This window comes from Tubulanus polymorphus, chromosome 5, assembly GCF_964204645.1.
Source record: "Tubulanus polymorphus chromosome 5, tnTubPoly1.2, whole genome shotgun sequence".
In the NCBI taxonomy this organism is placed as follows: Eukaryota; Metazoa; Nemertea; class Palaeonemertea; order Tubulaniformes; family Tubulanidae; genus Tubulanus; species Tubulanus polymorphus.
The window spans coordinates 9,840,881-10,088,601 of record NC_134029.1 but is presented as its reverse complement, the minus strand read 5'-3'; the positions used below and the strand labels follow the sequence as shown (position 1 = coordinate 10,088,601).

The 247,721-nt window shown below is 38.1% G+C and overlaps 10 protein-coding genes and 1 long non-coding RNA gene across 17 annotated transcripts; 6 read left to right on the top strand and 5 right to left on the bottom strand.

Annotated features, from left to right (window-relative positions):
* Positions 1–8,148: 8,148 nt before the first annotated feature.
* On the bottom strand, positions 8,149–24,905 carry LOC141905207 (organic cation transporter protein-like). Of its 3 annotated transcripts, none has more exons than XM_074794014.1 (12): positions 24,772–24,905; positions 16,883–17,037; positions 16,136–16,320; positions 15,212–15,442; positions 14,878–15,074; positions 14,104–14,287; positions 11,657–11,772; positions 11,033–11,167; positions 10,816–10,901; positions 10,541–10,661; positions 9,816–9,888; positions 8,149–9,718 (listed from the first exon to the last, which is right to left on the bottom strand). In XM_074794014.1, the coding sequence occupies exons 2-12, from the start codon at positions 17,007–17,009 to the stop codon at positions 9,473–9,475; spliced, it is 1,701 nt and encodes a 566-aa protein (XP_074650115.1). In that variant the 5' UTR covers positions 17,010–17,037; positions 24,772–24,905; the 3' UTR covers positions 8,149–9,472. The 3 variants fall into 3 exon arrangements, with proteins under 3 accessions (XP_074650115.1, XP_074650113.1, XP_074650114.1); XM_074794012.1 differs by lacking the exon at positions 24,772–24,905 and adding an exon at positions 18,292–18,394; XM_074794013.1 differs by lacking the exon at positions 24,772–24,905 and adding an exon at positions 17,455–17,601.
* On the top strand, positions 19,610–22,057 carry LOC141906145 (uncharacterized). Its single transcript, XR_012619311.1, has 5 exons — positions 19,610–19,827; positions 20,016–20,095; positions 20,583–20,626; positions 21,022–21,156; positions 22,018–22,057. It is a non-coding gene; the product is annotated as an uncharacterized LOC141906145 (long non-coding RNA).
* A 10,995-nt stretch (positions 24,906–35,900) lies between the features above and the next one.
* On the top strand, positions 35,901–90,110 carry LOC141906219 (glutamate receptor 2-like). Its single transcript, XM_074795461.1, has 16 exons — positions 35,901–35,979; positions 68,933–69,088; positions 71,408–71,656; positions 71,761–72,008; positions 73,601–73,654; positions 74,451–74,604; positions 78,357–78,559; positions 80,061–80,168; positions 80,405–80,515; positions 80,813–81,034; positions 82,920–83,275; positions 83,656–83,854; positions 84,326–84,573; positions 86,590–86,692; positions 87,330–87,467; positions 89,040–90,110. The coding sequence occupies exons 1-16, from the start codon at positions 35,901–35,903 to the stop codon at positions 89,184–89,186; spliced, it is 2,775 nt and encodes a 924-aa protein (XP_074651562.1). The 3' UTR covers positions 89,187–90,110.
* Positions 90,111–91,887: 1,777 nt separating this feature from the next.
* LOC141905007 (inhibitor of growth protein 1-like) lies at positions 91,888–103,717 on the bottom strand. Of its 3 annotated transcripts, XM_074793696.1 has the most exons (8): positions 103,666–103,717; positions 102,168–102,395; positions 98,857–99,060; positions 98,172–98,198; positions 97,700–97,884; positions 96,812–96,907; positions 93,858–93,995; positions 91,888–92,592 (listed from the first exon to the last, which is right to left on the bottom strand). In XM_074793696.1, exons 2-8 carry the CDS (start codon positions 102,310–102,312, stop codon positions 92,398–92,400), a joined length of 990 nt encoding a protein of 329 aa, XP_074649797.1. In that variant the 5' UTR covers positions 102,313–102,395; positions 103,666–103,717; the 3' UTR covers positions 91,888–92,397. The 3 variants fall into 3 exon arrangements, with proteins under 3 accessions (XP_074649797.1, XP_074649796.1, XP_074649798.1); XM_074793695.1 differs by lacking the exon at positions 103,666–103,717 and having other exon boundaries at positions 102,168–102,434; XM_074793697.1 differs by lacking the exons at positions 96,812–96,907; positions 103,666–103,717 and having other exon boundaries at positions 102,168–102,434.
* LOC141905008 (uncharacterized) lies at positions 102,708–192,904 on the top strand. 2 transcript variants are annotated; one of them, XM_074793699.1, is made up of 10 exons: positions 102,708–102,880; positions 123,832–123,904; positions 166,334–166,463; positions 180,872–180,934; positions 181,051–181,122; positions 181,292–181,406; positions 182,695–182,862; positions 185,596–185,753; positions 187,751–188,013; positions 191,617–192,902. In XM_074793699.1, exons 5-10 carry the CDS (start codon positions 181,114–181,116, stop codon positions 191,828–191,830), a joined length of 927 nt encoding a protein of 308 aa, XP_074649800.1. In that variant the 5' UTR covers positions 102,708–102,880; positions 123,832–123,904; positions 166,334–166,463; positions 180,872–180,934; positions 181,051–181,113; the 3' UTR covers positions 191,831–192,902. The 2 variants fall into 2 exon arrangements, with proteins under 2 accessions (XP_074649800.1, XP_074649801.1); XM_074793700.1 differs by lacking the exon at positions 166,334–166,463 and having other exon boundaries at positions 102,747–102,880; positions 191,617–192,904.
* Positions 104,873–106,029, bottom strand: LOC141905225 (uncharacterized). The gene is made up of 6 exons (XM_074794039.1): positions 105,985–106,029; positions 105,854–105,875; positions 105,450–105,569; positions 105,243–105,353; positions 105,101–105,160; positions 104,873–105,007 (listed from the first exon to the last, which is right to left on the bottom strand). The coding sequence occupies exons 1-6, from the start codon at positions 106,027–106,029 to the stop codon at positions 104,916–104,918; spliced, it is 450 nt and encodes a 149-aa protein (XP_074650140.1). The 3' UTR covers positions 104,873–104,915.
* On the top strand, positions 131,302–133,624 carry LOC141905005 (uncharacterized). 2 transcript variants are annotated; one of them, XM_074793694.1, is made up of 6 exons: positions 131,307–131,687; positions 131,933–132,304; positions 132,432–132,592; positions 132,807–132,990; positions 133,104–133,127; positions 133,199–133,326. In XM_074793694.1, the coding sequence occupies exons 2-6, from the start codon at positions 132,083–132,085 to the stop codon at positions 133,202–133,204; spliced, it is 597 nt and encodes a 198-aa protein (XP_074649795.1). In that variant the 5' UTR covers positions 131,307–131,687; positions 131,933–132,082; the 3' UTR covers positions 133,205–133,326. The 2 variants fall into 2 exon arrangements, with proteins under 2 accessions (XP_074649794.1, XP_074649795.1); XM_074793693.1 differs by having other exon boundaries at positions 131,302–131,687; positions 133,104–133,624.
* A 1,413-nt stretch (positions 192,905–194,317) lies between the features above and the next one.
* On the bottom strand, positions 194,318–218,125 carry LOC141906218 (uncharacterized). Its single transcript, XM_074795460.1, has 11 exons — positions 217,730–218,125; positions 205,893–205,908; positions 205,005–205,064; positions 202,378–202,467; positions 201,927–202,016; positions 201,336–201,425; positions 197,954–197,980; positions 197,766–197,843; positions 195,707–195,742; positions 195,544–195,591; positions 194,318–195,457 (listed from the first exon to the last, which is right to left on the bottom strand). The coding sequence occupies exons 1-11, from the start codon at positions 218,123–218,125 to the stop codon at positions 194,700–194,702; spliced, it is 1,689 nt and encodes a 562-aa protein (XP_074651561.1). The 3' UTR covers positions 194,318–194,699.
* Positions 218,126–225,004: 6,879 nt separating this feature from the next.
* Positions 225,005–230,482, top strand: LOC141905760 (large neutral amino acids transporter small subunit 1-like). The gene is made up of 10 exons (XM_074794770.1): positions 225,005–225,570; positions 226,447–226,572; positions 226,831–226,930; positions 227,376–227,420; positions 227,508–227,631; positions 228,402–228,505; positions 228,969–229,065; positions 229,142–229,291; positions 229,542–229,719; positions 230,106–230,482. Exons 1-10 carry the CDS (start codon positions 225,108–225,110, stop codon positions 230,165–230,167), a joined length of 1,449 nt encoding a protein of 482 aa, XP_074650871.1. The 5' UTR covers positions 225,005–225,107; the 3' UTR covers positions 230,168–230,482.
* A 2,116-nt stretch (positions 230,483–232,598) lies between these two features.
* LOC141906039 (large neutral amino acids transporter small subunit 1-like) lies at positions 232,599–238,516 on the top strand. The gene is made up of 10 exons (XM_074795187.1): positions 232,599–233,001; positions 233,824–233,949; positions 234,031–234,130; positions 234,220–234,264; positions 234,503–234,626; positions 235,021–235,124; positions 235,320–235,416; positions 236,332–236,481; positions 237,194–237,371; positions 238,357–238,516. Exons 1-10 carry the CDS (start codon positions 232,599–232,601, stop codon positions 238,416–238,418), a joined length of 1,389 nt encoding a protein of 462 aa, XP_074651288.1. The 3' UTR covers positions 238,419–238,516.
* Positions 238,517–238,785: 269 nt separating this feature from the next.
* Positions 238,786–239,334, bottom strand: LOC141906217 (caveolin-3-like). Its single transcript, XM_074795458.1, has one exon. It carries the CDS (start codon positions 239,332–239,334, stop codon positions 238,786–238,788), a length of 549 nt encoding a protein of 182 aa, XP_074651559.1.
* Between the last annotated feature and the right edge of the window lie 8,387 nt (positions 239,335–247,721).

Below are 247,721 nucleotides of genomic sequence, written 5' to 3'. Positions count from 1 at the left end.
TTGTCTCAATAAATTGACATACATTTTTAGGTTAACTCGTGGTAATAATGTCGAAGGTACGGTAATGTCGAGATAAAGTTTATCGACAAAAGTTTAAGTCATGATCCGTATCACGATTTACCGTGATAAGTTTTCGCGATACCACGACATTAACGCGATGTATCGACTTAATTGTGTCGATAAATCGCTATATAGCGACGGTTTTGTACGAGTCCCAAAAAGTCGACTTTTTAAAGTCGAAAAGCCAACTTTATAACTCGAAAAGTCGACTTTTTAAACTGGAAAAGTATTTAACTCAATTACCTCCTAGGGACAGGTTAACTTAATGTAGATTTAGATGCTTAGCTCACAGGCTACCGGTGGAAGTTGGGTGGTGGCGTGGAATTGCCCGACGTGTCAATAGGCTGTGCCAAAAGTGGGATTGAGAGGCGATGGAGGACGAATATCACTTTTTACTCGTCTGCCCGCACTTCCAGGGATACAGAGCTAAAGATACATCCCGGAGCGCTATTGGAGATTCCCCAATAGCGTTAAGTTGTACAAATTGTTCAACTCAAAATGCCAAACCCTTAAAAAACTAGCATTGGATATACGCAACTGTTTAATTCATTTCTAATGTTAAATGTTGCAATGTATATTGTAAATTAATTTTGTGCTCTGTGCAATTGTATAATTGTGGAGTAAATTAACTAATTGGAATCGTAATTGTAAATTGTAATTGCAAACATGACGAAATTTACATTCAATTTCAGATATAACGCAAAATTTCTCTAAGTGCCTTTGAAATGAGTAAGGCAACCTTTTTTCATTTCAGCTGATGGTACAAGCCTCACGTGGCTATCACTTTGACTTTCATTACTAAATTTGCTATCACTGGTTCTTTCAACGCACTCCTCCAGTTTACAATGGAAGTATACCCTACTAATCTACGGAAGAGCAATGCGGCCAACAACATTTTATTTTCATTTGGAAACTGTTTTTGATTGTTAAATACGTAACGGCCACAGTAGAATCAGTAAGTTTTGCATGCCAGACTTGCATTAACTGAACATGCTATATCTGTTTAAGTATCAGACTCAAGTAATTCACGTTTGCGACATTTTGATTTTCCCAGATAAAACCTAGCCCATTTCGGAGCAAAATATCTAATGTTGCAATTTATTTCAGAAATTCGTTCGAACGTGCGCACGAGTTTTGACATTCTTATTCGTGATTGATTTCTAACGTACCAGGCCATACTTTCTTTTCCTTTCTCGTAGAACCTACAAGGCTAAGAAAGCTGACAACTACAATCGATTCCTTACCGTTCTCATGGGGCACGAACACGAGTATGAATAAAGTACCCCTTGCTAAACTGTGAAAGAAACACAACGGCTTTCTTATCCTGAATCTGAAACATATAGATAACTCCTTTCGTGATTTCAAACTACTGAATTGATTTTAAGTATTATTCATGACAAGTGGAAAAATTGACCCATGATCCTATAACGGTTTTAATGCGGTTATATATACGTCATGAAAATAATAACGAAACGAAATAGATGGAATGTGGCGAACAAAACTAACTTTCTGCGTTATGGACTGATTGAAAAGAACTCGGCTAATTGCAACTTTTTCTAAAGTGCGCTCAGAGTTTGTTATTTTAAGTACTGAGCGAGGTGCTGCGCTTCCACTGCTCTACATGTCTCCAACGCATCAAACGCTGAGAGCCAGTGGCAATATGATGCCAGGTTCAATTTCCTTGTTTTCAAATCCTCTATAATTGCAGCCATAGCATTTTCCCACTCTTTTCTGGAAACAATAATTTTGGCAGCTTAAATTGTCTTTTTCTTGCGTCTAACATTTAGATTTTCCACCGTGAAAAGTAAAATCGCGACACCGCGTATCATACCTTCCACTGACTCGTCATAAGCACTTTCAATCATATAAGTTCCGAATAAGTTTGTGAGTAAAATAATCCACAGAATAGTAATGGTCTTGTTGCGAGAAAAATATACAAATTACGACAAGGTTGAATAGAATGGCTACCTTTGTTTAGTCTAATCGTATCTATTGGTAGTATTTATTAGAATAGGGATGTCAATAGTTTCAATGATCAATTATCTATATTTTCTCCCGTCCGATTTTAATCATAAGAAGTAGATTTGCAGCGTTGAAAGAAATTTTCTAGCATCCGACGTTATATAAGACCCAGTCATTGATCATTGCAGGTTCTGCGGTTATAGAAAATCCAAAAACAAAACTTTCTAGTGTTAATATGCACGTGGCGCAAGCAGGCAATTCGGCGAGAGCGCTGAGGAAAACGTTCAAGTATTTGCTGTCCGTCAAACTAGGCGACATGAACGTGATGTCGTAGTAGATAATGTTGTTCATGAACCTAAAATGTATTTATTCAATGTCGCCGAATAATACAATCATGAACTAGTAGATGATCGTTAAAACATCTTAGGCATCTAAATGCTGACCACAAAGACAAAATGATGAGAAATATTTTCTGGAGTAATGGATGCGAAATAAGGGTAAAATAATTATTATAATTTTCTTAGTAGCGGATTTACAACACACACCGCTTTGTCATCGCAATCTTTTGGCTGTTAAGAAATGAAGAACTTGATGGAAGGAAAGATAAAATCTCCATTGCGTTACATCAGTTACTAGAAAACGTAAGTAGTAACTTTCGAATCTTCATTAATATTTTTTCTCAAGAAAATCAATGGCGCATAGAATATGACTCATCTTGTTGACCTTATATCTGATTTCGAAAAAGTTCATGCTATTCAAGAAAATGAATTCGTCAATGGTACTTATCAATACAAGACTGCAAACGTATGCGTATTGTTGCGTCTATGAGCGATTATACGACGCCTTACTTTTAGTAGAGGTTAGTTAGACTTCCGCGTGGGAATAATATTTTAACTGATTAATAAACAGATTTGGTTAACTATCTTAGATTCTGTTACCTGCAGCCTCCACTGCTGTAGCTGGGTAATTTTGATACATTATCAAATGGTCCTATTAAATTCACGGGCAATTCAGTACCGCATATTCGAATATATGTATACATTAAAAATAATCTTACTTAATCTGCGGGCAATTTAACTTCTCTACATTTCGTTTTCTATCTGTTAACTGTGACATCCACGGGTTCAGCTCTTCAGTATAGCATTATATAATATTCATACATTTTTAAATGATCCTACTTAATTCACGGGCAATAAAACTAAATTACATATTCGTTTCCTGTCTGGAGTTATGTTACCTATGGTCTCCGTGGGCACAAGACATCTTTAGCAGGTCATCAAAGGACCCAGTGAAAGAGAAATACTCTACCTTCACTCCGCACTTTGATTCGTTCTCATTTTCATTCATTACCAAGGATTGATGGAATGGATGTTCAGGCAGTTCGACTTTTTTATTCCGGCGGCCTGCTTGACAATATTTTCTGTCTCCTCTAATTTGCCGTTGGCCAAAAGCCATGGCACTGGTTCTGTACACAACCTGCCATGATAGACAATGCCGTGTGGAAAAATCTGGAAAAATATCCCTCAGGCAGAGGGGACGTTTTCAGATTTTTCTAAAATCAAACGTTTGCCAACCGGGTTGAGTGGTAGAAATCTACCTGAAAGGCGTGCTTGTTTCGACCGTTGGCCAGGCGAACGAAAGATTTAATATAACTTCAAGGCGGCTATTATGTATTTTTGCCTTAAACTTCTTGACTTATTGTGCTCTTGCACAAAAGGGAATTGTTGAAATGAAAACAGATTGTTTATTGTCAGGATTCGAACCTGATATGATCACTGGGACAACTACAATGATCCTCATATTACCTTCAAAATCACAGGGTTCAAGCAGGCACTTTACTCGATAGAATTTAACTCGAAATCGAAATCGATAGGCCAATGTATGTATAGATTCAAGCCCTAAACGGCGGTTTCTAATTTTGTCATCTAATCGGTGGAATCTAAGCATTTTTCAAGCGCTTAGATTTTATTGGGGACACAACGCAAAACGAAATGAATTGGAAATTTGTTGTTATCAAATTAACGTACTGATTTACAACGTTGATTTGAATAAGTTTATGAATTCTTTGTTAATCAGTTAATTCTCGGTCGTTTTTCACATGATTCAGAGGATTACTCTAAGCTTCGACATTGTAGACTGAATTCTTACAAACTTTATTATACACACCGGCTTTATTCAATCATGTTTGACTAATAATGTTGACCATTGCATTGATACCCATCGAATCCGAAGAACTTCAGTAGGGTTTTCTGCAAGAGCAACAGAAAACCCTAATTAGGGCTCGATACTTAAAACATATGCCTCTTAATAGACAGTGATTGAATCTTTAATTTTTTTGACGCCGTGAAAAGCGGTCAAAATGTATTGGTTATTTAAGGAGCCGGTGCACACGACATCAATATTTGTGTTTCGAAATAACAATTAGAATTGCGAACCTGGACGTTCATTTTGTAATCAATCTGATTCCATGACAATATTGGGGCTGGACTGGTCGTCGGTCAATTCAATTATCGATATATTCATCTTAAAAAAAAGAAACGTTATCGATCATCAATATTCAATCATCTATATTGTACTATTCATATACCAATGCATAAACGAATAGTTTCTACACTTACCAGAAGCTGATCATTGAAATTGAATGGAATAAAACCCAAAGCCAAACTGTAAGTGGTGCCAGTCTTTAATGAAGTAAGCCAGTAGATCCATAAACATCATAGGACCAGCCCACCAGACGAAAAATATAAGAAGCTGACCAAGGTTCGCATTTCCATCGGGAACATTTCTATCGCAGCCACAATCGCGGTAATACGACTCCCTGTAGAATAGAAATCCAATACAATGATTAAATGAAACGCGTGTTTTCGAGATTGTTTGGTAATAATCTAGAATTAGTCGAATCATATACTTCGAATCCAAGGTAACTTTACCATACATATCGTCAAATACGGTGCATATTAATCGACGGAGTAGTTTTTCCTCTGGTGACCATACGATTATAGCGTTATTATCGCATTTCGAAATGATTATTCATTTAGTACAACTACTGAGGGTATCCCTATAAAACATTTTAAAAGCTGTCTTATGATGGTTTAACGAAGTTTTAAAGCTCGCTGTCTTATGATGGAATGAACAAAGGTTTATTAAGTTGCCATATGTCCCTGTTATCCCCCTAGGTAGAAATCCTAATATAAGTTGAATTCCATAACAAAAATTATCAAATGATGTAGTTGAATGAGAATGACAGTATACCACTGTACAGGCCGCATGGAAAAATTGACAAATTAAATGGATTCGTTTATGGCCAAAGACATCGGCTAGGTGTGATCAATATTGCCCCGAAGGTTTCACCCATAACATACATAGTTTGTATCAGCCCTTTAAGTAACTTTTTCCACATACCAGGTCGAACCGAATTGAAAATGTACCAATATTAATCATGAATTTGATTTTCATTTAAGAATAATTTCTTTTTGCGACCATCTAATGTACCAGAGGAAAATGATCGCATTTAATCATACAGTAGAAAAATACATTGTTCATTCTGATGTCGATAAAAAAGGGTATCCTATATATCGTATATATTTGAATATAGATTAAAAGGTAAGATTTTGAGGAGAACACATCCCGAGGTTCTCGGGAACACATTTGAGCACGGGATTTAAGGGTCAACGACTACAATGATAAGACTTTCTTTCGGGACTTGTAGGGGACACTATTTTCATCTTTTCTGCATTCAAACCGCGCTGTCTGAGATATGGCACAAATATCCCAAATTGATCCCAAATAAAATGTAAAAAAAATGTACGGAAATGTCTATATGGTGTAAGGAGTCCAGATTCTATAAACAACTCTCTATGATCGACCCGCTGGTATACACTAAACAAATGTCGCCTTAATTCTGTTTGCCACAAAAAAATCATAAAATCAAATGAATATCGAAACCCCTCAACCAATTGGTCGATTCTCTGCTAATGATAAACTACCCATCATTGAGACCCTCTGGTTAAAGATGAATGGATGAATGATGTAAAATGAAGTCCACTTGGCAATGCAGTGAATTAGCCTAAATAGAAATCATTTCCATAGGAGCCTACTGGTGAAAGCACTGTCATAAACCTGACATTGTTGATGCGACGGAAATAAAACGTGACTATGTAAGGTGGAATATGATCTAGATGGTTTGAAATGATTTGGTGAAAAATTCTCTCTGTTAGATTATTGGGTATAGGTGAATGTGTTTGCTGACCTCCATTTTTTAGGATTAGTGAATAAGACTACATACATACGCTACAAACAGCTGACGTGATGTAACAGCCGTTATCGACCTACTGCCATTCCCTTCAGAAAATCATATCGGTCGATATAGTCCTTGAGCAATTCACCCGAGTGGGAAATAAACGTTAGAGCTTGGCACCAAACATATTTGAACTCGGGACACCTTCATGTATCGGATAATTTTTGGTGCCAAATTTTCAATTGTTGTCCGGTTGCCATGAATGGCCTGCAAATTTAAACTAAAGGGACAAAATATTAATTCTAAAAATTGTATAACTAATGCGTTACTAATTTTTGTCCTTCAGGCATAAACCGACTGGACGTATCGGCCCCACTCGGCACGGTTGCGCCACCGCGCGGGATTTACGCGATGCAGCAGAACACAAACATGGCCACTCTCTCAATTTTCAATGATAGAAATCGTGTGTGCATTTCAATTATTTCGGCTGTTAGGGTTTTAAGGCACAATATAAGTTGATTTGATATAGCGATGTTAATTAATGATAATTCCGCAGTGAAGCTAGTCACGAACGGTGCCGATTGAGTGTACAGCTGCCAAAAACACTGAAATGTGCGTAGTTGCGTAACTATTTGCAGTGAATTGGAGACGAAACATGAAGCCTTAACGGCCGTTTAAAAAAAAATTATACCAATCGCAATTGTAAAATAAAATTGAGATAGAACCTAAGTTAAAATTCTGGCCATTTCTAAAATGTTATTAATTATTATTACTAATTTTTAGTGAGGGGTGGTAGGTAGTCATGCAATTCAAGTCATCATTTATTACACGTTACTTCCGTGTTGTTGAAAATCTCGCGAGTCCTGGATCAAACCCCAATGAACAATGTGATCTGTGTGCTGGCCACCAAAATGCGAACAGATCACACTACACTACCCATTACACACTCCAGTACCCACAGCTTTCATATATCCATCCAAATATTTAGTGTCTTTCTTCCTGGATCTAGGGCTTATCTAGGGAGGTATTTTGGACACATATGAGGGTATTCTGGAATGGGGGGAGGAGGGATTCTGGGTGTGGGATATTTGGGTGGAGGTATTTTGGGCGGAGGTATAATGACCACAATTCTTATCATAAATACCCTCTCCAACATCTCCCCACCATTACCACTTTTTTAAAACCCTCAACCCGCTAAGCGCCACACAGGACATTATAAGCGGGTTCTATGTTTCTTTTTCCCAATATCTTTTACTTTTTGAAATATGGTTCGCAGTTTCCAGCCATCAACCGACAACAAAGATCCTGTGTAAATAAACTTACCTATAAAAACAAGAGCGAGGGCGTTAAAAACATACGGGACATGGAAAGCGAATACCCACATCACGTATACTCCTATTCGCCAAGTTTCCTCAAGACCTTTACGATCTCCATGTCCCGGCTTTTTTATCGCCATTCGTTTTTAACATGCATGTATCGTCGGATTACAAATTTCAATACAAAAAATGAGCGCCTAATATATGTGTCACATAAAGAAGGGTGCTCGAACGCAATCGAAAAACATACGAAATGCGAACATATGAATATTTTAAATGTATATCGAAGTTCTAATTCAGCCGCTGCCACATCACAGCCGGCTAGACATGTACGTACGCTATCTAGGCGTAATACATTGAACAGGAATTTGACCGATCAGCAACCTTAATGATACAATGTGGAATAACTTGCAGAAAAAATACACGGGCAGCCTTCGATTGTATTTAGACATCAGAGTTTTAAATCTCAAGCATTAGAATCGTTGATTGCATAGAGCCTCGAAGGTAAACCCAATGTAGTGTATGAAATGAAAAAACACCCACATCATTTCAGAGAAAAACTAATTCTTTTTTCATAACCAAACATATGTTCAAATTTATTATCTATTTACATATATAGTGCATTGTTTGATATGACAAACACGTCACGCACACACGCACTTGCACCCACACTTACAAAGTAACAAGTGTACAAAAATCCATCAAATTTGCCTGACACTTTCGAAGGATTGTTTGTTGAATAAATACCATTTCATAAATAGCGTTTTTTTTCTCAGGAACCATACAAGCGTATGCATCAAAGCGCAGTGTTTACGGAAATAAGGTGTATACCTGTATAAAGCGTATGTTTAAAGAGTTAAAACTCGTAATTTCAATAAGCATTATACACTGCACATGTATGTATGTAAACCCAAGTTAATCTGTATTCATTGATACAATTTTAAAATGATAACATGATATTACATCATTCCTTTCGATGTCAGTTAACACACACGACAACAGCGAATACAAAAAAAAAACGATTCATGATTATGATTATGTTCTAAGATTTTGTACAAAGTCGAGGTTCATCATCGTGGAGTTTAATCTATACCCCACGTAAGAGTATCTATGATTACAAATGCATGTATTGCGTTCGTACGCAATTTATCAGTGCCATCATCAGTGGCTGAATTGTGGGTGGAAGGTACCGAAATAGTCAAAGGAATCCGTACACCATAAACCCATAATTGGACGAGATTACACGAAAGCAGCGCTATAAACGTCCTTCAGGACATGGTCCCTTGTCACAACGAGGAACCACAAAACCAGCTATCTTGCCAGACGGCGTGATCGGCACTGAAGTCATTCGTTGTTTAGATAAGTTCATTTTCAATCAACTTTGAACTGGACATTAAGGCTCCCGAATAGATATATTTCTCAAATAATTCTTAAATCCATTTCTTTAGTAATCACTGATTGGTATTGTTCTCTAAAAAATATTATTCAAGAGAAAGGTTCACTCGGATTTAACTAATATGTAGAAGGAATTGATCGCGGTAGAACCAAGTAACTTCTAGCGAGCCTGGTGGATCCCAGCTTGCTATAGGTGCATTGCCTCAGTAGTGATGGAGGCTCCCACTGAAAACTCTGGTTAAAACTACACTTTGTTTGCAAATTCCACTCTCGTCGTTTTTTTTTCAGGTTCACGCGCCATTTCGTTGGGAATAAGGGTTATGAATTTTGCTAATAACATTGTAGAACTTTGTTCTAAGAACCAATTTTCGATGCACTCAGGCGTCTTGTTTTCGATGTGTCGCGCCAATCGACAAATATAAGTCTGTTTTGTTGTGTTACCATGGAAACTACTTGGGAAACTGTCTGCTTCTCCATGGTTACTTAATTTCCCTAACCAGAATTAAACGTAAGACACATCTTTTGTCATCGGCATTTGTTCTGGATTGTTCTTTTTGTGTGTTTTTTTGTCACGGCATAAACATGAGTTTATCAAACCATTGACAGTAGGTACATCCCAGGTTTCCATTTCTTCTACAGTCTGTGGTAGAGGGTAATATAAAGTTTCCGGTAACAGCATTGCAGCTATTCCTACCGTGATGGACATCACAGCAAAAAGAAAAAATGGCACCCATGGCATCATTTTTACCTGAAAATATTATATGTTATATATCAGTCAGAACAATTACATATTGCTCGATGAAAGAATATCAAATGCAGTGTTCAAAGAATAAACCTTTACTTACCAATGGAATAGTGAATGGTGCGATCATGCCTGACATTCTTCCAGTCATTGATGATAGTCCGAGACCAGTGTTTCTAAAATGATAAACAAACACATAGGTGTCTTTGATAGTTATCCGCATAGAGATAACAAATTATAATTGATTCACACATGGACTTGAGTATGGTACAGGGCCGTAAAGGGGCTGAGGAGGCACTTTTCTGACACTTGAAGATAATATTTTTACATAGCCTGATGTTTACTCATGAGATGCCACAGTGTCAATTACCGTTATTGTCGTATTTCTGCATATCGTAAGTTAAATTTTGAGATTTTTCAACAGTTCAAGTGGGTTTTTATAAATTTTAACCTTCATGTTATACTATGAATATTCTTAGATTCCTTTAATGTGCTCTGTTTTAATCCTCATTATCTTTCTACGAATTACATGCCTAGAGTAGGTTTCCATAGGTAGCCAGTGGCAGGAATGGTGAATCTAATTTTTCAAAATTTTCTGGGGGAGGGCCACCAGATCCCCCTTCATGTGCTTCGCGGTTGCGGCGCTCACTGATGACAGCTGTGCTGTCATTACAGGCCACAAACGTATGAATTTATCTTAGATCTGCCGACCCCCACCCCCACCCCACATTACAATTTGCAAAACATGGCAAAGTTTACACGAGCTCTAGGCATATGCATGAGCATGAGCTATTAGCATTTAGCATATACATAAACTAGCAAGCATACCTCTGATTTGTAGGGTATACCTCCATCGTAAACTGAATAAGTGCGTTGAATGAACCAGTAATGGCAAACTTAGCGATGAAGGTCAAAGTCATGATAAGCCACATGAGGCTTGTGCCATCAGCTGAAAAATAAAATGAGTAAAATCTGGTACTCCCCTCAAATTAGAAAGGTCTATAAGCTTTTAAAATATTTGATACATTCTTGGTGAAAAATACTAATTGACCAATACCCTGATGATAAATGTTAACGCACATTATCTGTAAGGGTTATCTTACCAGTTTTATCTGGAACAAATATGAGTATGAGTAGGGCACCTCCAGCTAAACAATGAAAGAAACACAGCGGTTTTCGTCTTCCAAATCTACAATAGAAAAGTTCTTTCCATACATATCGAGGCTTTAACTGTGGATTGCTTAAGGAGCAACATATTGAGAGCCAATGAGAGTAGACTAAAGAAAGAAATTGGATAAACTAATATGTTTAGAAACCAACCTCTCTAAAGTAAGTATGCAAGTGAGACAGGCGGGTAACTCGGCGAGTGCGCTGAGGAAAAAGTTCAAGTATTTGCTGTCCGTCAAGCTGGGTGACATGAACGTGATTCCATAGTAAACAATGTTGTTCACGAACCTGGAAATAATTTGATGTAGGGTCTCGATGAATTCACGTAATTAATTGTGATCCAAGAAACTGCACGATAAACAATTATCAAAAGGTATTCGGGAACTTCCCTACATCAGGTAACAGATGACTCAATGAAATGGATAACATACAGTTATTTATATACATACAAATCTTGATAATTACAACCCACTATAACTAACTGAATAAATATAGTACATGTACCACTAAACTAATAACACACTAGTTCGAAGACATTAAGAATAAAAGAGGAACCGTGATCAAAGACTTGTTTGTTGTAATCAAGATTTGTATGTACACATTATACATATACGTACGTCATCCATTTCCAGTCACGTGTGGTAATGAGGGGGTTCCCCAAAACGTTTGTATCAAATGAATTTGCTTACGCATTTGAAAAATTAGATTTGTGTTTTCGCTGTTATGGTTGTTTGAATATCAATATCCCTGGTGAAACACGAGTCTTCATATACTTACCACAGAGACAACATAATCAGAAATATTCTCCTCAGTAATGGATGCGAAATGAGCATGAAACAGTTTCTAGCATCTTCACTTGCCAAAGCGCACGGCTTCACTTTCTGAATCTTCGGCTGTAAACAACGAAATCCGTGATAAAAGAAAACATAATTTGCACACCTCTAGGGTGTTAGAATCATGATGTATTAATGCTTATTCATAAATCTTTTTTTAAAATATTTTTTTCTGTTTTGTTTACATTCATGACATGATCTAGATGAGACATGATAAGGAATTATCTTCAGATAAGATATAGATCTTTTTTGTTAATACGAATATTATTTTCATTTATCATTATTATCAATAGTTTACTGGAAAATAAATAATGAAAGCATGGTGAGATATCTTGCATGTCATGATAACATTACACATGAATGGATTTGTCCAATGGTAAAATAGCAATCGTAATTCGTGACATCTAAACTACTACAACTGGATCAGATGAAGCGGGACACGTTTGGTGTTTGCCAAAAAATTGGATGAGCCAGAAATAATTGATAATCAACCCGACTGACCCCAGCATCTGGAACATGCGACTGAAGCCTCTCTGAAGCCTTGCAAGAGAGAGCTAGCTCAAATCGGTTTTGAGAATTCCACGTTCGTATGTGATTAAAACTTCTTGTTCGGAGAAAATTTTGTCGATAACATTCCGTTAAATAAAACATCCTTAAATTTGAAGTACGTTTTATAAAAAAAAACACCCCGTCGAAATTTCGAAATAAAAAAACCGCCCCCAATTTAACGGTAAGGATATTTATTAACCCGAAGAATTTTGATCGAATCCCCCAAACCCCCAAAAACATAAAATATATTCTGACAAAAACAATATCGCTCGTTCAAAGTTATTCAAACGATTTTCTATATTGCTGTCAGAGTATATCATATAAATACGAGATTGAGACATAATATTTATTTCATGTAAAAACCTTTAATCACCGCTTTTTGCAGTCCGGTTTATACGCAGACGATGGACCCACGACAGGTCCATTGTATTGATGCTTTTGCGACCTATAGAAGAATGAAACATGGAAATAACATGACGGGTCAAATGATTAGTGAAAACAGGTATAAAAATTATTCAACATTAGTGTAAAAATTCTCATTATATTGTTGAGTGCTGCCCGTAGCCAAGAGGAATTACGCTGCATGGCCTTGGGACACGACGTGAAAATCGACACGGAGTAACAAAATTCCATGTTTGACAACAATTCTCCAGACTGTGATTTGTAACTGATCAAATTTTTTTCTATGCATACATATTCACATTCCTAATGGGAGTGAACATAATTACTTGAATAAAGTTGCGAAGAAACGGCCCTATTCACATGACAGCTCCAATCCAACCCCGAATAAGATCTGGTGATTAAAACCAGAATCGCAACGGGGTGGATATCACCTCCAATGGCTACGGGTGCATATATCATCACATCATTATGAAATTTGTATCAGGATTCTTACTATTCCGTACTAGAAAGCTGTTTTCCAGTTGATTTTATTTTTAATATTTTCCACCCCAATATAGGGCAATTCGATCGTAATCTGCAACGCTTATGAATACACAAATATTCTGCCTTATTATGTTATATTTTTATTACACCACCAGAGTATACGGGGTACATATTGTCATCATAGACAAATTCGAAGACTTCGCGCGTTAGTTAGATGCTAAACGCTTCAGTTAGACACTAAAAATGTTGTTGTCTCGTCATGAGTCAAGTCGTATGTCTAAAATCCGAAAATGGTTCGGAGATTTGAAATTACATATCACGATATTAGTCATCCGAATAAAATAGAATACATAGGTTCGATTGGTTATCATGTTTTTCAAGTTATCAGCAAAGTTGTCACAACGGGATCATGGGCAAAATATTAACGCGCTTGCTAACCTCTCACGTGAATTTACAACACCTGCTACTATACGGGTGTGAATCGTGTGGACGAATAGAATTAAAATGGAGTTGAAATTATAGGGGTTATTCAAGTTCAATCAATGATGAAGTTTCATATATGTGTGCATATATATAAAACTGTACATGTTAATACACGTATGGTCAAGTGCAGGTCACTTACTAGAAAATATGACCAGACCAGTTATACATATGCACCAGAAATGCTAAATCCTTTATTAAGTGAGGTTTTAATTGCCTGGCGTCCATGCATATGTATCATGATATATATTATTCCGAGACGTTGCTGGTTTCGCTGACCAACAACAGATCATAGGACATTAATAAATGAATAATGCGTAGATTGAGTAAAAGCTGAGGGTCACTCAAACCACGATTCAAGATTTGAGTAAAGTGTGATCAATTTCTAATTCGATGATTGAATAATCGTATAGGAATTATCATCCACTCATTCTTATTTGTATCATACTAATTTGCAAAAGATGTTAAATCTATTACCTCATTATCTTTGGGTTCGGGTTCGGGCTCTGGTTCAGGTTCCTTTTCTTCTGTCACTATAGACTGGTGGAACGGATGTTCGGGTAACTCAACTCTGTTCAGTTTTGCAGCTTGTTTGACGATCTTTTCCGCCTTTTCCACTTTTCCATTAGCTAGAAGCCATGGAACTGATTCTGGACATAACCTAAGTAGATGAAATTGCGCTTGATGAAATCTAAGCATATACGTCTTTCAGATAAAAAGTACATTTCAATGTCTATTAATATGTATAAAGCTGTATGGGTTGTAGAATTATACATCGCAAGTTAGAGTATGCACATAAATGGCAGATAAATTATCATCGCTTCATATATCTTCATGACAGAACCAGGCAACCAAATTCCCATTTTTTATCTATGTATCTAAAATATCGGAAGCAATAGGCCTATACAGGCAGTGCTGTATGTTGATTACCGTTTACCGCATGAGTTCTTCTGGATTCCCAGATCGGAAATGCAATGCTGGTAACTAACTATAAAATAACGGCATCAAAGGTCTTTTTTAAAAGGATGATCGATTTGCTTCGAAAAGAACGAAAGAGAAAACAGGCAATGGATGTTGTATATACGGCTGTACAATTTGCATATGGTTTCAAAAACAATATTCACTTATAGTAATTCTAGTATCCGCTTTTCTCGTAACGTCGAGATTTTCCTAGTTTACTGCATAAGCTTAAAAGGTATTTTTTCCGGGGCATTGGCCATATCAACCGCTCATTTTATGGAGGTCACGTACCAAAAACCGATCATTGACGTGAACGGAATGAGACCCAGAGCCAATTGTAGGTGGCGCCAGTCTCTAATGAAGTAAGCCAGTAGATCCATAAACATCATAGCACCAGCCCACCAGACGAAGAACAGCTGACCGGCTAAGGTTCGCATTTCCATCGGGAACATTTCTATCGCAGCCACAATCGCGGTCAAGACAACTCCCTATAAAATATGTAGAAATAAAATATAATAAGTAGAAACTGTGAAAGCGTCCTGGGGAAAATATTTATATTTTTTTTTATTCCGTGCTAGTAACAAAACAGAGACAAAAACATGATCACGAATCGAAATATCCTTACCGATAAAAACATTCCGTTCGCAACCCGCAGCAGAACGAACATGATATAATTGACTGAGAAGGACTGAATTACTGTGCAGGCAGCAAGGAAAAACTGACAAATCAAATGAACCCTTTTCCGGCCGTATACGTCAGCTAAAGGTGTGATCAATATAGAACCGATAGTTTCACCCATAACGTACAGAGTCTGTGACAACTCCGATAAGTAGCTTTTGTCGCACACCAAATCGAACTGGAATGAAATAATACGTGCAATATATTACGACCAATAAAGTACAATATTGCCACCCGAATGCAATGGTGACGAATTCATCGTTCCCTACTAACGCAATGGCGAAGGGTCAATATACGATATTCGGTGAATTGTGAGATTCGGGAGCAAAATACTATTCATATTCATAACATTTTCTAATAACCATGCATATTCGAACTGTAGCTTTTGAGCTGTTCGGATGTTACTTCTCTCCAGGGAGAGATGACTGACATGTAAGAGTATCAAATGGCTGGGGTAATAATACCAAAAATGTAAAGCGCTCTGAGCAGCTTCGCTGGATTTAGCGCTATATAAACCACAATATTATTATTTTATTATTCTGTATGATTTTCATGTTACTTTCATTTTTTACCTGTCTGGCTTTTACTCGAATGTTGTTATTGTAAAATTTCAGACTTAAAAATAATGAAGTTCTATTGTATTGTATTGGCAGCAATATAGATAAATCATGTATAATCAGTTATTACAGACTGCTCATAGGATTTCGTGAAAAACGATGTAAACATGTTTTCATAAACAGCTGTGACAGTAATAGGCGCGTGGGCCTATACAAAAATGCATTCCAATCGGGGTTTATTGCGATGGCGGTTGAACTTTATTGCAAGTTCGTCGAAGACGTGAGGCCAGATTTTCTCAGCCGAAATACTGTACCTCGGTGACAATTGTGGAACCGAACTCCTCGTGATTCGCGTATGTCCAACCGTTCTGACAACTGACAGTTGTGTTGTCGAAACTGGAGTTTCGATACATTGAACACATCGATGGCTTTCCATTTCCCTCTAAGAGAAAAGTTTCATTTTCGCCAACAGTACAGTGATATGAGATCGGTCGAGACCCTGAAATTTCAGAATAATGCTCAAAGTATTTTGCACATAGTTGCGTCAAGTAATCTCAACCCAGTGACCAAAATAAAATCTCATAAATTGGGCGCTTAGCCAAAATCTCAATCTCATCGAACTTGAACAACAAATACCAGCGGAACTGAAGTCTGACATATGAAATAACATTTTTATCATAGTACATATCAACAACGGACCTCGAGTTGTATGATAGTTGATAATCATCGGGCTAAAATGCAAAATCTTATGAATAAACGGCAAATTCTTATCAGACAGCAGAAACATTTATCATTTTATTATAAATATTAAGAGAAGTAAACAGTTATCACTTTGTTAACGCCGACTTAAACACCTTTTATTGTCTTAACTTCCAATTATTTTCAAAAATATCAAAACAAAACCTTATCTCTCTATAATTGTGAGTGGCCAGTTGGAATACGCCACTGCAAACTACCGAACTCGTCTCAATACGACGATAACTGCGCGATCCATTCCTGGGCATATCATTCTAGTATTTGTTAAGACAACGATATATATTTTTGTAAAAAGAAATACTTACCAATAAAAACTAGCGCGAGAGCGTTGAACACATAGGGGATATTGAAGGCAAACGCCCACATGACGTAAACTCCGATCTGCCAAATCCCATATTTACCCAGTTTTCTCAAAACGTTTTCGAGATCCATGTCGATCTGTGAAGTATCTTGTTATTTTCTAAACGAGAAAAGAACTACACTCAGACATATGGTGTGTATTACGACGTGCGCACATGAAATAATGGAGAAATCTTGACTCGATTCCAGCAAGCATTTCAAGTCTCGCGATTACAGAACGTGAATGGGCTTATATTCCCCGATATAGTTCAAAAGGTAAACGAGCCAGCACCGTTTCGTTTGAGAAGTCTTTTCTAAATAAAACTTAATCAATTTGAATGATAAACACATATCTACTGCGTAAAAGAAAGATGGAAACTGGTGTACATTAGCCTTAATGAACAGCCTTTTGTGAGGGTACATAAACAATTCCAAAAACACGCAAGATATCAGCGCCACTCTTAAGTAAACACTTCTGAAATGCGAATGCGAGATGCATAAAACACACCGCATATCATACACTAACAGGTAAACTAACCGTTTCGAAATTTCGATATCAAATCTGAAGCTCAAAAGAATGCTCGATTCTCACTTTCTTTGAAGCAGAGCTTTCCGAGTAACAAACGTACCACGAATGGCAAGGCCACCCGATCTAATTCCGGTGCATTAGTGAAAATACATGTAGCTTAAATATGAACTCCATGAACCGTCGGCATTATCTCGCAGTTCTTAAAAGTGTATTGTAAGTACGCATACGTAGCATTTAAAAAGCGATCACTTTCCTTATTTTAGTAATTTAGGGCCCATCATTGATCACCGTTGTGATTATTGCATTTATAATACCAGTAGGATCGGACTTACTAAACGAATGAAATGTATACGGTATTTCAAATCAAATGTATGAACAATCAAAAATTTCGCAAACGAAATTCACCTGTTAACTTCTATTTAACATACGTCTATATACGTTTCAATGGCGACATTTATTATGAAAACTCATTTCATGATCCGCTTTTCGATCTTCCAATCCTCAAATTTTACAGAAAGGCAATTTTCTCACATTGCTGACAAGTCATTATTCATTTACCGACGAGATATTTCCACATAAAGACCCACGAAATTTTTTCAAGCCTGGCGATTAATTGGATAACATTTCCCCAAGTCGGTAAGAATCCGATGACGCAGGGTTTAAATAGACGAATAATATCTCCATTGGTCGTAATGCCGATCGCTATCCCGAGCCGATTCTCAAAATCAACATACATATCGATTCTAAAGTAAATGATATTTCGAATGAGATACAAAAAATTATAGTCCGTATGCTTGTCGTAGCATTTAGAACAAATAACAAAACCAAAGAATAACGGATATTTACCCAAGTCTCACTGTCTGCGTATACGCATAAATCCAAAGCCGGTAGGGACTCGAAAACACGAACAATCCTATGGCGCGATCAGGAATGAGTGAATCACGAGGCGACGTGGAATAAACTCGTCGAGAGCATTATCGAAACGGTTTTGTGGCATAACAATAAATACATATCGGTACCCAAGCGGTAACACCGGGATCCATAGAGACCATGCGCCGTGTATAGAAATTTAGTTACTTTCACGTCTCGGCGTGCATGTAATTTTACACATGAAGTGACAAGATTTTACGCATATACACACGAATAGGCCCTACTCACCCTGACTATTTTGGTTTGGCGGATTCTACCTTATCACATACATATGTGATACTAAATGTGAACATATTCCGTGTTTTAGGCATAAGCCGTATAGATTAAGTAATATATGATAATGAGCGGAATACGTGATGGCTTCCGCTCAGACAAAGCTTAAATCGTTAGTTTTAATTATACATATTCATGTTTTGTTTATTCTAAATAGCAACAGTTATGTATAACATTTTGAGATAGGCACCAATAAGCCACCACCAGGCCTTCTTCATGATTCTGATGATTTTTTTTATTTTTTATTTTTTATGATGATAGGGATTTTCGATGAATAATAGTGTTTCTCTAATTTACCGCTGCATACGTTACATTCTAGAGAACGAACATGTGATATTTCAGGCGAAGTTGTTTAATTATCTGACAGTCAGAGTCTTGACCGTTTAGAAAGTTATTGGTTGAACTATGGAATTTAGAGTCCATGGTTGAACGAGGCGAATTCTTAGAAGTCTAGAATGTATAAATAGAAACAAATGATGTTGTAATGGCGGGATTTTGAGAATCCAAAGAAGTCTACCGTATGTAGAGAAAATTTTTCTCGCATTGCGGGTTGCGAATCCTCCGTGAGTCTGCCGCATGCCACCACTAAGCCACATGCCTATCGCTTGCTTATTAATATAGTCATTATTGCAGCAGATTGTATGTGGTTGTATTCGGTGCTAATTTGGGGACACGTAATCATTTTCCGCTAACGAAATTGACGTTGCACCAGTTCCCGGAGATAGCTCGGATAAACATGAGTGCGGAAATTCCCGATGCTTCGTGAGCCAAAGACCACCAAAGCGGTCTCCATTAAATTGAGGGCGAAATTGATAATGATATAATAACTACCAAGTTAAATCGTCTTGCTATTGCTTTTGATAAACATGATAATACCGATAATAATAATGATTGATTGGGTATAGCTGCAAAGCAGCGATTACGGATTTTCTGCACAATGCACACTCAATGAAGGGGTTTATTGAAAATGTTGTGGTCGGTTATTCGAATCTGATGTGCTGAATGGCACCACTACGTCAACGTGGTTATGCTTAAGATGCTTACGGACGGAGCACCCTCATTGTGGAAAGTGTACTTAGCTATCGTTGGTGGCGCCATATACGGAGAAACCCTTAGTCGAACTGTATAAATCCAGCTTATAACTGAATAGTTATCTATCTGCGCTGATGCAGAGAACAGGTAAATAAAGTAATGATTCAATATTTTAGAAATGTAGGTCTAAATAAATAGGATAACTAAAATTATAAGTAACTTTCAACTTCAATGACTATGCCATCTTCGTGCCACAGGTTTAATTATAAAAATGGGTCTCGGGACGCCATTGTTTTGATGTGATTTTACAAGATTATTGTGACCATTTAATTTAGTTGCACGCCAAAGGGTGTTGAGAAACCACACCCAACGCCGGGTACCATCTTAAGACGCCATTAACAGTGATTAACCCCCGGTAAGTGATAATGAACAAATTTTACGGATAGAGGACAACTTGCACACAATTATAGTCAGAATCATCCGAAAACATTGGTCTACGAACAACACCTCATTTAAATGCGCTTTCCCCCAACGCTTTTGGCCGTTTCATTTTCTCACCGAATAATCGTTTCTATGATTTGACCTTGTCCAAGCGAACTTCATTTACCTTCACATATAAATTCAATGACGATTCATTGTTGCTTACATGAATGAATCGGCAATACGCGTCAATAAACTGGTACGTGTACCATTTAACAGCCGTAAATAGGAGGAACAAACAAGTTAGTACCCATACAAAAATTGAACATTTAACGCATTCACGGGGTTGACATGCTTCCAAGAGGCGTTTTTACGTTGAGCCGTCGGTGCCGGGATATTTAAGCGACCTATCTATTAATTAGTCGCTTTCATTTTAAGCAATATAATGTTTAATTATCATATGAAATGACCTCCAATTACAGTGAGTTCCAAGAAAGCAGAATTTCCGTATGAAGAAGAAATTGATGTATCCTTGAACAAGTAAACTGTTAGTCTACACTACGCCATCGAGATAAATACTGTATCAACATACAGTACGGTTCAGACATTTTATGCCGGTTTAAGGGTGCGCTATGCGTTTAAGCAAAAATTAATACCGATTTATTTACTTGGGTTTAGGGAATTTAAAATAGCGCTTTCAGATTACTACATTTTTCACAAATTTGACAAAGCGTGTATTTGGTAGAATTTGAAAGAAGTTGCATTATTGGTGAAGGAATCGGCTGGAAAAGAGTAAATAAATACATTTTAGCAGCGAAACAGCGAGGGTGGGTTTTCTGCACGGATAGCGTATACAGGAAGGGGGTTACAGAAAATCTAAATAAGGTATTGCAATGTTTGGATTCTAACCTGTAATGACAGGTACCGCTACAGTGATCCTCGACATGGTAGAAAGAGGTTGTCGGAAATGCCAACGTACGGAGCGCTCCTATTTCAGAACGTGAACTATCTTGTTGGTGCCATCTTGAATGTGTGGAATTACCGGCTTAACTCCCGGTACGCCGAACACTAAATACATGTAATTGTAAATTCTATCTAAGTCTATATATTTTTATAGTGCTATTGAAAATTTTACATTTGAATAAGCAGGAATTATTTGTGGAGATCTATTTCGCTATTACAGATTAGAATGATATTAACGACTATTTGCAGTAGTTTAAACGTCCATGCTATATACAATCTACGATCTATTATCTGAACCAGATAATTGCTCGTAGATGCAACGCACTCCGTTACTAACGGATCAAAAAGTAGCCTTCCAGCTTACGCTATGGCTTCCTATAGTGGGATTATCTTATTTCGCCGCTACCTGCCCACCCCTTTAGTCTGTCGTTAGGAACGCTATAGCGTTCACGATCTTCATGCTAACACCCCTCCAATTTACTCAATATACAAACCATCCATCCATTCTCTTGTGTCACCATGACTATTTTCTGGGACCCCTTTTGTTAAGTCGCTTTCAATAGTTTCACATTCAATTTCCCACATAATACTATATCTCTCGTGCACTTTAACCGAGCCTATACACGCATTCAACACCAATATGTATATACATAAATATTTCAAACTTCTCGTCTAATTGTTTAAAATGTAAACGAGCCCTCATACCAATTTGAAGTTGATAATATCAATTTATTGACACGTGTATCTAATCATAGGGAGCGACGTTAAATAGATATCGCAGTTAAAGTATTTTTATCCATTTATAGGGAGCGACAACATCATATAGGTTTTCCTTTTCATGCATTTCGAAAAGCTGCTACACAGCTTCACTATCTAGGTTATACACAGCACACGCTACGATCACGATATAGGATTTTAGCACGAGGTCGTTCATAACTCAAACTAGTTTTTCAGGGCAAGGCCATTCAACTATTTCAAGAAAGATCCGAGGAACAAACAGTTCAGTAGAACTTATCTACGTCAATGTTCGAATGTAGGTAGCAATCCCAACTCTAGGCGATTTATCGATAACATTTTAAAGCAACATATTTCTCAAATTTTATTCATCTGCAATAAAACTACAATAATGGAATATATTGCAATTTGTATATGACTGCGCAATGAAATCTTTGGTTGCGACAAATTATTGAATACACCCTTAAAATCAGTAGAATTAATGAACTTTTTTATTTGTGATTCGAACTGGATTATTTTTGAACTGTGAAATCTTTGTAACTTGTGGTATATCACTGTGCGATACGTTAAATGATTAAAAATATTGAACTTTTAATTTAAAGAAATATTCTTAATTCAAGCTAATGTAATACAATATTTGAACTGTGCGATTAACTCTTTTTAACTTGCGCTATGAAAATGTATTTGAGATGTGCAACTTTTAGGTTAATTAGGTATCAATGAGCTGTTAATCTGTAGTATCTTTTAATTCAAATTGTACCATAATTTGTGTGCACATCATTATGTTATACAGCATTGTACAATATGAATGAATTGAATATATAGATATGAATAAATCTAATTCAACTTTGTATCTACATGTACTTGCATTCCTTTGAAAAGGTGGGTATCTTTTTTTCACCTTATTTGAAGAATTTTGTGGACTTACATCCAAGTTACATCTCTGCATTGTAATGAATGCCGACTTACAGCCATTGTGGACAATGTAATCATGGGTTTCGCTTATCATTACGTAGGCCTACCTCGGCGAACTACATGCGTGAAGAATTCAGGTATATTGGCATCATGTAGTCGTTATTTTTGATAAGTAAAGTATATTGGACTGTATGGGTCTCCTGAAATTCCGATTATCATTTTCGGCTCTCTTTCATATGGGTGACAAGGGGATTTGTAAAACGATTATATGGCCACGCAAAAAATACCCTCGTTTCTCATCAGGCCTTTTTAGGAAAGGTGACGAGAGAGGCAGGTTCTTCTATCTTACCTATTTTAAAAAATGAGTAATGAAAAGCCTTATTCCAAAAATAAGTCACGAGGGTAACTATTTTCATCTTTTAAATGGTGCAACGGCCGTGAATCAGGATGGAAAACACTTCGTACCGAAATGAGAGAAAAACAGAAGAAAGTGTGATCACGTTGTGTTTCGGGATGTGTGCGGGATAAATGCTTTTGATGCAGTTGAAATATTCATTGGCGATAAGACAAAACGGATTTCTATCAATATAACTGAACGAGTTTCAATAAAAATGTACATTTTAGATCGTTTTAATCATCGGTGGGATCATTCAATTAGCACGTAAACACGATAACATTTAATTACTGCCGTTCACCGGAGGTAACGTAAAAACAACTCCCCGTGTACCCTGTGTGTATACCTGTGTTGTGATCCTATAAATAAAATCTCATCATCCTTCCAGTTTCATTAACACGTACGAAGCGCTTTATACTCAAAACTAAATAACGGCGGTACCTGGAGGTGAAACGACGTTTATTATATAAATAACATCAAATCAAAAAAAGAAAACAACAAGAAAGTATTGTTGTTGCTGCCGTTGTCGATTTACTTCGTGTGCCACCTCCCTATGCAGACCGGCTTCTTGTTCTTTTACAGCTGTAACATAAAAGTCAGAACAGGGTGCGTAAAAACAGCATCCCTCCCTCCCGATTACTCTAGCACGACCGCATACCTCAACACAGATCAGGCCCTCCATCATACCCCAAGGGTATCACATGGGTTATCATACCATATGAAAATCTATGATTTGATTTTCCCCATGATGCCCAAATATTGCATAAAAAATAGTTCGCACGCACCTCTTTCCACCGACCCCGTAATTTAATAGTGTATTGAACGAATTAATTGAATGATCCTGTATGATAAAATCCTCTAAAATACGGTTTTTATAGTAACTTTTTAAAACGATCAATTATCATTTAATCTAAAGCGGATTTTTTTCTAAATCGAGGTATAGTGCCACACATTGTGGTATTTGGAAATCTATATCTAGGCCCTTTTATACTTAAGTAGGCCTACATTAAAAACATCGAGCATTCATCATCAAATGGGCATCAGGTCAGAAAGATTTACATCGTAAGCTTACATGTGCACGTAATTTATATGAAAACTAAACTTCTTAAGAATATTATAATTCATTCCTTTCAGACCCTATTATATTCCAGTGAGTAGGCGAAGCTTAAACCACACAATCGACGGCCCATCCTTCTTAGTTTCCAGGAAAATTTAGTCTGACAGACACTAGTCTACATGAGTATGTTTCATTCAAACTTCGCCCATATTCCCTGTCAATTTGTTGTATTTTACTACGACATTTTAAGAGGTCAATTGGTTTGAATCGAGGAAATCTGCCCCAAATTATCAGAATTTTTGCTAGGAAAAAATTAATTTTTTTGTCAAAAGTAATTTATTTTTACTCTACAGACCTCCCTGATTAATAATATACAGAAATAAAAAATTTTGGGAGGGGGTACGAAAGTGCAATAGCGCCTAAAGTAGGCCTAGTACTAGTAGATTCTAGGAGCATGGTTTATCTAATCTAAACCTCGCCTGTTGTAGGCCTATACTGTAGTACATTTAACTTAATTCATTAAATCTAACTTCATGTATATACGACATTTTAGGATGGCAATTCTGAGCCAGTGTTTTTTGGTAAAATTCACGAATTACACACTTACGTCCTGAGCGAACAAACAGCGAAAATGTACTAATCCTCCCTACCGTCCAGCGTTGCACACTGTATAGCGTATTATATTAATGTAAAGCCGATAGAGTTGATGTATGGGTCGATACAAGCGCGTGAATCATCGCGTTAGCTCCCCGTTGCTATCGCATTCATCCTGGAAACACGTGGTCGTAGACAGGCTCTAGAGCACTCCTAAGCGAGGTCGAAAAGGCTACGCGTACTCATTTGTGGCGCGCGATGAAACGACCGTGCGACAAACGGGTGTTATCATTTATGGCCGTGCGAAGGATGTTCAAAATCTTGATTCATTCTTTGGCAGAATTTACGGAAGAAAAGTTACGAGAATGTTATAAAATCGTTTGGTAAAAGTGTTTTTAACCCACCAATTCCTGGTGGTGACTAATATGATATGATGTCCACTTCTTCTGTATTGTGGATATAATGTACAGTAGATAGACTCCTCTCTACTCGAAATCAAGGGACGATAAAAATCAACGAGTTTTTTGCGGACTTTAAGTTGGGGTTTTAACGAAATTGGCCAAAGATTATTAAGAAATTAACCTCAATAAACATCTGTACCGTATCGATCCTACATGGCTTTTTGTCAATTAGGCCTAACATGCTAAACAAATAAATTCCGTTGAAATAAAGCTTGTTTTGTCTGCTGATCTGCCTGACTGACTAAACCTTAAGGCCAACTGTTAGCTTTACCTTTGGGCCTAGCTAGTCTGACGATTGACCAAGTGGAACAGAAAAACAATATTCACCAGCGGAAGAACGCCAGTTCTTGAGTGGTACGCAAGATTGATTAGGTGCGCATAAACTGCGGCTTATTCTGTTATCGCAACTTATTTTTTGGCGCGGGGCGAAACACAAGTTCACCGCTGACATTCAAAGATTATGGTGGCTGATAAGGGCCATAGCGTAAAATTCCTGGTATGTAAATGAGGGCGCCAGAACGCCAGAACGCCAAAACGAAAAAAAACGTCCAATTTTCTCTAAAAGTTCGTTTTGGCGCGCCAAAACAACGAAAAACGTCGAAATTTCTCTAAAAGTTCGTTTTGGCGCGCCAAAACAACGAATATTCCGTTTTGGCGCCCCCGCCAAAACGAACTTTCATTTTGGCGCCCCCACCAAAACGACGATAAACGTCGAAATTTCTCTAAAAGTTCGTTTTGGCGAGGTTATTTCCGTTTTGGCGCCCCCACCAAAACAAGCATTCAACCACAGTAAAATTATTTTTCAATTTGGCGCGTTGATCTTGTGTGTAATTTGCATAAATTTGCATGTATGAAAATATTGAAAATATTTTTTCGTTGTTTTGGCAGGGGCGCCAAAATGAAAGTTCGTTTTGGCGGGGGCGCCAAAAAGGAATTTTCTTTGTTTTGGCGCGCCAAAACGAACTTTTAGAGAAAATTGGACGATTTTTTTCGTTTTGGCGTTCTGGCGTTCTGGCGCCCTTATTTACATACCAGGAATTTTACGCTATGGCCTTATCAGCCACCATAAAAGATAGAAAAAAGAGAAAAAGGGCTGTAATATAGGATATTACAATAATATTCGCAATTAGTGAATAAGAACAATCATCCCTATCCTATGGTGGCTGATAAGGGCCATAGCGTAAAATTCCTGGTATGTAAATGAGGGCACCAGAACGCCAGAACGCCAAAACGAAAAAAACGTCCAATTTTCTCTAAAAGTTCGTTTTGGCGAGGTTATTTCCGTTTTGGCGCCCCCACCAAAACAAGCATTCAACCACAGTAAAATTATTTTTCAATTTGGCGCGTTGATCTTGTGTGTAATTTGCATAAATTTGCATGTATGAAAATATTGAAAATATTTTTTCGTTGTTTTGGCAGGGGCGCCAAAATGAAAGTTCGTATTGGCGGGGGCGCCAAAAAGGAATTTTCTTTGTTTTGGCGCGCCAAAACGAACTTTTAGAGAAAATTGGACGATTTTTTTCGTTTTGGCGTTCTGGCGTTCTGGCGCCCTTATTTATATACCAGGAATTTTACGCTATGGCCTTATCAGCCACCATAAAAGATAGAAAAAAGAGAAAAAGGGCTGTAATATAGGATATTACAATAATATTCGCAATTAGTGAATAAGAACAATCATCCCTATCCTATGGTGGCTGATAAGGGCCATAGCGTAAAATTCCTGGTATGTAAATGAGGGCGCCAGAACGCCAGAACGCCAAAACGAAAAAAACGTCCAATTTTCTCTAAAAGTTCGTTTTGGCGCGCCAAAACAAAGAAAATTCCGTTTTGGCGCCCCCGCCAAAACGAACTTTCATTTTGGCACCCCCGCCAAAACAACGAAAAACGTCCAATTTTCTCTGAAAGTTCGTTTTGGCGCGCCAAAACGGAAGCGTGCCAAAACGGATAATATTCCGTTTTGGCGCCCCCGCCAAAACGAACTTTCGTTTTGGCGCCCCCGCCAAAACAACGAAAAACGTCGAAATTTCTCTAAAAGTTCGTTCTGGCGCGCCAAAACGGAGAATATTCCGTTTTGGCGCCCCCGCCAAAACGAACTTTCATTTTGGCGCCCCCGCCAAAACAACGAAAAACGTCGAAATTTCTCTGAAAGTTCGTTTTGGCGCGCCAAAACAAAGAAAAGTTCGTTTTGGCGCGGTTATTTCCGTTTTGGCGCCCCCGCCAAAACAAGCATTCAACCACAGTAAAATTATTTTTCAATTTGGCGCGTTGATCTTGTGTGTAATTTGCATAAATTTGCATATATGAAAATATTTTTCGTATATATAGAATTATTTTACGTGGTTTAAAGTTCGTTTTGGCGGGGGCGCCAAAATGAAAGTTCGTTTTGGCGGGGGCGCCAAAACGGAATATTATCCGTTTTGGCGCGCCAAAACGAACTTTCAGAGAAAATTGGACGTTTTTCGTTGTTTTGGCGGGGGCGCCAAAACGAAAGTTCGTTTTGGCGGGGGCGCCAAAACGGAATTTTCTTTGTTTTGGCGCGCCAAAACGAACTTTTAGAGAAAATTGGACGTTTTTTTGTTTTGGCGTTCTGGCGTTCTGGCGCCCTCATTTACATACCAGGAATTTTACGCTATGGCCCTTATCAGCTACCATACTATCCCTCAATATGTTGAGATTGAATTATTTCTGATTGATTGATTCAATCTAATGTACCAAATGTCATAGAACTATTATATTTTCAATGTTAAATGTTTTTTCATGTAATTTGTAGGTATGAATGGGTAATGAATGTGCGTGAATGTGAGTGTGTGACTGGGCCCTTCGTTTATTTATAACCTCAAAATACCCGTCTCCGGGCGGTGGTTTAGATACGCTCTAAAGCTAACAATTACCAGAGTACCCGGTACCTCACAGGAGATTTGCTAAGATATTGTCAGCGACGGGTTCAGGGTTTTGGATAGGGGTGCACAAAGCTAGTGTTTGGTCTAGGAGTTCTCCCCATAATTCTTTTGAATAGGATGCGCGTGACACGCATCTATGGCACAGTTGGAGTTTTTCAACACTTCTACCCACGGAAACCAAAAGGGATTGTGTCGTAGAAATTATATTTTCTCTTGTCAGTGATAATCCCGGGGCTACCTGACGGTGGATGCACTGTATTAAGAGCATGGTCCAGAAATATATCTAAACTTTATCCTATTGCCATGAAATAGATTCTAAAAATATCAAAACCTGTCAAAGCCTACCCGTATGAAAGTGGAAGGAAGGAAAATAAATTCAAAAGAAAGAATACGTGTGTCACTGAGACAGGTTATTTATAGTATTACTGTTTCAGACCCCTCGCCGTTACGTATCTCCTGAGGTGAAATATAACCCAGTTCACACATTCGGACACTGTACCAAATACCACAGAAATGTAAACAGTTACACTTTTATGCATAGATCGAGATCATCTTCAGGCATCTCTGCCATTCCACTGAGCCGTGGCGCCTCCTGAAGTCCGTTCACAAAAATAATTCTATAATCAGATTTAAACCCCCGATTTCACTATTCAGGGGACAGTACTACCTTCATAATGTGGCTACGAACCGTTTCTTCATCCCCATCTTCAAATGGGTGTCTCATCTTACCCATATGTAACTACTACCAATTCTAAACCTATACGTAGCTTGCAAAGAATATGTCCCAGCCTCTTAGATTATTTTGCGAATATTCTTGCTACTTTGTTTGTATTCTAAATTGCAAATAAAACATTATTATTGTAATCATTATATCAAGATAAACAAAAACATAACCGAAAGCTCTAGGGCCTACGTATAAGAAAAATATTATGTACACACATTCTCTCTAGCTTTTATCATTTATTGATTTGATGATGAAGATATCAAGAAAATGATTATTTTCCACCGAAATAATTATATATCATCATAAATCTCTTAAGGTTCGAGTGAATTTGATGAATCCATAACCAGTGTTTTAGGGATCAAATGAAAGTTTACCGCCTAGTCTACCTAGCCAGGGACAGGCGCGGGAAAATGACAAGGTTATGCAAACGATTGCTTGTTTCTCATCAGTTTAATTTTCCGCACACGTCGAAATTGGTGGTCAGTAAAAAATGAAAATGAAAATACGCATCCTTCATGTAGAATCTGTTTTCGTTTCTTTAAAAAAAAGTAAAACACTCCCGACACGCATCCCGATAACCAACCTGAAAAACGAAACTTATTATGTTTTTCTTCACGGTCGTTACCAAATTGTTGCTGTGGCAAGTGGAGTATTTCGGTAACGAAGTGCTATCCATCCTGATTCATCGCCAAAATAGCCCAATCTAAAAGATAAACATTTTCGCCCATCTAAAAGGTAAAAACAGATGCGGGAATGAAGCTTTTATTACTGCTTTTTTAAGGGATGTGACAATAAAAACCAGCCTCCCTCGTCACTTTTCCAAAAAGGGCTGAATATGTGAAACAAGGGTAATTCTTTGCGTGGCCTTATTGCTAACCATGTTTGTTAATTGTGGTTAAGCACATACGGATCATCAAAGTAAAATCGATACTTATTGTGAAATACGGTCGGTCTTTAGCTGCTCAAGATTCAGGGGAAACATTTAAACACTAGTGAAAAGCCCGCGGAAACCACGGGTGATTTTTAAACGTAGAATTTCCTACTTATTAGTTCATTACATACGAATTGAGTAGGAGCATTTTAAAGTGGCCTATCATGTGGTGGGATTTCGGGACCGACTTGACCTTTGCCCGAGGTTACTGGGGCCCCTAATCACATACTGAACATTTCTTCTTCCCATGGAGGCCCAAGGTAATAGAACTATAGATAGAAACAGATAGGCCAATGTAAAGTACCCATATGATCATTTCATAATGTATGAATTGTACGCAGTACTGAAGATTTGAACCCACCCGAAACTGGACTATAGATTTTTAAAAATATGTTAAGTACCGGTATGATCATTTCATAATGTATGAAAAGCCCGTGGAAACCACGGGTGATTTTTAAACATACTACTTCCGACTTTTTTGTGAATTGTGTAGGAGTATTTTGTGATCACCCATGCCCGTTGAGACCATGGGATCTCGGACCGACTTGACCTGTAGCCGAGGATACTCGGTCCCTTAATCACTTACTGAAAATTTCATCTTCCCATGGAAGCCCGTAACAGAACTATAGAAAGCAAAGAAATATGTGAAGTACCAATATGATCATTTCATAATGTATGAATTGTACACGGTACTGAAGATCTGAACCCGTGGGTACAGCAGGTAACAGATAAACAACAGAAATGGTCAGTCACACACGCTAACGCCACACCTAATACAATCACTCTGCTGACTTGAGGATTGAGTTTGTTGGTTTGAACCGACAGCAGTGCCTCGTAGGTTATACTAAGTGGGTTAATTGCTTTTTTATCATCGTAACGGAATAAGGGGTCATTAAGTTTATGTTTTTATACGGACAGTTAAGAATGGGCCCTGGGGACATATCCATAAAAATGAATTTCGAAATCTATTTCGAGTTAACGCCCTCAGGACGCTTCTTTAGTAATGTTTCTATTATTCATCATTTTATTTCTAGACAATTCACTATAAAAAACCACGTAGGTCGGAAAGTGTATAGAAGGGCTGTTACGACGCCACCTATTGTCAAAGTAAATTAAACTCTTTGAGAAGGGAATCAATGTATTACTACGGGAGATGTTGTTCTTCAAACGTATGCAATGAATATACACCTGGTGGTTAGTTTGTTTTTTGATATATTGATACATTGAACAACCATTTGCTAATAACAAACTGAAGCCCAGTTCCACATTTGTGATGTAAAGTTGACGCTTAGCCAGAATCGGTTAATTTTCTAATAATGAACCCTTAAATTAAACCTAGAACTGTGGAACTGAGTTCTGAACTGTGGAAACTTAGACCTGTTTTTTTTTCAAATTTGCAGAAGACAAGTTACGAAAATGTTATCAGTGTTGGGGACAGAATAACTGCAACAAAGCCGCAGAACCAAAGCTCTGTCCGTCTGGTGACTATTGCCATGTAAGTGTTCCTTATGGTACAGTTGAAATCAGGCAGAAATAAAAATAAGGACAGTCTTTCTATTGATGGATATTTTTTCAGACATATTCGTACAATTTATCAGGCGGAGACAAAACAACTGTCAGTGGTTGTTCGCGAACGGCATCCACGTGTCAGTCGAAATTGAACAATTACCGTGGCAAATCTGGCTATTCTGGAAAATGCTGTTCTACAGATGGTTGCAACCGGCCATATGGGTCAGGCAACTCGTTAAAGTCATCGGTCATCATAATCAGCTTGCTTCTCTTCAGTTCTATGTTTTTGTATAAATAGTATCATCGATACTATATCACGAATGTCATGATATAATTGAGAATGCATAATGAATTTGTAACCAGTTGTACAGGTCGTGTTCGAAATTCGACCATGAAAAGTTGTAACTGTAAAAGAGTAACCATTGGAAATAATATCGATTCTTGGGTCAGACGTAAAAACTGAGTACGATGGAAATGGGTGCTGGATCCTGCTTAATAGTCAGATTGAGTATAAATTCAACCATCCAACTATAATCGTCTGCATACCAACATTTGTATGAAAACCAATTTTTATTTATATACTATAGGATAGAATAGAACATAATATACATGTACACGTCACTGACCTCAAGGCTTCTTATTGCGTGAATAAATTAAATTACTTCCATACACTTAAGCAACGTTTTCTCTCTGTGTACGTATAACGGATACACTAGTCTTGTCGTTTCGCAGTATTTTCCACTATGAAGAGCTTACTTTGTCTTTGCACTCAGATATACCTATTCTACATTGTTAATGCCTCTCGTTTGCATTCGAAATTGACGCGATATCGTTTGTCTTAGACGGGGTTCGTAAACCCTCTACACAGAGACAGATTCAAATCACCGCTTTAGGTAGAAAGTCAAAGTCAAAGTTATAGTTTATTTTGCATAATTCAGAATCCAAATGGTAGGATTCGCAGATCCATGTTAACCTGGTATTGAATCAGAAGATATCGCTTATAAAATCAATTATTCGATCTATTTCTATGATTTTGTATCATATTGTAGCACATGACTTCATATATGTTATATGCATTTTTTATATAACTTCTATGTAGGACTTAATGTATCAAGTAATTTTGATGACTTTTAAAGTCTCAGATCGTGTGTATAATGAGGGTTTTTGTCATATTTTTTTTATTTCAATAAACACATCATTTGATTATTCATTCGAATCAATTTTGCCATTTTCAAAATCTCTTTTGCGTAGAACCGAGAACGTTGGACAAATGTGCTCGTCTATCTTAGGAGGAGTAAATGGATCAAAATCGCTGACCCTAGACCATATCAGGATATTCCAAAAAACAGTTTGATCAGTGATCGCCGCCCCGAGCTAAGTTTAACAAGAAGACTAACTCGTAAGTTTATTGACGCCTTGAAAAATAACCATGGCTAAATATTGTTGATAATGAATAGTATGATGTAAATCATACAATATTAATGATCAATAAAGTTGTTCTGTATTAGATAATATCGACTATTGAATGGAATTTACCGGCAACCAGTCTTTCCCCTATGTACTGATGACGTTGTGCACATCCTCTCAAAAATGATCATCAAAATCTATTGAATATGAAAGAAGAGTTATAACATGTATTGAATTACAAATCTAACGCCGAGAACAAACACCGTTTTCTTTCATATTTGGTACTGGCATAAATTTATAGCCAGCGTCAAATCCCCAGGGGCCGGTTGCACAGTCATGGCTTAGACATAAGACCAGTCTAAGACAAACTTAGTTCTATAGCCAATCTAGCAACTTAAGACCAGCCTAAAGATTTAAGACCCCTTTTGGACTTAAGTTGCGACTCTGCAACTGGCCCCAGGGCTTTTTATTTCTAAGGTATATGTGCTATACCATTGATCTGCTTGTATGAGACAAATGTCATTCTGCTCTCATTCGCCATCTGGTGGTAAAATAGGAACTCCCGGAACTAAGGGAAAACACTACAAACATATTTGCGTGCTTTGTTCATGCAGATTTGTTCAAAAAACCGACGAATTTGCAGGAATATTGTTTGGATTTTGTGAGGATTTAAGTGAGTAGGGTTTTTTGAAGTTGCGGGAAGATTTGCGGCGAAAATTGCGTTGCGGGGCTTGAGGTTTTGTACTTGTATTCATGTTTTTCTCATCAAAACTGGTCTGGTGGGAAACATAATTTTATAAACATTCTACCAGATCAGACTACAAAGACAAATAGTAAATAGTAGGGATAAATAGTACGGAAAAAAATTTGAAAGTCACCTGGTTCGATGGTTAGTGAATAAAGTCTCTGGCGCAAATACAGCTTTTTGGGGCATTACGCGTTACTTTTACTGCGACGATCTGGAGAAAGGGGATGAGCGACAAAAAATCGAACTACTGGTTCTCGGGCTTCCGTGAGACCCTTATTCACGTACTGTCTATCTACCTATACCTATCTCTGTTTGTGTGTCTGTCTTTCAGCTACACCACTTGGTTAATAGAGGTCGATCTTGGTGAAACTTGGTTGCAATGTTAGCATGGGAGTTGTGCCGTACACAGAATTGGTCCATTGTGCCAACTAGCGGCAGAACTAGGAACCGGTACTAAAATCCCTGTTTTACAGCGACATGGTCTTGAAGATGACCTTCTAATCGAGGAACGGAGTCGGAATTCAAAAAGTTGTCTTGACTAAATTTAGCCATTGGTCTTAGATAAAAGATATCCAAAGTGCAACTACGGGGATTAATGCATTGGAGTTTCGGAGTCCGAGAACCGCTGTCGCCTACGGCTTGTTTTTCGTTAAAACGGTTTTGCTGGAAAAATGATTGCGATGAGACTTTTTCTTATACATGGTTCGGAAGAATTCGGAAATATTTCATTTTCAATCAACTTTAAACATATAGTGGCCGTACCGGTCCATTCAACGCAAGTAGCACCCAATACATACTACTAGCGCATACGAATCATTAGTCTGGTTGTAATTAATCCATATAGATAAATGAATACATAGAAATGAGGCCACTAATACCTAAGACATACTTTTGAAAAACATTTTCCACCGATTACCTAAAAACTGTTTCTGAAAGTGAGTTCAAGAATATTTTCAAAAACTAGATGTACCTTTCGGTGTTGGGCTATAAGTCACAGCAAAAATACATATAGAGGTTATATATTTTTGGTCAGTAATTAGTGTTAACGTTTTTCTTATGGTTTCGAATATTCTCATCCTGACCAAATTTTTGAGAAAACATTGATAGTCCGGTCTCTCAATGTCCGAGTGTCACTTGTTGTTAGCGCTCTGGCACCAATGATTTTTGAAAACCATCATGTCAGATTGCCTCCTGCTTCTCAAACCTCCTGTTCTTTTGAATCATTACTTGATTGAGTACATCTTTGACAGTATACAAAAACAAGGAATTTGTTAAATCGTGGTCTGAATATTAGGGTAGTAATTTGTTTGAGTTTACTACATTCGTTTCTACGCATATATTTACTTATTTGTGTTCAACTTTTTCTAGTTCATCAAGGACGAAGGCATCATTCATAGCGATTTCGATCGAACTTCTTCACCAAGTTTATACATTCGGCGATATATTTTGCAATTTGTGACTCTGTACATGTCATCACCATGCAATTCGCTTTACCAGAAATACTTCTCAATACTTGGCGTGGTCGTCTCACATACCCTGCAATACGGAATATTTATATTGCGGTACTTGGTACCGTTGCCCCGTGTTTGCAAATGTACTTTCCACTAAAATTAAGGGTTTTCTTAATTAAACTACGCCGAAGTTACCGAAGTCCTCATTGAAAATTCAGCCAAGACAACTCTCATTTGCAATAATCATTTGTGCAAATGCATACATAATTCAGCTTGCGACAACCAATTAGCTGGGACGCGCAAAAAGCAAATCAGCTTTCAGTCTCGTTTGTCCCGATGGTTGCTTCCAATTTCCTTATTCCTAGACAATACCACTTCGTAAATCAATAGTCAGACTTACATTAGGTGAAAATGTCTTGATTCATGAGGGTATGTTTTATGATAGAAAACTCTCTTCTCGGGGGGAGTCGGAGTAACCTATAATTAAATGGAAGACTCCATATTCACTATCCAACGACGATCAAGTGTAAGCGTCACGGGAGTCATCGCAGTTTCGCTGTACTATTTATGTTTCCGCAATCCAATATTCTTCAGTGCCGCGCGGAGCTGTCGATGCAAAACATTTCTCGGTTGCTCTCTAACGCATGCGCATCATGCATCTCGAATTACCGCGCATGCGTACAACAGGCAGACGACTTGTGATAATATCGTCGTCGAACATTTCACGGCTGAGATGCGATATTTAGATACTTCACCTCGGATACAAAATGTGGATACTCTCACATGGTTCACCAGTTCCCATCGCTCCGGCCGCTGCAACTGTTGTCGTTTTAAAGATGATCACAACCCGTGATTAATTCATGCGATGTTTATCCGTGCTTGTAAAACATCAAACGTGAGGATTTTACCTGAACAATTCAACCGAATCGACCCAACTGAAACTCTACTGCAAATAAACCGAATTCACCGAGATCGCCGGTCATGGAAAAATATTGGAAAGCTGTCTTGTGGATGACACTTTCATTGTTCGCCAACAATGCACAGCTGTGCAGTTTTAACGAGGCAAAGTTTCCAAGAATGTTTCCAATTGGTAAGATCTCTTATTGGTATAGTTTAGCTATTTGAAGACGCAGATTAATCCACGGCTTAGAAATCTCGGGGTGGTAGGACTATAAAATCAATGCAGCCGGCTGGAAAGTAAAATAAAGATTCGCTTTATAAGTGCATCACAAAATTATAATTGAAAAAGAAATATCTTGTACTTAGATAATCTATCTAACAGTGACTTTTCAGCCCAATTGAATATTAATCATGATTTTCATTTGATTTGTGTTATATACATTGTATATAAATGTTACTCTACACGTATTTTGTTTTATGTCGGGCCTTACTGAAGTATAAGGGTTTGTGTTCGTTAGACTACAATGCCAATCGCTTCACGAATATTTTCTTCATCCGTTTTTCGGTCGTTTATCTCTAAATTCATGCGAAATTGGTTCCTGTATTAAAAAAAGTATTTCAAAAATTCCCCTACGATCCATATCTTCGCGCGGTGGCGAAAAACGACTATCTTTTTATTATTAGCATTAGGTAACGCACCAGCAAAGTTGGAATGCAAATTCTAGCGAATGCGTCATTTGCCGCTTTATGGCGAATGAAGTGGCATAAACCTACCTCGTGGGTGTGATGAACATATGTTTTTTCGCTGCCAATGTAGAGTCTAATTCGGCACCTGAAGACCATAAGATAAATGCCGGCTCCTCCTAAACCCTGTTTCGCTGACTCAAATGAAACATATACGTCGACGGTAGCATATATATATCGTTTTAAACGACTGGTAGCTAATATCCATACGTAGCTTTTTCAAGCTAGAGTACGTATACGGTCGAGTGAGGCTTTAATTTCTTTCGGAAAATGATTTGATATACGGTTAAATACTAATCAACCGAACATCAAGATCCACTGCTTTTAAAAAAATGCTAAATATACAATTCGCATTGTATAATGTTTGGGGTATATCTCATTCAATTTTTAATGGCGTTTTCTACACGTCTCGTCTGGCATAATTACGAATGTATCATCGTATCAAGTATAGAGATCCGTAGCGTCCGGCGTTCAAAATTATCAAGCTGAATTGCACTTAACCTTCGGCACGTAAATGGGAATCGTTCAGAGGCTATAGGGCCCGCGACCCCCGTTCAGTTCCGACCAAATCGAAATCGAACCCCTCCGCATATTCTTTACGCTACGGGTCTGGCCTAAGGAAAGCATTATAGCTACATGATGCTGGCACGTCATACACGAAAAAAAAACCGGATAGCATGAGTGATGATACGATTTTTACAAAAAGAACACAATGATATTGAACTCTATCTAGATAACGGTTGAAACAAGTGGGAATATTACATTTATATATCCGATCAAATTTTTGATGGCTCAATTCACGATACGGCTTGGCTGGTTATCTTCTTTTACAAAAATTCAATATAGAAAAACGAAATAACGTATAGATTCGAAACCGATTCACAACTGGAGACCCCACTGGCGAATGTATGTTATCTAACATTGCACCTACTTATCGTGAAAACAGCCTTAATCTAGTGAATCGTTAATCCGCGCTACACTTAATGGCTTTAATAAATTACTGTCAGATGTCTTGGCTTTCAATGAGACAAGAAACATATCGTCGCACTGTCGACTTGTTGTAATGATATATGTCACCGTACTCAGTGTGATAATAGACATTCGCATACGAGCAGCCACTGTAAAATTTCTACGCTTTGAATCCGTAACATAAAAACATTAGACTTGTCAGGGACGGATTTAGCATTTTGGAAAAGGGGGGCAAAATTAAAGCAATTGGATGGCGAAGCCGTTCCAGCGCGAGCATTTGGGGGGTCTGGGGCGCACCCCCTGGAAATTTGGGAAACATGTTTAAATTGTTTAATTATGCTTAATGGAAATAAAAGAATAAAAAATATAGCTGCAAAGCAGCGATAACGGGTTTTCTGGATGCATGTGATCGAAAGGAAAAATTAATTACCGGGTATCCGATGGAAAAATAAAATGAGATGATTTGGATATTATCGGAGCAATCCTCTTTTTGGTTGAATGGTCTAACCCCAGTATAGTCCCCGTGATTTGGAAATTCTCGGAGACCTTCTTTATTTACTTACTAAATGACGTCACAAACTGTTATTTCGCCGGTGCTTGTTGTCTAACAATTCAATTCAATTCTTTATTTACAGTAACCTAATAAGTAATTTTAAGTTTCATTTAGGATGGTAAGTACATTCAGACAAGCTGTTGGTTCAGAGAGACCGTTATTACAGTATCAATTTATACATTTCGTTTCGAAGCTGTCAGTTGCCGAATCTGAATGAAAATGAATTTTATTTGACGAAATCGGCGGAATATATATATTAATAATAATAATCAACAGAATTTCAAGAGGGTTTTCGACGAAAGTCAGAAAACCCTAATAAGAAATATTTAAATTATTTTGGAAAAAATAAAAATAATTTTTTATATACAAGGTAATGATGATAGAAAGTGTGTTCGAGCATAAGTGAAAGGGAAAAAAATATTAATGAATATAGAAATAAACAAACTATAAAAAATTATTTAATTTGTGAAAAATAGATTAATTGAGATATTCGTCATTGTACACAATCACAGATTTAACACAAACAATCGAATGAAGATGTAGCATCAAGATTACTGAATAAAACGATTTCTGCGGTTTTTCATTTTATCTTTAAGGCATGCGCAACATTTTCTTTTACAGTAGACTCTACATTGATAGAAATGTGAACTGATCGAATTATATGTTTGATAGAATTGCAAAACTGAGTAATTGATTAGTTAATTATCAATTTAAGTGGATGTGCACTGCATATATTGGAATCTGACACACATTTCCAGTTCAGGTATAATCCAAGAAATTTAGAAAGCGTTAGCTGTTGACTCATTTTACAATTTCTTTTGGTATTTGTATCTTCTTCAACGCCTATTGATGGCGATGTTTTGGATGGACGAGACACATTTACTTTGCGTTGTTTGTCTGAAAATCGAAATGAAAACGCGTCGATTCATTTTTCCGATCATTTTCATCGGCTCCTAGATCTGTTCATTTCACATATTCGCATTTTGGTCACCCTGATAATTACCATGAAAACCGACAAACAATATGTTCCTCACGTAATGAATGTTCTTATATTTCGGAAAGCCAAGTCACATAAATGATTTCCTCCTGAAATGATAGTTGTTTGTCGTTTCAAAGGCAATGCTTGATTTGCTTTGCTTTCGACAATTATCTTTCACCATCAATGTGTCTCGCAAGCAGAGAACAGATTATATTCAATTCATCCCCCTAAAAGAAATAATGAATATTTTCCCTTTGTTGGCCTCACATGACATTATATGTAAAGAGGGCACTGAGAACCATCTAGGATTTCTGCGGGGAGATTTGGTTTGACGTATACGCAATTATTCGAGCGTCGTATGTTGTGAGTCCACAATTATGGATATTGGAGCGGATCCGAAGGGATTTTTACGGAGTATTATCGCCTTGTAAAACGTACACCAAACACGTATAATGTCTTTATATATATATATATATATATATATATATATATATATATATATATATATATATATATATATATATATACATTGCATTTTCGATATGCATTTTCGTTCTTAATGCAAACGTATAAGGCCGTCGTATACGAAACTGTTAAGCCTGTCAGAATATATGACAATGTAGCATTAATGCATCACTCTGGAATAGCTTTCGAATCTACATTTGATCTGATATTATTGGGGAAAAATAGGCCCGAGATCTTTAATATACATACTCTCATGGTGTCGGATACCAAAGCATCTTTAGTGAAAACCTTTGCACAAACGAGCCTTGCATAAATGATATTACGCGTTAGTCACGAGCTGGGGATAAGATCGCTGATCGCTAGAGATAGAAACATCCGAAGAGTTGATAGTTAATATCAAGTAAATACGATCGAGTATTGTACGTCCATAAGTCTTTATATAAACTGGAGTTGGGCCGGTACATGCCCATAAAACAGGGTCCTCTATGAGCTATAAATGAATGCTCGACGCTATACGCATGGTAAACACTTGTGACGTCCATGATTCAGCTTCTAGCTATAGGTCCGTAGTGGGACCGATACAAGTTTACAGCATGAAATCAAGTATGTGCTACGACCGAGACACGCCAACGGGGGTTTGCAAGTGCTGATGATTCCATCACCGTATACCGGGTAGTAAAATGTCGAACGATATCATCTTTAATGACGAATTTTACTCGCCAACAGTTACCACAAGGTCACACGTTTGATATAATCATTGAATTAAAAAAGGAACTTAACATTTGCCAAGGCGGCGGTATTTAATACTCGAATGAACGATCGGGTAATCGGCTCACGTGCAAGCACATCAGTATGCGCTTACTTCCTCGCTTGCCTGGGATTTAAATTGAGCAGTTGAGTCATTTTATAGAATTGCCTCAAAATTCGCCTTCGGTTTAACATACGTTCCTTGCCACGAACAGCAATTCCATTATCAAGTCGGATCCGAATGGTCTTACGGAGCATTAGTTCGTTGATTCTATAAACCACGAAGTACAAGCTAAATATCCACTGTTAAATCATCAAACACTTGATGCAGCAACGTATTATGTCTGAACCTACGATCGACGAACATTTTATGACCCATTAGGTGTGAGCCATCGCGTATTCAAATTAGATATCTGTCTCGTGACGTCACTTAGATGATATCTTACTATTCAAACATTGACCCATCCTAATTTCAGCCCATAAACGGTCAGAACCATCAGCTGGTCTTGCATCAAAATATTTAGTTGTTGTATATTGCGCAGACGGCGGCGCCATTAGAATGATTTTCCCTCGAAGTTGATTCAGGATTCTTAATGAAAAACGGAGCGTTATAAGTTTTATAAAACGGTATACATCCGCAATCACCAACCCCCACCAACCATGATGATGATGATGGTGATGGTTAAAGATGATGTTTGATTGAAACGGTCTAGCCAACGTTCTTCAAATCTTGTTTTTCTGATCGAAGGACTCGATGGCAGCGCCTATCACCATCCGGCAATTATATCCACCCGCTAGTTAATGTGAGTGTTGTGTCACGGTTATTTCCCACCGGCCGCCTCATCGTGAACTTGTCAGAAAGTAATAATTTACCGGAAATCGACAGTCGTAACATATCGACTGAATGGCTAACTAATTGCGTATGTAATTTTCGTTGTCATTGCGATATTTACTTGTATGCAGTGACCAGCAGTCGTTTGTCACGCAATTTCACGCTTTTGACTCTATTGCCTTCACTTGAAGTTATCGCAAATACTAATACAGTGTTGGGTTTCGAGCATTCGTAAATAAATGCTTCGATCTACAACGACGCCAGATTTGTACAAACAGTATTGTCACAGTGACATGTTCCATCTTGTTATTATTGACACGTTCTGTCCGGATCCAGACATCTATATATTTTTATATCAGGGAAAAATGAAAGTGCGAGACAACTCTTGAAATAAGCTATTTCCGTATATATATACCGCAAATGATACGATTTCATGTTATATGCTGGATGTTTAGTGTATCGTCATATTCTTCGAATCTATTTAAGACAATGTCTCGAATTGCTAGAGTTTTTATGAGATTGGGACCGGGTTAAAATCGCCTTATGTATTATTCAGCCCGTTTAGCCTTGTCAAGATCTCCCTTGGCGGATGCGTAAAAAACAACGAGTATTGGCAGTAATCTCATTGCGTTGAGTATTATATACATATTGAAATTTGATCTGGGAATGCAGCTTCTTTTATTGGGATCATGCATTATACTCCGACAAAGTGTTTATTATGGCGTAGGCGACAAACTCCGAAATATTGGGAGTTGTCTGCTTTACGCTCCTTAACGGATTTCTACCAAATTTCCTAGGATTATCACTGAACCACAATACCATCAGATTTCAAGTTTCTTGATTTTGATTGACCCCTCAGTTCGTCCCCCAGGGGGTGTAAAGTAATGCATAGGTTTGTTAAGACTTTGTAGAGCATGTAGGTCGGCACTCTTATCAAATCATAAATCAAACCGATAGTTGTCATCGTGACCTAGTTAATTGCCTAATCGTTGGTGGTAAGCTTTTTATAATCGGATGGGCTTATACCATACTTATGTGGTTTGTGAAAATATCCGATCGTGAAACTAAACCACAGTTAGGTTACTGACTAATCGTGACCTAGCTTCGCGGAAACGTCTCCCTGTCAGATCGGATACCAGAATTAGCCAATTCCACGAAATACTGCGCGTCAACGTTTCCATCAGTGTCTAACGTATCTATTTCTAAAATCAAATAAAAAAAATCTTATGGTTGATTATTTTCTTCGTTTCATTATGTTACTCAGTACTCTTGCACGGCCATATTGGAAATAGTGGAAATGTTTTTATGTCCAACGGTGCCAGTCATCATTGGGTTCGAATTCCATTGAAATTGATCTTGGTTTCCACTGTAATAAATTCGAAACCACCATTTTGGGTTTGAATCCGATACTCGTCAATTCAAGTTGACCTGCGTTGAATAAACAGCCATTCTATATCTGAATCTAGGCTAAAATACAATATTGCCAAAAACTTAATTACTTCATATTGCATCAGCCTGTCGAAATCTTTTCAATAAACTAACTTTAACTTTAACAATAAACTAACCCTTTGATAACATCAACACGACTTTTGAGTTCGTGATACTCAACCTATGTAATACGAAGGTCCCAGTTCTGCTGACACCAAAATAAGAATTTCCCCGTTTTTCAAATGTAGCCATATGCCGGAGGCTATAGCCGAATTATCGGCCAGAAACTTACGCCACTCGAATATGATCCCGGACTTTGCAGAGGCGAAACCGATGACTTCAATCCCCATCGGCCAATGCACGTCTTCAAACGTCAAACACTATACCGCGTTATATCGCAAGCGGATCTTGTTTCAGTTGTACGTGATGCTTTGTCAGATTAGACTAATTCGATTTCTGAAGATTTATGAGATTGCCGCCATAGTTTTCCGACAGTCGAATACATCTTGTCTCCGTTTTCACTAGAAAATGTTATACTCGATGTATATTCGTATAAGCTGTATACACTCAACGGCGCATCATTGGAATACTGACGTCACGAACTAAACTACGACGAAACACCGACGTAGATTTTATCATGGACGTACGTCCCTGATTACATGATCATATGATGTTCAATATGATTATATGATTATATGATGTTCATTATACCGGTACATTATACATTATTCATTATACATTATTTAGACCGGTTTGGTACGGACCAGGCGTTCACACTTCAAGTCAATTCGTTAGATTTGTCCGTTCCATTTTTGACCGGTCCAATTTAGACTAACCAAAATGACCGATCCAGGAACGTTCCGAATTTTCTACGTTGTTATCACTTTAAATTTCGGGTTAAAATACTCATGGCGACATCTTGCGGAATAAGTCATAACTATCTCTAGCCAATTAAGCAACGCGTGTGTGAACGCACATTATGATTTGGTATGTTCCAAATTTGACCCGTTCCAGGTACGGGCCCATACGGTCTAACTAGTGATATTGTGAACGTGGCTTTAACGTGGAAATACGTAGGTAGGAAGGTAATGTAAGACATTATCAAAACCAACTATCTAATTTAGACAAAATCGAAGGAAGATTTGGTGACGAAACACTATAACTGAAGTAATGTCATTTTTGGTATCACATGAGATTCAGTGAGTGCTTACCGAGATCTCCACAGCGAGTCAATGAGTATAACAACATTTACATTTGAATGAAGAAAAATTGGAACTTGGTGCCAGCGTCAAATAAATCTATTCCCCAATTCGCGGAGATTCTTTTATTGATATTTCGATATATCCGCGTAACTACTGGGTTAGAATTTCACCAAAAAAAATTCAAGCCTGCCTGTAGCGCGGTGACTGTATGCTGACGTCAGTGTTTCACATTCAATCTATTATAGCCGGGTATGAGTTAATGTTTTTGATGGATGAATATAATTCGATCAGCGGCCAACTAACTAGCCGGGGAATCTACGATGTTACATGTAAACGATACCTCATATTGTCAGCCGCAGTCATCGATCTGGCAATTTCTGCTGCGGCATCATGAAAAATAACCGATTCAATACATTCATATTTGTCCGACCAAGAAACATTTTTTTTTCATGAAAACCTTGCATCTAAAACTGCGACGACCGCATTGTTCTAATTCAAAATGATGGCCACCGATCGATCTTTTCGAGTTTCACTATTTTTTCTTAGCTCGTTCTCTAGTTTTTTTAACTATTGCCAAACTGTTTACTTTCATTATATGTTACTTCAACAGTGAATTCTTCTCAGAAACGTGACGGTAGAATTTTTATATTTAGGTCAATACTCGAAGCAACAATCAGAAGATGGAAATTTCTACTCGCCTTTTTAAAACATATGGTGGGCTTTATAAATCATATTGCCTTGAAATTTCTAACGTTTTAAAATGCATTTATCATTCCTGATCTATTGTGGCAGTGATGTTGAAATTTAGTTTCCACCAGGTTAGTAGTTAGTTAATCTAACTTGCCTTTGTTTTAAATCGAAATATGTTGAACCAATATATAACATAATACAAACCAATGATAAAGCATTATCAAACGTATTTGTATTCGGTAACCATATAGTACGACAATGAGTGTTGATTGAAAACTGCGTATAACCGATTGAAAACTGCGTATGACCGATTATGATATACGCCACCTGTTCGAAATGTTACCCACCGAGTAATCAAATAGACGGACCAAGTGCAGTGACTGTATCGACTATTGGTGGTCCAACTGGCAATTGCAATGTGACGAGCCTTTTTGTCAAATTCGAAGAGATCAAGGCCACATAGCGAGAATAGTTTCCATCCATTTTTCTCAAATTGAAAGCTTCGTTATCAATTGCGTTATGACCTATTCCCACTTGGAGGTCGCAATTGATGATTACAGAAGTAGGTATGGAAAGGGGACTTGTCGATCATTTCATATACAGAGTACTCGCAAGTCGATGAAAAATATCTTTCCGCGTTTATAGAATACGTAATCATAAGCGCCAAGGACCATAGCTAAATGACATATCGGTTTGTTATAACGAGCAGGTTTTATAGCGAGTCCCTACTTATCTGTACAATCAAAGTCTTGGTAAATGACTCAAACATTCCCGGTGAAGGTGCGGGGAGGATTAAACGATGAAATCCCTTCGAGTGAGTTATCATTGCTCAAATCTACTGAGACACAACCATATTTAGAGACATACATGATGAAATGTTCTGATTTTCTTCAGTTTCATATCCCGGTTTCATATGCAGGACCCCCTCCCTGTTCAGTACTATATTCAATTGCTTGTCGATACAGTCACAGCAACGACGTAAATGAGGAGAGAAGGATGGTTTAAATCCCATTTCAAGTACCGAGCGAGCTCGTCATACGCGCGATATCCCATTTTGCAAATAGTTCTAACAACTGCTTCAGTAGGTGTTTTATCGCACCATTGGTCAACCACTGGCTACACTCATGATCGGCTCGTCAAAAAGATCAAGATGAGATTTGACATATCGAGCAAATGTACCCGACTTCTTTCATCAAACGACATTATCAAACGACGCGTCTGTATCATTTTTACTTGAGCGCGTCACTTTGAGATGAATCCACTCGAAAGCTTTCCCACGAACTCGTATTACAGGCAGCGATCTGGCATCAAGTTCACTCCAATCACTTCACCTCTGGCGAGTCCTTGTGTTTTTTCTTATTTCGTTCCTTTATGCAGACAGACCCTTTGATTTGAATATTTACGCCGTACCGTAACACGAACCTACGACATTGTGCGGCAATTGATTTCCAGCAAGAGTCTTTATATAGAGCTTGTATATCGTTAATCATTGTTGAACCAAGTATAATTTTTGAACAAAATATGTAGGGCCCACGTGCATAATTTGCCACTTAAATATTCCTCGGCTTAACATTTAGCGTGAGACACACTCACGCAAAAATTTTCTAGAGGCCCTGTGCAATAGACTTAGGGTAAACGACATAAGACGAGTAAGGCTCTTTTCCATTACTCTTCCGGAAGACGGAAAATTTTTCTCAGATAAAGAGTTCTGTCCTTGCAGAAAGGGAAGAACTGGTAAAAACCTCCAACTGCGTAAATCGAAAGAAAAAGTTGATAATTCCTCTTCCGGAAGAGCACAATCGAAAGGACCAAAGAGGCTAGTTACTAAAGAAGTCTAACTAGTTAAACTGCTAACATATACAGAACAAATGGTAGATGGACCCCGCTAGTAATTTCCGCTCGAAGAACTAAACATCTGGCTAAACATTTATTTTAGGACCGAACGGCTTTTATATAAAAGAAGGAAAAATACGACGCCATATCTGAAATCTGATTAAACAATCGAAACCCATTACAGATTCTAGTACATCGAAGCTTTGATAAGTATAAGGTCTTTAACGAAGGATGATACATTACATACATGCTTTACATGTATCATGTATCTATACGGCTCAATAAAGTTCATTTTCTCCTTTGGGAATTCGATCTCGTTTTCTATGATTGATATGTTTTATCCCCCCTTGAGTTGATCGCCTGGTGATTTGAATAATCCATTGACGTGCAAACGAGTATCCCGCAAAAAAACCGTAGCTCGAGTTCCTTCCTGAACAAACAAACCGGCGAAAAAACCAACGAAACGAAACGTCGACATATTTACTGAAACGATGACTGGGCTGCTTAAATGTTTAATGTTTGCTCGGGCACGCAAAACCAGAATGAAGAAAAGCTATTTGTGTATATTGACTCAATATTACTGTCAAAATTAATTCGGAAAGATTATAGTGGTTATCTGAGCAGAAATGCGACTGCGATTTTCATGTAATTCTACCTTATGGTTGAGCAATCAGATCTATTGGCTCGGGTCACATACGACTCACCGTGCACTATTTTTACACATCGCTATTTCTACAACTAGTCACGAAGAATGATGCGAATCGTCGCGCAAACTACTTCATCGAAGCGGCAGCGGCAGAAAATCTAACATCAATACCGATTTGATATCATTTTCGCTGTTTTGAATGACAAAAAAATCTATATATCGCCCTCAAAATGCGAAATGAAATTTAATTTTTTCTAATTCTGGAAAATTGAAGAAATACACCTTCCGTACTACCGTTTTTGTGGTAGTTAAGCGCCAGGTCTTGTAGTGACCCATCACATCGAAATATTTGCATGACTCCAATGTATGGTGGCTGATAAGGGCCATAGCGTAAAATTCCTGGTATGTAAATGAGGGCGCCAGAACGCCAGAACGCCAAAACAAAAAAACGTCAAATTTTCTCTGAAAGTTCGTTTTGGCGCGCAAAAACAAAGAAAATTCCGTTTTGGCGCCCCAGCCAAAACAACGAAAAACGTCGATATTTCTCTAAAAGTTCGTTTTGGCGCGCCAAAACGTAGAATATTCCGTTTTGGCGCCCCCGCCAAAACGAACTTTCGACCACGTAAAATAATTCTATATATGCAAATTTATGCAAATTACACACAAGATCAACGCGCCAAATTGAAAAATAATTTTACTGTGGTTGAATGCTTGTTTTGGCGGGGGCGCCAAAACGGAAATAACCGCGACAAAACGGAATTTTCTTCGTTTTGGCGCGCCAAAATATGGTGGCTGATAAGGGCCATAGCGTAAAATTCCTGGTATGTAAATGAGGGCGCCAGAACGCCAGAACGCCAAAACGAAAAAAAACGTCCAATTTTCTCTAAAAGTTCGTTTTGGCGCGCCAAAACAACGAACTTTCGTTTTGGCGCCCCCGCCAAAACAACGAAAAACGTCGAAATTTCTCTTAAAGTTCGTTTTGGCGCGCCAAAACGGAGAAAAATCCGTTTTGGCGCCCCCGCCAAAACAACGATAAAACGTCGAAATTTCTCTGAAAGTTCGTTTTGGCGCGCCAAAACAAAGAAAATTTCGTTTTGGCGCGGTTATTTCCGTTTTGGCGCCCCCGCCAAAACAAGCATTCAACCACAGTAAAATTATTTTTCGATTTGGCGCGTTGATCTTGTGTGTAATTTGCATAAATTTGCATATATGAGAATATTTTACGTATTAATAGAATTATTTTACGTGGTTTAAAGTTCGTTAAAAGTTCGTTAAAAGTTCGTTTTGGCGGGGGTGCCAAAACGGAATTTTCTCCGTTTTGGCGCGCCAAAACGAACTTTTAGAGAAATTTCGACGTTTTTCGGTGTTTTATGGTGGCTGATAAGGGCCATAGTGTAAAATTCCTGGTATGTAAATGAGGGCGCCAGAACGCCAGAACGCCAAAACGAAAAAAAACGTCCAATTTTCTCTAAAAGTTCGTTTTGGCGCGCCAAAACAAAGAAAATTCCGTTTTGGCGCCCCCGCCAAAACGAACTTTCATTTTGGCGCCCCCGCCAAAACGAACTTTCGTTTTGGCGCCCCCGCCAAAACAACGAAAAACGTCGAAATTTCTCTGAAAGTTCGTTTTGGCGCGCCAAAACGGAGAATATTCCGTTTTGGCGCCCCCGCCAAAACGAACTTTCGTTTTGGCGCCCCCGCCAATACGAACTTTAAACCACGTAAAATAATTCTATATATACGTAAAATATTTTCATTTATGCAAATTTATGCAAATTACACACAAGATCAACGCGCCAATTTGAAAAATAATTTTACTGTGGTTGAATGCTTGTTTTGGCGGGGGCGCCAAAACGGAAATAACCGCGCCAAAACGAACTTTTCTTTGTTTTGGCGCGCCAAAACGAACTTTCAGAGAAATTTCGACGTTTTTCGTTGTTTTGGCGGGGGCGCCAAAACGAAAGTTCGTTTTGGCGGGGGCGCCAAAATGAAAGTTCGTTTTGGCGGGGGCGCCAAAACGGAATATTCTCCGTTTTGGCGCGCCAAAACGAACTTTTAGAGAAATTTCGACGTTTTTCGTTGTTTTGGCGGGGGCGCCAAAACGAAAGTTCGTTTTGGCGGGGGCGCCAAAATGAAAGTTCGTTTTGGCGGGGGCGCCAAAACGGAATATTCTCCGTTTTGGCGCGCCAAAACGAACTTTTAGAGAAATTTCGACGTTTTTCGTTGTTTTGGCGGGGGCGCCAAAACGAAAGTTCGTTTTGGCGGGGGCGCCAAAACGGAATTTTCTTTGTTTTGGCGCGCCAAAACGAACTTTTAGAGAAAATTGGACGTTTTTTTTCGTTTTGGCGTTCTGGCGTTCTGGCGCCCTCATTTACATACCAGGAATTTTACACTATGGCCCTTATCAGCCACCATAAAACACCGAAAAACGTCGAAATTTCTCTGAAAGTTCGTTTTGGCGCGCCAAAACAAAGAAAAGTTCGTTTTGGCGCGGTTATTTCCGTTTTGGCGCCCCCGCCAAAACAAGCATTCAACCACAGTAAAATTATTTTTCAAATTGGCGCGTTGATCTTGTGTGTAATTTGCATAAATTTGCATAAATGAAAATATTTTACGTATATATAGAATTATTTTACGTGGTTTAAAGTTCGTATTGGCGGGGGCGCCAAAACAGAATATTCGTTGTTTTGGCGCGCCAAAACGAACTTTCAGAGAAATTTCGACGTTTTTCGTTGTTTTGGCGGGGGCGCCAAAACCAAAGTTCGTTTTGGTGGGGGCGCCAAAATGAAAGTTCGTTTTGGCGGGGGCGCCAAAACGGAATTTTCTCCGTTTTGGCGCGCCAAAACGAACTTTCAGAGAAATTTCGACGTTTTTCGTTGTTTTGGCGGGGGCGCCAAAACCAAAGTTCGTTTTGGCGGGGGCGCCAAAATGAAAGTTCGTTTTGGCGGGGGCGCCAAAACGGAATTTTCTTTGTTTTGGCGCGCCAAAACGAACTTTTAGAGAAAATTGGACGTTTTTCGTTGTTTTGGCGGGGGCGCCAAAACGAAAGTTCGTTTTGGCGGGGGCGCCAAAATGAAAGTTCGTTTTGGCGGGGGCGCCAAAACGGAATTTTCTTTGTTTTGGCGCGCCAAAACGAACTTTTAGAGAAAATTGGACGTTTTTTCTCGTTTTGGCGTTCTGGCGTTCTGGCGCCCTCATTTACATACCAGGAATTTTACGCTATGGCCCTTATCAGCCACCATAGATAAGGGCCATAGCGTAAAATTCCTGGTATGTAAATGAGGGCGCCAGAACGCCAGAACGCCAAAACGAAAAAAAACGTCCAATTTTCTCTAAAAGTTCGTTTTGGCGCGCCAAAACGGAGAATATTCCGTTTTGGCGCCCCCGCCAAAACGAACTTTCATTTTGGCGCCCCCGCCAAAACGAACTTTGGTTTTGGCGCCCCCGCCAAAACAACGAAAAACGTCGAAATTTCTCTGAAAGTTCGTTTTGGCGCGCCAAAACGGAGAAAATTCCGTTTTGGCGCCCCCGCCAAAACAACGAAAAACGTCCAATTTTCTCTAAAAGTTCGTTTTGGCGCGCCAAAACAAAGAAAATTCCGTTTTGGCGCCCCCGCCAAAACGAACTTTCATTTTGGCGCCCCCGCCAAAACGAACTTTGGTTTTGGCGCCCCCACCAAAACAACGAAAAACGTCGAAATTTCTCTGAAAGTTCGTTTTGGCGCGCCAAAACGGAGAAAATTCCGTTTTGGCGCCCCCGCCAAAACGAACTTTCATTTTGGCGCCCCCGCCAAAACAACGAAAAACGTCCAATTTTCTCTGAAAGTTCGTTTTGGCGCGCCAAAACAACGAATATTCCGTTTTGGCGCCAAAAACGAACTTTCGTTTTGGCGCCCCCGCCGTTCGTTTTGGCGGGGGCGCCAAAACGGAATATTCGTTGTTTTGGCTCGCCAAAACGAACTTTCAGAGAAAATTGGACGTTTTTCGTTGTTTTGGCGGGGGCGCCAAAACGAAAGTTCGTTTTGGCGGGGGCACCAAAATGAAAGTTCGTTTTGGCGGGGGCGCCAAAACGGAATATTCGTTGTTTTGGCGCGCCAAAACGAACTTTTAGAGAAAATTGGACGTTTTTTTTCGTTTTGGCGTTCTGGCGTTCTGGCGCCCTCATTTACATACCAGGAATTTTACGCTATGGCCCTTATCAGCCACCATACCAATGGGTTGATTGGCTCGTCTATTAATACGAGTGGCAATCCAAGTATTAACATCCTCCCTCAGAAATGGGATTCGAACGCGATGGCATCGAGTCTGCCACGGCATACCAGAGAAACCTCGCCCAAATATTCCCAGTGAGTTTATAGTCGCGCATCATTGCCGTGCTGTTATTATCAGCCAATCGGAAATCAAGCGTTTCATTTTAGCTCAGGATATTCGATTCATTTCTGTCCATAAATTTGGCAATAAGGCAGATCAATTGTAATTGAATCGGATGAAAAAGTTAAACAGTGCAGTTTAATCGAACGTGCCGAAATTAATGATTGTAGCATGGCAGGAAAATTGCATTGGTGCTGACATTTTTGGTGGCTAAACTGCTGAATTATATGCGCACTGTATTCGGAAACGTTCAAGTGCTGCGATAGAGCCCTAGGCCATCAGGACCGTGTCGAGAAAGGGGCAGTAACCATGCCAGATGACAGTCATTGTGTCTAGCCTAAAGAATAAAAATCGTAATCTTAGGGTAATTTTCATGATGAACCAAATGTAAAAGAATGATTTAAGCTGTATTTTGGTTCTATAACCGTTACAACTTAAGTCCATCGGACCCTTTTTTACCTGTTTACCATGGGTGAATTAAAATGTGCGCTCGACCCTGGTGTCGACACGAAATGTGATATTCCACTTTTATAGAATCTAGAACAATTGAAATCCATACAAAGTTTGAGTACATAAAACTAAGCGATGTATATTCACTGTGCAAAATCGGTTATTATCCCATACTAAGGCGCATTTGTATTTAATGCAATTGATAGGATGCAGTTGACTCAACCGGTGAGCGAATCTAATTTGTCCAAATTCAGTACTAATCTTCCAAACGATTGGTCGAAGTCCCAGTTACCTTAACGCAATGCTGCATCAATAAGATATTTGAAATAGTTCGAAGGTTTTCCGGATTCGTCCTTCAGGCTAGAAACGTTACCGAATATACCGCCCGTAATGGCAGCGTAAAATGATCTAGATACAATCGGAAACGAAGGCTATCGTCGATCCCACGAGAGCGGAATTGATTCTGAAAAGCACCGAAGAATCAGATTTAAAATTGTAGCATCGTGCGTAACCGAGTCGAGGGAATGCATTAGTTACTGACAATTGTGTTCGGGGCTTATCACCCAATGTCTGGAGGGCGGATTGGTAGAGAGGACAATCACTCAAATGAGTTCGATTCACAGTAGCACAACTATTACATACGATCCAATCCCGAATAGTTTAAGAAGTGAGTGCTCAAAGAATTATGCATCTTTTTCTTTTACAGCATTCTTCTGAAATGGTCAATCAAGATATATAAATATGTAGGATGTTAGATTTTCTCCAGTCCTATGATTTGGCAACCTAAAATGCTTTACTTGTTTGGCTGGGATTTATTTCTTCGAAAAAGCATCGAATGTTAATTCTGCCATGGTTCGGCACGTTCTTTTTTCGTGTCTCACTAATTGTTGTCACAACTAGCGTGATATAACTCTGTCGCGATTCATTTGTGTATCGTTCATTTCGACCATTAATATGACAATGAAGAAAACATATCTTGTAAGACAAGACTGCACGTAATTTTTTGTTTGTATATTGTATAGTGGGTTGATCTTGGCCATAACTCCGAATACAGGCGAAACAACGGATCCCAAGAATTCGGCTTAAACATGCTGAAACAAACCAGATTTTTGATAAAATTCAAGGTTTTCCGTGTTTTGGTAATTGGCATTTTTGAACCCTCAGTTGCATGCAAGGGATTTTACGTAATCACTCGAATTATTCATCATATAAAATTAAAATGCTGAATACGTTTATCTATATCAATATCAGAAAATGATGATTATTGGTCAGTGGAACGGGACTCATCAATCTTCGGATACGCATATACACAGGTCTTACTGCTTACCCGTTTTAATTAAAATGAATGTACGGGCTGCCTAACAATGTCGATTGCCTGGGAATTAAGTGATCACCGGGTTCCTCTAAGCTGGGGCGAGTGTTACGTTATTACGAAAACAGAGAACCTAATACATTAATACGGCATCATGTCAGCCAAAAATCCCAATGGAGAGATGAAAACCCCGGAGCATCCCGGTCCCCGGTTTACCAGGAGCTACTCCCGTTTCGTCCACTAATTCTGATGGTGTCTAAATTGCTGTATACTTTGGCTACCCGCAAGCGAACCATCGTTAGAATAACATAAATGCCTCTCAAAAGATATTGACCAGATACCAAACCTTTGATAATATAAATGGATGATTATCACTAAGAAAAAAGCACTAAGACTCATCGAAAACTCAGCTCATAACGCCCCAACAGGTCCTATTTTCAAAAAATATAAAATACTTAAATTCCATGATCTGATTCAACTGGAAATTATCAAATTACTCATAACTCCCTCCCAACTCCACTGCTAAATTTATTTCATCATAATTTTAACTTCCACTCCCACAATAACAGACAGTTTAACTATGCGAGAGCTGCTTTCCATAAATCCAAATTATACAGTAAATCCTTCTTAGCTCAGATGCCTAGTATTTGGCGAAATACTCCGAATGTTATCCGTTCATCCACCAGCATAAATTCACTATCATTCCAATTTAAAAAACAAATATTACTGAAATACGCGTAATTATTCATCTCCCGTTGAGGAAAAACTTGGTATGTGTTTAGTCTTAACTAAACTTGACTAGACTGCTATACTAGACTATCTATCTTTGTAATCATTATTATCTGTGGCATTTGCTTTCTCCATATTTGTAATCAATCATTATTATTATTATAATAATTATTATTATTATTATTAATCAATCATTATTATTATTATTATTACTATTATTATTATTATTATTATTATTATTATTATTATTATTATTATTATTATTATTATTATTATTATTATTATTATTATTGTTAGCATTATTATTATTATTATTATTATTATTGATTAGCATAATTATTATTGTTAGCATTAAGATTATTAATAGCATTATTTATAAGTATCACTGCACATTCCCCTGCACTCTGCACACGGTTCCAGCGCCTTAATTTTATGTACAGCCCGTTGGCTTGCACTGGATACCTCGTAACCGGTTTACGAAAATAGATTATTATTATCCATTTTGAGAGAGCCAGGTATACAGTTTGTGTAGGATTCGTTAATAGATGTAATATAGACCGGACAGGTGAAGGGTAGAAATGACAACAATTTATGCCTATGTCGATACTTACTTACGAGATTGTCCATAATCCACGTTTGCCAATTATCGAGGGATTACCCTGTTCAGCTGTCTGTGCAAGCTGTTTATCGATATGTACTTTTGAATGATTGTCTTCGAGAATTCTTAGAATCTAATAATCTACTTTCGAAACCTATATAGGATTCATAAAACACCATGGGATCTTGGATCCACTTACAAGTTCACTATTGGTTTGCAAGTAGAACAACCTGTATTATCATAGATTTCAACAAGTGTTTGGATACCATATTGAGTAAATGCTCTTTGACATGAGATTATTCAAATGGGAGTTACCGGAAATTTCTCTAGTTGTTATTCAATGTATACAGAAATGCGATATCTTGTTTATGTTATTATTGGTGAGTCATCTAGTTTTTTCCGCAGGTTTAAGGCAAGGCGAGAATCTTTCAAATGGCCTATTTTTCCATTTTTGATTAGATATGGAGACTCACTTCAATAACTAATGTACCAGTATAAACTCAAATAAATTAAGCACAGAGAACATTTGATAAAGAGAAAAAAATTTAGTGCGAGAAAACAGATTATTTAGTTTTCTCTTATGTTTTGGCGGGGTCAATAAAATAACAAAGAAAATTTTTATCGCGAGAAAACAAAATGAATTGTTTTCTTGCATCAATATTTGTTTTGTCGCTATCAAATTTGTTTTCATGGTCGAAAGATTTCAATGCGGCCCGAATCAGCCACAATAGAATAGATAGTTCTTCTCACTCGCGTACGCCATATATCCATACGTAAAACCTTATAGCTGAATCAGACCAAATAATCGATCATTTTGTCAAATTTTGAATTCTATCGCAGGAACTTGCTCAAACTGAATACTATATATTAGCACATATATTAGCACATTATATATATGTTTGAAATATTTTCAGATCTCTGTCATTGCTATCTCTGCCATTTTCAAAATCGACCGTTGTATCAGCGTTTAACAAAAGCGATACGACGACTGGAGTAAACAACTCCGTTATGAAAACCAAATAAGTGTTCGTATCGGTGATCACCATCGAGTCGGCGAATTCGGCTCGTGAAGCGATGTCAGGTTTATATTAGTTATGACTCACACTACTGAAAATCTTTGAACTAGGAGCCAGCTTCGGTTATTCATGTAAAGAGAGGGGTACCTCTATTATTGAATACATTTTGCCTTAGGAATGCCCGTCACAACATAGACCGGATAGTTTAGCCGGGGGAAGGGGACAAAAACTGGCTACCAAATGTTTGGTTATTCGTGTTTTTCGAAGAAATAGATCGAAACTGCATGGTACCATTTGCAGAACTCCATCTTTGACAGACACCCAAGTTATGAACACTGTCAAATGTGAAGATATGTTCCGACGGATACCCAGATTTAGAGGAATGGCCTCTATTCATATGAATAACTGTAACGTACTCTGCCGATTGCGTAACAGATATAAATTAATCAAACCTTGCACTCGCAGCGTTGACACACTTCATACGTCCGACTAGTAAGCATCGTAGGAATTTCTTGGGCAATTCATTTCAAAATCTCTCTCATTTTACACCTGCTGGTTTTCCACTATTAGAATACGTCACAAAATTTATCACGTTATTTGACAGAGCGATACATACTTCAATTACGTCGACCGACTTTACTGGTATTCGAGCCGCAGACTTAAACTCTTCTACTTAATGGCCTATCAGTCGGACAAAGCGAAGTACCTAGTTGAGCAATTATTTTCATTATTACATCTCTGCGTCGATTACTTATCCAATTTTATCCCTTAGTCCGAATCATCAAATCACCTTAAAATGACGAGGAAGCGATTAATATACGCCGTATTCAATGTCGTAAATGTGACGCATTGGTGTTTTTAGTAACGCTCATTAGAACTGGATTATGATATGCAGATGATATTCCACTCAACGCCCCCTGAGATCGGATTCAACCTGATGGTATATGCAGTATGCTGATTGAAAACATTTTCACGTTTTTGTGATTATGCCGTCGGCCTGTAATGTATCGCTTGGGAGTCGATGAATTTGTTTTTTCATGTAAAATCGACAGATGATGTGCAATGTAAATTTTCCAGGTGACTATACGTGCGACGCCTAGCGGCAGTTAAGAATAGAATAATTTGGATTTCAAGATGTTTTGGTTTTGAAATGATTAGAGTGGCATTCGATCAATTAGATTGAATAAAAAGCATATGATGCCTTGACACAGGGTTAAGTTTGGTTCAGAAAAAACGGATACAAAAATGTGTGTAATGCTCGCAGTTCCTTCACCCGAAATCGCGCGAAATAACCTCGCCAATACATAAAAAGAGTGCACTGATCATCCGTATGATGATTTCTTGCGTGTGATTTCAAAAGATACAGTTAGGATATTTCACTTTTTTGTCATTTGGTTTTTGCTCTTTGTGCTGTCTGTCGTGTAAAAAAATACCAGTAAAAGCGAGTCACGTCGCCGGTCGGTAGATCATGATATGCGAGCATTAATACACGCCATCAAATTTCCGCGAATTCGACCACAATCATCGGCGATATTCATCATGATTCTGTATGCGATATCGCGTACATGGAGTCTACCTACATGGTCGTGTGCTAATAGTCACAAAATTGTCCGTTTCGATTAACCAATCATTTTATGATAGCAGATAATTCGATTATGTCAGCCGATCCTAAGTCACCATTGTTTATTTCATTTATTATGAAACGAGAGAAAGCGGTTTCTATCATTAGCGAAACATTTTGTACGTTACCGCCGGGCCAAATTACAGCTATTATTCTATTGGCTGATAAATTATAGATAAGATGGACGGCGACGGCGGTGATTCGGTTTCACGTTGGGGAACTGGGAACGTTTAGTAATTATGCCCGACTGCCGTATGCCACCGCAACCTTTAACTGAACCGAATCTCGGTGGAATACGCAAATATCATGTTAGAGCTATTTATGGTGTGAGAATGTCGCTTGGAAAACGAAGTTAGTCCGTGAAATATACGTTTCTGTCTATTTCACCTATACATCTAAAATTTACAATTAAACTTATTAGGGTTTTCCGACCACCATAAGGAAACCCTAAGGTGAGTATTATTTCTTTTCCCATTTTAACCAGAAAAGTTTCTCTGAAATTCGACTACTAATCGGTAATAATTGCTCTAATCAAAACTTGGTACATCAGTACTTTGTACGTAGTAGCCTATATTGATCCACATATTTCAAATGATTATTGACCACTAGGTGGCGCCCCATCAAAATACACGTATGACCTGATGAGACTAATTTCGAAGAAATCGCGTTACGCTTCCCAGTACGACTTTAAACTTGCAGGGCAGAAAACCCGCTATCGCTGCTTTGCAGCTATACTTATCATTTTCATTTGTTCCGATTATCGATGGCCGAATAACTGCTTCACACGAAGTACCCAAAACAGGAGGGCTTTTCTTATTTTTGGAAAATTTCGTGAAGCTAATCGTCGATTCCGCATTCTCAAATATCACTCATTAATCTACCGGAAAGAGGGCGCTCGTTGTGTCAAAACGACGGATACATGAGCGTTTTGGTAGAGATTAAAAAATACATTCTTTACATTGCCATACGGGGATCACGGGGAAACCCCTGATCACAGTCTACAGCTACAAAGCCTACGTGAACAGATTTTTAGTTAGTAAATTGTATTTCACTAAGTTTTCATACAACATGTATATTTTGTTTTTACTTAACATGGTAACTAAGTACAACGTCCATTTCAGCGCTTGTGTCATTGGTTTTTATGGCTGAATACTGAATAAATTGTCGTGCGAAGGTTTATATATGACGGGTTTACGACATGAATGGACTACTCGTAAGATACTCTATATAATTTCTAGATTCACTCTTGACCTGTGCCGGAGACAAATCTTAAGAAAATGAACATACGACGTTGTAATGTGACCACAATTCGGGTTTATAAAGTTATTTTTCAATTTTTCATTACGTAGATACATCATTCAATGGGTTCAGCAATTTGATACATATCGCTCTATGTAAATGTTCTACCCGAAGAGCGCTCATATTTGTATATTTGTCTATTTTTGTATGAATTTTTTACTGGATAGAAGCTTACTTTTGTTCTTGACTGACATGATTTAGTGAATTAGAGAGCCGCATGTACATCCCGCTAATGCAAATAGTAGTTCTTAGTATCGAAATTTTCCGCAACAAGCACGAGTTACATGTCACCGTAAAACCTCTGCGAATATATAAACCTGGGTAACTAATCCGTGATAACCGCGCTGTTATCGGACAGTGGCGATCGTAAGCTTCGGCAGAATTACTTTTTTGTAATCTGGCTGACGGGTTAGGCCTACCCGATGTCAGACTGCCAATGGATATCCAAGTACGGGTGTAATAAGAGTCAGTCTTTGTATTTCTATTGCCAGATAAAACATACGTAAGACATGGTGTCTATGAGAGAGGAGAGAGGGGAGGGAAAGGGAGAGTGAACGTGGATCACTGTGGAGTATATATATATGCATAAAATAATGTCAACATGCTTTCTCGTACTTGATATTTCGTGACCGGCATGGCAAGCAAAAATGGCAATTAAAGGAATGAGGTGGACATGTATACATAGCCTTCCGCGACCATTACATTTGCAAATGTATTAGTAAGCTACATAACGCTTGGAATAATCGGCCTTTCGCCATAATTAATTGTATTATTTTTGTTAATATCATTAAAAAAATTCGATGCGCGGAATCGATCGGAAATTTTTACTTGTTTTCATTTTTAAAGAACCGTGGACGTTTCGGAAGAAGCGAGGTTTTGATCTCTTTTGTTAGTCGAGTCTTCAACCAATACATAGTCGAGTCTTCAACCAAAACAACGTAATGCGGTTCGACGTTTCACAACGTTCTATTGTCAGCGATGCTACATATCAAAAAGCCTATATAGTCGTCTGCGTATCTATAGCGGAGACACGTATTGAATATGAATCGAACAGATCCGCTTTCTACGCATCCGGTTTACGCTTAAACCGTAGGCAATGAAGAGGTCTTTAGGAGGCCATTTTTCCATTAGGATATTTTGCACAATTATATTTCTAAGGGAATTAAACAGGTGGTGCCAACTACAATATTTAAAAACACATTTATTTGTTAGTATCTACTATACAGTAAAAACCTAGTGAACTTCCTAAGAAGTCTTAATCAACGACCTTTAAAATTAGTACATCTTTTTCCAACTAAGTGGTACATACGAATAGACAAATTATGATGAAACTTGGAACACAGGTAATCTTTCTAATTAAGACTTTGATCGCTCGGTGCCCTGCATGAATGGTTCATATTCCTTCCACTAGGGGACACTCAAAACTAAGGGGCACTCCCATTTACCTTGGTACCTTGGGACGTTTCTCAGTTGCACTTGAACGTATCAATACTTAAGTTGGTATCTAGATCAATCATTTCGACAAGCCTATAATTATAAGAAAATTGGAGCATATGATAACTTAAACCAATTTGCAGAAACTCTTTATCGCTGCTTTGCAGCTATATTTGACAAAATAAACTTATATATCTCTCGACGACTAATTCAATTTGTTTATACAACATCAGGTTGTACAGTTAATTGGCAACCTAATATTCGGGTGTACGCTTTCGATGTCGGGTGCAATTAAACAAAACCCAACCAGTCAGGTAACTGTGCTATCAAATATAGCTGTGAAACGCAATGTATGGACTACTCAATTCTTTCCCTACAAGTCACCTATGCCCGTTGTAACCATCATTCAAAAATTAAATCTGAAATCTACCACAATTTTGAAAACATATGTCAGCACTTCCTTGGTAAGAAATTTGAATCAATGATGCAGATGAAGAGTGGCGACTTATTTTCATTAAGCGCGCGCCAAAATTAAATCTCTGTAGTAGGATTTCATTTTGGCATTAATTTGCATACCGAACAAATTTCACGCAGGCCCGAATCAGCCACCATACGAAGCAGTCATCATAAGAATTGCTATGCATTTTCATTGGATTCTAACATACTGTGTTTATACTATTTGTCCCTTGGTGTTTAAAGCTGCGGCGTGATGGTCGTCTACAGTGAATGGATGTGTAGAATAACTAAATCTCCAATTATGCCACTACCAAAAAGATACACATCTCATTTTTCCCTAAAATTCTCATGGGAAAAACTCGCTACGCTTTGGAAGACGATAGTAAGGTAGTAAGAATCTACATAGTTATCTACTAAATAGATGTTTATTTGTATCCATTTCAAATGCTCGGCGGCCAAAAATGGCAATCCGTATTTGAATGAGCAGAATCCTGCGATGAATCAACCTTTATACAGTGCAACAAGGCCATGGCTCAAAAATCCAAAATTCGGTAAATCATTCCCTGAGGTGAAATTTTCAACACGAGACCGTGACCATTCTGGAATGTCACCTTACGAGATGTGCATCAGGCATGGAGGCATTATAATGAACTATTGAGTTCCCCACGAACTGGAACCATACTCATCGGCGGAAGCGGTTCGAGTCGGAATAATTAACTTGTCCAATCAAATTATATTTGACGTGCGATACTGAATCTATTAAGATGCTGCACGGGATTAGCTGGACGTATCTTACACTAGTGATTGATGTTATCACGTCAACAGGAAATTGGCGTATACCGGGGGTCAGTACTTAAACAGTTTTTTCATGTAAGCACGATGCAGTAATGCGAATGAAATCCTGTGAAAGCGCAAATAACGAGGCTATTTTGCGCCCAGTCAAACCAGTACCAAGATAGCGCTCTGCCTCCCCTCCCTACCCCCTATGAATGAATGAATTTGTTTACATTTGTTATGAATTGTGCGAGTGGATGTGCACTGTCATCAATATTGGGGCTATACTGGTTGCTGGTCAAACTAAATCAATCGAATTGTCGATATATCCAAATTCAAATTAATCAAATAACTAATGGTCCTCAATATCCATCATATTCAATACATAACATTATTCATTTTCGTTGACAATATAAAGCAACATTATAAATATCATGTTTCAATGTGCCAATAAAGTTATATTTTTCTTGATATGGTTGGTTAAAACATGGACTCTAAAACAATGGTTTTAGAGTCCATGGTTAAAAGCAGAGTTTACAGCTGCTCACCAACCACGGGATGTTGATCTTAAGTGGTCGATGTAAGTGAAAAAATCTTTCATCCTTTCCAGATAATGCGCTCTACGTAACATTTCAATAAACCTACGTAAGTTAAAGATGGTAATGGGGTATCATTTATCATTTTCACGGATAACGCGTGATATCATGTTGATTCTGATTCATTATTCAATGTGTTTATACCGCTGATGATTGGCATCTGTGTTTAACATCAGGACCAACAGCAAAGTGATATATTTTAGTCTGCTACTTCGATGTTTGCATTATATTTGAAAGAGAAAAAGAGACCAAGGTATTCGGAGGCGTATATACACCAATTTGCAGTTCCGGGTTTATCAATTCTTTTTCCAATTATAACCGGCCATCGCAACGCCAATCTCAAATGTTATGTTCCTCGTTGCCATAACCGGCCACCATTACGTCAGTTCACTTCATCAAATACCACTCAACTGGTATAAGTTATGAATGATCTAATTTGTGATTACGCCGTTTCACCACGCATCGTGTTTTATATCACCCTCTCTTTCCATCTCTCTTGCCGAAACGCATTTATATTTATAACCAATCCGGCAAATAGCCAAAGACATAACCGAATTACGGTCTAAACATATTTGCTCCAGTGGGACATTCGTAATTTCATACACTCTACGATTAATCTCAATTTTGTCGCACGCAGAACTATCTATTCTTTCATATTTATGCTTGCATGGACTGCACCTCTTCGTGCAAATAAAACGTATGCTTTATTTCACAGAGATCAGCCGAATGGTTTTTTCTCAATTTGTATAACGAAAGTGTACAGAGGCATTTCGATGCCATTTCCAAAAACATCCATCAGAGTGCACATTTATGACAAAAATTATGAAGTAACAACAGCATTGAGAGTAATAGATACGTCGACTTTCCAGCATTTAGCTCAATTATCCTGCCTCTAGGGACCGTTGCATCAAAGCAATGTATTATCATAAGAGAGTATTAGATAATCCGCACGAACTTCCTTTGCAAAGGTCGCAACACAATTTCCGTTCAATATTTCCGATTAACTCGGATCGCTTCTTCTTGTACGAGATGTGATCATTTTCATTGTGACACCGCGATCAGATGGATACGAAGTAAAAGAATTGTCATCCCTTAACCAAACCACATTCTATTTCATAATCAAAATAATTTTGTATGTCTTTTTAGAAAACGATTAATAAGCAACTTTTCATCTTAAGTTTTTCTTTGGATCGAACACTTGATTTATTAGAAAGATTTGATTTTCAATTGTAATAAGGATCTAGAGCTTAGCTAAGTAAATAGCATTGCACACAGTCACTCAGATTATTATTTCGTATCTAATTATTTTTGTTATCTTAAAGATAAGGGCAATACAATCGGTAATTTAGCTTCCCGGTAATGTAGCTACACGAAGTTATGGGTCCAAATCAAAGCCTGAAATTTCGAATTTCTCAAATCGGGTAATATCTGGTTGATAGCTGGCAATAAACTCATGCGGTTAATTAAGCCTGATGCGGCAGAGCTTACACGCGTTCACTGACCGGGACGTAATGAACCTAAGCCTAATACCATTTCGATATGATCAGATGAATATGAAATAGCCATATTTCTTCGTCAACGACGAGTTATAAATCTGTCGCATCAAATCATTTTCTCGTTCAATTCATGCGCCATCGCTGCATCGCGGCGAACGAAATTTCAATATCGTTAAAAGTCAATTGCCGAGAAGCGTGTTCGTTTTAGGGAAATTGAATTTTGACAAGGGAATTACGAAGTTGTGCGGCGGTATTCGTGTTAGTGATGAGGCTATAATCATTAGAACAAACCATCAAAAGTCCACTGAACTGATTGCTTTCATGTCCAGGGATTGGATGACATATGCAAAGTTGTAATGTAACTGTGTGTTGCTATTTAGAGAGATCGAAATGAGTCGGTGAGGGAAAGATAGAGATAGATAGAGATTCTGGAAGATCCCACTACATAAGAAGATGAGTCCAAAAGATTTCGTAGGCCTAGTAGGCCTAGTTTATTCAAACGGTTTGATTTTATCCTAATAGTCTTAAGAAATACTGATAGAATTCTGAAATATATATACCGTACAGAACGAAGAGGAAAAACGATAGAAAAGTAATACGACAAAAATTAGTTACAAACTAAACAAGTTTTGAAGCCAACTTGGTGTCATCAATAAAAACCAAATATCACAGAAGAGCAAACTCGGGTGGATATCATAGAATAATACATGACATGATATGATATGGTGTGATATGATGTGATACGTGATATATGATACGAGATACGTGGCACGATATAACTATGATGGCGTGTTGTGGTATGGTGTGGTGTGGTGTGATGTGGTGTGGTGTGGTGTGGTGTGGTGTGGTGTGGTGTGGTGTGGTGTGGTGTGGTGTGGTGTGGTGTGGTGTGGTGTGGTGTGGTGTGGTGTGGTGTGGCGTGGTGCAGTTTGGCAAGTTGCGGCGCGACGCGACACGACATACGATGCGATATACGATACGATAAGCGCCCGACGAAATCGTCGGTAAAATCGCCTGTGTGTCTGGTTCGGCGCTTGAAGATCGCCTTCGACGATTCAGCCGGCCAACGGAATCGCTACAGCGATCGTTCGCCTCGAGTACTATATTAATCGGCCAATTACTGTTCGCAGACGGTTCTCGTGATTGCAAAATGACACCTGGATTTTTCAAAGAGTGGCGCTGTGAGGGTCCCGTTATTTCGCAAAAATGGTGCACTCAGTCACCCGATAGCGTCGCCTAGTGTGTCTGCTACTCTCGGCGATCAGATCGGTGAGAGATTCGCCGACGAATCGGGCGATTGAGGTGGCCGACTGAATCGCCTAGTGTATCTGAGGCTTTACGATACGATACGATACGATATTAGTTAATTAAACAATACATGTACATTGAAAACGTAATGATATCAAATGAAGGACTGCATTGCAGCAACAGTTGAATTTGATGACCATGCCATATTACAATAATTTAGGTGTGTATCGATAAGAGTGAAATTGGTAAGGATACTGTGGCAGAATATGTTTTGGTCGATTGAGTATACCTACACTGCGTGTTCCTTCCACGATAATTCTTCATCAATACACACCTTAGGAAAGTAGTTTTTACGCGTTTGAAATTTTTCATTTGGGGGTGAGTTAGATAGTCATGAAAATCAACACCTGGATTCGATGTTTTTGCTAGGTTTTGCCCCACATTAACAAAATAATTATCGAACTTGTCGGAAATGTGATAATCGATTTTACGATGATTACCAATCATAATCTTGCCATCAGGTAAATTTATTTTCATTTCTGGGTTACCAAAATTATGTCATTTATGACATTCCAAATATTTTCTTAGAATTTTTAGCCGGAAGCTCATAGTTTATTAGAGTAATAATCTTTTTCTGAGCGCCAGCATTTCAAAAACGTTTTGCCAAGTCGATTTTATGCTTTATTGAATTTCTGGCAATAATGACCAGTACAATAATAATGATAATAATAATAATAATAATAATAATAATAATAATAATAATAATAATGGTAATAATAGCCGTAAGTTACGTGTCACGTAAGATTTACGGGTGAACTTACGGACGAACTTATGTGACATGTAGGCTTACGGGTGCTCCGTGAATACGGCCCCGGGGTATTGAATGCGATTTTCGTGTGTTATTTTGCTTCGATTTTGTGTAGGAAATGCTCTGTCATATAGGGTCCAACATGTGTCTATAAAGAGTTTATACGCGTCGCTTGCATTTATTTACAGAATTATCTATCTCAAACCAGTCAACTGAATCGGGTGTCTATTGAAATAGTTAACATTTCGATCAAAAATTGGTCCTAGACGTATATGCCCGATTACGATTACGATTACGATTTATTTACACTCCAACCATTTCCATGGTATATGGAGGAAAACTATTACACATGTATATACAAATATTTACAAAACAACACTGAAGTGAATAAAATTTAGAGAATGAAAACGTAACGAAATATATATATATATATATACATCAACTATTTACAATACTATATATACTATTATATACATCAACTATTTACAATACTATATATACTATTGGAGGGATCTATATACATCTAAGCCGGTCGTAATGAATTTAGCTAAGTTGACCGTTGGGTTTTTCAGAATATCAAGGGTATTTAAGGTATTCAAATTCAAAAAGTTTTTGCGTTGTTCGTTAAGTAAGGTACAGTCAAACAGAAAATGGGATTCGTCACCTAAAGTATTACAAGTGGGGCATATTCTATCGGCTCTGTCTAAATGAAGGTTTGAAAATTTGTTCACAGGTAAAATATAGGACCCCACCCTAAATTCAAATAAACTAGTTCCTAAGTCATCACCAAGTTCTATTATATACTTCTCTAACCTAATATCATTTTTATATTGCCTAAAGTTAGTGTATATCGGATTAGTATTTATGGCAGATACAGTTTCTTGAAGGTGCTGGTCACGGAGTATCTGTTTTATTCGTTTTGAAAAAGATTTACTGTTAGTCATGAATTGCTGCGTCCAAATGCAGGACAAACCACAGTCATCAAACGTTTTCTTTCTATATGATAACCAAGGGCTCTTAAATTTAGGCCCCACTCCGCGCGGTTGCGCCACTGCGCGGGATTTACGCGAAGCAGCAAACACAAACATGGCCACTCTCTCAATTTTCAATGATAGAAATCGTGTGTGCATTTCAATTATTTCGGCTGTTAGGGTTCTAAGGCACAATATAAGTTGATGATGTGATATGGCGATGTTAATTAATGATAATTCCGCAGTGAAGCTAGTCACAAACGATGCCGATTGAGTGTACAGCTGCCAAAAACATTGAAATGTGCGTAGTTGCGTAACTATTTGCAGTGAATTGCAGACGAAACATGAAGCCTTAACGGCCGTTTAAAAAAAATCATACCAATCGCAATTGTAAAATAAAAATGAGATAGAACCTAAGTTAAAATTCTGGCCATTTCTAAAATGTTATTACTAATTTTTAGTCAGTGCCGAACGTTTAGTTTTCCAACAATAATAATGAGGGGTGGTAGGTAGTCATGCAATTCAAGTCATTGTTTATTACACGTTACTTCCACACGTTACTTGTTGTTGAAAATCTGGCGAGTCCTGGACCAAACCCCCATTGAACAATATGATCTGTGTGCTGGCCACAAATGCACACAGATCACACTACACTACCCATTACACACTCCAGTACCCACAGCTTTCATATACCCATCCAAATATTTAGAGTGTCTTTCTTCCTGGATTTGCGCGAGTTAAAAGCAAAAATCGTGAAGTAGTATGTAATATCGGTTACTAAAATACCTTTGTCGGCTTGTCAGTAAGAGGGTACATGTAGTTAGAATTTGTGGCGCTAATCCAGTATACGACATTATAGTGCATGTGTCGAGTTACACTGCGCAAACACCTGATCAAATTCACTTTGAAATATTTTCATACTAAGACCAGGAGTGTGACAAATGACGCCCACAATTTTGGTTAGGCCAAAAAAATGATACCTTGTTTCTCATTCCCAGGCCGGGTCAGTAGAAATAGTACAAATAAATATGGGGTCAATATAAGTCGTATATGGCAACGATTTTCTTGTTTAAAATCAGATGCCGGATAGCGTGAGGCCGGGACCCGAACCTACTACAACACTCCTTGTCTAGTATCTAGCCATTGTTCCGCAACGACTCCATACACATCAATTCGACTGAGGCGGAATTATTTCTGTTAGCAAAGGGGCCCAAACGAACAAATATAACTTGAACTCTTGTAATTTGTATTTTGTTTATGTTGATGATAATGATTCTTGTCATGGATTTCGAGAATTATATTTTCATTTACTTTTAGATTCTTAATTCATAGCACTTAATTAGTATTTTCACGTAACTGAACCATAACTTCCCAATTTAATGGCGTTTCTTTGCTATTTACTAAAGCGTATTCTATAGAGCGCTTTGTAGCCACGGAAGAAAAAGCCACGGTCGTTAGGAATGATCCATGGTCTGGCAGCTTAACTAGGCTGAGTCTCTAACTTATTGTTTCCATTCTGGCTAATTAGAAAAATAGTTGAATAGTTGACGTACCCTCGAAAATTGGGAAAAATAGGAAGGTACTGATCTGACATCTGGCAATCAAACTAGACCTACAAACCTACTAGAATGGTATTTGACAAATAGTAAGAACTTCTGAAAACCATATCCTGCACTTTTTTTATTTTTTTCATTTTAAAACATTTCAGTTGAAACTTTTTTTAAATATGAATAAAAAAGGCCGCCCTGATGGAATTATGTCAAATTTCATACATTTTTATGGAAAAAATAAAAATAAAATGCTGCCTGCAGGGTCACTTTTGGGCATAAAGTTTTCCTTCATGAATTAGAAACAAGGTATTATTTTTGTTTGCCATATCCCAACAAATATACATTCGTAAATATCAAATCACCACATTGATCAATGGCAGATTCAGTTCAAACTACTTTTGACATTCAAACCAACACCACCATCAATAAAATTTGTCCTAATGTTGAATAAGGAAATATGACCAATTAGAATATAAGGGATAGCATGATTGTAATTCTCAATAGCCCAAGTTTCGGAGATCTCTATGATAGATAACATCAAGGTAGTAACAAAGGAGTAAATATTTTGTTTACTCTATACGAATGAATGATATTCTAAAGACGCTCAAGTAAATCTTGGTTATGTCCAAGGTGTCCAGGGGAAATGGAACCAAGCATAGGAGATAACTATTAAGATTGAGATTTAGACAGCCGGTAGCGATTGGAATGAGGGGGAGCGAGATACGGAGGAGAAAGACATGAGAGTTATGGGATGTGAGACGAATCAAGACGAGGAATTTAGAAAAAATGAATTTTCATTTAGACTGCGGAGAAGCTAAATGGAAATCATTCGGCGAAACCACGTTTTTTCCTCAGCGTAATAAATCAATGGCGAGAACAATGCCGTTTTACTATCAAACTATGAAATGCTATTTTGCGAGTCGATGCACGTTTGGATCACTTACAAAAACCCGTCAGTAAAATGGCTGATAGGATCTTAACTGCCTGCGTTCGCCGCCTTGTTGGCGTGTTGCTGTTTCTTCAATCTCTCGCCAAAGGCATCTTCATCCCCGTTAACTGTGACTGATTAAAACTCTGGCGATGACGGCGTCAAGATTGTTTCTCTGCATTTTCGACTTACATCATGTTTCCTATCGGGTTGCAATCGGGTTGGTACATCATGGAATTTTTCAAAACTTTATTCTGCCAATACATAGACTATTAATTACACCTTGTAAAGATATACGTGGAAAAGGCTTAATTTAGGATTTTCAAAACAATTAGAAAAAACAGGACAGATTCTGACTATAATTCTCTATGACTATTATAATTCTCCTTTCTTCGTTTTCAGGTGCAATATTTGACAAAAGCTACAATAAGTTGCGACTCGCATTTATACACAATATCCGCGAAATCATCAACGCAAATGTCAGTGGCGGTCAGTTTTACCTGGATGTCTCACGCTCGGATATCGACATCGAAAACAGCTATGAGATCAGTACAGCATGTAAGTCACCGATTCAGTAAATCCAACGCTGGAACCGGCTATTCAGGGTACTGAATAGAAAAAAAAACATATTTCTATCTCCCTAATCAGAGACGTCTCGTGGGAAGATGTTTGTAGGAAAAACAATTTCGAGGTTATTCCTTGTCAGCTAACTCGGAATACACCGTGTAAACCACTATCAACTTCGAAAATCAGTTCACACCGAGCTTTTGTTTACAAAAACATGACGTTTCCATGCGATTTGATATTTCATTCATCAATTCAGATCAGAGGCGAAACTGGGCTATAACAAAAATTAACAAAAAATGTGTCCATTTTATGCGCACTGTTCTATTTGAACCATGTATAAAGGATCAATACCTACTATAGAAGTGTCTGCATAGCCTTTTAGAAATCCTTTTTTTCTAAGTATCCCTAATAGAGCTGAAAAATTGACAGGTTATTTTTTTCATTTCCCCGTTCCAAGCAGATTATCCCTAAAAGTCGGTAAAAGCCTAAGGCTCCTAAACAACTTAACGGATTCCTACCCAATTTTCTAGGGTTTTACTTAAACCCCAATACCAACAGATTTCAAGTGTCCAGATTTTGATTGAGCACTCGGTTCGTCCCCCGAGGTTCTGATATAATTTGTATAAGTTTGTTTAAGGCTATGGATTATACATATTGGAGCTTGAATAGGGATTATAGCCTGGATGAACTTCGGTTATCGGAGTTAGTCGACTATAGTCGAACTTAGTGAAACCAAATGTCAGTTAGTCGGTACTATAGTCGGGAAATGGTCGACCACGCGACCTAGTTCGGACCTAATTCCAAGATGGACGGCACTTTGAAATACGTTACGACCGGTTACACGTTACGTTACTTTCGGTTATTAGTTCCGACCACTAGTCGATTGTTCGTCAGATTGTTCTTATCCAATTATAAAGCAATGATGGTTTCACCGTAACATGGCTTCGTGGGAAGGTCTCCGAATGTCAGATTTTGGATCGACGGATCATAGACGATACCGGTGTGTTCGAAATATTTTTCTTCGTATTAGCCATTCCACGACGTACTGTACGGCAACTTTGTTATCAATGTCTAGAGCAACAAAGTAGTTAACGTATCTATTTGTTTCTAAAATCAAATAAAGGATTAAATAGTTATTTATTTTCTTCGTATTACTTTAAGCCAGTTAAATGTTACTCAATACTATATTGCGGGCTATTTGATTGCATACGGATAGGAATAGCAGTTATTACCCCTCTTAAGTGTGATCTACTGTATCGCCAAAGGGAGCCCTGGAGAACTAGGAACTTGGATTATCTCTGTGAGTTTAAGTAAAAGATTTACAACTACTACATATATTTTATTTCGAATATGAAAATGTTTTAAATATTTCCGCCAGTGCATGTCATTATTGGGTTCGAATTCCGTTAAAAGAGTACTAGTTTCCACTTCAACAAATTCGAAATCGCCGCTTTCGTTTTGAACCCGATATACGTCAACTTGGTTTTTATTGAATAGTCTCATAGTGCTTGTTCGAACTCTGTCGTATAATAATTATAATTATAATAATAATGATAATTCTTTTATCTATAAAGCGAATTTCTATAAAACATTATCGTACCGAAAGTGATTTTTAAGGCCTAACTGTGATATATTTTATTGACGTAGTTGTACCGTACCAGTCATATCACGTTCAAATCCCGACAATAAACAGTTCTTTTCATTTCTATATATTTATGATTTCCAAATGGTTTGCATATTAATGATGCTGCTGGGCAGAAAACCCGTTATCGCTCTATTTTGTGATTATTTTCTTTATAAAGTTCAGTTATCAACGGCATGAGAAGAAACAAACACATACGAACCAGGTCTTGAAATGTTTCGAAAAGATTCCTAAGCTTTTCGAAATAATTTGATTTTTTATTTACTGTCAAGCACAAATTAACACGCCAGAACGAAATCTACTTATCAATATCAAATTTTCTTAGAAGCACTTCTTAACTATAGGTCTCAGATATGAATGGTGCCACCGTTTTTGCTCTACCCATGTGCTAAAAACGTGACGATCTTATTTTCTCATTACTGAAAGCTGAAAATAATGTCACGTGTCGAATAATAACAATAATCGCATTCCCAGTGTAAAGAGTGCATTTGCAACAATTAGGCGTTTTTATATAGAAGAGCAGTTATTTTCTTAGAAATGCGTAACTACAAACCATTAGCTGCCAGTTCATTCGCTGACAAATTTTCATACTCAAATCGTATTTGCAGTTATAAAAAAGAGTACCTGGGAACTAAACGTTTTGAAATTTTCGATTCTTTTTTTTACAGGGTGCAACAGCACGGAGAAAGGAGTTTTCTCGTTTATTGGCTATCATTCCGTCTCAACACAAAATATCGTTCAAACGTTTAGTCGCACGTATCAAATGCCGTTCATATCACCGGGCCCAATTACTGAGAAAGTGCCTTATAACAACGACTTCATTATTCATATGTTTCCTCCATATGCCACAGCTATCGCCGATCTCATCGCCGGGTACCGATGGAAACGGGCGTATTATTTATACGAAAATACAGAAGGTAATCTAGCCGCCGCACTCGCTCCGATTTGCAGAATTTGCAATCCTTTCGTTGATCTCGCTAAACCGAGAAAGTGACGATTTTCCTTTATTCATTCTTTGTAGCTTTAGTGCGTTTAGAAAAAATCCTCAAATCGTTGCACGAGCGCGATAAAGATGCTGAGATTGATGCACTATACGTCCACGATGTACACAATGCCTATAGCCACCTGAGGCGGGTCGACGAGCACTCGTTATTCTCGGAGGATGAACGTGTTCAACTCGCCAGGGTTAATACGGCTAGGATCAGCGGGGAAAAGGCGATAATCATTGATGTAGAAAGCTACGACTCGATACATGTCCTTCTTAAACAGGTTGGTATACCAATCGCGGCAAATTAAGGTTATGCAAAAGGCATATAAAATTTGTTTTAACCGTTTTTAAACTCGAAATCTTCAGAATCAGCCACTATACTACTCCGAGAGAGTTCCAAGAAAAAAATTGTTTTCCGTGTGTAAATCACGAACTTACGCAGTAGCAATAAATCACACGATTACGATTCCAAATGTGGAAAAGTTACTAAATGAATTTTTAGAGACGTGATCATTTATTGATTTATTTGTGAATGAGTGTTACACTGCTTAAGTAGCAATATGTCCAGGCAAATTTGCAGTTGCCACAACAGCATGATGCCTTGCTTCTTTAATGTATTTTGGACGAATCGGTTCTATGGAAAAGTCTAATCTTACTAAAACAAAATATTTTCATTTGGCCTAGGCTAACATTCTTATTGCAATTTTACCGAGATTGCCTCAACTTTCACGTCATTTACAGGAGGCATATTTTGAATGGAACCGCGTGGGTACCAATTGGCACAGGTGGCTACCGGCCTATTTAATTGCACCACAAAAAGCCCTCATAAGAGGGCTTTTCGTTAATGGGAAACTGAGATAACGGTTCATTTTGCCGCATACGTCAAAATGCGCTCCATCAGCGTTACTGCGAGCAGACGACGATCATCGCTGATACTATCTATAAAAGGACAGCGAAACGTGATTAACTTGTATAAAACACTAAACATTACAGCCGGAAACAGACTCATTTTACGGTAGCTACGAACATCCCATTTGTCATCGACGACATTTAAGTGAAAATGTGGAGTCATTAGGCCGTTTTCTATAAAACGGCTCCCGACTTGTTTGCCGGAGATAGCTCAGTCGACTTGCATCGTTCGATCACTTCTTTCCCCAGCGAGAGATACAGACACATGTAAACAATAAGATAATATGTTGACTCGGACACATATAAACGCCTTTCATGCGCATCTATCAATTTTTGCATTGGTAGCGAATATATCCATTCTGTGACGTTTGAAGTGCGTTCGGTCAAAATTATTGCTCATTTTGAAGGATCTGCTGACGTCGCTGCTGACACGTCTATCATCATTTTGCTTCGTAGATCTTTGTTGACTAGTGTATTTTTTACTAATGAGACTGAAATTATTAACTATAAGCTGAACTTATTTCTAATCATTTCTTTCGTTCTATATTCTCGATACATTCCCGTATGTTCTATTGTATTTTTGTGAAAGATGTGTGTAGCGTCCACTAGTTTCATACTAAGACGCTGTATCCTCGGTCGCATAGAATAACATTATTTACATTTGACTCGCTACCACATCTAAAGCCTTGTCAAGGTTTTGAAACTGGGCCCAGATTCCCTTTATCTTTACAGGCTGATACTGATAGATATGTAATTCGGGGTTGGATTCGAATTCGTTTTACCTTAAGCCGTGGCATGTTGACGAATATTTATATTCTTGAATAAAACCTCTGTTTGAAAGCTTAACGGGTCGAATGTAACTGTCGAATGATTGTTGAAATCGAAAAATGGCCCCGCGTTCGATCATCCTCAGCATTAACCAATTCATTATTGTTGATTGAAATGCGTATATTCTTTTTTTCAGATTCAACAAGTAGGCATGAACCGCGTACAGTATCACTATATAATCGCTGGATTGGTGAGTAGCTATCGGTATCTGAGTTCTATATAAAACAGTCACAGCAGAATGAATCACAATTTTCTGATTTTGAATTTGGCAGATGACATTTGATTAATTTGATTGAAATTCTATTCTGCGATTCCTGACGGACGTAAATCCATAATGATTTATCTACTATTGTTTGTATCATACAAATCAATCGAAGTCCCTGATTTGATGATGAAAATAATTTCACGCCACAGAATTGTCATAATAAATTATCATCGTGTGATTCTGTGAATTAGAAACAGAATAAAATGGAAGGAAAAGCAAAAATAAACCAAATAGATATAACTGGTTGAATGATTAGATTAAAGTATCCGTATGTTTCACATGTTATTGGATAAGTAAATAGTTTTTATAATTAAAGATGAAATTATTAAAATCCATAAATAAATACACGGTTTATGGTAAGGATGTTGTAACCGTTTTGAGAAATCTAATGATGGTACTGGTAGTTTCTAATCAAATACCTAGTCGTTGCTATGCAATTCAATAAAAAATGTTTGCATTTTGTTGTTTCATCATTCCTTTACTGACGAAGAGAAAGAAATCATTTTGATTTACACATCAAAATGCTAAGCTAAGCTGTTAAAAATCACGATAGCACGATCGTGATTTTTAACAGCATTTCGTAATAACGTGACCAAAAGGAATGTAATCAATATGGAAAAATCTATGAAAATTTCATTTAAGCACTTTTCGGTTTCGAATAAAATGAAATCTACATCAACGTCTAGCTGTGTTATTGGAATTTTCGTTTTTCTTATATCAGGATATCGACAGCGTGGATATAGATGGTTTGAGATACAGCGGCGTGAACGTCACAGGCTTTCGTCTCGTAAATCCAGAAAGTTTCGAAGTTGTCGAATTTTTGAAAGATTGGTCTCGCACATCTTGGGGAGCTGGAACGCGAAAACTTGACGTAAGTATGCATACTCGCATAATATATCTCAATTTTTACGCGTTATCGAAATATATGTTTGGTGCACGAAAGAAATATGAAAATAACCAGGTTCACGTATGAAATAAACAGTAATAAACCAAAATCAAATCATGCGTACGTATAATTTGAATAATGCAGTTAACTCGTGCGTGTGTGGATGGATTAAAACGTTGACATCTAAATCTAAATTCTATATTCAAACGTAAATCAAATTTAGATTCCGGTTACAAAATGAGTTATGTAGGGACATAAGCGTAAAATCATTATCTGCCAAATACCCGTATAAACGACACACATGCAACAATTCTTTCTAAACATTTTTTCGGTCGATTTGACGCACACTTCAAAACGAACATTTTAACTCAAAGCGCGTTAGAACGACTTTTCTCATGTGTTAGAACAGGTTTTTGACACTGAAACGGATCCAAGAATTTAGATTAAGGGGAATTACGTTGTATGCACATTAAGCTGCACGAAGGACGAGCGCCGTAGGCCCTCGCCTATGAAAATCTGCAGTTATGGATCATTTTCTGAGCATCTAAAACAGAAATAACCATGCAATAACGTTATCTTGGCGAGAGACTTGGCCGAAAAACCACAAATCTGTCCTAGTCTTCCCTGTGCTTCAGACGACCTGTACGTGTACGAGAACAACTTTGTCACAAAATGGTGTGTTACGATACCCGTCTCTGTCGTAGACTTTTGCTGTGCAATTTGTACCATTTAGAACACTACCAACCAAAGATGAAACGTGATCCGCGAACTTGAAAAGTTCTGTATTTGCGCACAACGATTTTGATGCGCCAACAATAGTTTTAGATTGCAAATATGCCCCCCCCCCCCCCCGTTATCAATGTGCCCCCCCCCATATTTCTATCTGATTCGAGTGGACTGAGTAAGTGATCGTGATGATGTTATTCATTTAGTCAATAATTGGTGTTGATGAACCAAGATACGGACGAAGTAAAACAAAAACAAACGATCGTACTGACAAAATCACCCGATAAGTGGTTCCTAGCGAAATAAAGAGTCCATCAAAAACTAAGCAGATTTTTGATCACCTGTATTGGCTTTTGGTGATGACGTGTTAAGTTTGCGTGGTAATCGAGCGCGATATCCCGTGTTAGTGAACCATTGTTTGGAATGTCGCAAGAATATAACATCCCCCGGGTAGATGTTACACAAAATGTGGATTAACGATTTGAGTCTATTCTAATCGTACACGATATCATAAACTTCATAAAGCCACAACATTTGAAAAAATATATCTGTTAATCGATCAATTTTATTGGCACTTTTTACAAATTCCAATTTAATTCAATTTTGTTTAACGAAAATGAAATTCGTTTTCTTTTCAAATAATCTTTATTCGGAAATTACAAAAATGATCGGTAGTGACTGAAGGAAAAATCTGAAGTATTCGCACCAGGCAACTGTCTGTGTAAAAAAAGAAAACATTTTAATGATTATATGGGAATATGGTTCTGTCACGGTTTAGACCGTCCAAAACAATATTATTAATATTTTCAATGATGTGTTTGATGAACAAAACAACAAGTCTTGGACTTTTTAAGTCTCGGGGCATAATTTTCAGTTCTAACTTAACATTTAAGCAGAAATATGTGACGTGTATATTTGTCATATTTAGAGTTCAAAAAAGATGACTATACTTGATAACTTTATAGCTACTACACCTGCCCCCTCGCGCCGGCGGAGATTTTGTTCATTTTCCCAAGCCGTCTGGAACTTCCGAATTTTTCGACGAAATGTACGCGTCAAGGTTCATGGAACACTTGTTCAGGTTTTTCTGGAATTGCATTGCTATATATACGAATTAGCCAACATAACGAAACGTTTTTGAAGAAATGTGTCTTTATCATTCATTCACCCACGTCTGCTATATTCGGCTGGCGGATCATGCATTGTAATTCTAGTCACGGAGTGAGAAGGGATCATCGTCTGCTATCCAATCAGCAATAGTATGGCGGTAAATATTTGGCCGGTAGTTATTTGCGCGTTTACGTGATGCATTATATTCTCCAGCATGAAATCATAGCGCGATAACGTGTCAATATTACATATCCCTCCGTGGCTGCCTGTCCACGCTTTTTCCCGGCGCTCTATGTTATATTCGCTTTCATCGCTACTTCTCTAACAAGAACACACTCCGATTTAATACTCGTCACCACAAAAGCGAGTGAGAAAGTTGCGCTGCTGAAGATCCGATGCGGCTTGGTAGGAAGTAAATGTTCCGGTATCTTCGTAGCTACGTACGCGTAAAAATGTGCGTGGCGAGTTCTATTCAAAAGATTTTGAACCGACAGAAGAATCTCATTCCTGTGCCCATGCTCATTCTGTAAGATATCTACTAAAGCGCTTCTTACCACTCGGTATGTCATGGCCACTCAGAGAAAATAGACTTTGCTATCCTGCCGTTGTAAGAACCAATGTTGACGAGTAAACAGCTCTACCCAGAGAACTGACAAAGAAATTTCATGACATCGATCACATATACTTGCACCTTTTGCATTTCGTTATGATATTAGCTTAAGCAGTTGTTGTTCAGTTGTAATGTTCCGATCGGTAAAAAAAGCCATTAGTGGCTTCCTGTATAGCGCACAACCTTTTTAAATTTTGTCATGAGCGAATTCATCTTTTCTTCCAAAAACCTGTATCATATTATTGGGGATGATGACGCAGACTTTTTGCAAAGTGTATAAATAGCCCGGATCGCTACATGAAGAGTATTAACTGTCGTGTTTAGTGCGCTAGAACCCACGCCGCCTAAACGTATCAAATCATAAGTGATAAAGCTTGCCATTAGCTTATCCCCTGCTGGTTTATCGAGTGTGATAAGCGCGTGATAAAACGGCATCCCTGTAGAGATAAACGTCGTCGCAGAATTTATACATGTCACGCTGATAGACTTATGTCACCGAGGCTTCGCAAAATTACCATCGACCCATCCATCGACGCCGTCAAATCGCACCGAAGATTTGGAGTGTTGAGTTTTGTAGAAATTTCATATTTCTGCAGAGCAAATTTTCAATAACAAAGAGCTGAATGCTTCAAAGATTAAGCTACCGTGTACATCAACATAATCATTAATTGCGATGAGAAGATGAGATATGCTCATTCTATTCCGAGGTGTAGCGAAAAGAAACGGGGTTACTTTCAATTTTCAAATTATATTATGTACGTAGCTTGATGGACGAAAGAAACTTGAAACGTCGAGAAAGCATACTATACGTATAAAATGGAAAACCTTTCTTTAATAAATCGTTTAATATTTTCTAGAAAGCTATATATATCTAGAGAGACAACCGACACTATTTGTCACCTGTATTGTCACAGAGGTTTTAAGTCTCCCGAGATTCATCATCTAAGGGTTCAACATTCAGGAGTACATTGTACTTCTATCCTTGATGAAAACAGCTGACTTTCTGTTCATTATATAAACACTGATGAATAGAACAGTTCTCAACTTGAAATAGACTCTAAAAAGTGATTTTTGAATGAGAATGACAAATTAATACTTTATCGCCTTATTATTAGCAGATTGAATCAAATTGAATTTATGAACCTTTTGCAATGAGACGTGGTTTAATTTGCTTGAATCAAGAAATATTTGAACTAAATAACTATAATTTAAACGAAGGTAGCGATATTTACGCGCCTACGCTTTCTCATTCTCATTAATGTATAGTTCAGATTCGTTTTCTTTCTTATAGCCAGATATCGCCTTGTTGTTGGATTCAGTAAGCGTCTTCCAGAAAGCTTTATTGATGATCAAGAACAGCCCCACACTCCGGAACTCTTTTGATAAGACTTTCCGTCGTGGGAAGGTATACAGTAACGACACCCAGGGGGTACCATGCGGTGAACGTCCCGTCAGTCCGTGGCAACATGGCGCAATGCTGATTAAGGAATTCAAACGGGTAAGACAATGAGATTGTGGTAGGATAGACACTGTCGCGATAGTTAATCAGAGCGGGCAATAATATACATGTATGTGTTTTTGAGCTATAGGTTTAGGAAACACATTGTTGAATACTGGAGCAGATTTCAACTGTTTCATATACAGAGTCTGACGCATTATGAGTCAAACTCAAACTACCCACAAAAAGCCAATTAGTGTAGGAGATAATCAATTATCTGAGAAAGAATTTCTCCCTCTCTGTCGCTACTTTTAACTTCAATTTCAGCTGTGGCTTCTTTTAAGATTTAAGTTGCGTCGCGAAAGTGCCAAATAAGACCAAATTTTGTCTGAAAGTGTCCATTTATTGCTCTCGTGATCTTCTCGGAGACATTTGCAAATCCCAGAAAATAAGACAAACCTTTTTGTGTGGAATATACTGAATAGATATTATGTGACTTTATATTCAGATGAATTCTTCTTATTGATAGAATGGGGAAAATGCTTAATAAACGTACCATCAACAATGTTGCGGCTATTCATTTATACATCATTGCTTAAGGAACTACCATTTTGGTTCGAAGAATAAGAACCTAAGCTATCGTCAAGTTGCAGTCATGAAGTCACATGACAGGATCGGAAGATTTTTTTTCAGATTGAGTGATACACTTCAATGAAATAGGTCCACATATGTAATTCGCTTGTCTTAAGAATATTATAATCATCATGATAGATATATTTAAATACTCTGAATAATATCATTTTCTAAAATCATGCGTAATGAACCCCGATTTAGCGGTTGGTTAAAACAAATCATTACATCTACTCGCGCATAAATACACCATCACTGCTGAGCCTGTTAAAACACCGCCGATCACACATCTATATCTGTACTTCGATTTCCGATTTCAAAATCAAACCCCCTGTTTCGCTCCCGGCAGGTGTGGTGGGTATGTAAGGGACACTCAATCGAAAAATCAAACAAAATTTACCAGCCAAATAAATAAATAATGGGGACAATCCCTATTTTAAGATCAAAGAAAAAAAAACGCCAGTAGTACCCGTACGTACAGCCAGCCGCACACACGTTGATGCTTCCACTTCAAAAGTTAAGAACCAATTATTAGATATTTGTGATCCGATTTGCACCAAATAAACCTTTAAAGTAAGGTATTTAGCATCGGAAATTGTGCCGAAAATTCTAGATTGATACACTATACATAGCTTTTCAAGTAAGCGTATTTTTAGTGTAAACCAATTATGTTGATTGACAAGCAAGCTCAGCCTCATTTTATCGATGAAGATGTAAACAATTCAAATTCAAAATTCACATTCAAAATAACTTTATTACACCTTAATATAATTACAAAGCATATCATTTACCACGTGCGCAATGCAAACGGAAAACAAATTGAATTTTTTTAAACAAACTTCTCTAATGGAATATCAATTTCTTTTCATAATTTGCCTTTCTTTTATGTAATTTATAATTTGTGCATCAGACTTTCTTTCCTATTTCGCAGGTAAAATTTTCTGGACTCAGTGGTTTAGTGGCCTTTGATAAGCATGGCTTTCGAAAGCAATATACTCTCGACGTCATGTCTCTAAAAGGACCTGAAGGAATGAAAAAGGTTTGCCCAAATTTGGCGATTACGTTATTGATATTGAAATAAGAAGCTCACGCATACGTTAACAAACTTTGAAAACACTATGAACTATTTTGAAATTTTACATTGATGAAATATTTTAATCTTTACATTAATATTGTAAGAGATCAGCGAATTTAAAATCAATATGACCGTGCTATTTTGGCAAAATTTTTGTTTTCTGTAATATTTGTTAGCTATCTCTTTTTGTTGCTGGGTAGATTGGAGTGTGGACGCCAGAGACGGGTCTAAATATTACTGAGGTCGGACTGAAAAATCTGATTAGTCGTGGTTTGATGGAGCGAGAACTACTCTACGTGACCAGCTTGATCGTAAGTTGAATAAATAATGCAAATAACCACTCATCATTCGCCATTTCCTCATTGCATTTACATCGAAATCATTTCAATTTGACTTATTATAATAATCTCTAATCAACCTTTTTCTACTACTATCTTTCCACCAATAGAGCATTGGCCTTCTTGATAACTATTTGCAAGGAGAGCAGTGACTTTTTTTAACATTCAAACCGATCTTAATTGTGTATAAACCTAGTCCCATCTAAACTTAAAGTTGAATATATGATCATTCTTAAACTCCGAACCGAAACGAATAATTCTTTTTATCAGGAGGAGCCATTCTTGATGGAGCGTCCCCTGGTCAAAAACTCAGATGGGGAGAATATAACACTGAAAGGTAACGATCGTTACGAAGGCTACTGCAAGGATCTTCTTGATGAGCTTTCCAAATTATTGAATTTCGATTATGAAATACGACTCGTCGAAGATAAAAGCTACGGTACTTTACGGAATGGAACGTGGGACGGAATGATCGGGCAACTACTAAACAAAGTACGTATAGGCTACGTACGCTAAATCCAATCTCAGGAAAACGGAAACTACGTGTTTCCTCGATTAGCATGATTCCTAGTTAATTTCCTAAGAAGTCATTCAATAGTCTTTCATCTTAATCCCCATGATGCTGAAAAGTTACACTGAAATCTGTTAAGTTCGTACTAATTCGTGGTATTAAACGGGTAGCGTTATCAATATTGTGTTGACGCTGTTGCGACTGAGAATTATCGGGTTATCAGAATATTCAAAAGAAAGAAATATTTTGACATTTTAATGTGGCCCAAGATAAATATGGTCAGTGGCTTGATTATTACTGGATATACAAGTTCCAAATCCGCAGACACGTCTGTGAAGGGATAGGGGTTATATCCAGATAGTATAAATCAGAGGAAAACTTTAAGCTCACACGGCAGATCTTCTGCATCCATTCAAAATCGGCCATAATTGTGGAACTGGATCCAGGGTCAATAAGACACTACCTGTGGAAGTGAAGACCTTCGAATGAAAAATGCATATAAACCTTGGAACTGAGTTATAAGCATTTATAGCTACCGTCATGACTAAAAAAGTCGGCTATAAATGTTGAAAAGTCAACTTAGAATAGTATATTTAGTAGAAAGTTAGGGATATAGGTAGATTAGAATAATGTGTCTTAGGTCTTTATGAAAGAATACTATAAGTCCTAGTCATACGATTATTGGATATCTGTGTACCTCGCCGATTTCTACATCTCATGAACAACGTTGGTGTGTGTGATCGTTAGTAAGTCTTAACGGCCTAACCAGATGAGTTTTCATTCACTCGGCCAATCTAGTGTACTTGTAACCGACAGTTACGAGTATCCATCAGCGATACCTGCTGAGAATAGCGATGCGTGAGTATGGCCACAACCTAATGAAACCATTACAAATGAACATAAACACGAATTGTGTCGTTTATCACGGTTTTCCATTAGCCTTGCCTGACATAAGAGCCCTCTTTTCTACCGGAGGCTTTTGCCTTTTTGATATGATTTCAAATGAAAATGTCGACATGGAAAAGTCGTTAATCAAAAATGAATTTCATCGTTATCGTCTGTGTAAAAGACAAAAGAACAAACAACATGAATCATTAACCAGTTGTAATCTTTAAAGCTATTGATGTTACGTTGTATGATCATTACAACCAATGGAAACATCCCGGAAAATAGTCAAAAAACTGAATTTGAGAACTGGTATGTTAAGTTGACAACAATTCTTGAAATGATGATATGATTAATCAATATGAAATTGTAAAAAGCTAAATATGTGAATGGCAACAACGGTACGGTAACAATGAAAATAATTTTGGGCACCGGTCATTTTCGTGTTCAGAGAGGTCTACTGAACAACCTCACATACGATGCCAAGCATGACAATTTACATAAGCTCCTATACTAGAAGAAGTGTGTACACTCAGATAAATTCTATGATTCCCTGTTGGTCAAGTTGACACAATGTACATGAAAATGCAATAAGTTGATATAGTTTCCCAAAGATGGCAAAGCATTTTCAAATTATCGAATGGTTTTGATTTCAGCGAATTTGAAATTTTAGTGTGTAAACATTTCACCCCTATGTCCATTTTCACAGTCCGAAAATTCTATACATCACACATTTTAGATCGGCTTATAAAGAACTATAAGAACACGATTGGGTTTTCAATTAGCGGGTTGACTGATATTTGCAAAAATGGTTTTTGATGTTTTACAATTACGTAACTGCTACGAAACAAATACCACATTTTGCCTGATTCGAAGTTTCATTTCCGATCAGTTAACCCCCTAAAGCCAAATACTACGATGAGAGTGGAAACTGGTTCTTGTCATTTAATCTGTCTCTAATACAATGTATCTGCTTTGTAGACAGCCGATATGGCCGTGGCTCCTCTGACGATAAACGCAGTTCGCGAGAGAGTCGTCGAATTTACGAAGCCCTTCATGAACCTCGGTATAAGCATTATGATAAAGAAACCAGAAAAACAGAAACCGGGCGTATTCTCATTTATGAATCCATTCTCATCGATGGTTTGGATGTATATATGTGCTGTGTGCTTAGTGGTCGGTCTGTTTTTGTTTCTTATCGGTCGTATAAGTCCGTATCAGTGGACCTTGAAGGACGAAGGTGGTGGATTCGTCGCCAGCACGGAATTTTCGTTAACTAACTGCGTATGGTTTTCTCTCGGCTCACTCATGCAACAAGGCGGGGACATTACATTAAGGTAATCAGCAACGGAGTGGTGAACTATACCACCTACACAGAGCCCCTTGCATTCAAATTTTGGGGGCAGATGATCCTGTCAAACATTTTTGAAAATTTCTGCCGCACTAAACCAGTGATCTTGAACCAAAATGAGTCAATCTCCAAGTGTGTCCGATATCAATCTGATGTATATACATCTAAATAATCATTTCGAGCTAAACTGTACAGGGACCTACATGATTATACACTGCGTTTGTTGTGAAATCTAAGATCAGGCTTTCCATTACGCATGTCAACGTCTCGTCGAAAACGAAAGCTGATTTAAGTGATCAAAGCAAAGCTCTTTGGAGCAAAGATAAAGGATTCATGATGTTTTTGATGTGTATATATATTTTGCAGGTGCGTTTCTTCCCGAACTCTGGCCAGCGTTTGGTCCTTGTTTACGTTGATACTTGTATCGACGTACACGGCTAATTTGGCGGCATTTTTAACTGTTGAGAAATTACTAACTCCTATACGAGACGTCGAGGAGTTAGCTTATCACAATACCATTTTATACGGCACTCGCGGAGGAGGCTCAACCGAAGATTTTTTTAAGGTAATTCCGAGAAGAATGTATTAATCGGTATCCTGACGACGTTATATTCATCGAAGTCTCGTCGATGAATACGGTGAAATATCGAACAACGTATTTCGGTGAATTATACTTCCCCGATGAATATCGCCACAAGTTTTATTTTTGCTTTTACAACGTTTATTGAAAAAGGTCAATAGAGATCTGATGAATATACGTCCGTCTCGGCGAGTGTCATCGATAAACACGCAGCATGATAAAAAATTGTATATCGGAAAATCACAAATAAAAATCATAGCTGTAAATCAGCGATAGCAGGTTTACTCTACGTCTTGATACTGATCGTGAATAAAATATAACATGTATTACAATGTTACAATACAGATAAACGCATACATATTTAACGCCAGCTATTATAAATACCGACATAGAACCGATCAGTGCTGTCGTATTTTCGTAAACAATGTAATGAAAATGTTTCACTTTCCTTTTCAGTATTCAAATATTCCTGTATATAAATATATGTGGCAGAAGATGTCAGCTAATAGGAAATCAGTAATAACAAAGTCCACTTTAGAGGGTGTCGGCAAGGTGCGAAACTCTAAATCAAAATATGCATTTTTACTTGAGTCGACAATGAACTCTTATATCAGTCAACGAAAACCATGCAATACGATGATGGTTGGAGAGCAGCTTGATGCAAAAGGATATGGAATAGCCACTCCGTTTAGCTCGAGGTGGAAGTAGGTATTCCAATAGAATAATGTGAGATAGTAGTGAAACTGGGCCGCATACACCCTATACTTGGGTAAATGAGCTTAGTTTTTGGCGCCGTACATAAATGAGAACCATAAAAACTTTTGATAAGCCACTACGAATGAGAGATGTTAAACAGTCACACAAAACGTCATCTAAACATGTGCATTGTAGTTTACAACCAGCAGTTAGAAGCAATTAACCCACTCCAATACTGTAACCTACGAGGCACTGCTCGTGCTGGTTCAAAGAAATATGGTGCTGCAAACAGCTGTTTCTTTCCTATCATTCCTAAAGGCAGCAAATTTGATAATGACAAATTATTGCAAATAATATATAACCCATTGACACCTAGTGAAAAGTTATAACATTTACTTAATGACAGCTGACGTATTGTGGGTAATCTAACTTTAATATACACCAGTCTTATAATCATATGCACTAGATTGGTCAAATTGGCAAAAGGATACATGGTCGGGGTAAAGAAAATAGTTTGATACTCACAGCATTGCAAGAATGTAAATCTTACTCATCGGTATGGTACAGCTCCCTCTCAACACTAAGCAGGTCAACTAACAATCTCAATATCCTTGAATCCTCCTGTTCCAAAAACCCTAACAAAATGCGTCATACCTTGCAAGAACGGTTCCAAATCTGTTGGCTCCATTCGATCTCCAACTCTTCAAAACTCCAGTGTTTTGAACTATTGAAAAATTATTTTTCAATGTCTCCCTACCTGCAGGATACTACATTACCACCCAAATACAAATCCAACATATGTAAGCTACGCACTAGTAGTCATAAACTACATATTGAGAGAGGAAGGTATCACCCCTAGAGAACAAAGACTGTGCCACCAATGTCAGAAAGTTGAAGACGAATTCCATTTTGTCATTGCGGCAACCAATCCTGGACAAACTGCTACTATTCCATCCACAATCAAAGTCCCTCAAGAATCAAGAAAAATTTGTAATCCTTTTAACAGATTGTGACCTACAAAAATTTTCGTTGGAAAATTTATCTCTGGAGGCTTTGATAATTTGTAATCGTGCACGTATTTGACTTAAGTCTATGTAACAACTTTTTCTTAAATCTGTTTATACCATTGTATAATCAATCATTCAGGTATTTGTAGTAAGTGTACATAAAAGCTTATTGTATTTTTGTTTTTTTTTCTCTACCCAAATTTATCTATTACTATTGTTAACCTATCAATTATACTTTATTTTTATACTCTGTATGCCTCAATCCGTAAGGATCTTGAATACAATAAAGAGTCATTTTGAATTTGAATTTATCCAAAGTGACCATGGCGACGAGATTTTGCTAGAAGAATCATACGTGCGATCGACTGAAAATCAACAATCTTTAATATTTCCGGCCTAGACATTTCATACCGGGAAATTTGCTCATCTAGTGCCCGTCTCTGGCATAGGCCCATTCTCTCGAGTTTCGATTTATGTTAACAAATGCCGTCCCATTGATCTCTATACGCTTAGCCCACAGAAAATTTCACAGAAATGAAAAGCCGCGTAATGAATATATAATAGATAGAAGCCGCATTATATGTAAGCCCTATACGAAATATTGCACGAAGAAACGACCGGTAATCACTGTGTAAAAATATCCTGGACCACAAGATGTTGTGAATGAACATGATACATGATTTTTACTGACTTCGGCTTTTGCCCTTGGACCACTTCTACGGTGGGGCAGAGTTTCACAAAACAGGACCAACTCCTGAATCAATCATACTTAAATACGCAAATTGATATTGAATCAACGTATACCTTGTCATCTAACTGCGCCCAGAATCAAATCCTAAATGGACCAGTTCGGGTATAAAACTTTATCTGCAACAAGTTCTGTATATTTTTCTTCGTACAGTTTAAATGATCTTCTTACGTCAATCGTTGGAATTGTTTTGTGTAGGTTATGACGAAGAAACGAAATTTGAAAAATAGCACTTGCTTGAACATTCTATGTACAATGCTATATTTCAGTCGGAAGTTGAATTGGGCAGTTTTGAAACTAAGGGAAAGCGCGTATCTGGCGGCGTTGCAAAAGAAATGGTGGTACGATAAAAGTGAATGTTTCCATAACAAGGTACAATAGCAAATCAACTATAGACAACTAACAAATGAAAACATGTTTTTCAAAATTATTTTGATATTGAAAGAAAAACAGGGAAACCATTAAATGAATCGATCTGGGTATACACATGCACATTGTGTTTATTTTGCCAGTCATTTGAGCTAGAAAATCGTTTAAGTCCGTCAAATTGATGATCACGTGCACGCTGATTCGACTGACCTCAAAATTGTCCATCTAAATACAGTGGAACCTAGTTTTCATGACCTTGGAGATACCGATTAATTACGAACCTAGAGTTTCCTCCCAAATAGGATAATATCAATTACTTTCACACTAGATATTTCTGGCACAAGATTTTTCTTCACTTTCGATCAATCAGGATCTAGATAGAAATCTAGATCCCGAGAAATAATCAAATAATGCGTCAACCCATGCGTACTAATTCGTGTACATTTCTATTTCGTTTTATTTTGAAATATCATTTAACGATGACATGAGTTGCCTATGATTGAAACACGATGTTCTAGACCAAAGACATAGTCTGGGCCGCCGATTGTTGGCTATAATCATGTTAAGAATAGCTCTTAAGTCAAATTAATCACCGGTTTCTTCGCACGTATTAACCAGAAAACATCGTTTTGTTTGGCAGGAATCTAAACAGAATCCATTAGCGCTTAGTAACGTGGCTGGTATATTTTACGTCCTTATTGGTGGCTTCTTCATTGCCATGATTGTGTCGTTAGCCGAATTCTTGTATAAAGCTCACAAAGACGCCAGGCAAAAGAAGGTTTGTATATACAAATCTTTTCTCATCCTCATTTCCTTTTACCAGCTATAGACAATGAAACACTGATATCTAGGTGCTGGGTCCAAGTTTGACCAACACCGTGTCGTAAATTTCAAAATATATCTATATTGAATCTATACTACGATTCTTGATTTGATGTTGTTGTCGCATGATGTAATAGTCTTTATCTTCGAATTAGCCGCCTCTGATTCCTTGCCTTCCCTAACGTAGAGAACCGACAACCCATCCAAACTATAGAAATTGTGATAATCACAAAAGCTCGCTTTTGAACTGCATCATATTTCTGACATCTTGTATCGATAACCTATTACATTTAATATCCTGTAATTCCTGCTTATTAGAAAAAGGTAACCCACCGAAACTACGAACTTTCTCCGTTAATCTAACCGTAAGTAAAACCTATATAGATATATTTATCTTACATATCCGTAACACTAAGCCTGATTTCTTTCTTCCTCCCGTTGTCATTTTCTGTCTTGAAATCCTGTAGATGATTAGAACGTTGTTGGTCAGCATGCAAAGCACCTAGATACCTGCGTATTAGTTGAAATATATGCTATTGCGTATATTGTGATCCCCATCCACAGGGGAGACTAGACCCTGACGGGAGCGGTTAAAACAACAACGCCAGTTGCCCTTGATGCGCAATCTCCTGTTCATAAGATCAAACGTTTTTGTTTAGTTATGCATGTTTCAAACCACGTCCAATGAATCCAAACATTTTACAAAATTGATATCAAATTTCATATTTTATTTGTAAGACAAGATAATAGATATAAATATTTTCAAGACTGGAATCTTGTCGCAGAGCGTGAAAAAGAACACCGAATTTCAAAACTCGGCAATGAATTAAACAATCGAAGGATCTGTTCAAAAGTCCTTCTATAGCGATAAAATCGATAACGGCCGACGAGTCAAGCAAGAAAGGAAGGAAGCGCTGATCTTAGACTGATTAAATGTGATGGGCAGAATTTAACATGTTGTTTTTTTCTTCAAATTGTTGGAATTGCAGATGTTCAGTAAATGGCACTGTGTTCTGGATTTATGGGACAAGGTAGAATTATGATTACTAACTGTTTGTGTATAGACATTTCTCGTATAACCTCATCATTATACATATATAATTTTCGTTCCATTCGCGTGAGACCCTTTTCTTGCATTTAAGTTCGATGAAGTGCAAAACATTCAAATTCAGTGCTGAATAACGAGAGAACATATGCATATATATTTCGTATTTTGGCATCTTGTTGTGTATACGTAATGCTACGACCGAGATTGTCTCTGTGAGCAATGTATGCTGCTTCGTCCAATCTTGCTTGGCTTGCATCAATCATAACTCGCTCTGCCTCATTTTTAAAAACTTCTTTCTTCCTCCGACCCCAAAATAAATAAGCGGAACGCCATTATTCAACTAACGTGTCGTTTCATACATAAGCGAATGGCTTAAACGAAGAATACATAGATCCCACTAACAGATTAATTTTAGAGCCTCTGCGTATATTTGGCAATTGATAATTTCTTGTAAAAATCATCTTTATCTTCTCGTTACAGTTGAGCCTGGGGCAGGCGCTACGCTTCAAAGCGGAAATGACGATACGAGGCAGTCCGGCCGAACAGCCTATCCTTTTAAAACAGAACGGATTGCAGAGAATACCATCTGTACCAGTCAGTCGGCCCGGTACTGTCAGTTTAGTTTGATTCCCCTTGTCTGCACATGCCGACTCAAAGCAGTATAAAAGATACCCTCCATCAGAAGAAGAGAGGGTTTATCGGTATCAGAGCGATATGGAGTCCGAACATTATGTCATTCTAAGTTGAAGCCAATACCTGTAGAAGTATCTCGCGGATACATATAAATGAACCTATCACGTAATTCAACAGCTGAATATTCACGCGTTTTGTACTATGTCTATCACCGCAAAGATATGAAGAAATCCACACTAATATGCACACTTTTATTTTATTTTCTGTAACTCAATGGATCTCAAGGACTATTAAATCTGGACGTTTTAGGTGAATTCAAAGTCCAACAAATGGCCCGATTTAAGTGACAAACAGATTATGATAGGCCTACGGTTAGCTATACTCGACGTCTGGCGCGAACGTGGCATAAGGGAGGATGCTGTTTCGCAGGCTTAACTGTAGTTCAACGTTTTATGTCAAATTAAAATTCGCCCAGAACTATAGTTTGACCATATAGGCTATACACAACGCGGCCATAGCGAATCAGAAGATATATGCATGTACAGTCAAGTCCACTTAATCCCATTCTACAGCGATCGCCACCTCGTAAATGGTGGATGGCACCTCGTACATTTATCATCGATCTTATCAATACGGATTGACTGAACATACGACGTGTTGATGCTGTATGGAACGAAATGCTTTACATGAATGTGATTTAATGTGATCATTCTTTCAAAAAGATTTTGACGGGTCTTATATAAAATATCAGAATAAAAAAGTCGGGTACGAATTAAAGTGGACTCGACTGAAAATGAATTGTGATTTAGGCTTTACGACGGTCAACAGAACAACAAAACACGAAGTCGGTAACATTTATTTAGTTGTTAGTAGTACACGCTAGTAGTCTACTATAAACCAATCCTGGGTGAAATAATGATTTTTATCTGCACTGTAGTTTTAATGTATATTTTATTTTATCGTTAAGCGAATGATTATAATTATAATCACCTAATGAGTGTGTAAAGTTCTTTAAATATCTACGCTATCTTCTATAAATAAAAGCTATTTTCTATAATCCAAACAATTTTTATTTGTTGAATTTCGTTCTCACATAGAATAAAACCTTGATTAATTGCAGTGGGCCGACCCGTGACAATTTGTTTAAAGCAAACCGACTGGGTGTAGTGAACAATATACTTGCTGAGACCAGGCATTTTTATGAGCTTTGCGTGGATTTAGATTACTGGTTGGGATGGCCGAGTACATACCCGGGTAGCAAGTTCCCATGAATGCTCCTAAATATCGGTGTATCAAAATTAATGGCTCATTGAACAAGAACAAAAGCTGTTACGATAAAAGTAAATATTTTGATAATTCAAGTATTTTCTATGAATGGGGGGAAACTGAAAAAAATCGCTAAATTGAAATGTCAGTTGAGTTGGCTTTATTCAGTTTATTGGTGGAAGATTTTCGGAAGCGATTTTGAACGAATTGTGATACTTTGAGATTTTCCGAGTCTATTTCCTCAAACGTCACTATCGTCCCGGGGTTCCGCGCCGCTAACAGGTGACCTTACTCGGCATGTCCGGGTATGATACACAGGCACAAAATCGGTGCTCATAAAAACGATCGCATAATCAGGCGTGGATCCATTCCTAGATTTTTTTCAAGTTCATAAAAAATCTCTAATGATAGGGGCCTATGTGTACGCATTTGTCTTTAGTACATTCCTTCAAGAAAACGATTAAAAATGTTTTTGGTAGCTTTGGATCCGCAGGTGTGCTCATAAAAACGCCGCAGTTTGTCAACTGTAGTTACTCAAACCGACACATTTGTTTTGTGGAACATACATCTGGATGTATATACATGAGCATGAAGTAATCTCACTAGTAAACGTTCTATTGACTATCTGTGTGTAAAATCCATCAACATCATTCACGCAGGGCCCAGCTGAGATGGGCAGTCAACGGCTCCCACATGTCTAACGACCGCATCCAGAAATGGCTCCTCTACGGAGAACTTTTCTAAGGCAAATGCGCAGTCGGAGGTCTTCGAGGACAGTCTGAAGGTCTCCTTGAAAGACTTGAAGTGATGAGATATCTAGCCTTTTAAGTGAGTTTGTATTGTATCCAACGCATCGTGAGGAATTTGTCGATATCCCGCATAAATTTTCCATAGCGGCTTTCTACTGTGATGCAACGTTCAAAAGTCATCTCTCCCCGGAGAGAAGTATCTTCTGAGCAGCTACTGGAGCCATCTAGTAGGCTAGGTACCTTCTAAACTGTTGGGTGGAGAAAGGCAATGAGAAGTGTATTCTTGCCCAGAGACACTACGGTAATGAACGGGGCATCATGACCTTGCTTCACAGACTCGAACTACCACTCGTCCAACCTGCTCTACAATTTGATGCTCATGATTCCAGAACTCCTCTCACATGTGAAACCTCAACGAAAAACTTGGTATAGCCAACAACCGGCTAATCCGGATTCTAATCAACGAAGTTATTATGTATTGTATGGATTTGTAAATCAACCAATTAAACAATCAATCAATCTATTGATTTGAATTCACTGTGAATTGAGGTGATAAGTGGGCAACTCCTTGACGAATTAAAAGAGGATCAATTGGACAGGAACACTGATACACAAAGTATTTTCTTATAATACCATTTTATTAACAAATTTACAAATATTAACCAATCTTTTGATGTACATTACAAAAAATTATGATGTCAGATATTATCATGATATGCACATTTTACCATCAACATAGTAACAAGTGTATTAACTTGTCTTGAAAGATTTATGCATACAACATGCAAAATTCTGCAAATTCAATGCCGAGGTATAGATTCATCGATGATAAATGCCAGAAAGGTCAAGTCGAAGGAACACAGCCCTACTCAACCACAGCATTCACATAATTGAAATTCTGAATGCCAACAAGTTTAAAAATCAGCATCGCTTTGAATAAGATAACCTGAATATTTCTTTTCAATGATGAGCATATCGCAAATGACCTGGGATAATCCACATGAACCCGCATTGCTAAGATTTTAAGTCCAGTATAAGCCCATCATTTTATACTAATAGTCTATCCAACAATGTAAGACATGCCTTGAAGATACAAAACAACTTTTGAACTTAATGTTAACGGCAGTAGGCCTACAACCAAGGTCCTGGAAGTCGAGGTTTGTTTCCAAATCTTACGAACGAAGCGAATGCTATTTCTTGTTATTATCGCGATTCTGTTCAAGCGCTAGTTTAATGTCTTTTCTCATGACGTTACTCTTATCACCACGACAGTTAGGACAGTACCATTTACCCTTAGGCTTATTCACGAGTGCCACGCAGAGGAAATGAAACCATTCGATTTCGCAGTTATCGTTGTCGCAGCCGATCATTTCACCAAACGATACCTGCAAAATAAACACCTTCATACAGTCTTAGATTCCCCATTTGATGTACCAGGCAATTTGGTAAACCTACTCAAATTTAGATGCATTTAGAAGAACTTCCTATTTTTCTGTTAAGATTTATATAGAATCACATCAACCGGTATAGGATCATTCATTTATTACGTATGCATAAAATTTGAATTTTTCAACCCCCTCCCCCTCTGTACGCAAAATCAGCAATTTTTTCATATACATTAAGCATTACAGTACGCATGCACTGACCCCTCACCTCCCCTCCCCTAATGCGTACGTAATAAATGAATGACCCCTACAGGCATTTACAGGGACAATGCACAAATAAACTCAAGCGCATTAAACTCCACCATACTTGATGTAATTGGGACTGTGATTTACATTTACTGTAAATAATTTAATTGGGACGTTTACTTAATGTGTCATCGAGTAGACCAGAGGTATTGTTACGAGCAGTCGATTATGCTAATCCGATTGGCCATTTGTTTTTGTCTTTTTGAAGAAAGATTTGATTATCAAATTTGTCGAATGGTTACATTTACAAACTTGATTGAGTAAATAGATTAGCCTAATCTAAATCGCGTATGGAGCGATTCGATCGATATTTTACACCATATGGTTGCCTACTACAGAAATGAGAATCTATGGATTTTGTTCCACGTTTGTCGGCTACGTTTTACTTCTAGAATAAAACTGGTAGAAAACTTAATACTAGAATTACTTTTGACAAAAGAAATGTGGAACTTGGTATTGCAGGCTGCACATTTACCCCCCCGTACTCTATAACAATCTCAATAAACTGAGAAATCCTAATCGATTTTACTTGCCTGTAAAAATGCCCCAGATGTCAAAACCTGGGGCGCCCCAGATCCTGGATTAGGACTTTCAATCCAAATTGTTTGTAATTAAAAATTTTCTAAGGTCGCAAGCACCATTTGACCACAAGCCACAGTCACTGGCATATGCATGAGGCAACTCCCACGCATTAGTTCGCATTGCATTTTGGAAATGTCGTACCTAGGGCCATTAGCTAATAAGGCAACTTTTAGAATTTCAACTCTGTTCCTAAGTAATCAGGTCAACTTCAAGGTTATCTCGCTAAAACGTTTTCAATACCTAGTTCTGCTGCTATGTGGCACACTGGGCACATTCTTTGCACTGCAAAAGTCACACCTTACGATGATCTCTAGGGTGAGATCGAAACATGTCTTTTAATGTATTTTTGATTTAATTCAATCTTCTACAAAACTCACCTGTTGACAAATGCAGTATAGGGGTTCATCTGGATCAATTGGAAGATCAATCGTTGGTGACTTATCACCACCTGTATTCTTGTTATTTGTATTCTTTGCCTTCCGTTTCTTCTTTTTCTTTGGTTTTTCTTTCTCTTCCTATGGAGTTAACAAAGATATTCCACCATCATTGCACCACAATAACATTTGAAAATGATACTTGACCAGATTGATTGCCTTTGGAATTATGGAACAGTGTGTACACTGTAAAATTATGCTACATAACATGTACCGGTAATGTTCATTACTGACAATGCCAAGAAACAATTGAAGCATCATACAACTTCATAAATAATCACGTGACGTGTAACATAACGTTTACCCCACCATATACAGCTGTCCCTGGTACAATCTAATTGAATTTTGATTAGGTTATTAACTGAGAAAACTGTTTGGAACTAACCTCCCAGGGGCTGATCCAGGGTCCAATTTTGAATGCCTTGCCCTGAAAAAAAGGCACTTAAGGCCCATCTTGTGTAGATAGTGTAGATTGAAAATAAAGGATTTTTCCTCTCGTGTAGATGGCCCTTTAAAAGAGGCACATTAGGAATCAACTCCAATGCACAGTTGAAGTCATTTTCAACCATTTTTGTTTTTTTTGTAAGAGACCGGACTACAGCGATGCCATTTACATTTTACTTTTTTCGTCTTATGTGCCTATTTCCACATGCCTGTAGCCAGGATTTTAGCAGGAAACACACAAAATTTCAGAAAGAGTTAAAATCAGATGTCCTTAATTTGCCCATTTCCAGATTAAAGATTCTATTTTTCCTTTTTTTGAAGGCAAATTTCCTTATTCCAATTTGAGAATCTACCTACTGGGGCATAATTTTTGAAGCGGCAAGGCAAATGGAAATTTCTAAGGGTCCTTGAAATATTTATACTTGATATTCTTCGATTCTGATGCCTTTAATTTTCAACATGTTTTTTCAGTACACGCAATGCCCTTTTGTCACTTTCAGGCTGCCCTCCCTTTCTGGAAAATACTCATCCCGTACGATTGAAAATTCGAAACATGATTCAGGATCCAAAGAAAACAATTATTAGATGCACACCTTCAAGGCAATTTTGCGTTTGAAAAGTAGAATTTTTGCTGCTATTCCAAGAAGGGCATTTCAGATTTTTGAGTGCTTCATGTGAGGCATATGAGGTACCCTAAATCCACCGCTGCCTTCGAGGAAAATGTGATTTTTTAAAAATTGGCGGAATTGACAAAATAAAATGGGCCTATAGTAGCAGTTAGAGAATGGCAATGCAACTTCATTATTCGACAGGAACAAAGACATACAAATTTAACAGATAAAGGCATGCAGCAGACATCTCTACATCCCGAAACACTGTATATTTAATAGATTGAATAATGAAATCTTGAGCTTGGGCTGTTAGCCCTAAAAGATACTAGTACTTTTCGATATCCAATCAGGAGTCATCCATTAATTATGAACTTACATGGAATGTTATTTTACACCCATGGACAAGCGTCCCTTAGCATCCTTATAAACACGGAAGTGATTTATTCAAGACTTCATAACAAATGATGATCCCTAGCAAAAAAAACCTTTCAAAATTAAACAAAAGTGTTAGTTTGTTAACAATATTATTAAATCCTTGTGCAAACTTTTTTCAAAATAGGCCTACATGTAACTAAGAAATTTTAGGAACATTTTGTCAGTTCACTATAGTTTAAGGGGATAATGGTATACAATAGAAGTTTTAGCTTAAGGCAGCCATGAAAATTCTACACCCGAAGGAGTTAACACATTCGATGTGCTGTCGTACTATGTTTAGGTTCCAGGTGGGGTACTTGTCTCATCAACAAATCTCCGAACAAAACATGCAAAAACTGTGCCATTTTGAAATTTAGCTAACCAATATTTCCAGAATTCAACCCCCAAGGAATGATGACTAAGGTTGCATGAAACCTGAGCAAGTTTCAGGATGCTGGTGTCTCAATTAGAAGCTATTGAGTCCGTTATGAATTTCTCATCGAGACTACAGTATCTACGGGACCAACCGAAAAATGAGATGCTTTTCAGGTGGTACATAGTTCTATAGCTGTGCATTTCTAAATACTTTAGAGCCGACACAAAATTAAGGTAAAAGGGTTAAAACTCCTAAGGGCACACCAAAAGATCCTGTTTTCCCGGACGGGACAATCACCAAAATGGGTAGGTAGGTAGAGATTTTTTTTTTACAGAAAAAAAATCTGACAGTGGGATGGTTGCCGTAAATTATCTTTTACATGACCAAATTTCCAGTTAAAAATATGATTAGCAGCTAGAAAAATGAATGGAAGTTGAGGTTTTTGTACAATAAACTAAAAAAAAAAACAACAACTATATTTTGAACATATTTCACACTTGGAGACTGTTTATGAAAAGAAAAACATGGAAATCTTGAATGCTTATATTTTATACGGAATTCCTGGAACTTTACAATTCAATGTCTGATAAGCAAAGTTGTCTGAGCACAGTTGTACCATTTCCAGAATCAAATTGTTAAATCCGATGTAATGTTTTTATGATGACAGTGCCAACATCACGATTTGATATGAAAGAAAAAAATATTTCATTTACAAGAATGAAGAGCTTTGTAGTTGGTCGGCTATTTTTGAAAGAAGTTATTTCATCTGAAGTTTTGAAATAGGGTCGGTGGGCAATTTTACTATATTTTGAAAATAATCATTTGAAATGATGCAATATCGGGTCAGTTGGGCCCGGGAAACAAGATTTTCTTTTGGTGTGGCCTAAAGATTCCTTGAACTGATTTTAGTATTCCAGGAAACTCGTAGAAATATTAGTTTACCGGTAAGAAAAGACCGAAAACCAGGTTAAGAGAAAATCCTACAAGAAAAAACTGCAACACACAAGAACTGAACCAACAATGGAATGAATATTCTTAACAAGGTTTGTAACCTGATCGGAGAGTGTTTTTGGGCGATGCAACCACAGCTGGCTACGTCGCTTGCGTCGCCGTGGCAACAGAAGTATTGAATCTTCAGGTTCTGTGTCCTAAAATACAATGCAAAGCAACCAAATATGTTACAGCAACAAGGAACAAAGCCATGCGAAGCAAAACCTACTGACATTCTGCAAAAAAATGCTTTACCCTCTAACAAGCCAGTATTTTTCAGCCTGTGACTGATTTTGAACCATGCAAGGGGAAACCTACATTCCCCTTAGAAGAACCTGGATTTGCCTTTGCTACCTCCGCCATTAAGGACTAAAGAGCTTCAATATGTTACAGCCAAATTGCACTAACCCTCACTGCATGTACACCACTATGTGCTACATAACTGCCCTAATTTAATCTACCCAACTGTGTACCCTTAAAGGTTTAATTGTTAGATAGTTAAAATCTCAATTAAAAGATGACAGCACCTTTCAAACCTTGTGAAACTCAAGAGCTTCAATATGTTACTGCCAAATTGCACTAACCCTCACTGCATGTACACCGCTATGTGCTACATAACTGCCCTAATTTAATCTACCCAACTGTGTACCCTTAAAGGTTTAATTGTTAGATAGTTAAAATCTCTATTAAAAGATGACAGCACCTTTCAAACCTTGTGAAACCGTAGTAACAAACAATACTTCACGGAAGATGCAACAGCGGTACACCTCCTAATCAATCATTTCAGAATACACTCCTCTATTAGGCTACTAGGTAGGCGAACCATTTAAACCTGATCAATTTAATCCTAATTTCGATGTACCTAATTCTGACATTTTCAATGCTGATGCACTAAAAAATGGTATAACATAAGATTTGGTACGAAGCCCAACTGAAAGTGAAATATTTACCTTTTGATCTTCCTCTTTTGACACACTGTCATGATGTGTTCGTTGGCGGCGATGTCGTTTATGGCCGGGCATTATTTTCTCCGGAACTTCCTTCTCCTCGACTATTTTTGGCGGTTTGACAACAACGACAGGAGATTCAACTTTTTCTTTTTCGACGACAGGTTTAATGACAATCGGGGAATCTACTATTTAAAAAGGAAAGCCATTTTAAGTAAGTCAAACTCTAGACTACGGTGTCCAGTGGCAGTACTAGAGCTATGGGCGACTACAACGAACATCAGTTCTGCTTTTATAGAGCAGTTTTTACCGAAATTTGGGGTTTGGTGTTAACTAGATTGCTAATGTGAATGAGATATGCAAACAATATAAAACATTATCAATTCTATGCAGGAATACTTTAATTGCTTTTACTGGAAAATTCCATCTTTTCTAAAGTATGTTTCATGTTAAATTCTTTAAATAATGTAAATACCTTTAGTCTCGACCTTAGCAGTAAAACCTACAAAAGGATGAATTCTCATAATTAAGGCGAATATGTTAATACAGGGCAGCTCAGAATCCGACAATATTAATCATGAATATGCTTCAACAATCTTACAAAGGAGCCCATCATGCAGTTTTTGCAGGCCCGTGTAGGAGGGGGGAACCTCTTCCCCACTCATTGAGGAAGTCCTGCCCAGATACCGACCTCAAGAAAATTTGAGCATCGATTTCAAAACATTCACTTGACATTCATTGCTAACACTTTCTCATTCGTTCTACTTCAAAACATGCACATGCTTCCAAACTTAGATGATATTTGAGGCCAAAATGTAGGGAAAAGAAGCTAAATTTTCACCCCAAATATGCTAGAAGTTGTGAAATTGCTTCTCTTTGCATCTCATATTAAAAATTAAAAAATGTTCTGCGCGAGTACTCCCAGGACCCGACATTATCCTGGTACCTTACAAAAAGTTCCACGAAAGTCGAACCCCCTCAAAGACATGACTGGCTACGGGCATGCTTTGCTTGGCACCAAGGAAAATTCATCAATAGCGTATACTATGGATTTAGGTCAGGATAGTGATTATGGGCTCAGAAACATTCAAAGACCAAGACTTAAAGATTTCAAGGCCTTGAATAGACCCCATATAAACACATTATTGAGAAGCACTTACCAAGATTTTCAAGGTCTTGATCTAACTGCCTCGATCTATTTTCAATGTGTTCAATTATTTCAGCAACAATTTGTAGTTTTTCATCACCTAGTTCTTGACATTTGATTAAAGCTCGTTGTACTTGTAGCACAGCACGTTTTTTCATCGAACCCTCAGTTTCCTTCAGATAGTTCTCACGGTAATAATCAATATCTTTCAACAGATCTGGAACATAAAGCTTCACATTGAATAACATTATCTAGGCCTAAAGCCAGACAATCAGGTTTCATAACATGTGTTGATTAAAATTCCGATCTAATAAAATCAAAAATAGCAAATTTTCACACGAGAAGTAACAAATAGCGATTCATAGAAAAGTAGGGAATTTATCTGGCGTTCTGAGAAAAGAGCAGTAAAACCAATAAAATCAAAATTAGCGATTTTTACAATAATAACCAATTTTTTTGAGAGACGGAAAGTCAAGAAAAAAGACAATTTTTAGAAAATAGCAAATTTTCCTGACATACAACTTTTAAACCGGCAATTTCAGCATGTGCTCTCTGTTATTGTTTATGTAAGCCGGTGCGTGTTTCTGATGTCATCTCTGACAAATGGTCGCGGCTTCCAGTCATTTCACTAGACATTTCATGCGATATTTTATCGTTTTGGGAGTGATTTGAATTAATAAACCCTTACCATCGTATACAGTTGCTACCGTTGTATATGACATGATAATGGTAAATGAGTAGCGCTGTAGGTCTTTGAATACGGTGAACAAAAGATCTCTTTTTTATCGATTTTACGTAGGTTTCGCATACTAGCGCGCACACGTGCTTGTGTTGATTGTCATAGATAACATCATAAATAGCACCAATGCGGGTTGTATGTGAACTATACGCACAAAGTGAAGGATAAATAAATTACTAATTCACGGCTAATTGGTGATACTTTTTTGAGTCAGATCTCAGGTCGTTTTATAATACTTAAGTTTCTTCTGGTTAAGAAATCGTGGAAACTTCAATTTTGACAGCATTTGCCCTTTAAAATTGTTAAAACTTTTGGGTAGAATAGACCCAGTGGTAAAATGCTGCACTTGCAAACACTAGGCCTACAACACGCAGCAGTTGGTGGGTTCAAGCCCGAATTAACGTCATCTTGTAGGAAGTGAATATTTTGGAGTATTCTTGGTTTGGACTTCGATAGGGTTTGGGTCTGGAGGGTTAGGATTACGGTCCCTAGAGAAGGGGTTAGGGGTTTTGTGTGGTACACCGGGTCTAGGGTGGCAGGGGTTTGTGCCGAGGCTGGGTGAAGTGATGACATCAATCAGGTCCGAATGCCTCTGCCGAGCGCGGGAGGATGCTACCCAGTTTACGCTCTAGCTTACTTATTCCTACGTACTCTAATGCTTGACCTTGATTATTATACCAAATCAAGTTTTATCTGTAGAAGTAGTTGGGAGTACGCCCTGATAAGGCACCTGGCAACGGGGAGGGGATTTTTAGTCAAAGTGCAGGCCAATCATACGCTGGAATTGATCAGCGGTTTTTGCCTGGATCGTCTGTTCATCCAGTTGATTCCAGTGGAGGACGGATTTGACGAAGATTGAGTTTCGGTATTGAGCTATGTTTGGCCTCGGGACAACGAAGGGTTTGCCGTTGTTTGACGTTTAACTTTGAACAACGTTGTCCGTGTTTAAGTCTTTGTAGGTTTTAGCTCATATGGCCCTTTTTCAGGGATGAAAACGGCCCATATTGAAAAAGTTGGAAAATATTTTTTTTAAAAAAGAATTTTTTTGGGGAACAAAAATCAGTAACTTTTAGCTAAAAAACTTATTTCCTTTTGGTAAAAATGTTAATAGTTTGGGCCTGAATTAGAGCCGCTTTTTGAATGAGATGCCATATTGGTTTCTCCGATTTTGGTAAAGCGATTGAGGTGATTTACACTGTTCCCAGGAATAAAGAAAATGTTAGAAAAGGTCGGAAATCCGTCTATGGACGGAAGATTTTCATCCCTGCTTTTTCCTGATTTTGGAGCCTGCAGAAATTGATCAGGGGGCATAGCCGGGACCAACCCATTTGTCACTTTGTACAAAAAGCTCAGTCGGAGATTCGTCCGTCTGGTTGGTAGGCTTGTAGTCAGTAACCTGTCTGTGGTTTAGTTTCACGATCGGATATTTTCACAAACCACAGTCAGGAATGGGAAGGTCATTTTTGTATGAAATCTTCGTCAGCCAATTTGACTGACGAGTAATTTGCCTGGCATTTCATTGTCTCTTAAGATATCTGTCTAATTTTTGTTGTAATCGACGCACAACAGATTCGTAGTTTGTCTGATACCTATAACACCTCACCTGACGATCTTAATCCATGTGCAAATCGGCCGTAAAGTGAGAGTAAATTTCCGTCCAGTCAACAGCTGCCATTTTGAAAATTACTGGAGGTGCTGGCACCTGTGGACTGAGGCCAGGACAACAGCACAAACTAACGAAGCGAAACGACGAAATTAAAAAAAATTAAGAAATCAACACTTATTCCCATTTTTCTTTTACCAGAAATTTACTATTTCATTATTTGTTATGGAAAACACGAAGATTTGAAATAAAAGTTGGAAAACCATCAAAAATGAAAATTGTCGTTTCGTCTTGGAAGTTTTATATAAATCCTTGTAGGTCCCCTTGTCTTATCATGCCACATATGCAATACAGAGAAATGGCGGCCAATGGCGAAATTTGTGGAGAAATTAATTAATTTCTCAAAATAATGTTGATTAATCACTCGAAACATACATAAAATTGGATTATTTCGAAAGGTACCTGTGTTAGTTTGTGAATTAAGCCATTAATTGTGGACTGAAGTGAATAGAAAGTATATTTTTGAAGTGTTACTTTTTTCAACCGCGTTTTGGTCCTTGTCATCCCTAACGTTGGTATAAGCCCATCCGATTATAAAAAGCTTACCACCAACGATTAGGTAACTAACTAGTAGGCTTGGTAACTCAAGCGGTTTTGGTCAGCGGTCTGGTACGGATCCCTGAATACAGTACTATATTCGACAACAGATTGGACGAGTGAAATATATGCAGTCCTCTTACTCTGCATAGGACACTTCCGTAAGTTATGGCGAAGGAACCCTAATGTACAGTTAGCTCTTTTAGCGATAGGCCTACTTGATATGTGGAGGTTCCACTTGAGGTCCTCTCTCTGAGATTGTAATTCCGAGGTAGGCCTATGGGCGTGACTTCGTCTTTACTCGACGGAGCAAGTCAGTAGAAATATGTCAATTTGTTTCGAATTGATAGGATAGGGTTTTATTCAGTTTCTTTCACCTCCTCACCGTTAAATTGAAGATCGAGCTCTCGCAGTTGAGTCATGTTGCGCTGCAAATCATCGGGAAGCGACTCTAAACAGTCGAGATAATGTTCCAGATACGTTGCCGAACACAACGCTTCGACTGCCGCTTGGTTCAACAGATTTGCCATCGCGTTCTACTATCTCTCCGTTTCCTCCGCAGCAAGAAATTTTTTGTTGATTCTAAACAGCTTTCTGTAGTTAACAACAAGGCCTAACAACAACAAGATATTTTTCAATATTTTCAATTCATTCATTTCCTGGTTAATTTATGAAGACACCGCGATAGAAGCGCTTAGGACTATAGACGCCGTATATAGCATTTTATCAGCGTTTGAGAAGCAAGTTTTTGATGACAACCCCATAGAAATATACAGCCATCATATTCAGCTTTGCAGTAGTGCAAGCAATGAATATAAACCGGTTACGATATATATTTGATTGTGATTATTCGTTTAAAATATAGGAATATATTGAATTGAATTATGCTTGTGGAGGCGTCAAAACCTTACGCTGACTGATTACAATCAAATTCAAATTCTGTTGATTTTGTGCGGAGACCTAGGCCTATCAACAGAGCCGACCAAATGATCAGCGTGTGAAAGGGTATCCAGATAAACGTAGCGCCAAACGTAGTGATCGTCGTAGTGGTGATTGTGGTCATTTGAAATACACGGTACAAATAGGAGGCCTAACTATGTAAGTAAAAAACAATCGAATTTTTTATCTTTGTATTCAAATATACTAACAAATGAAGTGAATATGTGTAATGCACAGAAATGTTTAGTAATGTAAATCTAGGACAGTAAATTATGCACAGTTATATGGTGATTGTAAGAATGTGTAAATGATAAATATTAGAAGTAGTAGGCCTATAGGGTACAAACCCTGATAAAAAAATGATTTCTGAGGGCTCCTACTAAAAGCCGACCACAGCGCCGTCCAAGCGCCTACCAGATATGAGAAGCTCACTAAAACGGATAAAAAATTCTTAAATTTAAAGTAATAGGCCTAACTTTTATTTTTCATCTATTTGAACACGATTGATAGTTTTGATCGTTAGAACTTTAGTGTCATCAAAAACGAGTAGGGCCTACGGTAGAGCTACACATTTGCAAAGTAAATACTTATTTAACGTTTTTCATTGAATTTTTAATTACAAATATATACTTATATACAAATTTACAGTGGCCTATTTCACTATATTTCTTAGATCTGAAATTTACAACGGTTGATAGTTTGATAGTTTGAACTTTGTCATCAAAAACATAGGCCTATAGGCCAACGTAGAGCTACAATACATTTGCAAAGAAATACTTTAACATTTTTCAGTGAATTAATTAATTACAAAAATATATACAAATTTACAAGTTTACAAATGACATTAGGAACATTTCACTGTTTCTCAGATCCGAAATTTACAACGAAATTATACAAACGTTAACATGTACATCACTGATATATATATATATATGTCTATTAACCTCAATTTCCGGCTTCGAATTTTTCAATTTGCTGTTCTTTCACTTTTTACGCGCTTCTTCTGACCTGGTTTTTTGGCAATATTTCCGGTTTTAGGAATAGTCAGCAGACCATCTGTTGACGTCATTGTAGCCTATTCATTGGTTTTGTTGGCCTTATTGTGGCTTTCATAAACTTCTCAAATAGTTTGTTTTTATCGTCTTCGGTTTTTTGAGTCCAAATGACATGGCTGACAGTATTGCTTTTTAACTTTGATACAATTTCGAAGTTTCCTTGATTGTATAGCTCCATGAATTTCGATATAGGCCTATTGTAGTTTCACCATTTTATGCAATTCCCAATTTAATCCGGAATCTTTAATATCTTCCATTTGGTCGAAAGTTTTATAATGCTGTAAATTGTCTCGCAATTAATGTTGGTCCAACCGATTGAATGTACCCTTTTCTTGACTGACGGAATGAACACATAGGCTACTGCTTTAGTCGCGGTTCCAGTTTATTGAAATAAGCTATAAACTCTGGTGCTGATTCCATTATGTCTGCTTTTATTTCAATCATTTTTTGTTCGTAGTTGAATTCGTCATGCTGATGCAGCGCTCCACTTTTACCAAATATCGCATCGACTATCTTATCTTTAACTTTATTGTTGACACCAGTTTTGTGCAACAAATGTCTTTTTACATTCTCAATAAGGTGCCGGTGACATAATATTTGATTAGCGGAGGGGAATGCCTCTTTCACCGCCTTAAGTAGCGCTTTTTCTTCATCCGAACCGAAAGTCAGAGATTCACTGTAGCCGATTTCAGTTGATGTTATTGCTGAGTCAAGCTTCCCTTTGATGTGTGAGAAGAAATGCTGATAGGTTTCGGTTTCCCCGTCCCAATGTAGAAACAGAGGGCCGATAAATATATGTCCAGTATTATTTTTCGTTTTTTCGCGAGGATGAACATTTTGAACCTGCTTCAAGTTTCTTGGAAAATGCAACAAACTGTTCAATCAAACATAGTTTATTATGTACATCGCGCGTTGGCTGAGTAACACTTTTTTCAGCTATTTTTTCCATAACAGAGTCAGTTGTCCTTACATAATCAATCCCCGCCCCCTTTTTTGTATTTCATGCGTTTCACTGAACGGAGGTGCTTCGCCTAGATATTCAATGATCGCTATATTTCTAACGTGAGTATCGAACGTGGAAGGACACGCGCTTCTTGTAATCCGTTTCCGTTTTAGGGTAGAATAGAATCGACGCAAAATTAAAATGGAATCTCACCATCCGAAATAATTGCTGCGATTTTCTCAACAATAATTGACTCGTTCAATTCTGGTGGTGATGGCGGTGAAATGCCTTTAAAATAACAAAGTTTTTTATTATCATATAGCCATTCATCTATTCTCATGATAAACCGTTGTATAAAGTAGCCTAGGCCTAGACACTAACCTGTGCTGTTGCAAGGCATTGCAAAATCATTGTCGGATTCAGCAAGAAAATCTGAAATTTCTGATAAGAAAAGAACGATATCATTTGGCGTTGTTATTATATATGCTGTAGAATTAAGATGAAGAATTTATGAAACGCTTACCTTTGGTATAGTTCGGCTTGGTCTTCGTTGATGAATTGTCCTCCGAGAGGTTTTGTTCGTCTGGCGTATTGTCTTTCAATTTTTGGTCTTCATTAGGAGGTTCCAGCAGTCCTGTAAAAATGATCGAATATTGATAATAAACGTTTAAAAAAACGTAGTTTTTCCATTGATAAAAAAAATAGCAATCAGTTTGATAATATCACTTACCATTAACTGAAAGAAGGTTATCCGAGGAACAGTTATCCGATGAATTGTCCTCCGAGAGGTTTTGTTCGTCTGGCGTATTGTCTTTCAACTTTTGGTCTTCATTAGGAGGTTCCGGCAGTCCTGAAAAATGATCGAATATTGATAATAAACGTAAAAAATGTATATATTGATAATATCACAACCATTAACTGAAAGAAGGTTATCCGAGGAACAGTTACTGCAAACATTGCTTTCATCCCGAGAAACATTATGTTCAAAATCTGAAACATGCAATATATATATATATATATATATATAATGTATATATAGCCTATATATGTTCATCGGATTATTTGTTACATTTTGTAAAAATCTAAGGTATTTTGTAAAATGGAAATATAATGAATAGAGACCTAACAGCTTACCTTCGGTGTTTAGATTGTGGATCTTGGCAATTGATTCAAGATCATGTTGACTAAATCTATACCCGCTCGCGCATCACCTCTGAGTCTCTTGTCTAACGTCATCAACTTTTGAACAATATCCTCAAGCCTGCCTCCAACTTTCGCCACAAGTTACATGTGCACTCGTGATGCTTCATTGGTTTTTTCACATTTAGTGTTGTATCTTAGTAGTTCTTTGCCCAGCTCCCTTTTTTCCCTAGCAGTTTCGACCAACCTATTTAGGAGGCCTTTCTTGGATAGTTGCTCTAATAGATAATCTAAAACAAACCAATGTAAATGAAATTAAGGCAAATGGATGAAACAATTAGATTTTTAAGGATATTGGTAATCCGATATACTCACTATATAAAGAGATCGGCTGTGCTTCCTGTCCTGAAGTGTGGAGTTTGTTATCTCTGACTCAAAAATGCATTGAAAGTTATTGAAAATCATGATTGCATTGAAAATCATGATTGACTTAAGTTTCATTCAATTATAATCATGCGATAAAAACACAAGATCGAATGTAACTTACAATTTAGAAATCTCTCCGCTGGTAAAAGTGGTACAAAATAGTCCGGAATCCACGTTCGTTGGGAGTCTCCTCGGTTTCTGACTTTCGTCCACATCACCGTGATCGCGCATCCGTCGTTCGCTGTGGATTCACGTGGCCAAATATTTGAATTTAATATCGGTATGCTATTGTCAACAATACCATTCATTGCCGGATACACTGTTTTGATGACTCGCCAAATCACAGATGATAGGCCCATTACATCGACAAATATGCTCCAGGGCGAGCACAATCTAGAATAGCATCCTCCAAATCAGGCGATACCAATCGGAATTGATTATATAGATGATGATTCCTGTAGTGTTTGTAGTTAATCATCAACTCCACTGCTGTTCGTAAACGAAGTTGATTGCTCATGGATTCGTCCCCCACGAGTGCTACAGACACAGAGTTAAATAAACAGTCACCGTTCGCAGAAACATCAATTGGTTTCATGGTCTCGCTTGATAATAAACTTTCGGAGTATTCGTGTATTCGTAATGGAACCTGATGCTCCGAGTACAATAAATTCGCATCCATCAGAACTTTCTCCAAAATGACAGCGGTACTCATAGCTTTAAAGCCGCGCCAAGCAGCGGACGCTAATCTGTCAAGGCCTTGGTGATAATCAAAAACGTTTTCTGCGCATTGATTGCATCCACGGCAAACGGCACTCTATCGCATCTTCGTCATGCTCTCGAAGACAAACTGGAATTGATAAGATAGATAGTCTGTAAATATGAGTGATATATGTATAGAATGAATAATATATGAAATACATACCGTAATCAATGAAAAAACTCCTCAATGCAAAATTCTTTCAAAAACAATTACCAACCAAAATCTATAGAATCCATATTCTTTGTTAATACTATATATTGTGAGCCAAAAAATTGTCAACATAATTGATAATCAAAGAACGTTTGAAAATGGAATTTGATGATTTTGTTCTCATTCAATGAAAGGAGGATATTGCGGAATTTGAAAGGAGGATATTGCAAATTGATGATGTCGATTGAAGAAACATTTTGATTAACTAAACACAAAATTTATCGGATACGCGCATTTGTTTTCTGGCTTGTATTCCACGTGAATATCAAACTTCTGCAGACGCAGTCGCATACGCTGTAGTCGCTTCGGAGCTTTTAGAATAGATTTCTTAAAAATTGTCATTAATGGCTTATGATCTGAGTATACAGTAATATCAGCCTTCCCTAGTATATATTGTTCGAAGTGTTCTGCCGCAAATACTATCGCCAGGCATTCTTTCTCTATTTGAGCATAGTTTTGCTCCGTTTGGGATAGTGCTCGCGATCCATATGCGGTTGTGTGGCCATCTTGAAACAGCCCTGCCCCCAATCCTACCTGTGAGCTATCGCACTCAATACTGAATTTTTTAGCGCATCATAATAGGACAAGACCAGTGCCTGGGTTAACAACTCTTTCACGTTACTGAATGCCTTTTCGTGCTTATCCTGCCATTCACATATCGCATTTTTGTCGGTCAGTCGTCTTAAGAAATTTAGAAAGATATGTGATCATACCCAATAATCGCTGAAGGCTTGAACTGACTCCGGAAGCAGCATCTCCGTGATTGCGCTTATTTTTTCAGGGTCGGGCTTTAACCCTTCATCGCTTATGATGTTCCCGCAATATACAGCACTCGTTTTCTTACAGCGGAGTTTCGGTTAGTTTAATGTAATACCTCGTTCTCTACACCTGATGATTAGAGCTTCGAACGCATGATCATGAGACTCGTTTAGCTCTTCGGGGTTCTTACCCGAGCCCCACACTAAGATATCATCTGCGATTTTAGCCGTATTTTCTAAACCTTCTAACGCCATGCCTAAACGTCGCTGAAATTCCTCCGGTGCAGACGCTAAACCAAATGGCATTCGGAGCCATCAATAACGACCAGACGGTGTCCAGAACGTAGTCAATTTCGAAGATTCCTCATCGAGTTCAATATGCCAGAAACCCTCTCTCACGTCAAGAATCGAGAATAGCTTCACATCCAATCGGAAGGTTCGTCAACCTTAGTCAAAATTTCACGAGTGCACAGTTCTGATAACTTTTCTTCTAACCAATCCTTTACGGGAATCGGTACCCGACGTGGACTATTTTGTACCAGTTTCGCATCTGGAACAAGCTCTATGTGATATTTGCCTTCCATCCTACTAAGACCTTGGAATACATCCTGATATTCCTCGAGAATTTGTTCCTTACTTTTCACCGCACTGACTTTATTTACAGGTAGCGGTTTATTGAACGATATTAATTTGTGCGCTTTGCAGGTGTTACCCGATAACAATGTAATATCGACATTATCAACCACCTCGACATGTATTTTCTTTTAACTCCATTTTTCGCTTCACAATACAAACTCACGCAACCGACTGGTTTCAACGGAGCGGAGTTGTACATACGCAGGGTCGTTGTAGTAGCGCGCATAATTGGGTCTGCTGTACCCATAATTCTGCGTAAATCGGCAAGCCGCATCGTACTACAACTAGCACCTGAATCAATCTGCGCCCTAATCGACACTTTTTTTCCATCCGGGTTTTCCACACCAATAAGTACATTATACGTATTACGATTTCCGTCGAAATCTTATAAATCGACTCCTCGCTGTCATATTCGTACTTGACTTGACGTACCGGTTTCTCACGAGATTTATCAATATATTTCGCTGGAGCCCTTGTACTATGTGCTGCTTTGTTCGATTTCTGCTGACAAACAGATGCAAAATGGTTTAATTTCGAACAGTTATTACACTTTTTTCCATACGCTGGGCATTTGCCTTTCTGATGTGCTGAACCGCAATATTTACATACTGGTGGCTTACTGAAACGTTTTGGCTTACTTGAAGTAAAACGTTTGACATCCTCGCAGGCTCCTAATCTATCGACCTGCTCTGTAACAGTTTCAGACGCCTTCGCTATCTCAATTGCCTTATTTAGTGATAAGTTCCGTTCACATAACAGTTTCTTTTGTAGGCTTTTACTCGACACACCAATGACTAACCTGTCTCTGATCTGCTCATCGGTTCTATCGCCGTAGTTGCAAGTAGATGCCAACTTACGAGGTCGAATAACATACGCATCGATTGAGTCATTTCCTTGTGTGTAATTTCCAAAAACAAAACGTTCGTAGATTTCATTGCACAGGGGAACAAAATAGCTTTCCAATTCTTGAATTATTTTATCATAATCCTTTCTCTCAGTCGCTGTTAACATTTTTTCCAGTACAGTAGTACAGTACAGTTGCAAATTCAATACTGCCACGTACACACGTCTCTTCACTTCCGGTTCGGAGAGCTTCGCTTCAAACCACTTGATTCAGTGTTGTTTCAACGACTACCTACTTGCCTCGGTATTCGTAGTGATGTAAGGATATCATCTCCTCTATCTCCGCATCCTTTAACCAGCTTGAAAGTTCCCTAATAACTTCTGACACCATGTTTGTGATGTGAGAATTCCAAGTAATGACAAGCAGAGACGCCATTAAACTAACGAATACAGTTTATTGCTATATACCAAAGGTTAGATCCCATACGTTAAAGACCTATGGTTAGATTCCATACTTCATATTAACACAATACTCGTAACAAAGTTTACACACAGTTATGTCGGTTGAGTTGAACGGGTCTACAGTAGAGCAGTTAATAATGCATTGAGGAGATCCATCAACTGCACGCGACCTCGGTTATTGGTCGAGTGGTTACCAGAAAATCTGCCAGGTTTGTTGAATCTGTCATTCGGGACGGAACGAGAGTTGGATGAACGAGAGTTGATATTATATCGAATATTTCCACGGAACTGAGTGCGATTGTTGGTCGGCCTATGTTCGGTAGGTCTGGTATAATTGGTCGGATTAAGTCCAAGAAGAGGGTTCAAAACAGTTTTGAGGCCTCTCACAAAAGCAGCGACGCCAGGTCCAGAGAGGTGAATTCCATCCTCAGCAAGTAACTTACGATCCAAATGGTGTTCAATGGTATGAATCCCGTCCAATTTCTTTACAGAGGTAGAATAATCAGCACAGGTCTTATTGTAGCTTGCACAGTTTCTCGACAGAGGCAACGAGATACAGATTTTCGCATCTGGGAAGGTTTCCCTGCAGACATTAACTAGTTTCTCCGTTTCTGTAAAACAGAGGTCAGCACTCCCATTGGCTAGATCGTTATCCGCGACGTGTAAAACAATTATGTTCACTCGTTGACGACTCGACGTTACGTAGTTCGTTGCACCCCTAATAGTTTTATCAGATAGTGTCGAGATGTCGCATTTTTTGTGTCTGAACATTTTTGATGCCACAAGACCTCGGGTATGGGAATTTCCAACGATAAGAACATCAGTGACTTTGGTGGTTTTCCGAACCGGTGATATCAGGGACTGACTCTTGGTTCGGTATTTGTATTCGATTGTTGACGTCGTTTATTATTCAGAACTGGCTTGAATGGCTCAGAGCTTGACTCGGCAGATAGTTGTATTTCTATGTTGGTCAGAGATAGTCTTTCTCGCTTTTTTAAGTTCTTGTTCCGAATCTTCCCGAATCTCGGACGCTTTTATTCGACAACGAAGATCATCGATCTCTTTTACATGATCTTTTAATAACCTGTTCGCTGTCGCAAGATCCAAGAACTGTTCATCTGAAGTTTGATTGTGCTCTCAACACAACCTCCCCTTTCAGGAGAATTTCTTCTCTGAGCTGACAAATCCCGGAAGTGTATTTCTCGACTATGCGGTTCAATTCATCAGATTTCTAAGTGACAGACCTCGCACCTTTTCAGCACATAACAATTGGAGCACGAGTTGGTTGCTCTTTTGGATTTTAATTTTGCAATATGGTTATTAAGTTCGCTAATCTCTTTATTTGCAAGCTCCAACTTCAATTTTTCATTCTCGAGACTAGCATTCGTGAGTCTTTGAAGCAGCTTTGCCTCAAACTCTCTGACAGTCGACTGTAGGATAGCGTTCGACGTTATCAGGGTCTCAGTTAGGCCATCAGTGATGATATCAGTTTGGGTTCCACAGTTGGAGGTTTTTAATCCGGTGATAGGCCTACACGGAAGTAGCGATATCTCATCAGTTTGAATGGCAACACATGTTGACGATAGTTCTTCAGTCTGTACAGCGAAATCAGCACATGGCTGTACAGCAACGTTTACCGGGAATGGCTGCTGGAGAAATTCGGAATCCGATGGAATATCGGTACAGTTCATACATTGGTACTTCCTATGAGTTGTGGCAAGGTTAAACAATTGATAACCAGGTAGACCAGTGCAGCTAAAGTGCACCCAAAGTTTACATATGTTACATTCGATCATGTCTTTGGAGTCCGAGGAAGTACAGCAATGGCTACGGACAATGTGCGACGCCATATTGGTTAAGTGAGCTCCTCGGCTTCTTCGTTCGGCGTTTCGAAATCTTCGATCACACGCTTTTAGTGTCGAGAGCAATAATAAGACACAAACCACGTATGTAGCAAATATATAGCTTACGATTATATCTGTCGAGTAACAATCGTATTTCTCTATCGCGTATCAGTGATATTTTTCCTTCGCTGAGCTTTACGTGCAGTCCGTACTTTCTGCCATGACACGCCATCATAAATATCAATAAGTATGCCTGTGAATTCTTTATCTTACCTTTATTAATTTTTATCAAAATGCTCTCCGCAAATGATGAGCATGGTATAAGTGAACGTCTTTTTGCCCTTATATCACCGTTATATCCCGCTAAAAAGTTATTATGAAATGATAGACAGTCATACATAATAGCATTCAATATACTTTATATATTGTTTATTCACACTTACTCGACATTTGAACGACAGCATTATTTTTGCAACAGAAACGACCCGAAGACATATTTGGATGAAAAGGCCAAGCGCCCTAGCTGCTTGACGTTTATTATATACAAAACATAAAAATTAGAAATGTCAAAAACGCCCTAGCTGTTTTTGACGTATACAAAAAAAAACCATTACAAACTTATTAACTAATATTTAGACAATGATATTATAAACATAAAATCATAAAATTATGGCCAAAACGCCCTAGCTGTTTTGACCTAGTTATGGAGATGAATAATACAGAGTTACGTAATATAAACGAAGTCAAACGCCCTAGCTATTTGACCTAATTAATTAATGAGTGAATACGTCAAAGTGGGCTCAGAAAATGCCACCAATTCGAAAGGTGCTAAGGAAGGAAATGGTGGGTGGTAAAACGTAACCTTTCATAACAAGAGAAATCCCACAATAAGTTCAGCCAAAACGAGAAACTTGAATAGAAGAGTTATATATATTTGCGCAACGTTTCGGCTAAAGACTATTAGCCATCATCAGGCGTACTGAGTACAGGAGAATATTACAAGATATTTATACAAGACCAAAACAATAGAAGCAGAGTGAGTGATTAAAATATTGAAAGGGGAATAGATTAAAGTAATGACATAACAACTAGAAAACAATGCTAAAGTAAGCAAGGCAAACTAGGGGCAATGTAGATTAAAGTAATTAATAAACAAAGACACAAGCTAAAGAGATTAAAACGGGAGGACAAGCTAAGGGGTAATCAAATAAAACAAAGAGAAGGAACATGAAAGGCGATAATCAGTGAGTGAGTGGAAACAAGCAAACTATGATAAAGGCAAAACAATGAGGGAATTAGTATAACGGGGGTACAAGAGAAGCGAGAAATTTGGAGATCAAAATGTTGTGGGGGGAAAAACCGTTATTCAAATTAACACAATTTTCCAAGTTTTCAATAATCAGGGCCGATTCCATAATGTGTCGTTTAATCTTTTCTGAACAGGGGAAAATTATGGAGGCTTTTTCAAAATCAAAATTGTGGCTGGTTTCGTATACGTGATTAGCAACACCGCTTTCAGGCTTAAAATTCTTTACATCATTCTTATGTTCACGAATGCGCTTGTGTAAATCGCGTCCGGTTTCGCCGATATATATTTTGTTACAAACTTTACAGGGAATTTTATATACACCAATGTTCAGGGGTTCAATTTTGGGGGAGTTATGAGTAAGATTACGACTAAGTTTGTTGTTATAAGTAAAAATGAGTTGTTTGTTTAAGAGATGGAGGGGAGTTTTAGATTTTTCCAGAAAAGGAACAAAAGGTACAATAATAGGCTGTTTACGCGCGCGGGTCCCTTGAGAGTGACTGAAATGTGAACGACGGGCTCTCAAGAGAGCTTTATTCAAAATGTCGTCGGGGTAAGCTAATTTGTTAATTTTTCTCGTTTTGGCTGAACTTATTGTGGGATTTCTCTTGTTATCTTCTTACACGGATATTGTGTATCTTCTCGTCTCATCGTAACCTTTCATGCTCGGGATGCGGAAGAGAAAGGAACTTGTACTCAACCGTGATGGGCTGAGAGAACAGAGATATTGGCGGCGCCACCAGCTGGAGGTGCCTGGCATGTATTATTTGGGGTAAATAAGGACAAAAATAAAACGTAACCTTTCACGCTCGGGATGCGGAAGAGAAAGGAACTTGTACTCAACAGTGATTGGCTGAGAGAACAAAGAGATATTGGCGGCGCCACCAGCTGGAGGCGCCTGGCAAAGCGCTCGGTTCGTTTCGGTCGCAAAAATGTTGATGAGCAAGGGAGGGGCCCTCTGAAACGTAAATAATCCGAGATAATGAGAGTCAAATCCATGTCTACGGGTAGCGACGAATATTCGGCCTGAATGACCTGCGGGCCAACGCGAGAGCTATGTTTGAATTTGCGTACGATAATCTGAAGACCAGAAGGGGTGACGGCGACATCTCGAAGCTGTATCACGTCCCCCGCTGAGGCAAGAGCCCTGGGTAATAACTCGCCGATGCGAAAATATCCACAAATGCCCATCTCTTGTTTCCTGCCACCACATTCTACTGTCATCCTCCTCAAAGCGGTTATATCTAAGCCCTCAATGGGAGGCATTTCAGTCAAATTGACCGCAAGGCATTCTTGGCCTCTAGATTTCACAAATCGTGTGTATCTGCGTATCTGTGAAAACAAAAACGAAGTATTCGAATTCAACTAACTCAATCAATCAACTCGATAAAATCAATAGCATATACGGTATATTAATTTGCCTTTTCTTTTTCTTTGATTAGCCTATGCGCATACAGTTGAATCGTTGACTAACTACCGGCGTACACATGTGCAAGTTTTTCCTTCCAGGAATCTTTAAGGAAAGTTTTCACTTCTTGAAATTCGATCGGTAGACGTTTACATAGCTAAAATAAGAAATTATAATGGTAGAAATTCCAACTAATAATATTATGCTGGTGTTAACGAAGAAAATCTTACCATTTTTGTTATAAATAACAAGATTGCGTAATTATTACTAACTCTTGTTTGTAATCCAAGTACTTCACGTGTAAGTTTAGTTAATTTTTGGATGACATTTTCTGCCCGATCACTAATTATTACGTCGTATAGGGCAATCATCAGATCCATTGCCCGCTCTGATCTTCTGATGACAGCCTGGATGGCAATTGGGTCAGACATCATTTTCTCACATCGAAAAAATGGGATGAAAATGGTTCTGATAGTCTGAAATGAAAAAAGGGAATTACTTAAGCTATACATGTATAACCAATAAACATATCACAGATATTAGTACATGTATGTACAACGAAATTCATACCTGGCACTACACACTGTCTCGAGATTTTTGTGGTTATGAGGACGCCTGCCTTTACGGATTGTTCCCCAGATGATTTCGTCCCCGCGTTCTTTCCATCAAAATATGCCACCGATACATTTTCTTGTATTTTAGCTGACGAGCAGTCATCATATCCAACGGCAATGTGGTATTAGCTGTCTTTTGCAAAATGTAGGCGGTGGAGGCGGCATTCGAAAAAATGTTGTGCATTGCGCCACTCATTGACAGTCCCGCTGTCATAGCTGTTGTTTTCCCTATAAAGAACATAGAATCATTGAACACAATCATAATCACCTATTCAATTTTGAAAACATATTTCATGCAGTACTCACCAGTCCCTGTTTCAGGATGAATGTGGGTTGTACACCATATTTCGAACGCAGTGTCGTTGAATGAAGAGCTGTAGCTGCTGCAGCCATAGTTAAGAGGTACGGCACTTTGTTTTTTCCATCAGGGGCCAACCCCCACACGGGTTCAAGAGCCTCCTGAATTACCAAGTTAGTAATGATAGACTAGGACATTTTTTCCCGGGACATTTTTACTGTATACCGATAATTTCCTATTGAATAAGAATAATTGATTTTCAAATGACCTAGGCTCTCTTCTCTAGAAGGAATAGCTGTTGTTTTTAAAGTAATTATATTCATATAATGTGCATATTTCATTCAAATTATTGTAAATATTCCAAAAAATCGCTGTTTCTTGACGTAAAACCATAACAATAATGTATATTTAGGTACTATACGTTACGGTATCTGGGTAAGCAAAGGAGTGGAAGGTGTCCACTTAATTCCACATACTCAAAAGGTTTTTAGATCTTCTAGAACGGGAAATTTACCGTTTTAAAAACAGTTAATTGCCAATAAAATTTTGACATTTTCTGATTTTAAACTAAATTTTGATCTATTTTCAGAAAATATTCAGTTCGGAATGTTTGAGCTTGAAATTTTTCAGAGACCTCAAAATAAAGCAATAAAGAAATTAGGCAATACCCTCCGACGGTAACGAATTTCACCTCCTTACGATTAATTTCATGGCGACAATTCAAACCCTGACGATTCCTATCACCGCGCTTCGGGCAATCACGACGTTTGTGCCCTAATTTGCAACGAAATCCACGAACGTTTCGGTGTGATTTTTCGTTTCCCTACGGAACTTCAGACGATTCGCAGTGGTGTCAATCGGTACCTGCATATATTGCATCCTATACCGTAGACCTTTCTATCGCCCTCACTCAACGAAAAGTATGCCTGCGGCGCCAGACCGGTCATATATGGTTCTAATACACTCGTTAAATCGCTCAAAGGAATTCCGTACCTCTTTGCTAAATTTTTAAAAATACGGAACCAGTGATGAATATCATCATTCTCGGACAGTTTAGTCATTTCATTAATTTTAGCAAGAGAATCTCGAGGTCGGCTCCGACTATCTGAAATCAGTTTCTGTACAGTGTCTAATAAAGCTTCGTTATCCTCCGGACGAGTAAAGGAAAAATGTTCCAGCAATCCTTTATAAATCTCTTCAGTGTGGAGAACAGATGATTATGGTGTAAATGGAGGGGTCAGCTCCCTCATCACGCTTAAGTCCGACAATGCATCAATCCTCTCTTCTTTCATTTTCAATACACCGAGATCTAAATGGTTCACCTCTCAAAGGTTTGTGAACGTGTAACGACGCAATCCTGAAGCGACTTCTTCCTTTCGTGACATCTTTAACGAAACCGATGTCACTGCTTAACAAACTGAAACCGACGATTGTAGGAGTATAACCGCAAAAAACAACGTTCAAACGCATCGACGATCATAAAAGTATAACTGCGAAAAAACAACGTTCAAACGCACCGCCAATTAAAAGGGTATACCGGTACCCGCAAAAAACAATAAGTCAAAGGCGTGGTCAGTTCACGTGTGACTGGGCGGGTCTTTCCGAAAATGCAAAAATAACTATGAGAAGAGTCTTCTCTTTTTCATAGTAACCTCAAATTGTATCTCCGTTCCCGTAAAACATTAGACACAGCTGAAAATGACTCAAAATAATATTTCGATTATTCCCTCCAAGATAGCGTCGCCAGATTTCTGTTTAATTGGCCCAAAAATGTATTCTATCGCATTATCGGTAAGTTATGTGATCAGGCAGGAACGCCTTTACTAAAGTTGAAACAATTTCATGATGACACAAAACATCAAACGGTAAACAGTACTACCCAACCATGATACCATATCACCAATAAAGATAGATGGTGTATTCAATTTTACCAGAGCGGTTTATTGGAGGAAAATATCATTGTTAAGTACGCCGAGAACAACCATGTTGTGTCATCAATCAGTTGACTGACATTTTATTGTAAAATTCCATCCCATCGATTCGGCTATATTCTAAGATAAGTTTTCATTTTAAGATGCTCTGCCCGCCTACTGCGCACTCACGAGGCGGTAGCAGCCCCTGACGCACTAGGCAGATAGATGTCATGCGTGCCGGGAAAATTAAATGTTATCTCTTCCATACGTTGAACACCACAACAGTTATTAAATTTACACGTCGTTTGTCGTAAATTGCAATATCACGATGTTTATTTGACGCTACTGTAGTCTTTTGGAATTGAATCGAGCAGACTCGGTAGCTCAGTGAGATAAGGCGCGATGCTTTTGCATCCACTATCAGTGCTGAGTCAAGCGGGTTCGAGTCCTGCTGACTGCTTACAGAGTTCCGGCAACACTTCAAAGGCCGTCCCGTCGTGAGGTTAAGTGAACAATCCAATAGGATTGAAAACCAAGGTCCAAACGATGTAACAAACAAAATGACAAACAAGCAATCCTCAGCCTGCCTCAGTGACACCAACGCCGGCATCGCTCTCTGTGCGAAGTTTTGATGCGTACGTTTGTCCGGTTGATCTACCGCATGATATGCACGATTATGCATCAGAGTATTTTGAGTTCTGAAAAATCGTTCTGTTTTTGTTTTCATTATTTAGCAATAGGGCCTAACAGTTCATGCAAGAAAAACCACAGTCAGTCGAGATTATCCTTACAGTTGTACGTTGAATCAAGCTGACATCAGATTTGATATTATATTTTCTGCCAGTTTCAGAATTATCCCAGTGGAAGACCCTTTGCCACAATGGCTGCTTCTTTGCTAGACCGTTTGCAATTTCAATGCCTCTTACGTGTGCATGACCAGGCATCCACAAGCATTCAACATAGAAACCCAGGAAGCTTAGAGCTTTCCAGGAATTCCTTATTCTATCGACAGTGTCTAGGTATAAAGAGTTTTTCCAATTGAGTGTAAGGATTCCAACAGTAGTCTGGCTATCACAGATTTTAATTTGACATATAACTGATGGGTTAGATTGAACCTCAATAACCATCTGCTCAAGTACTAATTGAATTGCCACAAGTTCAGCTAGAAGAATGGAGCCTCTGGCAGATACAGCTTTTTAGCCCATTTTAGCCGCAGCGGGCTATTGCGTTCACTTTTCGTCCTTCCGTTCGTCTTTAGAAGGAATCCAGTTAGTTTTGAAGACGCTTTAATGTAATGTCTTTATATTTGGTTTACATATGTATCTACCATAGACACATCTTCAGCCCAAAAACGGCCCCTGTCAGATTCAAAATGGCCGATTGGCAGCCATTGTTGCTCGCCAAAATCATCACTTTTTACATATATTTCAAGTTTTCGAGGGAAATTTTGAAGACCCTTTGATCAATTATCTTGTATTGTTGATCTTTCAGAGGTATTTGTATCCTCCAAGGGCCCATCAGCCCATAAGAAAAAGTGGGTTGATCGAACTCAAGATGGCCGTCCTGTGACCTTTTTTGTGCCGAATAATGTCAATTTTGGCCTGAATTCTGAGACCTGTATCTTCCTTACAACACTGCTGACTCAAAACAGAGAAATTTTGTCTCCATGAGTGGATCATCGGCTACTGGTACTGAGTATGTCGTAACCTCTTCATCATCATCTCCGTCATCTCTGTAAAAAATTATTAGAATTTAAAATGATTCATGATTTTAGTTTCACTTGTATGTATTAATTGAATATCATAAGTACTCCTTGAGAATTAAAACTAGTGTTCCGGCCTTACATTTCCAAATAAAGGGTTAGGTAAACATTTATATACTTACTTAAAATTATCAGGATTCCAGGTTGGATCCAAATATTCTTCCTCATCATCCTCACATACCATGTCCGATTCATCCGATTCATTATCGTCACATAAGAGCTCGCACTGGATAGCAGATGTTGTACTGTTAGGCCTACTCTCTGTTTGGGTATCAGCTTCAGCTCTAAAATAACTCGCATCATACTGTACTGCAGTATGACGACGTTCCTATAAAGATTATTTTTCATAAATTTTTAATGAAAGGAAAACTGAATTTCTACGACTGTTACGAAACAAAAGCTTGATAAAAACTTACAATTAATGTCTGTGTTCCAAAGGTACAGATTGGTAGGGCATAATCGTCAGGGTTGAAGATTGCTTTAGGTTTGGTGATAGCAGGTGGTGTAACAGGACTTGAGAACGGTATCAATATATCATCATCATCATCATCATCATCATCATCATCATCATCACGAGACCCGGTGTCCTGTTCCTCCATAGTTAACGTACTTGTGCTCTGCGTAGTTGGCAACAATTCTTTCATTATCTGTAATGAAAAGTTAAATCAATGAATCAAGATAGGATAGCAGACCCGACCGGTCACAGAAATGAACGGATTACAAATTTTATTGGAGATCACAAATATGACCCAGCCGCTAAAAAATTAAAAAATTCTTTTTTTGAGAAGAATCGTGCCGGCGAATATCCAATTGACAGGGCAACTGATGGCGGTATCACGAAACAATCTTTGGTAAAGTGAGCACCGCAAAAAGTTGAGTGCACTGTCGGTCGAAAATCTTTTCTCCTACACGCGTTTACCCATTGCTGGCACAGCGTTTTATTCCTTAACGGAAACTTATGAAAACTTAAACTATATGGTCCTAACGCCGTCCCGTTTGACGTCCCGTTACTGCAGTTAAAAACCGAGCGAACACCATTTTTTCTCAACTGATTTCCGCAACATACAACAGTGGAAAAATGACAATACACAAAGATGAATGGATGCAGTAGAACAACAGAGTAAAAATATAAAGCTCGTAAAACGTGGGAGAACCGACTAAAAACACTTCTGGGTAGAGGCGATTCATTCCCATCCGCAAAAGTTTGAATCAAGTTTGTCGGAACCTACGTCACAAAATTAAAGCGCCACACCGAGATTAGTAGCCAAAAATGAACTAGCTTTTATGGATATGTGCGAGTTAAGTATTTTAAGACCCAATTTTTCCGAATATGTTTGCGCAAACAAAAAAAATAGCGACACTGAGTAGTAAAGCGGTATCTACTTAGTTTATCGAAACCAAAAAAGGAGAAATTCCAAATCAGAGGTAATAGGACCTTTAATGTTAGATCCCAATACTTAATGTAAGATCCTTCAAACCAATATTCACTCCGTCGATGCAGATTTGAGAAATGGGATTTAGACTCTGCAAATTCCAACTGGCAGGCTAAGGGAGGCTCTCCATTTCCAGCACAAATTCTTAACGAGCTCAACATCTCCGGATATGGTTCAAATGAACAACGATAGGTCATTTCCAGAAAGCCACAGACTGCTGTCATCCATGAATTTAATTTGACATGTTTTATGATTGTGGTGAGTTTCAAGGTCATTGGTTTTTGTATATGGTCACCAGGGGTGTTGAATATTGAAATTTTTAGATTGTTGAGCATTTGAAGCCACTTCAGGTCCAGGGGTCTTTCTTTCACAGTGATATAACTGGAAAGAAGATAAAGATGTACACTATTCTGGATCTTCCATAGGCCTACAAATTCCAAAATCACTTTTGGCTAGCTGTGACGACTGGATCCGATGGACTTATTTGACTCTGGAGAATTGACTGTTAGGCCTTAACCCTTCCAGAGCGGGCCCGATTTCACCTGTTGAGGGAGCTCATTTTTTGCCTTATTTCAGCATAAGTGACAATTGATTTTCAAATGACAATAACACTAAAACTACAAAAGCAATGTACTTTATACTTAGCAGTTAGCTTTATATTAGAGTAAAGAAAATTTTACAATAATAAATTTCATTATTATAGGTCGTTGCCATGGTAACAAGGTCATCCAATATGGCCGCCGACTTCCCATGATATGAAAATTCTACTATATAATTGATTATAATTCATGACATGATAGGGCAGACATGTAATTAGCTATTATTTTACATTCAGACAGATGTTCTTCAACGATTCATGGCTACTCATAACAATCTGGTCTTTATTTTAGAGAATATTACCACCAACTGACTAGCTCTCGGTCGACAAAAAATTTACGAAATATCAAAATTTATCAAATAACTGTAATTCTCTGCTGCTAGAACATGTAAGAAATGTTAAAAATATATCTCTGAATATCTATCATATTAGACCTTGCTAAATAAAAGAAAATAATAATAATAATAATCTACTGACTATGCATTGTTACCATGGCAACCAGTGAAAATGTATTGTCTATGAAACACTATAAACTTTGATCAACTTTGTTTTATAGTGTCAATCCAAAATAAAGTCACTGATTTCCACCACTGAACACTTTTGTTTTTGATACTGGCTTTTGTTTAGGCTGCTTGATGTCTTTCAGGGTATGATATCTCTCGAAACATTCAGGGTGAAGTGGAGGATTGTCATGGCACTGTGTGCATGTGTTAGTTGTCTCATTACGATACAACTTCCCCAAACTCCTGTCACTACATACTCTACATTCATTACTTTTCTGGTTTTTTTTGGGAAGTGTGGGGTGTTATCTAATCTCTGCATAGGATTTGCAACCCTAGCTCTATGCGCTGTAGCTGGTAACACAGGAACAAGACTGTTGACCAATGAAATGCGGAAATATTTAGTCGACAAAATGGATTTCGGATCATTACCACGGAATAACATATCCTGTTTATAGAGAATGTATGCATTTACAATTCTAGTTTCCACAAGATAGAAGAAAATCTTTCTCCACCAGTTTACAGAAGATCTTTCAAAGTTGTAGTACACACTCAACTGATCGTTAAGATCCACACCCCCCATATGTTATAGTCAACCACACACTGTGGTTTACGCTTTGGCGGATCTCCAGCCTTCTTGGATGGGACAACAGCCCATTTTGTTGATGCATGACAACTAGTAATCATTGTAATGACTCTTTTGTCTCTCCACTGTACTACTAAAATATCATCCTTTCTGGCTGCTCGCAGATCACCTTTCTTCATATTTTTAGAATTTTTCATTTGCATCGGTAAGCCTTTGCGGTTAGGCATGATTGTCCCAATAATGTTAAAATCTCTTGAAATAAGTTTCTCTGCTAGAATAATACTCCAAATATCTATCACAAACTAATGTGTGACCTGAGTCTGTAATACAATCACAAAGTTATATGTTAAGTAACTGGTCGGGTACGGGTGAATGGGACATTCAACAGACTTTCTATCTAAGAACTAGCGGAAAAATATTAGTACTGATGCTGCATGTGTCTGCAACCGATTGATCAAATACATGCAAGTTTGTAAGTTCAAGTCGTAATAGATACAGTGTAAAGCAAAATGAACCGTAGTAGCTTGGAAAGAGCAATACATGACTATGTGTAACACAGCACAGAACGCTTTGACAGTTCGCTTGATTATCATTTGTACCAGACCAGGCTGTCATGCCCTCAACCCCCTACTTCTCATCTCTGATTAACATTCCTTATTCTTCTTGACAGACGATGCTTTTTCCAAGCACTTTCTTATTCCCTCATTTTATGTTGCCGATGCATCTCTCATTGACACTGGACATCCAGGTTGCCTTTACTGGCGGGTACTTAAACCTGATATTGAGTGTGCCATTTTTTGCTTTTCTATTGATGGACGTAGATTGCGATTGTGTTCGTTTCAATTCAACAATCTGTGTCGATAACAGAAGTTGATGAATAGACGTGTCGAGTGGACTCAAGCTTTTTCAGAGCCACTTACTTTTTGCTGTGACTATTTTGTTACTTCTGGTGCAAGTCTGCTGCTAAATATCTATTCATGACAGCCTGAATCTTTATGCAATCACAATCCCACTTCTGACACCATGTTTTAGAAAGAGACATGCACGAGCCACATCAACCCTTAGATGCCATATTGAGATAGCGACATCGATAATTAGATACCTTACATTTACATGTACTTCCATAACGATCTTCTCCTGATTCCTTTTCATTTAAACATGTTTTCTGAGATGTGATACTAAAAACTGAGGTCGACTTGTACTTGGGGAACATGAAAAATCTATGAATTCTTAGGCCAAAATCCTTGGTTGACTTTAACAAGTATTTGACACAATGATATACAGTATGTCATGATGTCATCAAAGCTGGCTGACAGCGACTTCACTTAGCACCTGACCAACCAGGCTTAGATGCATTTGCGTCTTGTTGATAAGATGGGGTCATGTACAAGAGGTGTGAACAGATCTGCACTATATCCGACATCGCAACTTCTATTCCAAAGAGGAAGGAAGTCAATTTTCGTCTTGGGTCGGAGCGATAATTGCTAATTTAATACAATAATTTGCCATGTAGGCTATGCTAATATGATATTGTACCATTCTTAATAATGCGTTTCTGCGTTAAACATTGTTTTTATCATTGCTTGATGTTTATATCTCATTATTCCTAATTTAGGGCAACTTACTGGAAATCTCAGCCGAAGAAATTTTGTGATTTCTGTAAATGTTGGATTGCAGACAACAAGCCTGTAAGTATTATGAAATACAAATGTAACCTTATGCTCTTCTTACCTGTGCAGCAAGTGATTTAGCAATAATCCTAGCCAGTTTATAATGGCAATTAATTAATTGACAAATATTTTGAAAGACACGTTTAAGCTATAAATCATTTGATTTCTTTGGCCTTTTTGATAAACACTGAGATGAGACTTTTTAAAAGATATTAATTGAGATTTTACCAATGATTCTTAGCCAATAAGGGTGAAATACTGAGCCCGAATGTTTACGACTCAGGTGATTGATGGCTGCGGTTGTAAACAAGATACTAATTATGACTGTGATCACTTTGCTAATGTCAGCTTGGTTTTTGTTGACCTGTGTTTAATGTTGTTTTGCTGCAACATAATAGAGACCGATTTGCTGTACATAAAATGTAAAGCAAATCGGTGTCTATTTTGTTGCAGCAATCAGTTATCATCCACAAATTGATTTGGCGTTGAAATCAAAATGTTCTTTCAACCAGCCTTAGATGATGGTTTTACCGATGTCACAGGTTTCTTCTGCTCAATCATTTGCTTTAGCTGTTTGGAGGCATTAAGTCACCAGCTGCATTGCAACAGATCATTATTGTGATGAGTGTGCCTCTCTCCCCAGAAGTTATTTGATTGCTCTTTTTTCGCTTTTTGAAACCAAACCACCAATTATTTGAAGCTTTCTGTCCCTGGAATTTATTTGTGACTCCATTTCTTGACATATATTGGAATGTGAGGTCCAACACATCCTTTTTAATCCTTATGAAAAACCATGTCCCTCAAAATCAAAAATTTACTTGATAAGTCCTTCTTGTTGCAGACACATAAGTGCACTTGTTCCCAGTTTTAAGCCAGTTTCTTTTTTAGCTCCGCTGTGACAGAAGGTCAGCGGAGCTGATGGGTTAGGGGTTTTATCCGTTGTCGTCTGTCCATCCGTCAACTTTTGCTTCAATTTGCTACTAGTCCTACAGTTTCAATCAGATCAATTCCAAATTTAGTATGAATGTTCTATGGACCAAGGCCTATAAAGTAAAAGAGACATTTTTTATTCGTCCCCCAGGGGCCGCCCTGGGGGTGGAGCTCTATTTTTCAAATCACTACTAGTCCTACAGTTTTAATCAGATCAATTCCAAATTTAGTATGAATGTTCAATGGACCAAGGCCTATAAAGGTAAAGAGCCATTTTTTGGATTCGTCCCTAGGGGGCGCCCCTGGGGGTGGAGTTTCTATTTCTTCAAATCGCTACTCGCCCCACAGTTTTAACCCTTTTTGGACCAAACCATGAATTTATAAAAGGAAAATTATTTCCATGCCCCCAGAAGTTCTATAGGTGTCAAATAGTGATTTCTTATGGAGAAAAAAAATTTCGGTCCATTTTGATGGAATCTGGGTGTTGTATCCATATGGACACATAGGCCGGAACTGGTTCACAATGGCTGATAACGCAATGTATTATAAAACTCTAAAAACAATTTTATTAAAAGAAACATTCAAAAAACTATTCATTAATTTCAACAAACATTATAAAAACAATTCATTTACCATAAATATGTAGGCTACATGAATCTAGTCCATGCTTTGATTTCGTTGTTTGTCGACTGTTTTTGAGTCTCTTACCCTTAGATGATGAAGTCAATGGGGCTAGATTAGGATCTGGTTCATCCTCCATCTCTGAATCTCTGGTCTCTGAGTCACCATCATCTGAATCACTGATTTCATCATCAACATCATAATCAGAATCATCCACCAAATCGTCAACATTATTGGTTATATCAAAATTATCATCATCACCATCACTGGCATCATTGTCATCAAATACGTTACCGGAGACAGGATACTGGCTTTGTCCACGTCTGCGACCATAGAACGACACTGCAGAAAACGCCATAACCAGGAACAATCTGAAAAAGTGAATAAATGTGTAAGTCTAGGAACATTCATAACAAAAATAGGTGCTTGTCTTATCCATTTGGTCAGTGTAGTAAGAACCACTGGGGAAAAACCCAGTATTTTGTAACTTGAACCAAGTCATCACCATGGCAACGGGTAAATACCCTTTCTCCATACCCTGACACTCTCCCAAAGTCATTCCTATGCTAAGAATGTTAATCCTATAGTTTATGACACTTTCAGTTCATTGTAACAGAACAAATTGTAGTATCAGAATATTTACACAACTGGGCAATGTGTCCATATGGATACAATGGACCAAGGCCTATAAAGAAACTGTGCCATTTTTTGGATTCGTCCACCAGGGAGCACCCCTGGAGATGGAGTTTCTATTTCTTCAAATTGCTATTAGTCCTACAGTTTTAATCAGATCAAGTCCAATTGGTATGAATGTTCTATGGACCAATACCTACAAAGTATCCTTTGTGGATTTGGCCACAAGGGGGCACCGCCTAGGTATGCAGCTTCTATTTCTTCAAATCACACAGTGGAGCTATATAAGCCGATAGGCTCCTTGTTTTAAAATTCACCCTCGACGTAACGTAACATGTAGTGTGGTACATCGTTTGCCATCTCCCTGTAGGAGTATCTTAAATGCAAACCTGTAGTGATAATCCCTTAGTAGGTTTGTCGAGAGAGGAACATCTTTTCCATCTCACTTCGAGTAAACCCTTGCCTTCCGTTAACATTATTTTGCCAGGTCTCAAGAAAGTAAAGAAATCCCTCAAAAAACTGTAAAGAAATGTAAAAATTTGGTTGAAGTTTCGACAGTGCACATTTATCTTGATTATATAGAAAATCATAATATATTAACCCGGAATCTTTGATCGTCTATTCTGTAATACGATGCCAAGTCTGGCTTCCTCTTGTGAATGTGTTCTTTAAACAAACGACCATTCAAACAGTCAAAAAATCTGTCGCACAACAAAATAAATTTGGACAGTTCAATGACTACTACTCCATGGTAATTCTGAAGTACGATTCCTACTGACCGACTGAGAACCTGTAAAAAGAAATTGAACACCGATCACCCAGAGCCTCTAGGTAATCCCCAGGTAATAAAATGGATTTGTTTTTATTACAAATAGTGAGAAAGGGTGAGAATTTATTTCTGATGGTTTTTATAAGGTGTGGTGGGTCAGATATAAAAAATATCGGTCGACTGACCTCCTCAGCATACGGGTTGATTGTCTGACTCACTACATCTTCATTGCCATGCATCCGATAAAGTTTTTGATTAGGTGATGCCTTATCAGATGTACTTGATATAACCTGAAATATATAAAAAAGTACTTATAATATTATTGGACGACAGGAGTACAACATTTTTTAGAGTTAGGTTTTATTAAGTTTATGTACCTTCAGACCATGTAACTCAACATAAGAGACTGCCTCCCAGAAAAGTGGGTATAATATGTCTGCTGTTGCGGTTCTGGTGGCGAAATATCCGAGCAACATCTTCACATTGTTATTGATGCCTACTATCATGAAGTCTAGTATATGAGACGCTACTGCTGTCCATTGCTGACCATTTCTGTAATAGGACAAGTATAATTTTTAATAGTACAATGCAAGCTATCATTTAGCAAATATGTACTTTGCTGTAAACAGTTTTTTAATCATCACCTTATCAAAACACCATGCTTGTGGATTAATGAAACTGATTATTTCACCGCCTCTTCGGTCATAAAGGAGATCTCCTCACCGACATTTCATCGTGCAACACTACATATTTCTTCTCTGAAGGTAGTTTCTCTGCAATACTCTTGAGTTCCTGTAAATATTTTGATAAATTGGTTCTGTGCAGACGAATTTGTTGATAATACACTAACGTTCTCATAAGACTATAAACATAAAACCTGAAAAACATGTACTTGGAATCCTTCTTTTGGCTGAAAGTAATTCGTATAGTCCCTCAGAGTTGACTTATTGGGTAGATGACTTATTCGGTAGATGAAAGACACCTGTGTTTCGCAGAGCCTCATGTACGCTCTTGGGTAATGGAGATAGATAGCAAATCTGAGATCAAGAAAACAAAGAGAGTTAGAGAAAATTGTGACTGAACTACTTGGAATCAGCTAATAACTGTAGTCATAACTGTAACTTTTCGCATATAGAGTTTACTACCGGTAAACTTACTGAATCATCATGGGATGCCATCTCATCTACGTAAATTACAGGAAGTAGCCTTTTTTTGCTCCTCCCCAAAAAGCTTGAAGAAAGGGCTCTCAATACTGGTCTCTTCCAATACTTGACTGAGGCCTGTTGTAATACATTAAGAAATTAATCAAAAGTGGTATAATACTCGAAATTTCAAAATGACGTTTTATTCTTATGTTTAAGATTTCAAAATGACGTTTAATTCTTAAGTTTAAGTTTTAAATTTGCACTTAGGCTACCTTGATATCTTCTGCAACTGTCACAGTTCCACTCTTCAATTTGTTTTGAATGAACAAAATCTCAGCCTCCTGTTCTTTAACTTTCTGTCGCATTATCCTCACTTCCTGCAACAATGCGGGTTTAGAGACAGTTGACAACGGGGTATATTTGCTAACAGGCCCCTTCTTTTGAGTACTCTGACTGAGCACTGTTTCGCAGAATTTGCAGATTCCTAGTGAAATATAGAAACTCACTGATCAATTAAATTTTAATGACGGCATGAGGTAATTGAATAAAGATATTCATTAAACATAATCATTGGAAAAGATCATACCTGGTAAATCAACTGCAACTGTACAATTTTTTGAACGAGGGTTGGATCCAGTACACCAGTTTTTCATTTGTATGATCCGTAGTAATTCTTTCAATTTGATCCGTTCAAGGTCAAACTTTTCGTGCAAGGTATATCCTATATCAAAATTTTGAATTTTGATAGTTTACAATCTTGGGAAATGTTTACGTCCTTCCCGTTTGCTTACACTTCTATGCTTCAACCGTCACAGAAGGCCTCAATACCTCCATTTCCGCCACGAGTGATCTCATTCGGAATTTCAGCGTGTTCAAATGCATGACATCATTTGCAGATGGAATTAAGTATTTAGCCTAATGTTTCATGTACATGTCATAAGAATTATTCTGCACATTCATATGATTTAACCCTCTGAAGACCAAGAACACTTCTAACTGGCTTAAAAATATATCCACCTGTATTTTAAGCCTATAGGGCATAAAGAACAACCTAGGACCATTAAATTTTAAAAGTAATTTACTTTCTTTGGTATGTTGCATAGCTTACTTTCTGTGGTATGTTGCATAGCAGTTTCTCTGTGGAAACAGGCACAAGTATACTTCACATTTGTTACACTTCCAATGGGAGAATCCCTTCGTGCACAATTTGCAACGATTGCGCTTATTTGCATCATGAATAGGTCAATGGTCAACACATTCATATCTGATGTCAGGAGTTGGAGTAGCCACACGATGCTTGTTAGCCGGTGGAGATTTGAGCTCTGCGAGTGATGGACGACCACGGCATGGCTTACCCTTCTTTACCAGAGCCTGGGCGAGGGTGGCTTGGAATACTTTCATGGGCATGGTCTTCTTTATGCCAAGTAAGTTACAATCTCGCCTGTACAAGAACCAAGAATTCACAACTGCCAAGGTGACAGTGTGGTAAAAGATATACAGATACCATCTTTTACTCTTCAACTGTCGCTTATACAGAGATGACATCATGTCAAGCAAATCTACTCCACCCATGCTCTGGTTGTAGAGTTTGATTATGGCAGGACGGTTTACCTGCACATGAGTTTTGCTGGACTTGTCATATCGCTGAACCTGCTCGACCGGGTCTTTTCCAGCATATGTGGAAATAAGCAGGGCTGCCAACCCTCCCGAATTATTCGGAATCCTCCCGATTTGCGTGAAGAAATTCCGACGATACGATCGGGTATACAAAATTCCGATTTTTTTTCCTTTTTCGGCGATGTCCAATTTTCCACCCGCCAGCGCGTTGTAACACAATATGATGACTTGGTAGAACAGAATTGAATAGGTGGGGAATATATATGCACGCGCGCGGCGGATGAGTGCGTCGCTATATATACTGTGTACGTGGGTCAGGCGATAAACAGCGCTGTGTGTGTGTGTGTGTGTGTGTGTGTGTGTATGAGAGTAACTGTGTTATTGATTTTATCTACGCATGGCGCACGATTATTTCATAGTAGGAGAGCAGCCTCTTAATTTGTTTCAAGAATCAAAATAAAGTTCATTCGTTTTAAAATACGTTGTTTTAAATCATTCTTGTGAAAATATTATGACATGTGGCAAAATGTGATTGTTATTGTCAAATTGCTCTGCATCGTTTCGGAGAAGAATTGGTTTACTGCGGTAATTAGCTTGTTTTCGCAACGCGATGAGCATTCGAAGATCCGGGTTAGATTTCAACGTGTGGACTCGTTATTTGTGGTTGAATTGTTTCGGTAAGCAATTGCTTTGTTAGTTTGAACCTTAATGTTGTCACTCTTGTATTAGTTTGATTTAAAAAGATAATTTAAGATGCTTTTGAGCAGTGCATCTCAAAGTAAACTTTTAGTTCGCATATTTGGCAGATGGCAGCACCATCGAGTTGCATGTAGATTTAGAGACTTTTTACTGTTTGTATCTTTCAGTTCTGTACGTGGAATTAATGCTGGAAATTAACAGAAATGGATTTATTTACTGTCACTGAAACAGGATCTGAAGTTGAAGACGAAGAACCTTTTCCCTCCGATGTTGGTGATGACACCAATGACGATCGTGAGCCTCCTCCGAAAAAAACCAAAGAAAATGAATCTAGTAAAACGAAGCAGAGGTTTAAGAACGAATATTCTCAGAAATATTCTTTTATTAAACCTAGTTCGCTAGGCCGTTATTACGCATACTGTGATAGATGTGGTTCGCATATCAACATATCGCATGGTGGCCTTAATGATATAGAAAAAAAACATTTTTCCACAACTAAACACAAGTCAGCAGCTAATGTGGAAAAAATCTCGAAGTTTTTTAGTACTTCGCAGGAGAAAGAAAGTTTGATCAAGGCTGAGACATTATTCACAGTCTTTGTGGTTATGAACAGTTTACCTCTCGCAGTTTCCGATAAGGCTGGGCAACTATTCAGAGATATGTTCCCTGGCCATCCGAATGCTACGAATTATAAATGCGGTCGCACCAAAACAACTCATATTGTGAATGCGGTTGCGACTGATATCGTGTCATCTTCTGTATCGAGATTGAAATCATCTCCCTTTGTTGAGGAGAGAATCCCACAATGATAATAAAAAGTCCGAAAATGAAACTTCGAGATAGTAGTTTATTCAACGTTTCGACTATATCCTAATAGTCATCTTCAGGAATGAAAGATGACTATTAGGATATAGTCGAAACGTTGAATAAACTACTATCTCGAAGTTTCATTTTCGGACTTTTTATTATCATTGTGGGATTCTCTCCTCATCGCGTCAACACGGATATTGTGTTTTACCTATCGTGATCTCCCTTTGTTCTTGGTGTAGATGGTTCTACGTACAAACAAGAGACATATTATCCAATCGTTGTGAGATATGTGGATGAACAGTTAGAAACAAAATTGGACCTGTTAGCTAACCCAATATGGAATCAGTCGCACACAGGAGAGGCAATATTTAATATAATCAAAGCAGAATTAGAAGTGAACGCTATACCATGGGAGAATCTACTTTCGCTTGTGTGTGATAACACAAATAGCAATGTTGGAAGACACAAGGGTGTAATAAAATATGTTAGAGATCACCAAAAAGAGGTACACCTCGCTGGATGCGTTAATCATTTGCTCCATTTAGCATTGAAGAAAGGCCTGAATACAGCCATTAAGGTAACTAAGATTTTACTTTTGATTTCATTTTCAATATGTAGTAATTTCACCATCTTCTAATTTTCATCAACTCAGATAGGATAGCCTTATTCGTTCAGCTTACACGTGCTGCCTTATGGTTTACACATAATCAAATGACATAAACTCAATAAAGTTAAAGTTCTAGAAACTTGTAGTTGCTATTCTGCTGTACCATTGTTATACTTTCATCGTTTGAAATCGGTGCGCATATCTTTTGTTTACAGCCTTTATTTGACTTTGATGATCTATTACGCCAGCTGCATTGGTATGTAACCAAAACGAGTAAAAGATCTGCAAGTTTTCAAACCATCCAGAAGGAATGCGGCCTGCCAGATCATACGATACTGAAGCATGTGGCTACACGCTGGCTCAGTATGGGCCCAGCCCTTAGCAGGATGCTGGAACAATGGGAAGCGCTGAGGAGATATTTTGCGAAAGAGATAGGCCATGATACTGATGGAGATGATGATCAAGAGTTTCTCGACGATTTTGATGATGGCCCTGTCACCGCAGGAGCGATAAAAACTAAATTACACAAGTTTTTCCAGAGACGCACATCAAAACTATACACTGCATTTCTGATTAAAGCGATCTCGGTAAGCATTATATCACCAAGTCATAACCCTAAATAATTAGGATTATAAACTTTTTTGTGTTTTATAGGGTCTTTCTTACTGATAAAAGATTTTATTTCACAAGCTCTTATGATTTCTTTTTTTACAGGTGTTTGAGAGCACAAATGGATACCTTGAAACTGAAAGTGCATTGGTTCACAAAGTGAAACGAATTTTGGAGCGACTTATGTACAGACTACTTCTCTGTATATGCAAGCCAGCAGCATTTAACCAGGGTTGTACACCTTACTCAATCGATTTCACCTCAAGGTATTTTTCATCCATCCAGTGTCATTGTAATTCCTTTGTAAGTGAATAAATTTTTTTCACTGGAGTAGATTCTTTTAGGCCTACATAAAGAAATGTAGTGAGTTTCATTTGCATTACACTACTTCTTCTGCTGTTAACTATTATTAATGCTGTCTGATGTAACTTTTATTCAGCTCCTTGCATATGTATTTATGATAATTTTCTTTACCCCTAGGTATAATATAAAAGACAAAAAAGACCTGTTCATAGGGGATGAGGCTCGGAAATTGGTGGAAACAGTCACTGACGAAACCAAGAAGAAATTCTATCAGGATGTTGTGAAGTTTTATTCAGCTGCCTGCACCTACCTGAAGGAGAAGGTGAATCCAAAAGACCAGCCTCTTTGGAGTCATGCTGAGGTAAAATATTCATTGAATTTGAGAACTCAAAAAAGTATTTATTCTTTCGTAATTGTATTGTTTCATAGACTTATCAACTTTTGTGTAACGATTGATAATAATAATTTTTGTAGGTAGCTGATCCACTGATGCGTAAGGTTAGATCATTCCAGTCAGTGATATACTTCATGGACAGATTCCCTGTAATTCTTGGAGATATTGTTTTTAGAGATGACTTGGAAATCGAATATGCTGACTTCCAAACTTTGCATGATGATGATTTTCCATCTGGTTTCCATAGTCCACCAGCAAGGGCCGATGAAAAATCAAAAGAAGTGACTGTTGAGACACAATGGAAAATCATACATAAGATGTTGGATGATGTTGGGTCGATACGTTTCAGATTGCTGCCAAGGGTGATGTGTCATATATTGCTTGTACCAGTCAGTAATGCTGGCTGCGAAAGAATTTTTAGTTTCGTAAGGAAGAACCGTACGGATTCAAGAGCAGCTTTGGGTCAGAAGACCTTGCAGTCACTGATGGTTATGAAAACATCCACACAATGCAAAGACTTTCAACCATCTTCAGATTTGCTTAAGAAAGTGAAAAGTGCGACATATAATGCTTTGAATAATATTGATACAAACTAGACAATCTGAATGGTGACTTATGTCTCTGGTCTATACTGACTGACTCTTGTCTCTGAAAAAAATGTGAAAATCTCAAATTAGTAGAGTTATCAGTATTCTGGAGTTAAATCTAAATTAGATTTCAATAATAATAGTTGATTTGAATATTTTTTTATTTTAGCAAGATGAAAACAGAGTTGAAATTTGACCCATGACTGTAGTTGTATTTAAGTTAGGCAATCTATGTACAGTATGCCAGGACAGTATTTCCATTTTAAGGGTTTATATTGCAATCTGTCACATGACAGCTGTATAGTGTTATGTAATTCGTTTGACAATTTATGCCAGTTTTATGTTCTTATTTTTAGTCTATTGTATATTTTTGATAAACACTGTTGATTTTTATCTTTCATAAAATAATAAAGAAAAAATACATTCTGTAGAATTTGCTGATTTTTTATTTTGCTAATAGATAATTTCATCTTTCATAAAATAATAAAGAAAAAATACATTCTGCAGAACTTGCTTATTGGTTTACCTTTGTTAGCGATATGAAGTTGGCATTGAGCCAATTCATGTAAAATCGCGGTACGTTTTTTTATGTGAGCATTTGTTTCATTGGTTCTCGGCTTAAACGATGTATAATCGATGCGATTGAAGACATGGCGAACCTCCTAATTGAAAGCAAAATATTCCTACTTGGAAAAGTCACAATTTCTTCGGTTTCGATATATTCCTATTGAAACCTTCAATATTCCTAATTAATCTGCCATTCATCCCTAATTGGAATTTTGAAAGGTTGGCAGCCCTGAATAAGCCTCATGACCTTGTTGTCTAACCAGCACACGAGAGACAGGTTTCTGGTCTTCTCTCCACGTCCCATTTCTTTCAAATCTTTCTCGGATTTTAGCGGCGCATTGTGTACACAGTGTGACTGAATTGTACCTGTGTACTGAAGACCCCGTCGAGCAAGTTCAGCTGCCATTTCAAAGTTGGAAAAATAATTTTCTGCAAAGACCTTGTATGGTATATTTGGTGGTAGTGATTGACACATCTGCAAAACAACATTACCGCCAAGGCCACAGTGTGGTAGATCATTGATAACAATGCCAGTGCCCTTGCCTTGGTATACAGCGAAATCGTGGAGGAAACCAGATGCACCACACACCCACAATTTAAAGCCCCATTTTTTGGGTTTTTTTTGGCATGTACTGCTTACAAATTGACCTTCCTTTGAAGGCGACCATATTCTCGTCTATGCTTTGGTTTTCATCATCATTACTGACCGAAAGAAAATTTTTCCGCAGTGATTCTAACCACGGACGGAGTTTCCATATCCGATCAGCTTTTTTATCATCTTCTGTGGCAAGATTGTTATCGACGAAATGAATCATCGACTGGATGCTATAAAAGCGATTACGGCTCATATTGTCCGCTACTGGAAAGTATCTAAGTTCGTTTTGCCTGTAGCAACTCACAGCTGGCATTTTCACAAGGCCCATATAGACCGAGGTACGTCTCAATTTCTTTTGCCGTGAACTGAAAATTTTGACCTTTTTTCTCGATGCCATACTTGTTGGACTCAGTTGCAACCAGTTCAATCATTTCGTCGGTCACAAATGACTTGAAGCATTCAAATAGTGTCTTCTCCGCTGGGTCTGGTCTAACAGGTTCCGGTGTGAAGTTTGGAACAGTTGGTGCCACAAACTGTCGTCGACTTTCAAACTCGTACTGTTCATCCGATCTAGCTGTCAGCTGATTGTTTGTGTTCAGCCTATTAGGATTGGCGATAGATGACAACGGTTCATCATCCGAATCGGATCGATCACTATCACTTTGATTACGGTCGTCAGGGATGTCGTCATCGCTGGTGGCTTGTCTATGTCTGGATCATAGTCATCCCAGCCATCATCATCATCATCAACCTGACCATTCGACAGCTGGTCACACTCACTGCCGTCATCTAGGACAGCATCCAGAATATCATTTATATCCGATATGTGTCTGCAAAATAAAGTTAATTTTTTTTATTTTAAATCTTCTGCACAAAATATTTGTAAAAATTTTGGCATTGGATAATGAGTCATACCACCGCGCTGGCTGACAATAGGTGGGGAACATGTAAAACATGTAAATGTTATGTGCAGTCCAGCAAAATAGCCTTTATGTGCAAAAAACAGCTAAAACAGCTAAAATATTTACTTCCAAAATATTTTCGAGTACTTTTTTACCAATGTAGCCAAGCAGCTACACAAAATTTTGGCGCCCGGTACACGAAGATTATAATTGACAAAACTGCAATCTATGCACTTAAGTATTCTCTAGTAATTATACAAGTGCCACAATAATTAATTTATGCAGCCATAGACTGAGGCAAAGACAGATATGTGGTGAAATGGCCAGGCGCCTGAGACATTTATTATTTTAGCAAAAAGGAATATTATGTCATAAGCGGAAGCATGTAGAAATCATACACACATGAAAACGAGTACACACGGGAACACCTTGGATGATCAGATGGAGAAAGTATACCGTTGCCATGGCAACCAGGTAAATGTCACGGGGAAAGGGGATCCATCTGACTTCATAAATAAGGGTCCAGGATCCTGTCCACGTACCCTCATATAAGATTGAAAGAGGTCCCGTAACTGAAGGGGGTCGCCCGTGTGTGGCAATAAATTTATGGTCTGGGGACCTTGCTTAGCGCCGTGTTTGAAACTCCGGATGGTTAGTTGTAATGTCTGGCCGCTTTGTACATTGTCACGCAGCTGAACCACTTTAGGTGCCCCTGTGACAGACGTGGGTAGGAGTTCACCCAGGCACAAGAACCCACAGAAAGCCAAGGCCATCATGCACCTGACCATCGCAGTAGTGTAGGGTGATTCGAGCACCAAAGGGGCATTCCGAATGAGCTGGTGTAAAATGTCACGTGTAATCGGTAATCTAAGGTCTGGTGCAGCGGACAGGTTCCTGGCGCCGGCGAGGAGTCTTTGGATGACGAAGCTGTCACATGGGCTCGAGTATCCCGCTTCCCTGTGGAAATAAGTGACCTCTGAGAGGGTCGAGGCGATGGACGCTGCGGAAGCCTCTGACTCGTGCATGAACGCGACAAAATAGGCAATCACCGAGCTGGGGACTGGAAGGAACACTCGGAGACCGGTAGTTACGCCAAAACTTTTGCCCATGCCCGGTTGTACGCAGCCCTTGTTGAGTTAGACAGTGCAGCTCTCATCAGGTTAGTTAGTATAAGCGGACTCAATCCAGTTGGATACCACTGGGCTGGGACTGTCGACGGTGCTTGGTCCATGTGGCCTGCTATCTGTTTGAACCGTTCAACCTGTAATCGTGAAAGGAGATTGGCCTGAGTGTTTTCCACACCTGGTACGTGTTTGGCCCTGAAAACAATGTTATGTTGAAGACAGAGTAATACCAGCTGCCGTAGCAGGGACATTAGTTGGGGGTGTCTGGCTGACTGCTTGTTGATTACATCCACCACTGCCTGGTTGTCCGACCTGAAACACACCGCTTTGTTCTCCCAAGAGTGCCCCCAGGTGGCGATTGCTGCTACTATGGGATACCGTTCTAAGACAGCTATGTCTAGAGGCGCCCATGACTCGGGCCACTCCCCGTAAAACCATCTGGACCCTGATACTGCACCGAAGCCTAGGGAACCTGCCGCGTCAGTGAACAGGTCCTAGAATTTGTCTGAGGCCCTTAGGTCCTTGATGAAGAACGATCTCCCATTAAAGTTTCGAAGAAATGTCTGCCAGACTCGCAAATCTGACTTGGTCGCCTTTGTTAAGCGTATATGATGGTGCGGGAAGATGATTCCGATGGTAAGGTCGATGAGCCTACGTAGAAAAGGGCAACCTGGCAACACCACCGAGCAAGCGAAATTCAGAAAATGAGGGACTGAAGTTCCCTGAGGGTGACCTTGGGCCTAGCCAGGAACTCCTCTAATAAGGCTCTGCCTTTGGCTAGCTTGTCCTCCGGCAAGCAGGCTTCAAACATTTGGCAGTCCAATGTTATCCCGATGAAGGGCAGGACTGGCACCGGGGAGAAAGTTTTTTCGGGCGGCGGGCACGCCGGCTAAGTGAAGAAAATGAAGGAAATTTGACAGGTCTATGCAGCATCTCTCATACCCCAAGGCAATGAACAAAAAGTCGTCAAGTATGTGCACGACGCAAAAGGCCCCAAGTTTTTTCATGGTAATCCATTTAAGAGCCGATGAAAACCTGTCGAAGATAGAGCATGAGCTCGAGGCCCCCATTGGCAAGCAGGCATCCATGAAGTACTGTCCCTCCCATTGGAAACCAAGCAGATGTTGATCTAGGCAGCTAACTGGTAAGATCCTAAAAGCTGACTGGATGTCAGTTTTGGCCTGGAAAACCCCATGACCCAGCTGCTTGATGCCCTTTATGGCGTCTTGGATGGTAGAGTACTGGACTGCACTCAGCTCAGGGGGATCGTGTCATTTACAGACTAGTCCCTGGGGTAGGAGAGACGGTGTATGACCCGCGGATTTCGGCACCGCGCCTAGGGGGGGATAGAAATAGGGGTTTTCCCCAAGGAGTGATTGGCTTTCTATAGGGGCCTTTTATATGCCCTAACTTAACCTCTAATCGGATCTTGGTGTCGACCGCCTCCCTGTTCGCCAGTGCCGAAGGGAGATTCCTAATGTTTGTTTTAAAAACCAGGGCGCCAGGGCTCCACTGTTAAAAGACCCTAGCCTTAAACCGCGACGAAGGCCGTTAACTAGGTAATCAAACGCAGGGCGGGGATAAACTTCTAGGTATGAAGAAAGAGTCTGTATATTAACTGGGGTGGAAGGTATAGGGAATTGATCTAAACTAGTTCGACTTGGCGTCAAATCTATGGGAGGCAGTGGTTTGGCCTGATTGATGGGCGCTGTGCATGAAAACATTTTGTTGCTGGGTGTTGGCCATCGCATCTACGGCATTTATGCACATACTGGCATGGGGTGTTCGCGCACTGTTTCCCCCCGTTAAATTGGAAACAATATCGTTTCTGTGTTCGCCCTCGAAAAAGCTGCCTCTCCCATTCTGCTGCTCCCCCTGGCCTTTGCGGTCATCCATAAGTCCCAACATACACTGCCCCAGGGCAGGTCGCCCTGCCTTGCAGCTCGTTGGGCCCAATAATTCTGTTCATAGAAAATCCAATCACCCCTTTGACTCGCTATCGACTTTATATTCCCCCTGTACCTAATTAGCTCAGGCACATGGCGCAGGTTAACCTCCTTGGCCAGGTAAACGGTGCAGAAAATTTCAAAAACGTCCACCCACTGACTGATGGACCTTATTGGCGCTGCTTTAGTGGGCACGATTCTCAGCGAAGGGGCACCTCTGTCGGCTACTGGGCTCACTGAAAATGCCAATTGGGTGTTTGGGCTTCTCACCAAGCTGGCGAGATCCACGTATTGCTCCTCCCAAATGGCCTGCTTCACCTTGATAGGTACTAGCGCATCGATGCTGACCGATGGGGGAACAAAGGGGTCAAAATCCCTACCTACGGGTGTCGCGTTTGTGACAATACTCAGCTCAGGCAATACTTGCGTGCATTCCGCAGCTTGCGACGCTGCCTGGAGCTTCTCTGCGGCTTGCTCGACCATTGCCTGCATGTTTTGCATCAGCGCATTCGCCTGCTGCATCTGATTTTGTAGCTGCTGCAGTGGCCCATTTAGCTGATCTTCTGCGAGAATCTGCGTTGGTGGCACCACCGTATTCGCTATCCCTTCGGCTGCTGGAGCCGACGTCTTCTTTGAGCGCTTGGCCCTTGCTTTGCGAGGTTGAGCTGTTGAACGTTTTCGTGTTGGGTTAGGCATGACTACTGGAAGGAGAAAAATTTGTGTACACTATGTGTGCTGCTTGGCAACCCTTTCCGAATGGTCAATCGGGTGGACTACCGACCCGTCCCGAAAAATAAATCGGATGGAATACCGACCCTTTCAAATGATATATTGGGTGGACTACCGACCCTTCTCGAATAATATATCGGGTGGACTACCGATCCGTCTCGAATAATATTTTGGGTGGACTACCGACCAGTCTCGAATAATATATCGGGTGGACTACCGACCCGTCTCGCATAATATTTTGCGTGGACTACCGACCCTTTTCAACTAAAATATCGGGTGGACTACCGACCCGTCTCAAATAAAACATTGAGTGGACTACAGACCCTTTTCGAATCAAGTAATATAGGCCTATCTAGGGTGGACTACCCATCCCTTTTCAAATCATCTATTGGGCTACAGCCCCTTTTAAGCTATCTAGTGGTGGACTACTGCCCTTTCTCAGCCTTGGGGAGGCTTTTAGCACCATAGATAATGGCACCTCTAATACTTCTAAAAAGCTTGAAATGGCCCAAACCGTAAAGATGGACCCCGTCCTTTGCATACAGATTTTGTTTTGACTGCCAGAGACCCTTGTGTTTCCAAAATATAAGCCTTGGTAGCCCCTGGCAAACGAACTGGAGGAAGAAAATCATCTCCTGAACCCTCTTATTGCCCTCACAGGCCGTGAAATTACGCCATTTCTGACGGTTTTAGACCTGGCAAATGATGATATTACAATTCGCTTGGGCTAGGAAAGCCTTTGCCAGGTCATAGACTCTGTAGCCTACCTCTGCAGGTTTAACCGCTGGGTTGTCCAAATCATTACCCCCTATCTTTAAAACCACCAGCGGCGGCTCTAGGGGCCTGACCTGTTCTTTAAAAAAGGTTGGGTGGCTTATAACCGTAACTGTACCCCCTCTTAACCCTATCATCAGGGGGTCATGAAAGTTATGTTCAGACATGTTCCAGCCTCTTGAAGCTGCTGGGAACAGATATGACTGGGTCCATAGGAATGTTTCCAGTCGCCGGATATAGCTATCTCCTAAAACAACCGCTGCCAAGGCCGGATCCATAATCGTTATGTATAGACTAACTGAATACGCTGCTTTGTAGTATTTGAACACGCGAGACTGTGGATTAGCGACCGTAGCGTGTTCTGTTCTTGGCCCACTAACTAAGTTACCGCTGTGTTCTATTAAATGTCTATCTAAAATGACCGGGGAAACCTAAGGAGGCCTATGCGGTTACTCGTATAGTTGACTGTTTACTTAGTCATTGAACAAAGCCTGCGATATAACAAAAGGTGCGAATACAAATGATTTCTACGGATCAAAGATCAAACACGTCTACCTCTTTAGATGGTTGTCTACAAAGAGAAAGAAAAGACAAAAGGGGAAGGGTCGGATTGGATTGCGTTACTTACAAGTTAGATGGCGCTACCGCACAGTCATCAGTCTCTCACCGCGCAAATACAATTGTCCCCCGTTCGATGAATCTGTTCGTAACTCAACGCAAGTTACAGTATCTTGGCAAGTAGCTCTGGATGAATAGTAGCATGTACCGGAGACGATCACATTCTGGCCTTAGCACTGTCCAGACGAGGTTGACGAACAGGCAGCAACTCTACAAAATCTTTGCAAGGTCGCAGTTATCGCCAGGAAAAAGACTCAAATGAATGTATAGATCAAAATATCAATGACCAGATAACAAACAGTGCAACTCAAATTCAGACGTAAAATATTCAGTCTTAGCGAAAAGTACCCCCAATTCGATCGTATAAATAACAAATATAAATCTAAACAAAACCTAATATACTACTAATGCATCCTATACTAAATCAAATTACTCCCAATGCTGTGTCTACAATTATAGTAATTAAAAGAACACAACAAGGACAAACAATGCACCCTCAGTTCCTAACACTTAACCCTTTGTTGCATGAAGCACTTTTAGTACTCATATTGGCTTGCCTTTGCATGAGTGGGGTTGTTAGGAGTCCTTTAGGCAATATATCACAATTTTTTTTTCCAAATTTGCCAAAATCTACTCTGTGGCCCATGGTTACTCTAGTAACCATCATGCATCAGTAACGTTTGGCAACTTGAGTAACCAATATAGGATACATGCATTCACAACAATTTTTCTCCTTTTTTCAGTTAGAATAGCTCCATAAAAGATATAAAGGAAATAAAACTAACTTTTTTCTAAATGAACTCAACAAATTCTTTTATTTCTTATTAGAAAATTCACGAAACAGTAATTTCACATTTTACAGGACATTCTGATGCTCACAAATTTACTCTCCATAACAGTGGTCCCTTGAACATTTTTATTTCACATGAAAATTATAGAAACAGTTAGTCAGTTTGTCAATGCATAAATAGATTCTACATTTCATGCACAGATACTTTGTACGTCTGTGGCAACCAGGAAATTTGCACCATTTTGGGATTGAAGCTTCCTGTTTGGGAAGGTGCATTCCGTGAAAGCGTACATAATCGGGGATATCAATAGCCCTAACAGAAGTGGTGTCTGCAGGATTATCAGGACCTTGATTTCCATTCTCCTCATTCAAATTACATGTACCTTCATCAGAAGTCATCAGGCAATTAGCTACATCTATTTTGAAGTACGCCAACTGCTTTACTTTTGGGACTTTAGCTTGAAGCAATGTCCAGGCATTACAAATACAGAGATCTACTAGATGGAATATAATCCTCTTATACCACTTTCTTGTTTTGAGTTTCGTCCTATACAATGACATGAGCTAATCACATCGATCAACCCCACCCATACATTTGTTGTAAGCTTTTATTATATAAGAACAGGGTATTTCAATATACTTCTTGTTCTTCTTATCCCATCTCTTAGAAAGTTTCATCGGCTCTACAGAATGTTTGTTTGAGCCAACTGTTACCACTTTATTATCAAACCACTTGCAAATTATAACTCCATCACTGCTTTTATAATCTACAGAGCCACGACCTAATTTTCGTAATTCTTTTTCAGATTTCAAAGGGCATTTCCCATCTCTACCTTTTCTGAGAGTACATGTACCATATGCGTTATGCGAACTCAACTCTAAAAGTAATTGCGGAGACGCAAAGTAGTTGTCAAAATAGAAATAGGTTTCTGCTGGTAACCCATTCACCAGATACAATACCACAGCTCCGCTTTTACCTGCACCAGGTTGTGTCTCTAATTCAGGTACCTGATTATCCCCATAAAAGTAGAACTTATGTATGAAACCGGATTGCCCGGCCAGGGCCCAAACTTTGTAAACCCATTTATTTGGTTTGTTTTTGTTGTATGTCTTCAATGAGCTTTGGCTCTTGAAGGGTACAATCTGCTCATCTATCGAATAATGTGCCTCAAATTTTGCATATCTAGCAAATGATTTTGAAGAAATGTCAAGTAATGGCCGCACTTTGTAAAGCCTATCGTAACCTCGCTCACCTTTTTGCTTCTGCAGCTCGTTGTCGCTGACATGTAAAAGATACATTATCAGGTCAAACCTGTTTACGGACATTGAATTTGAAACTACGGGTTGTTTGGTGTTTTTGGACCAATACATCCTCCTACGGGGGAGGTGAACCACGGACATATATAAAACTATTCCAAAAAATCTTTTCATTTCTATTGGTGTAATACTTTTGATTTTCTGTTTGTCTAACTGAAACTTCAGACGGTTTGCCTCCTGAGCCAACAGTTCAAATGTTTTATCACCGCCGACCATCACTAAGAACATTTCAATGGCCGTAAGTGTAGTTGCTGCTTCATTTCTCGGTTCTAATTTGTTCTCAGTTGACACGTGTACACTCAAGTCAGCGTGCACCCATTTCCATTCTTTTCTACCACTGAAATCCATAAAAAAAGACATTTAGTATTAGGTCAACCCCTTCAGTCTATGGGAGAAGCATCTACATAAGTTTCCAATACTTTTGTCAGCAGCAGTAATTCAAGGAACCACTCAAATCCTGAAACCTGTAATATCTTACTTTTTTTCGGAGTTTGTCTTTGCTTTTCCTTTCTTATCATTAGGGTGACTCTTTTTATTTTGTGGCGGCCCGTCTCCATGACTATCGGGATCAATTTCATCCTCCGAGTCAGTTTCAGGTGCATCCTCTGATTCTGTTCCATTACCACTAGCGGCGCCTGGTTCATACTCTGACTCATCATCACCGTCTGATGCTGAAAATCTATTATTGTCACTTCCAGAAGGATAGTTGTCATCTTCCATATCGTCACCAGAAACACTTTCAATCTCAGATAATTCATTATCATCCTCTAGCACCCTCTCCATCACCTCAGAAACATTTAGGAGTGTTCTTTTACTCCTGAAATAAAAATGACATTTCATCCGTGAATGCATGATGGTTACTCAAGTGACCAGACAAGATTTACCATTGATGCGCAATGTACACTACAGTAACCATGATACAAAATCATCATTTATTTTTTGAGTTCACTTTTCCATGAAAACTCTTTGATGTTAGCATGTTCTATGCAACATATATCATATATCTAACACTTAGTTTCATGAATGCAAGGCCTCACTGAGGTATACTGACTGTCTTTCTAAAAAAAATTGAAAACTCACCTTGCTGGCCTGGAGGCCGCCATCTTGGAACTATGAAACTCTCACGTAGAGCCACCTATCCAACATATATTGTACTAAGCTAGGTAAATAAAGTGTACATCTATGCATTGGTGGAAAATATTAAGCCATTGGTTATTAAGGCCAAATTTATCCTATAGTTACTTCAGTAACCAATATGCAACATAGGGTTTTAATCAATAAAGAAAAAACAATATACATGTATATGATGATAATAATAATAATAACACTAACCCAGAATACTATCGGAAGTCGGTAAGTAAAGACTACGAATGAACTTACTCGTAAATAGATGAGTGTATAAATAAATAATAAGTTAATATTTCTTATAGAAGAATTACATCATCTCAATGAGAAGGTCATGGCCTGTAGCTCGGCAAGGGAGGATAGATAGTATTTTCCCCCCTCAAAAGTGGAGTGAACCCATCACTCTTACTGCCCCGACCACTAGAATCAAGGACCAAAACAGCAGGATTATCTTTGGCCTTAGCAATGATAGGCATCAAGAGGTCATGATGCTTAAGGTACAGGCTTAAGCAAAACTTCGACTTCTTGATTTGGTCAACCTGTCTATACACAGATGGTGTGATGCGTACCTTATCAGACACTAGTATTTCAACATTACCGAAAACAAGCTTAAGATCTGAAATCCAATTAAGGTGAATGTCCAGCTTCAGATAACGCGAATAACAGATAACCCCACGGAGAGTCGGCAACCTAAAAGCTGTATCTCTCCGGGACACGCTGTAATGTCTAACAACGGCAATAAGATGCAAGATACCCCATCTGAAATTTCTGCTGTGACCTGAGAATGGCAGCGATTAACCCCGCATCTTGAACCGCGAATCAAATGAATAAGATGTCGGACATCATCATAGATATAATGGGCCAAACAATACAGTACGGCTACAAGCATAAAAGTATCCAGCATAAAAGTATATCATACTCTACATATCAAAGAGAATCTTGTACACCTTTAAAGGAGTCAACAAACGTGAGAGTCTTATTTGACTCCACCAGAGGAACATTTTGGGACTCAAGAAGTGCTGCGACCGGAAATAATGACGCTAGGTTAAACCGCGCAGTTAAGAACATATATAAAGAAATGGCTATAGCAATTATGCTGAGAATGGTAGGCACTGATAAGATACCAAGTGACGTCGGCGATGACAACAGGTAGCTATGGATGTTATCCAAGGCTAGGTCCTGCTTTAGGGCTTTAGCTTTCGAAGCAAACAGTTGAATGTTTTCTTTATGGGCTTTTGTCAACTTCTTAAGATCCGTGGAATATGCAGCTTCTTTACTTGCTAAGGAGTCCCAATCCCCCTTCGCTAATTTAAACTCTGGTAATTGAACTAAAGGAGCTGTAGCTAATTCATTCCCGCGGATTTTCCTCAGAGCGGCCTTGTCTGAAAACAATGAATGTAAGACAGGCAGGTTAATGACGTGAAGTGCTGTCTTGTCAACCTTTCCAAGCTGACAACCAGTCAATTTGTATGGAATCCTAAAAGTCGAAGCAATTATCGAGCAAAAATATGGTACAGTCATCACACATAGCCTACAGCCGGTGAAAGATTTAACCTGCCTGTCAGAGCAATGCATCATCCAGACCTGATCGTCCGAAGAAAGAAGGTAACGTCCATCAGCTAATTTGTAGCTGCCCTCAAATAGCAATGCCTCCTCATAGCGGATGTCACATCGCTTCATCACTTCGTCCGGCTGATCCCAGAAAAGGGCAGACGCTCATGACAATTTGTTTCTAGAATTAAGGGACCTAGTCGTCGAACAGAACTAAAGGTCCCGTCCTGTACATGACAATAACTATCACTATCAAACTCGGTATAATACTCGCTATCTTTAGTAATCGCTATATACTGAGGTAGCCCTACAATCTTCGTAGTATTTGCGCTGGTAGCATTAGACGGAACTGCTAGGGCATCGATGTGATATGCGTCCATGAACCCAGCTATACTGTGTATCGGAACCGCAATAGTATCGTATAGATATTGATCGGTTTGCGTAAAAGCGATGTCACGCATTTGATAGTAAAAACTAGGGTGATTATGGGTGACCTTAAAGCTCGGATAGTGATCACTCAAAAGATTCTCAACGTGGTTCACCACTGTTATAATCTTCTCCGGACCCACCATTGTTATGGGCAGGAACCCATCTAAAAGAAGTTGCGTTGCCTGTAACAGTTCATCGGAGTGTCGAACTACTATTCCAAATCGATATTGTTAATCTACCATATTGCCAATGAGAACAGACAAGAAAGAAACGGATATATTTAGCCTAGATAGTTTTTTGAGATTCACGAAAGATTGCTGTCTGTCGCTTATAAGTGTCAGCGAATTGTTGTAGTAACTTATAATTTTGTTCAATCCCATCCATAGCATTTTCAATTCGTTTGTTCGTTGTGTTCATGAATGAATTTAAAGTTTTCCCTTGCTGGACAATCTGATCCGTCATCCCCACTAAACCCGATTCCATCTTCCCTACATGCTGTTTCAAGGCTTGAACCTCATCGTCGGAAGCCAAGCCAAAAAGTGATTTTGCAATGCTGCCAAAAAATCCTAAAGCTCGTTTCCGTTTATTATTTGCCTTAACGGGTATCAGAGATTTTATGATAGCGATGTTCGCATTAAGTTCTTTTCGAGTTTCACCAATCTGTAGGTTCAACTTCCTTAAAACGAAGTTTAAAATATCGCAGCCATCATAGGGCGAGTTCCCAGGCTGACGAGGACAGGGTAATTCGGCAATATTATCTAAATCGAACTTGGGCCACGGAATACAAAACGCGTGCCTATACTAGGACACCCTTTCAAAATTGCAGTAAACTTATTAAAAACCACCCCCAATTAAGCATCACGACTGAATTAGAGGATGCGCCTGTCTGGTGCGTCATAACCGCCATCACCATACCAATGAGAAACATTTGAACCTTCATATCCGGTCTAAAAGAAGAAGGAAAACAAAACTCTGTACACCTCACTAATTTACCCCCAAATTTAACTTTACTTATTTTTTTGTTTTTTTTCTCAACTTAAAATAGTCCTCAATCAATTTAGGATTCAAGATATTTTCCTCAGGTTCAAATGTAGCTTCTTGTCTAGTATAGCGTTCCCACCATATTTTAAAGTGACGCTTCCCATCAATAATTTTATCGCCTAATAGTTCTTTGATGATATACACGTCATCTGGAATATCAACTAAATCGTCATCGGTAGTTGCGAGATCATAATCCAGGGTCGTCAGGCTGAGTGCCAATGGGTAGAATGTCACGGTGTATAAATGGCTTCAGACGATCCGCAGCTACTGGATTTTTCATGTATTTACCTGAATACATGAATCTTTTCTGTAATTTCCTAGTAACCTATAGTCAGGTGCAGAGGCCATTTTTCATACTGTCTCTTAAAATCGGATTGTGCATTCCCTAGTGCATCTCTAGCTACTTTATACATGTATTCTAATTTGTTCTGAGCTAAACGCACGTGTTCATTCAAATCATTAGGGTTTATAGTTGGCTCCAATAATGCATTATCCAACGGAGTGTTGGGATGTCTAAGGAACATTAGGTAAAAAACGGACTGAAATTCGCAATCGATTTCATTGGACTCGTATCATACCCTCTACAGACCCAAGGGTAAATTTTTTATGGATTTTGATCATTTTTGGTATACATGCTCATTTTAGAGCATAAACAATATCCTAGGAGAAATTTTGAAAATCTGGCCTGGTTTGGCCCCCAAAAATGGTACAGTACTCTGAACCTTGAGATTCAAGTCATTAAAAAACACCAAATATTATACAAATCATAACTCTTTATTTTTGCCTGAAAATGCTTAGATTAAGCATAATAGATTCACCAATTTAGATTCACCATAATAACAGTTTTGATGTGGAATCACTTTAAACAAAAAATTATTTCTTATGAAAGTCTTCGAAACAGTTACGGTCTGGATTACAACACAAGAAAACTCGACAGAAAATGCACATAATTCGTGTTCTCATCTTGCATGTTGGATTGCGGCACTTCGCATAATTTCTAATGTCAACACATCTTGGCAAGTGTCGTGCCTTAACATACCTTTGAGGCTCTGCGGGTAATGGATTGTAACGATTATGAATTTCATGATCATCATCGGAATCATCATCTTCATCGATAGCAAGTAGAAATCGACCAGCGCGATCTTGAATTTCAGATACTGTAATCTATGTTTCCTGCCCTCTCCATTTTGTATTTCTGCTGCTTTCCATTCAATCCATGTATTAACCGAAACTAAATCTAAGAAATGCATGATTGTGCGCAGAGTGCATTTCCTAGACTTAGCGGCAATACGATAAAATGATAACATCCTATCCTTCAAGTCTACCCCGCCCATGTTTTCATTGTATGCTTTTACAACGGCTGGGCGTGGAACAACTTTATACGCTTTGTCCTTTGTAACAATCAGAGTTGCCACTTCTCCGGATTTCTCCGGAATTCCGGATTTAAAAAAAATCCAATTTCATTTCTGGATTTTCGGGAGAAGTCAAATAACCAAAAAAGAAAACATCGCGAAAAAAATAAAATCAATTCAGGATTTGACCCTAAACATCATAACGTAACGGCTCCGTAGAGGGTTGGAAAAAGCCGTATTGTGCTGCCACGTAGTGGGAACAACCCCGCAGTACACGATTAAACATGATGACGTGACGATCGAAATCGACCGGCGTTTCGTTTGTTTTTGGCTCTGGTTTATATATGAGGTGTATTTGACGGAACCAATCGCTATTTGAAAAAATGATCTATACACATTGTTGTTATTGACATATCTTGGAGTGAGTGAGTGTATAACCTTTGAGAAAATGCTTACTGAAAGTTTGAAGCGACAGATTTTCATTGGATTGTAATTGACAGACGTGAAAATTGATACACACTCAGTGCTTCATCTAGCCAAAAATAGAGGAGCGGTCTGCCACGCCCCCGAAAATAGCCGCCCTTGTGCCCTTCAGATGTGTCCCATGCTCGCCCTTGTGCCCTCATCACTTCCACCTTCCTTCCCTTGTCAGTCACAAGTAATGAGTCAGGGCTTTCAAAATAAGCTGACGCATCCGACTGTTAGTAAGTATCCTGCGACGGCTATGAAATATCTTGTATGATATCAACGATAGTAGCTCATGTGATCAGTGGTTATATTTAAATGTACTGCAGTCAGTGTGCATCGTGTGAAAACGTGCCTCAGATGCGTGGCCTAGTTTAAGTTTCCAGGAAATTGGCTGACTTCCAAACTACTGCCAATCATTCTAGCGACTGCCGTTGTAAAGCTGGTAGTGTATATTCGATTCCTTTTGAACACATCGTGATGCTCTAGATCTTTTTATCTAGACTATTAGACAAATTTTATATATACAAGGTGAAAAACTTTGTTCGGTGAACTCACAGAGAGACTCGCAGAGACAATTAGTTTGAGTAGCCTAATATCAATAATGTGTTCTTAAGCTGGCTCATTACCAATTATCAACAGTTACTTGCCAATCACTAACACTATCAATTTAAATCAATTAATTTGATATTTCTAAGATAAAAAATATGCAATTTCATGTAGGCCTATACACTATTGCTGGCTCTTTTTCGCTGCATCATTTGGTTTTTGAGATTGCTTTTTTCTGCTATTTTTTTGTCTGCAACTGGTTTTGTTCATTGACAGGCATAGGTGTAAGGATGTACTGTGGTCAAGTGTGTCACTCATGGCAAAATCAGAGTTAAACATAGTTTCTAGTCCTCAATCGTAGTAGGGGGTACCTCGATTCTATGCAATAGGGAACATTGCAGTTTGCCCCTAAAACAGACGTGAGTGCATTATTATGTGCCCTTGCTCCAATGGAATCACGCACAAAAATGCCCTTATTTGAAATCAGCACCCTGCCCTTTTTTAATGCTAGATGAAGCACTGCACACTTCCGGTAATGAAAGTGAGGCCTATAACGCATATTGTGCCAGAACGCATCTCCTGACGTTCTAATTTAAAAAATTTTTCCCAGACCCCGACTTATTTTCCGGATTTTTAGCTTCACATAAGTGGCAACTCTGAACAATACCTTTGACAGTTATCATTTGGGATGCCACAATGACGTGTAGAGCCCATTATTACGGGTTTATTGTCCATCCACACTAGACAACTGATTTTTGCATCACGACGATTAGTAGCATAGTATGATCCACGTGGACCATCAACTTTGGTTGGTAATTTCACTATAAAAGGCCTATTTTTCTTCATCATGGTACCTGTAAATTCCACGCTCAAGTAGCTTTTCAAGAAGAATAGTACTTGTAAAATATCTCTGAAAATAGATTGAATTACCCACGGTCAAGCTTTCTGCAAGTCTTAATACAACTAATCCCCCTATTCCCAGTTTTCGCGGATGACGACAATCTGCTGCTGCACCTGGAAGGGTATTTTTGCCTGAAAAATTTCGAAATCCAGGACAAGACCACTTGGACTAGCCAGAGTAAAGTTCTTTAGACCAGTTGGGTTAGGCTTGTTCTTAACAAATTGTCGGACGGCACATTTACCGGTGAAAGGTATCATCTGTTTGTCAACACTACAATCACATGGTCTTGATGAAAAATAAAGTGAAAAATTACCTGGCTTTTTGCGTCCAGTAACATCCTGCATGGGAGTGGCCATTTTGAAAGAAGAATGTAGTGTCAACGACTGTAATGACTTTTACTACTACTGGTAGATGGCAGCAGGAGCTTATACAGAACGGTGTACCATAGGTTATTTCTCACTAAACGACAAAATTCAGGTAGATTTTTAAAAAAAACCAATGATACAGAGGGCTGTACTGGGGGTCCGTAGACGATACGCAAATATTGCGGCCCTTAGATATTTGGTCCAATCGGTATGTTTCTCAGAAATCATCATGGAAAGGAGCGTTTTTATAGTTTTGTTTGTCACTTCACACAGACCATTGCATTTTGGTTTAAATGACGCAGTTCTTTTATGTTTAATCTTTGCTCGCTTCAAAATTTCTTCGACCATTTCACTAAGAAAATTGCTTCCCCGGTCACTTAATAATTCACCCGGCGAGAAGCCATATCTGAGAAGAATTTGGTCATACATGACCCTGGCTATTGTAGGTGCTGTGGTATCCGGAACAGCGAATGCCTCACGGTATCGTGTGAAGTTACAAACGAAAACTGCAATTTGCGTCATACCATCTTCGTAATAGGTCCAACACAATCTACTGAAATTTTTACAAATGGTCCTTCAGGGATATCCTGAGGCTGGACTGGAGCACGTACAGGTTTACTAGGTTTCTTACGTTGGTTGCAAGCAACTGTAAACAAAGTGTTTTACATCTCTACACATATTCTTCCAATAATAATTTGGATATTCTTGAGTAAGTTTTAGGTATTCCGAAATTACCTGAAATACGCTCATTATGCATGAATTTCAGAATGTCTAATTTAAGTGACTCTGGGACGACAAGCTGTAGGAAGTAATCGCCATTCTGGTTCTTAGCGGGCCTTGGAATATGATACAATACCTCTTTATCATTCAGTGTATATTGATCGGCTGACAGTAGAACAGTTCTTGCGTCGTCCATGTTATCAATCGGTAATATACCGCTAGTCAAGTAGCTAATGATGTCAGCGAAATGTCTGTCTTCCATTTGTTCTTTGAGAACTGAATCCACGTCTACTTCAGATACGACGGCAAAATCATCTATAGGATCGTCAAACTTCATTCTACTAAAACCATCGGCATTTCCATGAATGCGACCAGATTTATATTTAATTTGAAAATCATATTTGGATAATTCATCAAGGATACGCAACAGTTGTGGAGTAGGATTCTTCATCCTCTGTAGAAACGATTAACTTATGTGGTCAGTTTGTATAATGAATTGTCGACCGTATAAGAATGGTCTAAAATGACGAACTCCATATAATATAGCAGCCAATTCTTTGCGTGTGGTGTTGCATTTCAATTCTGCTTTATTAAACTGTTTTGAGGCGCACTCGATTGGGTGTTCCTTTCCATCCTCAGCGACTTAACTCAATACCATACACATGCGAAATTACTTGCATCAGTTTGTAGAATAAATGGTTTTCAAGTCTGGGAACTTGAGAATGGGCGGAGTTTGAAGAGAAGCCTTAAGCGTTTCAAAAGCTGTTTGACACTCTTTTGACCACACAAATTTAATATCTTTCTGCAAAAGTGCAGTTAAAGGTTTAGATATAGTTCCATAATCCTTGATGAACGATCTGTAAAACCCTGAGGAAAACCTCGCAAATATCGTGTAACACATCCCTAAGAACATATGTAATATTTCTCCAAAAGGTGCCTGGTGCTCCTGCCAGACCTTGAGCCATTTTCAAATACTCCCACGTACCACTATTGCACATTGTTTTCTCTATTGAATCAGGGTGCATGGGTATTTGGAAGTACCCTGAATGTAGATCAAGAGTCGTAAATATTCGACCCTTCCTTTTTCCTATATTTGTAAATATCTGTGCTATAGTTGGTCCAGGAATCGTATCAATTTTAGTTGCCTTATTCAATTGGCGATAATCATGAACCAACCGATAAGACGGTGAGCCATCAGGATTTGTTTTGCCCCCCTTGCGTACTAATATACACAGAGATGCCCATTCAGACGTGGACTCCCTGACGATGCCTTGTTCAGCCAAATTTTTAACTAGTTTATCTTTATCTTCGACCTCCCTCAGTGCAACTGGAGGTCTATAAGGTCTAAGCCTGATAGGTGGTGTTACACCGGTATGGATCCGGTGTTGCCATGGCACATTAGCTCGTGTAAGCTCCCCACTATCTTTTGCAAAAATGTCTCAATATTCCTCGAGTAAAGCTTTCAATTTCTCTCTACCATTCAGACTCAGGTCGGAATTGGTCACGTCAATGTCTAAGTTATTATCTGCTAAGGGACTATTATCTTTGATATAAGATTGTTCATTTAATTGATGTATTTGGTCGAATAAATCTTGTGAAACCGCCGAATAGTCCAATGTTACAAAACCTATGGCTGTACCCTTCCTAATATTCAGAGGTATCTTGGTAGTATTGTATAATTTTAGTGGTACTTGTTTCTTATGAACTTCCACAATACATTTGTCACTGTTGATATTGTAGTGGGTTTTCAAATATACATCCGGTTCGAAGAGAACATAGTTATGATCTGCATGATACTCACTTAGTTTGCCGCTTATGTTACATTGTGATTGTGATATCGCTAATTGCCGTAACCTTGGCCTGATGACCGAGGCCAACCTGTTTTTGTAGCTGTATTGGATAACCATTATCTAAGGACATTGTCCCTGTTCAAAAATCTAACTGAATTCTTTTTTCGTTCCTAAAATCTAGGCCCAATATAAACTTTTGTTGTAGTGGAGTTGCTAAATAAACCATCTGTCTAAACTTTTCTTGACCTATCTGAATCGGAATTTCTACAGTTCCCTCTAATTAGGAGAACCGTTTGCAGAGTGAGCGACCCTAAGTTGTCCTTCTTTAATCAGAATAGTTTTCAATGATGGGGATTTATGATAAATTTGGCTATCCATAACGAAAATCATAGCTCCACTGTCTATCAGAACATTATAACAGCCATTAGTAATTTTTGCCGGAACAGTGCTGGCAACGGAAGCTAGTATGGTGGTGTTCTGTTCATTTGCTTGCTCCATACTTTTATCATTTTTACCCAATTTCACTAACCGTTCTAACAGTGTGTTTAGTTCCTTCAAAATATTTTGGTCAAAAGGGTCCGCACACTCAACAGTCGTCAGTTCCTTAATGAAAATTCTACATTTATTTTCAAAATCTAGGGTAGAATTGTCAATTAAATGTCCTGTATTAACCTTAGTCACGCAATCTAAAAAGTTAGCCAAATCATGAAGTATTTTCTCTCCAGACCTTTGGCATACAGGCGACCTCTTTTTTCTCACCCCAACAGTTTTCAATTATTTGGTTCTGACGTGCACATTTAATATATCTCAGTTTCTTTTAGCTGCCCATCTGCAGAGCCCTTGAATATCCTCCCCGGGGTCAAATTTAACAGGTTCCCTGTTCATTTTTAGGCAAGATCAGCCTCAGCATCATTTGTAGAAAATTTTCGAATACTATCATTATTGATGAAGGAATTTGTGTCTTTTTTGTACGAATCAATTATAGTTTTACTTTGTTCATCCTTAGTATACAACTCTTTACTGGAAGTACCCTCAGTGCTGAAGATTATTTTATTATCTGCTACCCTAAAATTCCTATTCAGATTCGAATCAGTTAACTCTGAATTATTGAAATGTATGACAAAATAGAGGGATTGCTGTAACCTGACAGAAACAGATGCGCTATAAATTGAGATATAGTATCTTCAGAAGTTGGAAAGTAGGGCTCCTGGTGGCCGACGTTCACCAAGAATTTCTGAAAATGCTCAACCGCGCGACGATATGCTGCCCTGGTGGAAGGAGCGACGGACCTGGTGAACAGGAATTGTACTATATTTTGTAGCTGGCTGGTGGTATAGTTGGCAGTCTGTTCAGCCATGGTGCATACTGCCTGGCATCCAGGATTGGGAGGATTCTCCACAGGTGTCGAGAAGAAGTTCTGTTTGACGTCGCCAGGATTGGAAGGATTCTCTACCTGTGTCGGGGGGGGAAGTGGCTCTGTGTGGCGTCGCGTGTAGGTAGCACATGACTATCGATGAGGCTTTGTATGAGGATATCCGCGACGGCATTTGCATCTGGTTGAATGTTGGTTGGTTAGTTGTTAGTTGGTTGGTCCCTGGGGTTGACGGGGGTGGCAACCGCTTCAACAGTAAGCAGAGCAAAACGAGGGCTTTTTGTCTATTGATGACTGCGCGCTTAGCTCTCGTGGCTCTCGGCATCTAAAAGATAAGCAAATAGAGAAAAAAACAGAAAATTGAACAGCATCTTGGCCGAAAGCGTATATCATGAAATAACGTCCTTTGAGAGAAAAACACGTTACATAGATGGAGTATGTATATTTATATGTAGTATGTATAGAATACATGCCACCCCCTGTATGTTGAGGTAAAAACCCCAAAACACGTGTATAGGTAAAGTACATGCCACCCCCTGAGAACAGAGGGTACGTTGAAGTAAAAAAATCCAAAACACATGTATAGAAAAATTGCATAAATGCATGTCAGATGTTTAAAAAGAAAAATTCATAATCAAATTGAAATAAATGTATAGACTTATTGATGACAAATAGACGATGTATCTTGCTTCAAACCAAGCTATTAGAAGTATTTCTTTGTGGCGTGGCCAATAGCTGCCTTCACGCTAAAAGCATATTTTTTCATGCCTTTTGCATTTAAATGTACACCATCTCTCAGAAGAAAAGGCCGGATATCAGCACAAAAGCCCCTGTGTTGCCAAAAAGTTATATTTGAGGATTCACACATTAAACGTTTTGCGGTTTTGTTGAATACTATTAGCTTCGCATGAGCAACTGACCAATTAAGAAGTGTGTGAGGCTGTACGTGCTGCACAGAAAATTGCTCAATGCAACCAAAGAAAAGGCCAAGCTTTTTGGGTCTGAACGGGCTAAATCGTTTCCGCCTAAGTGGAGGAATACTACGTCAAATTTTGAACCAAAAACTCGGCGGGCACCGTTGGATTGATTTTACATCCGGTAAAACTGTGGCGCCTCCAAAACCTAAAAAATGCAATTTTACCACACCTGGGTCTAGACCTAGATTGGAAAAGCGCTCCTGCTCGAAGGTCTTGAGACGATGCACAATGGAGAGACCCATAATAAGTACGTCAATCAGCATAATCGACTTCAAATTTATGCACTAACCTTGAATGATTGAAATAAAGGTAAACGAAATGAATTCAGTAAAACAAATTGCAGTCAATGAAAATAATGAATTGAAGTCAGTGAAAATAACGAAGTATCCTACACATGCCTCTACGCTCTCTAGGATCGCGACCGAATGCTAAACCACGTTGTCAAGAGGGGAGGAGGCAAGGAGTAACTGACAACTGATAAGTAACACGTGACTCCGCATGATCTCACAAAATATTTCATTCTCTACAAAAATAAAACTCATTTAATATTCCGCCAAAATGTAGCCGGTGCTCCTAACCCTTGTGGCATCATTAAATATTCCCATTTTTCACTATTGCAAACAAAAGCAGTCTTATCTATAGAATCTGAATGAATAGGAATCTGCAAATATACCGAATGTAAATCTAGACTTGTAAATATTTTGCCTTTTCTTTTTCCGATATTAGTAAATATTTCATTCAATGTAGGTCCAGGGAATAAGTCAATTTTTGTTACTTGATTGAGCTGACGGTAGTCATGAACCAAATGGTATGCTGGCGTATTATCAGCGTTCACTGAAGTTTTTCGTACTAGTATATAAGGAAAGCGAGATGTCCATTTGGGAAGTTGATTCCTGAATGATTCCTTAGTTGGCTTACTCTCTGATTAAATTATCTTCAACTTCTCTTAATGCAATAGCGGGTCTATATGGTTTCAATCTAACTGGGGAAGCTGAACCAGTGTGTATTGTATGTTCCCAGGGTACCTTTGCTCTTGTTATTCCTTCATTTCATCCGGTAAAGTTGTATAGTGTTAACGGTACTTATTGCCTACTTTGACTACTGACTCACCACTGTGAAGATCATACCGCGATCCAAGATAGCATTCTGGTACTAAAAGAACGTGACTACTATCAGATAGATAATTCTAGAGTTTACCTCTGATATCATACTGTGATTTTGGTGGTACTATTATTTCATTAACTGTTCTCACCCTTGCTTGATGACCTAAGCCAACTTAATTTTGTAGTCTTATTGGGTGACCATTATATATTGACATACTTCCTGAACCGAAATCTAATACAACCCTTTTCTCATTCATGAAATCAAATCCTAATATCAAAGTCTGTTGTATAGGGCTTGCCAAAATAACTGTTTATCTTAAAGGTATATCTACCGTACCTTCTAAAGATATAGGGCTTCCATTTGCTTCCATTCGCTGTCCATTACCCAGATCATGGTTCCGCTGTCAATCAAAACATAGTAGGGGGTGTTCTCTGTTTTCCCATTAACAGTACTGGCTACAGGTGCTGATATGATTGGATGGTTATCACTCCTTACTGGAATAAGTATGGATTGCAGCGTAGTTATAGGTAAATAACTGTTCCTGTAAAGATTTGGTAACCTTGCCTATTACGGCTTGAGAATCTTCACACTCGACTAGTTGATGGTCAGTAACAGCTGCCTAGCATTTATTTCGAAACTCTAACCTGGGATGGCTAGAAGCTAGGCAACAGTTCTGGCAGAAACATCAATCAAAAATTGAGAATTATCATTTAGGATTTCATTTCCAGACCTAAAGCTTTACATGTTTTTTCAATTCTCGCAGGTTTGATTTCACATTGCTTTCGTGTACATGCTCCTTTTAAATATTCATCAAACCCTTTAAACTATTCTCCTGGATTCCACAATTTTGGTTCATGAGTTATCTTAGAGGCGTTTTGGACCTTTGCATTTGTTTCGGACATTTTATCGAATCTTGCATTTTTTTCAATTTTCTTAGTTCCAAGTTCACATTCATTTCGTATAAACTTTTGTTCTAATTCCTTATTTGACTTTAGAATCTTAAGATTATTTCCTCTTCAGAGTATGAGCTTAAACTAGAAACACTTTCATTATGTATATCTCCATCACTTATGCAGACCTGCCAACCCTGAACTTTTTTTTCCAAGTAACACATATCTAAATTTTAAGTATTTTCAGAAATTTCTAAGGAACCAACCTTTTAACTGGTAATCTTCATGAAAAATTGGTAGTTTCCTTAACCCTTTCCGTGCTGACTAATTAATACCCTATAGTGCTTATGAAAATGTGAAAATTTGGGAAATTCCACCCTAGTGTGTTGAATAACGGGCGTACCACTATAGTGTGTCTACACCGCAGCGCAGTGTATCGTTAGTTACTAGTATTTCACTATGTTTGACAGTTGCTGCCATCTTTCAAGAGAGATAATTACTAATTACTAATTAAATCAATACACCACCGTGCGGTGTACTAGCAAAATCCATCACCGATTTATACACCACACTGCGGTGTAGACGCACTGAAAGGGTTAACAATACACAAACATCAAAATTTCATCTATCAAAATCAAATGTTTTTTTGGCGGGACCTCCTGTACGTTGTCTCAAGTTCAGAATGGTGCGTGTCACTAGGCTCAGATTGAGATGATGGATCTGAAGAAAACTCGGCATCAGACATCACAGAATTATCCACACCAGACGCCATTTTCGATTCTACATAGATGGCGTTAGCTGATAGAACTTCAAAATAGCAGGCCACAAAGCAGTCAGTGTTCCGCCAAAGATTGTTGAAAATTAATTCTGGCGTGATTTACCGAAAAAGCAAGTAAATGAACAATATGATGACTTTAATTCGTGTAAGAAATGATATTCATTTAAACGTTATGGAAAAACATTTCCCGGATTTTGAATTAAATGAAATACGTAAGATATCTGGAAAAAAGTAACACCGTAATTTTACTTTCATTTACATAACCATTGGCTTAAAATTCATATACACTGTTCATTGCGTGCGTTCTATTTCCTGGTGGGTGGTTCACGTATATTATTTTGATAGACTGAACACTCTCTGAAACGATCAAATCGATTATCAGCTGATGGCCTCATGCCCATTTTCTGTAATTTTAATAACTCAGTTAACTTTTCATTCAGACCCTTTACTTCCTGTTCTAGCGCTACCTGGTGTGAATAGTCTAAATCTAAAGATCTAATTGATGCCCGTGCCGGAGATATTTTTTCTATCTCCTGTTATAGTCTGGCGTAAGTGATCGCCTGATTAAAATCTATTGGGCATTTCCCAATTACGAAAGCCTTTGGGTAATACACCATGAAGAAATGGTTGTAACAGGTCCTCACCTGACTTCTTCAAGTTTACTTTTTCAAGTTTACCAGCCAAGTAAAGTAACCTCCGAATGTACGAGTCAAGTGACTCACCTTTGTTCATTTTCAACATATAGAATTGTTGCTGTGTAACAAATTGCATGTCCTTATTTTTGAATTTTCTTTAAAGGTTAGAAACTTCTTCCAAAGATCTTTCCATTACCTTATTTTCCGCATCAAGCAGAGGATTCGATCTTAGATCATTAAAGTACTCTCTGACACGCCCTTTTAAGTACATGGATAAAGCGGCCAGCACTTAACTCTCCCCCCCCCCCTCCCCCACAAATTAAACTCTTATCTTATCTGGAAATTTCATTTGTCTCCTGTATTACGGTCCTTACAGCTTTTTCTGTATTCAAAAACATGCGCCTATACACTTTCAAAAGGTTACCATTTTTGCCAGGAAGAAAAAGAGGAAGGGAACTGTTTTGCGTTCTATAGGGTGTTTGAAAGTTGTTGCTTCAATGTTGCGCTGGATCAATTGGCGCTGAGTTTTTAGAACGCCTCAGCTATAATATTCCAGGAAAATTTTTTCCCTTTGGTGGTCATTAAGATGACATTAAGAGTCTACCAGTTGGCATCTCTCTTAGCACCAGCGAGGCTGAAGTTTGTGGATGGACTTGATTTCTCTGTCTCATAATGTTTCTCCTGATTGCGGTTGTTTTTCACAATAAGGTGCCTGGCTTTGATCTGTTTCAAGTTTTCCTGACCAGCCAAATTTTCTCGCCTTTCCCTTGGAGTAACTCTTGGGTTGATCAATATCAATATCGAGCTCATCGGTGGCTGTTTCAGGATATATAAGCATGACCGTTTCAGAATCGGAGGCATCGTGATCTGTTTCGGTCGGTGTAGAATCCGATAGAACTATGATATCGGGGCTATTGTGGTTATTGATTCTGGAGGATAACAGATGGGGCATAGCAGAAAATGTTCATGTCACATCAGCCGCATACATTTCACACAAGCCGTAAATACATCTACTATATAGCTCTGTGCTTCACTTATTTGTTCCGGAAACACAATTATTCGATCTCCGATGTGAATCCCATCTAGGTCCATGGGTTGCACGGAATTAAGGTCATTGGGGATGTTGAAATGACCCTGGCCTGAAACCCTGAGTGTGGCATTCGTATTTTTATTGCTTCATAGATTACATCCTTCTTCAATTGGTTTAATGGCATGTCATCATCAGAATCATCTGAAATTTGCAATTCACTGTCGACGTTAGTACCGAAGTACCATGAATTTTCAGGTTAACACCACATTTTAATTCTTGCGCCCTTTTTGAAGCCATATTTCATGTCAGTAATTTGACAATCTTGATGCTGTGTTTATCGTTTCATCGTCCCACCTAACAAATATGTCAATGTCACCCTGTAAAACTAAAAACATCAACATCTAAGTAAATAGGCATCACCTACTAGATACTAGCCTAATAAATACATTTTGGACCAATAGTTTTTGATACTGCGACTTCTTTTCCATAACTGTATTTTTCCAACAAATCTATTTGATTTTGTAAATTTCATAGACAATATCGGGACATGAGGAAGTTTTAAATGGTTATATTTTGAAAAAAATTTTGGGACATCAGGATATTTGCGATGGAATTTGTTTTTTTCCTACCCAGTCGTCACGGTGAATTTTCACAGGTCGAATCGGAATGATGAAAGGGCCGCTTCATGTAATAATTACGGGTTTTGGCTTCCAACCAAAGCTCCCAGTTGGTGGCGTCCCACCTGACGGTGACATCTGAAGCTGAATGGAGTGCGCAAAAATTCTGCTCATAAAATTGCCAATCACGCAAGGTTTTGGACGCTCGACCGTACTTAATGAGACCTATGGCAGAATGGGGATGACGACGCAAGTGAACTGTAGAAAAGATTCCGAACGCATAGACTTTTTCGCCTATAATATCGAAATCATCCCCCCTCCCATCAATATTTAATGGAATGAACTTCTCGAAATCTACCTCAAGGTCTCGACAACAATGAGGGATACAATAGATTGATGCCCCTCTAGCATTTCGGCCTCCCAATCAATATCATCGTTCTTGCCGAGTTTCCAAGGCACCGCACCCTTTTCACGGCAGAATCCTTAAAGAAATCTGCAATGCCTTTGACTGGGATCGTCTTCCCATTGAACTGTAACCAGAAGAACTTGCAAAATTCCTCAGCTAGGCTCTGTTGAATGCAAATCCATCACCTTCTGGCCATCTACCGTAACCTTGCTGTACAATGAAAATGTAAGCAATAGCGAATAAAGACCATACAACCCCACTCTTTCCGGATCTGGCTACATAAGACAAGAGTTATCAATTTCTGTCGGATGATATGGACAATCGCCCAACAGTATCATAAGCGACTCGTTAAGATTACAATTTTCTAGATAAATGACACAATGTAAATCAGATCGGTAAACACTACTCCATGGCGAGCAGCATTTCAGAATAGTCAACCGAACGATATCCATGATCAAAACCGGTAAGACTAAAAAGGACCCCAAAACGAGTATGGCCTCCAAAATTGGAATGTCTGAAAGATCTGAAGGTTCTGTAACTATCTTAACCAAAACTGTTTCATTGGTACCCCTGTCGATAGAAACTAACGTACGTTCATAGGGTTTATTTCAAATGACAGTAAGCGCCTCCGCTAGAGGCAGCGATGTTGCCACCGCCATCATACGGAAAACCTTCCTAGTTTTGATAAAGATATAAAGAGACAAGAGTGTGCTATCCGAAGACAGAGCGATGGTCACGATATTCAAGACACCCGTCGTGTCAGGAAAGATACTTGTCTGATTTTGAGGCCAAAGCATCCGCCTTTGACGCATACATAGCAGCGTCGTTCTTGATGTAATTTATCATCCTGTTAAAATCCAATGAAAACTTTTTGTTCTAATCAACCAGGCCGGACCAGTTAACCATTTTCAACTTACAATTAGGAAGTTCCATTTTCATAGAATTTGTAACTGCAGTCCCCCAAAAATATCGTCCAGCTGTTCCTGGTTATAAATTTGTGATGCCACCGGATGATTCATGTTATAGTAATTAACAGGCGCCACATCATCCGCACAAGCCGTTATTCGTGGGCAAAGATCAAAAGTATAAGACGTTAATCGGCGCTAACAATAAACATAATAAGCCACTTTTAATTGCTTGTACCGGTTTCCGTGGACATATCCAATCCCATGTCCCTGGCTTTCCCGACATGAAATACAAACTTTCTTTAACCGGCACAGGGCCTTTGAACAATGCAGACGTCCTACCTGATATTGCACAATTGCGACTAACTATAAATTGCCAATGCCCAGCTAGAAATATTTTGCAATGTCATCTACATTGCAGTCGAGCAAGATTTTAGTTATCTTTTCCTGAACATGATAAATAGAATTTGGACAAAGTTCAGTGTAAAAACTTGCCATCGTCCATAATACCAAAATAATCGGGTAACCCTGTTTAAAAACGTACTGTGAGTTGACAAAGAATCGCAAGGAACAGGAAAAGCCATCATGTTGTATAAGCCGAAGAAGGCGTTGGTAGAGGATAATGGGATGAAAACTGTAATATAGAAATTGTTGTTTATCTTTGTAAACACGATATCTTGAACCTGATAGTTAAAGCCTAACTCATTATGATTGATGTTGAAACCAACAAACTTAGCCTGTTACTCTTACACGTGTTGGAAGACCCTCTTCAAATCTATTGGGGATACAAACTTCATGGGATAGCCCTCCAAAAGATTTTGAGTGGCTAAAAGCCATTGTTGCGTGGTACTTGTTAAGTCTATCATTGGTTGTTCCGGCGATGTCACCCGACACTACTGAGTTCCTCGATTATCAACGATTATAAAATGATCAAACAATAATGCATTCTTTCGGTTCAGAGCAGAGAACTGTAACGATTTTATTTTAGGTATAATCACGTGGTACCTGTAAGAGTCATACAGAGTTCAGTACTGATGCAACCCTGGGAGGAGAGTAGGGTGAGAAGAACGTGTGTACTTTTAGCCAGAACATTGACTGATGCTCAAATATTAGTTGTTTGACAACTAGTAGAATTCATCTATTATAATAACTTTGGTTTTGAAAATTAGTAGCAACATCTTTCGCCAACTGATCCATATTCCTAGAATTATTTGGCAGATTATTATGTTAGTTCGTCTGAAATTGTTTTCATTTGCTTCGTCTTTAGTTTAGCCACATTTTCCACATCAGTGACGCATTTTGAGAGCTTAGGGAGATTCTCATCAGTCGCTAGGCCAATGAAATTCTCCATGAACTTTCCCATGATGGACCTAAGGCTCTCTTCAGGCGCTTCGACTTGGCTATTTCTGCTTTGGTTATAGTAACTGGAATCAGATCTCTTATGGTATTAATATCCTTCACTATCTGGTCAACCAAGACATTATGGTGCGTCCTCATAGAGGCCATCAAGTCGCTACCGACTTTACAAAGTTCATCCCCGCCATTGTGATAATCACAGTCCGGATTAAAGCCTTATATTCGGGTACTTGTAAAAAGGGGACTACAAAAGTATGCTTCTACATGCTTGCACCATTCTCCACCACACCAATTTTGTGGAGTAACACGCCATATCCTGGCCGTATTACAGTGTCACTCGCCAATGATCCCTGTATAAGAATCATTATGACAAGTCTTGTCCCTGAAAATGTACAGGACACATAGTGAGTTAAAATTTCAAATGGAAAATCATGTTACACCCGACGTTTTGCTTCCTTCTGCTTCCGAAATATCTCCAAGGGCATTTTTACAATGGAAATATCTTTGAACTCCCATGCGCAATCTTTCATTCCATAACTCTTCCATTTGACTAAGAATTGTTCTTTCCCCCCCTTATTATAGCGCGCTTTCAAAATCTTTTCTACTGTATAAATATAATATTCATGTTCCAAATTATCATCGGAATGGGACTGATTCCTTTCATCCACTTTGGGGTCAGGTAACGATTTGTTCTTATCGTATGATAAATCGACGGGTCTGTCCCTTAGGTCAACATACAATTTCATTTGATTGTAATGAACTATTTTGGGAACATAATTACTCTTTCTCGTATGAACGACTTTATAATTCACTGGCTTGGTTTGCTGTAATATTTTATAGGGTCGTAAATAGTGGTGCACAAATTTCTTATGAGACCATTTCGGACAAAAAGATTGCAAGGCCAAACTAATTGACTTGAAAATCTGGTTCCTTACATCCCCGATCATAATCGCCTTTCATACGCGCTTGTGCTTTATTGATATTCTGCCTGGCTATCTCGTGGACGACCTTGGTTTTTCCCGATCTTCATCTTCATAATATTCTTTATAGGAACCTGTCAAATCAGATGTAGTAGAGAGCAAGGTTACATCAATCGGTAGAACCGCCTTCCTACCTTGAATCAATTCAAATGGCGAATAACCAGTAGATTCGCAAATACATCCGTATATTGAAACAGACTATTGCAAATATCTTTGTTCCCTCACTCAACTAGACCATCCGCTTGATTATATGCAGATGTCCTGACTTAAGTCGCATTGTATAATTTGCATTATTCAAGTATTAATTTTGCATTAAAATCTGCACCTTGATCTGTTAACAAAGTTTTATAACACGAATGTATTGAAACTATTTTATGAAATATGACTCGAGCGATAGTGATAGCATCAATTTCTTTTAAGGCCATATAAAATAGATTACTTGATTCTCATCAGAAGTTGTGAAAAAAAATCATTGAGGAGGGGGGTTTATATTTTATACAAAATATTCCCTGAGCTCTAATGATATATGAAGACTAGCTTGCTATGTTCATATATAATTGTAGCTTCAATAGGTAAAAAACATTGAAACTAAAAGAATATAGGATTAAAATCTGTCATATATTGTCTCGCACATGTCTGGAATACAAAATCTAAAATTCTTAACTAAATTCTGAACTCAAGGGTCACTGTAAAACTCAAACAAGTCTTAATTTTTCTGTCCATATACGGAGCATAGGCTACAATGCACAGGGGATCAATTTGGTGTGAATGCATGTGTACGTCTCTTCTCCAGAACATCCATCCCTGTGATGCCAAACCATGGTCTGGGTGTCTTGCTGCAACTTCTAATTTGGCAAACTATGAATGGCATCTTGATTTTAAATCTGCATTCATCTAAATAATGACTCCACATTTACCTGAGAATGACTCCACAATAGACCGGTTGTTTTACCGAACTGCTTGTCATTGTTTAACCGAACGAAAATGGGTCAACGTGTGTCGGAGCTAGCTTTCAATAATCAACAAAGTCATGACCTCATGTGTGAGTACTACGTGTCTGTATGTCTATAGGAATTGTTTAGGTAATTATTTCAAGTGTTTACATGTTTGGCAGCTGATAGATGACTTTTGTGTATATAGAATGTTGTAAGTGTGATTTGTTATCCAAGGTGGTAGTTTTATAGGCCAGCCGTAGGCTGAGCCTATTACTGTACAAATGGAGCGAATTTAAATGACATGGTTTCCAGAGCAAAGGCTCTTTTACTGTGCAAGTGAGCATATATTAAGCAGATTTCAGAAAATTCTATTCTATTCCGCATTAAAATCAATAAGACCAAGGGAAAAGATTTATCTGAGGTATTTGTTCCTGCCAGATCCAGTCGCTGTCTGTGCTACTTTTGTATTCTACAATTGTATTGTGTAAATTATTAGTTATTGACTCTAAGCTGGGAGTGTATTCTGACAAATTTAACCCACAGAATGCATCATCATTTGCCATTTTATGAAAAGCTGACAGGCCATAGTGCCCCTTGGGGCTCTTGTTCTAACTCTACATTAGCTTGTTGCAGCTGCGTTTGGTGAAAACTTGTGTACATAATGAATAAAAACTTTTCAGAAACCTGTGTACAGCATTACTTCCAATGCGAGTTTATAAGTATGGACCTTTGAGACATATGACGATTTACTTCTGCACAACACCAAGACAAACTTGATACATATAATTAAGAGAAAACTGACTAACCATTCCGAGTGACTAACATTTTAATTCCCTTTCTTTGAATATATGATTATCACCATCTTCATTGACATGGAAGTCTTCATCAGTTCATCAATGGATCATTTAATTCAGAGAATACAATTTTGCCATCAGCATACACACCTCGAGGACAGCCATCATAACCCTAATGCGGCTTAATTCCCTTCACGCATGCTTGAGCAGGTGCATCAAAAATGAATGAATGCAATTCCAGAGAAATCGTAAAATTTTGATAAGGAAAATCATCTTTGAATTCTTGTATTTTAGACATAACGCTGCCTTGGAAAGCAGTAATACAGGGTTTCTGGTGGCCATAAAGCGTTCCAATGATAAATGGATCACCATGAAATTGTTGCTACGAATTAAATATATGTAAACCATCAATATTGATTTAAAGGTATGAACTTATATTCCTTGTAAAACTAGGCACATTGAGTTGAGAAAACTTCATGGAAATACCTTTTTTAAGACAAAATATGATACTGTCCTCCAGATACTGGGTTATATCATATGCAACTGGAGTGGATAACAAAGTCCTAGGATACTTAGGGACTGCTGGGTGATAATGCCTTAACCCTATAAAAGCCAAGCTATCAAGACGTGGGTGAAAATCGATGAAAATTCAGATTCTAGATGTCTTTGGCCTCTAAAATGACCCCCAATACTTGTTTTTACACTTGGCCAAATTTATGGGTAAGTTTTGGCCCGGGTCACCGGTGTCCCAATGGTTATGAAATATCATCAGTCTCTGAAAAATTGATTTATCCCAATTTGAAAAAATCATAAGCTTCGTAATTGAAAATGATAGAAAATCAAAAAATAACTCATCTTTGAACTTATACAGGCAAAATGTTATATTTTCATTCATCGTTAAAATGTGTACAGAAAAGCCATTAGCCTCTATGTGTGCAAACTTTACACATGATATTCACGGAAACAGTTTTTTCCATCGGTAAAACAGAGAAATACATGACATATCAATATGTGTTTGTTTTATTTGTTTTGCAGTTCTTACTCGTCCTCTTTTGACATATTTTATGGGCCAATGACTGACACAATCTTTACGAACATCTAGTGCTGGATTTTCCTGAAGTCTTGCCCTTTTGATTGGTCTCTGATTATCAGTATTAGTGACATCTACTTTCATTAGACTGTTTGCCAATATGGCAAGAAACTTTCGTTCAATAAGTATTTCTTTCTTTGGAATTCGGAGTGATGCACAGTGCTGCCTGTACAAAAACCATGCATTTACTGGAGCAACCATGAGAGAATGCCAGAAAATGTACATATACCATCTACGAGCTTTTACAACATGCTTATACCTTTGGATACAACTGTCAATCAAATCAACACCCCCCATGTTAGAGTTGTACACCTGAATAATATTTGGGCGGTCGACTTCAATATATTCTTTTTTTTATTTGTCCCACCGGCGAGCTTTATCTAAGGGGAAACAACCATATTGATTTGATAAAAGATTTACCGCTCTATTATCGAACCAAGGCACTGCTACAACTTTACTATCATTTTCTAGTTGGGTCACACGACAATCGAAGGCCCCGGGCCCTTTCTTTTTCAGTATTTTTTCGGAATCAAGTGGACATTTTCCTATGCGGTTCTGTCGAACAGTTCCGATAAAAATGATTCCAACTTTATCTAGTTCTTCAACCAGTGAAACACCTGTGAAATAGTTATCTGCAAATATAGTGTAGTTTTTGTGTTTTTCTAGAGTTTTACACAGATTCAAAACAACTGAAGCCTCATGTCCAAGTGGATGCTTTTCTGACTGAGACCCCTGATAAAAATCAGTCATAAAGTAGACCACTTATTCCACACCGACACCAAATCTTGAATCCCCAAGGATGGGGTTTCCCTTTCACATACTGCTTTACTGTACTTTGGCTCCCTTTATAAGGAACCATCATTTCATCGCTAGAGTTACATGCTTCTGGAGTCACAGCTAAGCAATGTTCACAAAGTTTTTTCAGCCAAGGTCTTAGTTTCCACAGTCTGTCACCCTTCTTTTCTTCATCACCTATCGCTTCATTGTCAACAAAATGCATTGTGGCACGTAATTTCTGAAATCGATTTCTCGACATCACATCAGCCATCTTTGGATAATGAGTATCTAACTCCCAGTAAGGGCTAATACCTGACATCTTCACGAGCCCCATAGTAAAGAATATCCCTATAACTTGCTCAATATATTTGACAGTTGTTTCCAATGGACGGCCAAACTTTTGCATGTTGTAGAGACTTGTATTGAATGCAACATTGTGGAGCATATCTTCAGAAATATACCGTCGAAAGTACTCCAATGGCGTTCCCACATTATCAGGCACATCTGGCATTACACCGCTAAAGTTTTTTATTGGTGCACGAAAGTTTATTTTTTCCCACTTATAGGTTTTCTTCTGGCTCTTTCTCTTTTGTAAATATGAAGGACTAGCCAGGTTTACTAATGGTTCATCATCATCATCATCATCATCATCATCATCTTTTTCTTCATCTTCTGTCTGTTCATCACTACTGTCGCCAGAAGTCAAGTCATCAACACGGACCTCTGATTCATCATCGCTTTCAAAATCGCCATCTCCAAGGTCACTATCATTACCATCTACCATACTCAACACATTTGTTACAGTAAATCTCTCACGTCGTGCCATTTTGACCTACGTAGAAAAGAAGACATAAGCATCCTTTGATACAACATACATAGTCTATATTCTAAGTCAAAAATTGGGTAAAACTACATACTAGGCCCTGCTATGCAGGGACACTAGATGTCCTACATAGAACCAGGAATGCTGTTTGGGCGGAGTTCATTGACCTATCGTCACTTCTAAAAGCACTTCTTGGGTCTTTTTGCGACCAGATTTTTAGAGCGCTAAGAATTTCTGGCTCAGTACGGTGGGTGGATTGGAAAGTCATGTACAGGCTGTGGATGGATCCGAATGGTGGGTGAACTCTGTGGATGGCTCAAAATCGGAGGGTGAGGTCGAACAGACGACCTGTTCCTCACCTAAATGCACATTGGCTGCCTCCATGGATTGGTGAAGTGTTTCGATCAACTGCGGCGCTTTGGCATTTGCTGCATTGAGCTACGTTAGGGAGGTTGCCACTGAGGAACGCCCTCTGCCCCAAATGATGCCTGACCAGGTGGCTGGGCAGCTCGTTGGTGCGCTTGAGCTGCTGGAGATTCACAAACATTATAGAAGTTGGATGGATCGAAGTTATTTATATAAGAAGCATCCTATTCACAGTATTATGTAATTATAGGGATAATCAAACTATCGAACAGAATCAGAGCAGATTTTACATGATTCTGCACAGCAATTCTTTTTGATTTGAAAGGGGCTTTATGGGCATGCTCAACGAGTCTGTCACATGCCTTCTTAAAATTATCATTAAAACAAAAAATAATTCCCAAATAACTATATTCCTTTACAATATCAATAGATTCATTTTCAAAGAAAGAAAGCTACATTTGGCGAGAACCTTCCACTTCGGCGGAAAATAATAACTGGTTTTGAGCTCATTTACACTGAGACCTGATTTCTTACAGTAGACAGTTAAAGAATGAAGGACGTTTTGGAGATCAGTTTAAGATTTTGAAATAATAACAAGGTCATCAGCATATAGGAAACAGAGTTCATAAGTATCGTGAAGCTCAACTGGGTTGCAGTGACTGTCAGGGCCAGGGGGTCATGTATGAAAAGATTAAATAGTTAAGGGCTCAAAACATATCCCTGTTTCAAACCCAAGGTCAAATAAAATGGTTTGCTGAACCTTAAGTAATCTTTTGAAGAGAGAGTACATGAGCATACATATCTTGAAGTATACCTGAAAAGTTACCCGCAACATTAGATTGTAAAAGTTTATAGAACAGGGCCTTGAGGTTAGTCAAATGCTGATTTGAAGTCCACAAAACAGCAGAAAAGTTAAGCTTATTGATGAACTTCAATATACATATACATACACACATACACACACATCCATAAATAGACACATACATATACACAGATACATGCATATAAGCACATTTATTAAGCACATAATTCACTTGACATGAGGAATACTATCAAATATAGATGCTAAGTAATAATCTTAATAATTATACTGTCAAAAAATGCCGTAGTAACGATACTAGTATACACAAAATAACAAACCAATAGACTTATATGGAATATACTAATAAGATAATGATAGTAGCAAGTTTTAGAATGAATCTATAGATTGGTCAATAAAGTTTGGATAACACGTAATGTATTTGAAATCTCACTTCACTTAAGCAAAATGAATTGGATAATGGACACAGCACAGATATATATACGAAGATTCGCAATACAGACACATTCTATGGACACGATCATTTACTACCAAATAGATCTCAACATGTCTCCTAGCTGATAAAAGAAGATTTCCCTTTACTAAGCTTAGTATCAAATATAGGTATCTAACATCAGAAGGCAACCTGTAGGAAGCACTTTTACGATAATGACTCCGGTGATTATATCCCTGGTAGTGACGTTGATTCGCATGATACAGTGTTGTTCTCAGGCGCGATTGTTGTGCTACATTCAGTGCTCCAGATAAAGACTTTAGTCAAACAGTATTTGATAACAATTTTTTCCTTAATCAGTAAAGACTAAATGGAACAATGTCCCTATATGAGTTTCATCACCCAGTTTTCGAATAGAATATTGACCCTTCTAAATCTAAAACATTGAAGTTAATGTTAACGGAACCACAGTAATTGTTTATTTCTCCTAACACAAGCTGAATTCATACATTTGCACAACACTTAGTTTTTTTGCTTTCTTAGCCCTTGGCATATATGTTGATGCCAGCCTTCTCATTCTCCTCGCTTTTCATTTATGCCACAAAATAATAACAAGTTTTACATCAAAAGCGTCAAAAGCCGGTCCAATCATAGCAATCCTCATTAACACATCTAATTGTTGGGCCTTGAGTGATGCCCTGTATTTTGATTTTATTCTATTTTGTGTGCTTAAAGCACATTCACATACCACACTACACTGCAAAAACTGGGAACATATATCTGAACAAATTTTGGAACGTTTTCAAATGAAACATGATTTGGAACACTAAACACAATATTTTTTATATAAGCTTCATCCGATAAATGAATCACCAAAACTATTTACAAACTGATCACATTTACTGAATCAACACCAGGTAAACATCACCAGGTAAACATGGCTCCTCGGCATCTCTCCTAATTTACAAAATAATTTAATGAAATCTAAATAACCAATATTTCAAAAAGTAATCACATCCTCCACAAAATACAAAACACTTTTAATGTGCTTATTGCAAAATTCACTTGAGTTAGATGCTTTGATGGCAAGTACCCATCTCTTATTATTACATATGAAATGCAATATTAAGAGTTTTATTGCAGCATGTTTAAGATCTCCCCTATTTCAAACAGGTTTTGAGCAGTATGAATTAGATACTTCGACGGCAAGTTCCCATCTTCATAGTTCAATCTTTCAGATCGCCCTCTCTTTCAAACACGCTCTGTCTAGGGATAGGCAAACAGACGAATGAAAGGTGAATGCAATGGCTTGCTAGGATGCAATTCCCAAGTGGGTTGAAAACTAAAATTACAGAATGTTCTCACATACAGAACTGTGAAAAGGTTATCTTCAAAGTTTGAGATCATTGGCGATTTTTTCACTTATCTACTCGCAGGTCAACAGCTGCAGCAGTTTATAGGCTCTCCTTCCCAGTTCAATATTCTCTTGAAGAATTACACGTTGTAGAATTCCCAATAGCTGGAAATAACACTGCGGATAGTATATGTCACTTATGAAATACAACGCTATAAGTTTAATGACAGCATCTTTTAGATCTCCCTCCATTTCAAACAAGTTTTGAGCAGTCTGAATGAGATACTGCGAAGGCGAATTTCCATCTTCCATAGCTACTACAATCTTACAAACAGTGCACTGGACCATATATTTTCACCATACTTACATCTGAGATATGTTTGAAATCTTTCATCATCTATTCTACAGTTTCATCATCGTATGCGGCCACCTTTGACCTGCCAGTTCCACAGAATAGCCCATCAATTGGAATTCACACAGAACCTATTAAATATATACAGGGATGAAAATCTTCCGCGGATCCGCAGTTTTCGGCGGTTGGAGGTTTTTTTTATCATTCTTAAGATCGATGTAGATCCGTTGAGAAAATGATAGGGGGTTAGGGTCTTGGGGGAAAGTTGATGTTAGATCGTAAGCGTACTTAAAGAACAAACCGGAAAAGCGTCTCATAAAACCGGTGCTACGATCTCTGAAATCTTTTTTTACAACATCATTGCGAAACACCGCTGTTGTCTAGAACCACTGCAGATCGGTAATATATATACATGCAATAGCGCTGCGTGGGAAATCTATATATAAAATCTGTGGTCGCGGGCTTCAATTCATCCAAAAAAGCATAACCTACGTGCTCAATAAAAGTAGTCAATGATTTAATTCAGGCGCAATACGCTTAACTTGAGTGATAGATGGGAAAGTTATAGATAGGGGCTCCTCTTGAGACTGAACATGTTCTAGTGATTTGGATATCGTCGGAGCCATCCTTTCATGCCTTTAAACCTGAAAAGCGGAGTTGCTAGTCATGTATTTCAGACCTCACAGAATTTTGATTTCGCTAATGCTGAATTAATTTACCCTTGCAGCGATAAAACTAAAAGACATATTTTGGAATCTGCATTAATAATTGAGCATTGGAACAACGTTGTAAATCTTAACAATGGTTTTTCACACTTTAGTAAACCTATATCAAAATTCTCCTGTAAACTGGTTAAACTCAACACTTGATTTCCCCTTTGATCCTTTGTTATTTGTCACTCATCAATAATTTTAGTCTCTCATCTTGTATTCACCATTGTTTTAATTTAAGTGCCCCCTAGTTTGTCTCTTTACTACTGATTTTAAGTTTCAATTTATATTCATACTCACTATTGTTGTTTATAATTACCCTTTGGTTTGCTTCCCTTTAACCCTTTGAGACCCGGATTAATTATTACACATGCTATCCCAGTCCCAGATTAATTTAAGGTAATTGCAAGGCGAAAACGTCCTATATTCAAATGCTTGTAGCTCCCAGCCTATTAGAGATACAGCTTTGGTGTATGGGAAACGTTTGCACAGTTCTTTATAAGCTTTCTAATGATACCAAATTTGTCATATTTTGAAACATTTTTGGGATAAATTATGGAAAATTCATGAAAAACATACAAATTCTGACGAATATTGTCTTTTTTGTCTCAAAATCATTAGCTGTTCAAGAAATAAAGCATAAAAGTATATTAGAGACTGAAATAAACATGATTTGTCTCACTTTACTGATTATTCATGTGATTCTGCCTCCAATACAGCTTATAATCCACAAAACGATGATAAATCTCAAAGCATGGAACGTCACACAAAGGTACAGGAGGTACACATGTTTTACACTGCCTTTGTGTCTGATGCCGGCGAACATACTTTTTGTTCTCTCTAAGTGTGCACACACCACAATCAGGCCTGCCATTAGTTTTTTCCATAAAATGTGCTCCTCCATTCAAACGCTGTGGTGCATCGTTATGCCGAATCTGACGACCAGGTTGATGAGGTGCACGTTGGTAGTCAGCAATAAGTTCATGGCATAACTTCAAACGAAACTGTCTACTGGTCATTGCATCAGCAGCATTGGACACCTTGTGCATTATGTATGCATTTGTTACTGCTGTGATAAGCAGGTGTCAAAAAACCTTTTTCCACCATTTCACTGAACGATGTAGTATGCTGAAATAGGAGTTGTATTGATCATTCAAATCAACTCCACCCATATACGTGTTGTAGTCCTCAATTGCATTTGGTTTTTCGATTTGTCTGTAACCATCCTCTCCTTCAAGTGAACGAATACGCTTCACAGTGACACCTGCATTGCTAACAGTAGACAATACACAAACTGGGCGTTTGTCATACCAACCAATTGCTAACATGTCTGACGCGTTATGCCATAACATCAAAGGCGACATGTCCTGCAATTGTCGTTTGTTGGTGCGGGCCGTGAATTGCTTCAGTTTTAGTGGATTTCCTGCACGATTCGCCCTAACTGTGCCACAGGCACCAATGTTTCGATCTGTTAGGTCCACAAATAGTTTCACACTAGTGAAGAAATTGTCACATGTTATGACCTGGCCAGCCCGAACATTCTGCGATGCGTCCATAACAACTCGATACCCAAGGTCAACTTGACTACCGTCCGCTCCTTTGTACAGCGTCCAATTGTGGGCGTAACCAGTTTCGACCCAGCCAGTATCCATGCTTTCATGCCCCACTTGACAGGCTTACTCTTGATGTATTGCAACATAGAAGTTCGACCCTTGAAGGCTATCATGCCTTCATCCACGGACAGAAACTTTTCCATATGGAAGGCGTCATTCCATGCGCGAACTAGCTATTCAATCAAAGACTTGACCTTGAATGTCCTGTCATAACCAGGCTGCCCTCTTTGAATTTGTGTTTCGTTATTCACAGGGTGCAAGAATCGTAATAGCATCAAAAACCGATTGCAGCTCATTACGGCTCGGAATCCTGGTTTATCAGTCCGACGATCAGTAGACCAATGTGCACGAAAAGATCCCCGATCTTCATATCCCGTCAGTAACAACAATGCCAGGAATGCTTTCATTTCGTCACTAGTGACATTATACCAGGTTTCTAGAACACTATCAGTAGTATTTCCACTGTTTTGCTATTGTTGAAAATAACGATTTGTTTCAGTCACTAGCATGTCTATAATAGTGTCCGGAAAAGCTTTTATGAAAAAGTCAATTGGCGTGTAGTCCGTTGTATCGAACTTGGACTCACCTGGATTCAGACAGTTGTACTGCGGCAACCAGTTAGGAGGGGGGTGGTTTCTATCTTCAGCCCAATCAGGATCCTGATCAATGTTGGCACCTTGTGCACGTCCACCACGACCACGCACTGGGGCATGACCTCTCCCAGTTCCACGACCCTGCCTGCCTCTAAAAGCAGCAGTAGCTCGACCACGTCCACGTCCCCGACCACGGACGACAGGTACTGCTGGGGGTTGGGGTTGTCATTATCAGTACTGTCACTATCAGCAGACTGATTATCATCACTATCAGGAGTATTATCGTCACTTACAGGACTATTTTCACCATTATTGTCACTTACTTCCGCATCTAAATCACTTCCGGGTTCACTTTCGGTTTCATTTCCGGGTTCAAAATCGCTTTCTGAACCACTTTCAGCGTTTGAGTCATTAGAGTCACTGTCAGCAAATATCTCTCTTATTTCATGATCACTAAACCTGCGTGACATTTTATGAACGTTCCTTTCTCCAAAAACAGTGCCGGAAATGTCACATTTACTTCAAATTTAGCGATAAAATTCCAAAAACTGCAATTCGCTTCAACTTCAATTTTCGCAAAATTCTTGAGTAGCAACATACCGTTCCAATAGTTTCAATGGGATGCATTGAACCTTTACTTGCATACACAGGTGGTGGCAGCTAAAATCCGGCGCAGGTTACACTGAAACATCGGGGTAAAGTAGGCATGCCTGGTGCTCGCAATTATCTAACACAGACGGGTAGATTTTATTCATTGCCCTTGCCACATTTCTCATTCTAAGCCAGCCAGTAAAAGCAGTTTCCTCTAATTTCAAAGAAGGGTCATCCAAAACTGCCTGCATTTTATCAAGGTTGGCTGATCATACAGATAAGTTGTTAAAAATCTATAGAGACAATAAAAATTGGTCTGAAATGTTTCCAATACTTTCATTCCTTTAACCTTTTCAGTGTGTCTAGACCACTGTGTTGTATTGATAGAATTAGTAATTAGTTTTTATCTCTACTGAAAGATATTAGCACCTGTCAAACATAGTGAAATATTAGTAACTAACAACACACTGCGCAGTGGTGTAGATGCACTATAGTGGTATTTCCATTATTCAACACGCTAGGGTGGAATTTTTCAAAATTTTCAAATTATCTCTAGCACTATAGGGTATTGATTAGTCAGCAATGAAAGGGTTAAAAGAGTCTGCACAAGTTAAGGCTAGTCAGTGTGCAAGGCAATGGGTCTGTAAAGAAAATGGGCAGTACTTCGTTATCATCTCTACACCAACACATGTCTTACGGCCAACCATTGTAGATGCGCCATCTGTATCTTCCCCATGCACTCTGATAATTTTAGGCGGTCAAAGATCTCTTTTACGTTATTAACAATGTTGTATGTTTATCCATGTGCTCAAATACTTAGTCACTGGACTGCCTTTATTATCAACATATCTGATACACATGGCCAATTTCGTATTCACAGATATATCATCAGATTCATCTAACATCATAACGAATGCTGGAGATTTTTTGAAACACTTAACAAGGTCACCTTTTAAAGAATCAGAATGACAATTTTCAATATCGCTGATTGTGTGCAAAGAGATATTCTGATTGTCAATTTTCACTCAATTCAATTTTTGTAATTGAAGAGTTGGGTTAATCTTTTCGTTTGGCATCTGCTCCTTGGCAATCATATACACAGTTTGAAAAAGGAATAAATCATAATCAGAGATAGAACAAGCTAACATTTCACAATTGTCCTCGTCAATCAGTGTCACAATCAGTACCATTACTTCCGCCACTCTTCAGTAAAATAGCTCTTTCAGCAGCTTTATCTATCTCAGTACTCTCGTGATTCTTTGTGGTAGATATCTGTAAATTTGGTGAACCAGTAGTGGACATTGGAATGCATGATCGAATACATTTTATAAAGGTCATAAGAGGTTTCAGTTTGTAAGAGCATTTTGGACTTCAAGTATCCATAACCAGAAGTCACGTCCGTCAGGTAAAATTCGGAATTTAGGGATTAGAAATTAATTTTAGCCCATGCTTTCAGAACTCTATAATGATCACCGCATTGATTAGAGCGCTTATTACCGATTAGTAGTGGAATTTGAGAGAGGTTACATTTTATGAAATTTTTCTGGCCGGAAAGGGGAAAAGAAATAGTAAAGACAAGAGGCTTTTCTGGGGAAGGTCAGAAAACTCTATTAATACCCAGCATTAAAACTTCACCAATATATCCAATGATAATCACTTAAAGGGCAAATGCTGGCAAATGCAACTTTACGGGATTTCTTAACCAGAAGAAACTTGAGTATAAATATAATGACCTGAGATCTGACTTATCGAAAAAAGTTGCTCGAATTAGCCGTAAATTGTGTCATTTATTTATCTTTCACTCTGTGCATATAGTTCACGTACAACCTGCTGTGGCGCTATTTATGATCTTATTGTCAGAGATGACGTCAGAAATATGCACCTGCCTACATAAACAATAATAGTGAGCACGTCCTGAAATTGCCAATTTAACCCTTTCGTGACCGCACTATATGTTCTCTAATGGCCCGGAGGTATTTTGCCCATATTTGACCTGTATACATAATGATCCCAGGAAAAAGAAATGACTTACAGACAGCTAGTATGAACATACTATCTACATAGAAAACATATGGGGCTATCGTTTCCTGCAAAAAAATTAGTGACCTTGACCCCCCAGGTCAAGGTCACGTGATCCAATATGGCTGCGGAAGCAACATTTTTCGACTAAAATTATACGGAAACGACCACTTCACAACTAAAAAAAATTATAGCAACATAAAACAAACTTTATTTTGAACATCAACTGGTCTACTAGCAGCACTGTAACTATCAAACATGGGAAAAATCAACAATTTCAGTTTTTACTGAAAAGAAAATATTTTTCGCGCCCCCTTATTTCTGGGTCAAACCTGAAAATCACAATAAACATAGAACCCCACACAAAATTTAACAGCTTTTAATCTTAGAATAGTGAAATAACACTATAAATCCCCTAGAATTGAAGAAGAACCTTTGGTATGCCTTATAAATATCTCTTTATGTTTTCTTTTTATACCCTTATACCATAGGTAAGCTGATTTTCAAGTTTGACCGAAAAGCGCAATTTATCTGTAAAACTTATATACATACTTTGTTATCCTATTGAATGTGAAATAAAAGTTAGATCCTACCTTATCAGTTCTTTTTTCATGTTATTTAGTTGTATTCTTACACAATAATCCATTCAATAGTCTGTATTGTCCACGGGTTCTACTCCATAGTCCAGCACATTGTGATAGACATAGAAACAGTCGGACTCTACGTGTAATCCAGGATGATCTGGGCAGTTGACACAAATGAATACAGTTTCCTTTGGTTTTCCATTAGCCGTTCGAAATCCACGGGCATAGCAAACCCTACAAATCTTAGTTTTGCGCCTCGCACCTGATGGGATGTTGCCTCGAGCTCTCGGGAAGTGGCGTCCGGTTAAACGAGTTACGGTAGTATCCCGAAGTACATTGGCACTGAGACGCGGAGATGATGTCAACAGAATAGCTATAACATCTTTGAGAAATCCAAGAAACTCATTTCTCGGGTACGACATCTTACAAACTTTGTGAGCATTCAAGGCTGCTAGCATAAGTAAGTGAACGGCTAGTTTAGTGCTCCATTTGTACGTTTTCCAAACAGTATGAATTGAGTGGGGCTGTTGGTCGGTTTGATCTACACCTCCCATCTTATGATTGTAATCAATTACCGCTTTTGGCTTTATAATTTCTCTATTTTTGTGGTCAAACTTTACAAATTCTGTAACTGGCATGTGTTTTGTTGATAGCAAATGTACAATTTTGGGTTTACCACTAGCTTTATCGTTGATACCTCGAAACCTTATAGCTAAAACTTGACGCGTCTTCTCAACAGAGAATGCCGTTTTACCTTTGTCCACAGGCAACAGTTTCAAATCTGCTGGAAACATCTTACGATTGTTCCTACAAGTTCCGACAATGTAAGTTCCTTGATCTAACAACCATTTAGCCAAGTGCGGTGAGGTATAATAATTGTCCACAATAAGACAGCGACCCATATGGTGATGTGGTTCCATCAGAGTACCGACAATTTTCTCAGTTGCAGAAAGTTCCTCAAAACCTGATGTCTCATTTGGCTCTGGAGAGCCACAGTAAACCAAAAAGTCAATTGTGTAACCATTTGGTGTACATAACTTGTACAGTTTCATCCCAAAACGCGCTCGTTTTTTTTTAAATATAAACTTTGAAGTGTAAACGACCTTTATAGAGGAGCAAGGATTCATCGATACAAACATCTGGGCCGGGCTCAAGCATCGCACGAAATTTGCGTCGAAAGAAATCTATTAGAGAGCGAACTTTATATAGACGGTCGCGATTAGCATCTGCTTGGTCTGGCATCTGATCATTATCATTGAAATGCAAGAAACGTAGTACGAGTTCGAACCTGTTCCTCGTCATTGTTTGGCTAAAAATTGGTGTATGGAAAAGTTCATTTGCACTCCAATTCATCCGCATCGACGGAAAATTGTCTATTCCCATCAGCATTAGACCGATAAATGTTTGATTTCTGGCAAATCCACATCTTTCCATTCAAATGGCACTTCTTCACCGTTGGCCGCTATGTATTGACGCGCGTACCGGTTTGTTTCCCGTATAATCAGATATAAAAGTTCATCCGTAACGAAAAGATTGTAAAAATCGATGGGTTTAGGGTTATCATTTTCGTTAAAACGATGCCTTACACGTTCTACAGCTGTAACTGGAATATTTTTAGGTGCATATCCAGTCACAGTGTCAGTCCAGTTCCAAGGATTAGGCCTTACATGTTGCACAACGACATTTCCACCACTGCCACGTCCCTGACCACGGCCACGTCCACGTCCCATACCACGAGCCTAATTGGGCCTGCAGTTCTCTGTCTTGGACGCCCTCTCGCTATAGGCTGAGCAACAGAATCATTACTTTCATCAGATGAGTGTTCATGCGTAACCATGGCAACTGGATAGGCACTAAGTGAACTATCATCTAAAAGACTGTCATCATATAATTCATCTGAATCAGAATCGTACTCATCACTTGCATTTTCGTTCCTGCTGAACTCTAAATCATCGCCGACATCAATGTCCTGGTCATCAGAATCAGAGTCAGCTAAAATTCGATCTAAAACTTCATTTGCTGATAATTTTCTGTTACCGCTGCCTTTTTTACTGGGCGCAGCCATTTTTACTTTCGTTTTTGTGAAGTACGGTGTCTCATTGGTGCAACATCACTTTGCGAGTGGCAGCACCATACAGTAACCAAAATAGCGGGTGATTTGAACAGTATATCTCTATCCAGTATGTCATACCGGACTGGGCAGTTTCGTGTTTTCTGTATCCGGTATGTCATACCGGATAGGTCGTGAAAGGGTTAAAAGTCGTATTTCTCAGTAATGTCTGAACTTAAATTCAAACCAGTAGCATATTTGACATTTGTGAATACATCACATTTGAAAATGACTTTTACACAATATTCTATTTTAATGGCATTTGCTCTTTAATAGATGAAACATAAGTAACGAGACGAGTAGTACTATATAGGTGACTCATTCACCTGATGAAGCTTCTATACATTAGAAGCGAAAGCTCGTGCGTCAAATAAATAGTTAACCTATGTAGTACTACTCATCTCGTCACTTATTTTAAACCAGGTTAACACTACGAATATTCTCATAGATGAAACATATAATATAAAATAATAATGCAAGAGTTGTCCGAATCGAATGATACCTGATTCAAGTGAGTAGTTTGAACAACTACTTTTTATGTGATGGTGTAGAGCATTATAATCCTTAAACAATAAGTATATAGATTTTTCCTTGTAGAGTGTTGATTTCCATGAGAAGGGCAAAAGACATCAAGAAAATGTCAGTAAAAGAATTTCTGAGGTAAATGATTGATTTTGAAATGTCAAACAGCAGTCAGTTTAATATTCTTTTGAAATAGCGTGTCATTAATCAAATTACTGCACAACTTCATCATCAAATTTCATCTTTTCTCTCAGGTTCGAAAGAGAGGCGGGGAAACTGAGAAAAAGAAGCAACAAGAGTCTGATGATTTTAAAGCTATGGAAAAGGTTAGGGATTATGTGAAAATGTCTTATTACAGCGCCACTGTCGCTCACACATCTACGAGTGAAGCGTACTTATTTATAATCTGATGGGAACAACAATTGTTGTAATTGTTGTACAAGATGAGTTGACGTATATGTTTTAAGTTTTTATGAGATTTCATGAATTTTCTAGGCAGCTATGGCGGCCTTTAAGAGGGATGTCGTGAATGATCCATCAATGGCAGCTTTATATGGAGTGAAGATAAAAGATCCAGAAAATGCTGCAAAGTATCGTGATAAGTATAAAGGTATTGGAGGTTCCTTGCTTAGCGTTCATATGAAAAACAAATGAAAGTTCCCAGTGTTAAAGCAGGATATTTTTAGGAATAATTGAAAATAGACCACTTCAGTTTCGATTTCTTAATTGTTCTCATGTGATTGATTGTATTTTCAACAAATCGCTTGAGTTATCGGCTGTCAGGCAGTATCATATCTCATCGAATTTTATGGCTCAAATATCCCCCCTGATAGTGATAATTTGTTGTACTGTTAAGCCTATTGAGAGTGATCTGGCTATCAAACCAGAAAACGGTTTTCTCAATATTGGCATCGCAGGATACATGGAATTCTACCTTTTTCGGCTCACTTCACTGTAGTAGACCAATAATTATTTCATCACACTATTTTATTCAAATATTTTATTCCATGTAGATTTTCCTGTGGGAAATCACAAGTGGAACTGATTTTTCCATAGACCCAGAACAAATGATTTTGCTCTAATTGGTCAAACACTAATGACGCAGGGCTTTGAGCTCTTGGTGATTTTATCAGAACTAGAACAACTCCCAGATTTGACACTTTACAAGTTTACTGTCAATTGGTGTCTGGTGGCAAGCGATGTATCTATCAGACAGCAAAAATATGGCTGGTCGCCTTAGCATGACAGTCGAAGTGAGCTTTGAAACAATCCACAGTTGTTGAGGTTAGGACATCATCCGGGAGAATATTCGAGTAGTCCTGCATTTCAGTTTTACCAGCTTTAGGCTGTTGCCTCGCAGTTGCCTGTAATTGTTGTCTAAAGTAAGGAGGATAGAAACATCAATCTCTTGCAATATTTCTAGACATTGATCATGTCGCCTCCGACGGCAGTAGCTAAGTGTAGGGAGATTCAATATACGGATGTTTATAGGCCAGGTTTCTCATGCCAGGAAGCAGCTTAGTAAAATGGTGATGGACCCTCTTGAGATTATCTATATGTTTTTTCAGTCCGGGTTTCCAGATAACCGCACCATATTATATAAACTTCCAATTCAAATTTACTCATGGAATGAGTTTTAAGATTCAGTCCATGTATGCCCTATGACATCAAATACACTGCACAGTGTGCCTTTTACACTTTCACACTCTCTTTTATTCTTCATACCAAATCGGTCCTATTTTGAAAAGAAAATAATAAATCAGTAACATTTCCAGTTTTGAATTTTTTGATTTTTAATGATTTAGAACTTGCTGCGTTACTTCAACATTCTCTTTTATCAGGTTCAACATTATCAGTTAGCAGTACTTTAAACCACTGTGTCTGTGTCTTATTTTCAGCAAAAGCACCACTGACAGCTCCACCTAAAAAACCGCAAGCTCCACCAAAAAAACCGAAAAAACATGAATTATTTGGCCCCGCTCCAAAGCCACCGGAAGTTCAGGAAGAATGGTTTGAAGCTAAGACTGAAGAAGGCTATAGTTATTACTGGAATAGTGTCTCCGCAGGTTTGTAATAAATTACAACCAATCGCCATGAATTTCCAAATATTCGATCATTCAACCTTAGGTCTCTCATGCTACACACCAAAATTTTGGTAAATATGTGCCTTGCTCATATTAGAGGAAATTTACATTCTCACCTTTAATACGCATGGTTTTTGGCCTACTTGTGGCATATCCAGTGGGCTGTTGCTATAATCATTCAGGTTGATATCATCACATTCATAAAATTGCAGGAAAAGATTTGCATAACTAATTTGCATATATCACACCGTACAGGTGAATCGATATTGAATAGTTAATTTCAAGGTGCACTATACACCGACCTCACGATGTGTTAATTCCTTAATAAACACATGATCACGTGACTAACGTTATGGTGAATAGGGCTGAAACTTTTAAAATGGAAGGTAACACGCATGCTGTCCAAACATATCATGTTTGTTATATATATATAGCTGTAAATAAGGATCTTCCTTGGTTGCAACAGAAAACCGTAATAATCGTAATCTGCAGAATAACACTAGGGTTTCTGCAAAAGGAGCAGAAAGCCCTAATGAACTAAACACAGCGGATATAGCTTCCAATTTCCAGTTCTGAATAGTGCAGGGATGATAATTTTCAGCCGATCAGTGGATTTCCACCTTTTCAATCAGTTTTTATTAGCGGCAGCTCCGCTTGTACATTGCAATGGCTTTGCACAATAATAAAATGCTATCAGCGAAATTTCGCTAAGCTGCTGCTAAAACCACTGAAATTTAATTTCAAACACGCATTATCGTCATTAACTAGTTGTCCTTTAAATCTTTCGACAAAAGTTTTGCCCCAAGTCGATAAGCTCGATCAATGAGTCACGTTTATGCAATTCTAAAAATTAGCAAAAATTGCAGTTTTTTCACTGCAAGTGGTTTTTATCCTGTAACATGGTGGTTTTTATCCTGTAACATGTACATGTCAAACGTGTAAATGTAAATGTGATACATGTCGAAGCACCTGTGATCAAAGAACACGCATCTAACAGACACATCGGTAGCAAACATTGGTTGGGTAGGCCCGACCATGGTTATTGGAGGTAAAATTGCCCAGGTTTCACATGTGAAAGGGAAAAAAAATCGTCGATAGATGAAATATTGGGGCAGCCTATTTTCTCCGTGCGTGAACCTCTGTGAAGTGTGAAGCCACCAAGCGCGCCCGGGCTACATATTTTTAATGCGCACTGATTGGCTTGATGAACAAATATGTTGAAATCAAAAAGGGGCAATGAATCGTGATAATTGTTTAATTAATTATAATGAATCATCTAACAGATTTCATTTCAATTTCATACACAGTGTATGTAATAAATGAAATCGTTCAGCATCCTGGTGGCGTACATTGTACAGATTGAAGATGTCTATTAGAGTCATTGGGGAAATCCAACTACCACGTATATTCTTGATATTGATTATGATACTGCGTTGACCACGTATTGGTGACACAGGGAGTGGGTGCTTATTGTTCAGCGGTGCAACGGGGTGTGGCACAGGTAAGGTCGATCTCGTCGTTAGTACTCTGATTCCACTGGGTGGCAGTTCTAGGAAAGAACGAAAATTTGAATTGTCGGTATTCGTACTGAACGCTCTGAATTTGGTACTGTTTGAAGATCTACGCGCGTTTTGTGGTTTGAGGTTCTCCTCTACTGGTGCGTGACTGTTCAGAAACAATCTCAGTCTTAGATTCCTTCATCAGGATTCTAGGGATGATGAGTCGTGTGATTTTTACATCTAATTATAGAACTCATGAGTTCCATGATGTAATGTGCGTTGAGATTGTTTCATTTGACGGATTTTCGTAAAACTTTCCCGGAAAAAAATTTCTTGGTTTAAGTGGAGACAGGCTTTTAACTACATGTACTTGAAGCACAGATTCCCTCTGAAATTCCGCCAAAACACCACGTTGAAAAAAATCATTCATACATAATTTTGTAAAGAGCAATCTTTATCTTGATATTTCCATTTAATTCAAGGTTCGGCAAAAAAGTCTTGGAAATGATTTAAAAGCCTGTTCGTCGAGCATTTGAAGTATGAAATTATGATTGAAGCCCAGGTCTTTGAGATCTTTAATAATTTTTGAAGCTGCCGCGTCAAGCCCCATGGGGCTCTTGTCATTCCTCAGATCAATGGAAATCCGTTGAAAAAAGGGGGGTGAGGGTCTCCAAGGACATGAGTTTCTGTATATGTTCACCAGGGGGTAATGAAAAACAGTATAACATGGTATTTCCATATACGTATGTTGGTACCCAGGCATATCTTGTAACCACAATACATTTCAAAATTGCAGCCTATGACAAATTCATGATTGCAATGAGTTTCAAGGTTACTGATTACTGTACTTGTTCACCAGGGTGCGTTGAATATTGACTTTTTCACCGAGTGGGCATGATGTTCTTGCACCAATTGATAATTTTTAGATAATGATAACACCAATAGTTCATGCTCATCGTTAAGATTTCTTGTGAGCCTTCAACTGATAGCTTTAGGGTGCGGCAAGTTGAGAGATTTGTTTCATGAACAATCAATCTTCTTGAAAACTGTAATTGGTAATCAATTATATTTTATGATTTTGAATTGTCAACATGATTTAATAATCAATTAATTCTCATCAATTTTTTATTACCAATGGTTAATTTGAAAGCATTTAGAGCCACCCTTTTCTAGCAGGGACCTAAAATACAGTTGTTTGTGATTTTTACTGTTTTAGAGTCAACATGGGAGAGACCTACAAGTGGCATAGTTCATATGTTGGATTCGATAGCAGCCGAGACTGAAAGTCCAGGAATTGAAAATATAACAGCTACTGAAGACAATCCATCGTCAACAATTCAGGAGACAGACAGAGACAGTTCAATTGCTGAATTAGTAAGTATCGGGAATCTACTATCACAAATATAATGCTGCTTACTTAAACTTCTTGACAATTTGGAAAAATTGCTCCAAAAAATTTTAACCCCGGGCTATTGCCTTCACTCTTTGTTGTCTGTCCGTATATGAAATTCAGTTATCCTGAGAATTTTTGAAGAAACTTCAGTGGATTATCTTGATATTTGGATCATACATTTTTGCCCTTGAAACATCTACAGCCCAAAAACTGCTCCAATCAAGGTGGCCGACTTGATGATGTTCTGGATGCTAAAGTAGTTTCAAATTTCAATGAAGAACTTGTTCCAGAGGGCAAAAGAAATTCATTAGGCGACGTTCCTGTCTCAACCCCTCATGGGTTACCTCCTACTGCAGGAGCTCCCCTATACTTCTGTAAGCTACGACATTCTAATTCACCATCCCACTTGGTACTCACTGAGCCTGTAGGTAATATGTTGTTTACATCACTGATTGATGAGTTCTTTGTTATGCATGGGGCAACAAGTGCTAAGCCCTCTTCAGCTCATCTTATCATGCAACGCCATGTCATGTGGATCATAAGGTGGGTTCACACGACGAAATTTAGACCGGACCAAGCATTCACACGGGAAAAAATATTGTTCCAAATAAGATTCTAGTTTAGACGGTCTAATTTAGCACGGTCTAAAAGAGCGAACCAGGTCCTGTCAAAATTTTGGACTGGTCTAAATCTATGTGTGTGGACAGAAACTGGTACCAGGTCCAGTCTAAATCGTAATTCTGAATCTCAGCGGTCGATGTCGCGACTTCTGCGGTAGAGTGTGAGTCCAGTTTATTAAGTTTTAAATGGTTTTATGTAATTAATTAATTTTAAGTACTGTATTTTCCTCCTATACCACGGAAATGTTCGGAGCGTAACAAATATTCGTATTCGTATGTCGCAATCATCATCCGTTTTATTTCCGTGTTTTGAATCGTGTTTAAACGACACTGAGTTTTGGTGTGATAGAATAATATCGAATTGTCAAAAATGTCTTAACCCAACAGAGGAACGAATTGGTCAAATGAAGAATGCCTCGCTCTACTTGGAATCTGGAAGTAAGACTTTATCCAGGCCTAGTTAATATTTTAGCACATGGCGACATCTTGTGAGCCCGGTGACAAGTGATTTTATCAACAAGTGTTCTGGTCTGGTCTAAATTTGGACTGGACCAGGTACAGACCCATTTAGACCGGTCTAACTAGTTGTCGTTAGAAGGCGGCTATAGTCACAGTTGCCTGGATGCACAGAGTTCACACATATTTGCCCAGATACCGGATTAGGACAGTCTGCCTAAATCTGCTGTTGTTGCTGTGACATCTATCCTGGATAGTCTTACCAGGGTAGGTTCCCCCAACGCCACTGCTTCGGTCCAGGGGATTCATCTGTTTGTTTACCTGGACGACTGATTAGTAGTAGCAAACTCAGCTCAAGAATGTTGGGAGGCAAATGCCTCAGCTATGGACGTAGGGCCTAATTCACTACTTAGGGTTCCATGTAAGCTGAGTCTCAGTAAGTCTCAGCTGATGTGGGCACACTAATTCACTTACCTGGGTATGGGCTATGAGCTCTAGAACATCCATGGCTCGAGTAAGCAAGCTTCAGGAAGCTGTGGCTGGAGTTTCTGTAGACAGCTCATTGATGGTCCCAGCGTCTAGCCTCCATCAGCTCTGTTGATATGGTGGTGCCCTTATGTAGCCGTCAATGTCAACTCTGTACCCCCTCCACGTACACCGACACTTAGTCGAGGCTAGCTACTTATGTTGTGAACGCATATTTTATGCTTTTATTGAAACAATCTCAGTTGAGCTGTCTTTATAACTAATTCTTGACCTTGAGATAAGGATGTGTTTGATTGCTATAAAACCTCATATTCAAAAGCTACGGTAAACTGAATCATTGAAGTAATTCTACATGTCCATGAAGCCATGAATGATACTAACTCTGAGCATATTAATTGTTCTGATCCTTTTTCTAGGAAGACAATGGAGATGAAAAAGTTGAAGACACTGCTCCTACTGTGGATTTAAAAGAGCGAAGTGAAGAAAGTAGTGTTGCCAGCGCTACTGCAGCTATCATCGGTGTTGAGATATCAATAAAAGATATTCCGATTCCTGGAGAGATGCCAGCAGTCACACCCTCTCCTGCCGAAGTCACTCCCACACAAACTGCAGAACCAGTTCCGAAAAAAAGTCGGTCCAGTGCATATGGATCTTGGGTTACTGTTCAGAAACCGAAAGTGTAAGTAATTTGATGAAAATGTTTCATGAATACTGATACTCAAGGCGTATGATATAACGATTTATTGTGTGCGATGTGTTCAATGATTCATCTAGTTTTGAAATCACGTTCACAAGGTAACGTTGCATCAAGATATCTGACGAAATTCTGGTTTCAAATTGCGGAAATTTACTTCCGTGTTTGCCACACGGCTGATTCACTGATGATACTGATCAGCTGTTAGCATCAAATTTTTTAAGATGAGTCTGATATTTACACGACTGGAATAATTGTTTTATCATCATTGAAGTCATTTTATTGACGTTCGCATTGACGATCCGTTTTGGAGCCTGATTATTTGTATTAGTTTGTAAATCGTAGTACAGTGATGAGCGTTTGCGTTGAAAACAGTCGTGTACAGTCGCGTATACGATATCGCCTTATACTCTCTTGTTCACTGCGTGTATGTATCAGTCAATGCGCGCTACGGTGTATATCGCGCGTAACAATGATTTGTCTTGAGTGAAGATGTAAGCTTGCCTGCCTACTAAAAGCAATCCTATCGTGAAATTATTCTAAAAAATGGCAGTCAATAAACTTTATTTCGTTAGTAACTGGCACTGGCCTCAAATTTGCATAAACTTGGTCACTCATAGTTTTAGTTGTTGTCATTCCGGGGATGTATTACAATAAACATTAATTTGTTGAGACAAAATTCCCATAATCAATTTTTCGAAGATTTCATTCTCGTTAAAAAGTCAGTTATCACTGACCAAAATTCCTATTTGATTTATTTTTTCTTTTTTTTAAATTTTCAATGAAATGAATTTTTGCTTACTAGTAGCCTCCATGACAAATTTTTTATTTTACATTAGTTTAGCGAGCTACTGGACCATTGGCCTTTATTTTCTTTTTATTTTGTCTTTCGGGAGTGATGCAGGCGGCTTAGCGATATTATGAGAAATGAGATATCAAGGCCTTCACAAGTGAAAAATTGATTATGTAGGAACATAAACTGGATAACACGTTTCTAAGAAATAAAAAACCATGATCTAGATCAGTTAAATATTTGTTCAAAATTGGTTGGGAGAGCCATCTTTTATTAGTAAATGTGCGTCTGCCATCTCCTTGAGATCCCACAGGATACATTCACAATTCTTGATGGGTTTTCCTGAAATTTGGAGCGAGGATTGGAACAGGTGTGATGTCCATCCTAATTGAAAGTAGGGGTTATCAGCCATCTGGAATGGCTACCAGTGCAGCCACCTTGAATTTCTAGTTAGCACAATATGGCTTGCAATTTTTGATGGGATTTCCATAAAACGTTGCACAGGCATTTGAATATGGGCTTTGATAATGGAGAAGTGCTTAATAATTCTCCAACGATATGTTATCCCTACTTCAATCATCTGCCATGTTTCATAATGAATTTACTCATGATGCAACGGGCATCACTTGTCTATTCTATATTATAAAGAAAGCGATATTATGAGAAATGAGATATCAAGGCCTTCACAAGTGAAAAATTGATTATGTAGGAACATAAACTGGATAACACGTTTCTAAGAAATAAAAAACCATGATCTAGATCAGTTAAATATTTGTTCAAAATTGGTTGGGAGAGCCATCTTTTATTAGTAAATGTGCGTCTGCCATCTCCTTGAGATCCCACAGGATACATTCACAATTCTTGATGGGTTTTCCTGAAATTTGGAGCGAGGATTGGAACAGGTGTGATGTCCATCCTAATTGAAAGTGGGGGTTATCAGCCATCTGGAATGGCTACCAGTGCAGCCACCTTGAATTTCTAGTTAGCACAATATGGCTTGCAATTTTTGATGGGATTTCCATAAAACGTTGCACAGGCATTTGAATATGGGCTTTGATAATGGAGAAGTGCTTAATAATTCTCCAACGATATGTTATCCCTACTTCAATCATCTGCCATGTTTCATAATGAATTTACTCATGATGCAACGGGCTTCACTTGTCTATTCTATATTATAAAGAAAGGCGATAAACACACCTTTCTCCATACTTCTTAAATATACCCCGAAAATTCGGGACTACTGGCAATTTCTGAAATTGGTTCAGTATCAATCTTTATCCTGTAATGAGATGCACCGATAATTCCAATTCCAGAAGAATTTTGTCTCTTTGTATCCCGGGCTCTCGATGATTCAAACTTTTGCGACAAAAAATTCAAATATTTTGCGCCTGCAAACATTACAATTACTATGGGAAACAATGATCCTTTGTCATTTACCACAACAGCCAATGGGTGATAGTATGCTCAGAATACAAAGAGGCAAAATTTTTTCAGGTGCCAATTTACAAGAAGTGCCAACCTTAACTCTTTTAAGTTCATGCTTGACCCTAGGTGCGCTGTTAAAAGTGTAAATTATTGTCGTTTCACCTACAGGTTTTCATCATAGCACATCATTAGTCGGTAGATGGCGTTTCTGTCTATTATTCGCCGTAAAAATTTCTGATGGTTGCAATTCATTGTTTTTGAGTCAAAATTTGTCATTTTTTCGAAATAAGTAAGGTAAAATCATGAATATAGATCAAGTTTTATTATAAATCATTGCTTATGATGAGTTTGGAGACGATGATTTAGAACTAATAGACAGTGAATCCAATGACTTTATAAAAAAGTGCAGATGATATTTATGATATAGACAACGAAAATCAAACACTTCTCAAGGCCAAGTCCTGGCCCCGCCTCTGATGAATCTGGCAAATACTGACCAATGCTATGTAACTAAAATACTCAAACCTGGTATCATATGAAAGGTCATAATATTGTCTACAATTGTTTATGTCACTGCTAAGCCATAGGACTGATTGTTTTTTAACTTAATGGCTTCAAATATGAGTTGTCGAAAAGCGCAACAATGACCGAAAATAATTGAATTTCTAGGGTAGTCGCAGTGTAAAAAACTTGAGCTTAAAAGGGTTAACCAGGGCAACATTTCTATCTCCGGTTCCACTTGTTAAAAACTTGATCTGGAAACTGCCACGTGATTTTTGGGCCAAAAAGTTCTTAGTTTTCTTGTTTTCTTCTTATATGGTTTTACTTATTTACACATTCAAAAATACCTGAATGCATCTGAGAGCACTTGAGCTGGACATCAAACATGCAGTTTATTTATTCGGTATGCAGCAGTAAATGACCATGTGGTTTAGATTTGTATTCCCATAAATAAACTAGAATAAACTAGATGATTCAAAGCTTAAATTTCAAATGAATCTACATGTATGTCGGAATTTGTCAAGTATCACTGCTTGTGACTTACAGTTACTACTGTGAGCAAACCATACTCACTGAACATTATAAAAAAATTATTTTTTGTTGCTAGTGGGATGGCCCAGTGCTTGCCCAATTTGTCTACTGCTCATACCAGTCCAATGTCAAATATATACAGTAGACTCCTAACTTGAATCAATTGGAAACAGTGATTTTCATTTGAGTAAGGTGAATTCCAATTTAAGTTGGACAATAGAACTTAGTTCACATTGCTAAAGTGATGATTTGTTCTGAAAGCATTTGAGATAAGAAAGTCTGCTGTCTATGAAATAGAATTTCTAAAAGCATAACATTAGTTGTTTGATTTCTTGTAGGAAATTACCAGATTTACAGCTACCAAAATCGAATTATGAAGTAAATGCCCCACCTCAACAGTCGGCTTCACCTCCAGATATTCCAAAATTCAAATTTAAAGAGAAAATAGTAACTTTATCAAAAAATGCTAAAGCTATCACAGAGCCGGTTAGTTTTAAAAAACGCAAAATGGCCGGTTCTCGGAATATACGCAGACGTGATGAGGAAGATTGATAGGAAATTGTTAAATTACATCGGGATTATCTACGAGAATGAGAACTGTACCAAAGTGGTCCTCGGAAAAGTAGCGAATCAACTTCACAGCTGATCTGGTATGAGAGATGCGTTGTTTCATATCGCTTCTGATGTCTCAGAGATAGTGCATGAAGAATATAAAGACAGAATAAATTTTATTATGTTGAAACTTGTAAAAGTTCTTTTTTTTGTCATCCATTGGGAATTCGAGTTCAAGTTAGTTGAAATTATCTGACTGTCTTTATGTAGTGGTAGGCATCCATCAATCACATGCTACCCGGAACGATTCCCTATGATGTTCAATACTTAATATCAATATTCTTCCGATTTTCTTATCTATTCGGGTTCACAATTTCACGTATTGCATTTTAATTTATAAATCACTAGGAAATGAACTAGGGATTCGATATTAGAAAATTTGTCTACAAATGCCAGGCTGTAGATGTTCTATCACCACGACACTTGGTGAAAATCACCCGCTTACGATAATTTGGGTCAGTTAGGACTGATTCAATTTATATTTTATGAGAAATCTGGTTTGAAGATCATATTTTACATACATATTTTTCATGTATCAATGGGCTGTAAATAATATCCGAATGAAAATCCAGATATAAATGATCTGAATTAGGCGGATCTGACTGCAGTGTCATAAATCTTGGATATGATTGTAAGTATGTATGTATATTGTACTTGGTCGTGATCCAGGGCCATAGGAAATGATTTGGATTGGAGCAGCCGTATATCTAGTAGGGAACAATTGTGAGTTCTCTTGCACTGAGGAAAATTTACAACTTTTACATATTTAAGATCAATTTTTTCATGTACGTTTTTAAGACGTTCAAATCGTGAAATCAGTGTGTTTAATGAGGCACTTTTCCAAAAATGAATATTTGCCACTGTTCCTATGTCTGTACTCCACTATTCCATCCATCTGAAATGATTGTCTACAGTTATCAAGCGAAATCTGATATATTTCAGTCCTGGGATTATTATATCCCGAAGGCATTCTTGTATTTATAAAAGTAATTTTTCTGTACAATTATCAACTTTCTACGTACAATGATCATGTAATAGTAACAATAAACCTTTTTAATAATATTTTAATTAGTATCCCTACTACTTACTATATTTCCGTGCATGGAAGGAATTGACGGATTATTGCCAAAGATTTACATCATAACTCAAAAGCTGTCTACACTCTACAGGGGTTGCCCTGTTTCAGGTTTCAGGTTTAGTTATGGACATTGGACTACGCTTGCCTCGGTTGTAACCAGTGGCGGATTTAGGGTACCTCACATGCCTCACGTGAGGCTCTCAAAAATCCGCAATGCCCATCTTGGATCAAGGGAGAAAACATTCGAGATGAATTTGAAAACTTTTCAAATGTCTTTTCAGGCACATGGTCCTGAGGGTGTGCCTCAAACAATTGTTTCTTTAGGGTCCTGAATGGTGTTTCGACTATTCAATCGCACGTATTGAGTATTTTCTGGAAAGAGCAGCCTAAATGTGTGAAAAGGGCATATAAGAATAGAATATATTGGTACTGAATATGATGTGTTGAAAATTGAAGGCATCAAAATTGAAGAAAAGTAAGAACATCTCAAGAACCTTTAGAATTTTCCTGCCTTGAAGCACATTCATTCAGAGAGTATGCCGAAAAAGGTAGCTTTCAAATAAAAAGGCAATTCGCTGTCAGAAAAGAATTTGCTGTCTGAATCTTACTTTTACTGTAAGTGGGCAAAATAGAGCATCTGTTTTCTGCTTTAATTTTTTGCGCAGGAATGTGCCCTTTTCTGGCAAAGTTTGTGCCTGTCATGTGAAACTCGTAGCTACGGGCGCGTTGAAAAAGTCACAGAAAAAAAAGTGAAATGCAAATGGCATCATGTTACAGTCCGGTCGTTTACAAAAAAAAAATCGTTTAAAATGACTGCTACTGGTCGTTGGGGTTATTCCTATAATGTGCCCTTTTTCTTAGGGCAGCCATAATTGGACCCTGGATCCGCCCCTGGTAACGGCGCACATTGATTTCGTCTGAGGCAAGTGAAGTCAATGGGGGCAATCGTAGTAATGATTAGTTGTCATCACATGAATATCATTAGAAAGAATTGAGTTTTTATCCGGCGAAAATTAACCCTTGTTGGTAATATATAAATCCCACAATCACGAGATCGAAAAAGCTTTTGAAATATCGAAACTATTCAAATTTATTGAGAACCCGAATTTTCGGTTTTACATTAAAAACCTTTTCCAAGGAATAACTGCAAGTATGACAATATCAACCAGAACGACACACACTATTGCATATAAAACTAAAAGTGACCAGAGAGGCAATAGTGGGTCGTTCTTGTTGATAGATATAATATAGGGCCCGAAAATTCGGGTCCTAAATAAATTTTAATACGATATTTTAAAAACTTTTTCGATCTCGTAATTGTGGGATTTATGTTTTACTCGTCTCTCGCGATTCATTGCGTAGTTTAACCGCGTGATCCTTGTTGGTCTTTGCCAATATATCAAATGTTTCAGTTATTTTCAATCACAGACTTCTCTAGTGATTTTTTATGATCCTGTATATTCCGGCGCAATAAGGAGGTTAAGGCGGTACTCTATCAACAAATTTGCTTCTACAAAAAAACTATGTCTCTGTAAAGCATGTGTCATCGAACAATTGCATGGGTTCGCTTGCCGCCTCAAACCACCTGAAGACAATGTTGTTACTTGAGTACCTTATCTTCTTAAATTGACAGCTGGTGCGCAATTGTCATAAGTAACTATTTGAGTTTAAACCTAGTTATAAACAACTGGTCAGCCCAAGTATTTAATACAAGTTGCTGGGAAGCGAGGATCAGACGAGCAGTAACGGATAGGTCAACTGATTTCCTAAGTCCCACGCGTAAATGCGATTTTCTCTGTACGAATAGGACACCATGTTGTTTTTGCCAAATGGATTTGAGAACGGAACGTCGACAGTTATTTCTTCGTTCTTATACAAATCATATGCGTAGCTGATTTGAGTGTCCTGCGTTTCCGTGTCTCTGATCAAATACAGGATGCCGCAGACTACAAAACCGTTACCGTAGCGACGGTGATCCAGCCGCAGTTTCCAAGTGGCCAGTATTTGAAGGGTGTCCGGATCAAGCTGTACCACCTTCATCGTCTTTTCTTTCCTTTTGCTGCCGTAGATGACGAATAAACCGTTATCGTCAATTGCAAAATCGAAATAGTTGTATTCCATTTTGTACAAGAACTTTTGATTGCGATAGGCGGCATCCGGTATTACGACTTCGCTGGTCGTTTCGCTGGTCAAGTTGAATTTGATCACGACGTTCGCGCCGAAACTTTGATAATAAAATGAACCGCGGTGCACTACGTGGCCGGTACCGAGGTAACGATGCCGCAGTGAAAATGTTTTACTAGCTTCATCTTCGATGAAGTCATTCATATTTTTGTATTCATGCAAAAATCGCCCGTGAAAGTGTTTGGTCAGCCATACTTTACTGGCCGCGGCCACATTTGGCGGAGATGCGTCTTTCATCCAGGCTCCCCAGTAAATTCCCGTGTATCGTTGAAAAACGGGCTTTCCTACTAGTTGTATTCTACATTCTGAAAATATCGATCATGCGTACATGTATATACGTATCGATCATTTAGGCATGTACGATTGAAATGAGATATCGTAGATTTGTTACCTCTCTTTCTTGGAGCAAGTGTCGGTGGTATGGTCGTTGTCAATGGAACTGCAAAGAATATGAAAATATCGAATATTCACTCCTCATTAACAGTAACTAAGTGACTTGTGCCCTGTCTAGTTTTTCAGTTTTTATGGAAACGCTGGAATTTATTTTCGCTTACCGCTTGTGGTTGTGTAAGGGGCTACTGTCGATCCACCTGAAAATAATTTTGGAATGTTAGGTCATCTCACATCAAACGGACAATCCTTGGGACATATTGATATAATAATTTCTTGTGTAATTTTTTATTGAAAATTTTTTCTAACCATTTTCTGGTATAGTTACAGACAGAAAAATATTTTAGGGAAGAAGAATTGATACCTTGATTCTCATTTCTGCTTGGCTTGAAAATTCACCCGGCCGGCCGCCCATCTACCCTGTACATTAATGTTTTTTAATGATCGATTTTACCATAACATACCGGGCAGCTTTAGAAATGAACTGATCACAAATTTTGTTGCATTTTACAAGATGACCCGGCCGATTAGGAGAAATAAGGTATCATTTTTGTTGGCTTAGGTTTCAATTTTCAACCGACATATACATCTACGACAATCTGCCAATAATAACCAAACTATTAAAAAGATTATATAAAAAGTTTTTAAATCAAACATTATTCATCTAAGTTTAATGGTCAACACTAAAAAATAATTGATGCATTATAGTGATATTTTTGTATGTTTCTGCACGATAGAATCACAGAAGAGTCCAAAGATTAACGTGTGACCCACGTTTTTGTTGCCTTTTTGGTAAGTCATACAAAAGCTCGTTTTTACGAGCTGAAAGTTGAGTTATCGTCGTATTGGCCGTAGAAAAATGCAGTCTTATAGGCCTACACGTATAGCTGGACGGAGAAGTACAGGACTCGTAGACTGATGTATCGTGAAATCCTTATACATAAATTACATGTAGTTTCCAATTTTAACTCAGTTTTTTTCTTACGATTGAACATTAACCCTTTCAGTACTGGCCATATACCCGCTCACCGTACTGAGCCAGAAGTCAGAAGAAATTGTTGGTGAATTTTCTAAAACCCCTGGTATAAAGATACCATAAGAGTTATGAAAAGGTTACTGAACCCAGAGAGGGCAACGAAGTGGCCAAACATTTTGGTGTTCAAAAATTAATTGTCACGCTAATTATGTCCGTCACGTGACCTAATTAGCATAATTTATATGGTTTTTCATTTTAAAGAAATCTCATAAAATACAGAAATCCTAACAAAGCCTGCTTTTCAATTCTGCAGTATGTTCTGATGATTATCTGAGAATTTGATGGTAAAATTCCCATGGATAAAAGAAATTATGGATTTAGGTAGCAATTAGGTAGCCCGCACAATTAGAGAACAATTAATACTGACCCACAAAATATATTTCGAAACAACTTAGTACAAAGTAGCGTAAATACTAAGAAGGTTGTGCGATAGATGGCGCATGGATATTATGAAAATTCTCTGGAAATGCTAGTCACCGGTGACCGTGTACCAATAAACGATTAGCATTTTTCAGTTAAAAAACCCAATCCACCTGTACAAAATCGTACCATAACGCCGAAAACGAACATTTGAAAAAATTAAAACATATGACGAACGTAAAATATAACGTGCTAAATTAAGAAGGGGAGTATCGAAATCGGATGAGAAGTCGCAAAGTCTTCGTAGCAGTCACGAAAACATTAAACATGTTAAGTACAAACGTGGTCATATAAAATCCAGAAAAGGTGGTACACCCGAGTCGAATTATAACTTGCTTAAAATTTTCATATACAATCAACCCCTGATAGAGAATGAATTTGCTTGAACTTGGTCATTTATTGCTCATTTAGGCAATATCACATTTATCTCCTCTACGTATTGTGGGGTAAAAACACACATACTGAACCAAAAATTAGACCTACGACACTTAACGTTGAAAATTGAAACTGGTTTTGAAAGATGGCAATTAACATACACACACTTTTATACGTATTTTACCTGCATTTATGACCATACCAAACATAAAAACATTAAATAAATGTGCAGATACGGCGATGTCCTATTTGCTGATCCATTCATTTTTAGCGGGATTCGAACCGCTGCCGCGTGAACAGGAAAAACATTTCTTAGAAATATATGTATATTAATAACTCTGAATCTAGAATGCTACCGAACAGAAACGTTGATGACCGTGTATCCTACTTACAGTCGAGGCCTCTGTCGCCCTTCTCACCCTTGTGACCACGTGGCCCTCGCGTTCCTGGCAAACCATGCGTCACTGGCCCTATATGAATATTAATAACAATGTTCTCTGTTTTATTCAGTCCTAGTTAAGGGACTTTCCAACTTGTAATGCCAAGATGCTGTGAGATTATCATCTAAATGTTTACGTACCTGGAGGTCCAGGTGGGCCTGGGGGACCTGTAAAAGTAACGATAGTTGAACAAAATTGATAATATGAAATAGATACATAGAAAATAGATAATAATATGATAAATGGATATGCAAAATAGATACAATGGACAACATTAGATGAATTAACTGTTTCTTTAAACTACGCACAACGTATAACAAAATTTACTTTTGTTTTGGTTGAAGTGTGCAACACACATTTTTAGCAATGACTTGTTATAGAGTAGACTCTAGAACCATTTATCTGTATCATCCGAGGATTTTGTTGGCAACATGCGATGATTCGAGTCCGTTACAACTAGATGTATCACGTTTATAGTCTGAACAATCAAAGCTGTATCATTTTGGTTTTTTGAGCACGCACACTCCCTTCTACAGGTTTCTCTCAACGTTCTACGAACTATAAAAATACTGTAGACCCTGTTATAACGAACTCGTATTTGTTTCCTACGATCAGTTTTCTAGACCGGCTTTAATTTTATTCCTATAGGGTTAACTCAATGAACTTATAGTTATATCAGTGAACCCTATAAAAGTCCATAAACCGGGGTACGTTCACAGCTTTTGTCAGTCATGGTCAGATTTGAATTTAATTTCTAATACATATTTGTTCACATCGATTAATGCAGGGGAAATATGGTGACAACATCGAAAGCTTTTATCTTAAGCAAAAACCTTCTTTTCCGGGATATCCCCGAAATCCTATGAGTCCACGTTGCCCTTTTTCGCCTTTTTTACCTGATAGATATGTTTAGAAAATAATATTGGTAACAAATTTCTAACAATTTCATTGTTGCTGTTGTTTTTTTCAAGCACGCTAACTTACATGTACAGTTCGGCATATCAGCAAAGTACCCAGACGAACTTGCCGAGGTTCCTGGGTCACCTTTAAGTCCTCTAGGCCCTGGTTTACCGGTCATCCCTTTCGGGCCCAATGGTCCTGGGGGTCCAATTTGTCCTGGCTCGCCGACGTCACCCATTCGACCGACCGGACCAGGCAGGCCGTCGGTGCCGTTGAATCCTGAATGAACATTAGATTCGATGGATGTAGGCTAACTTGATTTTAATCTCTTTAAGTTCCTTTATTTTTAGTGTTAGTAACCCTTGCACATTTTGTAATTGCACATGGTCACTTTCACGGAATCATTAACTATGTAACTGTTAAATCTGCCTGATGGGGACGAAAATTTTGCAGTGCGGTTTATGAATACTTGAATTAATATCGCAGTAGAATATTCAAAATTGCAAGGTATTGTATGTTTATACTGGTGCCTGCATATTTTGTAATGACATCAATTACGCTCAGGGCTCAGTTCCAAAATTGTCAAAAAGTTTGAGCGTTAACCCGAACGTTAAGCAAGAACTATGGAATCGGGTCCTGGTTACAGCCAAGAAGTTTAAAAAAATACGTTCTACATAAGTTTCCACAGCGCATAATGACTCCACGCGATTGAGAAACTTCGATATAACCTAATAACTCGAACCGAACCAGAATTATATGACCCCTCGTCCGATTGGAAACGTGACCATTCAATTTCAATTCTTTCACATATTGAGTTATTAATATCGGCATTAAATCAGAAATGTTCTTGTTTAACTCAAAATCCGATTTTTTATTTAGATTCACTGCTGTCTAGGGTACATCATTTACGAAAAATAAAAAGGTTTCATTTATTATCAAGTTATTATCTCGACATAATTTCATTCATGATTGATAAACAGTTTTGCAGATTTTGCGTTAAGATATATCTCAACACAAAATTATTTATGATTCATCAAAACTGTTCCGGATTTTGTGTTGAGTTATTATATCGATATACAATAATTTACGAAAAATAGAAAATAAAAATTCGAGATAATAACGACATAAAATCAGCAAAACTTTATTCATCGTTAATGAATTTAATGTCGTGATGATAACTCGAAACAATATCGGCAAAATTTGTTATCAAACGTAAATTAATTAATGTTGAGATAATGAATCGACATAAAATGGGGGAAACTATCAAAATATATTTATTTCAGATGATGTGATGTATCGTGACGAAAAATTAAAATTTTATTTTTCCTAAATTATGACCCAGGACGCTTCCGTAGTTAAAATCTTTCCAATATTTCAGGACCATTGATGACCATAGTGCGGTGCTGATTCGATTTCAGTTCCTAGATGGCAAACCAGTAAAATCCAGCAAATCCAGAATGATACTCAACCCAAGCATGTATAACGGCAACGTTGACTATAAGCTCTACAACCATATGCATATGGGCCGTCAAAATCCCTTAGTGAAACGTCAAATCCTGTAATGATGGCTATTTTATACAATACCGTTCGACTGCCACATTTTTTCATGACGGTTTTGATGCGGTTTGTCATATATTTGGACTCAGCAATTAATAGTTTACACTATATGACATTCTCAAAGAAATGAAAATGTATACTCCGTGACCAGCACGTACTAGCGACAGATTTTTTAAGTTGAATAATTATTGGCTATACATTAATTTTAGGCAATATAAGAAGAATATTAAAATTGAAAAATATATTAATCAGCTTGTTGACGATTTAGTGACCAGTTTATTCCAATTAAGGATTGGATCTTATCTTCTACCTGTAAATAGATTATCAAACCTTCATTTGCCCAGAACCGATGGACTATGCCCCGCCTGAAACGTTTTAGGAGACGAACTACCTTTTATTTTCGATTGTAATTTGCTTACCGAATTCCATGGAAACTACTTTCATATAAATACATTACGGAACTTAGATCTATTAAAATCCAACTTTGAATTTGGCTTAATTTATCAAACAAGGTCTAGATGTATATAAATCCCTCAGGTAGTATATTTGTTGTAATATGTATTGAAAATAGTTTATTATGTATATAAGTATGAGCCCAGTTTATCAAGTTTTAAAAGCTTTTACTACCGTTTATGTCATTAATTCTAAATTATGTTTTTTCCTCCATTATACCATGGAAATGGTTGGAGCGCAATAAATATTAGTATTCGTATTCTTCACATTTTTCCTGCTTCGCAATATTTTCAAGCTCGTTACGTAGAAAATAAAATACATTAGTCTTACGTCATTTTCCTTGCAAAATGTATATTCTTCCATTTGGGCTTTAAGATGTACAATCTTTGAGGTAATAGAAATACAGTAATTTTTACGAACTTTCTTCTGCAGTTATAAAAAATGTAACAAGCAATAAAATGCACTATGACCATCAGTTTGACTTCTTTCAACTATGTATCAGGCTATCAGCGTATTTCAGATTTCAGGGCCAGACATTTTTCATTATGATTTAGATATGAGAGGTAGAGATTCTACTAAATTCATCCCTAAAAGATATTGAGATCTACGTACCTGGTGGTCCTCTCGGACCTCGTTTTCCCTGTGGCCCCATCAAACCCATATGTCCCACTGGACCAAGTGGACCTGGTTTACCATCAGTTCCTAGAATATTACAGGCAAATATAGTCAATTGAATTTGAAAAGAAATGAATGACCTTTGATATGAAGAACATTTTGAAATGTATTCGAAAAGTTGTAATTTGAACTAAATTTTGAGAATCTTTAAAACCATCCAATATCAAATTAAATTACGTTTTTTTATCTATTTGATTAAATGCGTGCATCTTAATACATAGCTAATTCTAACATGCCACACCTCTTGGTCCTTCGAAACCTATTAAGCCTCTCATTCCGCGATGCCCTTTTTCGCCTTTCCGCCCTTGCGAACCTGCATTAGTATTGAAAACAGTAAATTTCATGCTTTTTAGTTTTCAAAATTCTCAAAAATGCTCCATGCTGAGAAGAAGATTCACATCATCTATGCTAGATAAAATCATCGAACGTCTCGGGCCATGCCTTAATGATAAATACTGTTTAAAGGCATAGCCAAAAATCTTCAAAGCTGAAAATCTCACGCTTATTTGGAACAGTCTATATACACACCTCGTTTGCCTTGCCGTCCGGTTGCGCCTCGCTCGCCTTTCGGTCCGACTGGTCCTGGTAATCCATCGATACCATTCGCACCCATCGGTCCTTGTACTCCGTCGTCGCCTGATTAATTTAAGGTAGAAGAAAATGACTTTTCCTGAGACCGGTTCGAAGTAACGTAGCTAGTCGTTAGAATTACTAGCTATGGTACCAACGGCTATATCGTGATAGATTGGGTATGACTTACTGTTGAGAATCCACATTGTGCTCGGCAGCAAATCCGTGCGCATTTTATTCTCATACCGGCACAATGTCAGAGAAAGCGAATACTATACTGGACTACGATCTCATTAGGCCTAATTTCGTTTATATGATATAATATAATGCAATTAGTGGTTGCTAAAAAGGACGTAAGTCAGGACCGATTATCGCATTTACACGCGTCTATTGCACGTACCCTTTATGCCAGGAGCACCTGGTGGACCCGGAGGGCCAGGTGGTCCAGGTGGCCCCAAATTTCCGTCAGTAGGCTTTGCAGCAGCTCTTGGTTCATCCGCTATAGATATATGAGATTTAAAGGATTGGTATAAAATAATGCAAATTCAGAAAAGAATATTTTAAAGGGATAAAATTGATTCGGGAGTTTTAAGACATTTATTAGAATAGCTGACATAATACATATTCGATAGTGGGGTCGGTCCAGATATATTTGTATAAAATGCCGGTGTCTAATTCCTACATATACCGGTTACTTGATAAAACGTTTGTTCATCTCCTTAGTTTACCTTTCGATAACCTGTTCGAATAAGGAATTTGTCGACGAAAATAACCCTGCAACAATTAAAACCCACGTGTATTCTATGGTGTTTTCTTCATTAACTTCGGAATGTCTAAGAGTGCAGTTTTAACGGTGTTTTAATTGGTTTCTGCGTAATCGGCATGGAACACACTTGCACCGACATCAATCACTCAAATCGTCCAGAAAAACGAAACCTTTGTAGTGTACTCATCGGTTTTGTTATTGATGGCATTTCCTTCCGATACCGTGAAAATTCCTTTTAACTCGACGAGCAAAAATTACAGGTGCCATTAAGAACAAGCTCAGTATAACCTACTTCGTTGGTAGGTCTTTGGTCTATCCAAGGCAGTCTTTGTCGGATTTGGGGATTTTTACCATCATTCAGATTCGGTGTTCACGCCGCGGTCGGAAGCGCACAGGTCGGCTTAAATCCACGCCAAAGACCGAACTTAATAAATACGTTTAATTTAAGTTCGATACTAAAATCTTGAAATTTTTAGAAGCTTTAGAACAAAGACTGGACACTGCAGTAGGTTACACCGAGTCTTTTCTAAGGAATGTAGGGAAAAAAGTAAGAAAAAGTTAAATTTCACAACAAAATTTGTCAGTATTCTCGTGTTGATCATGAAAGAATTCGATTTCACAATTCTAATGCTACTTCCTTATGCCAGTGATCACCAAAAGCATAAGAAGGAATACATACTCTAGCGACAACATTTTAATTCCCAGGGATACGAGTTGGATGATTGAATTTGATGATTCAAAGTCAGTGTGTAGAATCAAACTACTATCTAATTAAGGGCAATCACTTGAAAATGGAATATCTTATTCAAGTGGAATCCTGATTTAGTGACATAAAGATATAGATTATGACGAGGTGCATCTTTTATTCAAAATCCCGATTTAGACTTGACGTGTAAAGAGAAATTCTTGAAGAAGATTTCACACGTTTATAACTTTTTGAGTTATTTTGCCAACACGGATAAGATTTTGCTTACAGATGAACGAGGGCAAAACATAACCTCATAAGCGGATGAAGTAATCATCAGTCCATTCAAGTATGTACAACCAATAACTCCATTCTAATTAAAAAACTGAATTGGGGGGGGGATTTTACCGGTTACCACTGAATCTAACTTATCGTGCGTACACTCTTAGTAGACACGATCGGTTTTGTCCCGCAATTTATAGTTATTTGCACGCCTTCATTCTCAGATCCTTTGAAGTGGCGACAATTTAGACAATTTCACAAGAAACCATTTTAAACGCAATTGAGGCTTCTTTTGGGTAATGTCGAAGTCTCGATGCAGATATGATAGATCTTTTTGTCTGCAATATTGCTGTATTCTACAGCGGGTTGTTATCGTTGTGTGTGGATATATGATAAAGCGATCACAAAAAATCGTTAATACCTTCAGGCTACTTATTTTACCCCTTTCGCTTGGATATGGAGATCATTACCTGATTATTAAGATTTCCGAGATTCGACTTGAAGGTGGTTTAGCTTAACTTCATGCTCAAATAAATGATTCATGAAAAGACCTGAGGGCCTGAGTGAGGTTCGCTATTTAAAAGGCGCCTATACATACGCATCGCATTTTTCTCTTTCAAAATTGATTTTAGCTGTATGGATTATCATTTTAGTGAGTTCATGATTTTTGCGGTAGATTCATACCCGTATTGTAAATGAGGCCATGAATTGGCAAGTCTTTTAAATATTCAAGATGGACTGGCCGCTTGTTTTAAAACTTATAAGATATCACTGTTTTCGTTTCTGGATGACCAGTCAGTGATATACTGTTGCCGTATATGGCTTTCATTGCGTTTTTTTCATTACATTTGCGTATTACGCGACTGCAATCTACGGTCGGATGATGCAATGAAATATGATTTCATATGCTTTATTCTCCTATTGATCACTGATATGCAGCCCGTTTGTTGTTGTTGTTGTAAAACTGTTATAGATTTCACAATGAACTCTTAATTTTAGCTGATTAATGCATCAAGACCCACTGTGAATTAGTTAACATGTTACAATTCACATTTTAGAACTTTCAGTGACAAACCAAAATCACTTAACGTTATTTCAACGTCGAAGTATAATTTGTTTTTTCCCGTCGTAGGAAATGAGGAACTCCTCTCAATATCCAACTCTTGCCCTCACCCCCTCTCTCATTCTCTATCTCCGGAAAGTGAATATCCTTGGTTTTTGGCCACTTAAAGTTCGTAATCGAGTGTGCAGATCGAATTGGATCAATTTACTTCGATAAGAAACTCCACTTTAAGTGACTCACTAATAGCTTTACCTGATGTTCGTCTGGCCGAAGCTCTGATTGTACTTCTTCCGCCAACACCTGAAAAAATATTATTTTCACTCAATTCATTCATTAGTTGTGTAACTATCGTTGTGTAAATACACAACAATTCCCATTATATACAATCGCATACAATATTTCTGAAACATATTTGAGTAGATATTCATTCACATGGCGATTTTTATTACTTTACAGGCCTTTCTTCACTGGCTGTATCGTACCCAAGCATTGTTAATGTCGGGACCCATTAATGAGAATCATTCTTAAGTTTTGTAGGAATTCCCGTTTGGTTTCGTTTTTGTCATTTAAACTGCAAAACTGAGATTAATGAGTAGAATATTAATGCAATTCTACTTTTTACTGTAGTTATACGTAGTTATTGCACTTTCAAATATTTCTGTCCGATCAGTGAAACTCGAACACGTGAATGCCGCCGAGTACGTCTTGCTTGCTTTATGTGGGCTTCAATTTACCTGAACCACCCCCTCCCCTTATTCATATGAGACATTTACTATTCGTGATCACTATTTCACAATGCGGAGATGATTTGACTGGTGTCAGGTGTTTTTAGTTCATTCGATTAATCTTTTTTTCAATCAATAATTGGGTAAGATAATGAATGTGAAGCCTGTATAATCAAAATTGGGAGAATGGCGATATATCGAATATGTGGGCTATAGATTGATAACACACAGATTGGTATATTTCTCTTTCATAAAAATAAACAACTTTGCAAATGAGTATCCAACGTCAGAGCTTACTGGCTCGTTTTATCGTTAGTATTACGAGAAATGTGATGTATATAAACTTAAAAACCTGCTGCTGTATGCCCAGAATTGCAGTACTCTCTTGCTGCTCTACAATAACCTTCCAGCGCGGCAACCTGCAACGAAACGAGATTATTGTAAAAAATTAAACACGTGAAATCGAATAGATTTCTACGCAAATTGAAGGGATTAACTCGATTGGGTAAACGATTTGCGCCTTACCAAGTGGATTTAGGGGATTTGAAGAAATTGACGTTACTTGCATATAGAGTTTAAAGCACGTAGTTGATTGATTACAGTTGAGGAGGACTATAGTCGTATTTTGCTTTCGACGGCGTTGGGTCCTTGCCGTCTCACTTTTGTTGATCATCGATCATCGATTTTAATCTTTATAACGATTTGGTTCTAATGTTTACCGTGGTATTGACGCCCTTATTTACTACGGAGTTTTTTTATCAGCGATCCGCGTTTGGGCCAGTTCGGACTGACACTTTGGTCATAATTGTGACTACAACATGCGTATAAAATTCCCCTATACATAAAGTCTGACTACCTCGGTTTCCACTGTCACTTAAGTCCAATTGATGAAAAAATTCAAATTTATGACGAAAACCGAGAGAATAGCGACGTTTAAACTCGGTAAGCCAGTTTCGTATTGAAAAAGGCTAAAAATTTGTTCATAACGTCAATACTCTCTTAGTTTTAATGGTGGATTTCTTTTTTAACCTAACTGCCTTGTACCTGGTGGAGCTTATCTGCCATAAATATAAAGGCAGATAGCCTCATGTAGCCATCGCTGTGTAATTAACTACGTAGCTATTTGATGCGAAATATAAAATCTGCAGTATAAAATTACGCACATATAACTGTAAACTTGTACATTTCTGTATCCTGTGCTCGTATGAATTATAAACGTTTCTGGAGCAATAGATGTGAATATAAATCTAATTCTAATCTAGGAATGATTAATATCTGAACCTAAAGACGTAAGTGAATAAGAATGATAATTGCGCCGAATATCATTCAATCCCAATAATGAATATAATTAACTATCTTCGGATTTGTTATTTCCTTTTATTTGTTGACAATTTGAAAACTAGCTTGCCAGTTCGGACCCGGATGTTCCCGGAACGTTCAGTTCCCGGATGTCGATGGTTAAATTTGGTCTGATTTTCGGCCTCAAGACGAGTAAAAACCACAGCACAGATGAATTTTAACCGGAGGCCGCGTGCAAAGACTCTCGATCCGTCTGGCCTTATCGGAAGCGACATTCCGGACATGGTGCGTTGCAATCGCTCAAATTCACGGACGCCGCTTTATTAATTGTTCCAGTGAGGCAGGTAGATAGCTTAATTCAACATAGATTTATTGGTGATTGACTGGTCGCAGATGATTGATCCAACCGTTTGCATAATCACATTTACTAGCAGCCCGACTGCGGCTATAAATTCCCGCGAATGTCGTATCTTCGATACAAAAGCGATATATCAACGAGGACAAAAACGTTCAAAACGTCGTCAATATATGCTCAATTTGCTTTGGCAATCACATACACACATACACACACACACAAATGCACACACAGGCAGACTCGGACTATTCCTACTACGTCAATCTACTTCGATTGCATGGCAATATACAAATGTAAATGTAAACCTGGGCGCACACCCCCACGTCTCGGTGATAATGCTATAGGCAATAACGCCATAGATAGAAATGTCAGAGGTAAATTCCAGAGGAAGAAAGTGTGCGAGAGGTAAAAATGCCTGTAGGTTATATACACATAAATGATAGATATGTATTTCGACGGTGATCTATGTAAGATTTAACAATTAAATATTATTTCATTACAATCAATACATAATTTTGATTTAATGCTTTTTCAACGAAACGTTTGATTTGATCAATTTCAGTGCACTCGTTTGGCAGATTTTCTTATAAACTATGCATTTGATTGTAAATTGTATATTGTAAATTACGACACACTAGCTTTTCAAATTTCACTTAAGTACAATCCCACCAAAACCTTTTTAATTTGACCGATCATTAAAAATAAGCAATGACTCTGCTGCAGTATATATATATCACTTTGCATTCACTTTGTAATTTTCATAAATCTAGAAGTATGTCATATCTGTATTGTGCATTCAATTTGATAATCGAATTGTCAACCAGTGTAAATAAGAATGTATGACCATTGTAAATAGAAGATCATGCTCACTTTAATTGTTGCATATTTCCTTCTGACATTTTACCTATGGTGAATTTTTACCTTTGGAATTTTTACCTGTGGCATTGTTACCTCGGTTCATTGTCGTAGAGCACTGACACCCGGGGGGTATTTCGTCGCATTAACGCTTGAAGTCGGCTAGTGTTTGAGATGAATCTATCATTAGCAATTTTATCTTATGTGACTGTATATAAAATGAAATCATAAAAATCTGCTGGTGATCGCAGATGGGTTTGGGCTCGTTGAGAATTTCAACTGGGGCCCTGTCAGGGACGCCATGCCGACACGGTGAAATGCTTGAAAATCTGTCAATTCAATAATCAACGCCCCCTGGTGAACAAATTAAAAATAACGAAAATATCAACGAATTTCAACGAAAAATATACCATAAGCTCTTTGGGTACTTAAAATGTTAAATCGACCCAATTTTTCTATGGTGACGGATCCCAGGATTACATATATCCATATGAAATATCAAAGCAACAGGTGAATCGTCTTCAAAATTTCCCTTGAAACGTGTGAAAATGTGTCAAAAAGTGCTGACTTTAGCGGTCATGTATGGCTACCAGTCGGCAATCCAGATTCTGATCGGGCCAGGTTATTGGGCTGCAGAAGTGTCTAAGGTAGATACGTCATGTATAGACCAAATATCAAGACAACCCATCGAAGCGTCTTTAAAACTACTGAATCCAAAATATCTGGATTCCGTCTACGGACAATCGAACGGATGGTGGACGACGGGCGAAAAGTGAATGCAATAGTCTGCTTGGACTTTAGTCCCAAAGAGGGCTAAACGTTATGCGTAGAATTTGTTAAGGACATGCGTGCGTCAGACATAAGTTTCTTTTTTCGCTTTACAAGAATTTCATGACATGTACCTTGTTTTTGAACAAGCCTAAAACGGCCTGATAATTTACTTAGTTTTTCTGTGTTCTATTATTCGATCTTTAGCACAATATGAATCACCGGGTTCACTTCTAAATCTTCAGTTATGTAAGATTATATTGTGTAAGTATTATAAGTAATCATAAGTATAACAAGCGTATTTATGCCATCAAATTTTGAACCGAAAATGATCAGACATTTCACGATATGTTTTCGTTTATAGGAAGTTGTCTTCGAATATTCTCTAATTGCAGAATGTGGCTTGCGGCCAACTTATGATCCCAGTTTTGTGGATTCGTTGACCTTTTCTTGCGTTGGAGTGCAAAGAGTAACAAAGAATATATAAAAGGGAAAAGTTGAAGAAGGAAATTCGAAACGAATGGCTAGAAAATCGATTGGACAACGCTGTGCTTTGTAGCAAAAAGCTTTCAATGCTTCTTTACAGTTGTTGAAATGCCAAGACTTCTCGCACCGTAGGCGATGCTAATTTTAAAAAAGAAACGCAAGCATATCCTTAATTCAATTAGGCGGCCGTGCATATAAGCTGTGTTTGTTTTTGACTGATAACTTTCGAGACTGATATTTAGCATCAGACACTAATCGGATGTCGATTTTTACTCCAGTAAACAAACTCTTGTTTCTTGTTAGCGCGCCGATGATCAGTTGAACATGTTTTTTCTTCGACCTAGTTCGTACAATTGTACCAAGGTAACTCGTAAAATTTGTACCTCCGTTTGTCAGTTGACGATTTAAAGCCGCTGTCGTCGTGTCGCATCTCAGTGTTGTGATTTTTTTTTCTATATTGCCTTACTCATTTAATTTATCAGTGTCAGGACGTTTGATTCATTACATTTACCTTTAAAAGCTGATATTTTTGACGTTAAGACATTGCACTTCAGTCACAACAAGTGCAACACTGAATAACATGTGCAGTCAATATTCCACCCAAGATCTGTCGACCTTGTTGCTTGTGGCGACAAAATGGTCGACATGAAAACAATAAGTAGACGCCAAGTGTCCTATAGGTTTTTCAGACCTGGGGTACCCGATCTGACGTATGTTTAAAAAGCTTTAGAGAATATCAATTAAGTGTCTCATTAAAATTTACGAAGATTGTCGATATATTTACAGTACAGATATACCACTGGAGAAATTACGGACAGAAATTGCATTAATAAGGTTCTCTGTCTAAGGTTTTCTGTTATGTATTCAAACACCTTTGCCAAAGTTGTCGAAAATAAAGTAGGCCTACTCCATCTGAACGCATGAACCAGAGTCCACGTACGAACTGACATTCTTACGAATTTGTGGAAGATGACTGTAACGCCGATCCGAACAAATACTTTTTATGATCGTACCTGGTGCGAATAGTTTTCATAAAATACGTTTCCTGGAGGGAAATTGACTATTGATAGCTACCATGGACCGATAAACTACTTTATACGTCGATGAAATGACCCAACAAGACGAGGGAAAGAATAATAACTATAAACGACTTGCATCAATAAATCTCAATATGAAGTTGGCAATTTTCAAGTATCTTTTAGATCCGCCTAGAAAGACTCAGAAAGATCTATTCCATTTTTAGTAATTGCTTGGCAATTTGTCATTAAGGACATGTGACGCTTAATGAATAATGGCTTCACCAACCGAGACCTATTTCAAGACCGCTTCCATTTTCAAATGAGGTAGGTTAAGTGAAAAAAAAAAAATTGGGGCTAAGGGTTAATGACCATTCCAAAGAAATGGTACCGATAAACTAAATCTTTAAAAAACAAGTCTGATAAGTCAACCGTTATTCATTTTGTTCGCAACAGGCCTTCAGGGCTCAAGCGTTAAAAATGCCATTGGTATAGACTGGAAGCAATACTTCAATTCAATTCAATATATTTATTTGCATAGAATACAATATGTAAACATTATATACAATCCACACAGACCTAGCAAAGCCAGAAAGGCCGCTTAACGTCAGCGCCCATACAACAAGAGCCCGAAGGGGCACTATGGCCAGCCTGTCAGATTTTCATAAAATGGCAAATGATGCATTCTGTGGGTTATATTTGTCAAAATCCACTCCCAGCTCATACCATTACATTTACACAATACAATCTTGTTTTCATGTGTAGCACAGACAGCGACTGGAGCTGGCAAGAACAAATACCTCAGATAAATCTTGTCCCTTGGTCTTATTGATTTGAATGCGGAATACAATTAAATTTTCTGAAATTTGCTCAATAAAACAAAATGGAACTGGATTTGATGTTTTATTTGTTCAATAAAGCAAAATTGAATTGGCTTTAATATTCTTTTGCAGTATAAAATATGATTGAATTTGCAGTTTGAGCACATGGCTAATTAGTATATCAAGGTCATCCATACGATTTGAGAAAAAGCTATTTTCCCCGGACTTAGCATAATTGTCAATATTTTCTGTAGTGCAAATAAAAAATATTCCTCCCAAAAACCGAATCAACTAAAGATTTCACAGAAATCGATCTTGAAATACAATTTTAGATGTTAAAATAAAACGCGGAAGTAAAACGGTAGACCATACCGCGGGTTCACGTGAACACCGGCTGATCTCTGCGGCTATGCCGATCATAGCGGGGTATTTGCTTTCTGATTGGCTTTTTAAAACAGATATCTTTTAGTTCAGATTTTCGCGGAAAAGCTCATATAAATTTTAACGAGGCAGTCTTTCAAAATTCAGCTTCATAGGGGTTTGAGAATGGATAATGCTCTAATGAATGATTTGTATGAATATATGCTCAGTTGCACAGTCAAAGAACCAAAACCAAAACAAAGTACCGTAACAAAAATATTAGCTTACAGTGCGATCATATGCAGATATTTGTCCTATACCCACATACCATGATTCCGAATTCGAAAAGGAAGCAACTTTTAAAAGATAGATCCTAATTGATATCTGTTCAGTTGAATGTTAACAATCTCTCTGCTAAAGTACTTAAAAACGTGTATATGATTTCATCCCGATAATAAGTAGTTGATGCAAAATTCAACTCTTGTAATGAGTATTGTAATGAGTAATGAATAGATACAAATATCTGTACAGTGGAGACAATTCTAAGAACCTGCCACAGCGATATTTATTGAAATTACATGTAGGATATACGAAACCCACTCACGTCAAAGCTTTGAGCGCAAGACCACGATTTAACTGGATCAATAACTACTATACAAATATGATATTACCACTAGCGGCGCCTAATCTATATCAATATAAACATGAATAAAAAATTGTCCATAAATATCTTAGTCGATCATATGACGTTCAGGCGCGAAGAAAGTTCAGAAGAAAAACAAATCATCGCTCAACAATAAACTATTGTGTTTCATTGACAAAACGGAATCAGGCGTTTCGTTACGTGCGGTGACATTTTACTTTTCGTAAAAAAACGAATTACAATCGCCGGTCTAATTCTGAAATCGTTGAAAACATTCACGCTCAATTGATGACTGACGACGCCTTGTACATCAAAACTATCCCACAAACACCACACCCAAAATATTCCGGTAAACGTTGCCGAGGGAGGTTAGCGTATTTTATAACCAGTCCATCCTAATGAGCTACGTGTAAATTTTGATTATTCATTACCCCGAGGTAACGTAATGCCTTTCGCGTGGTAATATTCATATCTATGTGCGATCTATATGAGATCTTTATAAATGGAGCAAAACACTGCAATTACCTTACGCAGCACTATGTGAGTTACCATGACTTACTTAAAAATGTGAGGGAGGTCGCTGACCCAGGGCCGGGACTTGATATAACAAGGCGCCAATAAAGTTTCAAGTTACTTGTTTCGTATTCAATTTATTTTCTAATCATAACGTGGTGTCTGTGGGTATTCATGCATCGAGGGCTTCCTGTGGCCCACAGTGATGTACCTCGGCCCGTAACCATACTCAAGCCTAGAAGGGTCCATGGCCTCATGTCACGTCATCGTCATAAAATATATGAGGTGCCTTTTTCTGGTGTGAGCATCGGCGTATTAACTCTCGTTAATACGTCCTATCTGGCGTGAGTTGGTGGCATTACACACATGTAAGCTTTTAATGCGGGTTATTTCCCGTAGGAAAAGCAACTAAATATAGTTAATTCAGTTACAGATATTCGTGTCGTCTATTGTGCTTGGAATCCTGTCATTCGAAGGAAGTAGTTTTATGTGCCAAGAGGAACTTATTAACTAAAAGGCATAACTGTGTAAAAAAAGTAAGCAGTGTTATACCAACTTAATACATGTAACACCCTTTTTAAGAATTAATGAAAATACGCGATGCACTACATGACCGTGACCCGCCTGTAATTATGACCCGCTATAATTCTAAGCACATTTTCTTTCGTAATTGATTTGAAATTGTGTGATCGGAGTTAGCCACAATAATACCATCTATCATGTCGATTCTGCTTGGGAGGTGTCTTGGTGTCTTTCGGGATATTGTTTGATGTAATTGGGCATCGCCATCATCGAATCGAAATCTAATTGATTGCCATGGTTCTTTGTATTGGCGATGATAATGATTTCCCGAATCGATAGGTTTCAATCAAAAGCTTAACTTGTTTTTGATTTGTCGATGCAATTATGTATATAACGTTCGTCTTTAATCATGATTATTGGTGAATAGATTATCTACTAAAGGTCAATTAGAGGTAAATATATCCGCAACATTTTTCAATCATCTCCCCTATGAAATATTCTTGAAAATACGTCACTCAATACGTTTCACTAATTGTAATTTGTAAGAACGTTGATTATCGAACATTTGAACCCTATCATATTTGTCAAGTAACACGATGCCACGATACCAATACAAAAAGTTCATGAACGCATTTATACGCTTTCTCTGGACACCTATTCAGATTTGTGGGTACTAGATATTTCCGGTCCTGGCGCAGGAAGTCGATGCCATACCGTCAACAGTGAATGGCTAACATGCGAAGAAGAAAACCTGCGAAACACGTGCCTGCGACGCTTGTATCAATCAGAGGAGAAAACATATCTATGTTGTTTGCGTTCCAAAATCATTCGTGACACGGTGAAAAGCGAGCGCGCAGCCTATAGACGATTTGAAAAGACTCTTTCAAAGAAAAATCGCCTGAACTATCACATCGTCTGATTAATGAAAATATCAATAACTGCGTAGTCACACAATCGATATTTGCGCTCACGACAATTGTATCCAAGAAATACCGCTTACAGGTATTTATTATAGTTACCAATGTTTACTTGATTGTATATAATTCATAAAATGTTGATCATAGTATGGTGGTATTGGGTTCTGATTCCCTGCGTTATTGAAGCGCCGATACTGCCTGCTTTGTTTGTCGTTATATTGTATGATAGTATTTATCCGTCGCTAATGATAGCCGCAGCTACAGCAATGTACCAGGCATCGGCGTATAGATTAGACATTTGAGTATATTGTGATTAGTCAGTGATTAGATTAAGTAAAAACTTGTATTGTATTCATGCGAACAATCTATACGTTTGGAAACATCAAAATAGTGTTATACATAAGGAGGCCCTAATGAGCAAATAAACAAAAGCATTTCTGTTTGATTTTGATTTGTGGCGGGGATTAGGCCCAGGTACAAATTTTGCTTTGCGGAAACCATAAGTAATGGTTCAGTTTACCTTTCTCCTTAATCTAATTGTAAGAGTTCCCCAGATGTTTGCATTTAATATTGTTGGATCCCTCAGTGGTAAAAAAACGTTTTAGCATAAATTCAATGTAACATTGATGCAAGCTAAGTATATATTCCAATCATTAGGCATCGTTACCCATGGTGGTGAACGGAAAAAATGGCCACGGAAAAAGGCCTTCGCCAGTCACTATGGGTCGATCCGTTATTGTGTTATCGGTTATTATTAGCTATTCTTACATAGCACGCAACAATTGAAATATAAACAGTTTCTATCCTGAAACAATATGTTAGTTTCTGGATTTACGTTTAAGTAAACAATGTTTCTTGTTTCGAAACAAGCGGGGAAACGGTCGATGAAGAGGAGTTACGCCGTGCAAGAGACGCAATCAACAATAAGCTGAAGGTCCCTATGAAATCATTAGACAATTCATTTAGCCCAGGGAAGTGTGATGATCTCATCACACTTCCCTGTTTAGCCTAAGCTCATCGTTGGCGGAATAAATAATCACAGACCTGGATGCTCTCTGTGTTTATTAAGGAGGACTCGGGAATTTCGACACCAATTAATATTTGTGGTGGTCCGTTTTCATTACAAGATCTCTTGTGGAACACTTGCTCCCTTATCTTGCGAATTTTTCCTTATTCAACAACATTTATCAATTCATCATTGTTGGTGCGTTTTCCTCCGTATCGCCGCTGAAATGTATGTTTCTACTTTTTGCATTGTCACTCGGCATTCAGTACGATTTGCAAACGCGAGTGCGTCTTTGCGCCACACCTTATATTGAAAAAACGTTATACTCATATCTTTGCGTCACGTAAGATTCGCCGGTCAAGTAATTAATTATGGTCGTGAATTCACCGAGTGAGCCTAGAACGTAGTGTGGGCCTATGTCTATTCATAGGAGATATTAATTGTAGGAAAATGATTGCCTTGCATCAGTAATTAATCCTGAAAGGACAACCTTTGAATATGTGTAGGCCATATACATAATAACAGATTATATTCTTTTCACACGGGGTGTTCGAACTTCACTGAATCGATGGATCACTGAACTACTGAATCGATTGATTTCGAAGAATCATAGATTTATTTTGTAAAATACGCTGAATCCATGTGAATTTTACATATAGCCTAAAGAAATCTTTCAAATTTGTGATCGCAATAAGAAATTTCGTATGATAATAGAGAAAATTCCAGTTGGACAACGGTCACGGCCTTCGGCGTTCGGGTCAAGTTACAAGTTGCAAGTTAGTTTATTCATCATAATCAAATGTCATGATCGTCAATGAACAATGAATCACTAGAAAAACAGAACAATATATACAATACATATTCAATACCAGAATTGCAAAATATTTACTGGACAAAAATATTTACATGTGCATGAGACAAAAACCGTACTGTACAAATATAACTTCAAGCATCAAATCATATATAATCAAATATTCCCATCAATCAAATATTCAAATCTTGATTGGATATACTTCCCCAAATTTACCAATTCCGATTGACGACCTATATCATTAAAGATTCTATTTATGAATTTGCCAAACTATGTTTCAGTAACCATAAACATAGAATCGAAACTGATATTTACAACTGTTTACTTCGTTGTGGAAAAGATTCTCTGTATACCGTATCGGCGTCGGTACTTTTATTGGTCCTAGTCCGCATTGATCCGCTTCCAAATTCAAATTCAATGTTAACGTTAATCATGCTCTAACTGAGCTTAATTCGTCAAATGGTGCCTCTGATATAAAAGTATGTTGTTTTTTAAAGATATTTTTACAAAATGAGTTAAATTGGAAAATCCTGATCATCATCTTGAAATTCTGCGATTCAGTTATCTAGTGGTTCATCGATTCAGCTAAGTTCGAACAGCGTTACACGCGTGGTTTTCTTTTTTTTACGTTTCGTGCGTATTATCCCGATCGTTGATGTACAGACAGATGGGATTGCATACGCACTGATAGCTTCAATATGATACGCGGTGCTTATTTGATTCTATGAAATTATAAAGCTTTTACCTTTGTATCGGGTCTAAACATTTTTTCACTCGACGAAATGAGGACATTGGTTGTTTTGAAATTATTTGAAAGTTCTTTGCTTCGTATTAACGATCATTGAACACGTGCGTGCGAGAACGCGTTTGCAGTTTTACACGCGGATGTTTGTTTTGCAACTGTTTATGGCTGGATGCCAATTACGAGCGTTTCAATCATCTTAAATGTTTTCTCGAACCTTTCGTTCCGTCCACTTAGTTTAAAAAAAACAGATAGCTTTCAAGCAAACGATGAAAACCGAGGAAAGTTGAAATCCGCCATGCGCAATCAATGAAAGATGATACGTATAAAATGGATTTCAACTATATATGTTCACACTCAGACATCAGACATATGGCACTGACCAGGGCTGAGTGTGAACATTTATCATAACCCCATCTAATATTTGAGCATGAATTTGTGAATTCTATCTGGTACGTGTATAGTTGCGATTATCACAAACGTCTAGAACATATTTTGATCTAAACGTAACTGATAATGTTCTAGTAATAATATTGGGCTGGGTACTATATCTATATGTTCTATTCATATTCATACACGATGCACATGTCACTATAATAAATGGATAAATAAATAAAAATAAAGTCGGTGTGCAGTGACACTAGAAGTCCCGAGAGCGTAGATCACGGAGAAAACAGTGCGATAGTTTAGTTTGCTTTTCAACGGGGTATAACTTCAAGTGAATACATGTACTTCAATTCGATTTAGCTTCGCTTTCTTAAGCGCCATTGCACCCGTTTTTAGAAGCCCTTGATCTAATTGCGCTACCGATTTCTAGAATTTACTCCGTTTCTCGGCGAGATGTTATTGACAAACTTTTAAGTCCGCACTATCGCGATTAGTATCAACCACCGTTAGACAAATTTCCAAACAAAATCAATAGATTCTGTCTTTCGTATGTAACGAATAATTGTCTCGGTAAACAAACACACCCTTTTGCAAAATTAAAATCCATTTCCCTCGCAACTGTAATCTGTTATTTATCAATTATTCTGAGGGTTTTTCAAACAAAAGTCAGCTTTAAAAGTTTGAGATATATTCAAAAGTATCTATCGTACTTAAAGGTCTTGCCTGATTTTCAACTTACCGGTATTCGTGAATATGAACTCATCCACATCCAATCGTTGTCCGCAGGCGTTTTTTCTGAGAATCGTGAGTTCGAATCCCGATTTGACCGTCGTTTTACACGTCGATTTGCTTTATGCTCGTCTGTGTGACTGTTGTCTTCATTGTTATCGGTAGATTTCGTCCCCCCTCGATACGGATGCAAAATCCTCTGCTCTGGCGGTACCGTAGTATTAAACGTTACGTAGTTATCGTCTTGCGCGTACTTAGCCATGATGTGGTCGACATCGTTACGTAAACGCTGCAATTCCGTGAACGTTATCCAAAAACCGCACGATACAAAAATCAACAATAAGATAGCCGTTCCGTAAAGTATTTTGATGTGTAGAATCGCATTAAATTTGCTTTTATTCTTCATGTTAGTTTCCGCCGCAACTCGAGAAGTTATAGAACCAGTGCGGTGCGACTGCTGCGTTGCGATCTCCCATGAGAGAATATTGTTATTACGCGCAGTTGTGCGGGCGGACGGGTTAAGATACTCGCACAGCGCCACTCGGCTTCGTACAAATTTGCTGGAAAGTGCGTAGCCTTTTGATATTGCGAAGCACTATCGCATCATGGTGTACATTATTCTTTGATATATCTTTTAATTTTTCTTTCTTGATATTTCTTAGCGAGGCGTTTTAGAAATGTGTGCGTTGTCATCTTTCGAAAGTTGATTTGATAATGATACATTTTTTCGAGCTATACGACAGATATGAAATGAACTACATCATTCAGCATTTATGTTCTTTATTCATCTATCTAAATATATTTAACTAGTTGGACGCCACAATTGGACGGGATGAATATATGATTAAGAGCCCACTATACAGAAGTTTAAGATTAAAAAATAAAAATTAAGAAACAATAACCTTTAAAATCCATAATGAATTGAACCTTTTAATCAATTTGTACATCGGCTTTTTAAAATCTAACATTTAACAACCCACACGATTTCAAGAACAAATACACAAATTGTATCGACATTTTAAAATCACGTTCGTTTGATATCGTTACAAGCAGTGTCAATTTGAATTCGTAATCTTACGCTAACTAATAATGAATATGATACACTTGAAAAATAGGTTGACAATTTACTTTCATTTTAACTGGTTCTAATTTCGGGGAAATTTTTCGTCTAATCTGTAAATCAGCTCTGAGTTTGTACAATGTTCAGCGAAGTCCATATAGACGGTTAAACGTGGAACCCATTGTGTGTAGAATCATTTGCCAATTAATAGCTTCAACAAGAACGATTGGATTTTCATTCATTTGTTTGATAACCGTCCACAACCTGTTTTTCTCTTCTTTCAACGCAGACGAACAAACTATTATTTCAGAAAGTATAACCGATAAGCGGTAAACTTTCATCGAACTCATATAAGCACAACGTATGAATATCCAATGCAAACATATAATCACAAAGACAATCGGAAGCGAACCATGGAAATTGGCTACGCAAAATAATGGAAGCACTCTTCCTCGCTCTCGAGGGCTCTTCGCCACCACGAATGAAATCTAGAATTTCAATTTCTTATATATATGTATATAAGAATATACAATGCATACAGTTGTGCAACGGCATAGATTTCAAAATGAACAACTATTGAACCCTATTCATTATTATGTATATGTGTTTCTTTGATCTCTCGATTTCATACACCGGAAAAAAGCTGACTGGTTGAATGCCGTATCTAAATATTACATAGCGTGTCGATGCCGGAGAGGTCGACGATGTTTCTTTCAATCCGATTGTACTTTGTTTTCTTTGTCTAAATCGCCAAGTACGTTTCCGATCGCGTTTCGTCTCGTACTGTATCGACTGCACTGAGACGCCACTTCCCACTCCCATTCAAACGATAGGTCCGGCGTTGCGCTTCGCCGGTTCACCAACCTCGACAGGAGCGGTGAGCTCGGTTTGTCCATCACCTCATCAGCTGGTTGCACCATATTGCGGCGCCAAGCTTTGGCCAGATTTGCTAAATTCGAGCGGTTTTTCTGACCTGTGTTGTCGGTAGCAGTTTTGTACAGCATTTCGGCTGCTGTTCGTCCAATGTCAGTGTATATATTTGCCAATCCATTCCTACGCGACATAGCCGATTGAGGCCGAGAGGAAACTGGTCGATTGAGCATGTCGATTAAATTTCTATTTTGGTCTAAATTCGCGGCTAAAAAATAGAACTCAAACGTATTAGTATCTATCACTATACTAGAATCAATTATAGCGAACAAGTTGGGTCCTCCTTATTACCGAGATGACGTAACAAGTGAACTCATGAACCTATAATTTGAGAAAACTAAGATTTTCATTTCAAGTAAGCGACAAGTAACCTACACGAAGTCGAGCAATTGATGTGTATTTGTTTATTTTGAAATTGAACCACCGGGTAAAGCAAAAACTAAAACACTCAGGAACGCCACCCAGTTCCGCTGTTCGGGTTGACTCCAAATTGCTTTTAGGTGAAAAATTTTCGTTGGAATTACTGTCCAGGAACTAGTTCCAAATTCTGAGCTGTGCCTGGAATTGTGTTCAATTTTTCCTAATTCATATTCCATCAATTATCCGTTGGTGATATCGGACAGACGTAAAAAGGAAATGATTTTAAAAAACACGTTTACAAAACTAGCGAAATCAATACTTACATTCAACCATGATTACTTGATTACTTAAAATCAATCTAAAACAGACTTCTAGCAGTGTTATGTCCAGACAGCGCTTTACTCCGACTATAGTATGGATATACGCGTTTGTTGTTATTATTATTAATGACAATGTGTCTATGCATGCCGTGTATAGTTTGTCACACACAATGACCACGTTCCTGTACTGTTTTTATTATGACGTAGGCTAACTCAATACAATGCGCTATTTTGTATGTTTTAAATGGATTGATTACAAACAGAGCGGGGATTAGGGTGCAATGAGGGTTATGGAAGGTCAAGCGCTACTAACTTATGTTTGCCAGCATGCCAAGGGCCAAAAGGGCACCGGCAACTCATGCGCAACAGTGTGAAGCTCCATTTTGCGTCAGTCTCGTCAATAATCCATTTTACAGTTGAAATTTATATTTCATAGCCCCCCTTTTATCAATGATTCATTTTTTTGATCGTTTTTTTGTTCTCTCTTTTTTTATAAATCATTTATGCGGCGTGTTCTGTTCTTTACTAATGAAAATTTGTAAACTAGCAGAAGCAGTTCCACAGTTATAACTTAAAATTTAACTCTTATTATAGAGTTAACTAATTGAAAATGAACTAATTTGACACAGTTATAGAGTCGAAAGTTAAATCAAGAACTGTTTAACGTTCTACGCGGCAAAAGATGTCAGTCAGTTGACCAACGGACGACGAACGCGTTATAGACAATAATACCTCTACTTTCACATATCACTTTACATGTTTCACAAGTAATAATTATGATAATGGTAATACTTATAATGATGATAATAATAATGATTTATTTACTAATATAGCGTAGAACGCGCGTTACATCACATTAGAAAATAAAAGGCATAGAACAAACCACGCAATCGGCATGGATAGTTTAAAAATAAGCCAATTTAAAAAGATAGGTTTTAAGCTCGGAGTTGGAACAATGAACTGATGGACAATCCCTTGGTGTATAAAACACAAAAGCCCTATGCACTGTTGAAAATAATTGCTCTATAGAGCCACAAACGTTTAGGAACATGAACAGCAAGTCTAATGTTGAGCTGATCGAAGTGATCTATGAGTGTAAGATGATATTAGTTATGGAGGTAAAATGAAACTTTGCTTATCGTAAGTGAATACTTGGACCAAACTCTGTGTATTTCCTCCATGAGAATGCACACATGTCTTGACTTTCTAGGGCTGAGTCGTCGAATCTGACGTTCAAACCACTAAACGGCCTAATGATATAGAAAGTTTGAAATGTAAAAATTTAACAAATCTTTCAACGAAGTATTTCTATTGAATTGCTTTGCTCCAGGAGACATCTTCTTTCTGGCTTCAGAAATTTAGGTATTATCTAACAACCACAATTATTCATCATCAAACCTATAATTACATATGGTTCATCAAAACATGTAAAAAAGGAGCTAATCGTACGACAAAAAACAATATCGGAGATATCTTCAAACTTGATCCAATGCAAAAAAATAGTTAAACGATTCTTTCGTCCTATGCTTGGACCCCATATTTGACAGATCACATATACTACCTCTCCTTGGAGATCTCGTCCAATTTCCAATACTTATTGAAATAATTTCATCTTCTGTTGAATATAGGTTAAATTGCATGAAAAATGTTTTAAAAAAACTCGATGCCTTATCTTTTTTGTTATATTTTCATGAATCATCGGCCGGACACTCTTGCTTTGATTATGTGTCTTGTATCTAAAAACTACTATCCGCCTGAAATCTTAATCGTGTATGAGACACTATCCAAATATAACCAGAACAACTAGAATTGTGTGTAGATTTATGAAGGAGGATTTTCCTTGTATTCAGAATTTCAGGGACCAATGATGTTAGATGACCAACTCACAGCCGTTATAACTTCAACAGAAATGTTAAATCAAAATTTTAGCTAGAACCATATTGGTTATAATTAAAAGACATTCGTTGTAATTGTCAATAGCGACTCCGTGTGTGTGTGCATGCGTGCGTGCGTGCGTGCGTGTGTGTGAAAAATAGTGTCCTGTCATCATCTTTCCATTGAAAAAGGAAGGAGACTTGGCATTGCTCATTCAATCCGTAACTGCCATCGCTGTAAAGTTATTGTCGACGAAACCCATTTTCTTTTATACTGTAAACTTCAAGAATATTGAAAAATTTATATATCATGGACTTGTAAATATCACTTAAAGAATATTGTATGTAACGAAATTAGGAAGAATTAGGAATTAAGAATTTAGGTCATATATAGCCATTTGATTAAATTTATTCCATGTTTTTTTTCCAGGGTAGTGAAATCTTTTATAGAAATTGACAAAAAATAAAATGATCATTAGATGTATCCTTATTTGTTGAATTTTGCCGGACATTTTCCAAATACTGCGGCGTGTATCAATCTCCATACCCTGCATTAAGTTATGCTGGTTAAAGCAGGTCTATTTGTGAGGGAGCATCATACGGATCTGACCAATTCCTATGTTTATGAACGGTAAATAGGAAGCATCCAAGGTACAGCTTAACCAAAAGCTTTAACTCATGTATATCGTTTAAATGTCTTCTTCAATGATTCAATACGTATCTTAAATCGATTCAGGAGTTAATTCTTTTAGTGAAACTGGGCCCTAAGGAAATAGGGTTACGTCCGACAGCCATTTTCACAACATGAAAACAATTTTTATTTAAGGTATCATTCTTATACACCCAATTTCACATTTAGATAATATCTCAACGATCGTATAAATACCTTATTCAAAAGTGAATTCAAATTGAGACAAACATTTACAGACAATACCTTAATTACCTTGATTTACCAGACAAATGAAAAATTGTAATTGATAGATACATCTCCCGATAGGCGGTGAATTTAGAATTTGGAATCAAAACGATCAATTTTGGATTCATTTTGATATAATAACTCAACAGAAGCTGCGGAAAAAAAATTCAACTCAAAATTATTTACTGATATTGAGATGATGATAAAACATCGAATAAAAAATATCTAATCTAATTGAAAAATGAATTTGATGTTGTTATAACAACCCGACGTAAAATACTTTCTTCTACGGTACATTTTTTAGTTTTAGGAGCATTTGGTAGGCATAGTACATAGAACCACAGATGATGAAGTGTCCGGCACCGGCAATGAAACGTGTTATATCACTGGACGCGTCGTTGATATCTCAGCATATCTTGTGTTCTACAGCTTGGAATTGGTTCAGAGTTTTTGTTATTGACATAAAACTACAGCCACTAATCACATGGCAATACTTGATATTTTTCACGGTGGACGTATTTTCACTTTGATTATACAATTGTTAGATTATTTCACATGTCCATTTTATGCGCGTTGTCGATAAGGTAACTTACTTGCTCGCAACGCTTTGTTGCAAAACTATCGAATTAACGTAACATTGCTGACTCAAAGCTTAAGTTGTAAGATTAGAAACATTCCTACTTCAAGGAAATATTGACCGAATTATACAATATTGATAGTGTTTACTTTTCGTAAACTTGAAACCTTCTAATGTCTGTCTGTTCCAGAACTTATTTTGTAAGTTCATATAAAGAATCAATAAGTCTCATTCACGCAATCATTGAATGCTTTGAAAATATATAAACCCTTTTTATTTTTGAAAGAGTCGAAAGAGCAAAGTTTAGAATTATGATACCAATCGACCGACTGATCTTCCATGCGGTTGGCTCATGGTTTGAAAAGAAATATTATCGCTTTCGCCTAGTTTGCAGTTGCACCCTTTAGCACCGTTAAAATACCACATTCTTTGGTATCTTTGTTTTCATTTGAAAAAGGTCGTTAGTCCACTTTCCTTTTAAACTTTGTTTTCTGGGAAAATCCCCAACAAAGAATGAATAAATCTCCCTCGCTTAGATCTCTTATCTCCCTTGCGCGATCTAGAACCGTTGGAACGCACAAGGGGTGTTATAAGTAGATGGAAAGTCAACGTCCACTGTAAACCTTATATGATTATAATGGGAGGTTGATTGTCAGTAAAACGTTGACGACTGTGTGAAAATGTATACTGGAGTCAATTTAATTTTTTTCAAAGCTTAGTCTAGATGCACATCGTATAGTTAAGTTATGTAAAAAGAAAGGAAATTGTAAAGCACAGGCATATACAGTCTATTTTCAAGAGAACTTACAACAGATGGTCATGCATAACATTTCATATATATATATATAGGTAAAGAGTGGAAAAGATGTGATGATATCTAATGAAGCCCAATAGAAGATGGTGTTAAAGTTATGACGGCCTGTTTGATATATAGAGATTCATGAAACCAGGATGCATTTTAGATTTGTCGTGTCATTATTGTATCATAATATGAAGATCCAATGGAAGTTTAAGTTTTTGATCGGCTCTTTTAAAATCAAGTTAAAAGAGTATGTGCAAGTATGAAAATGGGTTTTAAAGAATGGGTTTAAAAATATTGGTTTCATGATGATTCTAATGTCGTTCTGCGAATCAGTTAATTATCAGAAGAGTGCTTTGAAAACACGTCTGATATCAATGCTAACCCTGCCAATATAAACGTGAGATAACCTACTAATTGTAGACAACGGCATATATATACATGTATGTTTATATATTGAATTTACAGATTTCGATGAAATGAAACAAAGTTCAATGAAGGATTACTAAGCATTTAACAACCGTCGGTGCTGCGAGAAACAAGCAGGGCAAAATGGCCCCAAAAGCAAAGCACGATGCAACGAACGTTACGGGAACCACAGCGGAGGTAAAAATGAAACGGAATTTAACACTATTGCACGGAGTAGCGATAATAACTGGAATCATAATAGGCAGTGGAATATTTGTCACCCCGGTTGGCGTGCTACAAAGATCCAGATCCGTTGGATTATCGCTCATAATCTGGATGATATCTGGCTTGATTAGCATTCTCAGCGCATTGTGTTTTGCCGAACTCGGAACGACTATCACCCGGTCCGGTGGCGAATATATATACATAATGAAAGGTTTAGGGCGCATCCCGGCCTTTATGTGTTTGATATTAAATCTAATAATAATCGCACCGACTCCGGTGTCGGTATCTGCCTTGGCGTTGGGCACCTATATCCTCCGTCCGTTGTACGATACCTGCGACCCTCCCGACATGGCCATTCGACTACTCGGGGCGACCGTATTTCGTAAGTAGAACATAGAAAGAAACATGTATCAAATTAGTATAATTTCGTTACGGGTAGGCCTACACGTAAATAACAACATGTGTACGGTGTATATCATGATGCCATTAGCCAGTTGAAACGCATTATCTATTAGCAAAACTAATTCTTGAAATACGAGAAGATTTAATCCGTTGTCGCTGGAAGTAAATAATAGAGGACAATTTCTGATCATGGAATGAGGACGATCTTCAGTGATAGAACTCTTAGCGAAAGTTCGAAAATATTTATTGGTTTTTAACTCACGATGGCGAGTTTATGCCATCGTTCAATTGATGACGTCATCGGCCATAAGCATTAGATCCGAAAGTAGCTCAACTTGTCTCCAGATTTAAACACGATTGACGAATATAGCGAGATTTTGTTAAATAGATGAGCAGTTTGTAATTTTATCATGCGGGGGTTAATTTTTTTGCCATTTTTATGATGCCAGATATTCTTGTTTGTTAAAGTATTACATATTATCTTCCGCATCGTTAAAGTTCATTAAAATCGGTTGGCTAGATCTGGAACTGGAGAGCTTCGAAGTTTCTATTTGTCAGTTCGTGTGACGTCGAAATGAGCTACAAAATAACATAGCAAGCAAGCAAGCACTGAATACTTACCAGGCGAATGGTTCGGTGCGTTGTCCAATGACCGGGATTGTATTGCAAATCCCGTTACTATTGCCTATTCATTAACCCTAATCAGTTAACATAACTAAGTGAAAATCAAGTCATTGGATCATTCTACAAATATCATCATCCATATGTCGATGGACGAACACTTTCCCTATCTTTTGCGAGATTTGTTCATGTCTTAGTTTCGTATTTGAATGTGACTGATCTCTGTTTATTTTAGTGTTGCTGACGGCTGTGAACTGCCTCAACGTAAAATGGGCGGCGAAGGTACAAGTAGTGTTTACCGCATGTAAACTGATAGCCCTGTTCGGTATAATCATCATAGGTTTAGTCTGGATTGGAAAAGGTGAGCGTATAAATTTTTGGCTTCGATGCTGAGTCAATTAGTAAAAAGGTAAAGAAAAATGCAAGCAAAAAGGAATTAACTTAAACACAGAATACGTGGGGCTACGGTGAAGGAATTAAGAATTAAATCTTGGATATGTCAGCATTGAAACATTGTTCCTGGTTTTACTCTTTTCACTCCATGTCTATGATATTACTTTAGAACGGGGCTGATTGATCAATCTAAATGAAGCTAAAACCCTTTTTTGATTTATTTCAGGTCGTACACACAATCTTGAACAGCCATTCGAAGGTAGTGATCTGAGCGCCGGATCGTTGGCTATGGCTTTTTATTCTGGATATTGGGCATTTGGGGGATGGTAGGTAGCGTACCATGCATTTATCTATATAGGTCGAATCCAGGACGACAATGTTTTATGTTATGAAATTTATTTCTACGGTTTGATTAATCGATTTTCATACGAGTTGTAGCTTGAACTTTCCGGACAGATTTGTATCTCATGTTCCCAAGAACTCTTCCCTACTATTGTGACTATTTCCCGAAATCCATAGCAATTATTCATACATACACCTAGCGTTTCAAACTGACCAAAATACTTCCTTTAACTGTGTCACTTTTCAAGGCTTTTGACATCATTCACCAACTATTCGTTTTTGAAGTGACCTACGATGTTACATTCATCGGGGCACCCGTATCGGCATTTGCCTTTCTTGAAAACTACATTCAGAATAAATGACGATATTTACCTCCATAATCATCAATATGTTTCAGTTGTGTTATTTACCATGTTTTTCATATTGTAGGAATTATCTAAATTTTCTAGTGGATGAATTGAAAGATCCAGAAAGGCAAGCTGAGTTTCATGTTACGAAGATTATCACCCCGCCTAATGCGACAAAATCATCCGTAAAAATTTCATCGCTTATTTATTGCAGGAATTTACCGCGAGCTATAATCATATCGATATCGCTAGTGACTGTCGTCTACATTATGGCTAATGTGGCGTATATGACAGTTTTATCTACAGATGAGATTTTACAATCACCTGCAGTTGCCGTGGTAAATAAAATTCATTCCCGTTACTTTTATGAGTATATTTACGTTAAGTATGTTATTTATTTATGATATGTTAGTATCCAAAATATGTATCTATACAATAGTCATAGATAAGAGATTATCACGCAAAACATAACTAGTTCTTAAGTTTAAACTATGCAGTAGTGACCCAGATAATGTACGTAGTCTACGGAATTTCAATCATACGTGAAATGTCAATAAAAATGGAATCAGAGTCCTCGCAGGGCGGATCTAGGGGGCGTTCGGGAGGATCCAACCACCCGTCAGTTCATAAACCACTTTTTTCAAAAAACGTAACTTTTTCTGAGACAAATTTGCCCATTTCAGGCGCCATATCCTGAGTTCCACAACATTTTGTCTGAGTACATTTTCTGACGATATTTTCCCATCATCGATTGTCCCGCACAGTCTGGTGTTTGATTTTGGATTTTTGTTACTTTTAAACTAATTGGTCGGGAAATAATCTAAACTCCGTGGAAAATATCCGTGGGGGCATTCCTCCCAATCCTCTCTTCTGGGATGTCAGACGCATTTGTAACGTAGATACCAATTATGGGGTCCACGCATATCAGACTCTGGAACGATGAAGGCCCAACCCTTCTTTGAAACTGACCCCAATGTGGTAAGTGATAACATAAAGAAGTGATTCTTATCCACCTCTGCCAGTTTGACAAATATTTTGTGTTAAAAATTGCCAGTACTAGCTTACATAACAGCCATGCCTTAGCTCAAAAGTGTCTTGTCTCTTGTAGAGTTTTGCCGAACGGACGCTTGGACCAGTGTCTTGGATAATGCCCCTCTTTGTGGCTTCATCCATCGTTGGGGCGATGAACGGCGGAACCCTAGCTATATCAAGGTACGCTCCATGAGAATGCAAATGATAACCCACTTAGAGCAACTGCGTCAACTTGTATGTCGCCTCGTTTATTAGTTTATCGACCGAATCGGGTTTTTGGGAATAACTTGATAGTGCATGCATGATTCTGTACTAGGCATATCTCCTGCTTAAGAATAAGGCCAATCAAAATCAAGATAGCCGACCGGCAGCCACCTGTACCGTAGCCAATCGGCGCTTTTGGGTATTTTCGAAACGGTCATGGAATCGAAGACACTTGAAGTTCGACCAGTTTCCTTGAATTTTGGTATTGTTTGTATATATGTTTGTGTATAATGGACATCTGCAAGAAAAAAGTTGCTGGGTCGATAGATGACGAACTGGTGCCCTTGCGGACAAATGAATATCATTTCTGACCTTACACTGAGATTTAAAGGTGACGAACTATCAGATCGTTAATTAGGACTGTGTTCATTCATTTAAGAGTATTTTTCATCGGTGGCGAGGAGGGTCAGTTACCAGAGCTTCTGTCAATGATACACGTAACCCGATACACACCCGTACCTTCACTAGTTATAATGGTCAAGTATATTCAACATTTACGTTACAAAACGACCGTAAGACAACTTCTCACCAACGCTTCATTATTTCGTTTAGGCGATCCTGACCGTGATCATGTTAACTATTGGAGATATATTCTACCTACTGGAATTGATGGGATTCGGATTCTCGGCGATATTTGCGATGACCCTGGCATCTTTGCTGTACCTTAGATGGAAACATCCAGAAATGCCACGAGCGATTAGAGTAAATATATCCAAATGAGAACGTCATCAAGATAGAATTTTTAAATGCTAAGCACATAAAAATGGATTGTAGGAAATAATGCCACCGGAAAAAAATGTCGCCAATGATAGTTTTCACAAAATTTGAAATGAAAAAATGGCGATAATAAAATTCTACAGTTTACTTTAATTCCAGTAACCCTTCAACGGATTCCTGTTTATTCAAGTGTATTTAGTCCTACTCGCCAATTAACTGAATATGTATTTTGTAGATGCCCATACTTTTACCGATAGCCTTGTTTCTGTGGAGTATCGCTATAATGATATTGACCGTTTACCAAAAACCAGTCGACAGTGGAATTTGTCTGGCTTTCATGGCTTCGATGATTCCTTTACATTGGATTTTTGTTTCTTGGCAAAAGAAGCCAGCTTCATTCACAAATACCACACGTAAGTATCACGCCCGAACAAGAAAGCCTGATGTGAACCTCTTTTCCCATTTGGAATTTGATCTCGGTCCCATAACAGAACTAACAGCAACTGGTGCGAATAACCCGTTCGGGTTTTGCGCGATCCCAGGAAGATTAGGCGAAACCCTGACATACTGGATCCAGGAGCGTATCAGAACATCGAAATAAGCCAAACACAATATTTTTTACGGTTTCGAAGCAATAAACATGTACATACACAATGTAGAATAGAATACCAGTCTTCGTTTTTGTTTGGCAAAATTGTTGTACAGGTTCGAATTTCTGTAATATATACTCGTACATGTACGCAGGCTGCTAACTACAAATGAATAGCTGATTCAATGGCTCGCTTTTATGTACTTTCAGGTGAGGTGACACGTTTTCTACAAAAGTTTATGATGGTCGTCCCTCAAGATAAAACCGACTGATGGTGAAGGTTGCACAGGTGTCAATTACAACCTTCACGTAGCAGACGTTCAATTGGCAGTGTTGTACAAAGATGCGACTGTGCCGAGCTATCGAATCGATTACACGCATCTGTAGTTGAGACAAACTGTTGTTCACGCGTCATTTGTGTGTCCCGTGTTCGTATAAGAATAAAAGCTTACATTTGAAAATTCGTGACATTTTACTTGTGTAGATACACATTTTCTGCCGTAGAGCCAGACGTCTATGTCAAATAATGAATTATAGCTTTCGGTGAACATTATTCTTGCATCGTTGATCAAAATGGCACTCAGCCTTACTTATTGTAGATAATAAATGAACCGTAAATACTTGACCACAGTTATACATACGCAGTAAAAAATCAAGGATATCGGAATTTTTCAAAAAAGGCCCCTCTTCAAAATTCACCGAGTTGGTGGTACCTGTAAAGCCCGAAGCATTCCGCAAGGAATTGGCTGGGGTACGCTTCATCTAGTCCTGGAAGTGGTTGTTTCCACATGCAGTGATCTCCTGTGTACCCACTGTGGATCTTGATGTAGGATTCACTAGTTCCTCGTCGTGCGCAGGATCGCTTAAGTTCGGGCGTTTTTACTGTAGGTTGTGAGTCGATGAAAATCCCCAATTCTTCTAAGAGGTAAAACTCCCAGGCGATTTCTAAAGAACACTTCGAAGCAAGATATTTCTCCAAATTATCATTTTCGTGTGTCTGTGGCTTTTTGCTAACATGAATTCAAAAGAACGAATGAACTTCTAATTTTAGATATTTTCAAAATTCAAGTTGTAATATAATTATTTGAACTGTGCGTAAAACCTTTTACAGTCTTGTGATATATTAAACCGTGCGATATTTATAAATTAACATTTAATTTGTAGTTCTTTTTAATTCAAATTGTACAATAACTTTTATGCTCTTGATATTCATGAAAAAGCGCACAGTAAGATATAAATAAATTGAATATACGTACCGTTAAAAAAACTGACCTTAAGATTGTATCTATTTGCACTCCATTCAAAGGTGGGGAATTTCTACCCACTATCCCATTCATCCATCATCTCCAAAGCTTCGAATTATTATGAGAGCAAATTCTTTTATATCACTGACTTTTTATCCGTAAAAATAGGAATAATGTAAAATATAAGGTAATTTTTCAGTTACAAACTCACTTTGTCACAACCATACTTCATCGCGTGTGTGGTCTTCTTTATTCGACGACATTTTGACGTATGCAGCATTACTGCGACCGTGGCAATGTCACATTGCTTTTACAACGGATAAAAAAAGAAGACGTTTTCTACAAAAACGCATATTGCTGAGTGGCCTATCCTTTTCTGAAAAAAAGCAAAATAAACAGAAACGGTATGATGCAAGACAAGGATAATTCGTCATATATTGTTATTATGAGTTCTATACGTCGTGGCTTTGTATATAGTGTGTATTCCTTTACAGATGTGGCGTGATAAATTTACTCGTACGAACATTAGGGTCCATGCAGTCAGTTCTTAATGGCTATAGTTGTGCATGTTTTCTTGACGTATTGCATTTATTTTGTACACGACGGGAGAACGTGCCAGTCCATTTCATCAGCCCTCAACTTAGATCAGAAAGCCGCTTTATAGACTTACTGTTACACTACCGGAATCAACAACACGGTCGCGTAATCCCCTTCAGATATGACGTGAGTAAAGTATTTTCGGTCGCAGGAAATTTTGGATGAATACTACATATTATGTTTGACCTTTGCATACTTGATTTCAAAATTTATCTTCTTCTTGATTTATAGTTAGTCCATAATAAAGCCTCGTTCGGCAAACAAAAGACATACGTGTAATATTCATTTAGAATTAATGGTTCTTTACACTGTTTAATATGCTCGATGGATTTAATCATAGTATTTCCTGAATACCACCGTGATAGGTGATATTTTCTTCCATTGAATTTTATACTGGGCGATCGTTGTAATACTAATAATCATGCGTATCAAAATGTTTGAACGTTTTAACTAGCCTACGCTATAACCTCTGCATTTGAATTTCAACAGATCTCAGATTTATTCTATAAGAAATATCTATTGTATAATCAGCATGATTAAAATGCAACGACGCGAAGGAACCAAAATACAAGCTGAAACAGTCAACCAAGATTTACTCCGTCGTGCTTGATCCCTATAAACAATATCAAATATCGAGTTCCTGAATATTCATGTTACACAAATTTGTTCATATTGATTTTCCATTTTAGTCTTATTGTAAGTTGTTTTTAGATTTTTAGATAAAACACATACCCCAAAATTACCAACTAAAGAGAATAACGGCCACAATTTAAGCGTTAACATGGTTCCTACACCCGATGAAAGTAGTACGAATGCAAATGATGAACAAGAGGACAATAAGAAAACCTCAACTGAGGTGAAAATGCAGCGAAATCTGACTCTATTACACGGAGTAGCCATTATAACTGGAATTATCATAGGTAGTGGAATATTTGTAACCCCAGTCGGGGTTCTACAACGATCCGGATCCGTCGGATTATCACTAATCATTTGGACTCTTTCTGGAGTAGCTAGCATACTGAGCGCTCTGTGCTTCGCTGAGTTGGGCACAACTATTTCCCGCTCTGGAGGCGAGTATGTTTACATCATGGAAGGGTTAGGCCGCATTCCTGCATTTACATCTCTGTTACTGAATCTGATAATCATATCTCCGACGCCTGTGTCGGTGTCTTCGCTGACGCTCGGCACCTATATCCTCCGTCCATTGTATGATACCTGTGACCCGCCGAATTTAGCAATCAAACTTCTTGGAGCGTCCGTATTCTGTAAGTAGAATTGAAGATTTCACTGAGGAAATGAAATGAAACAAAAATTTGTCGGTTGAGGTCGAACATGGCACGTCATCTTTTCTATATGGTATTTTGGAGTGCATCTAACTAAGCATGGTATTTGAACATCACAACAACAAAAAGTCTCAGTAGTTTTGGGTTCATTTGATACGACTTAAAATCCAGGCAGCAAAGGCTTAATTGAAAGATTAACAGGATCCAGTTTCACGGCTCTGAGTTAATGTTTGATTCAGGGTTAGCTCAGTGAAAGTAAACTTTATCTCGGGGTCCACTCTAACCAGCAAATGTGCAACTGGATCTGACTAAAAACTGGCTTTAAACAACTGGGTATGTTTAAACTGGAGAGTGTTAAAAGAGGAAGATGTGAGGGCTGTGTTAAAAGAGTTAAAATTAGATTCTCATTCTGTCAAGACCAAATAGATGCAATCTTAAACTAAAATTGGGTGAAATCCCGCCAAATCCCTTTCATTCTGCATCTATTGAATAATGTTTTGTCCATCACTTAAATTTTTAAGTTAACCTCAATCGTTTGATATCCCCTAATTAGTCCTCAACGACATACGGCGGTTTGCATCAGGGCATACTGTCGCCATCTGGTATATTTTGTTCTATGAAATTATTTTGTCTCTTAGAATCAACGTCAGAGGCATTTAATAATGTAACTCGTTCTGATATCATGGGGTATACAGAGATTTATGAAAACAATTGAAATAGCATCCATTTGATTAGAAAAAAATGTTAAGCAGGGATATTTTCTCTGCATGTCACATTGCATACTTCAGTTTGTTTTTCTATCAGTACTGTTGACAGCTGTGAATTGTCGAAATGTAAAATGGGCGGCGCAGGTACAAGTAGTGTTTACCGCATGTAAACTGATAGCCCTGTTCGGTATAATCATCATAGGTTTAGTCTGGATCGGACTAGGTGAGTGTCCCTCGTGTCGTGATTGAGAGACGTTCGTGGTTCGAAGGATATAACACGTAATTGTAGTTCATCTAATTCCAGGAAAAACACATAATCTAAAACAACCGTTCGAAGGCAGCGATTATAGGGCTGGTTCGCTGGCAATGGCTTTTTATTCGGGATATTGGGCATTCGGCGGATGGTAATTTGAAGCTCTTCCTAGTGAAACGTTAATTAATCCACCCCATTGATCCGATAGATTAACCGATTAACGAATACCTTTTAATGCAGGCATTATCTGAACTTCTTGGTAGATGAGCTGAAAGATCCTCAGAAGTAAGTTTTTTTCTAACTGCCGCTCACTTTTCAACAAGATTGATTCAGCCGAATGGGTCTTGATGCTAAAAGTCAGTCATTTGAGTAGACTCAAAAGAGGAAATCGTTACTGAATGGCGGGAGAAAACTCAAAGAGGGCACCGACCTAGCGCCAGTTGCAAAAACTAGTGTAAAAGATATTGAGTCACCACTCATTGATTGCTTCTAATGACGATAGAAATGTTTTTGTGCTTGGCAGGAATTTACCGCGAGCTATAATCATATCGATATCGCTAGTGACTGTCGTCTACATTATGGCTAATGTGGCGTATATGACAGTTTTATCTACAGATGAGATGTTACAATCACCTGCAGTTGCCGTGGTAAGAATAACAAAATAAAACACTCAACTCGACCGTTTCTTTTGTTAATTCCATCAAAATCATTCATCTATATAAAAATGATTCGATCACCGTCGGGAATACTATCTATGTTCTCTTGTCCGCTGACCATAAATAAACGAGGACTGAAAAATTCCCAAACCATTTATCAGTCATTTGCATGGATTATGGCAATATGACAGCATGAATATATAGGTAACAGTACGCATAAAGGCGATCTTTATGTATCGTTACTGCATTAAAATGTTCATAAAATGTTCTAACAGTTGCTCTCTCATTTCGGATATAATTTGAAATTATGTCGTTATACTCACCGATAAACATTTTTGTAACGTATAAACGGAAGTAAAATTATTAAGTAAAATATCCATTCTAGAGTTTTGCTGAACACACACTGGGACCGATGTCATGGGTAATGCCATTATTTGTCGCTGCATCAATTATCGGAGCAATGAATGGCGGTACCCTGGCCTTTTCGAGGTAGTTTACTGCTTAGTTACCGCCCCTCCCCGAAAATTAGTACTCCGTATTATGTTCATTTTTCATAGCGAAAACGTCAACATATCCGTAAAATTTCACGAATCATCTAATGAACACGTTAAGTCTTCCAACTAGTCATGCATGGTACGTTTCATAATTTCATTCAGCATATTCAATTTTTTTTTATACCTTTAGAGTCTTCTTTATTGGCGGCGAAGAAGGTCAGTTGCCCGAGCTTCTGTCAATGATACACGTGACTCGATACACACCCGTACCTTCACTGGTTACTATGGTAAGTCTTTCGTGCTGTATCACACTTGATTTCGAGTTTGCAGAAAACCATGTGCCGACAAAATTGTATACTAGCGCATAGAGGATCAATATTGCAATAAAAGAAGAATCAGTGCCATTTTTCAGTTAGCCCTGTATGGACTGGCCACTGTATTACCTTGTATTTCTTATTGTTGTAATAGGTTCTATTTATCTACGGAAACGTACATCATTTTAGAAAAAATGGTTTCAAGTTATTTTCTCGCATGAATTCATTTTTGAATTAGTACGACTTTTTGCTCGGTGGTCATTAAAAACTATTTTAAGAAATATGTTCGAATGTGGCGTGAAAACGGGAATGACGAGATATCAAAACGAAAAAAGTTTTGACGTTGCGTTAAAACGAAAGATTTGTTCCAACTTTTGAAAAAATGTTTACCCTAATTCAAACATACATGCATTTGAATTGAGATGATATATAGATATGAAATGATAAAAAGACAAAATTAAAAAGCTATTATTAATGAATACGTCCCCTGAAAAGCAGTGAATATAGCGTTAAATGAGATGAAAAACATTGGATTTTATGTTGACATAATAAGTCGTACAATAACTCAATTCAAAATATGAAAAGGCATTCATCTTGAGAAAAACTCGGCATAAGTTATTCATTTATTTATCTCTAAAACATTATCCACAGAAGGCTTTCGAATTGATCCAAAAATAATTGATTCTGTGAATATTCAATGAGCATAGTCCGGTTTTGTGATGACCGACCGATTTTATCTATAGTGTTCTCTTTTTGTCTTTTCCGGATTCATAGAAAAATGTGTCTATTTATCCTTCACTATGTAGCCGTCAGTGCTTGCCAATAAAAAATATTCGCCTTCGGTCTAAAGCCGTGTAAATTATGTTTAGGCAATACTTTCAATTATAGGCAATACTCACGATGATAATGTTAGCTGTAGGGGATATATTCTACTTGCTGGAACTTATGGGATTTGGATTTGCTGCCATCGTAGCCTTGTGCCTCGCTTCGCAATTGTACCTAAGATGGAAACGGCCAATGATGCCACGGCCGATTAAAGTTTGTATATATAAGCAATAGGTGGCTGGATCGTTTCGAATCCAGAAACCGTGAGACAATTTGGTTGCAAGAAAACAAATTTCATAGTAAGAAAACAAACGTTCGTTTTCGTGACCTCACAGAAAAAACCTTAGGGCGAGAAAAAGATCATTAGCGCGAGAAAACAAATTATTCATTTTTCTTTATCGACATTTGTTTTCTCACGCTAAATATTTGTTTTCTCGACCCTGCCAAAATATCAATGAGGGAAAAAAATATCTAGGGTGAGAAAACAAATTATCTATTTCTTGTGGTGATAATTGTTTTTCTCACTATGAAATTTGCTTTCATAGCTTTTGTACTCGAACTCGAAAAAATTCGGGATGACTCGAATCAGCACCGTATTTCATAGTTATCGTTACCGGTAAACCATTAGCTAATAGACGATCAATTCCATCGCGACAACGATAAAAAACCATTGAGAAATTGAGTGGCCTACATTTGCGGTGTAGGTGTTCCCCGAGATTAAGTGCATAAGAGGGGAAGATGCGTAGGTGTGGGATCGCGTGTGAAGTTTTCGCTGATAATTTCAAAGGCGATTCGATCAATGATCTTGTATTACCCCCATAGCATACGTCATCTAACGTTTTACGAAAAAATAGGTCAAATGGGAAACGGGTCCTATCAGACACGTTGCTACTTGTTACCTTTTTCATTTCAACTTTATTTCCAGATGCCCATTATTTTACCGATAATTCTGTTTCTGTGGAGTATCGCTATAATGATATTGACCGTTTATCAAAAACCAGTCGACAGTGGAATTTGTCTGGCTTTCATGGCTTCAACAATTCCATTACATTGGATTTTCGTTTCCTGGAAAAATAAACCTACTTCATTAATGAAAACATCAAGTAAGTATGAAAGAACATCGCGATCAGTGAAATGCATTTTTGCCAATCGAAGTCAACTCATTAAGTTAACGTTTCGACTTTATAAGTCTATTAATATCAACTATTTCTACCCTTTGTTTCCTCCGTACAACCCTTTTAGTTCGAAAACGTCCCCCGCCCTATCAGGCTAAACCTAGATTCCAGTCATATTCTAAACTTATCATTAGTGAGTTTAGGGGTCTCTCTTGCTTTCCACTTTATCATCACTCCTATACCAATTTGGCAATGCATTTCCCCTATCATATTCATATAACACCTCTACCAAATAGATGTTTGAAAATTTAATTCGTTTATGTAGCAACCTTGATTTTGTTAGTAATAACCGAAAGTGTTATAACCAGATATTCAATATGATATGTTTTCATCGGACATGCCCAGTCACCTGAGGTATGTAAAGGCACTGCGTAACTATGAACATTTAACGCTTCATGTCAATAATTTTAGGAATAATTGACTCGCCAATGCAATCTATTGGCTCCAGCGAGGTATCCAAAGTCGTTACAAATATATTTGATTTGCTGTTCAAAATTTCATAATAATTTCGGAAAACGAACGGAACAAATTGTCTCGTTCTGGCAATGCCGCAATTCAAAGTTTGTTGCTCCATCTCAACAAACGGTTGAATTTATTTCCCATCATGTCTCCAGTAGAATAACAAAACAGTAACATTTTCAAGTATCAATTGTTAGTGTAGAACCCCGCAAACATTCAATTCATTAAATCCACATTAAACCAACTAGTTAATAATTATAATCGACTTAAAGTATCGAAACGGCTTAATGAATGTGGTTGACTGCAATACTCTTATCTCAGTTGGCGTCGTTTAGAAGTATAGCTCAACTCTTTCTTTCGTCATTAAGAAAAATGATGATGAAAAAATGATCAATGTGCCAATATTTTACATTCACAATGATTTACTAATGAATAGCGAAACCATCATTTTCAGGTCAAGTAACACGTTTTCTACAAAAGTTTTTGATGGTTGTTCCTCAAGATAAAACCGTTTGACGAATCTGACGATCAAATAGCTACGAGGGATGAAAAGGGCCATATGATTAATTAGACCCAACACCGAACCCCTCATAGCCTTCAGAAAACGATATTCGTTTTAGCGCAAACAAATTAATCGTATGGTTCTTATCAGCCACCGAAGATACCTTCAAAAAAACTATTTTGAAAATCATTTTTCGTTAGAAATAAACACGATTATCTTCTGAATTTTCGAACAGAACTTTGTGAGACTTTGCATCTGATAGTTATTCAAGGACATTTTCACTGTCTGTCACTGTATCATCTTATCTCAAAGCTATTTCAGCTCCTCAATGAAAATCGAATGCCAGAATATTGTTACACCGCCATTTTCTATCCCAAATAGTTAGTTCGTTTGGTTCGTGTTAGTTGTAATTTTGATGTTCGAAAATAGACGACCTGTCATTTCGCAACACGGTCCGTAAAACACTTCCAATAGCTTCTTATACAATTGTTTTAAGCAGAACAGGTTGAGATCGTACGCCTTCAAACACGGTTGGTAACACCACGTCGTACAGAACGCCACGCAAGCGAAATATATTCCCCACAAAATCACCAGAGGGAGCACAAAAATGCACGTCGTTATCCTGTAACACCATAATTTTGAACATGTGAATAACTTGATGCTCAATGACCAAACACTGTCGAAACTATACGTGCTCAGTCTCGACTCTGCGAAAATCTCTTCAAATTCGATTTTTAAATGTGAATTGATATCGTTCGGATCTCGATTGTGTATATCGACGACGACGTCTCCGATGTCGACTCCGTCAACTGGCTTTCCGTCAACCGTGAAACTCGGGGTGTGCGGTCTCTTCTCTACGTCACTTACATTTTGCCGGTTCTCCGTCGTGGTGACGACGGTATCATCGCCGGGATCAAATCCTTCATTCATCATTGTAAGCAACAACGATTGCAGGAAACTCGAAACATAAAAACGGTGTGCGATATGGTAAAGCTATGACGATATGATTGTTCATATGCTCACACAGTAATTGTGACGAGTTCCGATGCTTGGGGCAAAGTCCACACGGCGGTCCTACAGATGATAAGACATAACATGCGAGGGAATATGGTTATTTACCTACACATACAGAACCGTAATTCCAGTTGACATAAACTATTTTAGTCCGTCAGTCTCATTCCTTATCTCTGTCATTGTATATATCTAAATGGCAGAGGTAAACCTATCGCACAGCAGTTACTAGATAAAAGAAAGGTCGATACATTTCGATATCTACAGCATTATTTGGTCCGATGAGTGTAGAATCTAGGAAAATGGGAAGATGAGGATTTACAAGAAATGAAAGGCATTCGTCGGATGAGCCACTACGGAGGCTGTAAGCAGGTTCCGACGACGGTATATTGATTATTTGAAAAACTAAATACGAAAAAAATCTAAGAGGCTGACTGTCATATTAGCAGGTTTTGACGATCACTGACTTGACAAAAAAGGCCACCGAGAAAGAAGGGGCCCCAGTTAGCAGAATTGAAATATGCACAACTGCACTGAAAGATTGACCAGAAAAAGAAAATAAATACAATTCCTAATGTACTAAAAATGTTGATATGTAACGGTGATGCCAGAATGGTTAAATTGGAGTTCCGTGGGTTATTTCAACAGATAAAGTTCAAGTAAACTGATTACATGAAGGTTTACTCAAATTAGATTGGGAAAAAAAACTAAAGAATAAGCACAATGCCACTACATTGACCAATGAACGTGAGGACAGTGGAACCAAAGCAATGAAGATATCATCTCGAAATCTCAACTTGGTTCAAAACACACCCGACAACGTTCAATAGTGCGTTGCGTTTAATGGTCATGGATCGAGGGCGATCGGGAGGCACAGTTCGAAAAAAGGAAGGGCAAACCTCGGATGAACTACCAAAGGCCACGTGCGAGAGATCTCACGTTGTGAGGATATATAAACTTAAATCACTCAGAGGATACGATAAAATACAGACTGACAGACTGACAATCACCTCTTGACAGAAAAGGTAACCAAGATGGGAAGGCAAGGGCCACACTCAGATACTCATCATTCGAATGTAAAACATAACCTGAACATAACAAAATTTAGTTATACCACCACAAACAACAGAAAGAATATCAGTTTACAGTAGGAACATGGTCTCGTTATTCCTTTTATCGAGAATTGCAGTAAAGATCTATGCACTATAGGAGGAATGTATATATAAGAAATTTATCGATTGGATATACGTAATGAATCAATTGGACGCAAACAGTTACCTATTCACAGAGTTTTTCGGAACGATTTAGATATTTGGGTCAAAACTTATAATCCGAAGAATATCTTTAGAAATTTCAAGTGAATAGTAATGTATGGCTCATTCACCCGTAGGCCTATTTTAGAATTCCTGATTTCAAAATGAGAGCGACTAAACGCTAAAGTAGTACTAATAACCACGTCAAACTTTGTCAAACTGTCGAAATTGATTTTTCATTTTTGGCGACCGCACCAAAACAAGCAAGGAAAAATTGATTTTTGAAATTCATTTTCATAAAAATGTTACATTAAAAGATAGGAAAACGTCTTACTTTCGCTTAAAAAAGCGAGGGGTATACGCAGATACAGGGAAGAACAAGTTGATAGACTGAGTAAATCTTTGAGTTAGTTGAGTGAGTAATTAGTGCTTTGCGAGGCAGGCAGGCGAAGGAAGACAATTAAGACTCGAGGAGAGAAAACGTTGCTTAACTTAATGCTAATTAGCGGAGTGGCGAATAAGATCAGATTCTTGGCCCTGGCGTTTTGCGTTGTACTAAACGCCAGGGTAAGTTGTAGGTTGTGTTACTAAATACTATTGTGACACATATCACATATTTTGTCCGTTGAACGGTTGACATGAACTGATGCATTCGCAATGGGGAACTTTCCAGATAGCAAAAATGACCAATGCACCCGGCGCACGAGGTAATCTTAGGACATTGTCCTGGACCCAGTTTTACGAAAAAGTTTAAGCCTAAAACGGTTGAGTTTGAATTGTTGTCCTCATTGAAAACATGTAAGTAACCAATGGCAATTTTACCAAAAATTTGAGTTTAACATTTTTGTGAAACTGGTCCCTGGAATTGATATTCTTCATATTTCAACTAGACTTTACATATTCTTTATTCGGTAGGGCTTGGCAATAAAGTCTGGAATCATGACTCTATTGAGCCGCATCTAAAAATGGAATTCCTTTTGGTCTAGTCCATGGATTATTTAGACGAACGCGTGGCTTTAATTTGTTTCGCCTTTATTATACGTCTCGACCATCGCTCTGACAAAGCGATTCGTTCGCGTTTTATCGTTACAAACTGAGAGGGTGGCGATAAGCGCCCATGTATAACATCTAAAAAATGTAAGTCAGCAAGTGACTGGAAGACTGATGTTAATCTATGTGTTTTGATTTGACAAGCAAAAACCCACAATTGATATTTAAGCCAAAATGATTTTGGTTTCTCTGAAGACGGAGTTTAGATAAACTCCGAAACTGCCAGACAATAAACGCTTTAATATCAACTGCGGGTTTTTACTCTTGAGTTAACAGTCCCTGGGGAAATGAGACGTTTACATTGATGCAAACGTTGGAAATCATTCAGATTTCAGGTCCCTTTTCAAACGCGATGGTATCACGAGACAAGAAAAAAAACAAAATACGATTTCTCACTGAAATACGTGTTCCCTTTTCGGTTTTTCTCTCTCCTACGTTGAGTTATGTTACCATAAATTCACTGGTATCCGGACATAGGATTACACATTATCAATACAGGGCTCTTTCCCAAGAATGCTGAATCTTTCTATACGAATACACCGTACAACGTTGAATGATAATGCGGCCTACCGTAAACTTTTCATCTTGACAGACTCGGAAAGAGATCTGGTTAGAATACCTAATGGAGGTTCCCCGTGTATTGGGAAGATGACACACGTCGGATGTATTCAAAACGTGATAATGATCTCGTTGTAGGCGAAGAAAACGTTTTTGATTGTCACCGCATCCGTTGAAAGGACAGAGACGTTGAAAATAGATTACACATCAAATCAATAACCTAGCGTGAAACCCAAACAGAAATCTCACACGTAAATAAGGCAATCAAACAACGATTAATTAGTTTCCACAAGTGATTCGATCCGTCGATGATTCGATCCGTCATTAATTATTGAAGATTCTTTTCACGCTTTACAAATCGATGATGTAGCCAGTTCGGTCCGTTAAGTCATACAGAGACATCAAGTTCAATACAGCAGTACCCTCCCTTCTCCGTATCGCATTGTTTATCGGTACAACAGTTCATTGCATGTCCAGCCAAAGTCATTAACCGAATCTTGTTTGATTCATTTTCAATCAGCTTGTTTATAATTAGGCGTGATTCAAGTGTGAACCGTGAACGGAAATACGTACTACTCTGGTATAACCATCAACGCTTTCATCTGTAGTTTTCACCAGATCCGTTTCCCGTTGGTTTTTTGTGCTTAGCGTGCTTTTCATACAGTCATATGAAAGTCGTGCATTAAACCGGGTGTAATAACATCTATTCAATCAGTTGGTCTCTATGGCTTAATGAATTGAATTGAACCCGTGCTGCCGAGTACGTGGACTCCGTATATTCGATGAAATCGACCCGAGGACACAAACTACACCTCGCAATAAGTCCGCGCACATTCAAAATGAATACTCATGAATTTACATTGATACATACACGATTTTTATCATTTTGCTCGTCTGATTATTGCCGATTGCTTTTGTGAGAGACATTTTCTAGGGAATCTGCTGCATAGAAATATTATGGCATCACCATTGATTGATGGAAGCGTGTTTGTTTGTCTAGCTTCTCACAACACGCTCAAATCCATTAAGATATATTCAAGCGATTCTGCAAGCCCGTCGCTTATCGCGTAACGCTAGGTAGATAGTTTGAGGTCGTGATTATTCTCTTGCGTTGGTTCGGTTTTTTGTCTACGTAATAAAGTGGAAGAAAATGGATTCTGGAGAGCCGCATATCATATACGCTCCCTCGTCAGGTGATCCACTACACGAGACGTTGTGAAGCCAAACGACACGTTGCAGGTTATCGAACTACAAAGGGTGCAGTGTTCTCGGAAAAACTATCGCTGGTCAACGAAATTGATAAACGCGCATGTCCACAGACGACGTTCCTCGTTCCAACAGAACGAGGTTTGCCTTTCACGACAATGTCAACAGTCTGAATGAAACCGAGCCATTATTAATTTCCGTGACGTTGGTTCCTCTGAAGCGATACCGCGAGCGATAAGTCTTTGACATGGCTGCTCGAAGTAGATTTGTTCTCGTGTTTTGTTTATTGTACGCGTTACTGGTTAAGGAAACAAGGTCTTACACTTTCGCGGGTGTCGGCGACCAGTCTCGTCGACGGAAGAGGGCAGTCGTCGAGGATCAGATGGACGAAACAGAAGGTATTCGAGTATCGACGCATAATGTTACCCATGACGACGCCACTTGGATCCTCACTAGCGCTTTTATCATCTTCACAATGCAATCAGGTAAGATTACAGTGTTCATCGATATACGTTCATTTTCCGACGAGACTTAGTGATTTTTATCAGATCTTGCTTCGCATTTTTTTCTAATGCTAGTACTTGAATATTCTACTATGACTATTGAAATGCACATTAATTCGTACTTTCTCGTGAAACGTCTTGCATCTTAGTTACCCCATCGGGACTTTCTGTAGTCAATACGAGTCGTATTCCGTTGTTAGCTCGGCATCGATGCATGCGGACTCCGAGAATATAACGAAAGTTCATATCGTTCGAATTACCTTTGAATTATCGTGTATCGTTCGTTTGAAGCTGAGAAGCGATTCAGAGCCACCGGATAGTGAGTCGTATTCATTCTGATTATTTGTTGATCGTATATTCACGCCTAGGTGTATTTGAAAACAAAATGTCATCGTTGCGAATATGTGCGTATTAAGAGAAAAACTAATTAGCTAATTGGGCTCAGGAAGATGTACCTTCTTTGACTATTTTCTGTCACATTTCATGAAAGGAGCGAATTTAAAGGGGACACTTTATTATAGCATCGATCCCGCTGATATTCATGGCTCAAAAGGTTATTTTTCATTAGCAGGCCTACGTGATGTTTCTTCGGTGCCTTTTTATGCGCTATCAAGGTCATGCGCTGTAAAAATTGGTTACTACGAAGACACATTTTGGCGCTCGGACCTAAGGGGCTGTCATTCCGTTATGCAATTATTGACGCTTGTTTCGGGATTTTACGATTTGTACTTTCAATCGCCTATCATAAAAGAAAACAAACCGTATTTGCTTTTTCGAATGTGCAACTCCAATAAGAATAGCCTTTAGCTTTCCATCTGTTGGAATCTAATCGCGATATACGTGCATTCAGATCTGGATTTATTCACAGTGCACACTTTGAGAAAGAAACACGAAACATGAAACATATTTTCCAGCTTGCTTGCGCTTGTATGCGGTTCTCCGATACAAAAAAGCATCGCTTGGCCAAAAGCCGTTTCGTAGGTTAGTTTCGATATCACAAGAAGCGTGTTTTTCAATAGCTTTGCGCGAGTGTGCGATAGCCGTGTAGCTAAAAATGAAACGCTCTCATACAGTAACTAATCATCGACAACGAACGGATCAAATCAAAACCGCCGACATGTTGATGCCATTCAAGTTTGTTTCTTGTTTCTATGTGCAGGGCGATGCAGACGAACTAAGCATAGAAAATTAATACAAAGTCCGTATTTTGCTTTTTTTGTTTCGTGTATTTCTTGCTGTACGCCTCAATCTCAATAATGATCATTACCATACGCATCACGCACGAAAATCCTAAAATCTTCTTAACACGATCTAAGGGAAACAGCGGCTGCTAGCCACACCTTCGTTAATAGTGTAACGTCATCGTAAAGGTCATAAACTAATAAATGGTAAATGGCAGGCTTGACGACATCAAAGTAAATCCGGACCGTTAGCTTCCCGCATTTGTATGGCAGAGAGCATTGTAGCCACATAGTGTTTGTTCAGTTTTTATTTTTTGTATAACCAGTGGAATTTTCGACACCACACATTCATTTTACGTCAAATACGCCTTCCTCCATGCGGAAACCTGGAGAGAAATGTTACGATAGCTATGATAGCGTTTTTCATAATTGATTGATATTTGAAAGATTCTAAAATCAATTACTGTATTCGTGCGATGCGAAGAAAGGAGTATAAGATTTGCTTATTTAGTCCGAAGATCTTAAATTATCGGATATTCTTAACATCCTGTTGGATCAATTTCAAATCACCGTTGCTAGGTAACATCATAAAAAAAACTATTGAAATGCATCAAAAACTTCAGCACCCCTATAGGTGGAAATATATCAGGGATCGGTTGCATAGTCATGGCTTAGACCTAAGACCAGTCTAAGACCAACTTAGTTCTATAGCCAATCTAACAACTTAAGACCAGTCTTAAGATTTGAGACCACTTTTGGACTTAAGTCACGACTGTGCAACGGGGCCCAGGAGCCCAGAGTAGCAACCGGTATTCCTATAAACCATGGGATCTGATTTATAGATCGATGTATGTTGCCCACCATTAACAAAAACGGTCGTTGGCACATTGTGTTTGCCTCAGTCTAGTTCCTTGCTTTTGATGATTTTTACAGGCAGTCTTGGTTATACATAACGGTGCCAATTTTAATGGCTCTGCTTGCTCCTCTATGAAGCATAGGTAAAGATAACGATTTTCTACGTGAATCATTTGTTTGATTAAGTGGTTATAGTATATCGGTCCAAATTTTAATGAACCCAGGACATTTTCAATCTGCGCATTTTCCCTCCGAACATTTTCCCTTGTGGCCAAAATATATCTGAATATTGAAAACTCTTTAGACCACAAGACGTGATCGCCAGTCTGTATTTTATCTCATCCTCTGATTAAGTGGTTCTATCTTCTATAAGTCTTAGGTCGGAAGTCAGAATATGATGAACGGAAACAAAGAAAAACTTCGGCCGCTGAAAAGGCTGTTTTAGGGTTTCGCACTGATTATATTAGATTTAATTGATGGTTTCTTTTGCGTATTTTAGGGTACTTTCCATTTAAAACCTTTCTATCGTTTAGTTGAGCAATCTGCTTTTTGAGAGAGAGAGAATATATCGATTGTATTAAAATAGCAAAACCTTGCGAAGCTTCCAAGGAGACTATCCATCAACCAACATCAACCAGTTAGGTATCTTAGTTTACCATACTAATTTGTTCTTAGATGTTCATATACGTACACCATGATTCGTCATGCGAAATTGAAACACGTTTTAAGATACGTATGGTTTCAGAAGACGAAACCGTTGCTCACCCGAGCGTCACAGTGAAACACATTGCCCTTGAAGTTGCATATGCATTTGCATCTACATAACTTTGCTAATTAGACATTCTTTAAAAGCTAAGATTTAAGTGTATTTTCTGAGAACCTGCGCCCTTTTGTACCCTAGGAGTTGATCCTATTGACTACAAGACAAAACTACTTTTCTGCACCTACAAGATTCTTTTATGATGATATTCATCTGCGTGCTTATAAGTCTTGATAATTACGACGTATTTCAAAGATAAGATATTGAAAGCATCGACGGCGCGTGGAATTTAACGTCGAGGGATGACACCTGATGTATCAATCCAACACGTCGGATTCACCAATACTGGTAAGGCACGATTATAGCGGCCTGACTGGTCGAATGATATAAATCTTAGTATTTCAGAATTGATAAGCAAAACCCACAGGTAGTAATTGATGATGTAACAGTTTATTCGTACAGTTTCCAGTTTTGACTAAACTTCATTAGAGAAATGAAAATGACATGTCATGTTCGTTTCTATGAAATTAAGTCAAAACTTCGAAACCGTTACATCATCAACTACGATGGGTTTTGCTCATTAATTACAGCGGTCTTCGCTCAGCCTTCTCGGTGCACGGATGGTGGCATTTTCACCTCATAACAATGGACGCGTGCAGCAGAGGAACAAACATAGCATCCACGTCGATATTCCACGCATCGGAAATCGACTGCAAACCTATAATGATGCGCACTGACGTTTTGTTTGAAATCGGATATGAACGGTGTCACGGATTAAATGTTCTGAACGATTAGTTCAGTGTTGACCTTTGGGCGTCCACGGTAATCTTCTTAATAATCAGCATCGTTTTGACGGCGCGAGTGCGCGTTATCGACGACCAAAAGTCGCATTCTATCCCCATGAATATTTCGATATTTTTGAAGATGGCGATTTTTCTTT

Excerpts from the sequence above, each read along its gene's own strand:
- LOC141906039 (XM_074795187.1), top strand. The coding sequence starts at position 232,599 with ATGCAGCGAAATCTGACTCTATTACACGGAGTAGCCATTATAACTGGA. Across the intron at positions 233,002-233,823 it reads TCTTGGAGCGTCCGTATTCT|TACTGTTGACAGCTGTGAAT; the intron begins GTAAGTAGAATT and ends TTTTTCTATCAG. Across the intron at positions 234,265-234,502 it reads GAGCTGAAAGATCCTCAGAA|GAATTTACCGCGAGCTATAA; the intron begins GTAAGTTTTTTT and ends TGTGCTTGGCAG.
- LOC141906218 (XM_074795460.1), bottom strand. The coding sequence starts at position 218,125 with ATGAAGAATAAAAGCAAATTTAATGCGATTCTACACATCAAAATACTT. Across the intron at positions 202,017-202,377 it reads GGGTCCACCAGGTGCTCCTG|GACCGATGGGTGCGAATGGT; the intron begins GCATAAAGGGTA and ends ACGGAGTACAAG. Across the intron at positions 195,458-195,543 it reads ACTTGCTCCAAGAAAGAGAG|AATGTAGAATACAACTAGTA; the intron begins GTAACAAATCTA and ends CGATATTTTCAG.
- LOC141905207 (XM_074794014.1), bottom strand. The coding sequence starts at position 17,009 with ATGGATCTCGAAAACGTTTTGAGAAAACTGGGTAAATATGGGATTTGG. Across the intron at positions 10,902-11,032 it reads TGCATACTTACTTTAGAGAG|ATTTGGAAGACGAAAACCGC; the intron begins GTTGGTTTCTAA and ends TTTCTATTGTAG. Across the intron at positions 9,719-9,815 it reads CACCATTCACTATTCCATTG|GTAAAAATGATGCCATGGGT; the intron begins GTAAGTAAAGGT and ends TAATATTTTCAG.
- LOC141906217 (XM_074795458.1), bottom strand. The coding sequence starts at position 239,334 with ATGAATGAAGGATTTGATCCCGGCGATGATACCGTCGTCACCACGACG.
- LOC141905760 (XM_074794770.1), top strand. The coding sequence starts at position 225,108 with ATGGCCCCAAAAGCAAAGCACGATGCAACGAACGTTACGGGAACCACA. Across the intron at positions 227,421-227,507 it reads GAATTGAAAGATCCAGAAAG|GAATTTACCGCGAGCTATAA; the intron begins GCAAGCTGAGTT and ends TATTTATTGCAG. Across the intron at positions 229,292-229,541 it reads AAATGCCACGAGCGATTAGA|ATGCCCATACTTTTACCGAT; the intron begins GTAAATATATCC and ends TGTATTTTGTAG.
- LOC141905007 (XM_074793696.1), bottom strand. The coding sequence starts at position 102,312 with ATGGCAAATCTGTTGAACCAAGCGGCAGTCGAAGCGTTGTGTTCGGCA. Across the intron at positions 99,061-102,167 it reads GCTCGATCTTCAATTTAACG|ATCTGTTGAAAGATATTGAT; the intron begins GTGAGGAGGTGA and ends TTTATGTTCCAG. Across the intron at positions 97,885-98,171 it reads TGCTAAGGTCGAGACTAAAG|TAGATTCCCCGATTGTCATT; the intron begins GTATTTACATTA and ends CTTTTTAAATAG.
- LOC141905005 (XM_074793693.1), top strand. The coding sequence starts at position 132,083 with ATGGGCCCAGCCCTTAGCAGGATGCTGGAACAATGGGAAGCGCTGAGG. Across the intron at positions 132,593-132,806 it reads TCAATCGATTTCACCTCAAG|GTATAATATAAAAGACAAAA; the intron begins GTATTTTTCATC and ends CTTTACCCCTAG. Across the intron at positions 132,991-133,103 it reads CTCTTTGGAGTCATGCTGAG|GTAGCTGATCCACTGATGCG; the intron begins GTAAAATATTCA and ends TAATTTTTGTAG.
- LOC141905225 (XM_074794039.1), bottom strand. The coding sequence starts at position 106,029 with ATGAAGCATCACGAGTGCACATGTAACTTGTGGCGAAAGTTGGAG. Across the intron at positions 105,876-105,984 it reads ACTTGTGGCGAAAGTTGGAG|ATCCACAATCTAAACACCGA; the intron begins GCAGGCTTGAGG and ends TCAATTGCCAAG. Across the intron at positions 105,161-105,242 it reads CAAGCCGAACTATACCAAAG|AAATTTCAGATTTTCTTGCT; the intron begins GTAAGCGTTTCA and ends TTTTCTTATCAG.
- LOC141905008 (XM_074793700.1), top strand. Across the intron at positions 181,123-181,291 it reads ATTTTAAAGCTATGGAAAAG|GCAGCTATGGCGGCCTTTAA; the intron begins GTTAGGGATTAT and ends TGAATTTTCTAG. Across the intron at positions 181,407-182,694 it reads GTATCGTGATAAGTATAAAG|CAAAAGCACCACTGACAGCT; the intron begins GTATTGGAGGTT and ends TCTTATTTTCAG.
- LOC141906219 (XM_074795461.1), top strand. The coding sequence starts at position 35,901 with ATGACACTTTCATTGTTCGCCAACAATGCACAGCTGTGCAGTTTTAAC. Across the intron at positions 74,605-78,356 it reads AACGCGAAAACTTGACGTAA|ATATCGCCTTGTTGTTGGAT; the intron begins GTATGCATACTC and ends TCTTATAGCCAG. Across the intron at positions 86,693-87,329 it reads GTGAATGTTTCCATAACAAG|GAATCTAAACAGAATCCATT; the intron begins GTACAATAGCAA and ends TTTGTTTGGCAG.